Genomic DNA, 243,793 nt, shown 5'->3' on the forward strand with positions numbered 1-243,793 from the left:
GTTGAGCACCTCACAAAATCCAGCCCTTCAAACACTTTTGAACTTTAAGTTCAGCTCCAAATACTGTTGTCAGACCTTATCACAGATAATTTTTATTACTCATTATATTTAGTATAGGATTAACCCTCAGGATTACAGTGCACAAACATTGAGAAGAATATAATACCTCTCAGAAAAAAATTCAGGAAAGACTCATTTTGAAGATGGATCTATGGAAAATAAGAAGACAAAAAGAGGAGGTATGTGTTTTATCACTTAAATTTTTTATTATGGATAAACTTGTATATGGGGGTTTTGTATTTCTCTTTGTATTTTCTTGTTCTCTTTTCTTTTCTCCTCTCCTCTTTTCTCTCTTTTTTTCTTTTCCTTTCAAAGCAAGAGCCTATGGTAAATTATTCTGTTCATGTCACCCTTTACCCTTTCTTTTAACCAAACAGGGCAACAGGTGTTGGATCTCAAACAACTTATTGACATTTAAATATTTCTGGTTTCAGACTGGTATTATAGAGGACCAGTTCTCTAAACATTGAAATGGAACAAAACAGTCCTATTTAATTTCTTTTTCTTTCCAGGTTTCCCCACACTCTGCCTCAAAAGAGTATATTCCAGATAGGCCAGACCAAACTAAGCAAGTGATGGATCTGTTAATTTTAGCACAAGTTTGTTGCTTAGAATCTGACTGCAAAGTTTGAAAGTGGATGGTCATACAGGATATGTTCCTACTAGCTCTTTGTCCTATTCTTTCAATCATTTAACCTCAATATCAAGCAATTACTCTTCATCTTACAAAAGCCCTTTCAGTATTGTCTCTCGTTTCATTTTTCTTTTCAGCAAGTATATTTCCTTCCTAGCAATTTCCACTTGGTTCCCATTAAAAAGTTCCCAAAAATAATCTATCTAATCTCTAATCTGCTTGAAATGGCATGAAACTTCTAAACTCTCCCTCTCTCTCTCTCTCTATCTCAAAGTATCCCTTGAAGAATTCTTGGGAATTAAAAAGCATTTCTTCTTTCAAAAAAAAAAATCTAATTTAAATATCTATTCTTTTGAGATCAAATTCATCACTTGAGAGTGCTGTTTATAAGAAATGTGGCTGATACAACAGGTTGAATCCCAGACAAATCTTTCACATTTTCTTTTATATGAATCAGTGATAACTGAGTCCAAGTGTGGAGTTGTGACAAAGACTGTAGAAGGAACAATCTACAGTCTCACCATGAAGGCAACCTGGCATCATTCATGGCTGCTGAGTGATGAACCATGCTAACTGTATGCTCTCCTCTTTATTATCATTCTCTTGAGACTTCCCCAATGTTGAAAACATACACAAAAGTTTTGCCAGCAGGCTTAGAACCACTGAATTAATATGAATTGAGCAAATTGACTAGAATTGACTTCAGTATTGACCAGTGCTTCATGAATTTCTCTCTTTGATTATTTCTTGGAAAGGAACCAGAAAAAAAATGGTTGGCGTAGTGTACAAAGTAATTAAAATGGAATCATTATTCATTAAATAAATGAAACCTGCACTTGAGACAGAGATGGTGCCACAGACAGGATGCTTACCTAATGTGTCATATCCTGTGAGCTTAATTCTGCATTATGGTTGCACTTTGGTAATTCTGAAGTAGCCCCATTGAGTTTATGAGTTTATTTTGAGTTTCCTGTAATGTATGTAGGGAGCAGATTTGTGTGTCGTGGTGTCCTGATGCAGTAGCACTCAATTTTACATTTCTTAGAGATGGCCAGAACAATGGGTGATCTCTTTGCCACTGCTTCATATACACATAATTCTTTTCTAATATGCATCATCTCCTTTCCTTTTATTATCCTGCCTCAAGTTCACCTAAATTGTGAAACATTTATGTCTATCATTCCTCACAGAACAAATGGAATAGTCTTAATCAGTTACAACACAAGATTGATTTTCTTCATAATGCCTATTGCAAATTTTAATCTTTCCTGTCCTAAGAATATAAGCCACAAAAGAAATTAAAATGTCTTAAGAGAAGCATCAGAATGCTGCAAGAGCATTTGCCTCTTCTACAGCTGCTGCACATAGCTAATTCCTTCTCTCAAAACAAAAGAAACATGGCATGGGATGTTAAGGGGATGCTTCCTCTGACAGACTTTGGGGCCAGGGATACCTCCTGGTCGCTGTAGCCTAACTGGAGTTCTCTGTCCCAAGATAATGGATGTGCTTTCCTCATCTGCCCCAGTACCGTCCGGCCAGCACGCTGTCCCGGGCACCGGGCGATCTTCTGCCCTCTGTGAGCGGGGAAGGACAGAAACCAAACGCGGCGTGGGAGGGCTGGCGAAACACCTGCTCGGGTTCGCCTTGCCCACCGATGGCAAGGGCGCACAAAAGAGGTAGGAAAGAAGTGGAGTGACTTCGTGGGGGGAGAGGATTTACTGGAAAGGAAAAACCCACGGAGAAAGCCGAAGAAACGTGGCTTGCAGGGTGGGCATATCCCACAGCAGGGGGTCTTGTACCTCCAAAATATGAGCGTGGAAAACACACGGTAACCAATGGAACATCAGCCAGGGGGTGTTACCGAGGTGGGAAGAAGAGATTACAGCAAATGGGAGAAGGGGTAGGCAGGGATGAGTAACAAGGGCCAATTAGCTACCAATATACATAGAACTCTCTGGAAAGACAACCTAATATGAGAAATAAGGGGAGGGGAGGGCTGCGGCCAATGGTAAGGCAGGGATTTATATATTTTTCACAGCCTTTTGAATGCTCAAGGCTTTTGGGCTGTGGAAGCATCAAACCAACGGACCTCTTGGTTCACTTGATTTGGCTGGTCATGGCTCACTGCAACACTCGTCGTGCGTGCGTTCAGACAGCAGCAAAGTTGAGCATGTAACCCAGACACACACACACAGAGGACGTGGACAGCTTCTCAGACTGCCAAAGGCAAGGTGCTGCCTTTAACAGCACCCACTTAAACATGACCAGGACTCATTAAACATAGGCATGTGGACATATATACACAGTCAAGTTCCCTTCCTCTTCTCCAGCTGTTTAGGACTGAAGGTCACTAATGCAGGCACACACTTTTAACTCTCTGGGCTCCCAAGCATCCACACATTTGCAGGGTCTCCAGGTACTGGCAGGGCTTTTCTGTCTCTTTCTGCTGCCTGGATCCCAGGTGCTCTTACTCTCCACATGGCTCTATTACTCACTAGTTGGTCCAGCAAGAAGTTTGCTGGTGAATTACACACATATACTCCCACGCACATCAGGTTTGAGGAAGATGCAAAGATTCTGGTAACCTCTACCAGCCACCAACAAGTACACAGGCTGTGATGCTCAGTCCTGCTCCAGCTGCTGTGACTGAGCCTCTCCCTCACTTTGTTCACCTCAATTTCCCCAGAAGTTACACCAGTCTCACCCCAGTGGCTGGGGTTGAGACCTCCACTGGCTTCAGTAGCTGACACCACAGGCCACAGGGCACCTTGGTCTGACTCCTGTTGCTGGCATCAAATCCACTTACATAGGTCTCACCAGTAGCTGACAATGAGCTCTCACATCCCTGATACAGGAAATAGAGAGTGAGATTACACAGAGGTATTTAAGAAATGATTTAATGAGAAAGTAGGGCAGACTGTGGTGATCTGACACCAGGCTTAGTCAGAGAAGTGTACTGACCAGCCCCAGTTTTGACACATCAAGCCCCTTTTATATGGCTTTCTACTAAATTTCCTCTTTGTTTTACCCCATCCCTTTCCCTTAAGTGTTCTTTCAGAAATTTTGCGTTGTCCCACAAGCTGCTCTTGGACATCCCAAATCCTCATGTTCCTCATGTTTCTCCCTTCAAATCAGTACAAGGTTCACATTGTGCCTCTTCAATGTGGTGCCTGCAGTTTCTTGGTGGCCCAACAATTACCCACTTACCAGTTCTCCCTTTACTTTTGATTCCCTTTTGCATTGAAAAGTTTCCTGACTGCATGACCTTAACAACACAGATGGTCTCAACCTACACGTATTCTTACCAAGTGGGGTGAGCCTAGTCAAGCAGCTAGACCCTATGGATAGCCCATGAAATTCCAAGGGCCAGCTGGTTATTCTAAAAGAAAGAATATCTATTCTGAAAGAAATAATTCTATATTGAGAAAGCAATGTATTGAGAACACCAACTTTTCATTTTTCTTCATCCCAGCTGTCATGAAAAGGAAGCAAAATATTTATTACGTTGAAGAAGTAACAGGTATTCTCATGACACAAAAAACTTCGGAGAATTCTTCAAGCACAGTTTCATTATCAACCCTGCTAAACTTTAGAACAAAGTATAGTGCTGAAATAAAACCATTATTCTGACATATTTGATGCAGTTCTAAGTGTCTGTGGTGATGTTCTTGTTTTTAAGGTGGATAAATGCCCCATGGTATGCAGTAATGCATAATTGATAAGTACATGTAAATAGTTATCAGAAACAAGTGGGGTCTTCCCTACAGAGGATTTTTGTCTATATCCTATGAAGTAAAGAAATACTAAATCTCTCTGTGTGAATCAATTTCTAAAAACAGGTTCATACTTAAAGAACAACAACCGAAGCAGTACAAACTTTAACTTAAGAGACATTTCAAACATAATTTATGTCAGAGACCAAAATTCTCTTTTAAAAAAATCTTATTTTGTTACTTGCTTGTGCTACTTGTTATTTCACATATATAGATAAGGGACAACACAGGTAAAAAAAGGAAATGAAACAAAAATAAACACAGACAACATTCTTGAAAACAAGCAAATTGTTTATTAAATAACAAAAAAGGTTCAATTCTGTGTGGAGTCTAAAATCTTGCTTCTAATGTAAATGGAAATGAGATGTAAATGTGGTTGGGGTTTCCTTATATTTGTTCTTCAATTTTTATTTCATTATATACTAACAATTATTTTAAGAAGTGTTTATAAATCTCAGATAAGAGTCCATGGTTGCCCAAAATCAACCTCACGATGCGTCTTCATATAAATGTGTGCAAGACTCAGTTTATCAGATATTTGTGTGCATCTCAGGCCTGTATTTACAGTTAATAACATTTTTTTTAAGTGAAAAAGAGGTTCAGATGCAGGTTGAGCTCCTCAGAAACAGCTATAAGGCAGGACAAGTGCAACAACCGCAGGCAGTCTGTTGTTTAATAAATGTTATAAAAATGCATGCTCTGATTAATCTCTCTACTTTTAGTAGTTTCTTTTATGATCCTTTGACTTCTACAACTTCCTCGGGCTTGATTAGGCTTAGAAGAACACACTGAAGCAGGCAGCTACTGCGAAGTGAAAAGGATTCTGCATTTAGAAGAGGGGAGATGCAGGACAGACTCGGCATTCTGTGCCCCTGGAACTCCGCAAGATTAAGATGGAGACCCTTTGTAGAGCAGAAAAAGGTTGATATCGTGATGACCTGGAAACCATGAGCCTGTCATCAAAAGTGAAACGAAATACCTGAGCAAGGAGGAAATTAAAGTACAAGCTGGGGAGAGGTTACTAACATCTCTATTGAATTTTTATAGTCCACTCCCATAAATGAAAAACAGTTGAGTTGAGGACTATGGTTTGCAGCAGAATATCTTCTTGCAGGGGCTTGAGTGAAAAGCAAAAAAGAAAAGTACTCACAGGCTGTTTTCAGGAGATGACATGTGTCTGAATGTTTTTTTCCAAAAAGAGAATTAAGTGGTGAGGGAAGGTGAGCAGAAAGGTCTGTCCAATGGAGTGCTGAGTGAGCCAGGAACACATGGCAATGGCTAACCCTGAAGGAGGGTATTTGGCCTTGCATCCCAAGTGCTATTGTCTGAATATTCTGAGACGTCTTGAAGGACAAAAGAACATCTCTATTGTGGGTAGCCAGAGTCAAGATAGAAAGAAAGAGCTACTCCTTGTCATAGGAAAAAGCTAAGTGAATCATTTAGAGTGGAAAATGAGAGAGAAACTTGCTACAGAAGCCTACACCAATCTCCTTATCATGAAGTAAAAGAAGTTATATATGGAGACAAGAAAAGAGGTGTAGACAAATGACCCAAAGTTTAATTTCACTAAAATCTAATAAAAACCTTTCACATTTATCTTATAATAATGATTTTTCATACTGGTGTAGTTTGTGTCAGCTGGAACTGAATTGCCAGGCTGCCCTGAAGTTATTTTCAGAAAAAACAGCATTAGCAGGAACAGTAGCATTGATAATTTCACAAAGAAGTAGGTTTGACTTGTTTTATAGCCCAGTTTGGCAGGTTTAAATGTGAAAGCAGTCATTCATGAGTTAGCATTTTGAGGGTATGTCTCTCTGATGCAGTAGTGCTGAGCAAAACTGATAACCAGGGCATGTACAGTCATGAGAGGTAACAAACATCAGCTTGGGAAAAGTGCCATGTTAACATTTGTCCACTGATGCAGCACTGGAGTTGGGCTCTTTCCAACAATTTTTACTGAACTGTGTCATAGACACGCAATGGACCATCTGTAACATAAAAATTCGGTGTAAACCCCATTTTTAAAGTTTTTTTTATATTTTGTTGCTGTTTTTTGGTGCTTTTCCTCAATTTCCCAATACTGGAGTTGGATAATTTCTTGACAATGCCAGTTTTCACTTCTTGATATAGCAATTAATGAACTCTCTGATTACTCAAGAGGTTACACTGTCAGATAAAGAGAAGTTAAACTTTTTTGTTTAAAAACAAATCTAATGATTTTAGGTTGATTTAATAATTTTCAAGAAGGTGTTTTGATTTAAGCGTCTAGCTAGATTTAGCAGTATTGTTCCTGTCCAGGTTATCAGACTAATTCTGTGTTTGAAAGTTTAATTCCTATGTTAATACGTCATTTCTTGATGCTGTTATTTTTGCTGAAATGGGCTTAGTTTTTCTAAATCCTGGTGTCTTATTATTATTTATACAGTTAAATCTGTAGCAAAAACTGAAGAGCTAGTATTGACAAAGTTTGTAATGAACCTAATGCTATTGAAGGTCATTCTAGTCATTCTGATCATGAAGTTCAGAATTATGCCCTCAGAGGACCCCTAGAGAATATGGATAGTTAAGGGCAAAGTCACAAAGAATTAATCAGAGAAGCAAAAGTAAAAACCTGAAGTTAAGAAAGCACGGAAAGGCTAAGCCTAGAGACAAATGAAAAAGGAATGGGGGGGGGAGGCAAGTCTACAGTAAAAAGAAAAACAAAATCACAACCAGAAAATAATGATGTAGAAAATGGCATATTGAGCATGTTGCTGGCATACTGCACAAACTGTAGTATTACTCTTGCAGAAGACACTCTCATACTCTTTTGAAGCTTACAATGGAAACCTTTTAGGGCTTCTCAGTTATGAAAACACCACTTGTCCATTTACAGGTAAAGCTGAATCCTGTTTGCACTTCACTCAAGAAATCAGCCTTCTTGTTAAAGACAAAGGATTTATTGTACCATCTATAAAATAACAGCATGTAGAAATGGAAATTATATGAATTTTCTTCTTTCTGAACCAGAAGTATTAAAAACAGGAATGAGAGAGAAATCAATACTTCAACAGTAATTTACCAGAAAAAAAAGTTGGGATTTTGAATGGGTAATTATGTTTTCCTTGATATTTCCTTTTTCTTTTAACTTTCATCTTTGCTCTAAATTTAACTATAATTTTCCTTTAAACTCTAAATTCTCTGGGGTTGTGACTATCCAATTGCCATTGGATACTCACATTTGTATTGGTGATGCCAGTGATAGTAATGGTAATAATAGTATCTAAATATTTTTACAGCAGAGATTCAAATCCAAAACCAATTTTAACACCTTTAGCCTTCAAATATTTGAAAATACCCAAATTTAACAAAGTGAACATAATTAGCAGTCATTTCAAGAGCTGATACCACTGTATTGTCTTTCTTCAGAAGCTAGCACTGATTGTTTCTCCAGTTTTTAATCATGAAGAATAAAACATAAAATTTAATAACACGGCCAAACCTTAGCACTGGGAAAAGAAAACAAACCAAAAATAAAACCCAAAAGGCCTAACACTGGCTTAAAATGATGGTATACCTAGGTTTACTTTTGTATTTCTATTCTTTTTTTATGTTTCTTATCAAGTGTTGTCACACTCACATGACACAGAAAGACTATGATGTCTTTTTTTTTTGATACTGGAGAGAGATAAAATTGTCATCACAAAGTTCATGTGTATGGGAGGTTATAGAAAAACATAAAAATAACTGAGAAAATTGACAATATGGGATGTTGAACCAGTGAATCTGTTGGACAGCTAGAAACATTTAGCAGTTTGTAGTTATAATCTAAAATTGTTTGTCTGTGGGAGGACCACAAGGGAAGGACTCAGAGATATTACAGTGCTCTCACCTCACCCAGGAACCTGGTGCTGGCTGCAGCCTTTGCCCCTACCGAGTGCTCTTCAAAGGCTGGTGGCCAAACCACAGCAACCTCCTGCCCTGCTTTCAGAGCTGTGGGAGCGAGTATTGCTCCTGGATTCAAGCACACTGTTTCTCTGGCATTTAGCACCAACTGAACCCTATTAGCCTGGGCAGAGGAAACCAGAGCAGCACAGCCTATTCTTGTCAGATAAACAGAGGCCTTTTCTCAGACTGCTCCGTGTCCCGGAACACTGTCATACCGACCTGCTTCTGAAAATATTACTGTCTGATTGATGACAGCTCTTCTGCTGAACTGTTAGAGCTGGAGTTTCTGCCCTTTTTTCCGTCTTCCTTCTCCTGAGCCATCAGCCCAGCCACACCTTGCCTATGTACCATGCCATACACAGCTGTGATACTCTCATGCCATATCGTCTCTGATTTTTTGTGCTGTATCTTATCTCATTCCAGAACTTCTTCTGTTCTCTTATTTCTATTCATTCACTAATTTCCCGGAAAGGTGACCCATATGATATCTTCCAGGTGTTTTACCTTGTTTAATCCATTCTATGTCAATATGCAGAACATGTATAATATTGGCAAACATACACAATACAGGTGAGACATGCCAGATTTAAAGGTAGCTGTTTGTAATACTCACAAATGATCTAAGTGATCCTTGTGATAAACGTGTGCTGCTCTGTACCGTTCTGTCTGGTAGATGCAGGAAGATACAGTGCTCCCTATCACAGTGTGTCATATATAATCCCTTGATAGTAACAAGCTGTAAATTCAAAAAGGCAAATTTCCTTCCTTACTGGTAATATGCACCAAGTCTCATGGCTTTTGCTCTTCCATTTAATTTTTTTCTTATAGACTAGTGTTCAGGTATATTTGTATTCTTTAGAGGAAGATTAGTTTGAAAGCTGGGCTCATCAGCAGGACCAAAGAAGTAGTTTACATGCCCAGGGCTAGGAAGCCTGGAAGGCAGGTACATGAAGTCAGTGATGCATGGGAACCAGAGATCCTGGGTATGTCATTGCAAAGCCTAGCTGACAAGAAGATTCAAAAGATGAACTTTCAATGGATAGACAGTCACATTGATGAACATCACTGCATTGATATCTCATAATTAGATAAAGGTAAATCCTAGGAGGTCTCACATGATTGGAAACCCATGCTGGCATTGCCTAAATAAAAATGTCTTGTAATGCCTTCAATTGCAGACTTAGGCACTGGACATAAAAAGTCTCTGTCATTGTAATGGTTGTTCCACAGGTGGAAAAGAATAATAGTAAAAAAAATATTAAGGGGTCATGATATTGTCCAAAAGAAATAAAGCGGAAAACTTGCACCTGAACAACTGAATAATATCAGTTTGAAAGGTTTCAATGTAGAACAAGTAAAAGGACTTGGAGCTGGAAATCTTTTTTATATCTGCTGTCATTTGGCTCAATTAATAGCTAGGATGGAAACTGGAGGCTCCAGGGACCACCATGAATATGTGGATAAAATGTCTTATTGATCTGGCAATGCTTCTCACGAAGAAGAGTTTAATGCATTGATATACCCACAAGAAAAGGATATTGGTTTTTTTAAACCTGCACTGCACCTGACAGGATGACAATTTAAGAAACAGATAGCAGCAATGATTAACATCTCTCTAAGCCACTTTTCAATATGCATCCTCCATATGAAATCATGTGAATGAAATAGATTTTCATGAACTGTATAAAACCATTCAGAACTGTACAACTATGATCACACGCTCAATAGATGGCAATTCCTATCCCAAGCACTCTCTTCTATTTCTGGTTTTAATTATTTTTCAAGAACAGAGAGAATATAGGGGAATCAGTGAAGTTGGCATTTATACTTATACTCACACACTTTTCTTTCTAAAAGAGAGACTAGACCAACAGAGACCTGAAAATCATATCTAAGTCAAGGGAGGATAAAATACCTCCTTTCTCATTATTTCTTCTGAAGCAAATTTCTTCTGAAGTAATGATGAGGCTGTTAGAATGAATTCTTTCAAGCTGGAGAACAGCAGATTTCCTATCAGGACTTATATCCTGCTTAATTTTACTTTAACTACTAAATCTGGAGTGGTGAGGTTTACTTCTGAAATGGTGTAAAAGATTAAATATCAAAGTCATTTTTCTCTGATGAAAGTCAAGCAGCATTCAGTGGCAAATTGATTCCTGCACAGAGAGAAGGATGGTGTCAAAGCAAGGAAATCTTCACTTGGACCAAGCTGATACGATGTGGTGTTTCATACCACTTTTAGATGAACCCTGCTCACCTCCCATGATGCACATTTACCTGTATCTAAAGGCACAGAGTGTTCTTGAATATGCATTTGCTTTCATTTGCAATTAGATACAAAAATCACACTGAATCACAGTGATTAAACACTTTTTTTCACTGTGTCCTATTAGTGCACATTTAAACTAGTGAGCAGGGCTGCCCCAGGTCCCCAGAACTGCTCCTGCTCTCTCCATGAAGGATGGTCTCTTCATCTGTTTGGTTTTTGGCTGCAGAGATACTCCACTAATATTAGGATTCCTGAAGTGTAGATGCATGGCTTCAAAATGCAGATTGCAGTGCAGTAACCTTTGGTGGCTGTGCCTGCCAGAACAAGGAAGAGGGCAATAGGGAGAACCTAGGGAATCTTCCTGGTCCTTGTGTTTCCCATAGAAGAGCAAGGACTTAAATGCAATACCTGTGCTAATGAAACCTTGACGTTTCTAGTATCTATAGTGAGATAATGCATTTAATAAAAGCAAGTTGGGAGGTAAGGCTCTACCTTCCCAATACGTGGCAGGGTAGGGGTGTGCTGTATGTATCTATTAATACTGAGGTTTGTAGGTTTTTCAACAGAAAATTCCTCATTCAATACTGGTTCTTTGAGCTGCCAATGCACAGTCCATCCCATAGTGTGACTGTTTCTGGTATACAGGAAGGTAAAAAAGAGTTTTCTGTGAGTTGTTATTAAGCATAAAACTGTTGTTTAAAAAACAGTCTGAAGACACTTCTTAAAAAAAAAAAAAAAGCCAGTGCATTTGGAAAACTACTTCCAAGTGCTTCTCTATCCCAATACATTCTTATAAACAAAACTGCTCGCACAACACAGTTTTTAAAAGTTTCAGTGTCATTTTCATTTTATATAAGATGCTTCTCATGGGGACATCTTTAAAACCACTCTATCAATCTCTGTCAGTTTCTCAGAGCAGTCATTAGTGAAATGTCACCTTCTAAGTTCCTCATGCTGGGAGTTTAGACAGCTTCAGCTTTAAAAAATAAAAACTTAAGATAACATAATTGGTACACTTAGTTAAATTCACTTAAAGGTAGAATCATGACAGAAGAGGGACTAATAAGTATGTTAAATTACTGTAAGTGTGGGGGGTGAGGGTGGAATTGCTTTGGTTTCTTTGAACAACTTCAATATTTGACTATTTCATTTTCCCAGTGGCCACCTTTAAACTTCTGCTGAATTTTAAGTAAATAGTCCCACATTATGCAGTGTCTGAGGTCTCTGTTCTCCCTGTAAGGCATAGAGATGTAATTAGCCAAGAGATTCTAGTGTAAGGTTCTTTCGAAAAAGAGCAGGCCTCAGAATTAAATGTTTTCTAGTGGAAACATAATTAGGAGGTTTTGAGTGAGATGTCTGGGGGAGAACATCACCAACAGAGAGTTTGGATGTACAAAAAAAATCCCTGAGTAGTTCTGAGGTACAGAGAGAAACCACAGAAACCAGAATCAGATGGATATTCTGACCAATTAGAAATGTTTAACAGATTTCCACACTCCCTTATAGCCCTTGGATTCTCTAGTCAACCATGGAAAAGATGAAAATTATACCCAGATGATCTAGCATAGAGTCAGACAGCTAAGGAATGCTTCTGACAGTGAAACCAGTGTGCTGTGAGTTTATGTAGTTAGAGCAGGGCCTGTAACATCCTGAATTAGCTTTTGAGCATGCGTCTGACACATTCTCTATCCTACAAAAATCCAGAAATACTGCCTCACTTTCACTTGTGTCTGAAGAGAAAGAAAACCAACAGAAAATTATTTCTTCTTACGGCTGGGGAACCAAGTCCTGTATTAGTGTGTTACACAGGTATTACATGCATTGGTAGCTTGACATCACCAAAGCACCTGGCCCGAGCTCTCTTGTGTCTCTGGAGCACTAAACAGCACAGCCTGGGGGCAAATGCTCGGGCATGAACAGCTATGTGAGTGTATGCAGCCATTCATGTATATGACAAATGTTTAGAGCAAAGGGTTCTGCTTGCCATGAGAAGTTGCTTCCAGGATTAACAGTCCAGGGGAACTGCCTGGTCTTTCATGTCCCAGCTTTATACTTAAGAAGGTAAAGCTCATTCTGGCTATTTGCCTGTGTGCTTTTGGGAATCTGACTGATGTAATAGTCAGTAATGGGAGGTATAGGAGGAGATGAAGATTAAAATAAGGCACCTCTGTATTCAACAGTAGCAAAATTAATGAAATAAGAGTTTTAGTTTTAAATTTCCAAGTCTCTGATTTTATAGAATGTCTTATTTTCTGTGTAACTGAGCTTTTGGAAATTAATTTCTCACATTTCATTTTGTCTTATATTTTTGCCTCTTCTGTTTCTTTTTAAACCAAAATTTTGATGCAGCTGATTAAGTCATCAACTTTGTCTACTAGCTACTGGGAAAAGCTGTTGTACGGGATTTAATAAAAGATAGGATGACACCTAGTGGTACTGGAAAATACTTATTCTTAAAGACAAAATGCAATGACGTTTAAATACCCCCATATAAAGCAACCAAAAAGATTGTCTGTGATTGTTCTTCACTCATTTTAATAGAAAAAAAAAGTGTGGTTGTGGTCTGAAATTGCATTTCTAGATTTTCATTTTATTGGAAAGAAAAAAATAAATAAAACATCATTCTCAATACAGAAAATAAAATGCTTTGATTGAGATTCCTGTTTGCTACCAGGTCAAAAAAGTCTCAAAAAAAGGTTCCAAAGAAAAAAAGTTATCACTATATGTAGCTTTATCTCACTGATGAGATATCAAGGCTTAACTGTCTTTCTTTCCTAAGGAAGTTAGTTCCATCGTGATAAATAAAGATTACAGAACTTCCTCCTCTCTGATAAACCTACATTACAGGAGAAAAAAAGACTTAGCAAGGGATTCCAAAGTTCTTTTTTATTTTTGTCATTTTGAATATGATCAGACTAGTAGTTGCTTACAGTGCCTGCATATACATGTACCCAATATTCAACAGCCCCAATTTTTCAAGGAAATAATTAATAGGAAGTAATTAATAAATTACCAGAAGTAATCTAACATCACGTCTGTTATTCAGTGATTTTAGATGCAAAGCAATTACCAAATGGATCAACACTTAAACATATAGGATTCTCGAATATCTCTGCATCGGCTCTTAACATAAAACTCATATAATTCCATGTAGCAAGTAGCAGCTGGAACATGAAAGGAAATGTAAATTACCATGGCATTTCTAACTCTGTAGCCTTAGGACTCTGCTAGCTTTATATTCTTGGTTTCCCAAGTCTTTTGCAAATGAAAATGACCAAAAAGAAACCGTCCCTTTCTCACCCTTCTCCTATTTGATGGTGACAGCTCTATTCTCAGTAGGTATCTAAGATACCTTGCTTTGCCTATTCTGACTTTCTCTTCCAAAATTCATGCATTGTGCTTTAGCCTCAAAGGTGCCTGGCATTTGTTAAGAGTACAACAACAAAGACAAGGGAAAACCAAGGTATTCTGGCAGAAGGTGAGAGGTTATTAATCAAACAATGGAATAAAGAACAAGCTATAAAATAAATAAAGGAGTGATGCATAATTCCTATTTATGAAGTTTTGCTGTATTTTATGTGATCAGAAGGCAACCAAGCATACAGAAATAAACAATAAGCCCCCTCTTTGCATGCTGTATTTTTCATTAGACAGTGGATAATAAATCTGAGTTCATCCTAAAACCTGTAGAAAATAAGTTTTTTAAAAAAATATGGAGGAAGAATATAGAGTACAAATCATTAGCTACAATTTTCTCCTGTACACAAAGATACTTTTAACTCTCCCAGTTTTTTCCATACATATCAATGTACCAAGGACAGAAACAAAGTCATAAAAAGACACGGGAATGACATAAAAATTTGCAGAGACAAAAAGTGACACTGTCAAAGTCAGAATTTGGCTCCTTTTCCCTCTAAGTTTATACAAAAGTTATCTTTTCAGCAAGAAGAAATATAACACTTTTAGACTTTAAGAAAAATATACACTGAAATGTTTTTGTTTTTAAAAAGCCACATATTTTCTCTTTAAAACTCCTGTTTATTTGAATTATAGAAACACTCTAGTATAGACACATTCATCAATGAAGTAATTTACTAATTGTTCCAGGGTAATGATTTTACCCAGTAGAAAAACTAAAGCCATATTCACTTTATCCAGTCTCTATTGCAGCTGAATCACATAGATAATATATTTATGGAAGAATGCCTTTATGTACCTTGAAAACTGCAAAGAAGCAAGAGTTGAAACACTAGTAACAAGAGTTAGGAGTCTAAAACACCAGCACCATATGGACTGCTATGAAGAAAATAATTCCGCCCCAGCCAGACTCAGAACAGTGCTAGTAGGAGAAATTTCTTCAGGAATACAGCAGAAGGCATTAGGAGCACCTTCCACCTAAACTTTGCAATGCCAGGGCACAACGTGTTATTAGAAGCCTGACAGCAGGAATCGCTTCTCTACACATTAATACCTTGCCTAGATTGTCATATGAGTTAAGTGTATGCAGCTACATTAAATTAAAGTCATTACAATGGCTAATTTTAAATTAAGGCACACAGATACACTGCACCAGTCCCTGTATTTTGAGATTAGAGAGGCCTCACAGTCTGCAAGGGTCACAAGGTAATGTACTTTACAGAAGGCTTTGGAAAAAGGAAAGCACAAAGTCCTGAACAGAAACATTAATGCATGCAGCATGCTCTAGCTTCTATGGCCAGCAAGCTGGGGAAAAGGAGGTTAAATCTTTTCTGTATGCCTCTCTGTAGATGTTGATAGAAATACGGATATGGATGTCGATAAATTTGGACAGATATGGGCATTGGTTATTTAATAATAAAAGAAACAAGTCATCTTTTTGGCCCTGTCACCCAATAACATCCACCCCCAACAACATCCACCCCCAAAAAGAGACAGAATCACTTCTAATTCTGTCACTGAACTACAGACAGTACTCACTGGCTGGCCTATCCTCACTGACACAGACGACAGACTGAACTGATAGGTTTTTTATATATTTAACTTCCATGACTCATCATGTGGAAGGACAGGATGCAAGAGAGTGCTGCAGTGTAAAATTTAAAGCCAAAACCTTGTGTTCATGAGAACTCCAGCAGAAATACTAGCTATCAAAGCTTCAGGTTACGAACATAAAGAGTATGTGTTTACTTATAAATATTTGGATCTCTCCATTGAATTAACTTAGCCATAAGCTTATTTTACTTAATCAAACCTGGTATGGTATAGTAAAATTGAAGCAGTCAGATATCTTAAAATTATTTTGTCACTGTATATACAAAACCAAAAGTATGATTTGTGTTTCTTATTTTCCTATTATCAGTAAATGAATGAAATGTAAACAGGGTACTCAGGCAAATTTCTTCATTATTATAATTAGTTTCCCAAAGTATCAATTAGGCAGACAGTTTCAAAGTTTCATGTTGCAAAGATTAATAAATAATACTGGTAAGACCACTGATGGTGCTGCAAGCAATAAGAAAAATAAAATCTTTCATACTTAATGAGAATAGTTTTCAATTAAAAAGATTAAACTAAAGAGGGATATACTGGTTTTAAATCTATTAATATTGATAACTATAATCTATGAATTATATTGTCCTTTGGATTGTTAACTGCATATTCCAAGTTCATTTATTTTATTGAAGGAAATGGAGGCAGGCGTTTTAATGGCATTAATTTAGGAATACAAAATGTTCAGTTGGAAACTCATTTGTTTACATTTTTGTTTGCCAGCTTTTTCCCATTAATGAGTTGAAATCTTTTCAGATTAGTTTTATTGGAAATTTCATTAGTCTTTATAAACAAATCATATTTACAAGGGAGCAGGTTATGTGAAAGTGAGACTGTGCCCGTTCTGTATTTTCCATTTTTCCTTGTCCCTTCCCATCTATTTGTAGCACTGTCCATTCTCTTGCACTTAATCCCTTGTAAGAACATGTACTCCTCTCACAGAATGTCTCCCAGAGGTAATTTTAACACCCTGATTTATATTTCAGAGGTTTTCAGATCACATTTCTACAGAACAATACTACAGTATGATGGAAATCTTTGAGTAGGCCCCAGCCAAACAGAAATCCCAAAGATACAAAGATCAACTTAGAAACTACCATTTTTCACTCATCTGCATCTCGAAAGAGTCGTGTGCTTAAAAAAAGCAGTAATTCTTCAGTTGAAGATTGAAGTAGAAAGAAGGAAATTAAGAAGATTCCTCATAGGATATCACTAGAGTAAAATCAAAGTCAGGATCTTGAAAATAAATATCTCAGGAAACAACTGGGGGTTTGTGGCAGAAGCAGTAAATTCAGTGAAGTACAAGGGAAATAATTCTAAGGACTCTTCCTCATCCATTGATACGAATGACATTCTTTCTCCTGTCACTGTCAGTAAGGTTACATTGTGGAAAATTAGAGTTGCATAAAAGATAGATTTGTGGTAATTATCATCTCTGCTGATATTTGAAAACAAAGATTTTTTATGTTTAATTGACATTTGCTGGAAAGATAGCAAAATCAGAACATATTTCCAGTACCACATATGTTTTAACAGATTATTAGGTTTCGTCTGTTTCATTTTTTTGTTATAACAGGGAGACATATGATGAATAACACTTCTCTGAAATGACACAGGGAAACTCTTTTGTCCCCCTCTAAAGTATACATACTGTTTGAATATAAGTAAGTCTATTCAAATATCTTGTATAAAATCGAAATGCCACGTGGACTAAAGTGTTGCCTCAAAACTCATATGAGTTTCATTCTTACATTACATAAAATTGGTGTTTTATAGATATGTCACACTAGAAAGTCTGATTGTCTTCTTTAAGGAAAAATTTGGAATTGGACCACAAAAAATTCTGTCTCCAAGGTTCTCAGCCCATTGTTTTTGCGTTTCCAGTGCAAGCTGCACAGAAGTGAAACAACCAGCATCAAGTGAACACGAGGCCTTAATTTTCAATTTTCAATACAACAAATGCAGTATATAAATGGCACCTACTGAAACTACCTAGTCTGTAGGGCTAGGAAGGCTACTTCCTACCCCACAAATAAAGAATGCCCGGAGTAGTGCACCATAGTGTGCCACACAAAATTCTCTGGTCTCCTTTTGCATACACCATTCCATCCATAGATGCCAATATCCTTTGCTACAGTTATGGCAACATAAGTGCACAGTAGACTGATCAAGCTTTTAGCAGGACTAGTGGCATACATATCTCACATATGACACACAACACATAATAAGTTGCTTTTATATCAGAACTTTGTTTTTACCTTCTAGTCCTCAGGCCTAAAGCATTGGCGGGCTGGTCTACAAGGAATTGAGAAAAACAAGCCTAAGCTTAAATTTGATAGACTTATATTCAAACTTCCACTGGGAAGTGTTTCTATGTCCACAGATTAAATGAAAGCTTCATAATGACTGGTCTGCTCAGGTAAAAACACAGCAAATAAAATCACTAGTGTGAAACAAAAACAGGGTTGCACAAAGGGATATAAAATGCTGTTCATATTACAAATGACAGATTCAAGGGTCTGATGTTTGATATTTACATGTACTTTCTGTATAGCACCAACTAGACTGCCTCATAATTAAAGACAACTCCCATGAGGTAGAAAGTAATTGCTCATTTGTAAATGAGGTACTTCTGGATCAAGAAGTGATTAAAATATTTATATTGCACAGCTTGTTCAATTCACTCATATAATCAGATTAATTTACTTTAATTCACCATGCATCAACATTTACATGCTTTTTCTCAAAAAAATGGTACTTGAAATAAAATAACTTTTTATTACCTATTTTGCAGCTTAATAATATGAGTGTGTGGGGTGGATAGATGGCTACAGCCTCATTAGCATTTGTTATTTACTCTGTAAGTGTTATGTTGTGTACTGGACATGAAAAATTTATAGGTACTTATGATGAAATAAATTTCAATCTTCAGAGAATATGGTTTGAATTAAAGAAGATACACTAATAACAAGTATGTATTATTTTGTGAGTCCTGAGGAAAAAATGTTTTTTTTTTTTCTTTCATCAAATCAAAGTGTTCACATAAGAATGTTTTTTAAAATCTGATATTCTTCTCTGACCTTTATTTATAAACTAAAATCTCTGCACTGCTGTGATTTCTGTTGCTTTCTCTCTCAAAGTATTTAAGACAATAAATTAGCTGGAATACAAATCTAAAAACCTACTTTATGCCTGGAAGTCCTCTCAACCTACACCATTATATATACATATACATATATATATATAAAAACTTTATATATACATACATATATACATATATATATGTGTATGTATATATATATATAAGTATAAACCCATGCAAATAGTGTGCACTGTATTTGTCAGTGTCAGGGCCTGTAAATACATTGTTTATGATACAAATTGCCAAGATTCCCAAGGTGGGACTTTCATGAGTGTCATTAAAGTGTCTGACAAAATCTGCAGTAGACACATTTCCTCTGCAGATTGAACAGATCTGCCTGAAGCGGAACTTGCTTGCGGTTCAGAGCAGCTTTTACAGCCTGCCCAAAGAAGATGGTTAAAGGCTCCGATTTTAACTAACTGGTTTAATATAAATCAGGATGTTTATCCAGCATTGCTGTAAGAGCAAGGTAGATATACCCCTGCTGCCACTGACAGTGACGGTACTAAGGAACCCTACCAGATCTGGGGGCTTTGCACCATTAGCTATCTTTCAACACTATGTTCCACATGGACATATATGGAAAGGCATTTTGGGCAAGCAGAAGGCAGTTTGTATTCTGATGTAGCCTATCCTTGTTACTGTGGATGAAAGCACTGTCAGTACGTGAATCATGGAAGAGCAGGGTCTCTTTAGTCTGTGGTTATAGGACAAACCAGCATATCGATGTTTAGACTTCCTGCAGACTCAATAAGCTGATTAAAAAAAAAAAATTATAATGGTTCTGGCCTTATGACTGACAAGATAATATCCAAAAACCTTTATTGAGCATCAGATTATATTAAGACTAAATGCCTCCAGTTAGAAGAACTTATTTTTGCTAATCTCCAAGCTACTACTGTGAAGCTATTATAAGAAATAAAAAATACACTCAATAAAGATTAAAAAACACCTATTTCTAGAGTCAATAATGTTGCTCTCAAACAGGAAACTCTAGGGTTTTATCTTATTTATCATGTTTACCTTCAGTGTGATCCATAGAGATGTAATGGCTGACTAAAGTCACAACTCTGGAACAGATCAAAACATATCTTTTTTGTTTTATTGCATCTATTTTGCATGCCAATTTCTCAGAGATTTTATGACACATTTTTAGTTAAATTGTATTAAAACCTCATTTATATTTCCTATTAGCCAGATGTTCATCAATATTTTCACTGAAGTCACATCAGATGATTCCAATGATTGTATTATTACTGGAACCTAACTTCGCACAATGCCAATAGAACATCTAAATAGAAACTCAAATGGGCTAAGCTAATGAAAATGGTATGTCTCTTTTATATTTTTTTTTCAGCACAAAATCATTTTCAAGGTATGATTGTACTTGAAATTCAATACAGTTATGTCAACATACATTTTTGAGACAAATTTTTTGTGCTATACCCTTCTGAAAGATAAAGAAATCCTGAAGAAAGTGATCATACTAATAAATCATTATTAAATCAACTTTTGCTTTCAGAAAACTGCTTGCTCAGTTAGCAGTTTTGCAAGCATGTTGCCAAAATATCTGACTCACAAGTCAAAGATGGCAACCTGCACAAAACCCATGGATATGTTTGTCCTTGATTTGCATATCAGGTGGTCCATAAACTAGCTAACCTGCAAACCAAGACTGAGAAAGAGAGCAAGTGTACTGGGGATTAATTAGAATGTGAGTGAACGAGAAGTATATCATTCTTTCTCCTTCAATCAATAGAAAATATGATACACAGGGATTTCAAGCTCTTGGTTTTACAGACCTTGCCTGCACTTTGGATACACAAACCTCAAAGCAACAATAGTTTTGTGAAGTGATTTTAAAGTAAATGTTAAATGAAATCTCTCAGTTGTAGTGTTTATTTGCCTTCTCTTTCAATGCAGATGGACAATGTTCAGTGGACAGCTTAGGGCAGGGGATCTGCAGTGAGTCTTGTTGCCTTCAGGAAAGGAACAGAACTGTGTTAAGTTCAGTTCTGTCAGACACAGGCTGCCTACAGTGTCTGCCTGCATAAAAGAAAATAAAACAGACACTTCACCAGTCTCAGACTAAATGATACTTCCTAGGAGATGTTGCTGGGGTTTGTTAGAGAAAAAATTAGGTTACAGGAAGGTACTTGCCAAAACTTGCCTACAATGTCTCTTGGACCACCAAAGGGCCTTTATGGTCACTGTTAACATTTCCACCTCTAGGCATAGTTCTTAGACTTCTGGCATAAAAATTCTGAAAAAAGTCCACAAGCAAATGTTATGAGACCTCATTGAGGAGCAGTCCCTCTCAGGAAAGAATTGGAAGGGAAACTACAAAACAGAAAAGAAAGTAAGTAAAGACATGGTTTTAGTATAAAGAAAGAAATAAAGTCTTTATTGCTATGGTATGCAATAATTAAGGCTGAAGTTAGTTCTCATAATGTTTAGCCATACTGACATTCTTTCCTGGGGATTTTTGCTTGTTATAGTTAACTGTACCTTTGATCATTAGTTTTTTTACCTCCTACTACTAATCCTTAACAAAAATAACAGCAGAAACTTGTCCAAAGAAGGGCAGCCACAAGCTGCTCTTTTTCATGTTTGCTCTTTTTCATGTTTCAGAAAGAAAAATAAACAAACTAAAAATCTCCTCATAAATGTGTCTGTGTAATATTCTATATAAGAGATAGATTTTTTCCTATAAAGCCACAACAGGGAGTTCTTCGAAGTCTGATTCTTAACCCTGTTCCAATTTCTTGGACAAAATCACACAAAAACATGGCTTTTACATTTATTTACAGCATGTGCATTGTTCTGGTCAGGAAACAGGACTTTCATAGAATCGTGGAACCAGAGGAAATTCAGGCTGGAAGGAAGTTCATGAGCTCCTACTCACAGCAGGGCCAGCTCTGAGTTCAGATCTGGCTGCTCAGGGCTTTGTCCCAGTGGGTGTTGAAAACCTCCAAAAGTGCAGCATTTCTGGGCCACCTGACCCACTGCTGACCTGTCGTTAAGGTGAAGAAATTGTAATCCAGCATGAACATCTCTTGGCCCAATTTGTGGCCAGTGTCCCTCTTCCTCCCACCACACAGTTGAGAAAGACCATCTCCTTGATAACATCCCTTGAAAGCATTTGGGAAGCTGCTCTTAAAGCCATCCTTGCTCCAGATCTTGTCTCTCCGCATGATCCTACAGGGCAAGTTCTCCCACTATCTCCACCCTGAGGACCCTCTCCTGAATACACTCTAATTTGTTGATGCCTTTCTTGTTATCAGGGGAGAAAAACTGAAGTAAGTATTGTGTATTTGTGTAGAGGATAAATTGCTGCCCATATCTCCTGGCCATGGTCCTGTTCATAGAGACCAGGAAGCTGTTGGCCCCCTTTGCTGCCTCAGCCTCATCTTGCTGCTCGCCATAGATTTCCCAGAGCTGTTCCCAGCCTGCCTCTTTGCAACCTGTTTCCAGTATAGGAGCTCTTCTGCCCCAGGACCAGCACTTCATGCTTGTCCTTGCTCAAATTCACAAGATTCCTGTATGTCCCTTCCCCTAGCTTGTCCAGGCCTCTTTGGATGTTTGGCCTCTTTCCCTAACTGCAAGCACATCAACTTGTCTCCCCTGAGCTTGGTTTTATCTACACACTTGAAGACTGTGTGCTCCACTGCCTCCTCTAACTCACGGATAATATCAGGCACAGCATCACCAGCTGAGCAAGGGAGGGGATTGTCCCTCTCTGCTCTGCACTGGGGCAGCCTCGCCTTGAGTCCTTTGTGCAGTTTTGGGTGCTACAACATTAAAAAGATATAAAGCTATTAGACAGCATCTAATGTAGAGCTACAAACATGGTGAGGGGTCTGGAGGGGAAGCCACATGAGGAGGGGCTGAGGTCACTTGGTGTGCTCAGCCTGGGGAAGAGGAGACTGACGGAAGATCTCATTGCAGTTACAACTTCCTCGTGAGGGGAAGTGGAGGGGCAGACACTGATGTCTTCTCTCTGATGACCAGTGACAGGACCCAAGGGAGCATCATGAAGCTGTGTCAGGAGAGGTTTAGGTCGGATATTAGGACAAGTTTCTTCACCCAGAGGGTGGTTGGGCACTGGAACAGGCTCCCCAGGGAAATGGTCACAGCACCAAGCCTGACAGAGCTCAAGAAGTGTTTTGAAAGTACTCTTAGGCACAGGGTGTGACTCTTGGGGCTGTCCTGTGCAGGGGTTAGACTTTCATGATCCTTGAGGGTCCCTTCCTGCTCAGGATATTCTATGATTCTATGAGTGATTTTCATTACTTTTGTCACAAAGGGAGAGACTCCTGTTGTTACAATTAGATGCAGATTCAAATCAAGCTGCTAGAGTTCACATAACCTTCATGTTACAGTTGGGGTTTTTCAAATTATAAGCACAGACTTTCTTGTCTCAGTTTGATGTGAAGTTTATGTTTTGCATATTATTCTTGCTTAATAAGTACTAAATAGACTGCAGCTCCATTTTTTTTCCAGCAGCTTCTCTTTATGTAGAGATGGTTGTAAGTATATTAAGCATCTGTGCATTTATACATTTATTAGTTAATAACTTTTGATCAGATTTTTTTCTCAAATTTTCCACTGAGGCTATATGTTTAGTACATACCATATCAATGAAAATGGAATTGTTGTTGTAGAGACATTCCCATCCCTTTCTTTCTGGGGATGTGACAGAGCCAAGGAATTCTAAATTTTAGTACAGATTTCAGATGTCATTGATAAATACTTATTTCTAGCACCGCTTTAACAATATCTTTTTTCCTCAATGAAATTTCCTGTTTGGTGCCTTCTTTTTCTGTCCATGGAATACTTAGCACAGGTCCAGATAAAACATATGGATGCACTTCTTTCCTTTATATTTCATTTTTCCCCCAAGACTGCATTCCCCACGTATATATGTGCATATCCCAACAGTAATAAAGACATAGCTAGAGATAAGTCTTGCTCCTCAACTCTCCAAACTACTCCAGTTCATCGATGAGCTGGAAATAGTATAGTTCCTAATGTAGAGTAGCCCAGCTTTTATTAATTAATTCATTAATGAAAACTGAATACTTTGAGAGGAAACAGTTCCTGTAGACATAGATTGTTGATCCCAGAAGGAAAAATTATATTTAAAACTGGATAAAGATAAGGATTTTTGGTTTCTATTTGAGGTACTGGTTTTGGTACATTCTTTATCACTGTGCTTAATGAAAAATATTCCAAACTTAATCTGGAGTTCAAAAAGAAAATCTCTGCACACACACACACAAACATGCAAAAGAAAAATAAAAATCTTACAGTAAATTAAAAATTAGAATTTTTTCCAGTAATAACAAGATGCTTCTGGAAAGAGATCTTCAGATTTCCCTCGGGGCTTCTAGTTGCCAAAGACAGACACAATATTTCTTAGTATTAGCTCTTTAGTACAGAGGCAAGAAAGGATCATGTTCTTTGCAGTCACATAAAAAAGTGGTATTTTGAGCAAGTAATTTAGATCAGTAAAGTGGAGGAAAGAAGGATGCAAAGCTTACAGTGATGCCCAATTATCAGACTGAAAGAGTTGGGCGGTGAACCCTTCTGTCAGGTTTCTTAAAAAAAAATGCCTGTGAAAACTGATTTAAGGAGGGAAGGAGGAATGAAGAGTAAGAAAAACAGAGTGCTTGAGCATATGTGTTCCTGCATTACACCTGGTCATGCTTAAGCTGCGTTGTTTTACATTCATCAAAACAAGACAAGCAGGTGCAAACTGTGGAGTATTATTTGGGCATCTTGTTGATTCAGTCAAATCATCAGTTTTCCAAGCAGTAAACAAAACATTTTCTATAAAACTCTACCATTTGCATAGCAGTATATTTTTCATTTGAATTCCCAAATGTGAACAAGAGATGTCATCCCAGCTGTTCTTCCTCTACTTTATCTTTAAAAAATACAGACTTTTAATGCCATAAATGGAGGAGTAAATTTTTCAAAACATTTTCTTAAAACACATTGCTGCCTTCTTCAATTATTATTACTAAGTGGGACTTTCAAAAGCCTCCGGAGAAGATAGAACAATAGCTCCACAGAGGTTTAATGAAAGCAGTCCTTTTAGTTTATATCTTCATATCTTTTAACCATTTCTACATTTAAGGGAGTTTATGATGAAATGTATGGTTATGGCAAGTCCCCTAAGTCACGTTGTTAAGAATGACTCACTCTTACTCATAGAAGAAAGCAATGTGACTGAATTCTGAGTTCTGTAAATCATATTTTGCTGTTTTGCAGGCATTTATTGTCTTCTGTCCTTCGATTTCTCCATCTGTAAAAGGAAGATAATGATAGGTAGCTGCTGTGTGTATCTTGCTGATATGCAGAGGAGACTTTTAATTTCATTTAGATTACTTAATCATTGACACTGGTGATGAAACTACTATTGGCATTAGTAACTGGACTATGCATAGAAACTGTATTTCATGGGATTTGAGAAGCCATTATGAAGCATTCCAGACAGTCCTCTGTTTTAGCCTATAAAAAATCTATCTCATCTACTCTTTGCAACCTCATAAAGCAGTCTGTTTTATTAATTAGCTGTCCTTGAAAGCAGGTATTTTCCCACAATTTCTTAAATTAATCATTTCTACAACAAGTCAAATTAATTATATCTTGATGATAAGAAAAATACTTTGTATTTCCAAATACTTTGTAAACACGGTAACAGTTTACCGTGTGAAGATTAGTATTGTGTTTCCTCTAATCTTCCCTATTTCTATCTCTCCTGTTTTGTCAACCCAGGAAGAGTCCCTTGTAAACATCTCTATTAAAAATGTTGACATGGTAATTCTAAGGCAGACAACTAATTAAAAAAATCATTATTTCTCTTTTCCTAAATATGGCCCTGGTGATATTTGTCATATCTGTACCTAAGTCATTTTGGCTCAAATACCGTATTTGAACAGGTAAAACACCCAGATCAGTCCTTTCCCGTCTTCTAGCAGGATTTTCCTGCCTGTTTTAAATTTGGTATTTGCTGGGGACAGGAGACCAGGTTGACTTAAAAAGATATACTTACCCTTATTGAATTTCATCATGTTACTTGGAGACCATATCTGTTACAGTGGGGAAACTGCAACACGTGTATCAGACAAGGAGGCCCATGGAAAAGAAATATATATGGACTGATTCTTGATAGATGTTTCAGAGATGTTTATTTCTCCAGCCGCATGGCCGGGGCTCTGCCGAGGAACTGTTCCAGTCACGGGACCAAGGGTCCTTCTGCCCGCGCAGGGAACACAAACCAACCAATGGGAACGAGGCTGAGCAGGGGCAGGGAAACCCCGTGTCTCCCCCCAGGGCCCCTCTCCCAGGACCACATGGCAGGGTAGGGACCCAACACATATCCTCACTTTTAAAACCCCGTTTTAATTCAAAACTTATCCTTCTCAAGCACTTGGATCTTCCCTACTACATAACAAAATTCTTTATTCGATTACCATAGCCTTTAATACAAATTGTGGTAGTAGTTTCTGTGTAGTTCCAGGTCCAAAATATATCTCCGAGGATTCACACAGTAAATCCTCTCAGTTTTAGAGGATGTTTTCACTGAATTACAGGGAAGTTTTGTTTGGAAAGCAGAGACTTGTTAAAGCCAAGGAAACACTGGATGGATACCCTTAATAGGCTCCGTATATGCAATATCCATGGATCTGCAGAAGATTTGTGAGAAAAGATTACTGCGATTTCAAATAAAAAAGCTGGAAAACAACTGAAGGCAAGGCTTTTGAGATACATCAGTACCCCTGTGCTGGTTTTGGCTCAGGTAATTTTCTTCACAGTATCTGGTATGGGGCTGTGTTTTCAATTTGTGCTAAGAACAGGGTTGATAACATAGGGGTGGTTTTAGTTACTCCTGAACAGCACTTACACAGAGTTAAGGCCTTTTCTGACTCTTGTACTGCCCTACCAGTGAGTGAGCTGGGGGTGCACAAGGAGCTGGGAGGGGACACAGTTGGGGTGGCTGACCCCAACTGACCAAAGGGACATTCCATAACATATGGCATCATGTTCAGCATATAGAGTTGGAGGAAGAAACAGGAAGAAAAGGAAGGGGAGGACATTCAGGATGCTGTTTGTCTTCCCAAGTCACCATCACAGATGTTGGAGTCCTTCTTTCCTGGGAATGGTGAGCACTTGCCTGCGCATGGGAAATGGTGAATGAATTCCTTGTTTGGCTTTGCTTGCATACACAGCTTTTTCTTTACCTATCAAATGGTCTTTATCAGAACACATGAATTTTCTCACTTTTTCTCTTCCGGTTCTCTCCCCCATCTCACCAGGGGGGTAGAGAGCAAGTGGCTGTGTGGGGCTTAGTTCCTGGCTGGGGTTAAAACACACTTATCACACCCGATGCATGCAATTCACTGATAAGACGAATCCTAAAATACAACAAGCATCCGAAGAGATCGAGTAAGGACAAGGAAAGGAAAGAAACCTCAGTCTCTCATTGATGTGAGAAAGAAGAGGGAACTCCTACAGTTTCAAGTATGTGTCAGATGATGTTCCTTTGAAAGAGACTCTGCTCTTTGGCCTGATAAACATCAACGGAATAAAAACCAGACTGGGCTGATCAGGGAAGGGCAATATAACAAATGATGGTTGTAGTCTTCTAGCAATGTTATATCAGAAAACACAAGCAAAACATAATACAGAATGCAGCATATGAGAGCCACTATGGTCTACTCCAAAAAAATGAAAAATAGCTATAGATATCTTGAGCTGTACTTCTAATGTGTAAGGGCAACAGAAAAGTTGTGATTAGGAATAAAAAACCAATATGTTGTAGACCAATTTGAAAGGGCAATAATATCAATTTTCAGTGGGAAAAAAAAACAACAAAAAAAGAACTTGATACAATTTAATACATTTTTTTTTATATCTCTAAATTCTATTACATGAGCAATTTTACTTGATTTTATTTGTCTTCGAAAATAATGGAATCACACATGATAAGTAGAAAATATTTGCAGGTTTGAGCTTTTTGTGACATAAAACACAGTAAAACTGTTCTCTCTTTTGAAGCAATAAAAGCTAATTAATCATATGATTTTTCTTTTACAATAAACTGCATCTTATAGAAAAAAAAGGGGTGAAGAGGGAAGGAAAATGCGCTTAAGGATACCCAGAAAGATGACCTTTAAGAATGTGTTATGGGGAACAACATGTATTTTAGTATGAGGCATTGTTTAATTTTCTTGCAACTCCTCTAGTTTCTTACCTGATCAATCAGAGATATGTTTGGCAGGCCACTGACAAATTTAATACTTCATGTGTTTATGTCTCATGCCAAGTATCCTCAGTGAAACTGTAATTAGAAAACAAATTTAGGAGGTCAAGATCCATGTCCACAAAGATGGCATGTAACATCTTATTTAAATGTCTAATTCCTCTTGAGAAACACTCAAACATGACTGCCATGAAAATGAGAATTGTGTCTTTTATTTTCAGTTGATATATGATACGGTCTCTATAGTTCAATGACATTTAATATAAATATTTCTAGGAAAAGTCTAGCCATTTCAGCACAGCATAGCTACAGCAAATTAGTTCACATAAAGCCTTTTCTCCAACATGGCATATCCCAAGATAGTTTGGTGTCTTCTAGGTAACATATTTCTGCACTACACACCATTTATTAGAGAATCGTGATAGCACAAGCTAAGAAAATAAAGACAAACCAGAAAAAGTATAAATTGCATATTTCAAATATTCTGAATAGCTCAATGAAACCAATTATCTGTCATTTAATAGAAATAAAATACTGCTGCATTTTGAAAGACTACCCTTTTTCTTCTTTTCAATTAATTCCAAAAGCAGAAATATTTGTTTGAGAAACACAGCTGTGTGAAAGTTGTGATTTGGAATAAAAGTGGAAGATTAGGTGTTGAATGAATGAAGGAACTGGTACCTTTTCCCAAAAAGAGTAGCACTACCCTTTTTTTCTCTTTTGCTAATGTTTCATGTCTCAATTTCTTGCACAAAGTATCCACATACACACTTACTTTCATAAGTATAGATTGTATTTTACCCATGTTCTTAATTTTTTAAGCACTGAAAAAGGGAATTTACTTTGTTTTTCAGGCTTTGTTTTTTTCTGAAAATTAAGAGCAATATTTATAAAGCTTTTGAAATACAATTCTGCCAGACATCAAAGTTTCATTGTTGTTTGGAAACTTGAAGTTGAAGGCTATTTTTCTGCCCAGTCTTTTAGATCTTTCATGACTTTCCTGTCCTTTGAGCCATCCATTGCACATATCTGTCTACATTACTTTCCTATTCAAATTACTTTGTAGATCTGTTTATAAAAATGGATTTTTGGAAAGTCCCTATGTGCAGCTGGACTTATTCTGATTTTCTTCTCTGTGTGGCCTATGCACAAAGATACTGAGAAAATGATATTTAGAACTTGATTAAGTTGACACAGGCTAGCCATATTAGTCTCATATTATTTTAGGGGATGTTAGGGATCCTAGTAGGAACATTTAAATGCAGAACAACTCAGAAAAGAAATAAAAGTAGAAATAGAAGAAATAAAGACACAACTGTAAAAAAGTCTTCTGAAAAACAGTTATTCCGCAGAAAGGAACTATTCCGCTTTTCAGCCCCCAACTGAAGTTACACTGACCTGGGAAGAGATAAAGAGTCTCCAAAACGGAGTTTTTAGGCAGTTTCAGAAGAATTACCTCACTGTCTCTCACAATGGCACACCTTTCTCTCTCCTGTGAATTTACTTCACTGCAAGTGGTAAAGGATGATAGTTTGAGTTAACACGGATCACTTCTAGCTTTGTTGGTTCCTTGAGTGTATGTCCTTTTCTCCTGTGGCATATCAGTTCCTCGCCATTGATTAGGCAATGTAGGCAGGGTGCTGAAAAGGAATGTGGGTATGTGATGTCTAACATCCCTTATATAACAGGGAAAAAAGCCAATGGAATCTTGAATGTATGCTTACATGCATCTCATAATGAAGAAACTGACTATTGCCCTCTAACAGCATAGTTAAATAGTTAAACTAGATATGTAGATAGACTTCACTTTAGAAAGATCTTGAGCAACTGGTTATTAGCATGCACCAAAAAGAAAGAGGAAGAGGTGAAAAACTTGATCTGAAATTCTTTTCTAACATTCTTAGCTCATAATATGAAATCCTAACACATTGTGTGTCTAGTTGACAAGGTGGTGTTAGGTCAGAAGTTGGACTCAGTGATCTCAAAGGTCTTTTCTGACCTAGTTAGTTCTGTGATCCTGTGATCATGCACTCAAACATTTAATCCCAGTTATTAATATCTCTAGTGTGAAATGGCAAGTTGTCAACCTCTAGCAAGTTTGGAAGAGACAGATATCCTGTTGATCCAGAATAATGAAATACAACAGAAACAGTAACATTTCCCACAGGAAGGAGAGTTTAGCTAAGTATTCATTCACTGCTGCCTTTTAGTCAATGTTTATTTGCAAATATTTGAATCACCCTTCTAATATGCAATAATATATTCAAAAGCAAGTATAAAATTATATACCCATGTAAATTGTCTTGCTGCAACAAGATGGGACCATGTGTCATTATGCATAAAGCAGTTTTATGGTAGTTTAAACAGTAGGTATTTTTTCACTTGGGGAGACATTAGTTTTCAAAAACATAGATTAAATAATAATCATTAAAAATCTTAGCTGTTCTTTGATAAGAAGAATAGTATATTTCTTTGAAAAATAAATCCCTAAAAGAAGAAGGTATTGTAGGCTGAATATACACATTAGGACATTATGAAAGGTTTTCTAAGAGAAAATTAAATAGATAGATAAACAAAAGTACAAATCTATCATGTGAAGACATCTGGAGTGACTATATCATGAAGTCTTATTACAGAGAGAACTGAGGATTTAGAAGAACCAGGATGGGATGATCAGGAAGGCAGTAGAATAGAAGACCATAAAGGAAAAACACAGTGTTACACTGGTACCAGAACACATAGTGCGAATTAGAAATTCAAAAATTAGAAAAATACCAGTAGTTGATTGTAAAATAATTATAAACATTTCTTTGTATTATGTGCTCCCTGAAACATGTTTCTGTTATAGTATTTGCATACTAGTATTAAAAGGCCGTGATGATTATCATCTGTCAATGATAATAATTTATTCAAACCGTAGTAATAGTGGCATAAACTAAATAGCTATATAATGGCCATTTAAAAAATAAGCTAATTAGAACAAGTTTTGGCCAGAAGACTAAGGGAAGGTGAGGGGAGACACATTACTGACTTTCCAATGCATCCAAAACAATTGCCTTTTTTCCTCAGAACCAGAAGTGATAAAAGCAGAGCTGTTTTCCTTGGCATGTTTTCTCCATCTTCCTTACTGTCCAAATAACATGATGGTCAAAGTGTGTCTTACCCCTATTGAAGGCTACCTGCTCCTGGGCAAGTTCTACTATTCCTTCACAGAATAAGAAAAGGAAGACCAGGGATTTTAGGGACACTGGGGGAAAAGGAAGCAGAAAACAACATATCTTTAAATTTTTAACAATTAAGTAGGTAAAAGCTATTACTTTCTGTAAATAAATAAAAAAATGTTAGAATGATCTAACATTACTTTTTGGAAAACAGGCCTCTAAATTCAGTACAGTATGGCTTATTAATGGCCTCTAAGCCAACCCTCAGATAGCCATAAGTCTACAGCATTATCCAAGATGTATTTAAGGAAAAAAAATGCTTGACACCAGAGAAAAGGTTAGGGCTACACTGCAGGGGTTCTAATTCTTGGTTTCATTAAGGAATTAAATTAGACCAGAACTTTTACCCTTTCCTCCTGTCCTCATCACAAAAAGGAATGTTAACCTCAAACAGACCTGCTACTCATCTTCAGTATTTCGCAACCTTTTCTTCACAGCAAGGGCAAAGGCCTCTGCATTGATATTCTGAAGGGAATCTGCAGGACATTGTTAGGAATGGGAAAATGATCTGAAAGTCCCTACACAGCCAATATAATTCTGATTAAAGCTTGGCATTTGTTTTCTTGCCCCTTGGAGCAGATAGCATGCTGCCTGGAATTAGAAATATGAAAGGCAGAGGAACTTCCTACTGTGCACAAAGAGTATTTTTTCCTCCTCACTTTCAAAATGCAGCTAAGTTTGAATACTTCTTGTTGTTGTTGTTTTTCAGGCAAATCATTAAAATAAGGTCATCCTTGTTTTCCATTTCAGAATGAGATTTGCTGTGTCTCACACATATTCCTCCAGAATTACTGAGAAAGATCTTGCTCTACTAGCTTCTCACTGATACTTCACCTCTAGCATTTTAAAATGGAAAAATCATGATTTAGTTCTTCAAGCAAAGACATGTGTATAACTTTTGAGAGAGCCTTATGTGTGTGATAATACATTTATTTTAAATATATATAGTAAAATCCTAAAATTTTGAAGGAAAGCTCTTATTTGAGCAGGTGCATATTCACTTACTAGCACCAAATATATTTGTAGCCACATTTAAAACATTGACTTAATGGATTTATTAATTCTCACTTAAATGCACCTGTCAAGAGCTGTGGGTGCAGACTAGTGTTGTCCAAAATGGTGCCTAAATTGTGCAGAGGAAATGTTCAAGTGCAATACTAATCCACTTGTAGTCAGTGATAGAACCATCATCAGTCTTCAGGAGTTCAGGATTTCAGTTTTCTTTACATTATATGTGTATATTATTTAAAATCTACTGCAGTTGGCTTTTGCTTTGTGATGTACTTCAGTGAAAACATTTATGGTACAATTCCACAGTAAGCCATTGACAAAAATCATGCAATAAAACTTACAGAACTGCCATAAATATTTTTGTTGTGGTTTATGAAAGTTACAGACAGTTTTTCAGATAAGAAATGTTTGGTCAGCACAATTTTTGTTTATTTGTTTATTCAGAAATTATAGATTTTGGCTGCATCAGTTCCTATTCAACAATGAGGCAGAGTTATCAGTGGATAAAATGGCAATGCTTTGTTGATAGCAATAAAGCTGAACTGCTGCAGGATAATGAGCACAGTAGTAGCCAGTCTCCAGAAAAACTCATTAAAGGAGATTGAGATGTTCCCAGATGATCTAATATTTTCTTGAACAGTCCCAGTCAAATGGTTCAGGACCTGGACCAATAGGTTCTCCTGTTTCTCCTCCATAAAGGGGCCTGGTATTCCTCTTATTTTGTCTCAAGTATTCAAGGGCATGCACAAAATTTTAGAAAAACTTAAACTGCCCTGAAATACAAGAAATAATTGTGGGAAATTATTGAGCCTTCCAACAAAAGAGTGTGAAAAATCTAGTTTCCATTAGAGCTGTGCACCAGGTTAACTATAAAAGGGAGGGGCCACATCTCTTTTTTCCTCTCTTTTTTCCACGGACTCTCTTTCTTCTCTCTCTCTTTCTCTTGTCTTTCTCCTTTATTTTCTTTTTTTGCCCCAGCTCTGGACCATCCACGCGGCAGAACCAATGCGGGACTTCAAGACTGGTGATACTCAGTGTTTTCTTCCCTTGCTTTGTCTGGGCTAAGCACAGCTATCATATTCCATACTGAATTTGGCTGTGGGACTGGGAAGCTTTTGTAATGGTGTGTTATGTGCCAGCACCTTTGAGGAGTTTGTTGTGAGAGTGGAGAAGTGTATCGTACAAAATTAAGGGCTTGTTAGCCAACACTTTTTGAGGAAATGTAAGAACTTAAGGACATGTTAGCCAATGCTTTTTGAGTCAAAACAGTGGGCTGGTTGCCAAAATTATAGAAACTGTACAATAAAAGCATAAGAGTTCCCTGACACGTGTCTATGTTCTGCATGGTGAAAATTCGTAAAGGACATCACACCCCCTACCAGTGGGTCATGACATTCAGGCTCTCTTTTGTTTGTAAACAAGTTTTATCATGTAGGAATTATGTCTCAGGAAACTTGTTTGACTATTTTCAACTGAACAAAGTTTAGATTTTAAGTTTTAGTATCATTATTATTGCATTTATGTCCTTATCATAGATAAAAATACTTACTTTTACCTTGAGTTAAAGTGCTAAGTACAGTACTTTTTCTGTTCAGATAAGACTCCTCATAAAGAAGGTTGTTTTAGCTTATCTGCCTATACTTAGGAGCAACAATACCAAACTGCAAAACAGCTAAGACTCCTGAAATAATAAATGACATACTTCTTTCTGAGGTTTGTGCAATGCACAAAGTATCTCAGAGACTACTGTAATGATAGCTTTGATCAAGGTAATGTGAGCCAGAACATCTCAAGTAAGTGAGCAAGAGCTGCATTCTTATCTGTCATCTCCTTTATTTGCAGTTTTTAAGAGGAAGTGCATTATAGTGATCTAGGCCAAAATCTTACCTAATACAAACCTTAGCCATTTCTCTTTTATAGCTACATGCTAAGTGTACTGCCAATTTTTATGTTAAGAAAAGTTCCATCCCTAGGAACTAAATGGTCTTGTGCTTATCCACATTTTCATCTTTCTTGATAATTATATTTTTTTCAACAAGTTTAATCCCAGTCTGTTTAATTGTCTCTGACACCCATTAAAATTATCTTCATCTAAACTGGGATTTTTTTTTTTTCCACAGCTTACTTGCATCTAGTGTCCATTGGACCACTGGAACAAAATTCTTGTGGAGATCAGTGACAAGTAGTGCTCCTTTGGGGTCGGTATTAGGACCAATGTTGTTTGACATTGTTGACACGGACGCTGGGTTTCAAAGCAACCTCAGCAAGTTGGTGAAGGACAGCACACAGTGTGGTGCAGTTGGCATGCTGGAGGCAACAGATGTCATCCAAAGGGACCTAGACAGGCTTGAGACATGGGCCTGTGTGAACCACATGAAGTTCACAAGGCCAAGTTCAACATCCTGCACCTGGGTCAGGGCGATCCCAGGCACAAATAAGCCTGAATGGAGAATGAATTAAGAGCAGCCCCACCAAGAAGTACTTGCTGGTGTTCATGGATGAGAGGCTGGACATGCCCCAGCAATGTGCACTCACCAGCTGTGTCCTGGGCTGCATCCAAAGCAGTGTGGGCAGCAGGGCGAGGGAGGGGATTCTGGCCCTCTGCTCTGCTCTGGTGAGACCCCACCTGCAGTGCTCTGAGGTCCCAGCACAGGGATGACACTGAACTGTTGGAGCAAATCCAGAGGATTGCCAAAGAGATGATCAGAGGACTGGAGCTCCTCTCCTATAAATACAGGCTGAGAGAGCTGAGATTTTTCAAATAGAAGGCTCCAGAGAGACCTTATAGCAGTCTTCCAGTAACTAAAGGAGGCTACTTCCAGTAACTAAAGAGAGCTGGAGAAGGACTTTTTTTAAGGCCATATAATGACAGGACAAAGAGGACTAGCTATCAGCTGAAAGAGGGTAGGTTCAGACTAAATATTAAGGAGAAATTCTTTACTGTGAGGGTTCTGAGGCACTGGAACAAGTTGCCCAGAGAAGCTGTGGATGTCCCATCCCTGGAAGTGTTCAAGGCCAGGTTGGATGGGGGTTTGAATGACCTGGTCTAGGGGAAGGTGTCCCTGTCCATGGCAGAGGGATTGGAATTAGATGATCGTTAATGTCCCTTGCAACCCAAACTGTTCTATAGTTCTGATTCTACAAAAGTGCTCAATGATCGAGGCCTTTGGAGAGCACTCAGACGTCTCTGGTATATATCTGGACATATGCCAAACTTTTTAATGAATGTAATTCTTACTCTGAATAAACATTAAACAAAAAAATGGATTTCTTTCCCAGTACACTATCTGCTTACTGTTTCATTTTTCCTGATAAGACACAGCTAAAAAGGCAAAGAGGTTTATTGAAATAGACACGGAAGCCGAGAAGGAGAAGGTTCTGCTTGTGTGGCTGTTAATAGCCTTTGGCATGACAGCTGCAAAGTTAATTAATTCACTAACCTATGTCTTGCTCTCCTTATATGGGATATCTAAGTCCTGTGTAAAATGTTCTTATCATTATGTTGGAAGAAAGGATGGTGATGAAATCTGCAGTTAAGTGTTTCCTGTATTTTCCTGTTCTATTTTGTTCTGAAAATTTTCTTTTCTAGTTATTATTTGAAAAATTTCTTTAAATTTCACAAAACAACCTAATTACTATCACTCAGCTGTTATTTTTTACTAAGTGCTGAGAAAGCTGATTTGCTATTATAATATAAACACGATTTTAAAAGCCTTTGTCTTTACCGGCAGAAGTAAATTTTCTTTTCTGTCATTTAAAACAGATTTTAAAAAGTTACTCATATCACTTGGGTTTATTTTACACCACTGAAGTTTAAGCAAAACTTCCCAACTATTTTTTTGACATTTTCTTAATACTTCAATGACACTTTTTCCTGACAACATTAGCAAGCATGTAGTAATGATGACACTGTGTTTGCCAACTGAAGGCTTCAGCATCCTTTGTTATCACCATGTACACAAGTGATTTATAAGATATTCTTGTGCAATAAACCAAGCCATTGCCATCTGCCTGGGAGACTGACAGCTTGGAAGATATCTTTTATAGCAATTTTGCTTAATAGGGACTGTCTCCTGAAAAATCATGATTGAGGGAGGGTGAGTAAATGCAGAAAGCAGTAGGCTTTTTTCCCTGAGTATCTTGATTTATAAAAATCTGCTCATTTCACCTGTAATAAATTGCAAATAATCTTTGGAGTAAACTAGGGGGAACTCTTCTACAAAGAGAAAGATTTCTGATATGTACTTTAATAATAAATTTAACCCTAAAAAATCAACTGGTAAAAACTATACCCCTTATAGGATTGTCAAGATTGTATTGTTTCTTTTCTTCTTGGAAGAAAAATGCAGAAAACATGATAATAAGAGATTAGTATAATTAGTATCCACATACTGAAATATATCGATATGTCCCACGTATTTTATTCCTTCAGTGTTGCTGAGTTGGTCTAAAATACACACAGGTTTCTCCTAAACACTCTGTCTGATTTCCCATTTTTTCTCTGTGTGTTATGGACTAGTTACATCACCACAATTTATAGAATTTAAAACAGGGAATTTTCAACTCGACACAAAGAAGAGGAAAAAAATCCCTTGAATTTTCTTGGCTTGAACAGTAAAAATATATTCCCCAAAATAGATAGATAAGCCAGAAAACTGAGATTAATCAAACTCCAATAAACTATAGACAACTTTTAATGCATATAAGTAAAATGCCAACTAATAGCTAGCTTTTACCACAGCGTCCTTTGCAATTTGTAGATCTTATGTTCTCATACGATGCCTTCATGCAAACGCCATGAAAGAAACTTCATATCATTCACAATAAAAAACGAAGGTAAAAAACCTTTTTTTTCTCAGTCATAGCCACCTAAGTTTTATTTGACTTTAGTCCCAATGGAAAGGAAAATATAAAGAAAAAAGGGAAAAAAATTGAAGCACTGATATTTAAGGAAACATTAAGACTTTAAGATTTTAGTTAAAGATAAGTTTTGCTAAAATTAGTTAGAAGAGGTAGGTCCACCTGAGACTAATTAAGAGTTAATAAGAGTTAAGTTAGAAACAAGCTTTTAAGTTGCAGATAACTAATTAACTGTCATTTTATATTTGCTTAGCTGTGTTTATAATAAGAACCAGAAGGCATTGATAGATAGATCTAAAGAAATTTAAAACAATTGCTAATTTTTCCCATCTGGGTACTATTCAGAAGTTATAAGGAAGAAACTGGATATTCCCCAAGAGGCTATTTGTATTGCCAAAACCCAGAGGGGTGGAAAGTTCAAGTGAGGAAGACTATTATTCCTTCATCTTCAAGACCACTCTTCAATTAATAATTTAAAATTTAACGACCCAATTTAAAAACTATACTACGCATGCTTAATGACATTAAAGCTAATTTCCATATGAAGCGGAGAATAGGAAGGGTCACTGTTATAAATATGTATTTGTATTTTGGATATTCATAACTTTTGTGGATAAATAAACTCTGTAACTGTTCATACCTCGACACTGCATATTAGGAAGCTATTCCACGCAGCTGTCCGGCGCCAATAAAACATACACTTTCTAACTTTAAACTGTTAGAGTGTTTTTGCCCATCTCAGTTAGATATCAATACTAGATCAATATCCTAATTTTTATGAAATAACTTTCACAGTGGTCAAATGGTATTTCAATGCTTCAACTAAACCAACAGAATGACTGTGGCTGACACGCAGCACTGTCTGGCTCTCTTTCTGGAAGATGCACAATAGGTCTTGATGTGATTTTAGACAAGTATAAGTACATTGACTGAGACAATGTTCATTCATATTATTTGCACAAAGAAAACATGATCTAACAGCAAAAAAAAAGTCCTACATTATATACATAGAGATCTATTCAATAACTGTGTAAATGCCATAGCAGCAGCAATAACCCACTGCTTTGAATGCTTTGTTCAAAATACATTTCTCATAAAAACTAAAATTTTGGATGGTTTTTTAGCATTCAAAATCATTCTGCCAAGATAGCAGGATTTCAGCTGAGGATGGTTGGTTGTAGCTAGAAAAATAAAAGTAGCTCCTCCAGGAAAGAGGACCAATGTCTCCTCTAAAGTACAGCTGAATAGAAAATAAAATTTGACATGAAATTCCAGGTTTTACAGTTGATGTACATTATGTTAATAGAGCCGAGAGTTGATCTTAAAAACTGATGTCCCAACACGACACCAGTACATCTCTTAGAGCAAATACTGCTCTGATGATAAGGGAATTCAAACTGGATTTTGACCTCTGTAAAAGGACAAGCCCATGATGCAACAAGATCAAACAGTAGTTTCATACCATCATTATCCTGGGTTGTTAGGGAAGACAAGGTGGGATTTGTTCCTTTTGCATAACACCTCTAATTTTCTTCATGGTACTTGACATGAACCACATTAGTCTCACATTAATTCCATTACAGTTTACATTCTCTTCCTCTAACTCAATTTCTCAGGATTAACCCACCTCCAAAGAAAAGTCATTTTCCTATTTGCCTTCCTCTTATCTCACTGAAACCTTTATTAAATGAGCTTACTGAAATATAAGAGGCTATTTTTGTAATAGGTTTCATTATTTTTCCCTGAAGAACAACAAATTCAAGAGAAGTTTTTGACAAGGAAGGGCTTATATCTAAAACCTAAAACCAGTTTAGCATTGTCATTAAAACAGTACAAATATTCCTTTAGTAATTTTTTCATGCACTGAAAAAAATTATTATGTTTTGCCAAATAATTTTTAACAGTGAAATTTCTAAGCCCCACTATCACACTTTCTTTCACTCCTTTCAGGAAAATCTACATTCCTCTTGAATTAATTGAAAAGATTATTTCCACACTGTTCAAGAAGTACACACCCTTATTCAAGTGGAGCGGAACATATGTGGAGCCACAATGCATGAGACTGAGATCTGTGGAGTCTTTTCCTGAGTAGAGAGTCTTCAAGCAGATGGCTAAATGCGTTCTTCTGTTGGTGCCTGAAGAGGCAAATCTCTGGTTCTGAGCACTATAAGTCTCAGTTAGACTTTCATTTTCCTCTGAAACACTGGAAAGGTGTTTGGTATCTCGAAAACACTTTTTAAAGCAGGAGGAAGATAGGTAAACTTTATACAAACCACCAGAAGATTAAATTAAAATAAGAGTATCAGATATCAATCCCCTACATGCTGTTCTCAGAGAAAAATTAGAAGAAAAGAAAAAGTAAGTTTGTGCAAACCCAGTCAATTGGAAGGAGCATGCATTTTGATCCTTATGGCAGAACTCTACTCCCTATTAGCACTGAAGCGTCCTGTCAAATGTCAAAGGGCAGTTATGACAAATGATATTTCACATAGCAATCAATGTCTAACAGCTTATAAAATAATACTATAGCATGACACAGGGAGTATATTATTAAAGATGCTCCAGCCATTGACAGCTTGAAAATAAATTTTAGTGAGGTTTGATACTTTAATTTTATTTAAAAGAGCAGTAGAAAAAATAAGCACCCTGCCAGATGTTCATTGTCAAAGCAACTGAGCTCTGTTTTGGCTGAGCTTTGCAGTTCTGCAAGACAACATCAAGATGCCATCTCTTGCAGGGTAGTAGATGAAATCAGATGTTGAGCACAGAGGGAGCACAATTTACTCTAAATATTTTTATCAGCCTCAGCAAAACTTTGTTACATAAAGGATAAAAAAAAAGTCTTCCTTTGCAAACAAAGATGTTAATAACTTTACAGGATAAATTCTTGCCTTCCTCTAGACATTAAGCCATTTTTTGTGCAGGCATTGCAGAAACTGTAAACTGAGTTCTAGAACAATTTTCTATGTCTTTGATATAGCAACTATCAAGGAACACTCAAAGAGTGCACAGAGCTGCAAGGGAGGAGCTAACACAGCCGCTGTATATTTGGAAAACTGTGTAGGTGATCTGGATGGAAAGGGGAAGGAGGATAAACCTTTATGTCTATTTATTCTCCCTTACCACAGTGATAGGGTAGATGATTTGGTTTGTTTTCCTCATTCTTTTCTCCTGAGGTAAGGAGATGTGTGTGAAAAAATCACTGGAAAAGCAGTCAGAAATCTATTCTGAACTGGGTATAAGAAGTCCAAAAATATTACTAAAAGTAGTAGAAAGTAAAAAAATGTTTTCAGTTCACCTCTAATCTATTCTTCTGGGAACACACTTGAACAGACTTAGAAAGTAAACTACCTAGAAAGAAAAAAAAATAACCAGTAAGATAGCATACATTTTGATTCTTTCATTATTTTAAAACAATAAACAGCAGCTTTCATGTAATTTTATATTTATGGTAACTCCTGTTTAGATTCCAGAAATTATTATTTTATAAAAATGTTTTTAATTTGTGCATTTTGCTATTTGTCATATGTAAAGTGTTGTGTTCAAGCCTGTAAGTGTTTGTTCATGTATTAGAGCAATTTTATCTGCATTAATAAACTTGTTGACTGAAAATAGTAGATGGGAATTTTAGTGAAACTCCTCACACCAGGAAAGTTATTCATTTGCTCACGTATTTAAGGATTCAACCTTCCAGCTATCTGAAAAATAAATTGAAAAAAGTAAATATCTACAGTGAGAGAAGAAATACATTTCCTGAATCAAAAACCAAAAACCAATAAACAAACAAACCCATAGTTTATGTGAGAGGAGATTATGAAAAAACAGAAAAAATCCCAGTGCTTTCCTTCATACTGTTTTAAAACAGCATGTGCATTCTATCTTCTGAGATTTTACTTATGTAATCTTTTTTCTTGTAGAATTGGAAATAAATACCAATATTTATTATTTGTTATATCAAGTGATCATCAAACACAGTCAGGATCACACAGATCCTTGAAGTGTATTTTGATACTTAAATAGTCCAAAATTAAAATCCTTTTGAAGTAGCTGATATTATATACCATCCTAATCAAGATTTGTTCCAGATTCTCATAATTTGGTAAATTTTCAGTATATGCTGCAGCATTTCCTCTTAAACAGTGTTAAGAACAAATTTCCACCCACAGAGAGATCAATGATAAACCGCATGTGTATAGTATTTCTGAAGAAAATAGGTTGAATTGAAATTAAAAAATATTTAGACATCCAAATGCTGAAGAGAATATACTGTACAGGGTTTGGTCAAGAAAGAGAGCATAGAGACAGGTTTTTTCACCTCCTATGTGCTGGTAGTGCTGCAATGACTTCACAGCCCACTAAAAGTGACGGAATGGCTCCCTTTGGAAGTCTCAACCTTACGGTTGCGTGCAGCTTCCTGCTTCAAATATCAGGTCAAATATGTATATGTATGGAAAAATAACTTTATTGTCAGGAAAATGCCTGACAGAAGTAGATATTGCACTAACTTGAATCTGACAATAAGATTTTATAATTTTTTCCCATCTAGTGCAAGGTGGAATGGAGAGAGCAAACATATTCAGGGTGTTCCTGTTAGGGGGAAAAAAACACTATCAGGAAGAAAAAATGGGTAAAGCATGGGAGGTGTAATGGACAAGAAAGAATGAAAGGAAGAGACAAAGAGAAAAGAACTTCATGTTCTTCCTTGAGACTGACAATGACAAAGATGCTACAAAAAGCACGAGGGCATTACAGAGTGCTGCAGAGGTATTTGTTGTTCTGTCAGATTAGAAATAGAAAAAACTCACTTGTCTGAGCCTGAGGGACACTTACACAAGACTTCAGTCTAAAAGTTGACTCCTGTAAGATTTAAGAGCAAAGGGAGAAAATGAGTAATACAGAAATAAGTTGAGCAGTGTCTGTTTTCTTCCATCCAAATATTTTTATAAATTTTGTTAATATCCCTTTTAAAAATCCATTTTAAAAATACAGAACTTGAAATATGTTTTGTATGGCGAACTGTTCGCTGCACTTGGGGCATGAGGAGGGGATTATAATGGGCTGTGGCTGTGCCAAAAAATGAACTGTGCCAAAAATCTTCTCCATGTGGTGACTGTACCTTTAGCCAGCTGGCAGAGCTTAGATCAGCTCCTGGCCTTAATTTCCCTGTCACAGAAACAGGGCAGAAATCCTTTCAGAAGAGGGAGCTTCTGTTGTTAAGACTGCAATTAACAGGCTGAACGTCTGTGTTTAAAGCCATCTACTGAAATAATTACTCAAAACCTTGCCATTTGCTTAGAAAGGAAACGATGGGGTAAAATAAAATCATCATGAGCTTCTTCCTCTCTCTTCCCCAGGTAATGTAAAAGCATTCCTCCCCACTAGTTATGTCTTTTGAACAGTTTTGACAGAATGACTGGAGAACTGGAAACATTTTCATGTTTCATTTCAGCATATTTAAGGTGTTTCTGTGTTTGTGATGTGTTCACATGCATTGACAGTGGAGCAGGTGGATCACATCAGTCCCTGACAGTTTGGTGACTGTGAATATTCCACTCCTTGGATTTATGGCACTTATTAGATCTGATTCTGCATGCGTGTTTTAGGTCTAAAATAGTGCTGTGTTTTTAAATCTTGATTTTCTTGTTTGCCTACAAATGTGAAAATAACTCTCCAATTTAGCCATTTTTCAGCTTTTACTGACATTTAGAATAGCCAATTTTTCTCTTTAGAGAAGTCCTTCACTCATTCAATCATCACTGGGGGTATTTTATATAATCAAATGCCATAATTATACAATAATTTTCCAATACAGTAAGATTGTATTTTTGGATGAAACCAAGCTGCAGCAGTTTGGGAGAAGCAATCTCATTCTGTCTTCATATAAGAGCTGGGTTCAACACTTCTCTTTGAGTACTGCTCTGGGACCTCAGAAGGAAGTGCTGTTTTTCACAGTGGAACTGGAAATTTACTTATACCGTCATCCTTACAATCCTTTTCTACAAGATGCTAGATAATAAACTGCCTTTTTCTTAGCTGCTTTGGGCTCAAAATCGGGAAGAATTTTTAATTTATTTTGCAGCTAAGTGACCTGGCCTTTACCTCAGAAAGTCAGTAAAGACATAGCAAAAAAAAGACGGTCAGATATTTTCATCTCTTATATCAGTGGAAATTTTCTTTGTCCTTCAGGTAACTCTCTAACCTTGAAGCTGGAGCAGTTCTGAGATTTATTTAGAAGTTCAGAGCAGTCATGTAATCAAGGTGCCTTGTTACCACCTCTGAAATGGAGCACTTGAGATCTGGGCTCCTGAGGGCAGCTGTACAGATATTAGCTCATACTGCTCAAGGGGCATCTATTTTTCCCTGCCTTAACTTGTATGCTGCAATTTTCTGTTCTTGGTTTCCAAGCTAAATCTTGTTGGTGTGCACTTCAATTGAAAAGACACACGTGCCTCAAACAGTTCTGCAACTCTGTTTAAATTGCAATTAAGACATGTTTCTCCTAATTAAACCTTTTGACCACTTAAATCAAAGGGTTGCTCAGGGATTTTAGTTTTCCATATTCCATTAATTCATCACAATGCAGTTTATAAATATTCTTAGAAACATGTGCGAAAAGCTGTGCTTTTTCAGACTTTGGCACTGTGGCCAATTTCTTTATGAACTTTGAAACAGACAACAGTTCATGTTTAAAACTTCATTTAAAAAAAAATGTTCTGTAGAATTAAGCCTTTTAAAGTTTATTGGTGTCTCTGTTTTATATTAATTGTGTTGCATGTCCCCAGGTAATTTCACAAAGGGCATTTTAGAAAAGCAAATTCAGCTGATGGATGAATTTCTCTGCAGAGGTTTATTAACATTTTTGTCAATTTATCCCATTAAATACAGCAACATCCCTAGGTGGTAATGAAGTGCAATAGCAGCAGAGGCTTCACACAATGATGGCAAACAGATTCCAATAATTTTCTCAGTAGTATCCTCATAGCACAAGTGAAATGCTGATCTTTACAAGTATGGCTGGGTAAGTAAAAAAAAACCCATACAGATAAAACTCAAAATATATATTTATGAATGTTAATTTAAAGTGAGCATACCTCATTATGTCCTCAAACTTCAGCAGCAGCCTAGGGCATGGAATTAAGAGGAATTAGTAGTATTGGAAGCAATATTTCCCCCAGTAAAACAAACATGCCAGAAATTTGTGTAAATATATGTAAAGGCTGACAAATGAGGCATATGTACCAGAAACTTGACCCTGAAATCTCACTTTCTCCAAAAGAAGGGATAAAACACACAACCACCCCACACTCCTGTCCCCACAAATGCCAATGAAATGGTTCCTCTTGATTTCAGCAGGCAGTGCAACAGGATATCAAAAAAAGCTTGAAATTCAGATTTTGACTACTAAATATTTACAGCAATGAGCTTATGAATAAGTTACATTTCTTCACGGGGGTTTTTCAGCAAACAGCTCCAAATAATTAATTTGAGAAACTGCAATTTATCTTTTTTCAGAAATATGTCAAAAAAGGAAAAAAATCACTGAATGAATTATTAATTGCAAACTACTCCCTCCTGTTACAGTGACTCCCCATTTCTCACATCACAATGTATTTACTTTTACTGCATTACCATGGTTTTCTCCTATAACAAAAACATAAGTGTTCATAAGATTCTAAGAAATATTATGAATGTTACCTTAAAGAATATATATTAAAATTTTATAAAAACCTTTTTAAAGCTTAAGTAAAAGAAACTATAGTAAAATAAGGATAATGGAAAGAAAGTAAGTGCTAAAAGGGATTTGAAGAACTCTGCTAAAAAAGCTGATCATAATATAAAATATTACCATAAAAGAAATTACAGGTATTATTGAAGTTTAAATTATTAGGTTGTTCATAGTCAAAAAGTGGGAAATACATTTGAAGTCACATTGTAGGGGGGAAAAAAATTGCCTATGACATGAAACAAAGCAAATTAAAAAGATTGTCTCCGCATTATCACCTCTAATTTGTGAATTAGTTTACTTATCTACCCATATGCAGTAAAAATTGTTTGACTTTTGGTACTTATCATCCTAAGAAGGCTATAACTGCTCTCCTTCTCCTAACAGGCTTTGTGTATCATTATGATTTCCTGCAAACAGTGGGCAAAGTGACTCTTTCAGAAACTCTTTCATGTTTGCTTGTTTGTTTGCTTGCTTGCTTTAAACAATGACAGACGAAATAGAAATGAGGTGGCTGGTGATGAATAACATAAAATGCAGAAATGAGAAAATCTACCAAATACTGAAGCATCTTCAGTATTCACTTCTCCCTTTGAATATATATATCCACCCCTTCTCAGAAATATTATTGCATCAAAGTGTGTCAATTGTCCTTGCTTGGGTGTTTTTCTAAGACCGCCACAGAGAAACAGACAGCTGATTTTTCTAATTGCAATTTGTCTTTACCAGCAATGGAAAAAATCCACTCTCGGTTTCCAAACATAAAAAGTTCTGGTCCTTGGTTTTGCTTTTTTTTGTCTTGAGAATGAGTCATCAAATACGCGCCCTTTTCTTCTTTGTCAGAACGGAATGATTTCATCCCAGGCTGAATCGTAGCCGGAGATTTCTCAAATAAACCAGTGCTCATTTGTATATATCTTTGTTTTTCCTGGTTACAAAATAAATATTAGTTACTGAAAAGCAATTGCTAGTGCTTTTCATTATCAGTTCAGAACTATCTCCAACAGATAATAAGCAAATCCATGTGGCTGTTATTTAAAAGAATATTCATCTTTTGATGACTTTTCAAGGATTAATAGTTTATAGTTTCATTAACCTTTAATAGAATACCTTCTTATCCTGGGTATTAACATCAATCCACCAATCATAGAATTCCACCACATAAAATCTCACTGAACAAGCTACCAAGAGCCCAAAAATATGACCAATTTAGATAATTTTTAAATATTTGAAGTAAAAAAATATTTCCATTCTTGGGTTTAGATAAAGAATTAGTTTTGTGCCCACCCATTTAGGACACCTTTTTTAGAGATTAGACCTGCAAAGAAGCCCTATTTCCCTTGGACACAATTGAAATAATGATGTTGCACTTTAGTGCATTAGGTTTTACCTTCTCTTTCCCTATAAGGCCCTGGATTTCCAACTCAGGTCAAATACTTGTGTCTATTCACTCATATAATACAGTAAACACTCCCACATTGGAAATCAGTTTTTTTAAAATCAGTTGAACATTGAATGAAACCTCACAAATAGAGAACATTAATATATTCTGACTTGTTTATTTGTTTATTTATTTTTAATTTAGGACTGGATCCAAAGACCAAGACAGTCAATGTAAACAGACTCTGGATAAATTTCTGTAAGTTTCTGCCCTGGAAAACTCTTAATTAGCTAGTTGGGCAATAAATATGTCTTGATGTATTTTTTAGCAGTGAGGATGCTAAGTATTCATGAGATAAATAATATTTTACATTCAATACTGTAATTAAGAGGTCACTTTTTAGCAAGCTGATTCTCTTTTTATTTTTTTATGCTGAGAATTATCAGTGTCAGAATACAATCAATACAATACTTCTGCATGAGGGAAACGCATGTTCCTATAGAAAGCTAAGAAATTTTGGATATGGTCATTTAAAATGACAAGTTTTAAACCATTTTCCACAATCCACAATCTATTTTAATGCACAAAGAAATTTTTTATTATAATTTACATTCTTTTCCACTTTTCTACATATTCATTTAAAAATTATATACATCAAATAATTTACTTGTACGAGTTTTATATAGATAAGCTGCTCATAAAGTTCTCTGGTTAATCATGAAAGAGAACACAGTTCTTGCAGCTGGTGTTGGAGAAGAAATTATTCATAAGGCTGTCTATGGACATACTTCTGACTATTGATTGTTTTGTACAAATCCAGTCAAGCTCCTCTGATACAGCTATCTTCTGTTTATCTTGGAAGAAGGGTCTCTTCGCACACATGGATCAAACATTAAAAATAAAATGATTGATTTTGAAGTGTGAAATGTAAGGGCAGCAAGTCCTAAATCCAAAATAGATTAAATGTCCAGGAAAACATTTAAGCTCAGAGGAACACACTGTAAACCCTCTTTAGGCAACTAACTTCCTAATGCATTGACTCAAAGAAAAATCTATCTGTTCCAAGTGAGATAAACAGTCTGAACGAAAGTATTTAGAAAAGGGGAGCCAAGTTAACCTTGTGTCCATTAACATCAGCATCAATCAAAAAATTTATTGGAGTTTGTCACAAAATAAAATTGCTTTGGCTTGCTTAAAAATAATTGTGCTCTTTATTTCTTTCCCTGTAAAAGCTTTCTTATTTCTTCCATCCTGACTATTTACATGTAACCATTAATTAAAATGTAAGTTTCAAGAAGAATTGTTTTATCTCCCTTGTATTCTACCTGGTGGCGCAAGAATTCATTTCCAGATTGCACTTGTGCAGAGTTAATTTTCTTCACAGTGGCTCGTATGGGTCTGTGTTTTGGATTTGTGCTGGAAACAGTGTGATATCGCAGAGAACTTTGTTATTGATGAGCAGCACTTGCACATAGACAAGGCCTTTTCTGCTTCTCTACTGTCCCACCAGCAAGGGGGCTGGGGGTGCACAAGGACCTGGGAGGGGACACAGCCAGGACAGATGACTCTAATCAACCAAAGCAACATTCCATACTGTGTAGTGTCATGCTTAGCATATAGTCCTGGGGAAAGGAGGAGAAGGGGGTTGTTCAGAGTGATGGCTTTGTCTTCCCAAGCCATCATTACGTGTGGTGGAGCCCTGCTTTCCTGGGAACGGCTGAATACACCCTACTTGCCCATGGGAAGTGATGAATGAATTCTTTGGGTTGTTTTGCTTACACACACAGCTTTGGCTTTACCTATTAAACTGTTCTCATTTCAACCCAGCAGTCTTTTCTCTTTTACACTTCCAGTTCTGTTCCCATCCCATGAGGGATGAGTAACTGGCTGTGTGGGGCTGAGCTGACAGCTAAGGTTAAACCATGACAAATTCAGAGACACCATGAACTACTTCACCCCATGTGAAGATGGATATTTAAATAGTTCATATGAATCAGCCAGAAATTACTATTCCTTATTCATCTCTGATAAATGGTCTTTGGTGGTATTAGGAGAATCCAGACATCCAAAGACATCCTTTGTGAAGTCCCTTCACTTTCTGCTCCACATAGGAGAGAGAGAATAAAAAGAATATTTATCATAAACAGCTGATAGCTAATAGAACTAAGAAAATACTTGACATGTAGAAAAATTTCAGCGTCTGGAATTTTTCACAGTTAGAAAATGGCAAATACTGAAGTTGTTCAAGGAAAATATAGTAGGAGCTGGTGGTGATAAGAGGTCTGATTTTCTTTGACAAATCACACTTTCTACATGTGTCCAATTTATTGATGTCAACAGAATCATGTATCTGCTTCAAGCACAGCAATGCATTCAGAAAATACACTTGTCATGATGACATAGAAGCTGGGAGAAACATTCCCAGGTTTGTAGGTCAGTCAGATGAGAGTATTAACATCAAAAAAATGACACATTTTAGTCTCATTCATCCAGTAGAAAATTCCACCAAAATTAATATCTTCCTAGATAATAGTACCACTCTAACAGTCTACTGGTCCCAGAAAAAGGGAATCCTTTCCCATTTTTCTTTAGTCCTAGATAAATATTCTCTTATCTCATTAACTTATCTCTAGCGTGTCTGGACACCCATGGAAGCAAACACGAATTTTACAGAAACAAACTTCTTACCTCATGACTTTAAGGGCCCAACAAGCACCATTAGAAAGGTTTCTAGACCCCTAAACCAAGAGTAGTAGAGAAGAGGGACAAAAGTGAGGAAAAAGAGGCATGGAAAGGCTCAGAGGCAGAGGCAGGGAGCTGATAAAAAACATTGACTCTCCATTGCACAGACAGTTTTAAGAGTAGCTAGTTCCATGTAGAAGCATGCTTTGGTTATCAAAGTTTTTTCCGCATCTCAACTCCTTGCTACTTCAGAGAAAATAAAATGACAAGCTAAATAAGCAAAGCACCCCAAAACCACAAAGTCTTTATTTTTAAAGTTTAGCAGGTATCTGGAAATAAGCAGTGGGGTAGCTACCCTTCATAAACAAAAGATAATGAATGTTAAAACTTTGCTGACAGCCAAGATCACAGTGATTCCATCACTATTTGCAGGTTTAATCTAGTACTTTTATTTGCCACCTGCTCCCAAAATACCCTGGCCACTTGCTTCTGCCCTCACATTGCCAATTGGCCCAAGCATCATGTAGCAGTACAAACAGATTATCAGATAAGAGAAATCAGTCCAGTCAAAAAGTTACCCAGAAAAGTACTTTCAGCTGGATCAGTTCCCTGATACTGTTTACTTCCTGGCTGCATAAGCACTTGCATTAGTCACATTTGCATGGGGTGAAAACAACCAGAATGGCTAAAGCCTTTAGACATAATTTCCTCAGAAAGGCAATTTCCCTTTCAGGCTGTCTGGGCTTACTTGCTTAGGGTGAATTTCTTCTCACTCTGCACAATGTGTAGTTCCTTCACGTGGTTCCTCAGGACTCTAAAAGCCCATAATCAATACTCTTTGCACATGCTGTTGCAAACTCTGAGCAAGGATGTGGGGGACAAAATTTGCAAAGAGGGAAAGACGTAGGCTGTAAGGGAACTTGCCATCCTGTAGTTATGAAAAGTAGTTTCAATGTTTATGGTGCTGATCATGAAAATAACAGAAATAACCTAGACAAACAACTATAACTTGTTTTTTCAGATACTCCAGATGTCATATTAAAGCTCATTTTGAGTTTCTTCAGTAGCTGTTTGATACTTGAGTGGAGATTGTGTTAGAAATTGTGTATTGAATTAAGAATCAAATAAAGTTCTTAAGTTTTATATCAGTTGCACTCTGAATTATTTAAGAAAATAAAAATCCCTCCTTCATAATCTCTTTGATACTTGCAAACAAAACACATACTTGGAATAAAAACCAGCCATTTTTCAGTTATCTAGTGATAATATTACTGTTGGAATATTTTGACATATAATTTTTATAATTTTTATTCCAGTCAGAATAAAAGCCTTGAAATTTTAACAGCATTAGAGTTTATTTGGTACAGTTAGATTCTTCTTTTTTTTTCTGAGCAAATGGATTTCAACAAATATTTCATAAAATTACAGATCACGGAAGTATCGTAAGTGCTTTCCTGAACAAGGTGAGAGCTCTTATGCATCAGATTCATGATGACTCAACTTGACCTTTCTTTGTAATATAGGATTGGACTTCTGCCACGTTATGGATGCTCTTCTTGTAAATATCCAGATGCCCCCATTAGTATCTAGAGGTTTTTCACCAGATAGAAAACAGTGGAAGCTGTTACAGCAGCATATGCTCTCGTACCACAAAACTAAATCAAGCCAATGATGTTATGAGTGTTCTGCAAGTTCTTGACAGAGGTTTTGATAAGTATTTGTGCAATATGTATCATACATATGCATGTGTGTGTGTGCATTTGTGTAGCAAAATTTTAGCTGAAAATTTTCATTTGGTTTTACATAAAGAAATCCAGACAAAAATTGTAATTTGATCAACATGTTACAGTGTGCCAGACAAGCAGTTTGAAAAAGTTTCCTTATGCTGGTACTGTAGATTCCTGTCTTAATTCCAGCGGGTTTAGAGCACCTGGTTATACATTTTATGAAGACAGAAAAAAGCATGTTTAAGGTGACTGGGTTAGATCATTAAACCATCAACCTTTGCTTCAAATTTTTCATGGTTGTCACGCCAGCTGACAACTAAGCCACACACAGATGCTTCTCATTCCCCTACCAGAACTCCCCAGTGTGGTGGAGCAGAGAATCAGGAATGTAAAAGCTAGAGAACTTATGGGTTAAGATAAATAGGGAAAGAAAAAGCCACGAGCACAAGGAAATCTAGGCAAGGAATTCATTTGCCACTTTCTATGGGCAGGCAGGTGTGTTCAGCTATTCCCAGGAAAGCAGGGTTCCATCCTGCATAATGGTGACTTGAAAAGACAAATACCATCACTCTAAATGTCCTTTCCTTCCTTCTTCACCCAGCTTTGTACACTGAGCATGACGACATATGATGCAGAATATCTTTTTAGTCAGTTGGGATCAGCTGTCCTGGCTGTGTCCACTCCCAACTCCTTGTGCACCCCCAGCCTTCTCACTGGGGGGGTGTGAGAAGCAGAGAAGGCCTTGGCTCTGTGTAAGCTCTGCTCAGCAGTAACTAAAACATCTCTGGGTTATCAAGACTGTTTCCATCAAAAATCCGAAACATAACCCCATACCAGCTACTGTGGCAAACATTAACTCTGTCATGGCCAAAGTCAGCACAATATTGCATCCAGGAAATAATCTGGTTTAGAGTCTTCTAAAGTTCAGAAGAAAAAAAGCAAGCCACTAACATAAACCTACCAGAAAATTAGCACACCAAGATAGGGTGTTTAATATGAACACATATATACAATAAGTACGTACTAAATGGAAAGATGACTTGTGGCTTATGGTGTGAAACCACAGTACTAGTCTGTGATATCCAGAACTGTGGTTAAATCCAAGTAAGCTTATTGTTTGGAATACAATTACAGTGATCTTTATTGCTGTAATTGGCAACTTTTAAATTTAAAAAGGAATATGATTATATTTACAAATATTTCTGACTCCTCTAAATGTTTATTCACTGATAAGGGAAAAATCAGTATCACAATTTTCTCTGCTACTGTTAAGGATCCACCTGCAAAACAGAAGAGTTGTGTCTGCTACCTAATTTTCAAATAATGAAGACTTAGAACAATTTAAAAAATATAAAAATAAATAGGTTCAAAGTACATACAGGGCCTATGCTTTTGACCTTACTAAATCTGTAGAATGTTAGTTTGCCAAGTTCCTAGTACCTTCTGTAATGAAAAGAATTAATTATGATGTCAGCAGACCTCTTCCCCAAACTCTTTCCTTCCAACAGAAGCTCCAAACTCAGTTACAACTGGGAAGGAAATTAAAAAAAAAAAAAATATTCATGCAGCAGCATGAAGATATGACCTTTGAAATTCCTTGTAGAATTCTGCCAGAGAGCTGCAAGAGAAACAAGAAAATGTCCTCAGCATGGTGCAGCTCACGTTTCACAAACACTTCAGAAAACAGGATATAGTTTTCTCATGGGCGTACCTTCAGCTCGTTACAGACAGCAAACTGAGGACTGCTCACAAAGCAAAATGAGTAAATTAATTATATGACAAGTGTTAATATCTTATTTGAAAAGAGGAATCCCTAAATATCAATTAAAAGTTTTCCTTAGTGTTGGAGATTGCTTAAATCTTAAAGGACAAAAAAAACATCAAAAACTTAATGTGAGAGAAAACTCATCCTTGTTTTTTCCATTTACAACACTTTGTAGTATTAAAATGAGTAAACATTTTTTCAAGCAGAGAGCTTCAGTGCTGAAAATCATGCCTTATATGATTAAGAAGCTTCCATGGGAGTTTTTGTTCCCATGGATAAACAGTTCTGTCATTGTGATGAAAAAAATAAAGCAGTTTCTAGTGGGATATTTTAATATATTGCTTAATCTAGAAACTCAATTTTGAATTTAGGAATAATATGGAGTTGAAAAAATTTAAAGCCATATAATTTTCTTTAGCCTGTTCAAAAATCAGATCAACCTTAGTTCAATCTCAGTGAATGCTGAAACTGTAAAATAGTACCAAACTGGAAACTCTCCTATATCTTAATATTTCATATAAATATTGGTGCCAATCAACAAAATCCAAGATCTCTCTTACTGGTTATTTCACCTTAGCAGACACCTGAATATCCAGAAAAGGCACTTGTTGCCATTTGCAACAAAATAAAAATGTCTCTAGCTTGCTCAGTATTACTCTTTCATTTCCAGCATTCCCACTAGTGTAATCAAAACGAAATGTTGCTGCCGTAGTAAGGGTGAGTGGGATTGAGCTCTTCCTGCTACAGGAGATGAAGTAGGAGGAGGAGGGAAAAGAGAGATGCTAGAGAGAGAAACCAACATTATCTGGTTTTTGCCTGTGTTGGTGCTCTTGCAGGTCACTTCCTTCCTCGACTTCCAATCACCAGTTCTACACTGCAATCTCTGCCTCAAAAACATCAACAAAAGTTGGCTTTTTAGGAGGTGGATGGCAAGTCTCTTGTTGAAGGCTAAAGGCTGTTGAGATCTGGAAGAATCTAGCAAAATTTTGATAGCCATTCAATGTAGGAAGGAAATGGACATGTGCCAAAATATTAAATAAAAATAAAATCTGGATATTCTTTGCAAGAACTTTGCCCCAAAATAAAATTTGCACATTTTGAATATATTTTAATACTAATCAAAAAATCCTGTCATTAGATAGAAATCATAAATATTTTCATTCATAGGATAACTTCTTATGCTGAGCTTGGATGACAAATCATTAATAAAATATTTGCTACTTTTTACAGTTATAATACTCTGTTCTTATCTTTATATAAAAGCTATGCTTGCCATCTTTATGCCTTTGACCTTTTAAAATTAAATAATCTGAATAATATTAAAAGCTGTCTTCTTATAAAAACCTGATTTTTTTAATGCTCATTATTATATCAGACTTATTGCCTGTCCATAAACTTGTCTAATTTATCAATTTCTTTTTCAAAGCAAGGCAACTCATATTGCAAGCAGGATTTCAAATTAGTCTACATCACTGATTTATATAGAGACCTTTATAGAGTGCTTATTCACATCAGAAAGCACACCAAAAATTAGTTTAAAGAGAATGAAAATAAATCCATTTTCCAAATCAATCTCATAATTTTTTTGCAGCATTAGCACAGGTCTCTGGCTGAGAGCTTCCACTTCTATTGTCATTCTATAATTATCTGAAAAAAGGGCATTATTTCACAATACAAGTGGAGCAGCAATCTCTCTTATTGAACAACATTGCATGTCAAGTGGTGTGCAGTACTCAGCTGATGCACTGATATAAATCTGAATACACAGTTTGAAACAAACATTAGTAGGAAAGCATACATCTTGTTTCTACTGAAATCCTAAGTGCACAAATTTTGTTTAATTTAACATTTTGAGATTATAACCACTCAGTTAAGATATCTTTATATACATTTTACTGGGTGAAAAAACTGCTTGCTAAAATATTTGTAAAAACAAAATGTCAAAAAAAAGAAATAAATAAAGCTCTCATAGTGACTTCAGTGGTGACTTCTCATATAATATTAACCGGATATCAAATATCCACTTTTTCATTTATCAAGCAGGAGATTTTGTCTCTAATTCACTTTTCCCTCTTTCTAGCTGTAGGAATTGATACATATATGTTTTCAACAAGAAACTCTTTCAGTCTATCTCTCCATTTGAAGACACAGTGTTACTAAATTCACAGCATCCCATTTCCCTGAGAATATTAACATACGCTACTAGTCTAATCTGATAAAAACCCTAAACCTGTGATATTTGTGAGTGTTAAATATTTCATTTTTTCACTGATGGTTCAGTTTCATTTTATGCCAACTAAATACAGCAGAGGAAAAGAACTCTTTTTCCATTGCCTAAGAATTGTTAGTGGTTATGGGCTCCATATGCATTTCTGTATCAACTTCAGAAGAAACTGTTGAAGAAGCTGCCTGAGAGAGTTCTCATCAGTCTTGCAGCCCATCCAGGGAGTGCCAGAAAGTGATAGCACTGTCTTTTTTCCTGTCAAGTTGGTGGCATACAACGGCTAAAGGACTGAGCAAAACATCTCTGCTTTCATCAGACTATAGCCTGCTTTGTCTTTGTGTGTGTGTATGTTCATCTCTATGTACACAGGTCATATATATCACATATAAGCATATAAATTTTTGAATATATAATACATATATACACATACATATTACATCTAAGTATTTTCTGAGGAAATGTTCTGGGAAAAGCATGCTGCACCAGGTGGTTTTGCAGTGCTAACTCCATCATTTTCTTGGTTGGAGTCTGTAGAAAGTGTAATGATTGATATATTTATTGCATGTAATATATTGAGCACATAATTATATACATGTTATTACTACTATAGAGATTTATTCAGTTCATATTGGATGTACCCTTATATTATTCCTAGCCAATGAATCTGACACAGGTCACTTTCTTCATCTCAGACCAAATTGTTCAGTCCAACTCAGTTTCTGCATCACTACTCTCAGTTCCACTACAGAGAGTAGCAGAGGGAGCACCAGGCAGTCACTGTGCTCCTCCAGTACTTGGCTTGTTTTTAGGGGTCTGAAAAAAGGTAAAACTGGCAGAGTTTTGGTCGATTAAATCAACTTGTGAAGAAATTTAGGCTTATAACAGAAATATTTTTAGATTAAAAACTGCTAAAATTGGTATATCACACTATATACTATCAATCTATAAATTAGAACAAATCTGCAATGGAAGTCAATCAGTTCTTAGGACTTCTATAACAAAAAGAGACAGATAAGGCACTTCATTAGGAGAGAGAGCTCTGAAAACAAACAATTATGTGAAGACTAAAGGAATTGTTCATTTTTTGTTCTGAATATACTCACAATTTTCTGGAAAGTGACATGATATGTTTGTCTTTAATTAGTGAGTCGGCAAGGTACAATGGGCAAGCTGGTTACCAGTTTCTCTGCAGGGAAGCCTCAAATGTCTTCAGAAGCAAACAGGAAAGAAAATAAGAAAAGAAAATAATAAGAAAATAAATAAGAAAATATAAGAAAATAAGAAAATAAGACCTAGTCCTGTGCAGAGAATCAGAAATCGAATATATTTTCAGTTTGTTAAGTAACACACCAAAGTATTAGAAGCTATGTCATAATTGTTTCTTCAAACTTCCTATCAGTGGACTCAGAACTGAATTGCTTTCTTCTGTAAGATAAATTAGAGGATATAGGCCCAGAATATTTTTGTCTTAATCTAATGTACTGATAAATGCAATCATCTAAATTACCAAGTAATTTAATTTATTAATGTGCATGTTGTACAGTTATTAGACGGCAAAAACCCTTCAGTATCTGATTCACAATTATCCAACACAAGGACTGAAGAGAATGATTCATTTGCCTTCAGATAGATAGGAGTTTTTCCCTTTCTCTACTAAAGGGTATGTCTCCACCTCATTGATTTACGTGATTTAACCAAGATTAAGTGATCGGCCTACAACTATAAAAAACATTTCTGGAGAACAGCCCAGGCCTTGCAACTCCATGGTTCCTGTTTTTATCAGAAACAAGCCTTCTGTTCCTTATCTAGATTTAGTCCAATCTCCTGAGGAGTTCAGTCTGGTTTGATGAAGTGTGTGGATAGAAGCCTCATTTTGGTGGTGCTTTCATTCAGACCACACTCACTTTCAGCTGCACATTCAGCTGAAGATTTTTTCATGAAACAAAAATTCAACTTCAATGACAAACTTAGATCTGCCTTTTAATAGTTAATCTACCATCCAGCAGATAACACATGTTCCTTCTATAATTGCTCATTTCATACATTAATAGTGAGGCAAATTCCTCTTTGTCTCTTAGTCCGTCTACTACTTTTTGTCAAGAATTCTGCTTGCAAGTAAAACAGATTATTTGCATGATTGTAGTAGACCAATATTACTGAACTGTGGTAAAATACTGATTCAGACAAAGTCTGGAAAAAGGCTAACAAACACAAAGTGAAAGCTTTCTGACAAATAGACAAAGCAATAATTACCTGTCTCTCTCCAAGCAGCTATAATTAACAGGAGTAGAGCTAATAATTTTAAGTCATGCTGGTGATCTTTTGTTTCAGCATTTAAAAACACACACAAAGGCTTTCTCATCAGACAATATGTTAAAAGAACCCCTTCTCTTTACCCTTATTACCACAAAATGTCATAGGTTATCATCTCTCAAAAGAATAGCTGCATGACAGCTACACCACACTTTTAAATAAATCAGCAAAACAAGCTTTGTCATTTACAACCATTATTGGGCTTCTGAGTGGATGGGTTGTACCTCTATTTTCTAATTATTTTAAGATTCCAATGGCCATTTAGGTAGCAAGGAAAGCAAGAGAAGGGAGCTGTGAAAGGAAAGTTGTTTCGTGTAAAGAATTGTTAGGGTACAAAATACAGAGCATGACTAAAGTACTGCTGTGGAATCTGCAGATAGAAAGACTCTTATTACCTGCAGAAAGTGTTACTGATGTCTTACCTGTCTGCATAAAAAATGCAATGTTCAGGGAACGCAAATTCATCAGTTGTTTTCATTTTGTGATTTCATGGCGTGAGGAGTGTGTAATATAGCATCAAATAAGCAAAGAAAATAGAAGACCATCCACAGAAACTTTAGTCATGGCTTGTCAAAGGCAAATGTGTTTCCACAAATAATTCCAAGAATATATTAAAAAAAAGAAGTAGCCATTAATTTTGAGCAGATTTTCCAAATATGAAATACACTAACAAGATCATGGGATAATGCTTGCCTCCAATTCATTTTCAAGCTCATGTTGAAAGCTAATAAATAGTTAATATTTGTGGAAAAAAACCACAGTATTTTTATTCCATTGGAGACAAATACTCTTAAACAAGCTTTTATTACTGACACTGGGCATAGATCCTCCCAACAGATGGAATTCTCAAAGGTAGTAATCATCAGGAACACAATACTGTCTCATTTTCAAAAGCACCCCAGTGGCTCAGAAACTTATAAATATATCCTTCATCAGTAAGAGAAAAACATGAAAAAAATATTTAAAAGTAAGTGTTTGAGTATTTTTAACTTTTTGCTTTAAATACTTTCTTAAGGAGGGCGTTTTTATTTCCTGAAACCAATATTTTTTTTTTTCCTTTCAGATGCACAATGGAGACTTAAGAAGTCAGGAATAGACACAGGCTGGATATAACGGGGCTCAAGAAGCGTTATTCTGGCCTTTCTTGAGAAGAGGATATGAGAAAGCAAGACACTCCTTAGGCCATTGCTTGGATACCTACACTGCAGGCAGAGGGGATATGGATGAGGAAAACATCCAACAAGGAAGTCTCAAAGAAGCAGAAGATGAAACACATGGGAAATTCCAGGAAATGTCAGTTTTCAGATGAGCTGGTAAAGAAAATATGGTAAGACAATAATTATATGGCATTAGCAAAAGGGTCACAAAGCTTGGAAATATTCTGGAAGTTACTGATAGCTCCTTCTCTATGGGACACAGCAGCCTGTGATCACAGATTAATATATTCCACTGCCATTCATAACCATTGTTTCAAATGTCTCTGAAGACAAGTGGCTGAAAGATACCCACCCAAGAGAACGAGAGAGAGAGATGGGGTGAGGTAGACAGAAGAGAGAGGAAAAGGAAGAAGGAGAGGGGGTTTGATTTTGGGGGTTTGTGCCACCATGACCCAATAGAAACCTATACAGAAAAAAACATAATAGACACTTTGTGATTTTTCAGACGTGAAAGAGTCAAAAGAAGATTGTAGATCACTACGGGCATTTTATGATGCGTGCATTATTAGATGTAGCTCAGGTAGTAGTCCTGAGGCCACCTGTGTGCTGCAACTTGACTAGTGTGAAACCAAATTTAGGGCAGTGTTCTGAAAGTGTGACTTCAATTTTAAAGCTCAACAGGGACAGCAGGGTGTTATTGGTTACTGTCCTGCCTACATGACATGAAGTCAACTGTTCAAAATTAAAATATTTCCAGGAACCATCAGAAGACCACTGAGCACACTAGAAATCTCTTGGACCTCACAGAGCTTCAAAATATAAAACCTGTAGAAAGAGTTTGTTGTTTAACAATGGCATATAAAGGAAAAGAGAAATCAAATAAGAAAAGAGAAAAAAGAGAAGTCACTCATATAGTTATGTATTTGAATTCTATTTTTAGAGCAGGTAAATATATTTGATGACATTACCACTTTGAAATTTGTAGAGTGCAAGAAGTGCAAAATCTTAATAATTTTTCACGGTACGTCTTCTTGAACTTACAATGTTTACACGAATAGTTATTTCCATCTTTATTGTACCTCCATCAATCTTACAGTCATTTGTATTTCTCTGTTTTATAAATTAAAATTCTTCAGAACACAGTTTCTGATGCATTCATATTTCTTGATTGCAAGGTGACATTTGTATAGGTGTTTGTAGAAAAACCTTTTAAAAAATGAGGTGCTGATTAAAAACTGCAAACCCACTTTAGTTTCAAATACTTTTTAGGCGTGTTAAACTTTCCATATAGTGTAGTGGGTTGACCCTGTCTGGATGCCAGGAACCAACCAAAGATATTCTGTCACTTCCCTCTGCAACTGAGCAGGGGAGAGAAAATATAAAAAGAGGTTCATGGGTTGACATAAGGACCGGGAGAGAGCACTCACCAAATACTGTCACAGGAAAAACATTTGAATTAGCGACATTAATTGAATTTATTACTAACAAAAGTAGAGCAGGATAATAAGAAGTTAAGCACGACCTTAAAAACACCTTTCCTCTACCCCTCCCTCCTTCCCAGCTCTACCTCCTCCCCCAGGCAGTGCAGGGACATGGGAATGGGAGTGGGAGTTATGGTCAGTGACCACACATTGTTCCAGCCACTGCTCAGAGATGAGTCCTTCCCCTGCTCCAACATGGGGTCTCTCCCACGGGAGACAGCTCTCCATTAACTCCTCCAGCATGAGTCCATCCTATTGGTGATATTCCTCCCCAAATTGCTGCAATGTGGGTCACCCTTCCACGATGTGCACTCCTTCAGGCACAGCCTGCTCCAGTGTGGATCCCCCACAGGGTCCTGCCAGGAAATCTGATCCAGTGTGGGCTCCTCTCTCCACTAGTCCACAGGAAACTTCCCAGGAGCCTGATCCAGAGAGGAGCCCCCACAGAGTCACAGCCTCATCTCAGGCGTCCACCTGCTCCGGCATGAGGCTCCACCAGTGGCTCCTCCAGTGGGCGGATATCTGAATCCCCATGGTCCTCCATGGGCTGCAGGGGCACAGCTTCACCATGGGATGCACCACAGGCTGCAGGGAATCTCAGCTACAGCATCTGGAGCACCTCCTGCCCCTCCTTCCTCACTGACCTTGGTGTCTGCAGGGCTGCTCCCCTCACATTTTCTCATCCCACTTTTCCCTGGACACAATTACAACTACACAATAACTTTTTTAATATATGTTATCACAGAGGCATTATCACAATTTCTAATTGGTCCAGCCTTGGCTAGTGGCACATCCATCTTCAAGCCACCAGGGATTGGCTCTGTTGAGATGGAGGAAGCTTTTGGAAGCTTGTCACAGAATCCACCCCTCTGAACCCCACATTATCAACACCTGCCCATACAAACCCAATACAGATTCAAAGTATTTTTGCTGCAACAACCAGATTGCATTTGTGTGGGAAAAAAGAAAAGAGATGTTTCCTGGCAGAGTTCATTAAGAAATCAAAGATAAGAAAATAAATCTTGTAGATTTATTTAATAACTGCCTATGTAAACACTGGAATAAAATGTAATGTTTTGTTTGAGAGACTGAAGATTCTCTTTCACTGTGCTGCAAGTGAACCACTTTCCTGAAATACAATGATGTGGACTAGTGACATTCTTGATATGTGAATTTAGCCCCTTATTTTGTTGAAATACAAGGAATTTAGAAAAAGTGATATTGCAGATCACGATACTTCTGTATGAAAATCAGAGCAGTATAAGCACAGAAAGGCAGAACCTGGAAAAAAAAAAAAAGAAAATTATTATATATATATATCATTAAAGAGAAAAAAATTAACAGTAGACACAGTAATTGCTGAAGGATGAAGACAATACTGTTAAACAGAAAATCAACAGCAACATTTGTACACAAAGTGACATATTACATCCTGTCACTAAACCTTAATCCTAATTGACACTCAATAGGTCTGTCCTTTCCAGTTCTATTTTCCAGTTTATTTCTGTGTTAAAAAATGACAAGTCCTCGACAGCACATTATCTGATATTTTAAAAAGCTTTTATTGCATAGGTCAATTTTCTAGTGTTCCAAAGGGCTCTGTGCCCATTTGAAAGAAAGTGTTGTACCTTGCTTAAGTTAATATGAAATAAAATTTCGGTGACGAAAACACAGACAGTGAATTGACAAGCTACAACCAATTCAGTGAAGGCTTAAATTCATTCATTCATCATCACTGAAAGCAGTTTTTAAATGAGCTGTTCTTGTAGCAGCTGAGTCTGGTACCTAAACTCCCCATATGTTACTCAGAGAGAAATGACTGTCAGAAAATAAGGTTCATGACTGTTATAATACCCCAAGCAAGGAAGAACTAATAAGGAGAGGTTGTATCTTGACTCCCTCACACCCTGAGTCTTCAGGCTATGCATTTCCATAAGACCAGTGGCAGGTCACAATTGAATCTGGAATTCCTCTTAAATGAAGCAGTAGATCATTGTTCTAAAATTTAACAAGGAAAAGGGAGATGTAGAATCAGTTACATCTGCAGCTGGGAGAGACTCAAGGCTACAGAAACAGACCCACTGTTAGTTTAATTGTACTGGGGAAAACAGTCAGACACAGTTTACACATTCTGAATAAAATAATAACTAAGAATCTGTTATCTAGCAAATGTCCTGTATAGATAGATCCTCATGGGAGCAGAGGCGTGAGACAATTCTGAGTGTTTGCTTACTGGTGAATCTGTAAACAGACAGAAAATTTAAACAGATTTTTTTTTAAAATATTTGTCCTTTCTCCCCAGAAGGAAAATTAAAATAGTTAAAACACAGTCAAGCTAGGCCTTGACTGGATGAATTTAAAATATCTGGTTTAAATATAACACAGCTCATCTAATTTAGTTTATCCTTCCACCTGTATTCTGCACCACCAGATAGAAAACTTTTACTCTTCCACCTGTATCTCTTATGACTCGCCCCAGAAGGTGAGGGTAATCCAGGTCCTTGTTAATAGATCCCTTGGGGCAGATTAGAGTGAAACAACACTGAATGATGAGTGTTTGTAAACATAAATATATGTAAGTCTTATTTTAGAACAATTTGGTTGCAAAGGAAGGCAGGTAAGCAGCCATTTTGGTTATTGTATATTTAATACAGCAATATGAAAGCATAAAAATAGCACTTAAAATGTATAAGGAAAAGAAAGAAATTGTAAGAGTATAAAGATACATAATCACCACCCATGATACAGCAATAAGAACTAATTGCTCCAATTTCAATATCTGTTGACATTGTCTGTTGTACTGTATCACAACATCCTAAGCACATTAGCCAAGAAAGATTGCTTAAAGGTGCAAACTTCTTAAATGTAACTTTCCATTTAAGAATAAGCAGAAGGGAAAGGTCTGGGGTTATCATACTGCTTGATGGGAAATATACTTTTCAACATGTGGGCTTCTGTCTTAATTTAACACTATTTCCAAGTTTACTGAATTAAGTACCTTAAATCTAAAATATTGCTTGGAAATGATTCAGAAAAGCTTCTGGGAAAGTTTACTTCTGCATCCATAATTATATTTCTATATATCTCACAGGATCATAGTAGCCATTTACCTCATCTAAGAAGTATCAGTATACATTTAATTCTAAATTACTCTAAAATTGAATAATGCAGGGAATATCTCACTCAGATAACCATATCAGTCTGTATTATTATTAGAGCACTACACTTGCATTTTGTATATATCAGGTACGTTCATTTAGGTCTATTATTAAAGCAGATATAATGAATGATTTACTGAATTCAAGGACAGAAATCTATACTCAGGTTAATTGATATTGATTTGTAACTAGCACCACATTCAACAACACTGAGATCACAAGAGGTGATAGCATAAATTAGTGAAATTATTCTGTCAGGTCTAATGGCAACAGAAAATGTAGCATTCAATTCTCCCAGAGAACTTTTTCTACAATACATGAATCTACTCCTAGCAACATTTTACAGTCTAGTCCATCATGAATCACATGATTTTAGAGAAGAAAATATATCAGTATGGGTTGCTAGAGGAGTTTTCAATCTGTACAATGGATTAAAAATAAGAGCCAAAACATGGCTTCATAGGAGTGTATACATACACATTCAGAAGGATAAACTCTGGGTCCTAAACATCTATCAGAGTAGCATGATCAAGGAACTTGATACATTTAAGCCAGAAATAATGTGCTTATCTTTCTGGGAAGTGGTCTTAATTAAAACAAAAGACTATTCCTGGCAGTCTGTGCTCAGTATGCCAACTTTATTTTAAGAGTTTGTGCTTACTGTTTGTTCTGGTGTATAACATTTTTACTTCAAAAGAATGAACAAAACCATCCAGTTTGGAAATACTTTCTGGACAAAAAGGACCTGAAGTTTATGACAAATGGCATTCGAAAAACAGTTTGCCAATACATAAATATATGTGCATCCAAAATACAAACTTTATTTTCAATGTATCACTTTCAGCTTAGCAGAAAATAAACACCTTTCCATAAATAATTTTTTAGCATTTTTTTTATATAAAACATAGAAACAAAAATGTAAATGAAATATATGAGCAGGGGCACCTTCAACTACATTAGATTGCTCAGAGCCTTGCCCAATCTGACCTTGAGTGTTTCCAGGGATGGGGCATGCACCACCTGTCTGGGAAACCTGTGCCAGTATTTTGTCACTCTCACTGCAAATATTTCTTCCTCACATCTTTTTTATAGGCCCCCTTTAGATACTGAAAGGCTGCTATAAGGTCTCCCCGGAGCCTTCTCAAAGCTGAACAGCACCAACCCTCAGCCTTTCCTCCACCCCTCTGATCTTCTCCAAGGACCTCCTCTGGAATGGCTCAAGCAGGTCCATGCCCTTCTTGTAGCAGGGAGCCCAGAGCTGGATGCAGCACGCCAGGTGAGGTCTCACCAGAGCAGAGCAGAGGGGCAGAATCCCCTCCCTCATCCTACTGGCTACATTGCTTTGGATGCAGCCCAGGCACAGTCAGCTTTCTGGGCAGTGAGAGCACATTCCTGGGTCACATCCAGCTTTTCACCTGATGCTCCCCCCACGTCCTTCTCAGCAGGGCTGCTCTCAATCTTCATCCACTGAACAGCCCATCCATCAAACCCATATGTCTCCAATTTAGAGTGAAGGATGTTATGGGGGGACCATGTCAAAGGCCTTTCAGAATTCCACAGAGACGACTTTTTGGTGAGGTAAATGATACTTTATTCATTTCACTGCATTACAAGCTTTCAGGATGCCACAGGAATTCTTGGTGTTTAAAGGGGTATCTATTATGTACCAGTGTTTAAATACCTGCCAGAGGACACTGTGTTGTGGTGGGCACTCCCTCATTTAGATCCTAACACCCCCACCAAATATTGGATTTATCCATTAGGCAGTTGTCTTGATCAGATATCATCTGAATAAAGAAGACAGAAAACAGGAAAAGAAACTTCAGTGGAATAGAAGCAAAAAGAGGAAAATATGGGAAATAACATTTGGAATGCATACAAATTTAGGTCCCTTTTAATAGTAATTTTTTCCTACAAAATTTAGCATTCCAATTAACACTAAAAGTAAAAAAGATAAAACGAAACAGAAGTTCACTACTACTGCAGTTCATTCCAGTATGAGAGAAGAATGGACAGCTATCCTATAATAAATTGAAATATTTAAATTGTATCCTCTGGTATCTTTCACCTTGTAGTGAATATATATTCAACTGCCCTCTAGTAACCTGAATAACTTAACATCATTAGGATATTCTAATTCATCACTATTGGACTTTGAAATTGCTTTAGGTAATCAGTAAATAGTTACATGTACAAAAGAAATCTACAAGCATTCCCCATCTCTTATAAGGGAATCTAAGGAAAATATTTAATTTTTAATACTGTACAAATTTAGCTTGTTTTAGAAAAAGTGCTACTATGGTTTAAGCATTTGTTAGTTGCTCTTCAGACACACTCACTGCATTTCTTAAACAGAAGTTACACTGAAATACAAGATAAACTCAAAAAACAAGTTAAGCTCAAGAGGAAACTGAATTTTATTTTTAAATCAAATATATTTTATAATTGTTGATTTCATTTTCCTCAAATATTTCTTCAAACACAGAACAATCATAATAAATTTCTCCAAATCGTAAAGAAAGAAAGAAGGACCAAGAGGCATATGGAAATACATACCAAGACAGATTAATATTTAATTTTGTATTCCTTTGCCATTCAGACACAATGATCATAACATTATTTTAATATAAATCAGATCACACCTTAGAGAAAAATCTCTGAGATTCATTATCTGTTTACAGTAAAGAAAACTATGTATTAATAATAAATAATTTGCAGCAGCTTACAATAGGACCTTGCCTAACTGAGATTGTTCTCCCTACAGCTCTCAAAGGGAATAATTAGTTTTAAGTCTATCAGGATATTTCAGATTTATTTTAGCATTAAAAAAGAAAAAATATTCATGACTGAAATTTCTTCTTTAGTAATAATGAAGAAAGACGGATTTCTTGCATACTTGAGTGCTTCTGAAATTCTGTATAGAATGTATTTCTTTCCTGCAGGAATGTACCAAACTTAAAGTCCCAGATGTGTCATCAGTGTGATCCACATTCCTGAAATGCCTGTAGAACTGATGGAAAATCTTATAATCTTTTAGCTACTGTAAATTCCTTCATATTATATTTTATATTCAAGCTATTTCTAGCATAGAATTAATTTATTTGGTCTTCCAGATAGATTGATTAATTAGCAGATGTTTGAGTTTCAAACTATTCACACTTCCTCAGCATGAAGAAAATTGCCTACAAGTTTACAATTAGACAGTCAGAAAGGGGAAGAGAAACCATGGGAAAAGAAGGCAGAACATAAGGCTGTCACCAACTACTCAAAAGATTGGGTCACTCCAGAAAAATAAGATCATTTGAAATGATCAGCCTATGTTAAAATTACGATATGTCCAGTGAGATTTGGTTTAGGAAAAAGAAGAAATTATGTGTTTAATTCCTCTTCTTTTGAAAACATCTTAGATTGACTAGAAAGAAAACAGGGTACATCATACTGCTTTGTTAGTTAAAAACTAAAATGGACTCTTGGGAATCATAGCATCTAACTGGATCTCATGTTGCTGGAATGTCTTTAGGTCAAAACTTTTCCAGGTCCTGGCAAATGTGGAGGACATGGGTCTGCAAGAGTGTGGACAGACCATCCTTATTTTACTAAATGAAGCAGAGAGGATGGACTGCAAAATAATTCTCAAACGTACCCTGCAGCACTGAAATACCCATCTCACAATCTGTTTGAAGTTGCCTGTATTACTTGTATTTCTTATTGAAAGGACTGGGGAGCAAAAAAACTGCATGCCATGCTTTTATCTGTCACAGCCATGAAAGACAGCCTACTCTGTAACACACTGTCAGTGTGTCTGAGACAGGAGGAGATCAGTTGTCTCTCTTTGAGGCTTGGGTATGTCCAAAAAATGGAAAATGTTGGAAGCAGACAGGCATAGATAGCTTCAGATAAAAACAGAAATATGTTTCCACAAGTTATTTTACTGGTAGAGAGGAAGACTAAGACATGTAGAGGCAGATATGACTGGATATAACAAAGGTACCTAGAATAGAAACACTTGGGGTGTTACCAGCAGTAGAAGGGACTGTTTTACAAAGATTTTCTGTCTCAGGATATTTATCGAGGTTATGATGGAAAACTGGAAAAAATATTGTGAAGTAGGCATAGATAGCTGATAATCTGCTGGACAAATATCAATAGGATTTCCTCAGCATGCTGAGAAATTTCAAATACATGAACTTTCCAGACTTTAGGAAAGCTTTAAATTTTTCTGAAGCTGTTTGCAAAGGACAACCTAAAAAGTCAGTTGAGGATTTTAAAGGATATGGAGGAGTTGTTGCACCACTTGATCTGTGAGTCATTAAAATTAGCTACAATGCTGCAAAATTCTGTAAAATTAAGCGCTGTAATGAACAACACAAGGTCTTCATGAGGAGAATGCTTATAAAATAAAACACTGATGGTTTCTTCCCATATGGGACAGACACAAAGAGTGTAGTAGACATGAATCAGTATACTAAGGACTGACACAATAAACTAGTTAAATAAAAGACATTTGAAACAACTTCATTAGTATTTAACGCTTTCATAATATCTGTTCATCACGGAGATGGTTTTTAAAGGAAAAATTATTTACACAGTAAACATTTTTCTAGATGTGTTTTTTTAGTGACTGTTGCCTATCCAGCACTGCACAAAGCTTCCAAAACTGTCTTGAACCCACAGCTACTCCCCAGATCTCCTCCTTTCAGATACAACCTGCACGATAAATATCCATGTGGCAATATTTGTATATCTATTTATATCCAAATCTTAGGTGATATTGAATAATTTTTCCTGTGTAGATAAATCTAAATCTATATTCTCTGTAAATATTTTTAACAATGAAATTTTTATCTTACTTGTTGAATAGAATGAAGGAATAAAAAGAAAAAGTAGACTTGTAACTGGAAATGACAGTAATCCATAATACAGTGTTGATAATTATCAGACTAATGCAAAGATAAAGGGCTGAAGCGTTAGTCTTAGAAAAGAATAGAAAATTCTGTATGTGTCTGTAATGTTACCTTTGAGAAGCACTACATCTTAGTCTTCATTAATGCACAGTTTTAAAAATTAAATGTTGCACTTCATTCAGTTTGCATCCTAAAGTCATCCAACAAAAAGTACTAAAAATAGTGCTTAAAACTGTTCCTGATAAAGAGTTAACATCAGCAGTGGGGGCAAGTTTGTTTTTCTACTAGAAATTTAAGCTCTGACTAGGAAAATGGTTCTGAGCATTCAAAATTTACAAATATTTTGATGACAAAAATTCCACTGAGAAAAAATATTTTTAGGCCAACAAGAATCAACTCTTTAAAATTTTGTACCATTTTTAATTTGATTAATATATGGTACATTGTTATAAGGAAACCAAAGGTATTATTTGTACCTATAAAAAACATAAATGGTACTGGTAATAATCAGATTGTTCAACTGCAAAGAATTCCACATGCAAATGAAGCCCCCTCTGCACTCAGATAAGATAAACTATGCCCTGCACTAATGGGACTTGTTTAGTGCACTTGCTTGCCAAACACCTGCTGGTCGAGCAAGATTGCTGACAGGTTAAATTGATTAAACTCCCATGTGGGGATATTGTGTTGTGTCTTTAACTCACTGAAATGCAACACCTCACTTGTTGAGTGACAAAATGTTTTTGAGTAGATTATGTGTTTAATAAACAGCTATGTGGTGCCCTAGGAAAAAAATTACACGTGGGAAAATTTCCTTTTTAAATGTTTCTTTCTTTTCACCTTTTACTTTCCCTACTAAAGGAAGGGAAACTACATTTATAGAATTTTCTATACTGATTATAGCAAAAATAGGATATCAAAATTTTCTACTGTGATATACAATAATATTTCACAGTTTTGTCATTTTAATTTCTGTGCAATTTAAGTTGCACATGTGCCATGAGGATGTTCGTATTCATGTGACAGAGAAAAGAATTTTTATAGTTACAACATCTTCTTAATCCATCAAAAAAGAAAGCTAATACTTCAGGAATAGAAGTGAGATGTAGATGCGAGAGAAGTAACACTAATTCATGGAAACCATCAGCTAGTTTAAAAATTTAGAAAAAAAGTGTTGACATATGTTCAACAAATTATGCAACAAAACAGTCATAGATCCATAAGGAAAAATGCAGAAAAACAACTAAGAGAATTTTTATTGATCTGAATTACTAATGAACAATAGATGAAAAAACATTCATGATGTGCAGGATACCGAAGTACCTTTTTAGTATTTGCATTACATACCTAAGTAGCATTTATCCATAGTAGGTTCAATGCTGACTGTTAGGAGTATGATATTCAAAGGACAGATAAACTTCTTGTACTAGAATTGAAGGGAAAGTGTTTTGCACCACACAGACCTCAGCCCTGGTTTATCAATTACGTAGATTGTGAACCTGACATAGCACCCTATTTTTCCTTTCTCTCCATGAAACTAGGGTTCCTTTTTATTTAAACAGAAGTAGGTTCAAGTACTTTTATGGCACAAAGTAAAATGGCAGGAGGAGGGATGGTTCACATTTCAGTTTCATTCTGACAGGAAGTTAAAGAATGACAAAAGCTGAAAAGCTTTCAGAAATACCACAGTTAAGACACAAACACTTCATCTTTAAAAGTCTCAGTAATGTTTTTACACATCTGACTTTTTTTTTTCCAAAAAAACTATTAGTCTATTTTAGAGGAAATTTCTAAAAATTTTTACAAAAATTATAAAATAAAAGCCTTTAGTCTCGTTCTGATCTTGCTCATAACTAAGCTAATAGAACTAACAGAGAAAATATGCAGCCTGCTCTGTGGGTTCTTAGTACCAGTGGTTGCATGCTTCATTCCATAAATATAATTTGTATCATAATTGAAATAAAGAAAATATCAAGAAAAGTAAATTCCTTGTTGAAATATTTCTTCTTCTCTATTTGTATCTTCAGAGAGGCCTTGAAGTGTACTGCTAACAATAAAAGAGGAAAACCCTAGGTGTTATACTCCTTGAAAGCTGTCTCTTCCCTTCACAACAGAATGTTAAATCCAGGTTATTGTTCTTTAGCAGCCTTTTCGATTTTTGGTGTAGTCAAAGAGTTCAGAAAGTGTTTTAAGTGTGCTTCAGAAACATGAAGGTGTATGAGGTCTGAGGAGACCATATATTAAATAGGCAAAAGGACCCATGTGCATCAGAGCTCTTCTGAAGAGCTCTTTGGAAGAATTTCTTGTGCTGATATTTATCTTATCAAAGCCACAATGTATCCTCAAACTAATAAGCCAGAAAAAACATGTATTACTTTTTTAAGTGGAAGGGGGTATAGTATGGAAAGCAGCCTTGCTGAGAAAGACATGGAGGTGCTGGTGGATGAAAGACTGCACATGACCCAGCAACGTGCACTTGCAGTCCAGAAAGCCAAATGTGTCCTGGGCTGCATCCAGGTTGGGGGTCCTCAGTACAAGGAAGACATGGACCTGCTGGAGTGAGCCGGACAAGGGCCACCAAGATGATTAGAGGGATGGAGCACCTCTTCCAAGAGGAAAGGAGAACAGAACTGGAATTGTTCAGCCTGGAAAAGAGAAAGCTTAAGGGTGACCTAATTGCACCCCTCTAGTACCTGAAAGGGGCCTACAGGAGAGATGAGGACTATTTACCAGAGCATCTAGTAACAGGGCAAGGGGGAATGGCTTCAAACTGAAAGAGCATAAGTTGAGATTAGATATTGGGAAGAAATTCTCCTCTGTGAGGGTGGTGAGGCACTGGAGCAGGTTGCCCAGGGTAGGTGAGGATGCCCCATCTCTGGAAGTGTTTAAGGCCAGGATGGATGGAGCTCTGAGTAATCTGGTCTAATTGAAGGTGTCTCTGCCCATCCCATGGCAATGGGGTGGGAACTAGAGGATCTCTCGGGTTCCCTTACAATGCAAAGCATTCCATGCTTCTATGAACCCTGCCCTGGGTTACCATACACAGTCAAAGCTAATGTCCAGGCCACAGCTAATAAAGCTCAATGGCCCTATTCTCTAAGTATAGTAGACTATGTAATACAGAATTAATCCTCATCTTCTTAAATCATCTCTTGAATTTTTTTTCTCTTTAAAGCCTCTCCTTTGGTCATGAAGTTGTTGACTGGTCTGCATTTTAGAGAGCCTTATACACACCTCTGAAAGAGCTTTACAAGATTCTGTGAAAGGCTTACTTGACAAATCGCTATTTGGCAGAAGGTCATTGGCAGCAAACTGCAGACTGATAGATATATAGATATAGCAAGGCATTGAAATATTAAAGGAATCTGTGCGACCCATGATTTGAAGGCTGGCATTTAAAACAAAGTTCACGAATGTCTTTTCCTTTCCATGTGCAATTTCAACCTGTGACTGAGTTCAGTGTTTATTAAAGCTATCACTCAGTTAAATGGGAGATAACAAAGACAGCAAGAACAAAGAGGGGAAAAGGTAGAGCTGGGGATCTCCAGAGAATTAAAGCAATTTAGGAAAACTGCTGATTTCTAAATTCTTTAAAGTTAAGGCTAGGTTTTTGATAACATTATTTTAAATACCTGAGGAAAAAAAACTACTCTGTATATAAGCTGTATGGAAGCCAAGAAGGTAAGACAAAAACAGGTGTAAGAAATTTAAAGGTGAAGAATTATTTGTCTGCATTCTCATTCTCTTTAAAATAGCGTTTCTCTCCATAGACAACTTTCATCACGACTCTATAAGTTCACAGCCATGAAAAAGAAATATATGCATATCTACCCAGCTAGCTAGATGGCTATTTGTATATGCACACAATGTGTTCATGCAAACATACACACTAATGAAGGTTTTCTAATTTCCAGTTTTGTCTGGATCACAATAAATGGCAGCATCACATTGAGCATTTTCAGGAGCTGGCAGTGACATGATCAGATTGTTTTTTAAATTGTGGTTAGTGCCAACTTTACTAATAAAGTTTTTTCATGTTTAATAAGCAGGAAAAAAATGCTCATACTGGGAAGAAATAGGAGGAAAAGAGGAAAAGGAAAGAGGAAAACTAGGAGAGGAACTCTAGTAGAGACTAACTCTACTGCTGCAGAGAAAATGCAGTAGAATTAAGGTTTTTATTGTTCACTTAACTGAAAGCCTGGTAGTGAGCATTGTAGATTTTTTTTCAGCCCCCATCTTCTGGGAAAGGCACTGGTCTGTAACTTGGAAAATCATGACGATGATGATGATGATGACGATGATGATGATGTGGCTAGCCAGGACAAAACACTTTCCCACAGTGCAGAATCTTTCCATGTAGAAAACTATAATCAAAGTGCTGGCAAAAGCTTGTTCGTCTTATGGGGTGATGTTAAAGAATCAGGCTTCTTAGAGTGAATTCACAGAGCAGCTTCTGGCCCTGCAGTTGCCCTGTCCCTGCAGCCTCTCATGGAAATGAGTAGAGGAAGGGAACCCCACCTACCTCCATCCACATTTCCTGTGAGTACGCTTTAGACACACCAAGCAAATTTGTAGCCAAGCAAGAACAGCTAAAGAGAAACATAGATCAGGTCACAGAGATGGAAATGATCTAAAAAACATTTGTCAGTATATCAGTGATTTTAGCCCTTTGGTGTTCACCTGATCTGATCTCTCTCATTCAAAGATACTTCAAATAGATTATATAGCAATGTTTTGATATCAGGAGAGGACCTGTCTATGAAACAATAGCAACATATGACTTGTGGTGGAATGACTTCACATACCTGCCTGAAGACATACTCATTTAAAGCGCTGCAGAAAGGCCATGGAATATGAATTTCCTCTGAATTATTGTATCTCATTGATTACTGAGTAATACTTGGGAATTTCTTTACTCCAGATCTATGTCATACAAGGAATATATGATGTAGAGAGTAAATCAAAGGGCCGAAAGCACCTGGATCCCCTGAGAGCAGAATACAGATATCTGGTTCACCCTTAATAGTAATCTTTTTAGTATTATTTTTTATTCTAGACTGTCAAAAAAAGACTGCACGTTCTTTCTTTTTGGCAATGACAAAGAGCAGTCAAGTTGGAGAGATGCCTCCAAGACATGTTGTCTATTCTGCCTAGAAACTCAACTCAGAGATGTTAAAAGGAAACCAAAATGAACTAATCAACGTTTTGTTTCCAAGACCCATGAAGTCTGAGCTTGGTGAATAACAAATTCATATTTCATAGCACAAAACATAGAAATTATAATAAGAGCAGGTCAGACCAAAGGTGTATGCTCATGTCTTGTCTCTTCTGTGCTTCCTCTTTTACTTTTCCTAAGCAAGACAATAAAATCCACAGCTGCAGTGTTTCACAGTAGAGATTATTCAGGCAGGGAGACAGGGCTGCTTATGATTAACAACATATTTTTATCTTTGAACAAGGTATAGAGAGGTGCTGCATTTTGATAGAATTAACATAGATTAACTTTCCAACAGAATCCTTTTCCCTGCTCTCTGACTAAGGATAAGTAGAGTCTACTAGTCAAAACAGCTTTCTTTTTCCAGAATACAGACATAAGACACACCGTTTATCATTTTCTAATTTTCCCAATTCTAAGTCTGTGCTGTGATCACCAACACGCATTCCTTTTACATATACATCACATAAAATAAAGTAGAGACAACTAAGTTGGAAAGTGCAATGGGAAATAACTTGCTTTGCCTGGACTCTAAGATGTGTGACCATATCACCTGAGTAGGAGCACTTCTGTGCAGTCTGTCCACATTTGGAAATGTCACCACTTTTAAAGAACAATGAATTTTTGGGGACTGGATGTTTTTGAACACTGAGAAGCTTCTCTTTTCTTGGTGTGGCAAAATATCTAGCAAAAAGTTTGTACATGGATCAATGTATTTAAAAATGGAATTGAATATATATATCATCAGGTGCATATTTATACTGAGAATGAAACTGCATTAAAACCAGCTATCATGTTACATACTGCCATGCAACATGATCACTTATGTATATTTTCATACCCACTCTTTCATCCATTTACTGGCCTCTAATTAAACAGAAAGTGAGAAAGAGGGCAGTATGGTGGAGAGGGTATTGATATTATAAAACAGTGAAGTCTGTCTTAATGTGTAAGTTTTAAATGCTCTTTTCGGACTGAGATATGTTATAACTTCCCAACAATATCTGACAAAGTTTGCACACTTGATAACACTGATTGCAAGCCATGTCATATCTGGAAATTTCTGTGTATTCAGGTGAATAAACAAGATCATAGTCTTTGGGATTACCACAATATCATATTTCCTCATAGTACCTGTATTTCATTTTATTTGTGTCATTCAAATAATTAAGATTTACTACCTAAATATTCATATCAGGCATATCTGTGATGACAAGACATTTTCAAAAGCAGATCATTTTCAAGTGGTAAAGAGAGAAATTCCAAGTAGAAATTGCCCCGGGTCGCAAAACATACCCATCCTGGAATACAAAGTTAGAAGTTGATTAAATAAAGCAAGGCTAGTATGATTCCAAATTAAAAAATAATTCCTAGATATTTCAGGAGGAAGAGGAGGGAGAGGGGGTGTGTATAATAATTTCTTCACATATATATACGCATATGTAAATGTACCTAGGCATACACACACTGAACAAACAAGGGCATAAAACTGAAAGGCTGGAAAAGATATAAGCAAGTGCAATGGAAGACTTTCATCATCTCCACAGTTATGGGAACTCATTTTCTAACTGCACAAACAAAAAAGTGTTGACTTCACTTGTTGATTTATTTGATAATTTTAATAATGTAACTAGTCTTCATGAATCAAGAATGTTAACATAGATATATAGTCATAGTCATAGTCATAAATTTCTTAATGCACTTTTTGAGAATAGCTGATAAATCTTCAATTCAATTCAAAATTAAAAATGAAGCCTTTTTCAGCCTGACAATTTCAAGATGTTTCTGAAATGTACAAATATTTCTCTTCATCTCTTCAGTTATAAACTTTAAAAATAGAATATTACCCAGTGGTGGGATCGGATTTTACTTCTGGAAATAGGAAAATATTGCAGGAAATAATAACATCCTTCATTATGGTGATTGCGAAGATTGCTGGATACTATTTTGACTCCATTGCAATGAAGTTGAAACACAGGTTTATCTTTAATCTAGCCTTGCATAGCAGCTTCCTAAAATCTAGAATGGTCACGGCATTTTGCATGTGCTACACCGTATCACTTCTCTCCATTATCAAGAGTAACATAAAACTTGTCAGTGTTAAATAAATAGAAAAATTTCTTACCATATCAAAAGTCTTGTTGTTTTAATCTCTTGGTGAGCTACTAGCATGTTCCAGTACACCTATTACAAAGATTGCAGGCCATAAATACATTTATCTATTCTCTACAATATTTCAAAAGGAAATATGTAAAAAAGTGGGATTTCTGAGCTCCTGCAGAGCAAGTTATTCTGAAACATTCAAAGAATCATGGATTTCAGCTTTACTACCCTCAACCCTCAGAATTTCAGAAAAGGTGAAATAAGGATGTAGTTACTAATGTTATTTCACTGAAACTATTTGTTACAATCAGTTTATTTCCAGCTTTTGTCAAACAGATATAATAGCAATGCAATATAATTATACAACAAAACAACTTCTGTATGACTATTTCTGATTTATACACTAAGTTACATAGGTTCTGTGAAACAAGCAACATTTTTTCCTCTGAGTCTTATTCTCCTTTTGATGTGACTGTAATCAACATGCCACATCAAATCACTGGAGTCACTTGAATCTAGTGCAACTACAAAGTCAGATAAAGTTGGAAGTTCATTTCCCTTCCTGGCTGCTATTGCAAGATGTAAAGCAAAATGGGGGCAGGAGGAAATTTTGAGTGACATGAAGAAAGGTGCCTACAGACTGCTGTAAATTACACCTCTTTTACAGTGCAATCTTGGCCGTTTCTGAAGAACTGTGTAAATCAGCTGATTTTTTTGCAACTGACCTTGTTAACAATGGCATTCTTTTCCCTGTTTCTAAGACTGTCTTTAAAAATACTAAAACCTGAAAGTCTTTTGGGCATTGAAGAAATTTCATATTTACAAATCCTTATGGGTCTTTTTTTTAAAGCTCTAGTGTGACACATAAAATCAAGATTTCATCTCTGGAAATGTCACAGATTTCACTTCTGACATTGAACAAGGCTTTCTTTCTACACAGATAGATACTTCAGCTACCTATAAATAAAAGGAGAAAACTAATTTTAAATTTACTCTCTTTTTTTTTTTCTTTACAGCTGTATTTACTGACTATCATCTGGGATCTCTACACTCATCAGTGATAAATCCTCCAAGCAATATAAATCATTTGGGTTTTTTCTCAAATACATCCTTTTTCAAGCTGGCTTCCACTCGCTTGATTGATATGACTAAAATATGCAGTTACCTGATTGGGAACGCTGACCTCCTGTCTATGAACTCTCTCTGTGCTGTACTTGCATAAAAAACACACAGATAATACTACATAGGAGGAAATACAATTATTTTGTTTGACAGTGACTATTTTAGGTTATTTTTTGAGCAGATATTCATAATGATATTTCTGTAGTTCATTTTCTTCTAAAGCTTGACTACCAGAACCAATATCCATTAAAAAGAAAAAAAAAATTAAATCTCTCTTCTTATGTTTTTCTTGTCATTCGACATCTTCATTTTGAGTTCTACAAGCTTCATCTGCCATCCAGCCTCCATGGCAATGTATCAGATACCTGTACCGTTTGTTAATGAACCCAGAGTCTTCTTTTCTTATTTTTAGAGCTACCACTGCTACCTCTCTGCTAGACCACAGTTGGTAAATTGTTTCTGTTGCAAGGAAGCAAGGTATGACAAAAGTTTTAATTTTTTCTAAGTACTTGTTGAAATTTTGCCAGTTCTTTGCCATCTCCCAAGGTGCTGAATTTTATACTCTAATTATTTTTCATATTATAACTCCAACCCCAATAGCAGCAACACATATTGGATTTTTCACTTTTCCCCCTCCTGGGAGCAGCAATTAATTCCCTTCTTTTTAAGAGGAAAGAACCTTGACTGTGACCCTAAAAACTGTGGTCTGACCTTCAGAAATAAGTCCAAAAGCACAGTAAGTTGAGACAGCAGGTTTCTCTTGAGCAACAGCAGCAGCTGTGGGAGCTCTAACAGTTCTGAAGAACTGATTCCTTTCTAGGTTGCCATGGTGAGGCTTCTAATTTATAAACCATTAATGTTATGCTTTTGTTCCTCAAAGTCAAAATTAATTGTTTAGCAAATGCTTTCCTCAGGTGAGTTAACGAAATAAATCAGTGTACAAATCCTACAAAGTAAATTAGTAATCTGTCCATTCAGAATCTCTTCCTTTGAAAATCTTACTTTTAAAATTCATCATTAAATTGTGCATGAGTTGTCAGTTATCCATACATTATTATTTTAGCTAAAATACATTTTTTTAAAGCCTCCTCAATGCCATCTCAGTTCTCATTGCAATGTATGCATCCTGCAGCCTGTCTTGGTAACAACTTTATAATTAATATATGCTGACCAAAGAAACTCTTCTGATTATAAACAGATCACTTATTGAAGTTACACATTTCAAAGCAACAACTTTATATCAAAAATATGCAAAATTGGTGATTACATCCCATGCCTCTCAGTTCTATTCTTTATGCATCCTCTTTGCTTTTCTTTAATTTTTACCTTAATTTCTTTAATTTTAATTACCTGCCCTAATTATTTTGTTATAGAGAAATCCTGCCTTCAGTAAACTGATTGTTGCACTAAATTTCAAACATATACCACCCTTGTTTCAAATAAATATCACAAAGGGAAAACCATCATACAAGCTGTATTAAAATGGACCAAAAAACGAACCACAGTGACAAGTGCACTAATTTGAGCCATTAGTACCATAGGAATATATTCTTTTATATTTGGGGCTACTAAGAACTATAAATTATTCTAAAAGCAGAATTCAATCACTTTGTTCTCAGCTCCTGAATCTAAAGTGTCTGGCCACTTTGATTTATATCTGGTGGCTGAATCATATATGCACCACTACAGCTTCATTTCAAATGATGCAGAAAAGATTGGTCCCCAGGTATTAATCCTCCAGAAACCGAACATTTAGCTTTTCAGGAGCACCTATTTGTTAAAAACACAAGCATGGCATAGGAATTAGTTAGTGGCTTATGGTGCTAAAGGCTAACCAGTGCTATCTGTAATACGAGAGAGCATTAACTCAATGTTTTTCTTGATGTCAGCATCTGAAGGGTTCATCTGGGATGGTACAAGTGAAGACAGCAAAATAAATGGAACGAAGTGTCATGTGAAAAAGAGACATTTAAAAAGGAAAAAAAAGAAAACATGCAAAACCAGCTTACATGAAAGTGAAAGAAAAATATACTCATCAAATTGAAATCTTATGAAGTAGCAGTACATGGAGAAGTGATAGGCAGGGAATAGTCAAACAGCCCGCTGAGGAATCGTAGCCAGAACACAGATGCTGCAGATGGCCAAGCCTTCAGCCTTCAAGAGTATTATTCTGATAATAGAGCGTGCAACTTTTCTGTTGAAATGAACGATGAAGAAACACACTGGGACACAACTCAGCTGCTGGCCTAAGCTTATGGACCACTGCTGTCATTTAACTTTACCTAATGTACTAAAAAACTAAAGTTTCCAAAGAAAATTAATTCATGTGTAAAAATTATGCTTTTAAGACCTGAATTGCTGAGGAAAATGTAGAGTAGACAACAGTTCCTGTCTTAATCCCATTGAAATTAACTTCTAGTTTAAGCATCTTTCTCTGACAGAATTTACAGGTTCCCATGATAATGGTGTTATGCTTGCCATAACACAAAACCTCAAGGAAACACATCTAAATTATGTGGCAATATTTACATCTCTGAGAATATCTTCCATCTCTCTCATATATGCATTATTGTGTCTTATGTTGAAAATGCACATTGCTGAACAGTTTTAGCACAATTACATCTTTCCATGAACTGTTTTATCTTGAGTTCAACAGTTACAGTAGTGACTCCAATCAAACAATTCAGAATCTCCTTACATCTCTTCATGAGTGTTTGAGAACTGGAGCACTGGAGTCCCATCACCTGTCCACTTTCTCATACCCTTTGCTGCTGCTCTCTTCAGATGCAGTCCTTATTTTCTTGAATTATCTGCCTGTGAGAAAAATCCTTCCTCTTTTTCTTCTCTCATGTTTGTTTCCATAAATACTGAAGACATCTCAAAGTAGTCCAAGAAAATCCCTCCTTGAAGAAAAACGGAGAGCAATGGACAGGTTCAGGTAAATTCTCTGAAAATGGAGTGATAGAGGCTTACACTCATGAACCTGAACACCCTACGGCAACCTGATAGATAGCACCCATGGAGTAGGAAGGCTCTCCAAAGGTACCAACTTACTCCTATAGATGTGATGGCAAAAGTGTGTTCTAATGACAGACTTTGAAGAGGATGAAGCTGTAGCATTGTGAACACCTACTGGGACACCTTCAAAGGCATGAGTGACAAAGTTGAAGTACACATCCAAGTATTTGCTTGAAAATCTTGTCAGTGTACAATGCAAACTGGCAGTACAGATTTCACTCTATCTGAAGGAACTCTCCACTTCTCCTAAAGGGCATAAAGACGGAATCAGTGTCTCTTGCAGCTTTTTTTTTTTCATCCCTTGAAATACTGAGAAATATCTAATTCCCTGACAAATCCATCAATATCTATGAATGAAATAGTCTGAGGCAGTTTATGTCTCATGGGCTCCCTGCAAACAGCTGAGCTTCTAATACACATTTTTAATCTCTTACATCAATAAGGATTGGAAATGTTTTATTCCCCCTGGATGAGAGCTCTGTTTCTCCAGTGTAATGGGGTAATAAGTTTGTAATTTGTAAAGCAATTTGATGATTGCAAAATGCACATTATACTGTGATTATATTATTTTAAAAGCATCAATGTTTTTAAACAAAAACACTAATATTCCTGTATTCATTTAACATTTTCATTACTCACAGACTTTTTATACTTTCTGTCTAGTATCAGATCACTAACATTAATGTAAAATGGAGTTTACGCTTTGACAAAGATACCAAAGCTCATTGTGCTAGACCGAGTCATGTTAATCCATGTTCATTGTACTTTATTGTGTTTCATGGTTTCATAGAACCATAGAATGGTTTGTGTTGGAAGCAACCTTAAAGATCTTCTGGTTCCAACCTCATTGCCATGGGCAGGGACACCTTCCACTAGACCAGATTGCTCAGAGGTCCATCTATCCTGGCCTTGAACACTTCCAGAGATGGGGCATCCACAGCTTATCTGGGCAACCTGTTCCAGTTGACCTTCACAGTCAAGAATTTCCTCCTAATATTTAATCTATCTAAACTGATGTTCTTTCAGCTTGAAGCCATTCCCCCTTGTCTTGTCGTTAGATGCTCTTGTAAAAAGTTCCTCTCCATCTTTTTTGTAGGCTCCCTTCAGATACTGGAAGGCCGCAAGTAGGTCACCCTAAAGCCTTCTCCTTTCCAGGCTGAACAATTCCAATTCTGTTTGCCATTCCTCTTGGAAGAGGTGCTCCATCCCTCTAACCATCTTGGTGGCTTCCTCTGTACTCACTCCAATAAATCCATGTCCTTCCTGTGCCGGGGACCCCAGAGCTGGATGCAACATTCCAGGTGGGGTCTCATGAGAGCAGAGTAGAGGAGCAGGTTTTATACATTACTGTTTACTTTGGTCTTTTTTGAAACAAACTCAAAAATAAAGGCAACTGAAAACAGTAGCAAATGAATATTTTAAAATATTACTGCTTTATTTTTTATGTAAAATGCTCCAGTTAGACAACCTCATGGAAACTAGGAGTAACATCTCCTCCCACATATCTCTTGAAAAATCAAGGGATTTTTTTCTTCCATTCTGACGTGGATTTGGGTCCTGAAACATCCATTACCATTGATTCAACAGATGTTTTAAATATTTCGATGTTTTGGGCAATCATATTGGAATAGTTTGCCATGTACTTTCTGTCTCCCTTAAATACCAATGAATACATCCAAGAACATCCTGAATTTAAACAAGCACTTTCAGATGTTCATACTAATTCTTGAGTCATGGTAGTTGTTTCATTATTAATAATGTAATATTTATAATGTAATATTAATGTATATGTAATAATGTTGATTACAGGAAGCCCAAGCAGTCAGCTTTTACTTTATTTCCCATAAATCTTTCATAAAGCACAACTGTAGTTCATCATTTGCTTTGCATCCATACAAAAATAATACATAAACACTTCATAAAATAAAGCACAATAGTAGCTGTTATAGCAAGATCTTTCCGTAATTATCTTTTCCTTGGTATCAAAACCTGTGTTTTTTAAATCATAATCAGAACTAGATAAAGTTCTCCAGGAGCGAGTTTTCTTCTAGGGTTAGCTAGGAAAGCAGGGATCCTACCCTTATTGCGTGGTTACAACATGAATAAAGACTATGCTGCAGGGAACAGGTAGCAGCTGTAATTCTGAAACATTATTCTGTAAGAGCAGCACAAGGCCGTGACTGCAGTTCTTTGAATGTCTGGGTAAGCACTCTTCTCCATGTATTATTAATGTTCATGGGAAGTTCCAGTTCATGCTTAGCACTCATTGTGCCTTTCTTTCCTGCTGCATGCAATACATAGTACAGTGGCATTCATATCAATACCAAAGAAGGCATTTAGGTTTACCCAATTTTTACTTTTATAATGTTATAATTTTTATTAAAGAGTTGCACTTTTTTTTGAGTGAATCAAAGTCAGGCACTGGATACCTTTTTTACAAAAATCCCTTGCTGAAAATATTTACATGAAGAATTTAAATTAAATTGTAGCTTATATGTTGAATATATTAAATACCAGTCTTTCTATTTTATCAAATTTTTTCTTTCAAAGTCTTGGGTTTGGCACCTTGGGTAATCTTAATATCATGTCAAGCTGGAAACAAATCAAAAAACATAAGAATTTCTGCTCTCAAAAATTAAAATTAAAATTATCATATCTATATCTCTCTCTACCTTGCGTCACAAATCCTACCCACTGTAGATTATACAAATTTTATGCATTAAAACCTACAAATAATGTGATGTTATATGATACAAACTGAACCAGGAAAAGTTGTTTCAGCATGATTTTGTGCGGTACTCACTTTTGCTATATCATTGTGATAAGACTTGCCTACTAATATATAAAACAGAATATTTTTTTCACGTCAAAATATTATAAGAGTGTAAGAGGTCTCAGCAGTAATAGAGCACAACTTTTTAAAATCAGTGAATATATTTAAAGTGTATCCAGCATTATAAAACTATGTTTAATACATAAAAGTATGAAATATATAAATAAACAAACAAAATTTTGAGCTATTTTGAGGGTTGCGCAACATATTTACATTTTTAAAAGCCAGGAATGTTATATGAGATAATCAAAACTCAGAAAACATAAAAATAAATACCACATTTCCTTGAAAGATTACTATCTACTTCTGTTTCACTCAAGGACCAGTTTCCCAAGGGATTTTTTTAATATATGGCATATAGGTATTACATAAAAATTATATTATATTCACTCTCCATAAAAGCTTCTTTTAAAGTTCAGAGTCATCTTAGTCGTAAAAATATTGCAATCAGACTTCATCAATCAATCAATCAAGATTTTACCAAAAGCTTTAGGCAAAGAGGAGTTATAAATTATATGTATTCTTTGCACTTCATCTTAGCTTGTGTAATAAACCTCTTCTAAGTAAATGTACTTGAGTGGGGCATTAAAAACTTCTGGACAATTGAATGAAAAAAATTTGTAACAGCTAAATACTTTGTTCATGTAGTACAATCATAATCAAAATGTTTCTTCTCATGATTAGTTGGAACTTCACTAGATCCTCTGGATTCTATTTGACTTCTTAGCTGAAAATGAACATTAAAAAGTGTACATACAAAAAGCCATAGGGCGCATTGTTTGTGCAAAGATGTTTTTTGCATTTCAGCATAAAAATATGAATATAAAATAATAAATATATTCAAATAAATTCTTTTTTTTTCAGAAGCAGTTGAGATTTTGCAAAACTTGTCCTTCTTATAGCTATGTCTGTTTCTCCTAAAATAGAGTGGGGATAATATTTTAGGCACCTGTTCCACAATACCGATGTTTAAGACCAATCAACATAGTGGCATTTGCCACAAAGAAGGCTTGAAAATATTTGATGTTTTAAGATCTTCTGCACAGTTTTTCTATACTGAAGTAAAAGGGCCTGTGCTAATTAATTTGCTAAACCACATTCCCTCCTGACTCTGAAGCAGCAAGAGTAGTATCAAAACCCCCAAAATACTGTAATATTGTACAAATAAGATGTCAAAATTAAATTAAATTTCATATTTCAAAATATGAAAACCCTAATAAGCTACCTTAATTCTAGCCTATAAAAGTATTTAAGATATGCTTTATAAATATTGTATTTTATCTATAATTTTTGGTAGAAAATATGTTTAAATACTAAGGTTTTCATAGATAGTTTCATCATAGACTAATTTCAACAAGAACAGTACTCAGAAATTCTCTTCTCTGCTTCTTCATCCATTGAACCCTATTCAAACACATTAACTGGAAGACAATATTAATTATCCACTGTATGCCAAAACAGATAAAACTAAACTTAATCTTTTTTAAAATCAAAAGGTAGCATCTCAGGATTGTATTCAGATTAATGGGAGTAGAGCAGCCACTGTCCATGCAATAATAGAGTACTTTTTGAAGGTGTCCTGTGCTGATTTTCTCTGAGTGTGAGACATCGAGCAAATTAACAAAGCTACTAAACAAGAGCCTTTCCACTTTAAAGGTCCACCACAGCAGAAAGTTGAGGGAAAACAAAGGAGAAAAGAATGTAGAGATTAGCTGTCAGGTGTATTAAAACAGTTATTTACTGGAACAAATCAGGAATTCTGCTTCCATGGTCATTAAATGTAAGTTTAATGTGAAAATACACCTGCAGACAGTGTGTGAGTTATAAAAAGACATAAAATATATTGAATACACCATTTTTCTAAAGCACTTCAGCCCAGTTTTTATGATTCATCAAACACCGGTCTCAACATATCACCCAGAGTCTTCCCAGTATGATATGCCCAAAAGCAGCACAGTAAAAAAGAAGTATTTTTCTGCAATATACATCAGGGTTCAGACACTCCTTTTGAAACAGGTTTTTAACTAGATTAACTAGTCAGCCTGAGGGCACACCTAACATTCATCCTGGCTGCATCTGTACAACCTGGTCTACAGCACATCCTAAATATGAGAAATTATACAATCAGAATGTTTAAGGATCTGGCATTCATTTTCAAAAGCTGAAAAAGAATAAAGCCATATTATTGCTCTAACTCTAAAAGTGCCAAGCACCTAGCATGAGAACCAGGCCCACATAAATAGACACCCCAAAAATAGGTATTAGGAAAGGCATTCTCACTGCAATATTAAGGTAATGAGTTTGTGAATTCACATCAAAGGAAAAGCCTCTGCATGAGAAACACAGACTTAAAGTCTTATGGATCAATATTAACCTTTCTCCATACAGGCATAAAATATTTAAAATTGTATTTGCAGTATGTCCCTTTTTAAAGACAAGGAGATTAAGCTGATAGTAAGGTTCAACATTCAAACTAATCACTGTGAAATTCTTAGTGATATATTGAATAAGCTTCTCTTTTTAGACTTAGGTCCAGCTCAAAATTTGCGTTTGTTCAATGGTTGATTTATGTTTAAATATTCCATTTGCAGTGAGACAATATTAACACTGCAGGCCAGATTCTATTGTTGGTTTCATATGGAATAGATGGATTTATTGTATATTCATGTATAATTATAGTAAATTAAACAAGAATTTGGCTTTGTAATAAATATTCTTTAAAACTATACTCTGATGTCTCTGAAGCTATTTTGCATGAAGTTTACATCACATTTTCACAAAGATGACTTGTGTTTGGCTTTGGAAAAGGCTGTCAAGGGAAGTGGTGAAATCATCCTTTGACATGTTAAAAAAACATGTGAATATGACGCATGGGGACATGGTTTAGTGGTAAACTCGGTGGTGCTGAGTTAATAATTGGATTTGATGATCTCAGAGGTCTTTTCCAGCCTTAATGATACTATGATCCAAGTTCTGTCATGAGGTTTATTTAGAAATATCTTTTTGTGCCAGGATAACCTAAAATATTCTACCACTTACACTTGTGTTGCATCATTTCTAAAGAACAGACTTGATTAGAAGTTGAATTTTGAGGAATTTTTGTTGTGGTCGTTGTTGTTTGGTGAAATATTGATCCTTTTTGAAGAACATATCTATCTGGATGCATTTTCAATATGAACCAAAGGAAAAAAATGCAGCAAAACATAACATTTCAGAAGGAGCAAATAGCTTTTTATGTGCTTAGGGAACTGCTCCTTTCTTTACAATGAGCGAAGCCAACCTAGAAAAATAAAAATACTTGATTAGGTGAAAGAATCGTTCGTATGTGAAATAAAGGCTCTGTAATTCTTTAAAACTATGTATGTTAATTGAAATGTGTGTGTCTATGGGTGAGAGTGAAGTATGTGAATATTTATACATGCTCACATACAGTTGTGTAAGTACCCCCCACTGGAAATTAGGAGTTGTTATTATTGATACTATTATTTATATTATTAAAGCAGCAGTTCATGTCCTGATTCTCAATTATTCAGCATTTTTAAGTGACTGAGTCACATACAGTGTATCGTTAACTTGACAAGGACAACTTCATCTATATTTGACATCTTCCTGCTTTTCATATGTTCCTCATTCCAGTACGTCTTCTTTCATATGCTGAAGATTTCTATTGTAAATTCTCATTTGGGAACAAAGAATGTCAAAACATAGTCAAATTATAAAATAAATACATTCTCCAGAATCTACATTTTGCATAGAAATGTGAGTAGATGCTGGATGTTGAAGTAAGTGAGTAAGGTCAACAGAGATAAGTATATCTTCATTTTAGAAGTATAATTGTCATCTTAAATAAAGATTATGTAATAAACCAAGAGGTGTGGGGTAACTGTGACAGCTTATCCTATCTTGTGTTTAGTATACATTTTTATACGTACTCACATGTGATTTCTGTTAGGTGGGTTTTCTTCTGATTATTACGTATTTTTTACTATATTGCTCTATCACATATGTCCCTTATATTACTTTAATTTTCTTTGTTTTGAAGGCAATTCAGTTTTATGGGCTCGGTTTTGTTCATTGTTTCTTTCACTTGTCCTTCTTTTCATGATTATTTTAGTAGGATTCTGCCATACTTTGGTTCTGTTCATTCTAGACACCAAACCACATTTAATCTCCCCAAATTTTTGCCCTTGCCTCACCTAATATTTTCCAGGGATGACTAGGCAGTCTTTGCACAGTTTATCTCCTTTGCAGTCTGTCTGCTGCTCTTCTGTGCTGTTTGTCATGTGCTGTTTGCTCACACTTCTCTGGATAAGAAGTGAAAATATCCTTGATCAAGTGATCCTCCAAGACTGGTAAAGGGCAGCAGACCTTCTTCAGCTGAAAAGAATCCAAGAAGCACAAAATGCAGTTGCACCAAGATACCCAGAACTTTGTGAGTCTGAAAAAAACTACAGAAGTAACTATCTCTATTTGTGTAGTCTGTGGACTTCCACACTAACATTAACTAGTGAGTTCACTAACACTGTCCAGGTTTTGCCTTCTATTATGACAGAGAAGGCCTTAGAACTATGACACAAAAAAAGTAAAAATGGCAGCTCATTTTTATGTTTGAACCTTCAGGGTTTCCTTTTCTCTGCATGAACATCTTACCAAATTCCACCACAGATTTTCATATAATTAAAGTATTTGAACACTTTTAAGAAAAGCTAAAAACAAATCGGTTAAAAACTCCTTCTTCTTTTACCTATTCCTCCACTATTGAATCATCTTTCTGCTCATCCATCCATCAGAAACATATTATTTCCACTGCAGTTCATATCCTTTCACCACTTGAATCTGCCTCGCCTTCCAAAATTTTTTTTAATTGATTCCTTTCTTTTACCAGAATAGGAATCCAAAAGACAGTTTGTCTTTTCCAGGACTCCAGGGAATAAGAAGAATTCTTTGGTGGGCTAATCTAACTGCATTGTTTCTAACATGTAGTTCAGTGGTACACAAATATCTGGGGGCCTTTTCAAGGGACTCTTCTAGATATTTCTAAATCTAAAAGAACCTGCCACTATCAGACACTGTAAGTGCAATAATTTGTTGGTTTATGATCCTCTGTCCCATGTAACAGGGCCCACAACCACAAAAGTCTGAATACCGCAGTTTAGGAAGGGAAAATATTTTCTACATGTGCAGAGACTCTCTCTCAAAAACAGAATTCAGAATCCTGAATCGGAGAGAAGAAGGGAACTGAGTGGTGATAATAACAACAAAAAACAAAACAATGCAAAAAAAAAAAAAACCCTAACGTGGAAAAACGAATCAATTTATGTAGTTAAAGCACTATTACTGACACATTGGGTGTGAGATGGATGCACAAGCTCTAAAATGACCCCTCACAGAAAGAGAAGTAAATGAATCAACCAGTAATCCCAGGCTAAGTGGCAAGAATATAATCAAACCCATGTAAATTATTTACTCAAGGGAGGAATACTGACAGTCCTTATATATGGTAACATTAATAATCACTTCTATCAGGGATGTGGAAGCCTGTGCAATACCATTCACCTTTACCTCGTCTTCTGCAAAATTCTTGTTCTTTTAAATTTTAGCTTTCATAACACAATGCAATATAGAAAATATAGAGAAAATTTACATCAAGTCATGTAATCTTAATTGATAATGCTTACTAAGAGAAAAAAAGCATTTAGAGAATAATACACATCTGGGAAGAAGTGGAAGACTACAAGTTACCTGTACTAAAATAAGACTAGGACAAAATGGCTTTTAAAGCTTCATTAAATGGTTTCCATCCCCTAAAAAAAACCACACAATCTTGTTCCAATTTGAGTAAGTTTGGTAGTCTACAAAAAAAAAAAAAAAAAAAAAAAAAAAGAGAAATAGAAATAGAAATAGAAATAGAGACAAATAGAGACATCAGGCTAAATTACCAGGCTAAGATTGAAGTACATTAGGAAAGCTGAAGGAAAGTCAGACAAGAACATTTAAATAGAGAAGGTTTTCACCACCAATGCTAAATCAGCAGAATTTGGCTGCTTCATCGCTGCCATCTCTCTTGACAAACAGGAGAATCTTGTCTGGGCTAATGGGTCTGCCGGTCTGAGCTTGGCCCTGCATGTACACTGCCTTGGGGACAGGGACCTGGTGCTTTCGGAAACCGCTGCTCTGGAAAGAGCTGCCAGGTGGACAGATTGGGGTCACAGCCATGAAAGCTTCCAGATTTCCAGAACAGCTGGTGCTCTGTACTAACTGACATCCACAGTTATGGAAAACATCTGAGCAGACAGGGGAGAACACAATTGCACTGTTTCCTTGCTACGATGTCATCTCTTCTGTAAAATCCACATTAAAAAGTTACAATTTGAGTCAGACAGGTAAAAGAACTTTTGACCCTTTAAGAATGTGACACCTAAAAAGTCCCAGTAGGAGACTGGGAAATGGCTTTCCAGTCCTATACTGTAGCCACACTCTGTTTTCCCTATAGGTAGTCCCTCCTTGTTGTCTATTCAAGGTATTGCTGCATTCTTTTCCGGATAGGAACCTCTACTACAGAGAGATATTTTCTTAAATTTCACGCACATAACACAAATATGGACATAAATGCCAGTACTGAATCAAATGAAATATGCCAAAGGTAAAATTTCCCAAGTGATAGTGCTCCCTTACATAGAAATTTATGAAGTGTTTTTAAATTTTGTTAGAGGTCAAAGGTCAAATCATTAAATCTGAATTCTTTTAACCATTAAGCAATGATACATGTATTAGCATTTTCAGAAAGCCATTCACAGAACAGTTTATAATTTTACTTTATAGCTCTCAAAAATTTTTGCACTCTCACTTATAACCTTTCACCTGCAAAACAGTGGAAATTGGAAAAAAGTTTCCAAATTCTTTAATTTGTATTGTAGTTCCATGTCAATAAAACTAATCAGGACCTCATTTATCAACAAGAATCTCTTTGCTCATGATACAGCCCTCAGACAAAACAACAAGAATATATAATACAATTGTAAAAATGGGAGTTTTTAGAATTTTCACTGATGTCAACTCCTGTGCATGTTTGGGAACAAGGGGGGAGCTAAAAACATGTAACAAGATAAAGAAGGCTACATTTGTGAAGATACCTATTTAATTTGATACAGAAAGACTTTAAAGTTCTCAAACAACAGAAACCCTGTTCTCCATTTCTGGAATCATAGCAAGCGAACTTGCTTTATATCTATAACAAGCCATAATATCTGAAAGTCAAGGTCTGTAATGAAAAGGTTCCTGCCTGTGTGTGGAAACTCCTTGCCTTCCAAAAGTTCTGACAAATTGCCATCTACCATTTTAAAAATCTGTGTCCAAAACTGTAACCTTCTTTTATTTGACTGTCCATGACCATACACAGATCTCAGAGTCTTCAGATGTATTTTCAGTAATTCAGCATAGGAACCTGTAGGAACATGGTGAGTCTCCAATTTGGCCTGTGCACACATATCCCAGTATACAAGTATAAAGTTAACAAACTCAGTGGACTTTAGATCCCATTTCAAATGAAAAAGCTTAAAAATATCAGAAACTTTCTTAAAACTGAAGCATCCAATGCGTCAAAAATATCTTAAAGGAGAAGATGAACCCTTTTGTCATGTTCTGTAGGAGAAAAATACTGATAATAGGAATGTTTAGGTTTTCAGTTAAAACTCTCTGTACATCACAGCACTAGAAAAATTTGGAATTCTATTTGATGCTAGCAAGTACAACTTTCTGAGAAAAATAGTAGGAAAATGAGAAACACAATTTGACAGCACACAAAAAAAATCTTCAAAGAAAACACAACAATATGTACTGCAACACATTTCTCTTTTAAATCAACACATAATTCTACAAGCATCTTAACAAAAGGAAGTACTTAGTTATCAAAATACATATGATATTGCACAAGGTTGTACAAATGGAGTAACTTTGTTTTTTACATGCATATAGTCAAGGAAAAAAATTGAGTTCTTTTCCTTCAGTCCAAAACATAATACCTGTATTTTTTTATATTAAAAATAATTAATCTAAAAAATATACTTAAATAAAACCCAAAATTGTGATTTCCCTGTACAAATTCAGCTATTTTTGATAGCTGCCTTTAGATGCAAAGCATCTGCACATGGTTCTTATGTTACCTTATTTTATTTTATATCTTATGCTATGTTGTTATGTTATACTATGTTATGTTTGTTATGTTATGCAATGCTATGCTATGCTATGCTATGTTACATCTTAGAAGCTGGTCTTTTACAAAATTCTGAATACAGTATTTTTAAAAAATCAGTCTAAAAATCTTGAGATTTTGATTATGCTGCCCTATCTCTTACCACCTTACTTCTGCAATATTCCACCAGAAGGAAGACTTCTGAAGACTTTTTTTGAAAAGGTTAATTTATTAAAAGTAAAGTTGTTTTAAAGATAATTCTAAAGAACTTTTAGAAAGAAGAGAGGGAAATTTCTGGGTAGAAGGAAAAAATATTCTTGCGAATGCAGCTCTTTGGTTAGCAGTGTGTGTATTTGGAAACATTGAAAAAGAAGGGTGAGGGTGTTGGGTTTTTTGTTTGTTTTGTTGTTTGGATTATTTTTTGAGGGGGATGGTTTCTGGCTATTATGAGGGATATACTCATATTCATGCTCAGATCCTTATGTTTTCTCTGCCAGTGTCAAAGTACTTTCTATCAACTTCCTTTTCCACCACCTAGGTTTCAGTACATATGTGTTTTCAGACTAGTGTTTCCCACTGAATAGCTACTCAGTATATTTAATAAGTGATACAGGGTGCCTTGTTTCATTCATCCTTTTTTAGTCTGCATGTAATCCTAAATCCTAGTTATTAATCAGATCATGCCTTATTTCCCTATAAGACTTTTACATTATGGTCATCAATACTTACTCTTTGAAATCCTTCCTGACAGGAAAAATTACGTTCCACAGGGTTAATGTAGATTAAAATGTCCATGGCAGAACTTCTGTGTGAGACTGAGAGATAAACTTTTCTTGCTCAGTAAACAACGCTTGGGAGCACATTCTGTAACAATGCAAATAATTAGAGAATTGCATGAAGAGCTTTTATTCTCCTCCAGAAGAGAAATTAAAAGAAACTACTAGCTCTGGGAAAGGAGTTCAATTCTTTGTAACATGACAAGACACAAAGCTACTCAAGAAAACATAATGATCCCATTTTTAAAACAGCAGAGTGACTTCTAAATATAAAAGTAGTTCATCCCTAAGCATTAAACTATCTAAAAGTGTGAACCAGATTCTGAACATGCTAAATGTTAATGGCAAAGTAGGAGTTTAAGGGAAACTAAAAACCATGGAATACAAAATATCAATAATTGGAGTTGCCTCAGTATCAACCCAAACATCTTTAGCTCTGACAGCAATGAATTCTCTGGTATCAAATAGATTTTTTGTACTTGTCAGTATTAGAGAAAATAATTTTTATGGCAAAATCCTTTAAGAATGTAAAACGTAAAGAATTTAATCTTTCAAATATAAATTGGAACTTGGTATAGAAACAGAAAGAAGAGCTTTATTTGGTACAATAAAATATCAGCTTAATTCTTTGAACTGGAAAAAATAAAAGAAAAAAGAAAAGGAAACCTATACATGCAATAACCTAAAGGAAACAACAAAGGGCAGTGAGCCACATGACTGTATTGTGATCCATGACACCCATAACATTAGTCTAGACAGCAGACAATAAATGACTAAATATTTTATTCTATGCATCTAACAACAGCAGGCCTGAAAACCTCCAGAGACTTGAATTTGCAGTAAAGGGGAAATATTTCTCATGAATTTTTTTTTATTTTCTTGGGTAGCTTCAATATGATCCACCCAGGAAGTCTTTCCTGGAAAATATCTACATTCTGTTTGCTTCCACCAGCTTGGTGAGATGTATTATGTTCTTAGTGTCAATCTTATGACATGGTTCCTTGAGAAATCTAGTCCGTGACAGCGTGACGCGGATTATGAGGATATCAGGAAGTAAATGTAAAGGTATTATAGAGAATTACCAATGCTAAAGGGTGCTATAAAGGTGATTACTTTGAAGCTCAGGATAAGCTACATTTCTAGCTATCTTTCTTACTGTCCTAGACTTCTAATTTGAAAGAAATGTTTCAGTCACTCTTTGCAAAAGCAGATTTTGAAGCAGCCTCGGGAGAGAGAAGAAGTGCTGGAGCATTTATTACAGTCTGTCCAAGAAATAACAGGGTTAATAATGCTTGATAAGCCTACGCAATGTAAAGAGTGAAAAGAACTGATGCATTTTTAAAGGGATTGTCAGTCCCACTTGAGGCAGGCGCAATAGTCACCCAGAGAACTCTGTCAGTAAGCAATGTCATTAATAATGATTCATGGATATGGATAATCACAACAGCTGTGTCTTCACCTTTAAGTACCTCATACAATATTTAGAAAGTGCTGGGAGATATTGCAGCAGGGAAGCAACTAAATTGCTAGGAGGCAATACTGGTTTAAATTGTTTAATGTTCCTCCTTGAAACTGGTATACCGATTTTTCAGAGTGAATCTCTCTTCTTCCATCTCTCTCTAATAAGCCTGTGGCAAGCAAAATGAGCAACATGCTAATCATCTAGTCAGTGAAATCTTACAATGGTGTGATATGTTGGCATCAACACAAATATATATCATCAGCTTATGAATAAGTTGCCACCAATCGTCCTTCCTCCATTAACATAGAATAGAAACATACGGAGCAGTTTCCCAGGAACATCTTGAATTTTAAAATTCATAAGTATTTAATGTTCCTTTTTTTTTCACTCTGAACTGTTTTAGTTCAAAAACATGAATTCATTGTTTTCATGAAATAAGATGTATTTCGTCATCAGACTCAGCAAAAATAACCTATCTGCATTCTCATTATTCTTGAAAACAGGACAAATGTCTAGTAAAATATTCCTCTTGTCCTCTTTAAGGACTATAAAAAATGAGCTCTAAAATTACAAAGTAAAACTGCTTAAATGTTAACAGTATTGCCAATATTGCAATGATCAAAAGAACATAGTGAATATTTTGTAGGAGAGAATCACCATAAGGTGGGTCCATGCACAGCTCCTGGACCCTTCCCATCCTAATTTACTGAATGACTGAACTTTGGCCCCAGAGCTCACTCGAGGATGGCATGCAAGCAAATACAAACACAAAAATGTTACAATTTCCTAGTTTTTGTAGCAATTCAGGACCATCTTCACGCCAAGGTCTGATTCAATTTACCAGTATATATCTCAGAAAGTATCCTAAGCGCACTACTGGTGCTTCAAGTCATGGGCCACAGGCTCTACACCTTCTCAAATTGTGTTCTTCTTCTGCTGGTCCTCAGTGCAGTAAAACTGACAAACTTTTGCATTGTCACTGTTGGCTTTGCATTAACAATGCATGGCTGTCACAGGCAGAGTGGGAGCTTCAGACAAAGCTGATTAGAGAAATCCTTCCATTGAGTCACAAGGTACAGGAAGGACCCCCTTGCTTTCTAAACTCTTTCACAGAGAGTCGCCTGGGTGTGGATCCAATCCTAGACCCAGACTTAGTCAACAGTTTATGTCTAAAGAATTATACAGGCATAACTGAACCTTTATACAATATACAGGATTAAGCATGGCAAACAAATATATTTATGTAAATATAATAAATAATTTATTTAAATTGATTTAAGTAATTAAAATTATCAGCCAAAAATACCTTAATCAGAATTATTCACTATGCAGTACAAATGTTTGTAACTACTAGGAGAGCATAATGTGTTTTGAAGCAATTTTGAAGCAATTAGATAAAAGCAATTATAGTGACACTGTTATATTTAAGCTAGCAAAAGAATTATTAAGTAGAGACTGATGGTATTTACCTGACTGATGATACCAATGCCTGTGGGCAAATCTCTTTCTCTCAGCCTCAAGGAGTAACACTGAGGGGCATCCCCACTCAAGGGCAGGATCTTCACACACCTTAGGGAGGCATGCTAGAAGTCCTCACAGTGTAAAAGTGGGACTGGCCTTTTATAGTATAGTGATTGTCAGTCATATGTATTTTTTAGATTATGTGTTGTCAGCTTTACACAGCAATATATGCTTTGTGCTGAAAAAGGTGTCAGCAGCTCTTTGCTTCATTCTGACTCTCCCCTCTCTATCAGGGCCTGCACACTCTTGCTTCCTGAGTCAGTCAGGAAGCACCTGTCTTGCATGTCCTCATGGTGGGTCTGATAGTTGGTCAAGCTTGTCTCAGCATTCTTCGACACTAAAAGCAGCAGAAAGACCTTCCTTGCTTGACCTTATCCCTGATCGGATCCTGCTTGCTCCACCAAGCAGCAGACCCTCCTTGTTCAAGCCATCACTGAAAACTTGCAAAAAGTGTGCCGACCCACTCTTAAGGTTAAGGAACATGATCAATTTCAAGCTGTTGCCAAGCTGTTGCATCCCTGCTTAGGCAGAGTATCCTGCTACAATAGCATGGCATTAATGGTGTGTAGCAACAGCAGGGTGACTGCTATGAAGAAGGATTCTTTCACCCTGGCATAGGCCTCCCGCACCAGAGCCAATCCAGCAGCAAAAGCTGAGTGACTCTCAAAGTGATGATTGGAAACGCTGCTTTGTGGATCAGAAAAATCACAGAAGTAACTCTGCCAACTATCCTACCTCTAACTACTTCATGCCTTTAAGTAATATTCTGCACCAGTAGCTGGAACACCGATTCTGTCTGTGCTGATTAACACCAGGGGCATTATTGCCAAGTGATTCCACTCTCCCTAGCATCTAGTTGTGTAAGAGCTTGGAATGACACACCTAATCAGAGCATGCTGTTTAACAGTTGGAGCTCATAGATGTACATTTCTGGCGATGCCACTTAGTCTCTCCATAACTATTATTCATGTCTACCGAGCACTCACTGTCTTCCCACCTCATTCTTTTGCCATTTTCATACAGGCATAAACAATTCTTTCAGTCAGTATGAAAACTTTGATACAGAGAAAACACAAATAGAAGTGGCTATTGTTAAGAAACAAAACAATCTTCTGGGGAACCCAATTAGACTGCTTTTCATGGGCCAGTCTTCTACACTATGCTTTGTTTATGGAATCCATGGAAACCTCTATACTAAGTGGTATAAAGAATAATAGTTGTTAAAGCATCTATTTCATTTTGATCCATAAAATATTATAAAACATTGCAACCTGTATTTTATTTTCCTAGCAAATTCAATTTTCTACAAAACATCTATTGGGAGTCTAAAAGGTAGTACTCGTAAAGATACAAACCCTAGTAAAAACACAAACCTGTGCAGCTCATATTTCAGCTACCAGCATTTTCTGAGAGAGGAAACCCAAAAATTACCAAAAAAATAGTTCATTCACCAAATAAAATTAATAGCTCTGCCATTCTCTTTCTTGAAATCTTGTTCAGTATCACAGAACCACAGAACCACAGAATAATTAAGCTTTGAAAAGACCTCTGGAGATTGTTCAGTTCAAGAGCTCTTCTCAAGCAAGGTCAAATACATCAGGTTGCTCAGTGTTATGTCCAGGCAGGTTTTGAGTATTTGCAAAGATGGAGACCCCACAACCTCTCTAGAAACCTATTCCAGTATTTTAACACCCTCACACACAAAGAGAAAAGTGTTTTATTTTCTTATGTTTATGTGCAATTTCCTATATTTCAGTCTTATTATTAAATAAATAGTTGTGGGTTCAAATTATGGTACTCATTTTCATCTGTGACTGACATGGACATTCAAACTTCCACTTGCAGAAATGAAAGTCAAATTCATTGCCACCAAAACTTTGAATATTATTGAGTTTTTAATTGGATTGATAACCTACAGGGTAACCAAGGGCAGAAATTTATCCATTGGCATAGGATTTTTGTCTGCTTTTGAGGCAAAGATCAGTGAAATAAAGTAGCTCTTTAATCATACTTCTTATTAGTTTTGCCTCAAAAGAGGACAACAGACAGTTGGCTAATTCAATGTCATGAGACAAAATGCACACATGCCCTATGCTGAAGATGAGCCAGCTGTCACAATCAGCTGCACCAGGCAGGTTTCCAATTTATGAAGTGGAACATTTAACATATTGGTTCACAACACCTACCCTCTTGCCAATCATGTGAAAACGAAATTAGCTATGGTCAATTTAGCTATGAGCAGAACATAGAAGGATAATCAGCCACCTTATTTAGCATTATTTCTTTGTCCCCAAGAGTGTACACATCCCATGCCTGTTGAATTATCAAAGGGAAAACACATTTCATTACTAATTTTTGGAAGGCGGAAAATAATCTACACAATTTTAAATTGGACCACCTCAAAGTCAGGATAGAAAAACTGTAAGGTCTTGAAATGTAAATATAGCATTTAAAATTCAGAAGGAAATGTTAAAGCTCATTGCCATCAGGATTTAAATTTTCTTTGCTGGTCTGCTTTTAATATTTTTTCTCTTGAAGATACCTTGTTTAATAGTGCAGAAATTAGCTTCACAGAAATAAATGGTCAAAAGCATTAGGACTAGTTACTCATCTAAATTCTGTTCTATTCTATTCTATTCTATTCTATTCATCTACTTCATTTATGAGAATTTACTTGAGTAAAATGGTTTCACAGAATCACTGAATGGTTGTGGTTGGAAGAAACCTCTGGAGACCACAGAGACACCCTGCTAAATCACATTCTCCTGGAGTTGGTTGCACAGGACTACATCCAGGCAGGTTTTATATCCAGAGAAAAAGACTCCACAACCTCTCTGAGCAGCCTCTTCCAGTGCTCTGGCATGCTCAAAGTAAATAATTTTCTCATAGTCATTGGAACATCCTGTGTTTCATTTTTTGCTTATTGTCCTGTCACTGGATACCACTAAAAAGAGTCTTCACTGGACACCACCAAAAAGAGTCCCATCTTTAAGATGTTTCACAGAATCACAGAATATTCTGAGTTGGAAGAGACCTCCAAGGATCATCAAGTCCAACTCTTAAGTGAATGTTCCCTACAGAGATAAAACCCACAAACTGTTGAAATTATTAGCACCATGATCCAACCACCTGATCTTATCTCAGGATCAGTTGTATGCATACAGATAAGATCACCTCTCAGTCATCCCTTCTTCAGGATCAACAGTCCCAGCTACCTCAGTATTTCCTCACAGTAGAGGTGCTCCAGGTCCCTCATCATCTCTGCAGCCTTCCTCTGAACCCTCTCCAGAAGCTCCTCAGCTCTCTTGTACAGAGGAGCCCAGACCTGCACACAGAACCCCACATGTGGCCTCATCAGAGCAGAGTAGAGGGGCAGGATGACCTTCCTTGACCTGCTGGCCACAGTCTTCCTGATGCAGCCCAGGATGCTATTGGCCTTGGCCCACCCACCTTCCTGTCCACTCATGTAACCCACACTTCCTGAGCTTACCTGTTGGAACCCTGGGTTCAGAGAATTTAGATTTCTGGGATATAGTAATATACATGTAACAAGATGGAGGATTTTGGGTGTAGGTTAATTCTTCTTCCTTCTTCTTCTCAAGTCTGGGTGATCTAGTATTGGTTCAAAAAACCCTCAGTGTAGAACATGAATGATTAGTTATTGGATTGTAAGCAAAAATAAATTAGTTGGCATTCCATAATTGGGTTGTTTGGGCTTTAAAAGGCCTTGGAAGATCGGACTCGGGGGCCATTTCCACCTTGTTAACTTAGAGGCACATTCCGTGCAGCTGTGCCATAGATAAGAAATAATAAACATCGAATCTGAAGAAAAGCTCAGCATCTCCTGCATTTCAATCCAAACTCTGAGTAAAAGAACCAAGAAACAGAGGCAAAGAAAGAAAGGAACAAAACTGAGAGTTTTAATACTTACCTATGAGGATGTTATGGGAGACAGTGTCAGCAGCCTTGACATCCACACATCCACTGCTCTCCCCTCATCAGTCATGTCATTCCATCACAGAAGTCTATCAGAATGGTCAGGCATGATTCCCCCTTAGTGAATCCATTTGACTACTCCTGATAACCTTACTTTCTTTTGCGTGTTTAGAGAAGACATTCAGGAGATATTTTCAACATCTTTTGGGGATGAAGGGGACAATGGAGAGACAAGTTTTGTTTGTTCATTTGTGGGGGAGTTTGCCCCTGTGGTTCTTTTCCTCTTCATCAGCACAAGATGACACAATAATTCTATTTCATAATAATTGAAATTCAGGCAACTAGATGAATTGACATAATTTTACAAAATAATGTCATTTTGTAAAATTAAGATTAAGTACTAAGACTCTAAAATGCCAGATAAAAAGGCAGTCCAAGGTCTACTGATTTAAGTATCAGGAGAAAATTAACAGAGATACACCAAAAAGCAGGAAATTGTATAGCAATAATAAAGTTACTAACAATAGGGAAATAACTGCAGGTCACAACCTGCTCTTCATTAAGTGCTCCATTTAGGCAGAGTTGAAGGGAAAAAGAAATGCACAGGAGAATATGAAGTTCATTCATTTCAGGTTAATTCTCTTTTTTTCATCTTATGATTCACTTTTAATTCCATTGGGGTAATAAAGTTGTGATATTTAACTCCAGGGAAGAACTATGGATTACTGGGGTGTTGTAGTGGGTTCAGTTTGTAACCAGGCGGAAACACCAATTTAGTGTAGTGGTTTGGTCCAAAATGCTCATTAACGTTTACCTTCTGTGAGATAAGAATTAGGAGAAAAACAAAGCAGGCATTAGACTTGAAAGAATATAAAGAAGTTTATTAACAGACCTAAAAGAGGGAAAAAGAAAAAAATAAAATCATACCACAACTTCAGAACTCTTCTCCTCCCCCCACCTTTCTCCCTTCTCCCACTGACAATGTAAAAAGACAGCCCTTGAGATGTTCAGTCTGTTTACCAATTCTGTAATAGCCTTGTTCAGTTCATTTAAGAAGAGGAGTCTCTCTTGCTCATGCTATGAACACATTATCACAACGAGACAGCCGCCGGGTTGGTTCTCTGCTCTCATCGTGTGAGTCCCTTCCCACGACTTGCAGCTTTTCCCACAACTGCTTTCGAGGGTCCAATCTTGAGCTACGGGGGTGCAATTTTAAGGTTGAGCCGTTCAGAAACAAAAGTTCTCTTCACCCATCTCTGGGAGCATTTCATCTCTAAGAATAGAGGCCCTTCTCCTTCCCTGGGAGCAAAGGGTCCTCCTCATCTTCATCTCTAGGACTATCTCTGGGAGCATCTCTAGGAACTGAGGTTTTCTCCTTTCCCATTTGGAGCAAAAGTCCTCATCGCTTCCATCTCTCCCTGTTCAGACTTCTCATGAAATTACAGCTGCATCAGCATCTGCCTATCTCAGCGCAGATGCTTTTGCTCACAAGTACAAGTTGAACACTCCACCCCCCACGCCTTCATGAAATTACAACGGGTACTCTGATACATCATAGTTTTACAACAGAATTTCAGCTTTAAGCATCTCCTCTTTCTCTTCCCTCAGGTTTTCAGCTCTTCACAGCACTAAAAGGATTAATCTCACCCAGGCCTTGCAGCAGGAATTTCGCTTATCGCTGTTGGTCACATGATCTGTTCTGGACAGCGGGGCAGCTTTTGGCTGAATCTTGGCCGCACTGGAGAGGGGGAGCCGGGCTGCTCTGTCTGCACAGAGCAGAGCTGTGGGGTGGGTTCTGCAGGTGGAACAGGGCCCATCGACTCCAGGATGGCCATGTCCCGGCCCGGCCTGGCCCGAGCAGAGCCTGGCCTGGGCCCACCGGGCCCCCGCACGGGGCCCCGCAGCCACCTGCCCCAGCACCGGAAACGAGACAGAGCTCTGCCCGGGGTTTGTCTATTCTTAAGTGTGGATCACAGAGGCGGTCAGAATTTAAGTGGCTTAAAAAATCGTCCATATTCAAACTGGCCATCTGATATGTTCTGTCAGGTCATAGAGGAGCTGTAAGCACCCCTTTGCAAGAACATCAGTTCCAGAACTATGCTTTGCTAACCCATGACAGGTGTTTTGTATGACCTTAGTAGATACACAGAATGACAGAATCATTTATTTAGGAAAACACCTCTGAGAACATCAAGCCCAACATTTGACCAAACTTGTCAACCAGACCACTGCACTATGTGCCACATCCAGTTGCTTCTTGAACAGCTCCAGAAAGGTGAATCTATCACCTACCTGGACATTCAAAGGTTTAACAGCCCTTGCTGTGAAAAAATTCCTTCTGATGTCCAGACTGAACCTCCCCTGGCACATCCTGAAGGAATTTCCTCTTGTCCTGTAATTTATTACCTGGAAGAAGAGAGTGATTGCCACCTGGCCCAGTCTCCTTTCAGGTGGTTGTAGAGAGTGGTAAGGTCCCCCCTGACCCTCCTTTTCTCCAGGCTAAACAAACAGCTCCCTCAGCTGCTCCTCATAGGACTTACCCTCTAGACCCTTCACCAGCTTCCTTGCTCTTGTCTGGACTCACTTCAGCACCTCAATGTCTTTCTTGAAGCTAGAACTAACTACCTTTTTTTACATTTATTTAATTCCATTTTGTTCATCTTTTTGTTACGTTAGATGAATAATAAAGAAAGTCTATACTAATTGAGCAAAATAGTTCTTTACAAAGACATTACTTGCAATGAACCTTTGTCATCACATGTATCAATCACTATTATAAATGGTACAGTGAACTTACAGACCTGTCTTAAACAAAATAAATTATTCTCAAAAAGAATTGCAAAATATGGGGAAACACTCTCTCTTACATGCAGTTTGTATATTTTCTACATCAACACACAGAAATCTTCTCAGGTCATCCCTGAACAAGTACAGTGCAAAGTACTATTCAGAAAGAGCTTACCATTCCGCAACAAAACTTTCATTTGCTTGTTAGCAGAAACAGAGTGAACACGAAGAATAGAAGTTTCATTATTTATTTATTCATTATTTCTGGATAAAAGCTAGAACCTAGTTTTTCCTCTAAGCCATTGAAACTTCATTGATGTTAAAAGGTTATGTGAGTTAGGCAGAAGAAAATGAAGTTGTTACTTTTAAATGCTGGGGTAATGGAGCCAAACTTTCTCTCAGAAACAGTAAAGAAATGTGTTTCTAAGACCTTGACACTTAAATCTTTTGTATGATCTGTGGTTTTCCTTTTCTCTACCACTGTCTATTAGTGTGCCAGGGTTTATTTAGGATTTCTTTTTCTAACTGAATGGATACACATATATAATTAGACCTGATGTAAGCTTATTGGTCTACTTAGACAAAACCACTTTTTCTTCTCTCAGTCATTATCTCTCAGGTGTAACAGCTTCAGATTTTTTGGGGTGCTTTTGTTGCTACACCAAGTGCTTTACAAATCAAAAGTAACAGACTTACAAATTTTCTATACCATGACTATTTCAGACCAATAATACAATAGACCAGATCCACGTTTGATTTTAAGCATAGATCAAAATTATATTAATATCAATGGCATGCATTACGTAATGTAAATAATAAACCATTGGTTTACTGAAATGGGATTTGATTTACTATTCAAACTTCTATTAATGTGTATAGAGGCATCTCTCTTCTATAGAGACATGGACCATACCCAGCTACCAGTACTGTTCACAGCATGGTGTATTAAATCTTCAAGAGAAGTACTTGTCACCATAGGAATTTGGCAGAAACAGTCTGAATATGGAGAAAGGAAAAGAAAAACAAGGAATATCAACAATGTTGTACTAAAGTGGTGGACAGGGCATAACTGGTCAGAGGAACACCTAAGGGTGTGGGAATACTGAGTGGACCACTGGAGTTTTTCTCATCTTTACAGCTGAGATCAGATGGGGTGTCTGTTATGCCCTTTTTTGTAACCAAGCAGCTACTCTTTGCAGTTCAATGGGTTATGGTCCTTTTTGACTGGTAGTGCTCAGGATAAAGGAAGGGCCACAGCAGCAGAACAGAGCTTAACAATGCAGGCACAAGACAGGGTTGCAGAAGTCTTCCTGTGACTGTTTAGCTGATGAGGAGATGAAGGAGTGAGGGGAAAAATAAATTTCCTTCTGACATTTCTGGATAAAATAAGGCTGAAACTGTGGAGTGTTGGGGTGGCTCAGCCTACTCTCGGGCTGAAACCATCAAATGTCAGTCAAACCAGGGCCATCCACTGGCTGGATTTCCCCACCCAGGACAGTGGATCAGAAGGCGGACCAGAAGAGATCACTGAGGCCTGGGTTTCCTCTCCCTGGGTGGCTCCCAATCTTAAATTATCTCCCCCTGTTCCAGAAAGTTCTCCCTTTCTTAGTTATTAATTGGCTCCCTGTTATGACTCCTGCCTCTCTGTTTTCCCCATTTGTTCTGAAAAATTATATCCTCCCCTCTGCTTGTACCCCATTGGTTGTTTTCTCTTTCCCTGCCTTGTTCCACCTCCCCATAAAGGGGTGTGCCCGCTTCTTCTCGAGGCTTTTTTTCCGGTTCCTGGACCCTCCTGCAAATAAACCTGTTGGAACCCATACCAGAGGCCCCTCCCGCCTTCTTTGCTTTCCGGACTAATGCGGGTCTAATCCATTAGCCGCCTGACGTGCTTCCTCTGAGGAGGAGCCAGCGCACGCACCCATCCCACGCTGATTCCACTGAGCCGTGCAGTGAGGATGCTGTGGAGGCCAACGCTGCGTCCCCTCTGCCCGAGGGCACGTCGGGGCTTGTGATTACAAGCCCCCGGTTGCATTAGTGGAGTTCCTGTAGGGAACCAGCAGCAGGGAAGTTTTCAGCTTGGGGGGGACCTCACACAAAGATGTGTGACTGATCTGTTCCATGCAATACAAATGTTTTGCATCAGGAAAGGTACCAAAGGGAGAAAGGGGAAGAGCCTCAATACTGCAGATAATACAGACCTCCAGTGGCCCTTCAGCTGCGTCATGGAGTAATGTATCATGGAGTAAATTTCTTTACCAGTTTCAAGAGTTTTCAGAATTCCAGTACAAGCTGTTACAAATCACACTAGAATCAATAAAAGAGTTTGAAATTATAACCTTTCTTTGAGTTTGGAGTGAAGTATCTCCTGGTAGAACAGTCAGATTTTCAATGAATGAGTAAGCCACAACTAGAAAATATTCCCACCATTTTGATGCTGAAGAAACTCAAGCCTATTCTGAGGATGTTTTGGTAAATGTTAATATTAAGCCATCAGTTGCATCTTTGTGTGTGGCATTTGCCATTTGTGTGTGGTAGCCATGAGTAGATGTGGATCTAGTCTTGGTTCAAAAACTGCAATATTTTCTTTATTGATGATTGTTTATTACTTTTTGCAGTTTATACATACTACTCATTTAAATCTGCTAGATTTCAAGACAAACACCAGTGGAATGAGTTCCAGCTTTTCTGAGATTGCTACCTCATATAAATGAGGCCCATATTTAATAAATTCAATTTCTACTTTCAGAATTCATGAATTCTGAGAAAACAGGCAAGTCAGAAAAAAATAAAAGTGTTTTTCTGTTCTGGCTGGAGCAGAAGGCACACTTGCTGGAAGTGGTAGCATGTCTATTGCCTTGTGGTGGAAGAAGGTTGGAAGGACTTTCTGTGAAGCTCCATATGGATGCCTGCAGGCCCACTTAATCAGAACGCTCATCTTCCAAGATACTTTCCACTGCCAGGTCTTTCAGGCTGTCAGGCCCTGCCAGCACCATTCTGCCCAGCATGGGGACACCACTGAAATTCAGGCTGGCCACAGCTGCCTCCCATGCTTCACCTGTGGCTGTGAGTACATGCCGTCTCCATGGCAAACATTCCCTGTCTGTGCCTAAAACTGCTCAGCCACACAGCATGTGTCCCTTTCTTCTGTCTCCAAGCATATGGATTTTTGACACTTTCAAGAGGTTACTTCCCTAGCTAGCTCGAGTGTTCTATGATGTCAGAGTCAGATAATAGAAACTAATAATAATTTTTAAATAAAAGATCTCACAAAGAAGTTTGTTCCAGTACCCATAAAGCTTCAATTTTTTTATTGCTTAAAGATATGGTTTCAAAAATATATCTAGCAGAAGAAATATGTTTTGCCACCTTAATTATAAACATGTTGGAAAAAAAGTGTCCGGGAACTTCTCACTCTCCTTATAAATGAACTTAGTCTGGACTAGACTGTCACAAAACACCTAGGTTTGAGCTCAGTTGCAATGCCACCAGCTAATTACACATCTTTCAGTTATGCTTTTTATAAAATTATCTGACATTATTTCACTGTCAGTTACATGTTATGACATAATATAGCTATGACTTGTCAGCAGAGAAGACAGCTAGAATCACTCACTTTAATGAAAGGCAGAATAGCTCGCATTTTTTCCCAGAAATGTTAAATTTATGAAAATTGACCTTGAATTAATTGGACATGAAATCCATCTCAATGGAAAGATTATTATTACATTGTATTACTTGTTAAATCACTATTTTTTCTTTTTCCTTGTACAGTGTTCTTTTTTCCTTCTGCTACCTTTTTTTTTCCCGCAAAGACGAATGAAGTGACAATCACTTTTGAATTGCTGAGAGCTATTTTCATGTTACCTGGAGATTTCAGCAGTGACACCTTGCTTATACAGGCAGTGCTCATCGTCTATTGGCAGAGTGTCAACTGAGAAGCCACACTCATCATTACACGAAGTATTCAGCCTTTTTAAGGGAAATCTTTTTTTGGCTCTCTTTTTGGAATAGGTAGTGCTAGAGCAGAAGACCAGGAAGGGGAAATATCTGCATGTCAGCTCTGAGGACAGCTACTAGAGTTGGCCCTCTTGAAGGCTACGAGCCTGGGAAGAGCACCCTGTTGCCCTATTCTTCTTTTTCGAAAATAATAACAACATTATTAGGGAACAGCACAAATTCAGGACACTAGTGCACAAAAGAAAGAGAAGCTATCAAACCAAAACCAGGCTTCTTTTATGCTTATTGATTTCTCTTGTCGAAACAAAATGGAGCACGAAAACTACTGCTTTCAATACCTTTATGTCATTTTTTTGACAGTACAAGCAGAATCTCTCTCTAATGGTGTTACAATCAATTAATTTTCTGCTTCTGTTATGACAGAAAAATTCTTTTGTTTGCATTCATAGCAAATGTGCTGATATTTCAAATATGCCTAGAATTCAGATATTTGAAAGATCTCTATTTAGATCACTTTTTTAAAGCCTCGTGAAAACTAAAAAAAAATATTCCTCACAACAAATGCCTAAACAAATCACATAAAGAGTAATGTTCATAAAATAACTAATCATATTTTCATCTGTTCTTTTTGTGGCATAAAGCAAAGGCCATAGAAATCTAAGGAACATATTTTGCCATTAGTTCAATTGATTTTAAAACAAGGTTTGCTTACATGAAAAGGGTAAATCTGATGCTAATCTGAATTCTACTACTATATAAGTATTCACAGTATTTAGTCCAGAGATAATTGTGTGACTTAGACAATGTGGGAACTTTGTGGTACATTAACTGTCATGTATCCAAGGACTGCAAAGTGCTAGAACTCTACATCCACAGAATAGCCCCACTTTTATGTCCCCACTAAAGCTGAATGGATTAATATCTTGTTTGTGAGGAAATAACACATCTGTTTGTGCAAAATGAGCCATTTGGAATTGGACTCTCATAACAATTTGAGGCAACAAACACTGTAATGCCTACTCACTTCCTGAAGACAGGAGTGAGAGGCCTTGGAGCAAATAAGCTACTGAGATTGTGGGCAATTTAGAAAGGTTTTACTGCAGCCAAACATGAGATTTAGAGACAAGATGGATTCCAGGAGTCATGTTGGGTCAGCTCTCTTACTGAAGTGACCCCCATTTTAAACTTAACTTGATAAGGAATTTCATAAGCTGCTGTACTGGTTTTGGCTGGAGTTGAGTTACTTTTCTTCACAGTAGCTGGTATGGGACTGTGTTTTGGATTTGTGCTGTGTTGATAACGCATGGATGTTTTTGATATCACTGAGCAGCACTTGCACAGAGCCAAGGCCTTTTCTGCTCCTCACTCCACCCCACCAGTGAGGAGGCTGGGGAGGCACAAAGAGCTGGGAGGGGACACAGCCAGATCAGCTGACCCAGCTGACCAAAGGGACATTCCATACCATATGGCATCCTGCTCAGTAATAAAACTGGCCATGAGGAAGGTCATCTGTGGCTGCCAATGTTTGGGGAATGCTTGGGCATGAAGCCATGAGCAATTGGGGTTTTTGCATCACTTATCTTTCTTGCTTTAATATATTTTCTCCTTAAAAATTTTTCTGTGGTTTCTGATATTTTGGTTTGTTGGGGTTTTTTTCAATTAATTAATTGTCTTTATCTCAACCTACAAGTTCTCTCATTTTTGCAGTTGAATCAGCAAGTGGCTGTGTGGGGATGAGCTGCTGGCTGGGGCTAAAACACAACAGCTGCATTGCACTAATCAATAGATTACTACTTTCCTAGGAAAGATTATCTTCAATGCCGTATTTCCCTTGAATTGTAAAGGAAATTTCAGACAGTACAGTCAAGGCTGTTTCTTACAGAAATTCCTTGCAGGAGTTCAGAGAGACAAAGAAGCATACTTCAGTCCAGAGGTTCAGATATTCAGAAGTAGCTCTCCCATTAAAAAAGCCACTAAGATATAGCACTGAAATCTAATATTAAAGGCATTACATTGTTGGTTTAGATTTCACAGGAATTATATTTAATCAGAAAAAGATTGCAGGCCAAAACAGACTTTCTTAGCTCTCTCCTTAGCTGAGCTATCCTTAAGTCATCTACCTTCAACTAAAGTTGCAGTACTTTAGCTTTTCTGGAATAATAGCTTCTAAAAAGTGTTCTTCATTTGGTGATATTTGTGTATAATGCAATTGTCTAAAAAGAAATTTTAGTATAAAATTATTGAAATACAAAGCTTGGAAACAATATGATGTTTTTGCATCCCCAGCTATATTCTCACTGCAAGAAAACACTGATCTAATCTATATTTTTAGTGTGTGACTTTCTTTTCTTACTTTCAACATTTAAAACCATTTGCTTTTCAAATTATTCTTAGCAAGGTTTAAAATATTGTTTTGTAATTTCTCGCCTAAGGATTTTTTTTTACCAAGTCATAAATGTAAGTGGAAAACATACAGCAACAATAAATTTAGGATGAAAGTCATAAAGGAAAAACAATATTCAAATTCAGATTTGCCCTACAGTTATAATTGTGGTGTAATTTGGTATCAGAGCAAGGCCAATGTACACACCCAATGCACTAAGTTATTATTTGCCTGGTCCAGGAACTCCCCAGATGGTCTCTGCATAGAGACTGAATAGATATAATGGACTGGCTCAAGATAAAAAAAGGTGATTAAGATACTTCCCAGCCTCCTTCACAACAAAGTTTTTGACTAATTGCTGCAGGATCTCTAGAGTTGGGAATTTTGGAAAGGTCTAGAGATTTCCCAAGGCAGTTTCTGCTGTGCATAAACCAATTGTTATGTTTAAATATGTAGATCTCCTGGGTGGAGACTGGGACTATCACAGAGAATCTCAGGTGATTCCAAATTGTAGAACCAGCCATATTGTACATAACAGTAAGTACAAACTGTTACCACAGATGCAGCACCATAAAATAAGTCCTTTGTACGTCGATAAGATAGTTAGGATATATTAAGATCAATACAATCAATAATGAAGGATTACAGGTGTTGCTGAAGAAGTTATGTAGGACCTTGGGCAGCTGGAGTACAAAAACCAAGTAGAAAACTGATTCAGGACATCTATCCTGATTAAGCTAAAGATGTTACAAGGACTACTGCAACAGAGATTTCTATTACTATCCAGACAGCAAACAGTCATTATTTTTTAGAGATTTGGTCTTCTGTGTGAGCACTGTCTTATGCAAAGAGGAGTTCTTAGCAATTTCTCTGTGTCTTCACCGCAGTATAGAGTTTAGGAAGATGAAAACCTAAATTTCACTTCTGTTCACTTGAAAAAAAAGATTGAATAAATGAAATAACTGAATAAATGAAATAACTGAATAAATGAAAAAGAAGACTAAAAAACAAAAAACTCTATTGGACTGCCTGCCATTTCATATTTTTTCTAGAAAGCTATCTTTATGATTAAATGCATTTTCTGATTATAAGAAGCCTTCAAAATTCACTACCTTTATTTTATTTGAACACTCCTTGTTAATACAAATATAATAAAAAATATAACAAAGTTAAATTCTTTTATAATAGCTCACATTATGATAAATGTATGTTATAGGAAATTTTATAACAACTTGCTTCAGAGTTCAGGTGACTTCAGTTAATCCTTCAAACATTGCTACTTATGGTATTCTAGCTGTAAGGCACATGAAAAGAGAGAGGGTTCTGTCATTTCATTGACCTCTGCAACAACTGGATAAGCTTTCATCAACTTTCTCATTAGCTACATCTGACTGACTAGGTTAACCCAGACAGAGGAGCAAACGCCAATCAGGTCATTTGCATACTATATCAATGGCATTCATAAAGCACCATTTGGCATTCCTATGGGAAGTATAATAGCACAATCTGAGAGCTTTTGCTTTCACTTGTTGTTGCAAAGTAAATGGCATAGTTTACCTTTAGGGATACCATTTGTTTATAATCTTCTAGGAATGCAAATCATAACTGCAAAAGAAAGAAATATGCCTCTGGATGATCTGTGAAGGAAAATAAATTAACTGAAGAAAGAAGGTCCAAAATTTATTCTAACTCACCTAAAAATTTTGGTTAAAATATCCACGTTGAACAAATCTCCAAAGATCAAGCAATGTGTCCTACCTTGGTCAGAGGCAATAAAAGCAGGCAATTGTTTTTGAGATCAAAAGCTCATAAAAACACAGGGTGAGAGGTAGCTCACTGTATATTATATGCAGTCATTATATAACCAAATGTTAAAATGCAGCCTGTAAGGGTTTTTTTTATATTATTATTATTATTATTATTACAGCAATGGGTATAATTTCACAATCTCAGGAGCAAAAGTTTGACAGACTCAGTTCTATCCCTGTTCCTTTTCCCCTAAAATAGTGTACAAGCTGTAACAAACTCTGCTTCATCATACTTCATTTCCACTCATTTATGAGTTCAGAGATGCTGCCTGGTGTGAGAAAATTGAAGGAAAAAAAAAGTCTTTTATTTCCTTTCTTTCCTTCCTTCTTTCTTTCTTTCTTATACACCTAAATTAGGAAGTACTAGAATATAAATAAATATGTATTTTCAGATGGAATTACTCAACTCTGTGCAATCTAAAATTGTCTTACATTTCTTTGTGATATTCAAGCAGACCATAGAGCACCACCAGCACTCACTGTTCCTGTTCAGACTTTCCTGAGGCCTCCGCAAGCCCTCCGTGTATGAATATATATCTATGTATATATATATGTCTATGCATGTGTATATTTGGCATATTCCTTGTATAACCATGACATGTAACTGCATCTGGGAGATTAGTAGTGAATGGAATGAGTCATTTTTTCTCATTATGGACCTTGCAAAACATGTTATGGATCTTTCCCTTCAAGGAAAGCTATTTGTAAACACTGTCATCACTACATTCCACAGGTGCATTGCGTTTACCACGAAACCACACTGTGCCTTGGAATGTCATCTGCGTATACATAAATAGAAATTCTGTGCCTTTTAGACTGTGCTGAATTCAACTGCAGGCATAACACAGTGTGCTTGAGAGTCAGTTCTAACATGTTATTGTCCTCCACATTTATGCTTTCTACAGGAAAATGATGGGAAGTAAGGATCAGTTAAATAACTCTCCGTTTCCTGCCGTCATGACTTTAAGCCCAGTTGGAGATTAGGCACCACACAGTCACTTGCTCAACCTTGCCTCCTCCTCCCCCCTAACCCCAGTGGAATGAGGAGGAGAATCAAAGTAAAACTTGTATGTTGAAACAAGAAGAATTTAATAATTGAAAATAAGTACAGTAATAAGGGTAAATAATAATAAACAAGTGATGCACAGTGCGATTTCTTACCACCTGCTGACCAATGCCATACCTTCCCTTCATCCTTCTTCCCCCACTTTATATACTGACACAATGCCATATGGTCTGGAATATCCATTTGGTCAGTTTGGGTCACCTGTCCTGGTTGTGTCTCCTTCCAACCTCCCAACCATCCCCAACTTCCTTGCCAGTGTGGCTGTATGAAAAACAGAAAAGGCCTTGGATCCGTACAAGTCCTGCTCAGCAACAACAAAAACATCTCTATGTTATCAACCCTATGTTAAGCACAAATCCCAAGCATAGCTCTGCTCTAGCCACTGTGAAGAAGATTAATTCTGCCCCAGCTAAACCCAGCATATCTGCCTATGATAGCACCTCATCTGATGTTTTCTTCTTTTTCTTTTTTATGAATCTTGAAGCTCTGCTGAAATTATTTACTGCAAGTGTATGAATAAACAAAGTATATACAGAATGAGAAAGTGAAGTTGAAATTAAACTAAATACACACACATATATGCTAAAAAAAATGTAAAGTAGATTAAGGAGCAGATTAATGTGTTGAATGGAACATAAAGATATTAATAATTAATTGTTGCACATTTATCTGTACATATACTGTGCTGCCTTTTTCCAAATACTGATGCACTTAAGCATGAGTAGGCAAACTCCTGCTTTCTATATTCTCTTTAATACATAGTACTCGAGCTTTGTAGAAACTGTCATGGAAAACAAAAGTATAAAAGTGCAAAGAAATTTGAGGAAATCCCTGGGAACACGATCTTTTACTGCTTACATAACTTTGAACTGATTACATAGCTACTGAACTTGTCATTTGTAAGCACTATACTAGTGTTTGATAGCTACACTTCTACCAGTCTATGGGTTTCTAATTAGCAGAGGAGTTGTCTTCCTAAATTTAAATTAAATATTTACTGGAGACATTTATACTCAAGTTCTTTCAAATATAGGACCTTGTACTTAATGTAAAGTATGCATATTGATATTTTACTGATTATAGCTATATTTTCATATGTTAATTTGAAACCTAGACTCTAGAGATTAAATTAGAAGAATAGATTAATAAAAAGGCATTTACATATTTCACTTACTATTCAGTCCAACTTGTCTTCCGATTAAGTTCCGTTTTTCCTGTATGTCCTTAAGCCTTAGAGGGATCTCTGATAATGGTGTCTGAATGCTGAACACTGCCTTATTCAAATGTGGATTATCTTTGTGACTGCCAGCCACCCCTGTCTCAGTAATTATTAAGATTTTTATAGTTTAACCTGTGCTTCCAAACAGGTGTTCCCTGCAAAGCACAGACTAAAATAACATGTGTAATACTATGCTTCTGATTAGTGTAATTAGTATCTGTAGTATAGAATTTAGAATTTCCTACCATGATGCTGTCAAAAGAAGAAGACTTGGAAACCTCTGTGAAAACATTAGGAAAACACTGTGAAAGATTTCATTATGGATTCAAATTTTAGGGCCTACATTGTATTCATAAAATGCATCTGCTTATATAATTGCTATTTGTTGGGTTTTACACCACTGTCAGACGCAAGGGACATCTGCAGTACATAATAGTATATTTATGCATCAAGTGAAGTTTTGAAAACATGGTCACATAAATAAATTATCCCTCTGAAGGATGAATTAGCATAATTTATATCAACATGTACTGAAATCCATATAATTTTTTTTCTTGTTTATGTAGAGCAGGTGAATGTTTTCTTGTACTTGTCATGCCAGCATTCTGTTTTACAGAATCAAATCTGTTTTACAGAATAATCACAGCCAAACCAATAAAGATTTTTTCTGTTTTCAATATAAATAAGATTTGGTCTTCTTAATGCTTATCAAAGTGTTTCTCCAGTACTTTTACTTGACAAAATATTTTTTAAAAATTGTTATATAGTTTCCTTAGAAGAGCAAAATATAGGGAATTGTGAGACATGAAAAATTACAAAGAAGTTGTTTTCCAGGTTTTTTATTGTAAGCCATATTTTAGGCTGGGGGAATAATTGCTCTATACTTAACTTTTCCAGTTTCTGGAGGTCATACTAAAGTAGTCCTGTTAACAGACTGATCTAATGATAACTTCTAACTAGCCAAGCTGAGAGCTGTTTGGCATTTTGAAGGACCTGAGGAAGATTCTTTCAATGGACAAGGCAGTTCTTGTGACTTCTACACAGTTTCACATATTCAGTGTGTCACCTTGCTAATTCAAGACCTCTTGCACAGCTACTCCTTGTGGACTGCTTCTCCCAGCATGACCTGGATGGCCAGAAACCCTGTGGGAAAGGCCAGCTCTTTCAAACTTCCTTGAACGTACAGGAAGTGACTTTGACAAATTAAAATGTACATTTGTAGGCATGTTCTGTGGGTGATGCTTCTATACAAGGAAAGCATGCTTTTTTAGGAAGCAGTTTCACTTGTGGGCACTAAACCACACCAGCAAGAAGGCAGTGGGGGGATCACCTTAACCCAGTGGTGCTTTGTGCAGTCACCAGGTACTAAACCCTCCGTTTTGCCATCAGTTCTGTTTTGTATTACACGACAGACAGGGTTTACACTCAGAATATCTCTATTTTGTACAAAAGATTGTCTTCTTTCAGGAAAGACTTTGATACTGAGACACAGCTGTCCAATAAGGTTTTGCGCTGAGACGGTGTCCGACAGATTGATTGGCAGAGCTGCGCTACAGCTTTGGATAAAAGGATTCAGTAACGGTTTAAAACATATCAGAATTGCCCTACAGCCACCTCTCCATTGACTGCTGCTCTCTCAGCTAGGCTAACAGCCACTGGGATAATGGACTGTCACAGGCAATGCACAGCACAAACAGCTTTCAGCCAGTATTATCCAGAGAGCTTGGCACTCTGATTACAATGAAATCCTACTAAATGTGAGGCTGACTCCATGTAATACTCCTTTGTAGCGATTTCTTCATGTTCTCTATGGTTCAGGGAGGCCTAATGGTCTCCCTGCACTACTAAACGCCCTGCACAACACAGAACTTTACCCTGGCACCGGGAGTACTTCCTCTCCCTCCTTCTTCCCCTGTTTAACTACCTTATCCCAAAGGTGCTACCTCCACCGCTGATGGACTCAGCCAGCAGTGGGTCTGTCCTGGAGCCAGCTGGCAGTGGCTCTGTCAGACCTGAGGGAAGCTTCTGTCATTTCCTCACAGAAGCCACCTCTGGAACTCTCCTCTACCAAAGTCTTGCCACACAGCCCTGACACACTTCCCTCTTGCAATTCTCAGCATTTATAGTACCATACTTCTGCACTGAAAGTTAAAATTTGGTTGAAAGCTAGGCAAGGGAAGACAAGGCTGATACTGCAATGAGTAAGGGGAGAATAAAAATTCCACTTATGTAGCTTCTGGTACTTAATAATGAAAAAGGCTGCATCTACAAATGACCATCTCATGCTATAGAAGTGTTTCAACATGTTTTATTGAAAAAGAATTCTTTTGCTCTGCGTATATAGCTACACCATGTGTTAGTAACTTTATCTCTTTGTGGGAATTTTTTTTCCTAAACAGAAATGATACATAAAGTTCCATTATAGCATAAAAGAGAAACCTTTAATTGGGAAGGCACAGACACAAACATTTCACTGCCGCAGTTCCCTCATTAACACCCCTGAAAACAGTGTCTATAAATGTACCCCACAATCTAAATTATCTCAGATGCTAAGATGTGCCAGTATATTTTCAAAGTCCACTTCTACCTTAAGAAAAATGCAGCCCTTCAGTACCTTTCAATATCTGTAATTCCACTCCATATAAATCAGACATACTCTTTTCATATTTGCTAGTTCCATTGAAAAATCCCTTTTATCCACACACAGTTAATGTTGCTCACGAAGCTTAGATAACAGAATGGCAATTTGCTTTTACATTGACAAGATCATATAAACACCCCTCTTTAGTCACAAACATCAGTTCAGATAATACAGTATTATGCTATTACACAATATTTAAAAGGAGAACATAATTGAAAAATTATTGTTAGTCTTGAATGGAAACTATTTGTGCATTTTCAGTTACCAAAAATAGAGTGTTCTTCATGGGGATAAAGAGTCAATGTATCTGCAACATATATATACATATACGTATTTAATTGTGACATATTTTCAGTTTTACAAAGCATTCTTAAGATAATTCCAGTGTTCATCTCTCAGTCTTGCATACATACCCAGTTACTCTGGGAGCAGAATAGCTCAGAGCCCAGAATGACCACTTGTAATGGAAGTGTACATACCTTCACCTCTGACTTCTCAGGAGTGGGAAGGGTAGACTTAAGTATTAACCAAATGCCCTCCTGTTTAATTCTATTAGATGTTTTTGTAAATAATCTGCTTTATCATGACTATCTTATGCAACCCTACAGCACCAAAAAAAATGTCTTATTACTAGCACCCAAATTCTGGCCATCCCATCTTAGTGACAAAACACCCAGCATGCTGTATTTCACATTAAGCTATCAGTCTTCTTTAGTAAAACTATTTCCAATTCTTTCTGTAGGTCTCTGAGGCAGCTCACTATAGAGCAGATCCTCTTGTTTAACAAGCTGATTAATGAATGAAGCCTTTTTCCTTTTTTTCTCTCTCCTTCTTTTTCTTTACCCTTCTCATGGTAGACACTGAAATGAATGCTGTCATTCCCATCAGGAGCCCACTGGACAGGTAATATTCAGACAAGCCTCTGGAAGTCCACCTACACAATCACTTTCTTGTCAGAAGAACATTGCTAAATCTCACATTTTCTCTCCTTCACTCTTTGTCTTCCCACATCCACCTTCATAATGACTGTCTAATTTCCAGACCACAGCCAAAATATTTTTTTAAAATTCTGATTTTTATTAGTAGATTCAATTACAACTGCATGGCATTTGGAGCTGTTAACAGTCAGAAAAGTAGAGGACTAAGATCTCTGAATAAATAAAATATAGTGGTGTCACTTTTTGATGAGTTGATAGAAAAATAATTTTTGAAAGTGGCAGGAATATATTGGCAGATATGTGCATTTAGGAAAAAACCTTTGGTCTTACTAATAAACTATTGTATAATATGTATGTTTTACATCCATTAGCACATACTAAAACACAAACAAAAATTAGGACTTTGTGCCAAAACTAGCATAGTAATGGTGAATATCTGGAGTTTCAGGAAGCTGTATTCATGTCTTCCTTCCTGTTTCAAATTAAACGATCCCAATTTACTTGATCTCCTTTTGTATAGGGAGTGGGTTGACCCTGGCTGGACACCATGAACCCACCAAAGCCATTCTATCGCTTCCTTCTGCAACTGGGCAGGGGAGAGAAAATTTAATGCAGGGTTCCTGGGTTGAGATAAGGACCAGGAGAGGTCATGCACTAATTACCATCCCAGGCAAAACAGACTTGAATTGGGGATATTATTTGAATTTATTATTAACAAAATCAGAGCAGGATAATGAGAAGTAAAATAAATCTTCAAAACACCTTTACCCCACCCCTTCCTCCTTCCCAGCTCTACCTCCTACCCCAGAAGTGCAGGGAGACAGGAAATGGGGGTTTCGGTCAGGTCATCACAGGTTGTTTCTCCTGCTGCTTAGGGAGAAGAACCTTTCCACTGCTCCAGAAGTGTCCACGGGAGACAGTTCTCCATGAACTTTTCCAATGTGAGTCCATCCCATGGGAGACAGTTCTTCACGAACTGTTGCAACATGGGTCACTCTTCCATGGGATATGGTCCTTCAGGAACACCCTGCTCCAACATGGGTCCTCCACAGGGTCACAAGTCCTGCCAGGAAACCTGCTCCAGCATGGGGTCCTCTCTCCATGGGTCTGCAAGTCACTGCCAGGAGCCTGCTCTGACACCGGTTTTCCACAGGTTCACAGCCTTCTCTTGGGCATCCACCTGTTCCAGCATGGGTTTTCTCAGTGGTGGATCTCTGCATCCCTGTGATCCTCCGTGGGCTGCAGGGGCACCATTGGCTGCAAGGGGATCTCAGTTCCAGTGCCTGGATCACCTCCTCCCCCTCCGTCTCCACTGACCTTAGTTTCAGCACAGTTGTTCCTCTCACATATTCTCACCCTGCTCTTCTCTGGTCACAATTACGACTGCTCAATAACTTGTTTTTTCTTCTTAAATTTGATATCACAGAGGTGTTACCACCATTTCTGATTGGCCAGTCAGTGGCAGGTCCATCTTGGAGCCAGCTGCCATTGGCTCTGTTGGACGTGGAGGAAGCTTCTGGCAGATTCTCACAGAAGCCACCTCTGTAGCCACACTACCAAAACCTGGCCACGCAAATCCAATACATCACATTTCTTAGAGCTCTGCCTATTCTCACTTGCTGCACAGGACAAAGCGCTCCAGCTCAGGTGTTGCCAAGGCTCCCTAGAACAGAAGACTGTTCATTCCAGGGAGGGGTTTTCCCTTCTCTGCAATGGTATCATACTGACTCAGGCTCCAGATTGCCATCCAGTGTAGTGTCCCTGGCCTCTTCTGTAAAACAGGTTCCTATCATGCTGCTGCCTTTCCTTTCAGTGTTCGGAGGGGACATAACTCTTCAGTAGCTGTCTAGGGAATCTGGGGCAGGAGTTGCTGATGCTACAGTGGTACCTTGCCTTCTCAGCATAAAAATTCAGGTTATTAATCTTACCTTTAGTGCATTAATCTTAGGTGCATTCATGTCAGGGAGAGTCCTCATTTTCCACTACCAGAGCATGACAGATTTCCATTATGGTTCAAGCATAGACATTATTCATATTTTTTTATTTTCTGTTCAGTATATAAAACTATCTTACTCAAAGCAAGAGTCTTACCTAGGATAACAGTAACACCTGTAATAACACTGTGATGGCAATAAGAACTTTAGATCATATTCACTGTCCTACTCACATGGTAAAAGAGAGCTGAAATTAAAAATAAGTGGATATATTAAAAGTTGTTTTGGGAAAAAATAAAGAAGCCAAGAAAACTGAATAGCTTTGATGATTAACAACTGGATTGTAAACTTAGGGAATGAAGTTCTTTATATATTTTTAGTATGGTCTGATTAAATACTGAATATCTTTAACCAAAATACATTGCTCTCAGTCCCTCCTGTGTAAATTCCAATATGATATAATACAATTTACATTAATTAAAAATATAAAAACACAGCTTCATTGAACAGGACCAGAATCACTTTGGCAATATACACAGTGACACTGTAAAAAGCAGTATTTCAGTAGACATAAAGACATAAATCAGAAGACCAGAATTCAATAAATATTTTTTTAGACAATTTGGTATAGCCACATCACTCATCATTAGCAAACTGTCAGTTGCAGGTCTTTGGATTTCAGAATTAATTTTTCAATCATTGCAGCAAGTGAACACGAAGTGAGTACATCTGGCCATATGTTGCAGGTTCATAATCACTGGCAAAAGCAAGTGCCTGTCAAGCTCTATTACCAGTAAACCTACCTTTTCAGTGAGAAAGTAATTGTCTGCAAACATTGTATTTTAATCACTCCAAGGCAAATTTCTCAGGAATTCTTTCCTTTAGCCTCAGGATATCCTGGGTCCAGCTCACATGTTTGATTGCCATGATCCGTAAGTGGTCCTCAGTCATAGCCATTTCTCTCAATCAGCTCTGCAAATGGAAAATGCATGGTACACAAGGTCATTCCAATCCTGTGTCTGGACTCTAATTATTCTGGCCCATGAACTCTGAAATGGCTATGAGACACCATAAAAATAAACAAATGTTCATGATGCTTATTCAGGGAAACAAAACAAAAATAAACAAGCAAACAAAAAACCCCAAACAACAGCAACAACAAGCATTTAGCACTTGGGTATTACAGAAAAAGAAAAAATATGCTATAAGATTATTGACTCATATCATCCGGACTCTCAGCATCTGCCTAGCCTTTGAAGGAGGAAACTAACCTTTATATCAGAACCATGAAAGACTTTTAAGTTGCTAGTGGGGAGATTTCCTGCTAAGTGAGGCTTAGACGCAACAGAGCAACTGTTCTACCCAGAACAAAACAAACCACAGCTAAAATCACTCTTCATTTACTGTCCACTCACAGAAAAGAGGAAGGATTCACTTTTCAATCAATATATACCCTGTTTATTTTCTAACTCTAAAAACATTGTTTTAGCTCAAAGCAATGACATTGCACAGGAACACACACAATGGATTAGCTAATGAATAAACCAGCACTAAGAATAAAACACATGAAATGACAGACAAAATGCCATTTATAACTACATTCTGCACCCAGGAATTAAGAATTCAAATTACTATAAATTTTTAAAATACAGACTTGTCAAGAGGAAAAACAGTAAACATAAAAATGGGGAAGGAGATATTCTGAACAAAAAAGAAGTATATGTATAAATATTCCTATTGAACAAATTTTTTAACTTAATAAATCTCTGGAATTTCAATAAGAATTTTTGATGCTTACTTGTGAACATTTAGTTATTTAGTATGCATATCATTATGACAGATAGGCAGATTGGACATCATCAGCAATATCCACAGCTGTCGAGACACAAAAGCAAGAGCATATTCCCTTTGTAGCCATGCCAGGTAGCTGGAATAGGTAATTTCAGTAGAGGAATTAGAACTGCTCTGTGTGAAACTGCTGTTCATCGTTGTCAAGTATAAAAATGGGAAGAAATTAATGTCTTATTTTCATGTTAAAAACAATGTGATGTAAAATTGAAGTATTTTCATAACAGAGAAAAACAATCCCATAAATATGAATTAAGATTAAATTGAATATAAATACAAAAATGCAGTAGTACACAATCATGGTTACATTTTCAAGTAGTAATGTGATCATGTTTTCATTTTTGTCTTTTATATTATATTAAAATTTATATTAAAGTATCAGTATTTTAGAATCTTTTTTACTCTTATCTCATCTGAACCTCTCTTTCCTTGGATTGTAGATGTTGCAAAAACTTTGCCTAAAACCAACTGATGTTGTACTTTGACATCAAGTCAGTGCATTTTAGTTTGATAGTTATTTCTGGTATAGCTATTATATTTGAGAACAAAAATTATTTGACATTATTTATTCTTCCTTATATGTAATTATAGCAACAAAAGTACATTACAGAATAACATGATTGGTTATTTTATTTTCATTGAAATGCTGTGGGGCAAATGATGTCTCTAGATATGCAGCCAGAGGTTTTCACATCACCAAAACTCACATATTCATACCCAAGACAGAATCTTTCTATTCCTTTTACAATAATGTCAAGTTTTTCCACCGAGTTTTCAAAAAAAAAAAAAAATTACATGAATATGTAAATGTTTTAAACAGCTAAGTAAACTAAAATTCCTATAAAGATATTTGGTTTTCATATGTAAAAATGAAAAGGTGCAATGTCTCTAACCTGTAGAACTTTGAACAAAAGATTCTGTTCTCATGCAGTTTCCCAAGTAGAGATCATATATTTGTCTGATACTCTTTAAAAAGCTGGAATTCAGGTGTGGTAGTATGGGACAGAATGGTTAACGCATTTTCAATACAACTGCACAAGGAAAGGCAGAAATACCAGAACTGCATTTCTCACTTCTGTCTTTGAGTTTGTTTGTTGGTTTGGAGGTTTTTTTATGATGGTACCAGCAAAGCTGAAAACAGGGCTGTATTCTCTAAGGAGATATTTCTGTAAGTGTAAAAGTAACAGTTGACTGCTATTTTAGCCTCTTTTTTTTTTGCTTTGGTGGCAGAGAGGTTTTCAGCTTAAATTTCAAGAATCCTTAGTGTTTGTCCTTTCTGAAGTACAAATAGACATCATAGCTTACACCAGTCAAAATTTGCTAGGTTATTTTTTAAATTGATTTTGCATTCCTCACTCTCTTCTTGAAATCTCTAGTATTTGAGTTAATAGTGTTTAACATTTTTCTAGTAATTTTTACTTCAAGAACATCAGGAATGTCATATTAGCTTTTAGCTAGTTTATACAAAGGACTTTAGATAAGTCCCAGAAAAATGAATCATCTAGTCTCCTACTTTCTTTAAAAGAGAAAGAAGTAAGAACATCAAGTACTTTTTCTAAGATTTCTCTAAGATTAAGTCAGGAAGTGCTACTGGAAAAAGAAAGCCAAACTTTTCCCAGAAATTTAAATTTCAGATGTTCTTTTCCAAAGGATGAATTGGAAGAAAGGATTATCTCATTTCACCATGGATTGTAAGAGTACAGGGTGAACTTTAGTGCTTTTTTTGGTGTCTTTTTAAGATCTAGTATATGTCTTTTAACAAAAAGGGAACAAATAGCACACAATTTTCAAGATGGGGCCCTGCTGAGTATACTCAGACAGGTTTTCTGCTTTGTTACCTATTGCTTTCTGAATCACTCTAACTTGTTTTACTTTTATAACCATTCTTGAGCCAGTGCTTATGCGAAACTATATGTCAAAACACCACGATTTCTCTGCAGAGGAAAAAAATGCATGACCACCACTGCATGCATAAAGGTAGATGTGGATGCAGAGGGAGGTTTCTCTTGCCTGTCTTATTTTACCTTTGTATATGTTGACCTTTATATTCCCTACTACCACCCAGGCACTTAGTTGCATAACATTTCTGTAATCCTTCATTGTCAGCTTTCTTGAATATGAATATGAATGCTATACTGAAGAGCTTACCATCAACAATAAGTTGTGTCACAAAGTTCTTTGGGTTTCCTTTCCAGATCTTTCATGAACATGTGTCATTCTGTAGTAAGTATAGGTTTGATAAATATAGACTAATGACTCAGGAAACGTTTACAAAATTTGCTTAACTATGTCACACAGATCCAGGAAAAAACGGGATTTAATAAAATCTCACACATCCAGTGTGAGATTTGATTCTTAACTTTATACTGTATGTTTTTATACTATATGTGAACATAGATATTTTCAAATTATCCTCAGTCAATGAAGAAAGAATATATACCATTTTGAGTACTTAAAATATTTTTGGCCTGGATAGTGTCTCATGTTTTTCAGATCAATTATGAAATAAATATCTTGATTTGTAAATAAATTATAAAAATATAAAAACTTATGTTTTAAACAATGCTCTATAGCATAAAAATCATCAGAAAATGAACAAAAAAAGGTCTATACTCACTGGATTTCTGGGTTGTTTTGTGAAATGGGACAGAAGGAAATTTCGCTTTTTCTGGCTCTCCCTGCTTTATGTATGTCTACAGAAACCTGATTAAAAAATGTGATTCCTGGCTGCTGGATTTTTTTTTTTATTTCATCAGCTTCCTTTTTCTTTTTTCTTTAATAATGAGCATCACAGAGCAGTTGAACATAGAGAAGTGAATTAAACAACCAAGTCTTCTCTTTTTTTGCAGGCTGAACAGCTCAAGTAAAGGAGGCACCAATATTTCAAGTCTTCAACAGCCAACATGAGTCGGTTACTGTTTGTTTCCCCCGTTTTCCTGCTTATAAAGAAAAGTATATTGTAGCCTGTGGAAGAGAGAAATGATCTATAAGCAGGACCTTTTTTTGCTTGCCAGGAGGACTTATCAAAAAATGAGTGACAGTAATATCTACTAAGACATTTAAATCTCTGCATGAGTGAGCAATGGGTCATTTTAGTGCAGGTGTGACTGATGGAGTTAGCAAGTCCTATAACTTTACATCGCTTTATTGTTTTACTGAGAACTGCATTCAGCTCCTGGCACAAATGTATGCCTCTCTCAGGGAAAGTGATTGAAGCTATTTTGTAGTATTCAATTTGGTTTGAGAGTCTGAAAATTCAACAGTTTACTGAATAGCTCATTAGCCACTTAGTCAAAATAAGCCAGTTGGACAGAGATGTATTTTTTTTAGTTGATCGGCCAGCAAATTATGGCTGACATGGACTACAGAACAGCTTAGCTGGTAGACTACACTGCAAGGATATCTCCAGTGAGAAGATATTTAAGATAAGTGTGTGGTGCCCCTCCACTCATGCAGAGGACCTGTGGACATGTACTTACAGACCGTGTAGACTCTAGGTCAGCATACAGAAATATTCCACCACAAAATCTATGCATATTGTTTCACTGTAGCATTTGTAAGGAAATTTCCACTACTTTTTTTTTTTTTTTGACTATTGCTCACCAGAATCTCAATTGAAATAGGTTAATGCATTTTTTGTATGTACTGGTTTGGCCAAATTTAGAAATATATCCTCTGAGAGAAGGCAGGCTACAGCCAGCCCTCCCCCACCAGGTTTGGGAAAAATTGAATTTTCCTCGAAGGAAAGCGAAAGAGATAAAAACTATTTATTTAATAAACACACAGGAAAAGAATAATAATGCTGCATAATAAAACCTCTTGCTGTGGAGAGAAAAACCTGGGGAAATTTCAGAGTCCTTCCATAGTCTCTCTCTCTCCCTCCTTGGAGCTGGGACAGGGTGGTGGGCCCACCTCCAGGGCCAAGGCCTCGGTGGAAATTCCTCCAGATATATTCTGACGTTGAAACAGCCCAGCAGAGAAAAAGGGGGAAAAAAACCGAAGTCCCAGGAAAACAAAAGTTCAACTCTCTGGATGAAAAGGAGCTTAAAACTGGCCGAAAGCTGGCTGGAAAGCAAAGAAGCTGCTTCTCCGCCCTCCACCCCCCCCCCCCCCGGCTCTGCAGAAGTAGACAGGGTTTATCTCTGTGTCTTCAGAACATGAAAATAAACTAAATAAACTGCTTTGAAAAAGTACACTTTTCTCTCTCCCCTCTCAGGCTCAGTTTAAAGGCATAGAAAAGCATATATACTAATTTCTGGGCACAGTGCAGCAATAGGGAATACAACATCAAGTCACCCCAAGACACTGTAGAAAAATCAGCAAGCCTTACTGGAATTTCCATTCTAGTTTAACTTTGACCAAAGAGAACAAACAGCTGGCCTAGTGATGTCCTTCATTGTCAGAAACAGCAAAAATTATTTCCTGTAAAAGTTTTTCCTTCCAAAAAAGTACTTTTAGCATCATTTTCATGTTGAAAATAGATTTTCAACCATGATTTTTCAAAGTGGTGTTTGGAAACAGATGTGTGAGTGAACAGATCATTTTCCTACTTGTGAAAACATTGCTCATGTCAGCACAGGAAGGATTGTTGATATGTGTGCCACAGCATACTGAGTGTCATTATTGGCATAGGTCAACATCTGGAAATTTTAAATTCTTGAATTTAAAAATATTGGAAGAGAAATAAAAAAGGATCCTACTTTTTAAAATAAAACCAACAATAGATAGAACCCTAGTTAACCTGTTTATGGTTTATGCAGGCTCCCTACTTTATTGAATTAGTCAACAGACATTTTGTAATTCTCATTTTTGTTCATAGGATTGCTCCCTCCATAAGATCTGTCATCTTTTGAACCACCTAGAGGTATGCAGCATCACTTTCTAAGTTCCTGTCCTACAGAATCACCTTGGCTGTGGCAAAAGGGAACAACAGGACGTTGTGGATGGGGAGCAATGGAAACAATGTGTCACCACTACAAGTGAGCTCCCCATCTACCTCGTAGAGCTGCATCCTTTATTCCCTCACTGTGACAGTAGACTACTGTGGGGCCTGACGTCTGCTCAACCATAAAAGCTAATTTTGCGTAGTCCAAATGATTCATGGAAGATGATACAAGATCCAGTGACTAAAATATTTCAGATGGCCTGAAGCACTCACGCAGGCCAAATTCAACTTGCAGCTTCTGAGAGCAACAGCTTGCAGAACAGACTTCTTTGCCAATGGATTTACCAAATAAAAATTACTTTGAAGTGAAGGGGCTGGCCATTTTTTCTCACATCATTTCAGTTTTTAAGCTTGAGAAAATGCCAAGACAATTGTGGATTTTGTGAGATTTTTTATTTGAATGGATCATAGGTGCAAAGGAAGTTGTGTTGGTAAAGCTCTGCGACTAGACCAGGAATATCAGCCTGAGATCAACTATGATTTTCTTATACTTTTATTATTTGCAACCCATGCCAGTTATTCATTTTCTTCAACTGTACATTCTTACTGAAACAGAATTTTTATTTCCCAAGTGCTGAAAAGATGACCTAAAGCAGAAGAAAAGTCCTTGTCTTAAGATACTCCTTTAGAGCCCAGCGTTTTATTTGAAAGCTCCCATGCTAAAAGTAAACATAAACTGAGTCTCAGACTTCTCAACCCTCATGAAAAAAAAGTTCAGCAGTTCTGATGGGCTTTTAGACATTATTAGTGATGTGCACAGACTGAAGAGAAGATTCTCCTTTCAACAAAGCCATTAACACCCTACTTTATGTACATGAATCTTCTGTGATGTTTTAGTTTCTCCCTCCCCTTGTGAGAAACTGCAGGAAACAAACTTCTAGGACTCATCACACAATCAATATTCAGTACATTAAAACCCCAACATATCTCAATGTAGATGCTGAACATTTAATCTCTGCCACTAGCCCTGTGTACTTTCTTGAGTACACAGAAGGAATTTCAATAAATATTTTATAGATCTCTTCAAAGGCATATTTTTTCATTTTTTTCATCTTGTGTTTTATGACTCCCTCTTATCAAAAGGTACAATAATCATATGGACAATGACTATCATATTTTTGCGGTTCCATAGCTTGATGCTAACCCCTTAATGAGGTTCTTTTTATTTTAATTTTATCTTCCCTGAAAAAAGCATTAGATGCTTTCAACTGAAAGCTCTCTGGTTTTAGGGTTTAGTTTTTCTCATCTATAATTACCATTAACACCTCTCTGAACTATCCTTCTGATAGTTTTATTTTTCAATACTTGCTCTTTCACACCTTTTTTAAAGCTTCAGTATTTATTGTGGTGGGAATTAACTTACCACTTTAAGAATTTCATTAAATTTCTCATTTAATTCTTGGGGTTTTTGAACAACTTCAGGAGAAATCCAATAAACTGAATTTGTCTAGAGGTTCTACTAAGGTTTTTCCTCTGTCTTTCAGAACAATTATATTCCTGCATTTTGCTCTGAGATGGATGAAACAAATGAATAAAGGAATTATATTTCCCCTGTATACACCACCACCACCACTTTCATGAACTTAGAAATCATTCTAGCACTTCCAAGCATTAGAAGTACAAAAGTCAAAAATTCCCAAAGTAGTAATGAGCATATGATTAAGAGTTTGTTGCTGCATTTCACAGATTTTGCCTTTTTATTTTAAACAACTTATAGCATCTGAAGAAAACCTGGGCAAGTCTATTGGAGTTCTAGTGATGTTTTGAAAATGTATCATTCATTATTGTTACAATCATTCATTTCTCAGTTATAAATAAAAGGTGTCTGTTTCACTAAATTGCAAGTGTTTTATTGTTTTTAAAGCAGAAGAGAAAAATACATGCAAACACAACCTCTCAAGCACTAAACATCCAGAGATAAACCTGAATAGGATATTACTGCAATAATTGAGGGGAATTTTACTTCTCAGCTTTATTTACAGTTTCCTAGTATACTGTCCCTTTCAGTCAAGCTGTCTCCATTCAACAGTTTGTCTAATTAGGTCCAGGGTTCTGATTAATTTTCTGTATATTTCCTCTGTTATTTGTACTTCATTGTTTTTTTTTTTTTTTTTCCCTGAGGGTAGTTTGTTTGCACCTACAGGGATCTAATATCCCAAAGTAAAATATAAAATAAAAGTCACAACAAACAGCTCCATCCAGTGGTTCTCTTTGTGACTGTATTTCCCCTGTTCATTTTGAGCATATAATTTAGATGAATGCTTTGGAAAATGTGTGTGAAGGATATGAATATCAATATGAAGTAAGCAGACATCCCCCAAAAGTTTTTCTCCCATAACTTCACTTTCTTACAACACCAATCTCCTGTTCATGATTAGGAGAGACAACAGCAAAACACTTGTAACCCAAAGAGAAGAAGGAGTTCACATCCACAGAAGAGACACTTCCCTATATAACATTTTTGCTTTTAACTTGGAAATTTAGAAGCAAAGGTATTTTAGCTTTACTTTGATTTTGAGTCAAAAGATTTTTTTTTAATCAAAGGAGACAACATCTAGTTTGTTAGTAAATAAAAGGCAATATTTTCATTGCCATAGTCAGTTATGTGTGCCTTTCTGCAGTAACGTTACAAATAAAATTATGAAAAAGCTTCAAAGCATCTTGGAAGTGTTAGAAAGGTGCTGTAGTGGGGATTCCTACAACACGTATATACAGCGAGGCCTGTGGAAAAGAAATATAAGGACCGATTCTTGGTAGATGTTTTCAGAGAGATGTTTATTCTCCAGCAGCATGGCTGGTGACTTGCCGAAGAACTGTAGCAATCACGGGACCAGAGGGTCCTTGCCGAGCAGGGGAACACAAAACAATCGATGGAGAACAAGGTTGACCAGGAAGTAGGGAAATCCTGTGCCTCCACCCCGGGGCCCCTCTCCCAGGGCCCCACATCAGAGGGGAGGAACCCCAACAGAAAGGGAGACAGCTAGCATTGCTTAGAGACTAATCTGAAATGACCAGATTTCTAATTTATAAAACCAGGACAGCACATGTCAGGGAACCATCAACAGTGGCTTTGCAAAGATGCACCTCTAGCCCCATCCTTTGTCCCATGGACCCTTGTTTACTGAGAAATTCAAAAGGCTGTGCTTGAGGAGAGGACTTGTAGAGCAATTCATTCAAAATGAAGGCATAATACAGGTTTTTGAAAACTTTTGCATACCAACCCATTTGAAAACCTTTACATATCAAATCTATCATGCTAGTTATTTCCTTTTGTGAATGAAGTGTAACTGTGAGGAGTTAAATATATGCAAGCAGACATGCACATTGCTCTGAGGCTGAGGCTCCTTCATTTTGCTAGGCCATTTTCTTTTCAGGTTAAATATTCTTTTCTGTAAATTTGACCTGCAAATTACAAATAAAATTACTGTGGTTTTAGTTTGCAACGATAATTTGCTGAAATTATCTGCCAAGTAATGTTTTAATTATTGAAGAATTGCATTTTGACCACTAAAATACTGTTCAAGGCTGTGAATTTATGCATCTTCACAAACTCTTATATTGCTCTTAAGTGTCTCTTTATACTTTTTCTCTTTGCCATCAAGTTTTATACCCACTGCTATAGATTCATATGTATTTGTTTCTTTTCCTTAATAGAAATATCAAACTCTTCTGAAAGTCATTCTTGGATTGCCACAGAATAAATGTAATTTTTTTACTGATAAGCAAGGCATAGCTATTCATTATGCCTAGAGTTAAATACGGTATTAATAAAAATAATCCTGATTACTCTAAAACTATTTTGGCCAAATTATTCTCTGCAGTAGAGCAAGTAAAATTAGACAAGCAAGTACAAATCTGTATCTTTAAAGATATCTTCCTCTGGGTAAACAAATAAATTATCCTATTTTTAAAAAATACTATGCTATTTTCTCTTAATTCTATATCTTTAATGCTCTACTAATATTGAAAATAGCATTTGTTCACTCAATATAAGATACCAAAGTCAGTGGCATAGAAATACAATTTAAAGCATTAGGGTACTGTACTGTCAGAAATTATAGAAACACAATACATTGTTATTCCAACACAAGTTTGGGCTGAAATGCAAGAAGAGTAGAAAGACTTGTAGGTAGTCCAGCTACAGGTGATAAGTTCTCCAAAGATCAGCACACTTCTCCATTGAAGATAGATGTAGTAGTCTGGGATCTGATATTCAATTTGTTGCTATTTTTCTTGTAATAATTTTCCAGTTTGAAAATTTCTCTAACCAAAATTTATTTCCATTTCTGCACCATATTATACACAGTGCCAAACCTGCTGTTGTGGAACTGGTCATGAAGTGAATGTGGAAAAATACAATTCAACTTAAAATGAGAAGGCAGTAGTACTTTCCAACAGAAGAGCTATGCAAATCCGTGACAAAGCAATAAGTCTAGAGACAGCAGCTGGTAGTTCCAATTACATCTTACACAAGGGATCTTCTCTTGTTCTAGGTCAGAATTATCATAATTTAGGAGTAACAATATGTCATAAAAACATATAAACCTGTACAACGCAAGTCAACAAGAAGCACTAGGCATTTCATCATCAAAAGAGCAAAATCTACAAAGTATTCATAATACATGTAATTTAACGCATGTTAATAGACAGTATTTCACAGCTTTATTTAAAGATGAAAAAATCCCAAAGACTTCTGATTTTCCACTTATATATGCAGTACCTAATAAATTTTTATTTTTGGACTTGTTCATGTCTAAAAAGAATTCAGATTTATGTTTTAGAAAGTTGACAACATTGCTGCAGTAGTTATGTGAGCCTATGTATTTTTTTCACCTTCCTGGGCTAGAATCAGTAGGCCAAATAAATACTCAGTCTGAGTTTTACATGACTGCAAAGCAGGTTAAATAACACTATCAAGACTGCTTGGAAGAGATATGTCTAGACATGGCTACATGCTGTCAATGTCATACCCATCACAGCCGCCAGTTTGATACGCCTTCTAGGAGGATGTGAGATGCCAAACTTTCACCACAGTGCTATTTAGAAAAGGTGTGCAATTGTGACACTAAAACACGCAAAGAAAAAAATATTCTGGCCAAAGAGTCTTTTGACCAGGGTTTTGGCTTTTGCTTCAGAATGTGCATCACCTGAAGTACTCTGTACCTGAAGTACCAATTATAGCTACTTAAAATCAAGGTCTGTATTGAATTATGTATTCATAGGTAAATTACATAATTTCCTCACATTTTCTTTGAGTGGAATTCCTATTTAAAAATAATAATTGATTTTAGCTTTAATCTTTGAAAGAGTAAAAGGAACAGAAAATAAACATTCCCATTGCCTTTTCATTGATTTTTAGCAAGAAATTTTACATCTGCTGACCAAAAAATAAGACAACTATCATTATACGAAGTATGCATTACTTCCCATGCTCACTGCCAACCTTAGAATTATCATCTAAATCATAACACATAATCTCCCAGAGCTGGCACTTCAGGAAAATAGCCACTCTTCCGACTAGATGCTTATTATAGAAAAATGCCAACAGAAAAATAGCAGGAAATTAATATATTACATACACAATTTTCACTTGCATATTTGGGAAGGGTGCAGGAAGAGAGAACTATGAAAGGGCTCCTCTAGATTTCGGTACGTGTTAAAGTACATTGAAATGGGAGGAAATGCTCTTACTGCTCCATCAAGAAGGCAAGCTGTACCTGATAAGAGAAGTCATAAAGAGTGAACAAGGCTTCCTTTGACTTCTTCAGCTCCTACATCTTTCAGTCACAGGCTCATTGTTAGAGATGCAATTGAGATGTTTATCCGAAAATGAAAACATTTCTTTCTTTGCCAACTGCAGTCTGGTGTCCTACAGAGACTACTCTTTCTGATTCACTTCCAGAGAGTATTAATGTAGACTGACCACACTAAGATGTAACCTAGACCTGCTAATGAATTAACAGGGCTTCTCTTTTGCTTTCATAGCCACAGACTATTGATTTCTGCAGCAGTGCAATATATGAAGTTAGTCTGTGGTATAAATAGATTTGTCTTGCTGGATTAAATCTTGTAAAATTGAAGGATGGAAATTCTGTATAAGCCCATTATTCCTATATTTGCTTTATGTATTGTTTCAATAAATCGAAGATGGAAACTACAAGAGGACTTTACATAATTTCAAAAAAAATTAAATGATCACGTACAAGAATTTCTTAAACTAATCTTTAAAATCCTGGTTTCAAATATCCCAGAGATCAAGTCAAGAGTAAAGAGTTCTTTTTCTCATAGTAAAGAGAGTTAGCAAAGGGTTTTGTTACTCAGAGAAACTGAGATCAGAGAAATTTCAGTCTTGTTAACACTTGAGTGGAAAATATTTTATAGTATCTCTGCTTACCCTAGAATATAAACAACTTTCCCTAAAAGTCTCAATTGTATATAGTAAAATTTAATATAGTCACAATTTTGAAGTTGTCTCCTTAACCTCTCTTTGCCTGGTGCATAGTTGACCAGCTCATTCTCTCTTTGGGAACTGGTCTCAAAGACTGCAAATAGAATAATTAGTAAATAAAATAATCAAAATTTCGTGTGTTGAGGTGAAGGGAATTGGACGCAACATTAGAAAACCGTTGTGCTTCAGCTTAAGACTGTAATTCCTTTTCCTATGAAGCCTACCTTTACAGTTACCAGGCAGCCTGCTAGGCACTCACAGAGATTGCATATTGGGTCATTTCAGGTATTTTTGCTGTTTTTCAGCTACCAGTGGTTAGAGTGAAGAAGTTACGATCATGGAGAAAATATTTCAATTATGCAAATGGATTGGGAGGATCATGCCACTCCACTAGACGTGTGATGCAGATGATGACTTTCTCCTTGTCCTTGCCTAAATTTTTTATCTAGTACCTCTCAAATGCTTTCATGCTTTTTGTCAAATGAGTCACTTCTCCATTTCACAGATATTTGTTTAGATATAAAGCCTGTATTCTATAGTACAGAAACGGAAGAGGACCAGGATGCCTCAAATGCACACTGTGTTGTCATTTAAAGAACTTTTCCACAAAGAAAAGCAGGAATGATGCACAAAGCGGAGAAAATTCATATCAAGTATTACGTACTGGAAATAATATGACCAGTTCTGTCTCACGGTTTCCTCAGGTATTCCATAAGCTGAATAGGTGTTGAAATGAATAAACTATTCAAAGCTAAGTCTTCACAGCCTGAGGTGTTATAAACACAGTTAAGAGGAAGCTGCAGAGACTTGGACAACCATTACCCATATAACACTGGATTCCATTCACCTGCATTATCAATACAGCATCTCTTCCTCAGAGCTACATTAAAATAAGAACTGCTTTTCTCCCTCCAGTTCATGATTTATTATAATAATAATAATGTTTTTAACATAAAAATATAATTCTTCTCTTAGTCTTTGCTTATTCCTCATTACCTGATGGTTTTATAGTATGGAGATTTATAAACCATAGCAGTTTGTTTTCAAAAAATAAAAGTAACTTATGCCCTTCTAGCTATTTTGATGGCTGCATTGGGAAGCTTATTCAAAATTAAGTCACCCAGTTTTATACATAAAATAAAGAAGCTGATCAAACACATGGCTATTAACTTCACAAACAGCACTTCCTCTTTGAAATTATAACCATGAATGAAATAAACCCATAATCTCTAGGAAAAAAGTCCTTTTGAAAATAATTGAAACAAATATCTCAGATATATAATGACTAAGAAATGCAAATAAACTAGAGAGGTATGTATCAAAAGAAAAAGCATACATTTTGTAATGAGACAGGACATGAATATTGTTCCTCACATACGACTCATAAAGTTATGCACCTTAGGCAGAGGCAGCAGTCAGTAGAGTGTAGTCTGAAGTCAGCAATTACCTCATTGAGGTATCTAACAGTAATATTAACGTGGAAAGAAGAGGAGAATTAATATATTTCACCAAACCATGTGATGCCATGCCCTAGCATCAAATCATAACAAATTTAAGTCATATAAATCTAAAATAAAAAGAAAGAGGTTAATCCATCTTGAGAGGATAGAAATTCCCAAGCATATGTACTGTGTGATTCTGGACAGCTGGAGTTGAAAAGATGTACTTTTCTCTAAGGTTTGCAGTCAGTGGCGCAGGGTGTGGAGATTCGATACTGTACCTTACATGTCAAGTTGGTGTATGCAAGGAAAATCCTCACACTTGAGTATAACTGTAATAACTTACAGTAGTTTTTCAATCTATTTTTGTACCTTTGTTCCATTATTGCAAAGCATATGCTTTGATATAAATGTATTTTTTAGCCTAAGTTGTAAAACAAACTCTGTAAACATAAACGAAAGTATTTTGTTCACAGTGTGCAACAAGCCTTAAAACCAGGATGCTGATGAGCAGCACCAATCATGTTATTTACCAAAATGTCCAGAGCCTCTCTGACGTGCCATGTGAATTGATTTGGAAACTGAAAATGTGAGAGTCCATGCAGAATGGTTGGGTGACCAGCATTCACATAGGAAATAGTCCAACTTTCAGCAAATAATGGAATGAACATTCAACCCAAAATATCTTAACAAAAAGTTTTTGCAATACTATGATAAAAAATATTTGTATCTCCTTTTCTTTAAAACTAGGAATCTCAACTGGCTGCTGCAACAGATAATCTAATGTGGTCTGGACAAAAACAATATACTTAAAAAAAAGCAAAAACCTAATTTCTTAGATTTAGGATTAAAATCATAAATACCTTTCAACTGAAGTAGTCAAGTAGGAGGCAAACCCATGCCATGCTAATCTGGTATCTGAAACTGCATCCGGCTAGAGTTAGATCTTGACTATCAACTCCCCAATTCATCCTCCCAACCACAATTCTTTTGAAAGTCTTTTCCATCATACCTTTCAGTCCCCAGGGAAGAGAGAAGAAGTATTTCTGTGTTCATGTCAACCTGGCAATGAACTCCATGCTCTTTCTCTCTCTGGTTTAAGCATTAAAAATTTCAAATGGTCTCTAGGCAAGCAAGGAGGCATATTGTGCTGCTCTTTTTATTACATGAAAAATATGGACAGAACATTCCATTGTTAAAAGAACCTGCAGCCTCCAGATTCTGAAATAGCACTTCATTCCTCAGACACTAAAACTGTTCCTCTCTGAAGAGCCTTTTGTGACACAAACACACAGAAAGCCTTCTGGCTGTTTTATTATCTTACAGAGCCGTGTGTTCTTTTGCAGAGGCCCCACGCCTGCTGCAGCACCAGCACCATAAATAAACAACACACTGCCACGCTGGAAAGGATGAGCCCTTTCAACAGGCCTCCACAGAGACAGGCGTCTCAGGGCTGCCTGCTGCTTGCAACAGTGAAGTATGATGAGCAGCAGGAGGGGGGCAGGCACGGACAGCCCCTCAGGAGAATGCTGGCTGGGAAAGGTTTTTAATTTATCTGCTTGCCTTAGTGATCGTCCTGAGGATATTAGACTTCTGCAAACTGATGGCCTTCCCCTTGGGTGCTTTCCCTCTTTGCTTGCTCCCTCCCCTCAGATGTACATGCACAATGCTGACAATGGATATACCGCTAGGACGGGTTTGAAATCAGCTAAAGCCAAACCTGGGTAACAGGCAGTCTGGAGGAAATCATGAGAAAAATCTACCATCAAAGGTGGTGGGGTGCCCTTTTGGGAGTCTCACAAAGGTATAAAGTACACTGTCTATGTAAGTATTTTTGCTATCTTTTCATGGCTAAACACTGAGCACTTTCTGCTTGCTTGAACAATTGATGGATTTTTGTCTGGTCAGATGGCAAGGCTTGTACAAGTTTAGATCAGAAAAGCTCTGATGTGCTGTCATGCATAGCATCCATATCTCCATGCTGTCAACAAGAGGAGGACTTATGAATCCTGCACCTACAAAGGTGATATTTGCATTCTTCGGCATGTCTCAGGAACAGCTGATAGAGGTCATCTGGCTCCTCCGCTGCTTAGTCAATAGCAAATGGGATTTGGAGATGCTGTCACTTTACCCAAGGCAAGCCAAGACAGGCTATGAAAGCTACTATGTCAGCTGAAACAGGGAATCCTGAGCTTCTGTAATACTGAATAAATTCTGGACATCTTCAACAATTATGGAATTATAGAATGGCTTGGATTGGAAGGGACCTTAAAGATCATCTAGTTCCAACCCCACTGCCATGGACAAGGACACCTTTTATTAGACCAGCTTGCTCAGGGCCCCATCCAACCTGGCCTTGAGCACTTCCAGGGATGGGACATCCACATCTTCTCTGAGCAAGCTGTTCCAGTGCCTTGCAATCCTCACAATCAAGAATAATCCTAATATCTACTCTAAACCTACCCCCTTTCAGTTTAAAGATATTCCCTCTTGTCCTGTCACTATATAGCCTTCTAAAATGTTCTTTTCCATCTCTCTTGTAGGGCGTTCCCCTTTAGATACTGGGATACCACAATTAGGTCACCCCAAAGTCTTCTCTTCTCCAGAATGAACAATCCAAATTCTCTAATCTTGTCCTCATAGGAAAGGTGCTCCAGCACTCTAATCTTCTTGGTTGCCCTCTTCTGGGCTTGATCCAACAGGTCCATGTCTTTTCTGAGCTGGGGACCCCAAAGCTGGATGCAGCATTCCAGGTGGGGTCTCACCAGAGCAAGGGGGCAGAATCCCCTCCCTCGCCCTGCTGGCCATACCGCTTGGGATGCAGCCCAGGATAGGATTGGCTCTCTGGGCTGTGAGTGCACATTTCTGGGGCGTGTCCAGTCTGTAGAAGATTATCACTATGCCCATAAATAAAGCCATTTGTGAGCACATTACAGCATCGCTGAGTAGCCTGGTGACATGAGTTCTATGTAGGGCACAGCTGGTGTCCCTCGAGCTATACATAGCAACTCCTGCAGCCTCTGCATGATATGAAAGTGCCTCTCAGGTCTGATGTGGTGAATCCCGAAGTCACATCAAATTCCTTTTATACCATTTAGGAATTTCCTGTACACAAATTAAATATTTGGTTCGTAATCTCTAAGATTACATCTAAGAACCTTCCCTTGCTAGAGGCTTAATATTCTTTGCAGACCTCAAGGACTGAAGAAACTAATATTTGACACCATCTTTCTGAGAAGGCTGGCTGACCTACCTCCAGGGTACCAATCCTACCTACCTTCAACCCCATTTCCTGAGACAAAGAGTATTATTGCAATCTACTGTATACAGTGGCAGTTGTACAAGAGATCGATTTAAAAAATCAAAATGGATCCATCCCAGCAAGTCAGCTACCACTGAGTAGAACTAAAAAAGAGATATGTCTCCCAGGCAAGTAATCAATGAGTGGAATTTGAGCCATCACTGGCCATCTTTTCAGAACTCGCTAGCAATTATTATTCAGCCACAAACTACCATAGAATGATATTTTATATTTGTCTTCATGCATGATATTTTTTTCTTTATTCCAGATTTTTCATCCCTATCCAGTGGTGACTTTTCAAAATCATCTGGCACACCAGATCTCCATTTCAAGTCAGTTGTATGTCTTTCTACCTGGTGGCCTTTCTTTCAGCTGTCAGCTTGTAAAAATGGTTGTCAAATCCTTCACAGTGGACTGCCTCTGCTACTGTCATTCTGGTAGTGCCATTCAGGTCTGATAATTCCTGATGAGAACCTTGTAGGAATAAATTCAAACAATTATTCCCACACATCAAGTAAGAACTGCTATTTCCCACAGTATAAAAGTTAGTTCCTTAAAATTCCATTGATAAAGAAAGTTATGAGAAAAAAAAGGTGGTGCCCTCTTTTTTCTTTCAAAACAGTAAAAACATTCATACGTTCAACGTTACCAATTTACCTGAAGCAAGTCCATATTCATACATATTACTAAACAAGAAGACAGTAGAAACACTATCCTGTCTGACAAGTAATAGAGAAATTACAGGGCTTGAAGGGAAATTTGAAGATCAAAGAGCCAAAACACGATTTCATTGAGCAACTGAAAATTGGAAGAGAAATGAGGGAACCATTAAGACATGAGCATAGTTTACACATAAGCTAAATAGTATCTTACCAACAATTTCGATTTAATCACCTAAGTCAATAGTTTAGCAGTAAGTATATATCAAAAAGGTGGTACTGAAGAGTAAACTAAAAGGCAGCAAATAGGCTGCTCAACAATTTTAAAGTATATTTATGCTTGCTAGGTCTACTTACCTTGTAACTAATGAGGGAAAGTACTCAGAGGGAAAGGATAAAAAGATAACCAAAATCAAAATACTGTACAATAAAGGAGAAAAAAGCATGCCTTTCTTTCTTCTGAAAATTTGGTCAAATTCTAGGACTCACAGATCTGTAGAAAAGAGACATAGAGCTAGCTGGGTGAATCTTCCAATAGAACAGACTCTTAAATGCTAGATCACTTTGAAAGCCTCTGTTTGATGGCACTTTCAAAATTGGTCTTTTTTCTGTTGTTGTTCCCTCACAGATGCAAAATATGACAAGTTCCTGTTAAAATCTTATTCTTTTTATTAAGATATGTGTAAAGTTCTAGTGAATTTCCTTGCCTGTTAAACATCTTTCCATTACACTGTGATTTGTTCTTAAAGATCTGACTAAAGAAAAATGCTTCTTTGACCTCCTCCAGGTTTTGCTGAGAACAAAATTGAGCTGGGTTTCTAAGGTCCTCTTTGAACTTGATTTTACTGCTGAAGAAAGGCTACAGTTAAATTAGGAACTTCAACAAGTTTCTAAAACTTGTATAAAACCCTGTCTTATGGACTTCTTCCTCTGTCAAGTTTTAGTTTTCAAATGACATAGTGCATGCTATTTAAAGCTTTTCTTCCTATCTCTTGCAAAGTGTGTTATGGAGTAATAGAGCTATGGCAGCAAATTTGTGAGTTTTTCATACCCATTATTCCAGAAAAATCTCCAAGTAATAAAGTGATTTTGTGGTCTTGATAGCAAATGAATTATTTTCAATGCTTCATTTATTGTTCCATATAAAATGGGTACCATTAGTTAAGAGCAGCACAAAAAAAGATATTTTGTTCATTTGAAATCAAAATTTATGGAACATCTAACTTCTCCAGGGAAGAAATTCTTCTTTTTCCCATGTGCCTAAGAATAATCAATAATTAGTGATGTCTGTGAAATTAATGATTCTATGAACATCCCAAATTCTCTATTTTCAGGCACAGCTGATATTTGTGGAATACCACCAAGTCAAAGAACCCAAAGAAAGAGGAGAAGGTACAATTTTAGCTAGGTGGGATCTCTCTTACTCTGGAAACGTGACTGATATCTGTTTGTCAGAGCTTCAGTTCATCCTTTGACAATCTGGGTATCAGAAGTTATTTTGATTTATTATCTCATCATTTTTACCAGCTCTCAAATTGTTGTTCTCAAGGGAATCATTTCCAAAACACATTTCAGCAGTGGTTCATATGAAAGTACTTCCTATTCGTCAGGAAGCAGTCTGCAAGTGAAAAATCTAACATGTCTCTTGTCTGTATCCTCTTTAACAAGATCCAAGACTTCAATATTGGGAAGTGCCTATGTTCTGAAAAGTTGATTCCTAGAGAGGAAAACTATTTTATATTTGACATGTGATACCTGGGACTTGATGCAAAGCTTCTGGCGACTCCACCAGGTGCTGCAGTGTGCAGATGGGTAACTTGCGCCCAGGCAACTATTTAAATATTGAGGTTTTTGCTTCTAATTTTCAGAAGCTACTGAAACTTCTGAAAAACTTCTGGAAACACTGAAATTTTTTTCCAATCTTTTTCTCACTTTCAATTCTGGACCAGACAGTGATAAATATATGGGCCTAGAGTTGTGCTTTACACAATTCTATTCTGTTTCAGTTTAAATCACTCAATGATATCATCCTATTGAATAAAGTGTCAAGCCAACTCACTACACAAGTTGGTAAAGAATGCTTTGGAGTAGATTACAGGTGAGTTGTGATATATAGCTATGTCTGGTGCAAATTTTGTGTGGGTTTTATTTAACCCCTTTGGGTTTTTGCTTCTTGAGGGTTTTATTTAACCCCTCTGTTCTTTTGCTTCTGGATGAAGGTAAGCAAGATGAAAGCAGCACAATCCCAGGAGGAAAGAATAAAAACTGAGATTGGAGAATATATCAGGGAATGACACCTGGTGGAAGGAGTTGAGGAAAAGATATGGCAGAATCAAGCTTCATTCCAGAAAGATTCAGAAACACTGGCCCAGAAAGACACCATAAGGCCTGAGATAGTAGTTATTTGGACAAAGACCAAAGGATCTGTTCAGAGGTTCATACAGGGAACTGTTACAAAACAAATACTGATAAAACAATGCATACTTTGCAGAAAAAAAATAGAATTACTTGTTTATGGTCTGGAAACTGAGTTTGGATGATTTCCACATGAGTTTTTATATTTTATATTACTCCTCTTCTACAGCTCTGTCTATGGTAAATCCAATTGCAGTGTAAGAGATTTGTTTACCTTCAGCATCTGTTCTACACATTCTGCTGGGAATCCTGAAGTGCAAAATTAATTAATATTTTCTCCTTTTCCATTGGCTCTGTCCTCTATGAATAAATAATGCTGGTCATTTATTAAATATTTGTTGTCTCACATTTCTTGTATCTCACATAATTAAAAAATGAATAACTGCACTACTAATCTCCTGTGAAACCTTAGCAACAGTCTTCACCTTTGCTTCCCTGTTACATTGCCTAGTCTCAACAGTCCTCCTCTTATCTGATGTTTAAAACTTTTCTAAGCTTCACTTTGACCACAGATGATTTACGTTTTTTCCCGTGGTTCATTGATATTTGTTTTTTAATTCTTCTCTCTTTGAGTATCATTTTCGATCTCTCAAGCATGTGCTTGCTTAGCAGTATAATTACTTTTGTGTGTGTATTGCTCTTCCTCTTACCAGTACTTCTGGCTCCTCTTGTATAGATTAAAAGTTCTTCTTTTGATATTTTCTATCTTTGTTTTCCCTCCTACATGACTATATGACTTTAGTGTCATATTTAGGCAGACTTTGGTCTCTCATACCTGTGTCCCAGGATCATTTCCTAACTCAGTATTACTGAGGCAGATTTTTGTGTTAACCAATGTAAAACTAAGAACTGCTCATTTCTATAGTTTGCAGTATCTCTGGTAAAATGTATTTGTATTTTATTATATTTCTGACGTCCACAGGATAATTTTGAATCACTTTTTATATGTAAGAGATCACAGTTTATACCTAACAGGTATATCTCATCACAACAATAGAAAACAATGTAGGAAATTTTATGGCATCACGATCTCAAGTTAACTTCTCCACGTGTGTCACAAACTCATCATGTCCTCAAATCCAAGCCAAAAACTAATAAGGTAGCGAAAAGTAGAGGTGACTGGTTTTTTTCTGCACCTAAAGGATCAGGACAGCACCAAGGACTGACCTGTTTCTTTCAGCTGCACTGTGTCATACCCCAAGACTAAAGTAACAGCCATAGTGAGCGCCTCCCCACATGGAAAACTCCTTTCCTTTTGGTGCAGGATGACTCTCACAAATGCCACAGCATTACCCTCCAGCTCCATTAGTAGTCCTGAGAGTGCCTGGGAATCAAGTACAGTTTGATTAGTTCTAAAATGCCTCACACATAATGGCTGCACACAGCACCCAAATGCAGATCTGTCCTTTTACACAACCTGTGTTGGCACCATCCCACATGAATAAAAGTCTAGTCATCCCTTCTCACTCCATATGAGCATAAATTCCAGGTTAAATTATAACTACATTTTTATAAGATGTCCTCTGTGTAATCTTTTTGATTGGGAAGCTGTTGCAGTGATGAGAAATCTGATAGACTATCAACAAATCTGCGTGCACTAATTGAGCTGATATCCATGTAAGGCAAAACTAGCTGATTCCTTCGCAAAGTCAAGGCAGAGAGAAAGCTTGTGAGGTTTTGTGGGTCTTATCAGAAGGTCTTTCTATATTTATTCCCTGAAGTGGCTTTGGGAAGAGGAGAGAGGAGGGTTTTTGCTTCACAGGAAAAAAAAAATCTTCTATCATAAAAAGGGAGAATGAGGCATTCAGGGAATATATGTCTTTCCAAATATTTTTAAATTTTTTGGAAATTTTATTTTTAAATTTTGATTTTCTGGGTTTCATGCTTATTTTATGAAGGGGCAACAAATTGATCCTATGGATTCTATTATCTCTTGCACTTTTCTGTTCCAGAGGTTACCTGCCCTTATGTTTACAGTTTACATTTTCAAATTATAATGCTTCTTTTACATTCCAATTAGTTCGTCCAAAGTTTCATGACACTGTTTACAATTTCTTATTTAACGTATTTGAGGTTTAAGCCACAGTGGTCTCCAGGCAAGGGCAGTGCTAAGCAGGCAGCATAAAAATGAGTTTTAACTGCTCTTGAATAAAAATAAGTCATCACAATTAGAGGGATGGTCTATGATGCAAAGCATCATGCAGTTCAGTAGCAGGGGTCTGCCATGTACTGTGCCTCTTTTGCTGCAAAATTCCTAACTATTTTGTTTTCTCCTATAGAATATTTGAGTTGTATCTATTCTTACCAGAAGACAAAACTTTTCTTTTCAACACAGTTCTCAGGGGAGATTTAAGGTCATCTTACTATGTATCTTCTGAGTTATCATGGAAAGGGGGTTAGATTTTAGCTTTTTGAATTTTTTAGAAAATCCTTGATGGGATTCTGGCCACTGCTTGATGAAATGGTACTTGTAAATCTCTGCTACAAGCCCAGCTGAAGCATTCAAGGTTATGCTAATTTCAGCCCATGACTCTCTTGGTGGGATGAGAGAGGTTGTAAAATTCAAGTATTGGCTAAGGTCTAAAATGTGAATATTTATGTCAAGCTTTTCAATTGCCAAACAACAGGTACTGTACAGTTACAAGTCTTCTAAAGGTGCCTCACTGCTCTTACAGAGGGAACTGGAACAGGTTTCCCAGAAAGGAAGTGAACTTCCCATCCCTGGAAGTGTTCCAGGCAAGGCTGGATGGGGCTCTGAGCAACATTCTCTTGTGGGAGGGATTCATGTGTAAAGCCGGGGGCATTGGAATTCAGTGATCTCTAAGGTCTCTTCCAAGGCCGTTTTTTGATTCTATGAAAGACAGTCATATTATCAAGAAAATAACTCTCAGAAAGTATAAGCTCTACATAAATATTCAATCTTTTAATTAACATATGTGAGAATGGAGTGATCTGAGTAACACCTTTATGAATTGTCAAGTATAAAGAGCCACAAATCCTCATGGCTATGATGTTTTCAGTGAGCAAGTCTTGCTGCTGCTAGGTTTAGAGTAAATCCTACACACCAAAAAAAGCAAGGAGAATAATAAAATATATTCTCTTGGGGATTAATAAAGACAGATTTTTAAATTTTTTATAATATTTCTATATACATAAACACATACAGATATATAAGCAATGAAGACATCGAGGGGGCACTATTTCTCCCCAACTGGCTTTGCCCCCTACTCAGCTACGAACCTATTTGAAATGCCACTAAAGTAGAGAGAAGGGCCTCTACTGTCTTCAGCAAATACTAAGTCAAGCCCAGAATTACCTCCATAAACATCATTAGCTTAAACATCTCACAAAATGGCAGCATTGATATCCCAAACCCCAGGCTAATCCAACTCATTTGCTCAATCAATATCTCCTCTTTGACTTTATCCCTTGAACATCTAACAGATATTTCTTTGGGAACTGTGTGCTAAATGTGAAACATTGACATCCTGGAGGCTCACAAAAACTCAGTCTAACAACTTGGGATTTTTATTATTTCACTTTTTTTATTTTTCTGCCCCAAGGAGGAGCAGTGCAAACCTTTCCAGAAAAACAGAGTGACCCAACACTTGACAGAGAAATCTTAAAGTTTCATTGCAGTCTTTGTATTGGTACAGAGACTTTATTAAATAAGAAGAGGTTAAGAAAAAACCAACAAAAGCTGACTACTATTTCACACTCTGGTGCAATTGTAAATGATGATTACGTGCAGTACAGAAGCATATGCAGTCTCTGACCTTTGTTTTTAGGGCCATAAAACTCTTCTAGTTATAATGACAAATGCCTCAAAGACTGTTCTATTTGGAACAAACACTAGCTGCAAGGTGATTTGAGCCATCTCTCATTTCTGCCTCTTATAGATTTTCTTTAGATTGGAATATTGTGATTAGAAAGCTCTCCTACCTGCAATATGCAAGCAAACAGGTTGACAAAAATAAGAGTGGCTTTAGAATAGACGCTTGCATCTATGATCTGATTAAGTGCAGAAAAGACCATTGTCATTCAAACATTTGAAGCAAAAAGAGGGAGGGAGGGAAGGAGGGAGGGAGAGAAAATGTTTCAATTCATCCAATCTGTTTAAAACAACATTACACCATCAGCTGTGCAGAAAGCAATTTTTTCTCTGTTACAGTCTGCATTAAAATCTGTAGGACCAATTCTCAGTAAAGCAAGTATCAAGTGAAGTCAATGGAGTGTCACCTTACAGGAGTAGATACAGATCCATATTTCAAAGTTTGTCTTTGTAATCCTTGTAGCAACAACATCACTTTCCCTCTGAAATTTACCCATTCCCTTTCTAAGCACAAAGGGATGCTTGCTACCTGTGCCTGTGAAAAGAAAACTGCTTTAGCCCAGATAACTCACCTAGCTCTAAACCTGCATGTTCTTTTCCCCACAGTAACCTGTGACCAACAGTGCAAATTCAAAAAATAATAATAAAAAAAGCCAAGTCATCTACTCACATTTATTGCACTGTTGTAGCTGAGGTTATGTTAAACTTACGTTTAGTTACTCAAAAGATGTGTGTTGTCTGCCTAAAAGTGCTAACAAATTTAGACTTATGCTATACTATATATGCTATACATCATAAAATGTACAATAATTCATCAGCAGAGGAAAATAGAATCTCTTTTAAGTTTTAAGTTCTTCCAAGTACTTAAGTTTTGATGATTAATAAATCATAAAGAAGTCCAAAATTTAGCTTTCTCTGTAAGTTATATATGAATTCCCATATTATATCAGTACAGCATGCAGTATATGATAATTGCGTTACTACAGGTAGCATAGGAAGATTTTATTCTTGTAAAGCTGTTTTGAAATAAGTTGAGGCCTATGTAAAATAATGATTCATTAAGATGGCTATTAATTTCAAGAACACACTTTCTATTCCCAGAACCTATCCTGGCCAAAAGCCTGTATTCTCTATTTTCTGTATTACTCAAACCCCAGTTGGTCTCACTGTAAGGTCCCTCCTGGGAGGTCTGGACAGGAAACCCCTGGTAACAAATTACAGATTTCTACCTCCAGAGCTAAATTAGTAACCTTGTTAGATGTAACAGCTGAAGTCTGTTATCCCTTCTGGAAACATGAGCTCCTCCATGGTTCCCAGAGAGGGATGTGACAGCTGAGAGTTGTATTGCTTTAATGGATTTTCACTTGTGTCTTGATCATTCAGAAATATTCCTCCTCTTAATCATCCAGGCTGTTACAATTTTTTCATTTTCTTTTTCTGTTGCACACATTTATTAGAGCTAGTTTTTTCCACAAAAATTTATGAGGAAGGGAATTCCTGCATCAGTCTTTTTTAAGGTGACCCTATGCCCTAACATCTTCACAAAATATAGCATTAACAAACTAAGCCAGGCTGTGACTTAGCAAAGTTCAGAGATAATTCAGGCAGTGAAATCACAGTGATAGAGTGTCAAATGTTTTCTTCTGCACTATAAAGGAAAACATTCTCTTTGAACTCAGCAAGGACTTTGTAGGACAGGAGGATTATTTGAACCAATTTTCAGCACACTCTTCTCAAACTGTTCTGTGTGTTGGAGGAAAACTGCAGATCCCTTGAATGTAAATTGCAAATTGTTTCCCCCAGTCAGATAAAGGACACACACAAGGTTCTCCTTGTATTTATGTGTCTGGTGGTACTTGAGTCTGTGGCAAACACTTAGTCAATAAGAGCAAACATCAATAGCAATAAAAAAGGCTTGTCTTTCCTTTTCCTCAAAGTCAATGGAATCTGTCTCATGTGATTTACTTGCCCCCTTTTGCAGGTAAAATAGTCCCAGGGCTGGAACAATTCTGTTTGATAGGCACATTTTACAACTATTTAAATGGCTGTCAATATCATCATCCATCTTCTGCCGTCAGAAGTTTGCCTTGCTTTTTTATCACATCTGAACTGACCATATGCACGTAGGGACTGTGTTGATATCACCTTAATTTCTCTAATTCAGAAATTGCATGGCAATTTAGATGCCACTAAAACCTATCCAGCATTGCTACATCTTCCTAAGACCAGCTAGTGAGGATAAACAATCTTCAAGATCCACATTATCTGAAATGCCCTTTTATGTTTGCCATTTATTAATTACAGAACTGGTTTCTGTTACGTAGCTTTGTTTGCTTTAAGAAAGGATGATTGTCTGGTAACACCGTGTGGTTAACCAAATAGCAGATGCCATTTCCCAGCTTCTAATTTAAGTTTGGCTTGTGAAGGAGAGAAACAGAAGAGAATGAAGGACAGTCAGAGCTATCCAATTTGGTTTTGATTTGTCAAAAATATGAATGGTGTTATTCTGTGTCACCTAGCCTGGCCCTTGTCCCTAATGACCACTGTACCTTCACACATTTGAATGTCTCGAAAAGAATTCACAAAAGGGAATTTGTTAAGTACAGTCTTGCAGAACTAAATGGACTTTGGTAGTATTTGTGTGCCATGCCATAAGCGTCAGCAAACATTTCATCAGGGTTCTGAGTAGTTCCCTGTGCTAAATTAAAAGCACTCTGTGATATATTTTGAAAAGAAAGTATTAAAAGAGCCTAAAAATACACCAAAAATAGGAAAGGAAAGCAAGGGGGCCAATGAAAACAATAAAGCATTTCAAGAGAAGGTGATATTAGAAGGACAGAAGGGGGAAAAGGAGATAAGTAGAACAATAGCTGTGTAAAAGAAAATACTCAATCCAAGTATGAATATGATGAGTCATAAACTAACAATGTAAGTGATGTCTGTTATATTAATTGCATTGACTTTTGGGGATGTGTCTGGAAACACAGACACAAATTTTGTAGATGCACATAACAGTTACACCACAGCAAAGTTTTGCTCCAAAATATTTCTACCAAATCTGTTACATTACATTGACTATGTCTTTTCAAGTAAGGACCTGACAGTAAAGTTCTCAGTGTCTGTGTTATCTGGCTTTCCTGTTTCATAACAAACAGATCACACTTGTCACATACAGTCTGACCTCCCCGAAATTTTTCACTTTCTTCATCTTTGCCTATACTATTGTTCAAGACTATTCATAGGGCTGTGTCCCCCTTCTGGAATAAGTGCCAGTATGATTTTTTAAAAATGTCCCTCATCTGTTATCATACACAGGAATGTGATCAAATCGGGAATTTTCCTTGATATGAGCCACTGTAATGCTGAATTTCCTGCAATGAATCTCAAATAGTTGTATCTGTCTTGTCCATAGAACTGGAAATAAATTTTTATCTATTTTGAAGGTCAGTAGATCAAAGACAAAGGTATGGCTCATGATTTCTTAGCCTGTCCCAGCTACAAAGTAAAATTACTTCACTTGAGCTACTGTGACAGTGATTGTTTAGCATCCTGTCCAGGATACAAGATGGAATTTTACACTCAGTTTGCAGTGGAAGAAATAAAGACATAAAAATTGCTAGTATAAGATATAGAGACAATATCAAGTCATGAATAGATTGCAGTAAAGCTTAAAATCAAACAAAAATTAATCTGATAGTAAACAAAAAGACTTCTGTGGCTTTATTGCCAGATGCTGTAAACTCACTTTAACTGTGAATTTAATTGATGTTCCTTTCCAACATCAGTAGATGCTGTGGCAGTTTGACAGTGTCCCAAAAAGGGCTCTGCAGAGTCCCAGGGAGCACAACTAAGCCTTGAACTTCAGAGAATGACACATTAGAGCAAGAGGCTCAACCTTAGCAACCAGGCTTACAGCATTATACTGGTTAAAGATTATTTCTCACAAAGAAAAGGATTAGAGATTCTTGTTTAAAACAAAAGCTGACATTGTGCTTTATAGTTATATATCCCCAAGGAGAGGAACAACTGTACCAGCCAACTGCACAGACCAAACGAGCTGAGGTGTTAATGTGGACTGCACCTGCACTCATATATTGTGAAAAGAAGCCTCTAGACCCTGTCTAAAGAAAAAAAAAGGTGTCTTCACAAAGGTCCTGGCTTATTAATGCGTTAAGTCTATGGTTATTCACTTAAACCTGTATAAATACACCAAAATCAGTAGCAATAATGGACCTGCATTTCAATGCCCTATGAAATTTGTGCCTCTATATCCTCTAACCAGATTTTTAACAGGTTTTAATTACAAAAAAAATATTTTTTTATATTGTATATAAACTCTTGTCCAGAAAAAAAATTATTGGAAACAATACAAAATTTAGTATCACTGAAAATCCTGAAAAGCAATTCAGTTTGGAGAAACTGCATGTTTTTGTACAATCATCCCAGCCTTGTCTTATATGTCCTGCAGAAAGGTATGTCCAGAAAATTCAATACAAACAATGTAACAATGAAGCTCAAAAATAGCACATTACTTTTAAATTGCATTGGACATTACACGTGTCTGGATAGACAGTAGGATGCAGTAACATATTGTGCAATTACAATTACATTTGTAATTCCAGTTTTTGTGACAGTCGTGTGCAGCAGGATGCTCTGCCTGGAATGTGCAAAACAACTCAAACAGTGCTGTTTTGCAAAGTTACTAGTGGTGAACTGAGAGGGGGTGTCATGCTGCTTTTGGTATTGAATTATGTTAAAACCTGCCTGACTCATCAACCCCAAAGTTAAACACCCTGATCTCAAGGTGAAGATGTGGCAGACATGGTAAACTATCCTTATCTAAAAATGCTGGGCTGGCACAGCTGGCCTGAGACATATGACTGACAGTCAATCACTTTAAACTCTGAAAGTCCAGTCCCACTTTCAAAAGGCAGGCCTTTCTAAAATACCCCTTGAAGTGCATGTGGAGATTCCTCCCTTGGGTGGGGATGCCCCTCAAGGTCACTCCTCCAGACTGAGCAAAAGAGATGTGCCCAGGGTCATTGGTATGGGTGAGTAACATCAATCTCTACTTAATAATTGCTTCCTTTTTGCTAGCTGTAATACAGCTGCTTTAATAGAGCACACTATACTGTACTATACTAGTAGTTTTATCTTCTATACTGCGTAGTAAATAATGCTGATTAAGATCTTTTTGTCTCTTCATTTAGCATAGTATGTCATTCATTCTTATATAAATATATTTGGCTTGCCATCTTTAATCCTGCCAGACAAAGTTGTACAAAGGTTCAACCATACCTCTATAATTCCTTAGATTTAAACCACTGACAAAGTCTGAGTGTAGGATTGGATCCAGCTGCACCCAGGCTCTTTAGAAAGAAGGGGCTACTTCCTGCACCTCGTGACTCAATGGGAGGGCTTCTCTTATTAACTTTATCTGAAGCTCCCTCTCCACCCACGACAATGTGATACTATTTGCTGATTTATCTGTGACAGATTTAATGTGTTGGCAGATACAACTTTCAATGTCATGACAGCTGTGCATGTCAAATCTCAAAAGTAGTTAGTATAAGTTCTCAGTTTATTGTTGCATATGAGCTGTTGTTTTGGACTTTCCTCACTGTATACTAAAAATTCACAGTCTAGCAAGTATTTTTAAAATATGTATACAAAGGATTCAATTGCAGGCTCTATCCTGACACAGTTCAGTGTAGGCTTTTTCTACCTTTTCTCTGAAGTGGCTCATAGTCTAATATAAATTGAAATGTCAATACCTTGTATGACATTTACCTTGGCCTAGCAGGAGATCAAGAATAAAATAATAAATGGATTTTCTTCCTGTTCAGCCGGACTCTACAGAATGAAGCTCATATTTTTAGCCAAGTTTTTTTTTAAATATAAATTTTGCTTATTTTTTGAAAGCTCTTTTTCTAATTTTTGCCACAATCCCCTGGATCAAGAAGCAGTAGCTGCAGAGACATTGGCATAGCCGTATTCCTGGAAGCATCTGCGCTAAATCACCGCTCCTATGATGAAATGCTGAAGGAGCTGGAGCTGTTTCAGACTGAAGAAGAGAAGGCTCAGGGGGATCTGATCAATGTGTACAAATACCTGAAAGGAGGGTGTAAAGAGGATGGAGACAAGCTCTTCTCAGAGGTGCCCAGTGGCGGGACTGAAATACACGCGGCTCCCTTTGAACACCAGAGAACCCTTTTTCACTGTGAGGATGGCTGAGCACTGGCACACATTGCCCAGAGAGGTGGTGGAGACTCCCACCTTGGAGATATTCAAAAGCCATCTGGACATGGTCTTGCACAACCAGCTCTAAGCAACACAGCTTGAGCTGGGGGGCTGGACCAGAACACCCTCTTCCCACCTCAGACACTTCTGTAATTCTGTGTTTCTGTGAAATCTGCTAAGATGGACTGTGTTTCATAAGACAGTCAAACCAGCATAAAAAAACCCAAGGTCTTTTATGGAACCTTTACCTATAGACCTAAATATCCTCGATTGTGTACATGAGAAGAAAGATGAGAAGAAAATTAACAAAGGAGGATAACATAAACTAACTGGGTTTTGAATCACAGTGGAAAAATGCCATAAAAAGACAAACAGCAACTCCCTAAATTAGAATAATATAATTCATAAATAGTTTAAAAGCATTTTTCACCATTCAGGATTTCTTTTTTCTGGCTATTAGTATAAACAGACATCCTTGGATACTAGGAATGCCATTTAATGGCTTTCAAGGGCAAAATAAAGTTGCACTTACTAAAGAACAAATACATGAAGGTTGCCTACTGCTCGGTGATTTAACTTCTAGAAATGTTCTGCATTTAAAATTTCATGCATTTGAAAGATTTTTTGCTTTGCTTTGTTTAATTACCAGGATGCCAATTCATTATTATAGCATCCTACTAATGATGGAAGGTACATCCTTTATTTATCCCTATCCCTTTGTTAACCATACTTATGAAGTGCTACGTTTCAAGAACTGTAATGACCAGTGAGAAAAAGTGCTTATTTTAATTATTTAAATTACTTACCAAATTTGAAGCCACATAAGTCTCCAGGAAGGCAGCCTGCCTAACTGAAAGCTTGCAGCTGCAAGATGACAGTGGGCACACCCTTCAGTTACACTGAGCTGCATCTCTTCCTCCTCAGTACACGTTCGGAGAACTTATTCTACAAAACATGTAAGGATGGTTTCAGAGGGTGTCCCGAGGGCTGAAGTTGATAAATTGTGAATTACTTTACCTGGTAATATTTCATTCCTGATCTGTATTGTCTGTGAACCTCTCCTAGTAAATGTGGAGCTTTGACACTCCCTAGACAATCTGTCTGCTGCTGAGCCCTCTGAACTCACATTTTTCTAGGCAACAGGCAAGCAAATCCGTGTGAGTAAAAAAGAACACAACCCACCTCTACTAGGTAAGACTAAAAACACTTTACAGGTCCACAGGAACTTCCAAGAGATTTCATTTTTAAAGCCAATTAGGAAGTTTGGATTTTGGGGGCATTGGGGGAAGCAGTGGAACATGTAAACAGAAAATCACAGCTTTCAGATGCTCATCAGCACAACAGAAGCATACGGCTGCAGGTTTATGCAGTGTATTAGACTGTTCTATGAGTAAAAATGGCATGCCCTTAAGACATATTTGCAACAGAGTATGCTGTTTAATAACTTTCAATTTTGTTAATATCTGTAGTTGCTAGATAGAATGTATTTTTCTTATTACTCCGTGGATGGGCTTTTTCACTCTTTCCCCTATCCTAATCCAATATATCTTGCCATATATAATCTAGACAGGGCGAGTAGTGCCCAGTCTGAAATCACTTGGAATGGTTCCCGAGCGAGCCGCGCGCTCACGGCGCTTTGGGAGCGGGGCCGCCAGGAGTTACCGTCAGTGCGCAGCGCCCTCCTGTGGCCGCTCCCTGGAACTGCAGGAGAGCTGCGCTGCTCTCCCGCCCCCGCGAGCGGGAAGGGGAAATGGTGCTGGCACTGATGATCCGCAAGGGTCGGCAATTTGCAAACCTCTCTTTTCCCCAGCCTTAAAGAAGCATTAATAAAAGAGTAAAGCACCAAAGCCATTAAACCTAATTGTTAATTTGATGGCATATGAGTACAAAACACAAACGGGCAGACTGTCCAAAACCTGCCGAGATACTGCTTTGTTATGTCCTAATAATCACTCTTGGTAAATCTGATTAACAATCACAGTAGATGACAGAAACATTTTCGGGTCTTTCGTTTCTTATAATAAAAGAAGGATTTTTATCAAGAAATAATACATGGGACATGATATTATAGGGGAAAGTTATCAGGAAAAACTTCATGCTCTGATCTAAAACAGCAGAGCAAGACTACTTTCAGGGAGGCATAGGCAAGGCAAGGGTAAATTGTCTGGAGGCTGCAGCCACGCAGCTACTCACGGAATTGCTTGGGTTCTGTGGCTCCTCAGAAGCTCTTCTTTGGCCTTAATTTGCAGTGCATCAGAGAAAGCAGATTCAGTCACAGCTCTGGATAATTACTTGAATTAATGAGACAGTCCCGCAGCTTAAAAATGCACAAATACACAAAAGAGATGTTTATATCAAACTAATATATCCATTTAAATAAAATCCTGGTAAGAATCTACTTACAGGGCACCTGCAGACCCCCTGGCTGGGAAGGACAGGGTGTACTCAGGACACATCACATCCTCATGTGTGGAGGCACCTCTTGAAATCAGCCTTGGTTAGGGACATCTTTAAAAAAGATCAAGCAAAAATGAAAAAACCACTCCAGTTTTCAAGATTCTCACACTACCCATCCTCTTCCTTTTACTCTGGTGAGAGTAGCTTATTTCTGTTCCAACTGTATTTACATCTAACTAAATGTTCAGTGGCATCAATGATGAACTCTGAAGGGATTCAGCTCCACACTGTCTGCCTTGATGCAGACATGAGCAAAACAGCAAACAAATGGAAAATATGCTCGGGTTTTCAAAGAGAGTCAGGTCTCTCTGCCAAAAGAGACAAACAAACAAACAAACAAAAAATGCCACCTTAATTCATCCTTCACTGTTGCACAGAACTTAAAAAAAATACCAACCAACCAACCATCCAAACCCAAAAAAAACCCCAAAAAAAAAAAAAAAACAACGGAGCAGACTGCCTGAGAAAGCTCCACTGAGTCCCTTTTCTGCATGTTTTGCTAGTTCACACTCTCTTTCTCCTGCTATCTCTGCTTTTACTACACACACTTTGCCCTTAATTACTAGCACAAAGCAGTACAGAAATGTAAATGTGCCGTCATTTGGAGAGAGGGAAAGGAAACAGAGCTATATAGGACATCTCAGTTATGCGTGGTCTCTTGAAAAGCCCTGCTTTCACTTGCCACAGACCGAATTTGTCACCTTAGGGCTATGGTGAAACCCACTAGTGCCAGCAGAATTCAGGCACTCCAATCAGGCTCCTCTCCATTAAAACAAGCAGTTTCTGTATGTAAGTCAGGAGAAACCTGTGAGATTTGTCCATTGCTACACCCACAGAGATGACCAGAACTTACCAAACTGCACCGATCTGAGGGTTGCTGCTACATGCAGAGCACCATGCCATCTTCCTAGAGGCTGTGTGGAGTGGAATGCAAGTAGCACCAAAATCAGACACAATTCATAGTTGTTTTAAATACTAAAGTTTTACAGACAGATAAAATACCTGTTTGAAAAAGTAAATTTCTCCATCATTCCTCACTTTGCTGTAAGATTTATTACAAATATAAACCAGTGCAGTGTCCTCTAAAACCTACAAATTTTACATAGTGTCATGTTGTATCAATCTTTGAATAATTTAGAGCAATAGTATATCTGAATGCTTACAATAAGGACAAGTTTATGGAACTTAGTATTTACTCTGGTGTTATGGGACAAAGAGGAGATATACCAGTTATAATTGCTAAACCATAAGAGAAAATATTTCCAAACAATCAACTGGATAATACATTTATCTTTTTATAATATATATACCAGATTCTACAAATATTTTGCAACCTTTTTTTTTAGTGTGACATATTTTTAAAGGTAAAAATAATATATTATATGAATTAACAAACTTGTGAAGCCCAGTATATCACAATTCCCAAAACTGAAGAAGCAACTTGAAATCACTTTGTATACTTCACTTTCTAGAATATACTTTTAGGTTTATTTTAATGTAAAAATGAGAAGTCTAGCTCTCTAAATGTGACTCATAATTTTGGTACGTGTTTTACCACTCCTGCTCATTTATACATCTTCTCCTGACATCTTTAAAAAATTATTATAATTAAGCTGAGTGCAAACACAAGTCCAGTCCTGTTACATTTACTATGAGGAGGCATTTGTAATCTTTATTGTGCGATTTTCCCTTATACTACTGCTTTCTCTAGGAAAGTGCTTGAGGAGGATATTCCTGTTGCAGTTTTCTCTGGAGACTTCTGCAGCTGGGTGTGGTGAGTTTATTCACCAAACAACCAAAAAATGTTAAGCATAACACAGCACGACAGAGATACCAATCTCTTAGACTATTTAGTTTATAACTAAAATTACAAAGCTTTCATTTTTTAGCATCAATGTTGATTGCCACAGCTGGTAATGAGGCATGAGTGCTCACTTTTCTTGTAAAGTCTTGAAAATGCCAGAGGAAATAGCAAATACTTGTTTCTCTCTCTAGACAGATGCTATCAGTTACACAGACTGGCTAACTGTGGATGTTGGTTTGCTTAGGAACTGAGTATTCTCAAAAAGAAATTGAAAGCAACCTAGGAATTCATCAAGAGATCAGATACAAAACCCATAAGTCACTAGAATCTGGTTGAGAGCAGGAAAAACTATCAAAAGCATCTCTGTATTCCTCTAACCACTAGAAATACTATCTCTACAATCTGTATTCTACATATATGTCCATAGCACATATAAAAAGCCCTTCCTTTTCATTCGTTTTTCAGAACTGGTATTCAGAATAGTGATAGATCCTCTATCAAAGAAAGAAGACCACTCTAGAAGGATATTTCAATCTGCTTCTCATTGCTAGTCAATAGACTGCCAGATAATAAGATGTCCATTTTAACTGCAACTTTCTTACTGAAAATATATGTAAGTGACTGAGCTCTGAGACAGTGTGAAAGATCTCAAAAGATTCTTGATAAGACAATTTATGGAGTTGCAGTCCCTGCTTGTTGCCTTCAATCCCCTATGAAAACACATCCTGTGCTGCAAGTCAGTGAAACCAAATGAGTTCTTGTACACTCTGGTTTGGGCCCAATTTGTATTGAAACTTATCACAGTGATAAGGTAGTTATTTTTGTTTATTTCTGCTTTATATTACAGCAAAACAGAGTTAAAGAACTGGAACTGTTTTTCGATCTGATGCCAAACAAGTTCAAAATCTGACAGGCAATTACCTTTTGGCACAAAAGTAAACAAAGAAACGGGAATGTTTCATGCTTTGTTATACATCTTTAAGTGCATTTATTTGCAATATAATATGTACTTAAAAATCTTGCTCTGACTAAATAATGTTTTATTCCCACTACTGGCTTAAGTCTTGCAAAACAGGCTACTTTGCACAGGCTAGCTCTCATGTCTGAACAGAAACTCAACCTCAGATCTGAAAAGTCATCTGGAAGAGTGGAATAACCCAGCAATACTTCAAGGGAGGTAGGAAATCCAAAAAATTCAAGAATACTTGAAGAGAAATTATCATCAGATCTGACTATATCTGATTATATTCTGTATCAGCACAGTAGCACAGGCATCTATTGCATTTCCAGAGGTCTAGTGCACGAGGTGGAATCCTGTTCCTTTTCTAAATATTGTCTTTTCTAAGGACATAGGCTATATTTCACCCATCACATAAAAGAGTTAAGATGCATAAAAATAGAGAGGTTTGTTGGTGGGTTTTTTCGTGTCTGTTTATTAGAAGTCTGTACAATAAATACATTGTTTAATGTAAGTGTCATTTCTGTGGGCTGAAGTATACAATTTTATGCTCTGTGTTAGATTGCTAGTAAAACCAAATATTTCTGGCACTAGTAAAATAAAGACTCTCTAAACACAGAAATGTGAAGAGAATGGCCCAGGATACCCTAGAAATAAGAGAAAATTATTTTTTAATACTGTAGAGCATTGAGAGCATGGTTGGAGCAGTCAGATTTTCAGAGAAAACCCTGCCATTACACTGAGGCAGTCAGAACTAAAATGTGTCATCTGCCACTTCTGTCTTATCTCATTGTTCCCAAAGTCAAACAGAAATCTAGCCAAAATTATGAATTTTCTAAACTTGAAAGAGTTTAAAAGTAACAAAACAAACGTGGCCTGAGAATGCCCAGTGTGTGGAGGGGAAGGGGCAGGTGGCACATTTCAGGCTTGGGTGACTTCCCATCAGGAAGCCAAATTTGTTAGCAACTTTGTCATGGGCATGTCAAGAGTACGATGTCTTTAGACATCTTCAGCATATGCAAACAGAAGAGATAATGTAAAATAAACATAACACATAATGTTTTCTAGTTAGTTATACCTGAATTCCAGTGGTGATCCCAGCAGGATTTCACTCCTGCATGGAGTTTGGTGCATCTCTTACCATGCAGTCAAAGATCAAGGTCTTTCTTCTCCATCCCTTTATAGCTGGAATGATGCTTCAGAAAGCTTTGTTCAAAGGGGTTGTTTGTCTGCTAGAAAAATAATAATAATAATAAAAAAAAGACAACAGATAAAAAAAAATTATGGTATGAGAGAGAAAAAGTATTATGGTCAATTTAAAATCACTTATCTCAAGGCAGCTTGTTATTTTCTTTTAAAATGTTCTTTTTCCTACTGTTTCTTACCAGGCTAATTGTGTAAAAGAGTTATATTTCTGGCCTATTGCAGTTGGTACTTGTTGTCAGTATAGATGCACTGGATAAATTCCCAGAGATCATCTGTGACTTTCCAAAGAGAAATACAGCAAATAATAGCATTTGCTTTCTGCTTCCTTTTTCCGCAGCTGTGAAAATTACATTTTCCTGGAATATTATTGCACAAATTCTGAACTCAACATTACTTGCAAGGTCCTCATAAGTATAATTTAGTCCAGTGGGATTCCACATAGGAGATCCAGATGGGTGCTGTATTATATACTTAGAAATTACTAAAAATGTGTAAGGGAAAATTAAAAAATTTAACAGACTAGATCATTTGACACACAATTGTTTCTACATAACTTACAGGACTATTTGCTGCTAGATTTTAGTGATGTGTCAATCAGAAGTTGCAGAAATACTATTGCTGATAGTAAAGCCCTTGTATTTTTGGCATATTGCAGCATACTTCTCTACTGGATCAGAGCCTGAGTACACATTCGTAAGACAGACCTCTTAGTTCTGACAACTGTGTTGAAAAGCCTTTTCTCATGATAATGGGTAAAAAATGCTTTCATCACTTCATTTAAAGGAAGTATCTTGGTTTAGATGTTGGATCAGGTAGCAGTTTGGTTCATTCAAATGTCATTTTATCTTCAAATCAATTTCAAGTCAACGCAGTGATTAAATGCTTTCACTATCTATTTTTTCCAGAAAATAAATATTCTTCCTTCCTGTTAGAAGAGCAGCTTGTTTCAGCATCTTCAGAAGCAACCTGGTGAGAAAATATTTTAACACCCTTTTTCCTTCACAGCTTGCTTAGGTACTTTAGGTGTGATGCTCAAGTTGCTTACGACTGTGACTTCTTTCGATGCGTAGTGTTCCATACCACCACTATTTAAATGACATCTCATTTGCTGCCGATTCGAACATTCACACTGATGATTCAGACATTCATCTGAACATCCTTCAGGTAGTAGCAAATCACAAGTGATCCCAGTTGTACAGAACAGGGTTACAAAGAACCAATCACAGATGCATGCAAAGGTGGGTCACTGCCTCTCAGATTCGTAGCAGCATATAATAGCAGAGAGGAAATGGTGCTTAAAGTCATTTAAAGCACTACAGTTAGTGGCATTTGCCATAATACATTTCATCTGAAATTTCAGAGCATGGTGCTGCTGTACTGACTGTATTTTAACCACTAAAGTCAAATGTCAGCTCTTCGTCTGCAATCAAAGCAATGACTACAACACCCCCCAGCTGAGCTAGCTTCAACCAGCTGATGATGGGAAGCAAATTTTAGTGTTCATTGAGCATAATCCCACTACTTCTTTCTTGCCATTCCTTCAAGACCCACTATTCTACTAATTCTGAAGCGTGTATCTGTTGTTTTCAACAGACTGATGAGGTATGTAAGTCAAACATTCACTGTGCTACTTTGTGCTTATTTGGCTTCAATATATGAAACAGTAGTCATACTAATAAGCTAATTCTTCCAAATGTTAATTCATTAATTTTTTTTAATCACAAGTTTTCTCCATGAGTCATCCATTTCCTAATTTTGATCATTCATTTTATATTATGTTATTTTTACTTCACTGAAAGAACACCAGATACTTTTTATGGATTCCTTGTTTTCTCAGACATTGTAGCAACTTGCCTCTGTGAGGCAAAACTGTGATGAGGCAAATAAAAATACTCACACTTAGCACTGAATCTGGAGTTTTAAACCTCTCACAGAGGACTGAAATCATTGTTGGAGAACAGTGAGAAGCATTCACAATGAAGTGAGAAAAGAAAATGCAGTCTAAAGGGCTGGAAAATAGGTCACCTTCACTAGACAACATAAAGGACCTACAATGCAAAAAAATTTTCTGAGAGCTCAGCCCCCTGTTGTACAAAAAGAGATGACACCATGAAGAAAGAGAGTACACCTGAAACCCAGCAACACACTGTCTGTCCTGCAGAACAGATGGAAGGGACATTGCTTTTCACTTTCATCTGCTCCAATTTATACGTGGTCTGAGGCTCGCAGCACTACTTAGGCACTACTAAAACATAACTCCAAAGTGCACAGTACTTTTATTACAAGGTTGTATATTTACTAAAGGAAATATGAATATTTTTGTTTTATCTTATCTCCAGATGGAGGGAAAACAGATATTTCTCAGTCTAACGTACATTTTTTTCCTTCTTAAAAACAATAACCCTTTTCCAAATAATTTTGAAAATGTTTGGTTCATTTTCAGGTTGCGTTAACTGAGTGCCTTTTCCTAATAAGCAAAGCATTGAAGCACAAATGCCAGCTTCAACCTTGCTTCCATCTCATGCATTAATACAGGCAAAATTCAACTCTGTAGCCCAGAGTATGGGAAAACTGAAGAATATGTGAAACATCTGCATCAACAAACTGTTAAATTTAACAATCAAATTACCAAGGATTTTTCCACTAACTTTTACCTGTAATGACTAAATACCATTTTTTGAGAAATCTATCCAACAAAGTTATCAATGCCTATTCTAAACTGAAGTTGTTGTGTGCCTGATATCTGAGCTATATGTAATCTCTTTTCCCGCAGAATGCATATTTACCTCTATTTTGTTCAATTAAAGTGTCTCCTTTAATCTACTTGCTCTGGCACTAAGATATGTTAACTGTCTGTTCTTTAACTGCTTTGCCATAAATAATTAAATTAATTTAACAAAACCATGATTTTCACATTACTCTCTAAATTTCATATAGGAAATACTGTATCTTGGCACCATAAAAAGTTTGCACTCCTAAGATTAAAGAAGTATCACAAGATAGCTGGATTAGCTGAAATGCTCACCACCCCATCTGAGGAGTAGTAAATGGACCGTTACACCTAAGCTCACTTCTAAGATAGACAGATTCGCATTTGAGAAATCTTTTTTCCTTTCATCCCCAGGTTTGAAAATATGTGCACTGGTTAGATAATTTACATAAGATCTGACATTTCTTTCTAGCGATTGGGACCATGCTTACATCATTCATCATACTGTATCACAGGTGATGATATGCTGTTACATACAGACTTTGTAGGTACCTTAAAATACAGTTCAAAAGGTCTTACAAGGATACTGGCTATCTACTTTTCAAGAACATAACCTTAATATATCAGTGTATTGCCATTTTATTGTTCTTATTAATATGAATGTTTTCTCTCATATAAATTATATTCATTATTATATGCTTATGTCCAGACTCCTGCTCCTTAGTTTTTCTGTTTAAATTATTCTTGTACATAGAAGTTAAGAGAATTTTATCTAAACATTTCCAAAATACATTTGGGTTCTGTACCTTCCAAACAATCACTGCGATAGGCCTCAATATAAATGATAAATAGTTTAGCACAACAAATATAAAGCTGGATCATAGCCAGTCTTCAAAACTATACCATATACTTATGAATATTGTGGACAGTTCTGCTTAAGCCCACCTACCAATAAGTAACTGGTTTGTTTTCTAATAATAGTTTTAAACTTCTACTGACATACTCTACTTCAGCTAAGTCTACAGAAGTTGGAAATCCCCCTGGGTACAGAGCAGTCAGTCCGAAGCAGATTGTGGGAACACTAGTGTGAATGTCAAGGCTCACAGCAGCATCCAAAACTCAGTTGCTCCCCTACAGCATTTCTGCAGGTTTTCTGTGTTGTGGTTAACAAAATAGGACTGCAAGATTTGCAAGCATTAAATTTTGCAATAATAGTTGCACAACAAATTTAGGTAAGGAGGAAGAAAAAGGCCAATAAACCTATCTAGAGTTTTGAAAATTCATTTATTGTCAGTATTTGCTCACTGCCATTTTATGCCATTTTGAATTCTTGTTGACCCTGGAAAGGCCTACTATTTGAGAAAAAGATTTATACAGATTACAGCAAAGCTGACTGTTTCTGACATACATAGAATTATTTCCATCCCATACAAAAAAAGCAGGACTGACAAGTACCACTGGTCAAATTACTGATGAACTTCTTAGCAGAGTTCAATAAAGACTGTTTAATAAAGACTTTATGAAATGTTTAATATTTCATGGAAGCTTTTCTACAGGATCCTTTCACTAAACTGATAGTAAGCTTTAACCATCTCAGGTCAGCTCTGTAAAAAGTTTTTGTAATTAGAATGGAAGAAAGGAGGAAACTTAACATTTTGCATATGATCGTGTATATTTAACACTTAGAAATTTCTGTAGAGACATTGATGTAAAGACAATCAGAACTTATGAATACAGGAAGTACCAATAGTATGATTAAGAAGAGAGAAACTGGTAAGGTAGAAAAGTTAATTTAGCTGAAGCAATACAGGATAGATATTGAACAGTAACTTCAGCTTTTAATTAGACAATGAGACAGATGAGGTCAGGTTGGACAGAACTGTAATTATCCTGACCTAGTTGCAGATGTCCCTGCTTATTGCAGGGGGCTTGGACTAGATGAGCTTTAAAGGTCCCTTCCAATCTAACCACGCTATGATTCTATATACAATGGTATGATGGACAGACAACAATGTGGACCAATCCCATTACAAATCTGATAAAGAAGTGTATCATCTTACCCAGATATGAAATGAAAGTCAATATTTTCTGGGGTTTGATGCTTTCTACTGCATTGTATTTGGGGCTTTTTCTTTTATAATTGATCATTTTAACAGATTAGAAATCAGTCTATCAAAATTGTTAAAATAGATCTTGTGGGTAAGGTTCCCTGTAAATGTTTAATTAAGGTCTCTCTCCTTACACCTCTTATTTCCTGTGATGCTGAAGGCCATTCCTGGACCCATCATTAGTATACTTCCTGAGTGATAATCATTAAGTATCTTTTTCCATTTCAAGGTTTTACTGATATCTTGAAATAAGAATAGACTTGTTGCACAAGTTAGTTAACAGGTCTTGTGTTTGTGTCAGGAGAAAAGAGGTGGTGGAAAAATGCTGAGGTTCACTGCAAGATTTTTTTTACAAAAACTTAACAACAGCAGGGGTGTGAAGGGAGGGCAGGGTTGCCATCTATACCACTGAGACAACAGATTGATGTTACACGTATATTTGTACTTCAGGCCTGATGGGCTTCTCAGCTTACAGCTGCTGTGTTCAAACAGGAACATAAATGGGTCTCAGGTGGGATATGTGACAATGACTAAATGAGCTCAGCTTTCAAAGTGTCCCAAACAAAACTGGTGTAATCTCACTGCTGCTTATAACCAGCCTCTTTTTGGCAATAAAGCCTACTAGTTTACTATAATTCATACATAACTCAACCAACCTGGACAGGTGATTGGCTGGTGCAATTAATTTTATAATGTAATTCAAGTCCATACCAACGCAAATTTAAGATACCAGAGAGATTCACCCATTCCTTTCTCTTTGAACCAATAGGAAATCTTCAGCAGTACCAAGAAACCAGTCCTATATTTCAGATAAAGAAAATCTGATATTTGTGGAAGCATAGCCTCCTGCTGTTAGCAGTATAGGAAAATCAAGGATTTGTTGGAAGAGAGGAAGCTTGCTTTGAAAACACACAGCTGAGACCATGATGATTTAACCGTTCCGGAGACTGAAGCTCCTTTTTTTTTTTTTTTTTCCTTGTGAAACTACAGAAGAACTAAAGTTGTAAGAGATCGGGCTCAAAAAAATCACTCTAAAAAGCAGAAGAAGCCATCTCCTGGAAATGTCATTTCTTTTCTCATGTATACACAGCTCAAGAAGTATGTGGGGATATTGAACTCTGTGATAAACATGATACTCTAGTATTGTCCTAGCACAGCTCCTTGAAAAAAGCTGGTTTTCCTCCTTAGACCCAAATACTTCTGCAAAAGTTACTAAAATTAAGTCTGCACAGCATTAGTTATTCGTTAACCCTCATTGCTGCTGCTGGCGCTATTAATGCCACGTTTCCATTAGTAACTGGTGTGTTTCCTTCCATATGCTTATACTCACAATTAAATTGGAAATAGCCTTTAATTTTTCAAAAGAAACTAAAGAAGATAATTGGATTTTATTTTAAAAAATCACTCACAGCTTTTAATGCAAATGCACGGGTAACATCAAAGACACTGAAAAGCTTCTGAAAGAAATAATAATAAAACAGTGGATCAGTCTCACAAGTCTAACTGGCAACTTTTCCCCAGCCAGAGGGCCTGTTCTATTAAAATATGGCGAGTACATAGCAGCTGAAAAAGAATAAAGAGAATTTTCAAGAGGCGACTGCCAGATCAACACCACAAGGAGTTACTGAGTTTCATAAAGAAATGATACATCAAGGGTGGAGGGACTACAGAGTTGCCTTCCCTGTATAATTGTCAGAGAGGGCAAAATGTGCTACGGGGGGATAAAAACCAGGGTAGCTTGCAGGCAGAGTAGTGCTGTTGTTGCAGTTTAAGACCCAGAGTTAAGATATCATAGCACCCCAAAATGATGAACAAAAAGTCCACCAAAAAAAGAAAAATTAAAGGAAGGATAAAAGAGGTAAAACTTTAGAAAACTGCAGGTCAAGACCAAGCCACCAGAGAGGTGTTAAACTTTTGTGATGATGAGCTCATCATTTGAGATTCACAAATGTAAGTCAATGCCAGTTGACATTTACTGGTATTTACATGCTTTACTGAGCTTTCAGATCTCAAACTCCAAAATCTGTTTCTTTCACACACTTCATGTCTTTCATCTTTTCTTGGTTTTTTCTTCATTTCTCTTCTCTAATGATTCCCATTCTACCAGTAACCATTCCATTTTATAAACCTGCATTTCAAAAATAACTATAGATCAATACTTGAGAAAAAAAAAGAAAAAAAAAGCGACATCTACAGGGCAACTATTAATGATCAAAAGAACTTTACAAAAAATGTAACAAGATATAGGAAGGCATTAATTAAATTTACTAAAATACTTGAAATATCAACACCATTAAGTAAACATTAATGGCTATTTTCTTTAGTCTTGCCTATCCTTAAACTGTGCAAAGTGTTTGTGCTGATACAGAGCTTCATAAATATGCTGACCATTTAGTATTTTAACTCTCTTAAACTAAAAGAATGGAGTGAATTATTTTGTCACTGGTATACTAATGCATTAAATTCACACTATTCTGTAGAATTAGGTACCGTAAAATTTCCCAAGGCTTCGGAGGATAAACTTTGGTTTTATTTCACTTGAAGGTCACAGAATCCTGACATGGAAAAGTTGTCATTGCAAGACCACTTGGTGATCTTGGAACAATCATTGTGACTGAGAAGGGTGCCTGAGGACAGGAAGAAAGAAAATCATACTTCTATCTTCAAGAAGGATAGTAAAATAGACCCAGAGAACCCTGAGCCTTGGAAGGTGATGAAGCAAGTCATACTGTAAGCCACATCAACTAGAAGCTCATCAAGAGTAGTTTTCATAGTACCATCATTGGAAAGTGATGCTTGACCAATCTACTGATCACCTTCCATAGTGAAAGACTAGCTTAGGAAATGAGGACAGAGCAGAGGATACTGAGTACTTTGACCTCAGAAAGGCTTTTGACCCTGTCTGCCATAAGATTTTCAGAGAGAAACTGATGAGATATTCACTGGACAGACAAAGAGTGCGACAGATGGAAAACCAATGGAATGGACAGGCCCAGAGAAATGGTGGTTGGTGACCCGTAACACAAACTAGTTGGAGGGCAGTAATTAGCAGTGTATCCCAGGGGTCAATACTGGTTCAAATCCTGTTCAATTAATGATCTAAACAACGGGGCAGAGTGTAGCCTAAGTAATAACCATGAAGAACTGCATTAGGACTAGCAAGTCTGACAGGAAACAGAGATTAGATAGCGGGCAATGAAAGAGACTGAAAACTGTCTGAGCTTTTGAGCTCTATGGGTTGGGATCAGAGACACAAAATCCCTAGTTGCAGGCTCCAAGGATTGCTGCTGGGCCAATCCTGTGTAACTGCTTCATTAATGACTCGGATGATGGAACAGTGCAAATGATATAAAATCAAGAGGAGTGGCTGATACACCAGAGCCATCTGGCCATTCAGAGGGACCTCAGCAAGGTTGCAAAATGGGATGACTGGAAATTCATGAAGTTCAACAAACACCAAATCCTGCACTTGGGTAGGAATAGCCTCACACACAGGACAGCGGGCAGTTGACCAGCTGCCAAGAAGCCTTGCAGAGAACTAGTACTGGGTCCTTCCTGACCACGAGCTGACCATGAACAAGCAGTGTCTCCTCTCAGCAAAGAAGGCTAGAAATGACATTAGGTCTGTTAGGAAAATGCCTCCCCGCAGATCAGGGAAGGCTCTGATGAGCCCACATCAGGAATATTGGATCTAATATCAGGCTCCTCAGTACAGAAGAGGCATGAACATACTGGAGAGTGTTCAGTAAAGGGCCACAAAGATGACTGAGAGAAGTCTCCATCATTCTTATCCACGTGTATATATACATATATGTACTCATGATGGAAGAGGAGGAGAAGAGGAAGTCAGACTTCTTGGTGATGCTCAGTGACAGGAAAAATGTCAGTGAACACCAACTCAGAGAGAAATTCCACTTAAATGTAAGAAAAATCTTTTTCACCATGACTTTTTTGGAACACAGGTTTGTCAGAGAAGTTGTGGAGTCTCCATGCTTGGAGATATTCAAAATACAACCAGACACAGCCCTTAGCAATTAGCTAATTAAGAGTTAACCCTGCTTTTAGCAGGAACATTTGGTTAGAGCATGCCGAAGACTCCCTTCCAACCTCACTGGTGCTGTGATTCAAAGTATAAATACCACACATCAGTATTTCAGATTTTTAGAAGTAGAAAATGTGACTTAAAAGAAAGCCCCAGAAGATGAAGTTGATTTCTACATTGCTGCTACTGTATAATATTCACAAAATATTTGCCTTGATAAATGATTTTAAATCTTGGGATTATCTATTTATTTGCTGTGTTAAAACCACCTTCATTTTAGCCCACCAATACTGATTTTCAATTTTTAGTTTCTTTTGAACTTCAGAAGCAGAGAACTTTCTGCTTATTTCAAACCTGCTCAGGTGGGTATACACCAATATTACCAGAGAACTTGATGAAAATAAAGAAATAGTCCTGTGGCTAAAAAAAGATTGTGTTTTTTCTAAAAAAAACCCTATAAGCTTGCCCTGCAGTTAAACTGCTATAGCAAACAGTAATAGTCCATTCACATCTATTATAAGAGCAGTATCACCTGCAGTTTTATTGACTGTCAGAAAACAGGTCCCATTTTGCGAAACAATAAAAATCAAATTTAGTGTAAAATATCCCAAGGTTGTAGCCTGTAACCTTATAACATCAGAAATGACAGCAGTAAGCCTTTTTTTTCCCCTCCTTTTTTCACTGCAGATTCCAAAAGAAACCAGAGATTATATTCCAGAGCAGGGAGTGCTGCAGACACAGGCATACTACCATGCGGAGGCACAACAAAGATACCAAAAAGTGTTCTCAATTTCTTTCTTTTCCCAGTGCTCTACACCCCTAGCCAATACAGAATGGCGCAGCCTGTTAGTCCAAAACTGACAGGTAAATTTTAAGGACGAAACAAAATATAAAGCATTAATGACACAATATAATTTTGCTTTTCCTAGTCTTTATTAGTTCACCATTTGCATTCACATGAATAATTATGCAAACACAGGGAAAGAACATATGGGAAGTACAACTGAACTCCTCAAGTACAAGGTTGCTCTGTTAGGTTTGCATGGCAAAGTTTTGGTCTAGGAGGGGCTATGAGAGGTGGCTTCTGTGAGAATTGCCAGAAGCTTCCCCTGTGCCCAACAGAGCCACTGCCATCCAGATGCCTCAGAGGCTGAATATTTCACCCCAAAGTACTCAGTAGCTCCATTCATTTCAATTCTCAATTTCACATGCATGCTGAAGTTAGATAAAAGTTCCCCAAAATTAGAAACAGATAAAACATGCAGTAATACAGATTATTAGATTAAAGGAACTTCACAAAATAGAAAATTGCATGCTTCATGGAAGAAGGAGAGTTACATTTAAAAACAATGGACCATATTCATATTGGTGATCTATTGCTTTGTCTTTTCAAAGAGACAGAGTCTTATCTGTAATGGAAAGGTTATTTAAAAAAAGGAATGCCAACTCAGAATCAAACATTTAATAGTGAAATGTCAGTGTGAGGTGCACATATAAATTTGGCGTAGTCTTTACAGACGTCACACTGCTGATTGCAAGATTGGAATTTGTACCTGAAGATATACACACAAAATATTATAAACTTCTGTGAGCAATCTTTTATTTTCCATCAGTCCTGACACAAACAAATGGTGAAGAACTGCATGGGAACAAAAATTCAGACTACCCACCTACTCCCTCCCTGCCTTTCTTCAGCATCTATTTTGGAAAGGAGTAAACCTACTTTTCCTGCACTTAATACAGTGTTCGACTCCTACTCAGAAAACTTTAGGATGGAGTAAATGTTTGTATCTGAGTTAACAATTTAAATATGGATCAAACACCTAAATGTACAACTAGAATCACTCAGATAGTCCAAAGGTGTCCATCAAGAGCCATTTCTTGTACCTTTCAGAGCAGGTACATTCCACTGCATGTGTCTTGCTAGATCCCAGTTAAGTGTTGAAAGGGACCTTGACCAGGCAACCAAATAAAAATAACTCAATATAGAAGATGGACTCACTTGATTCAAGCAGAGGTTAAAGCAGGTTATCCAATTTCAGGTTTGCCCAATTATCAGTTTGGGCTTTCTTTTTTAGCCCAGCATGAGTTCGGATTTGAGCCTTAGTCAAGTAAATAGCTGCCTCAAACAGGAGCTGAACAAGCTATCTTCATTAAAACTTCTCTACAGAGAGTTTGAGTGTTTGGGCAAGAAAAGAAAGGGAAGAGGGGAAAGTAAATGAGGCTCTCAAACTAAGAGTTCCCTTTCATCTAGGCAATATAATGCAAATCTTTTCTATAATGCATTTTAAGATGTAAATTGGATTCAAGTTGATGTCCACCTGTCTTGAACCAGCAGGGATGTCTTCCCATTTTTATCAAAGCATTTCTCTGCCAATTACTGGCTGTTGTGACAGTTGGAGATTTTGTGTGTGTGTGCAGACTTTTACAAATACAAACTCATTAAAATTAGATCTTTCACCTTCTGATTCCAAGAAAAACTGTCACTGAAAAATATCAGGGGTCAAGTGATCTGTATAGTCTAATTACATCCTATAAGACCTAGAAGCTTATGTTTATGAGGAAAAAAAGAGTCCTATTTTCTTGGTATTTTCCATTTTCAAAATTTTATTCTTTTTAAGAGCAGAAAATTTTATGTAATACAGAAAAATACTTATATTGTTTACTCACTGCAGACAACTAAGCCTCTATTCATTAAAGTAAATTTTATTTAATAGCAGCAAACAAAAATTTCCCAATTAATTTAATTCTCTGCCATTCCATAGAAAAATAGATGTTCATTAGAACAGCTCTACAGAGCTCATATGCTGGAATTCACCACATCATTAACAAGAGATAACAAGTTCAGAGCAAGTTGCTACGATACCTAACTTGTTTAAAACCACAAACTTTCATTTCACTGGAAAAGAAAACAGATATGACTATAATTTGTTTAGCAGTGAAAAGGCAAAAAAGGGAACAATTTTTTTTCATCTTATGAAATTTTTCAGCAGATTGGCGTTAAAAGTTGTATTTTATTTTTCTTTTTTTTTCACAGGTTAAATTATTCTGTTGTAATATCATGGTATGAGAAACATTCATGACCAATCTCTTGCCAATGCTCTGTGTTTGAAATGAGCATTTGTTGGGGTTTCAGGAGTTCTCCTAGTTTTTTTCTGTTAAAGGAATTTTCCCCCCATACTGTTGCTAGGAGGAGGACAAATTGCTGGATAGTTAAAGAAAACAAAGAGCTACCCATTGGGGGTGAGGTGCACCTGGCTACTCTTTTGTTTCACCTGGGTGTGTGGGCAGTTCCGTCCCCGAACGCCGGAGAGGGAAGCTGTTTTTTCGTCGGCTGGTTTTTTTTTTTTTCCTTCTGCGGAGAAAGATCCCAGGATCCCCAGCCCACCTTCCCTGCCCTGCTGGGAGCCTGGCCGTGGCCGCCCTGCCCCGCCTCTGCTTCCAGCCTTCGCTATGTTGTAGCCCTGCTCGCCCAGCCTGGATCTCCGGGGGGTTCCCCATTTGGATACATCACATCTGCCGTCTGGGATTTGTGCTCGTCCCTGCCGTTCCAGCCTGCCATTCCCGAGGGTCCGGCCAGACACCGTGATCGGCTGCCCAGGGGTTTGTGAAGCCTTTGTTCCATCCCTTCCCGGGATCCCAGGGCACCGGTGCCGCGTGCTCCCCGAGCTCGCTCCGGAGCGCCCCCTGCAGCCGCGGGGGAACCATCGCACCTGCCCTGCTCACCGGGAGCCGCCAGCGCCCCTGCCGGCTGCGAGCGGAACTGCACCCGAGGGGAAAGGGCCTGACAGCCGAGAGGGCTGGGACTGGGTTTGTGATTGTTTGCTGTTACTGCCAGAGTTATTGCTGTTTGTTTGACTGGTTATACACATAGAGATATATCATAGTACAGAACTGTTATTCCTATTTCCCACATCTTTGCCTAAAGGCCCTTGATTTCAAAATTATAATAACTCGGAGGGAAGGGGGTTGCATCTGCCATTCCAAGGGAGGCTTCTGCCTTCCTTAGCAGACACCTGTCTTTCAAACCAAGCACTGTAAATATATTCAATTACTAAGGATAGGCACATAAGTCAGAGTTTTGGCTACCACGGTCGCAGTACCAGTTTTCCAACGTGTTGAGGCAGATGTATTATCTGCATGCAGCAGTATTTGATATACAGATTTGTCATTGTAGCTATATTTATGACAGATGTCAGCTGTTTCTTTAGATTTTTTTCTCACTATCCTTTTGTACTCTTCCAGCAGAAAACATGCCTGAAAACTGTTGACGGACAGGTAAAGGTGCAAATGTTAAGGGAAAACTGAAGGAATTTTTGGTACCTGGAAGTACCAGAGGTGGAGAGGGAGACCTTTCAAGGTCTAGAATATCTTGCTCTGGATCTTAACCATGATGTCTGGTACATTAAAGCTTATTTAAGGACAAAGTTGATCTAGAAAACCTCCTGAGAGGACTCCTATATTTCATTTGGCCTTGCAATTCAAATATGCAATAAAATACCAGGAAAAGTTTTGGAAACAGCAAACACAAAACATTTACTTGTCAGAAAAGTATGCCACAGAAGATGGAGTGCTCTTCTTTCCCTCTTTGCACATATGTTGGTCAAATCTGTTGGCTTTTTTTTTTTTTTTTTTTTTGGAAGGGGAGGAGGGAGGCATGTTTTGGCTTCAGGACATGGGGTTTTTTGGTGGGAGGAGGGGACCACATTCTCTCTCAAACATACAAATTGTCTAACAGATTACTAGAAATCATTTATCAATAATGCAGATAATTTTTTGTTAAGATGAAAAGTCTACCAAGATGGCACTGCCAAGAATATCTGGCACATTTCAAGTTCCAGCCCCAGCATGGCCTCCACCACATCCTCCCTTGTCCAAGCATCTGTACCTCACTCCTCAGAGCATTTCCCTACTTTGTCTCTCACTATGCACTTCCACTGGAACATTAAATAAAAGCTTCTCTGCAAAACCTCAAGCCCGATGGAAGGAAGCCTCTGTGGCTCAGGAGGAGCTGCTGGCAGACGTGCCTCTGCATGGAGGAGCAGTACCACCCGCAGGGCTGGCATGGCTGGAGCTGGGAACCAGGCTCAGGAGAGTCAAAGGCAGTGACAAAGCACAATGGGGGAGCATGTAAACAGGAAAGGAAACAGGCAGGATCCAGGAACCACTACTTGTCCCTTTCTAAGGAGACGGGCAGCTCAGTTTCTTGGACTGTAATCCCAGCAACTGCTGTGTCAACAGCAGCATGCTCCTGAGGAGGCCCCAGCCAGGACAGGACTTTACCGGGAATGAACTCACCCACTGCCTCACAGGGACCTGCTGGAAGACATCATAACATGGGCAGATACCTGGTGTCTCATACAGTAGAAGTTAGATAATTTCAAAGTTGTTAAGATGAGAAACAGGCATTTCCCTCATGTATCACATTTCCCTCATGTTCTCAGATTTGTGACCTCTCTTTGAAAAATGTAAGTTAAGGAAATTAAACTCATCTGAACTAAGCCTTTCCTTCTAGAGCTATGTTCCAGTTTGGGCAAATTTAGAAATATATCCTCTGAGAGAAGGCACAACCACCCCTCCCCCACCAGGTTCGGGAAAAAATAAATTTTCCTCGAAGGAAAGTGAAGAAGATAAAACTATTTATTTAACAAACACATGGGAAGGAAAATAATGTTAGATGGTAAAATCTTTCGCGGTAGAGGAAAAAACCTGGGAAAGTGTTCGAGTCCTCCCTTTGGTCTCCTCGGAGCTGGGGCTTGGGCCAGGGCCAGGCCCTCTGTGCCCGGTGGAAAGTCCTCCCGATGTGTTCTGATGTTACAGCAATCAAGCAGTCCAGTAGAAAAGGGGAAAAAATCCGGAATCCAGATAAGGAAATCCAAAGTCCAACTCTCAGTCTCTCTCCAGAGAACAAGAAGAAGAAAAAACTGGCCAAAAACTGACTGGAAAAAAAACAAGCCGGGTGCTTCCTCCCTCCCCTACCCCAGCTAGGGAAAAAAAAAAAACCTGCTATCTTTTTGTAACCTTGAATGAGCTGCAAACTGCTTTGAGAAAGTTTTGCTCAGTTTTTTTCCTTCCCCCTTTCAGGCTCAGTTTAGAGGCATAGAAAGGCACAAAAATTAATTTCTGGGCATAGGCAGCGATATGGGATACACATCATAAGGTCACCCCAAGACAAGCTAAAAAATAGTCACACTAGCTCATCTGCAGTTATATACTGCACTATCTGCATTAGATGTTCCCCAGTGCCCACAGGGTATTATTTTCGGTTATATAAACTGTAGTTGTGTCTCTTCCACTGTGCCACTCTGACAAAATGGAAAGACAAACACTAAACCTCTATAAAAGGGAGATCAAATTAAAGGGGTTAATTTGAAGACAGGGCAGAGATATTCAAAAATAAAAAATAATCACAGCACCTTCAAAATAAGGAAGTGATTTGAAAAAGCTTCCAGAAAGGCTGAGTAAGAAACTCTAGGGCAGAAGATTGGAAGTCAAAAAATATATCCTGAGTACCTTCACACAGTGCTCCAGATCCAGCAAAGGACTGACGTATATCTTAGATACAGCAGAGGAACTGTAAATTTTAACCATTAACCAAGCTTATATAAAGCAAAAACAAATCATTAAAACCCTCTGGTTTGAAAGACAGACATCAGCACAGGAAAATCAAATTATTTTTCTCAGCTGAAACATCCTTATGTTCTCAGAGCAGATTAAGATTCCATCCACCTCTCCTGACTTTGTATTTCAGAGTCCATTTTCTGTAAGCTCTGAAATGTAGTCACATACTGTTATTTTCAAAGCAGAGTAATGTTATGGAAGAATTTTCAAAACAAGATAGATCTCTACAATAGGATAAAAACAGACAAAAAATATTAACCTCTAAAGCCTTTATCTGTTTATGTGTGTCTGCATTGTAAATGTACAAATATATACAAATGTACCTACATACTTATATATATATATACACATATACACAGATGCTGGTATATCAATATAGATATGGATATAGCTATAAATTCAGAAGTGTGTGTGCATACACATATTTTAAAGCAAAGAGAAGAATTAAATATTTAACCACTAAGTTGTGCACCTTGAAGGAACTGAAACTTCAAAACTTCTTCATGTAGGAATGCCACACATTGAAAGAGAGGGTCCACCTTAGCTAAAGCCCTGCACACATAAATGTTCCTCACAGCAATTGATTGCATTTCTCCAGCTGCTACCAGGGCAAGCTGATCAGCTGTACGTAACAGACACTAGGAAGAATTTTTTTTTTTTACATTACATTATAAAAAACAATAAAAAATGTCAGCCACAAAATCTTTTACAGTAACTCAGCTGAGATGCTCTGCGTCTTCCTGTGTCTTTCCTGCTGGTATGCAGAAACACAGGGTAACATTTTCTCACTTAGTGAGATCTTTTCACTGTTTTGAGAATTAGAAATTTCCAAGCCATTTTAAAACACCAGTCTGTTTGTTCTGTTTTCTCTTGTTTTTCATTTCTTCTTTCACAGCAGCGAGTCCTGAGGGATTCGATGGAATACGCACATCCTTTTAAAGGATAATTATGCTGCCATGAGGTGACTTTGTCACTGTTCTATATCCTGCACTATATGCAGTCTTATTTTATCTGCATAAAACTATCCTTCGTTTTCACAAGGAGCATGTTAGATTTGCTATTTACTGGTGCAAACTACAGACATTTTTTGATCCAGCTGTTGCTGAGAACAAAAGGAGGATCACAAGGGGAGCAAGAATGACAGTCCATAAATGCTGTAAATGTTCTGAGCAAAGTTTACTGATGGTTAGACAAGACTTCCCCCTTGTAAGTAGCACTATGGCTACCCAGCAACCTAATTGCCACTAGGAACGAAGTCATATTCCTCATCACTACCCACTGCTTTTGCAAACACAAAGTAAACTTAGAATGAAGGTCAAATCATTAATAGTCATGCCAAGTCAAATTTGTGCAGCAGCTGCAAAGCAGCTTGAGCCAAGGCATTGTAGGAATATCTGAAGATCACTATTGGAGCAAGAAGAATATTCTTTTTTCACTCTTCTTTTATAAACCAAAGGATCACAGCAAAAGTCCTCAGAAAGCCCTTCATTAGCTGTACTCCTGACGGGCAGAATAAGCTTGGACTTTAAGAGTCTAAAAAATCCTATGCAGAAGAATCAAAGATCTTTATTTTAATCTTTTCTGATGTTTTATCTGATAAATGATTGTTAAAAAATTGATTCTTTTAAGGTCAGTCACTGTTGCTTCTTACCTTTCTTCTAAAGTTTCCAATAATATACTAGCTTTTTTTACATATCCCACCTGCTAAAACATGCTATCAAATTTATCCTTTCAAGAGAGGGGGTTTTTTTCCTACATGTTTTGAGAAGCACATATTGCTTGACCAGTGCTGAAACTAAATTATGACTTAACTTTCTGTATATCAAAAGCCATGCAGTAGAACAGAGTGAAAAGAAAAAAAGGTTGTAGTGTCCCAACAGTTAAGGCATTGGAGTTTTAATGTGACAGCTGCAAAATTCATACATAAAAACTGCAGTTTATTTTGCTAAAAAGAGTGAAGGGCTGAGTCAGCCGTGAAAGAATCTGAGTATCTGGCATTAGGGAGCCTTATATCCTTGAAACCAGAAGATCAAACCACTGTGACACTCCCTTGAGCAGAAAAGAGACAAAACAGGGAAGAAACCCATCCAACCACCAGCACAGCATCTCTGCCCAGAAAACAAAAATATAGCAAAGCACTAACTAAAGTTTACTGAAATAAAAATGAAAAACTATTTCAAAAGCAAAAAGACAAATGTAGACCATTACATAATTTGGAGTGGAAAGGTCCTCTTGAGATTTCCTGGTCCCTCCTTCAGCTGAGACAGGGCTAAACTCAGCATTAAACTGAGCTGCTCAGGGTTTTGGTAGTAAACTGCCTTGTTTAATTGAAACAAATTGTAGTAGATGCAGACAAGATAACTGTGGAAGATCATATGCAATATAACTGAACGGATCTCTCATCCTGAAAGCATTTCTGATGGGATCAATTTGTCAGGATATTAGCTACACAGCAGAACTACAGAAAATGGCAACAGGATTTCTAAAACTCATATTACCATAGTACCTATTGATCTTCAAGAAACATCCTAAGCAAAAACATAGTATAAAAACCTAATTTCTGTTCCATAGAGACTGACATCTACATGTAAGATACAGCAGATCAATATGGACAGGTTAGGGAACAAGCGTGAGACAGTCATGGCCAACATGACACGCACAAATCACAGAAGATGGGAGTTTGACCTGCTGGCAGTTTTCTTTAGTCATCAATACATCTTAAAGTTGTTACAAGAGATTTGAGCAAGGACAATGTTTTGCTGTTTTGCACAGGTTTATAAAGTGCCCTTCTCACAGGCATTGGAGGAAGGTTATTCTTTCAAGGACTCCAGAAATCTTTGAAGAAGATAATCTCATTCTCCTGGAACATAATTTCCAATTAACCGAAAAAAAAAAAAAAAAAACCAAAACAAATCCCCAACTTACAAACAAAAAAACAACCAAGGAACAGAAGAAGACTGGTAATGATGTAGTGCTTATTCTAGAATCCAAATTCTTTACCTAAGGGTATACTTGGAGATTCCCAGAAACCTAAATTATCTAAACCCAGGGTTCCAACATTTAAATTTTCTCTGTTGTCCAAAATTTACCTCTTTGATAGATCTTTCTTGTTGATAGACGCTCCATCTACCAGCTGATCTATAGTCAGGAGTCATTTGGGAGGGGAACAGATAAGTAACAGATGGGGTGGTCACAAATTCAGAAGTTTTGAGACAGCTTGTCAATTTATAAGTCATTAAGTCACTCCTGAATACCTCAGTTTCATAAGGAAAATATAGTCAGTAACTGGAAAAGAGAAAAATAAAAACTTATTTTTGCTCTAGCAATGACTAGCAGTCATAGGTTTGAGGTTTTAGAGGACCTTTCAATAGAAGTTATGCTCAGCAACTCTGCAACTTCCGAAAGACCATTCTAGAAAGCTGTGGCTAACAATTCATGTTTCACTCACCTTGTGTCTTGATTTTCAGAGTGCTCATGAAACAGAAGGGGCTGTGGACTGTGGGCGTGTCTGAAAAACCTGGTTGAGAGTCCTGTAAGAACAACGAATTAATTACAAAATCTGTGTTACTCCAGCTGAGGGACTCTCTCAGCATTCCCAGTTTCTGTAGGTTGCCTGACTCAAGTGTAGCACAACAGCTTCATATACAAACCAGATGAGAGCTGTACAAGTTACAGCAGAGGCCATATCTAGGAAAACAAGAACCCAGAGTAATGGGTGATTTTCACATGCAGTATATCTAAATATAAGGAATACCAATCTCTTAACAACAACAATAAAAAAAAAATACACAGGTAGTAAAGTTTCTGTTGTATTCATGAATAAACCAACCTCTCCTGAGCTACTGGGTTCAAAGTATGCAACTGCTATAAAAATATAAATGCATTGAAAGAAGTCTGACAGCATGGTCTGGAAAGCACTTCTTGTAAGAAAACAAAGATAATAAATTGAAATTGTTCAGATTTGTTGAGGGAAAGAGGAGAAAGCTGATTCTTGAATTCTTAATCAAGTAACTGCAAAGAAATGGGAAGAATTATTCTCCATATCTGGAAAGGACAGAACAAGTACATTTCAGTTTCAAATAAGGAAAGGAAAGAATGTCATAGCTTTCTAAAGTTAAGAATAATAATATTTGGAAAGTAGTTAGTTATGGCAAACTTCGTTTTCTGACACTGAGGGTCTAGGTTAGACATATCAAAAGTGGGTTAGCTATAGTTAATCCTGCCTAAGAGTAGTCAAATGGATTGTAAGACTTTCTAAGGTCACCTTAGGCCTTCGAATCCTGTGATTTTGATCATTATTTTGAGTCAGTTTCAGGCATAAATTTTTGGTTACTAAAAGTTACTTTCCTACATCTGACCTAAATTCCAATTAAAATTGATCTTTGAGTAGTCCAAAGATATTTTCCACTGTCAATCACACATCTCAGCATGACCACAATTTTACCTTTAAGAAACATCATATCATGCTGAATTCTACATTTAGTTCCTGTCCTACTTTCAAAGTTGGTACAGTGCTTGTTCCTTACAGTTTTCTGTTTCTGCAGGTTAAGGTTACATTGATTTAAATTCAAAATTTGAGGCTGGAGCACATTCATGACAGAGCTAAAACCCATCGGTTTACCAGCTCAATTTCCTGTGTTTCCAAGTAAAGTTCTCAATTTGAATTTGCCTGCAGTAACAGCATTATTTTAAAATATTCAATAAGGATTTTAACAAACTACAATCACCCCTTGCTAAAAGACACTTTGTATATTCCTCTGTCCATCATATTACCAGTGGCACTCTTCTGATGAAATACTGCTACTGATACAAACATTGCTCTTTATTGCTTTTTCACTTTATGATAAGAACAAGTTCGAAAAGTTTTATGAAAGTTTGACTTGAGAACTTAAAGAAACTTGAGAGTTTGCTTAGACTAAAAGTGACTGAGGGTTCCCTTGCAATGTCAGGGAACCATGTGGCTCCTCCACAGCCCCCACTTACCATGAGCCCCAGGCTTCCTTGTGACAGACTAAGGGCCTTTGAACCTACTTTGTGTTACAGGAGAAGAGGAGAGTGTTGAGTCTTCAGAGTTCAATGTAGTTGAAAGTTGCATCTATAAGTTGCAAGTCCTACAGTTTTCATGAGTAAGTGCAACTAACATGGTACCTCTGGAGTAAGGCAAATAATCCTGGTACAGAGAAAAAGTTTGTGCTGGCATCACCCAGAGGAGGGGTTTTTTAAAGTTCTTCATGCCTGAAGCCATGACTTCAACATGTGGTTTAACTGGGTTCAAGGGAAGGAACAACACTTGTTGAAGAATGAAGCTGTGGTTATTTCAGAGTTATTTGGAAATTCGAAGAATGGTTTTAGTTGAGCACATTTTTTGAGGGTTTCATTTAAGGTTGGTGGAAATCATCTTCTAGCTGAAAGATGTAGCATCTGAATTATTCCTTACACAGGGGAACCCCAGCTGAATCTCATCTCCACTGGAGAGTCTTAAACCACGTTGTAGGGAAATGCAGAAATGTCCATGGTATGAAGTACTCTGAAATAAAATGTTTTCACTTCCTGCTGCTGACCTTCTTTCACTGTATTCACACAAATGCGGTTTTTAATTTTGCAGGAAATTAGACCCTTGAGAGGTCCACTTAATTAGAAGGCATAAAATTTACTGCATTCTGCTATCATTTCTTTGTTAGGAGAAAGATTTCGTTAATTGAGAAATGGGGAAGAAATGTAATAACGTGTTTGACATCAATGTATAGACCTAGAACTGGCTTAAAATCAGATATTTTTAGAAAGCCACCAGGTGCAGCCACAAAAAAGGGTAACCTATTACTGTTAATGTAGAACTGGCACAATTTTAAATAATTTACAAAGCAAACAAATTCGATGGGCTAATATAGCAAACATTTTGGAATTAATTTGAGAAATACCATGGATAAGAACACGTAAGTAAAATAAGAGAAAAGGGTAGGTACTAGTGCTTCTTAGGAGCTTTTTCCACAAAGAAGCTTTAAAATCTTCTCTGCCATTTGCCAACTATGGAAGCAAGGGTTCTAATGCTCTGTATTTTTACCTCTCTGCATTGTATCTGAGATCATGCTGAAGTAAGTCAATTCCTTGGACATGAAGGCAGCAAAATAAAATTCTTAGATTAGCATGGAATATTTTGCATGAAATAAATACAAGGGTTTATTCAGCAAGATAAAGCAATTTTAAATCCAGTTCAAAGCAAACTAATCTAAACCAGTGTTTGGGGTTTGTTTTGCTTTATTTCCTGTTTGGCAACCAGATGGAGAGATGTGGTTTTTCACAGGACAATCTGGTGGAAGTAGCTCTTCACAGCTGCATCAAAACAAAATCCAAATTAAAAATCCAATTCTGTTCTAGAATGCCCACAATTATTCTTTGCATGGCAGCACATGAAGCAGTACAGCATGGGAAAATGAAGGTAACGGTGATGGGAAGTAATGCAAATCTTGTTTCCTTTTTCACAGTTGCCTGAGAATAAGCTGAGAAGTCTAGCTGTCACCTGGCTATGGCAAAGAGTCAAACACTAGACAACACCTAGATGTGAGATATATTCCTTCACCATACCACTACCTGAATTTACAGCAATTTTCATTTTCCTGATTTCAGATGTTTTGGAAAAGGAATACAGGAACAACTTCTTTCTTTTTTTAAAAATTTTAACTTTAGGCTTGCATTTTCTCTCTTCTGCCCTGTTTTGATAGCTTTTTTATTCTTCTTCTGCCTGAGTAGCAGGTGCTTAATTCTGATATAACCAGCATTCAGTGAGAAACAACTATTCTCAATGTAGTTCTCACCTCTTTAAGTGAGACAACTAGACAAAATTTAAAATCTTGTAGGTAATTTCAATTCAAAAGAGAAATTGGTGTTAGATACAGAAAGCAACAACATTTGGATTTCCTCCTTCCACACCTCAGAAAATTACAATAGTCTGCCTTCTGAAATATGGCAGACATCACTCTACTGTTTTCTTGCTCAGAGCTATGAGCTTCTTTTAGTCACTGTCAATCAAAAGTAATAAAGAATGATAACTGACATATTTTGAGATGCCTTTCTGTCTTACTGTTTTCATGTGCTGCTTTTCCCAGATTGGCCCATTCTTCTCTAGCAGCACCTGTCAAAGTCACACTGTCAAGAGTTCTTTATTCCTGAGCAAATTAATATTTCCCCTTCATTTTTTGGAAGATATGAAGGAAGTACTCTGTGCACCATTACAGCTATATTAAGTGAAGATCAGTATGTAAGCCCTCAAGCTCTGCACTGGTAAACAGTAAACGAGGTATGGCAAATTGTCTCTCTGGAATAACAGCTCCCATATTGACCACACAGTTTGGGTGCACTGCCCCAGCACATCTGATCTCATTTCCCAAGAGAAATTGATACTTACTTCCTATGGAGGCGTTCAGGCCGAACCTGAAGTACCAGGGACAGTTCAAGTGCTTGTGTTGGCTCCCTGAAGCCAATACCACAGCTGGTATCCAGAGAAGGGTGAAACCAGTCACTGCACCACTACCCCTATACATTGCAACTGGGCTGCACTGATGGCCCAGTGAATTCTTCTGGAAAGAAAAGTACACCACAGTACATCACCACATGACAGACTCACATAATAACCAAAAGTGCACCCGCTGCACTGACACTTCCTGCAGACTCCAAAGAGGAGAGAGGCTGTGGAAAGCAGCATTGCAGAGGCCCCTCACTCACTGCATAGCCAAATTGAGTGGAAGAGAAGTGGCTTTGCAGAAGCCAGAGCTATGCAGGTAGAGTGGGATGAATGGGAAAAGTGGCCTAGAAGCCATATCTGTAGCTACTCCTGAACGGCAACCACAAAACTGTGTGAGAATGAATAAAACATTTGAAAACAGCAAAGGTGGAAGCATCAGGCCGGCTGAGGTGTGTCAATGGGTAGCTCATCAGAGACATTGAAGACCACCTGTATGAGTTCACCATGTCAGTGCACCCATCCCAAACAACAAAACTGGCAGAGAAAAGCAGAACAGAGGTGTATTGGGTCTGACTGAGGTAAAGTTAATTTTTCCCTTAGCAGCCCTCACAGTGCTGTGCTTCGAATTGGTAGCTGGAAGGGTATTGATAACACACCAGTGTTTTGGCTACAGCTGAGCAGTGCTGTCCCTCTAATATTCCTTCCTCCCATCAAGGGACTGGGAGTGGGCAAGATCCTGGGAGGGCACACAGCCAGGCCAGCTGACCCAAATTAACCAACAGGATATTCCATGCCATGTAATGTCAGCTCAGATATAAAAGCTAAGGGAGGGAGGAGGAATGGGGGAGCATTTGTTATTCTTCAGTGTTTGTCTTCTGCGCAACCACTATGTGTGCTGAGGCCCTACTTCCTGGGAAGTGTCCAAACATCGCTCACTGATGGGAAGTAGAGATCAACTTTTCCCTTTGCCTATGCATGCACAAACTTTTGCTTGTGTGGGAGACAGAGGAGTAGAAACTCCTGCAATTAAAGGAGGCTTTGATTTACAACCCTGGAAGAGACTAGGTCTGGCTTAATTGACAGAGATTTGTGCACTTTAAGCAAAAGGATTACAAACTTGTGTTCCTATCATTATAAGTAAAATTGTACACTGGGTGTTTTGGTGAAGAGTTTTAGAATAAAATAGTGTGATTTTATATAGTTTAAGTTAAGAATGTAGATGGTATAAGAGAGACAACTGTGTGTACGTGACATGAGAAGTTATTGGTAAAGACACAGCTGCATTGCAGTGAGAAGTGTGACAGGTGATAGGTCATTAATCTAAAACAAAGTGTCGTTTTAAGTATCTATTGGATTAGAAAGTTATAAATCACAATGTAACTCTAAATCTTGTGACTAGTCGCCATTACTCGGAGGTGTTGTAAAATCTCACGCCTTGACTGATGGGTTTGTTATTTTAAACAATAAATTCGTGTAGTTGCATAGTCCCATCCCTTAAAGTTATTTTCCTCCGACACGTGAAAGCGCGAGAAATGGACATGCTTGTTTCTTTCTTTTGCTTTAATAAACTGCCTTATCTCAATCCACTGGTTGTTCTCCATCTTATTCTCTCCCCTGTCCCACTGGGAAGAGGAGTGACAGAGCAGCTTAGAGGGCTCCTGGCACCCAGCCAAGGTCAAATCACTGTAACGGGGGCAGTCGGTGTTCCAAGCGGAACAGTGCAGCCAACATGGACTTATTGCCAGGAAACACTGGCTTCTTGGCCTTCTGGAGTTCTCAGAGTGTATCAAATAGATATGTGGATAAAAGAAATCAAGTAGACTCCTTCTAAGAGATTTTTAAACAGAATTCTACCATTAAATAAAACAGTTGACACAGGACTGGAGGGGGAAAAATATTTCACAGCTTAATATGAATCAAAACACAAGGCTTAATGAACACTTCTCAGGATAAAGAGGAGTCAGCTCCTCTCAAGTTCCCCAGGGAATTATGCTGGTTACAGCTTCATTCAGCTTTCTTTATCAATGATCTGAAGAAACTGCTGTACTGTGAAACCTGCAAGCCTGAAGCAAGTTCCACTCTTGGAGATGGCCCAAAGCCAAGTCACTGGCCCAGAATGCCAAAAAGTCTTGACAAACTTTCTAGGTGGGTAAAAAGGTGGCAGATGAGTTCACAGAAAATGTGCAATAAGGAAAAACTATCCTAAATCTTGCATACACAATGCTGCATTCATAAAAACTCAGTTGTAATTTAGGATGATTTTGGATTCATCACTTGAAGTTATCTGAAATCATTGTACAGCAATAGCCTAAAAAAGCCAATAAAATATTGGACATCAAGAGAAAAGTGTTCAGAGCAGGACATCACTGTGCCATTTTAAGAATTTTTTCCATGTCCACATTGGGACTGCTATGCCTAGTTCTGGTTTCTGCATCTGAGGAAGGAGATGGAACTAGAGAAGGTGCAGAGAAGAGCAACTAGACAATCAAAGGAGATAAAGACCTGCTTTGTGAGAAGAGATGTGAAAGGCTGTGAGTCTTCACTATGAGGCTAAAGAGGTCTTAAGGAATCATGAAGGCAGGGGAAAATCTGAAGACAAAACTGCTATTCACAAAATCTTGCAATTAGAGAACTAGGTAGTGCTTGTTGAAACATTAGTAGGAAACTTACTGAAAACAAGTAAAATACTTCTTTACCCAGTGAGCATTAATCTTATGGAAGACAGGAAGACATGGAAAGGAAATTATATCATCACACACACAAAAAAAAGGGATAGACTGATTCATGGACCACAATACAAGACTAAAATGAGAGAGGTTGGGATGTAGCATCTAACATTCCTGATACAACGATTGGTAGTGCTAGGTGACTAAAAGGGGAGTGAATGCTAAACATGACAAACTGAGTCTGCCTTGTGCTGTGCAACGTAAAAGAAATATGAGATATAGCCAATCTTTTAGTAGGTTGTGCAGTATTAATCAACCAACAGATGAGATACTTGTGAAAAGTTGTAATACAAATTCCTCCTCCCCATTTCATGCCTTTTCTTCATTAACTCTTTAGTGACATCTGCCCCCATTTTTGACAGTGGTTATATATGCTCTGTAATGCCTTCTTGACTACTTTAGGGCTGATAGTTTTGATCTACTACTAATAAAAAGGGAAATAAAAACATCTTTAGAAGATATTCAAATAATGGTAACAGCACTAAATAAGGTTGTCAATCCATCTTAACCCAGAAATAGATGTTAGTAGTAGGGGTTGGCATCTGCTCAACTCCAAATTGTCAGAAGGTGTTTAAGTGTGCCACACTGTACTGAAGCTGACAAAATTTGAATATTTTATTCCCAGAAGAGATGTCAGCAAAGAGGAAAGAAGCAGGAGCTGCTCAGAATCCCAAACACAGAACCAGAAACACTGAATTTGTAAATTCAGTCTATTCTACACTACACTACTACTACAGTACTACTTCTACACTTCTACACTAGTCTGGAACCTCTTATACAGACCATTTCAACCCTGCCCATCACTTTGATAATGTTTAAAACAGTTTTCTTATAGTAAGTAGAGAAGGAAAACACATGGAGTGAGGTGAGAAATGCAGAACTTTGAGACTATGAGACTGCAGGGTACACCCTTGCTGATGTTTGACTGCTCTTTTGAGATTTACCATATGTCAGAGATGAGACTTCACAGGACACTGAAACTAGTAGTTTTTACCCTAATTCTCTGTGGGAAGTCTACAAAACCATCACATACATGAAAATCGGATGTGTCAGGGAACACAGGTACTCTGGTGGCCATCAAAGCTGATACACATAACCACAGGTCTTTTAGTGGAGAGAAAAAGAGAAATGGTTGGTTGTTTACACCCTTCAAAACCATAATATGACATATGCAGCACCAATAGAAACTTAAGTGTTGTAGCTTCATTTTCATTTCCCTTAATTAATAGAATCATCTTACTTTTAACATCTTCACTTGGTCAGATTAACAAACGAGAGTTTCTTACTAACTGGTTATGATTTTGGTCTGCCTAAATTACATTGAAGCTTTAAGCATGTACTGTCTACTTTCAATATAGAAATCTATTCTGATTAAAAGTAACTAGTTTCAGCAGAGAAGCCTGAATATCAGTGAAAAACAGTGGAATTTAGCCACTTGAATCAAAGAAGTCTGCTTCTTAAGTGCTTTTATGTGTTTTCTAACAAGATTTAATTATCAATTGCTTTAGACATAATGTTTAATTATTTTAAAATTTAAATGCAGTAAAATATAAATGTACAGCAGCAACATACTTTTGAAAAAGATCACGTTCAACACAGATTTTAGGTATAACCCCTTCTTTTGTATGTAAAGTTCAGCTTCAATGCCAGGAAAAAAATAGTAATAATAAGGGCTTCATGTCTGAGAATGAAAAACTTCCCATCTTTATATTTAAATTTTGCTACAAGCATTCTAGATTCAAGAAATGGGGGGGTTGTTCCTCCCCTCATCTTTTTCATGCCAAAATTAATTTCTAAAATTTAGCATGCAGGACCTGTAAATATTGCTTTTCCACAGATTGTGTATGTTATAAGGCATTACCAGAACTTTGACCTTCTACTCCGTGCGAGCAAATCCATCAAATGACTTCTGATAAGAAAATAATATATTTCACCGCGAGGGGGTGCTGATGGCAAACCAACAGAACTGTTTTGTCTGATACCTGTGTCCTCATCTGATTTTTCTGTGTGAAAACTTCAGGTTCAGATTAGAACATCATCGCAAAACACAACAGACCAGACATGTTTGGTCAAATTTGGCCAGTGAAATCCTGAAAAAAAAAAATATTGAAATATTCTATACATTTGCATTTAGGAGAACAAGGATGCTATGTAAATAATGGCTCAGAAATTTCTTAAGCGCTGATATACTATAATGCCTTTAGCACTGTTTCTCATAAATTCCCATTTACATTTATGCAGTCAACTGAAAAAATAAGGTCTTTTATTAGTTCTGGGCTCTTGGTGAGTAGGATGTACAGAGGAGGAAGAAAAATGCAGAAACAGTTTGGGGGGGGGGGAGGGAAATGAAAAATAAAGCTTTATTTCTCCCAGCAATTTTAGTTTTGGAAGCTGTTCAATACTAAAATTAGGTCAAAACCTAAACTGATGTAACTGAAAGAGACAAAGTTAAGATATTGTTTTACTGTTAACATGAAAGATCATCCACAAGAATCAAATGGTAAAATGACTATGAAATATCTAAATAATGCCTATCTAATCACCAGTGTGATTTTGAAGCTTGTACATTAGTGTGCAGTTCAGGAAAAGATAAATATTTCAAAACAAAATTTATTGGTGAAAGAGGACAAGATGGTTTTTTTTCTGGTTCTACCATTAAGATCTTTTCCTTGGCATTCAAAAAAGTTATCTATGTCCTATTTTTCTTAAAGTATTAGAGTCACTTATCTTTGCTGCTGCAATGCTGTTTTCAGTTGGTATTTGTAGTCTTTGGAGCCACTGACTTGACACTGGAACTAGAAAGTCCTCATGATTTGGCCAATTTACATAGCTTCTTGAAAAGAGGAGAGAAAAATAACTTTAAACTTCTAACTGCAAACTAAAGCTCTCACCTAGCAAACATGGAAATTGTCCATTGAAATTGAATGAGCACCACATGTTACTGTGAAAGCAGGGCTCACAACTGAGCTGTGGATTAGCTCTCCAGCCTGGTGCTAGAATAGAGAAAGAACTAAAAATGGGATTATTTACAAGACAAAGCTGCTTCAAAGCTATCCAAGGACCTGCAGCTGGCCAAAATTCGAATTGTATACAAGCCCCTTCAGAGAGAGGTGAAGAGAGTACTACAGTGGTTTAGGGTATACTGCTTTGTCATCTACCCTGTTCCACTTGGTACACCACCTGCTGAAATGGGAGCAGTACTTTCCTGGGGAAAGGAGAGAGAGATAGGTAGGATTTACTAATAATTGGCATGAGGTTTATATGAATATATATGATCTGAATTATCTGGGTGTGTGGAAGCAGACTAGCATTCTGGTCATTTTTATCACGATTTGCTAGCAGCAGATGGGGTTCACTAAGAAGCCTTTTTAAAATATTGAAGTCATTTCTCTTCCCTGCTGCAATAAAGTTTGGATCTGACATTTATAGTCTATAGGTCAGATCCTGAAGGGTACAATCACACACTTGCAAGAATATCTGGCCACTTCACTGTATGAAGAAAGAGTCCAGTTCCGTAAGTCTTGTGGAACTAAAGTCCCTGTCGGGACTTCCTTGACAGCTGCTTTTAAGAATGAAAGGCATTCAAGTCAGATTGGACTAGTTTTCTGCAGGTTTGTAGCTTCCTATGGAAAGAGAACTTAGGGCTCTAAACTGTATCTAAAATATCCTGCTTTTCTAATGCTACCATTACATACTGGTGCCTGTATCATGTTCTTGTATGCATGTCATATTCATATAGATTTGTTTTTCTTGTCTAAAGTCAATTGAACTGATTGAACTGAGCCCAGAGAGACCATCAGTAGCTGGGAACTTGCTATTGACAGCTCAGTCATCATTTCAGTCACAAAATTTTGGCGGCAGTGAGCTGGATGGGAACGAGTAATGAAATCTGATACTTCTTATATGCAGAAGGATAAAGAATGTATGTACACTGTGTGCACCAAAACTGAGCATAGTCTGTGACTAAGATGTATTGATGGGCAAAATCACACTTATTTCCCGTAATACTGATAACAGAAAAGTATAATGATACCTTACACATCTTTTCACAGCTGATATTTGTGAAAACATAGGTCTTTCACCTTTCTTCCGCTCCTCTTCCAACCTGCCCTTCCCCATTAGTCAGGAATTAAATGAGCTACAAATTGTCTCCTTTACTGCTTAAGGGTTTTGGGACCTCTTACCCTGTCACAGTCCTTTTCATTGCCCAGTCCCACAGTGGGATTTGCAGGCTCCAAATAGCCCCACACATGCTGTAGTTCTGCTCCACCGTGCTCCAGGATTTTCTTAAGAAGGCATAGGAGTGGGATGACCAAGAAGAGGACAAACACAATTCCTTCCTCTATGCTGCTGCTCCAGCAGCAATTGGTGGTGAAGAAAAGGGAAGAAAGGGATGCTTCACAGAAGCAAAAGCATTCAGGGTTTGCAATGCTGTGTGGAGTAGTACTGATAATGTCAACATTAATAATGCTGGCACCTCCTCAGTGTAATCTGGATTGGGAACAGTGAAAATATATACTGAGCATCAACAGAATAATGTAGTTCTATGCATCCACACATGAGGAAATCCAGAAATTCAAATCCGCCCTTTTTTCTCATTCCAATACATTGCCATGTATAAAACGTATGCTCTGTGCACTTCTGTAGCACTCTTGCGCAGGTAAAGGGGACAACTGCAAAACAAAAAGAGAGAACAAACTCTCCATATGTAGTAGGCCTGACTGTAACCATCATTTCTCTTGCTCCATCTCATAGAGAAAAGGAATTTGAACCAGATCCCTTTATCACATTTCTGTTTGTCAATATGTACACATACTTCCTGCTAAGGAAGGATGCAATTCACCATCTCTTTAGGCTGCTTGCCTTAGCCTACCAGTTTTTCCCACTTATATCTCTGTTCCATCTCAAACAGGTAAGTTTCTATTTATTCAATATTCTGTTCATTTGATTTTCTTTTTAAGTTTGTAAGATGAAATAAAAGCATAACTGATATTATTTCTGTAATTCAACTAAAAGTAAAATAAACTAGAACTCTTTTATTCTAGATGCAAACAATTCATTGTGCAGTTGTATTAAATTAAATAGTAAGTTACATCATTTTGTTTCCAGGGTGCATATCTATATGTATTTATCTGATTATTTCTTCTAGAGCTGGATATATGCATAACAGTGTGTAGTGGTTTGGTTCAAAATATCCACTACTTACTTCAGATTTGCACACAGGCCAAAGCTAGACACACACTACGTTCTTTTCACCGATGGTTCCTGTCGAATCATAGGGATGAAACGAAAGTGGAATCCGTGAGCTGGAGAGCCAAGGGGTGATCAGCAAGACCCACTCACCCTTCAATAGTCCCATTTGGGCATAGTGCAGTGATAGGGAATACAACATCAAGTCACCCCAAGACACAGTGATATGCAAGTGACACGGCAACAAGGATAATTGTCCTTACCTGGTTAGTACCACATACATTTCTGGCCATCTTAAGCAAAAAATTGTATGGACTTCATCCAGTTTGTTAGAACCTTTTTATCTCTAAAGCAGGGTGAAAGCAGCAAGACTCATTAATTTCATTCTGCTTTCTAAACTAAAATCTAGACAGCAATTATCTGCTGGATCTACACTAATAAACTCTGACACAGGTGCAGCTAGATCACTGAACATACTTACAAATCACAAGATCATCCTGATCCAGCCCACATGAGTTAGTCATAGCTGCCTTAGAGAAAAATAAGAGAAGGATACCTTGAGAAAACTAAGTCAGTAAACCTGAAAGAGAAACTTTTGTTAAAAAAAAGCCCAAAACCACCAAAACCAAAAAAACAGCCAAACAAACAGAAACGCACCCACCACCACCCCCAAAAAAGCCCAAACAAACCAGTCCAAGACAATCTTGACCGGGACCTCCGTTGTGAGCAGTGTGGTATAGGAGGCCACATTTAGGTTCATACACACTTCCCCAGTCATGCCTGTGCACTACAGACCCCTCCAGATTCTGACATTTAATTCATTCTCATGAAAACAAGGAGTCAATATGTCTGTGTAGCCCCAGTCTCAGAAGTACTTTTAGATCCTTCTGATTAGAACCAGGTTTGGTAGTTAGTCTTAATGACTGAGGAGCACAATCCTTGACTGTCTGCCAGAACAAAAAAAAATTAAGACATATTGTGAGAAGTTTGCAATTGAAATTATTAATGTGAGCCTAATTAAATAATTAGGGAACATTTTAGATTTCCAAAATAAAGAATGAAAAAGAATTAAAGAGGGAAAGATCCTATTTGTGAAACCTGAAGATCCTTACAGAAATGAAGAGAAAATGAAACAGTGGGAAAACTTGTACCAGTATTAACTGCCAGACCTTGCAAACAACACAGCAGGATCAGCACATCTTACCTAGAAGGTAGCCTCTTTAGCTTGAACTGCTGCTCACACATGATGGTCTTGTAAGGAGTGCTCTTTGATTTTTGAATCAAAGAACTTTCCCTTGACTCTCTGACAGCTTCAGGACACTACACCTAAGTTATACCTATTCTAATGCAAATTTCCTCCTCCTCCAACTTGCTAAATCTAACCCGAATTCTGGTGTCTTATTCGCCCATCACATCTGGATATTTAAGAGGATAAAAACCACTTGCAATATATGAAGAGTTTTATTCCTCATGGCTCTACCTTGCCAGAGGCAGCAAGGAACAGTTATATAAAGAGTGTTCTCAAGTGTGAAACAATGTCCTCAACCACCAGTTCAGGCTGCCTCTAAGCAGCAGGGGCTCCCACAGCATTAGTGCCATGGCTAAACTGGTGAAAATCGACAAGATGTTCACCCAGAAGAGACATGCTGAAACTGAAAATTAAGAAAAATTGCAACTGAGGACAAAAATGGCATAAATTGCTCTCTGATTAAATGCTCTTGAAGTTAATGGAGAATTTTTCCCAGCAGTCAAGGACTGGAAGTATCATCCTAAATCTTTTTTTGGTCCTTATTGTTGCTAGCTTTTCACCAAGAATAAAAAGAAAATATAGAAGTATTTCCAATAATGAATTTAACTTGCTTTTTTCAATATAGTTTCTGTAAGTAGTTAATATCCTTGAACATATTCATTAAATTAAATGTATTTATTACTTTAATTTGCTCAACAGAAGCTGGCAAGAATTATTTCACTTAATCTCTAGGCTGCACACCCACACACACTTTCCTGCAAGAATTTTAGATTTAATGTCAGAAACCTGAGATCTTTTTAATTGCAGAGGGTCATGAATATTGTTTCTCCCCTTTAACTGGCTCCAGTCATCAAAAAAGTGTTGAGGGAAGCAGCTGGGACTGGGAATCTCTCAGGAATAGAAAAGCAGGACTAGGGAATGGTAGTAAATTTACATCTCTGAGTGATTTGAGGGTAGTAAAGACCTTCCTAGGAAGCTGAATCCATTTTAAGATGGCATGCATACATAGCTGCATCCAGAATTTAATTTCTGAAATGGATTTTTTTCCTGTAACAGTCATGAAAACTTTTGACCTCTGCTGTTTAAAGGCTCTGGCGCAGGGACCATTTTGCTGTTCTGATCATTCCTTGCACAGATACTGTAATCTCTGTCATTCATTGAAACATGAATTTTCTTTGTGTTCCTGAATGTTGTCTTTAATCACTTAAAAAGTGAATCGATCAATCCTGTTACATTTCACAGTTACATTTTTGAGAGTGTTTTTAACATTAGTAGCTCTTTCTACAATGCAAGGGTTTTTGTTCATTTATTAATTAATTTGTCTCTGCTCATACCATGGCATTTTAACAGCCTGTTCTGCAAAGCTGTGATATTACATTATTGGATGGTATTTCTAGCAGTTGTAGAAGACTCGCATGAATCTTCAGTTAATTTTTGAATACATTTGCTAAAAGCCTTGATTCACGTGTAATTTAGGAGACTGATTTGCAGCTGACAATAAGACAGATCAGGTACCCACAAATGCCTAATAAACATCCTTATGGCTCCCAGAGGAAGATCCATTATCAACGAACCTTAAAAAGGAACATTCAAAAGGCTCTGATGGTGACCTAGGGTGGATCTCACCAGGCTGCAGTGTGGGAACAGACCTGCTCCTGGGAGGCTGTGGAGAAACCTTGACAGAAGTAAAAATATAAGCAGCAATTTCTCTCCTGCTATGGTAAGTAACTATGGCCTATCAGATCAAAGTGAGTCCATAGGACTGCTGGCTCTTATGTGATGGACACAGGCAGTGAAGGGGTTACCACGTTGTATTTTTTCCCCATTGCTGTAAATGTGGCTGGCTAAGGATTCAGGAAATATTTGCTATAGTTCTATGCCAGCACCTGATTGTGAAAGTCTGATTAGATTGAATTACCGAATGTATTGTCTGGTTTGCATAATAGAACAAAGAAAGGACACACCCTTCTCCTAATCCTATACACAGTCCTGGTGCTGTATTGCCACACTGAACAGATTTGCAGGTTTTCTACTTTCATTTACTACCCTTATTGGATGAAAATATAGGTTGTACTTAAAAAGTGTGTCACCACACTAAGTATGACTCTAGCTTCAGCGCTATTTTCTTCTAGCCAATCCTAAGGTTATCTACCCCCAAGCTATCATGTTGTTACCCATCAATGCACCATTTACCAACCGCAGTGTAAATCATTGCTCTCCCAGCCTAGACAAACCCACAGCAGTAGTCCAAGGACACCTACCTAAACCTCAGCCTGGCTTTGTTGTACTGTGACAATATTAAATATAACTCAAGAAGCAATTTTAATTTTGCCAACTACAGGGAAGTCAGAAATAAACTGCAAAACATTCAAAAGACTTTACTTTCCCACTGGTTGCTTTCAGCCTCATTCTCTGTGGCATGAGCACGGTTGGAACGTGTTTTCACAGACAACTCTTCTGTTTGGACTTGGATACATGTGAATGGATTGTGCCAGTTCATACAGACACACCTCTCATGCGCTGGGGAGTTGGGCATTAACCTATCAGGTACTTGATGAATATAGTGAGCCTGTTAGTCCATCCTGCAGTTTCTGCTGCAAAGTGCCCTGCTGTCTCAGTGGAGCTGCTACTTTTGTCTCTCTCATTTGTTTAATATTTCTTGCTTCCTGTCTCATAAGGGCAGAGCTGTGTCTGCTGTGATAACACAGATCAAACATTTTTGAAACAATGAAGAAACCCAAATGTGCAATGATTTATTTTCAATATATGTGATTCACAGTCAGAGGACTAGGAAGTGGCAGGTACAAGTGTTAAACTGCAAGATTTGAAGTGTAGCCTGCTTTATATATCTTGAACGCAAATGACAAATGAAGCTGGGAAGCTGCAGCATCCTGCAGTGAGTACCACAAAGCCAGTCATTTATAGAAGACAGCCACAAAACCATGAATGGGTGGAGACAGGAAGAAAATCCACTGATGTGAACAGAAGAATGATGTGCTTTGGGGCACTGAGGTCATTTCATCTGTTCAAGAGGACAGAATCAAACAAGCATGAGAAACCTTGCAGGAAAGTCGTCATAACTGTAAAAATAGGAACTCCTGTAATGAAAGCTGATATAGTCCAAATGACATCAGGAAGGGAGGAAAGCAAACAGGATTGGTGTCATCTGCCATCAGCCAGCTCTACAGTATAATCAATAATTTGTTTTTTCAATTTTTTTCTTCAATGTACTGTAATTTAAAATACCCACCAAAGGTCTGACAGCCTTGCAGAAAATAGAGCTGTACTCTTTGGTCATAAATGCTCAGTTACCATGTAATTCTCATTTTAAAGGTTCAAACCAATAACTTACAGGATAAGCAGCTTCTAACATGCTGCGGCAAAACTTGTAATGGTACAGTGGTGTTCATGACATCAAACTACACAAACCTAGAAAGAGTCACAGAATCAGTCAGGCTGGAAGGGACCTCTTAAGGTCATCTAGTTCAACTTCCTGCTCTAAAGAGGTCCACTTCAAGTAGGTCGCTCCTGTTCTTGTCTAACTGAATCAATCTCTTAAATAATGGAATTTCCAAAGATGCTTTGGGCAGCTTATTCTGGTGCCTGACCATCCTCAAGATTACAAATAAATATCTATATTTCTTACATAAAAGAATATCTGACAATCATCACATCTAGAAGAAAATTCTCACCTACCAACTCATGCCTCTTGTCTCAAAACCGTGTGTCTCCAAGAGGAGTCTCACTCCATCTTCTATACAGTCTCCCACCAGGCAGCTCTGGACAGCAATAACAGTATTGTATCTCAGTCTTTTCTTCTCCAAGCTTTCAGCTCAAAGCTGGATTTGTTCAAGCCTAATCCTCTCAGCTTTTCCTTACACATCTTGTGCTCCAGACCCTTGAGCATCTCTCTGGTGAGTCCAAAATGGGATGCAGTACTTCAGAATCGATTTCACAAGCACCAAACATGGAAAAGGAGACGCTTCACTTGGTTTGCTGGCTGCAGTCATGCTAATATAGCCCAGGGTGCAACCAGCCTTCTTCAGTATAAAGACACAGTGCTGGCTGATGGTCAGTTTGTTGTTCACCATGATTCCCAGGGCCTTTCCTCCAGCTAGTCATCTGCACACTGTACCAGTGCATGGGATTATTCAATCCCACATGCAGGACTGTACCTGGTAGTGTTTGACTTCTCGCAGTACCTGCATTGTTCCAGCCCACAAAGATCCTTTTGAAGAGCAGCCCTGCCCACTGTCATCTGATGAGAGCACAGCAAATATCTTCTCTGCCTCATCATTCAGTTCATTAAGACCATATTACACAGAATCGGCCTCAGAACTGACCCCCAAAGGACATGACCAGTAAGCAGCTGTCAGATGGACTTTGTGCCATCGATCCCTCTAGGACCAGAATGACATGCCTAAAAGAAAAAATGAGCAATTATGGCTCTTTCCCTGCCTGTGACTGGTGAGAGTGTATGACCGCATTGGCACAGGCTGTCCCAGGGCAGGAGCTGCTGGACAGTCCAATTCCCCAGCTGTGTGAGGGAATGAATCATCCAAGACTGACGAGACCCACACTAATCATTCATATGATGCCACGCCATTCATTCTACAAAACTAGACACAGCTGAAGCAGTGAACCTTTCTGCAAGCTGTTATCGTCTCCCTAGTAGTCAAAAGCATGGTGACTTCTGATCTGGGTTCTGTTCCCAGTTTTGCAGTAGATTTCCTACATAATATTAACCAAGGCTCTCTTGAGCCATTTACCTGGTTAAAATCTATGCAAAAATGCTATCACAACTTCAGAGAGAAATCCAGAAAGTGACTTAATAATAGAAAATAGGATTACTTCTTTCACTGCATGTTCCACTTTTATTAAATGCTATTTATTCTTATTAGTGAACACTTGAGTCTAATGGTATTTGCAAGAGGTTTGAGATACTTGGTGGAAAATATAAAGTGTTATCATTGTTTCTTAGTCAAGTACTGTGTCAGTTATTTCATAGGGTATTTAGATCGAGGCATTGACAAATCTCCAAACCAACTTCCTCCACACCCCAGCTCTTCCCCTGATGGTGCAGGGCTTGCAGTGCTCCCATCAGCTAGGTGGGGCCTGTCACCAATAGTACGAGTGAAGCCATCCAACATTTCACTTTGAAAAGGGAAATGCATTTTCCTGAATATGTGCCAGGTTCTACTCCACCCCTAACTCTCTGCGCTGCTTAGTTACACACAGTTTAATGGCATGAAAGCCACAGAATTAGTGATCCATTACTACTCTATCTCTGCCTTTTCAGTGACAATTACTGACTTTATTGCAATATAAATAAAAGTATGAGAATAGGTGTAGCAGTGAACCGTGTAGATAAATGAGCCCATGAATCCTAGAAGATTCTAAAACTTTCTTTTGCCCCTGGAAAATAGAGAACCGATAGCTGAAATGAGACAGGTCGTGTTCTAAATATCAAATACTCAAAATGTGTGAAGAACATAGAAAACATACTCTGTCTATATGAATATTGAAAGAGAGAGGTTATCAATGATAACAGTTTTGCAAGCTCTACAACACGTAATTAGTAGATACAGCAACTAATATGAAGACCATTATATCCAAGGTAGATCCTGTAAAGACACAGAGCAATGAAGTACTTGTAAAGAGCCATGACAATATATAGCAAATAAGAGAGATATGGCTACATCAATTATTATTCCTCCGTGTCAGTAACCTTCAAAACAAAACTCAGTAATTCTGAAGGGGTCATCCAAAGAAATTGAAAGAAGGGGTAGCAAAGGAAGTTACCACTGTCTGAATTCTGCTCTTGATTGCCAAATAACTTGGTCAGAAGCTTTCTGAAAATACCAATTACTTGTACAGCGAGAGTAATCATTATTCATCAATAATGAATACTATTGATGACTCCATTTCATTTCACATCAGTCCAAAGTGCGTGTTCATCCTCATTCATTCAGCTTGATGGGAAAAAGAATACCTCCCTAAACATTTCATTGAATGTGCTATACACCCTCTTTTCAAAATAGTACCAAACCATTTCGAAAGAAGATGGTGAAAAATTTCATTTGGAGAAGAATGACATAAAATATTTTTATGTTCTGAATTTCTTCTCCTCTTCCACGCTGTTTTTCAGATAAAACTACATGCCAGATTCAAAATTCCTGAAAATATAGCCAGAACTTTTACACCATCTGCTTTCTGCCCCTCTGCTGAGGTAGCATCCTTTATGCAAATTTATGTCAGCAGAGTTTATGTTAAGACATATGCTGAAAAATGTAACAGCTAATTTTTCAGAGAGGCTAATCTTTTAAAGATTTAGTTATAGGAGTAAAATTTAACTTAAAAGGAGTGGGCTGAATTTGAGGTCTCCATTTAAATATAAAATATAAAAGGATTAGTATGGCACTATCCATCTGGGGCACCATTGTGAAATTCCACTGACTGGGTGTCAGGCATATAATATTCTGAACTGTATATTTCCTTCTGTAAGTAAGGTTTCCAAAGAATAATTGTAGGAGAGGAAAAAAACAGAGGATAAAAATATTTTTTTAGTAAAATAACCTTTAGCTAAGTACACACAAAAAAGTTAGCTGTGTTATTACCTTAGATATATTTTAAATTAAAAAAATAAATTCCAGGTTTTTCTACCAATTGCTCATGAAATCAAAAAAATGGCTATTATCTCTAGGCCTTCTCACCAGATGCATAAATATCTCTTGTCTTAAGGCTCCATGATTAAACAGGAACTGCGTGCAAAATGTTTCACAGAAGTAATTAATAGGTGACTTATTTTGTAATTCAAAATTTAGGCTCAGTAACCCACAACACAATAGGCTTGAAAAGAAAGCACTTGAAAATGAATTCTTTGTTGGAGGACACCTAAAGATAGCACCCTGATCAGCATCATTTTTTGTATGAAAGATTAGGAGGTTTCTTTTGAATTTTTCTGAGCACTTAGTTGTTAATTTTCATGCATGGACATTTTGTTTGTAAGTTTAAGACTCAAAAAGTGTCCTAAAGCATGGGACTAGAGCTTTCAAATGGTTTAACTTCCTTAAACCTTCCAGACAAGATCCTGCTTTCAATTATGAGGCCATGCTTACAATGAAATGTCATTATTTTCTCCTTAATTCAGAAGACAAAAGGCTACTTCTACCTGTTTGGTTTCCTCAGATGTGTCCCCTTCTTCTTCCATATGGGATTTGAGGACTCTGGACACTTTCAGGATTTTTACTGGCTTCCAGTAATGCCATCATGTCACATGCTTGAAAAATCATAGAACGTCTCTCAGATCCACCTTGCTGCAGTGGAAACCTGCCCATGTTTAAATCTCTAGAAACAGACATTCTCAGTGATTCAGGCTAAATTTACCACAAATCATCTCAGGACTGAAAGCAGTAACATTTTCTGTACATGACAGTAGGCTGTGTGGCCTTTGCACAGATCCCTTATTTCTAGACTTCATTTACATAGGTTTGTATTATCTGTGCTTTTCTCTTGGGCAGCAAAATCCTCCATTACCCAGAAAACAGTGTTAATTACAACTGGTTCTCAAAGGAGATTTGGTTTTCAAGCTCACAGGCACAAGAGTGGCAGAGAACTGCCTTCATCTCCCAGAGCCTTCATCTCCTCTGACCTTTGCATCCCAGGGATCCAAACTGAGCAACAACATTTTCATCCAAAAGCAAATTATAAATTTGATCTCAATGCTGCAAATCCTTACACATTTAGATCATTTCACAGCTCGTATTACTCGTAAGGAAATTCACAACTGTGGTACATCATGTAGCACAGACAAGGACTCAGTGACCCCAAGGTCGATACCACAGGTTTGAGGCAACTCTGAAAGTAACTGAAAGAAATAAGTCATTTTGCAGAGTACTGAATATCACTGCAGTTACTAATACAAAGATAAAGCATTTAAAAAATATGCTTTTTATAAAAAAGATAGTGGTTTGCTATAACCACAAGACTCCTGTCACATAAAGACATATGCTGTTCTTCTCATGTCACCAATAACAGGAGACAGGTTTATGACAGCACTTACTACTGGTTGAAGGGACAGGTAAGAAGAGGTAAAGGGAAGAAAGAGCAAAAAATGCAGCTATGGAAGCAATACTCGAAAGAGGTGGAACTGAAACACTCGTCTTTCTTGTAGTTTATCTTCTTTGCTTAGAAAAAAATGTAGTAGCAGCAAACAAAGCTAAAATAATTCATAGTAACTACTTTTCTTCTGGTTTTGCAGTTTTCTTACCTTTCCATATTCCCTGTGAATAAAGCCTGAGGCCCCTAAGAAACACTAACCACAGTCTCTGATGAATGCAGTTAAGAATTGTAATGAATAATTATGAACCAGTCTGGATTTGAAGATTTTATGTACACAATCACTGCAGGCTACCAATAAGGTCATTATTAAGGTTCTATTTAATTTGATGTTTTCATTAAGAACTTTAGAGAAAGAGAGCAAACCACATAAATTTAGTGATTATGAAAACATCTGGGAAAAGTGATCCAAAAAGTAAAAATGGCATTTCTTAAATGAGAATCAATTCTGCTGAGTTACCTTCTGTGCCCCCTTCCAGATTTGAACCCCATCAAGTCAAACAGCTACTGTCCTAACTTCATACCCCTCCTTAAAAGACTGTGCCACAGTTCTTACTTTCTTTGTTTCTCCCACATTTTGATATTTGCATATAGTCACATTTTTCCCTAAAATTTATAGGGACAATTTAAGAATACACAGAAGTTTGTTCTGTGACGACAAACCTTTTCCATATTGTGATGATAGTCAGAATAGTCCCATGCTTCACCCCACCAACATTCAGAAAAGTAAATAATTAAGGGAAGAAGGATTAAAAAGACAAGGCTAATCTTCTCTTTGATATAAAGGAAGTTTTAGTCTGATTTTTCCTTGTACGTAGCAAGAGAGGCGTTGGCTTGTTCAGCTGCTTAATTCAGGGGCTGGTCCCAATTACTCTTCACAATGATTTAGGTGTGTCCTCTAAGCCTGTTATTCTGCTTCTGTGCACAGAGTACGAAGAACTGACATATTTCATTTAAATAATCAAAAAATCCCTCTTTCATTTCAACCAGCTTCCTGCCTGATGATACTTCTCTTCCTTCCACAGCCCATGCCAGTGCAGTAGCAAAACGATGTTTTTTCAGTTATGTTTGTGTACTTTCAAAAAAAAAAATTTTTTTCCCCAGAGAGCACTACTTGTGTTATTGCTGCATCAGCAGGTTCTTGGTTGCTTCCTGTGATCACTAGGCAAGGAGCAGTAGCCACAGGCAGAGTAGCTCCCAAAATCAACAAACAGCCAGGCTGATGGTTAGGATCTGGTTTTAAACTGAGAGCAAAAAACTGAGCTGTGATTTAAATCAGAACTAGCAATAAAAATTGTGGAAGATGAAAGAGGAATGGGAATAGACTCAAATATCTGGGGACCACTATAATAGCTTTCATTCTGCTGTGTATTGAAAAGTATCGGATCAGCTGATAACAAGAAAATATATTATAATCTCATTATTGCTGCTGAATATTGAAGTGGGAATAAGCTAGGTAAGCCTGTCTCAACCTTCCCATTTTGTGTCATCTTAACATGTCAAAGACAGAAGAATTAAGGGCTTGTCCTTGAATAAATTACCTCTCATACACATACAGAAATGCTGTATAAGTTAGTGTCTCTCTCATTTTCTCTTTCAACCATTCTTTATCACAATCACAAATCTATGGCTAATTGTCAAATGGCACCCTCCATGACTAATTAACTATCAGGGAAGCTAACATTCCCAGGAATAAAATGTTTGATGGGGTGTTTCCCTCTATTTCACATTCAAATAGCCTGTTATAAATTGATGATACCACAGCTGACTTTTCTTTCAAATGCCAAAGCCTTTCCTATATAATAGAATGTGAATTCTAAGTAGAAAGGCATTATCCTTTATGAACCATATCACTGCAACCCCATAAATCACTTTTCTAAATGATTTCTCCATGTTACATGAGTAAAATGCTGAAGCTATCAATCCCTCTTGCTTTATGAGTCTCGGGACAGCACAAAGGCGTGAAAGCTGAAGGAGTATATATTAATCCTTCTGAAAACTCACAACTCAGCTAATGTAAAGAAATGAGCATGCCTGACTCTGCTCATTTGAAAGCTGCAAAATGAGTAAGTCAAATGGGGAAGGTACTGCTATCACATTCTCACAAGGAAACAACAAATGGCAATATACTGAGTATATATCAACGAAATCCAATCATGCTAGTAAAAACATCTATCGTGGAGCTGTCAGCACAACAAAGACATGAAACTGTTGCAGCGTGTTCAGAGGAGTCCACAAAATTTATCAGAGGACTGGAGCACCTGTCTTATGAAGAGAGGCTGAGAGAGCTGGGGTTGTTCAGCCCAGAGAAGAGAAGGCTTTGAGAACACCTTACAGCACTTTCCAGTACCTTAAGGAGGAGTATTAGAAAGACAAACTTTTTAGCAGGGCCTCTTGTGATAGCACATGGGGTAATGGTTTTAAATGGAAGGAATGTCAGTTTAGATTAGATATAATGAAGATTGTTTTTTACAGTGAGGGTGGTGAAACACTGGAGCAGGTTTCCAAGAGTGAATTCCTCATCCTTGGAAACATTCAAGGTCAGGTTGGATGGGGCTCTGAGGAACCTGATCTAGTTGAAGATGTTCCTGCTCATTGCAGGGCAGTTGGACTAGATCGTGCTTCCAACCCAAACTATTCTATGAACCTGTGGTCTTCCTTAATATATTTAACTGGATACTCTTGTTCTTCCCTTTCTACTAACTGGTAATTATACACTGCTGTCAGGCTCTACAATACTTGAAAAAGATAATTATATCAAGATTTTTAAATTGCTAACATTCTAACAGTATTACTAAAATTGAAGTGATTATCTAACTAATTCTTTATTATAGTGAAATGATGGTTATACAAATATTCCTTCCCCTAACAATTACCTTCCATAGTGACCAGCCCCAAGGCTTTGGGTCACCTCTTTCACCCGGAGGTGAATGAAGGAGATGCACACCCCACAGCACCTTTGCCTCTCCGGAGAAACCTGTTCAACCTTCTTTTTGGGAATTCAGAGATACCCCTTGGATATTGGCTACACCAAATCCAAGTGTCAGTAGCAAAACCCAGACAAAGTATGCTTAGAATACTTTGAAAATTTATTTTAAGTATGTCCCTAATTTCCTCCAAAGAGCACCCAAGATTGAGTGAAAGGTTTTGCTTTTAAAACATTTTATCTTTAACATCTTAGCCTGTGGAATCGGCACTTGGCCAACTGCCAGGCAGCTCCACAAAGCAGGCCCACTGGTGTGTAACTTCTCCTAGGATTGAAAGAATCCTTGCATCACTTTTCTCAAAGAACCAGGAGACAGAGCTGTAATTTTTGATTGTGTTTCTTTAATAAAATAAATATCTAGATATATAAATAAAGTGATGACATGCTGTTGAACAGAGATTTCTCTTGGTACACTGCAGAAGCTGTATAGAGCACTCCATAGACACACAGATTACTGACATCCATTGGAGGACATTATGCATGAATACTTTAGTTTCAAATGGAAAGAGTGATTCCATGTATCTACTGATCAATAGTGATCTGACAATCCTTCCAAGTACCTGCACATAGATACTGCCTCTTTGCAGACATATTCCAGCTGCTAAATTACATAAAAAAAATAAAGTAGGCTGTACTGTGAAATTTGAAAAAATACTCAGTGATATTCTAACACCTCTGAAGGCAACACACTTTTGATTTCAATGAGAACAGAACATGAATTCTTTCCATATTGCTTTCCAAGAACACACAAAATTTACAACATGGTGAAGTAATGAAATCAGCTACAAATTTCTAAACCATTTTTCCTTTAATGACTGTATCATCAGAAACTTCGAAACATCTAATTAGGAACAAGATTGTCTCATAATTTTTTGGGGTTTGACCACTTTTAATTTTTTCTATTCAGCAATCTGGAAAAGCTAAAATGATAGACATAAATTTCATACTTCAAAATATGCAACTGAGTACATTGTTTATTACTTTTCTTTTCACCTCCACAACATCACTAAAATTATTATCAATGTACTTAGAGAACTCACAGTTGACAGAACCTAAGAGACAAGTAAGCCTAGCAATACAAAGATAAGAGTAGTTTGATATTTAAAGTTCTTAGCAAATTCAGGTCCCCTTAAACAAGTCAATATCTATTGGCATTGGAATATTATTAAAAAAAAACAAAACCCTCACAACACAGACACAAGTCGTTTCTCATACTGTCTGACAAATTAGCACTTCTGTTAAGTTGGCACAAAAATTTGGTTTGAATAATTTCTTAGAAGTATTTCCATTATGGTTTGATGACTGTGGCTGAACAAATTTCTCCCTTGAATAGAACACACAGATGAAGTACTATTGACACTCACAGAAATGTAACTGTCCCCAAAATTCAGACTAACAACAGCCTCTGAACTCTGCAGTGCCCCATCAATGTTTGTCAGCTTACACTGTCTTGCTAAATCAACTTGTAGTTTGTCATAAGAACATTTGTCATTATATTAATCGCTCCTGATTTTCTAGCCAGAAAGATCAAGTGGAACTACTTGACTATATTTTTGGTTCAAATTTCTTTTAACTGTGTTTATAGACTGCAATAAAATAAGAGCATGCCTCAGTCGCCAGTCATTAATTCATTAATAATTTTTTTCCTTAAGTCGTAGTAAGAAACACAGGCCCAGAAGATACTTATTCAGTAATTTAGTTTACAAGGAAAACCAGAAAAAGGTTACTAGTTTACAGAGTTCCAGGAGTCATCTTTTAAGCAAGATCCATTTCATATCATTTAGCCAAATCTTTAACTTCAGTAGTAAGCTACTCGGCTTCCTTCTCCAGATGCAGTTTCTTGCCCTGAGTCTTGTTATTTAAATTCAAGTAACACTTCATTAATACATGCAATGCAGAAATCTACTATATTTTACTTTTAAGCTATTTTTTTGCTTTCAAGCTATTCATACACGCAGGTGATTACAGAAATGTCCATGCAAAGTAAACATTTGTCTGCATGTTATCATGTTGCTTATGATGGCATGAGAGTAATTCACAATTGTAATCACAAGGTCTTAAATGCTCCTTTGACCTGTCTGAACTTCTCCAGCATCTTCTCCCACACAGACATGAATGTGCACAACCATACATGCACAAAAATGGATGGACAGATTGCATTTCAGGTCAAAAACTCAGTGGGATTATTCCTTTGAGTAGATTGACTTACCTGGATAGTTTAGGTGATCTCTTTGGAGTCTCACCCAGCCCATTGCTTGCTTCACATCCTCCCCTCAAATAACTCATCTCAAAACATAGTGCTTTGTGTAAAATTTATTTCCCTTTCCCATCTGTTTTATCCAGGGGTCTTATGTTCTTGTCTGGTTGTTCTGCCAAGCTTACTGACACTCAGGGAAATTAAACAACTGGTGCAAGGTTACATATGTGTCAGCCCAGCCAAAATTAGCATTGAGATTTAAAAACAGACATATAGCTACACACAAAGGGAGAAAAATGTGGAACCTTGTCACTTGTTGGGTTGTTGGGTTTGGTTTGGGTTTTTTTCTACAGATAAACTTAGGCAAATTATGGTCTGATCAAGAAGAGATATCTTCTCCCCTTTTTCCTGGTAGATCCTTGATTGTGTCATACAACCATTTTTGCACAGAAAGAGAAAAGTTCAGAAGAGTTTTCCTCTTCTTGCACCACCTCAGAGGGACAAGTTGTAGAAATGAACAATGCTGTATCCAATTTTTAAAAAATGAAAGACATAAGTAGCCGTTGGTACCTACATTAAACTCTCCACTAGAAAACAGAGACCCACTGTTTGTTGTAATATTTCTTGAAAGCTGAGAGAAAAACAGTACAGTAGTTCACTAAAGAGAAGAAAATTAACCTCTTTTTCTGTCCTGATTTTTAAACTTTCCTTCTTTATGCCTGTAAATAACTGGATTTAAGAGAACTGCGAGGTGGATTTTATGAGGTAATAAAATATTTTCTGTATTAATATTACTGTGTGCCTAAGAAAATAAATAGTAGGTTTGAAAAAAAAAATTCAAGTAGGATCGGTGTGAGGCATGCATAAGCTTCAGTCTGGCTCAAAAGGTGTTCAGATATAGTTCCACAATAAAGCATGCATTACTATTAAGAATATATGAGGATATAATACTGCACTATCTTACTACTAAGGATAGATGAGATTTTAATAATATATCACCTCTCTATATATACAAAAGGTTTTACTTCTTGACATCTTCCCAAGATGCATGCCAACAGCATCATGATTATTTAATATGTGTTTGTAAGTCCAAGATTTGAAACTTGTAAAAGGTCTTCTAAGGAGAAAAAATTTGTGCTCATCCTTAATTTCTTTTGTAATTCCACAGCTCTGCAAAATAATTTGTGTTTAAAATGAAACACTATCACCTTCTAGCAAAAGCATGAGCATCTGGTCCCAACAGATTCCTAGAGAAAGGCAAGAATTTCAGTCGATTGCCACATTTTCACAATATCCGCCCTCTCAAATTAGAACTTGAGATTAGAAAAAAAAAGGAATAAAAATTACTTCTTTTATTATATGAAAGATTCCTGATTTTTTTTCTTGCAGTACTATTGACTAGCTCAGTTCCAAATACGGAACATTTTCAGTTTCCTTGACCTTGAAATGGAACAGGTGATGCATAGGCATTTTTGGCTCTGTATGCATGAGACTCCAGACTTATTCTTATACCTCCCAGTGCTTCAGATTTTTCTAATACCCTTTTTGAATTTGGAAATCACTCATTATGCACTTACTACTTTTAATTACTTCCCATCACTTTAAAAAAAAATCTTTGGTGAAAATCCTTGGTGGTTTTCAGTTTCTCTCCTCGAGAAAAAAAGCCCTGCAGTATTTGACATGCCCTTCAGCATTAGTACTTTCAGAATAAAATATGTCTTCCCTTTGTTCGTTATCAAAATCTATTTTTATATTTCCATTGGGAAATATCTGAGAATCATAAAGCAATGAGAAAAAGCACTAATCCATTCATTAGCTGAGCATTTGATCTTTTCCAAGACTATTCAGGACAAAAATCTTGGACTTCACTATTTTTCTTCTTCAGCAATATAATCTTTAAGAGAAGAGTAAGAACCAAAACCACAAAACTGTTTTCTGATGGGTCTTTGAAAATATAATCTCTGAAATTGTCTGAAAGCAAGCTGCAAAATGCCTTTGAGAAGAAATATATACAGGTGCCAAATTATGACGTTTAGACACCATGTACAGGGGCAGCATGATCAAACTCAGCCACGCACACACTGAAAAAAAAAGACTAAATCCCTGCAGTGTTAATCTCTACCCAAAACATCTCCAACCCCTCTAGGAGTATTTCTTCTCTTTTTTACTTGCATATAAAAATAGAAGGATGAAAGATGTTTTCCTCATTCCCCCCCCCCCCTTATTTTCATTTCCCCCTAGCTATTTCATCACCTCAGCAAATTAAAACAAACAAACCAACTTCCAATGCAAGAATTAAAATACATGAAATAAATATGTCGTTATGTTTCAAATCAACTTTAAGGATAAGCAGGTCAGATTTTTCTTCTGATACTGATAGAGATTTCTATCATTTTCTGTGCAGTTAAATATGCTTATGAAGCATTGCTTTGGCAAACACAGGAGAAAGAACATAATTTCAGATTTGCTCTTGCTCTTCTTGTGTGCTGAAATATTTATACTACACAGATTCTATGTTGGTTCAAATAAAGTGTCTCTCTCGGATGTGATATTTTTCAAAGCTTTCAGTGCTAGAATGAATCTGAAGCAGATCTTGAATTAATTTTAACACTGGCTTTGCAGTAAAAAAGTACAGAAGAGCTTCACGAAAAATCTGTTAGATGCCACAATTGGGGACAATCCTTTGCCTTCCAAAGGCCAAATTATTTACTGTTCTGTTTAATGTTACTTTAAATTTTAAAAAGTGACCCTTTCCACAGTGATCAAGAAGGTACTCATCCTTAAAATACCTACTAACCTCAAAATATAGAAACAAGAATTATTAGACAGTATTTCAAGATTTACAATTTCTCACCCAAGGTAAAAACATAAGCACAGGTGTAGAGTCAGACTACAGACCCTCACAGCTCAGCATTATGTTTGTCCAGTTAGAACCCAATTCTGGAAAAGATGACCCGCATAGGAAGTAAAAGTAAAAAAAAAACAGTAAAAAAGAGAAGAAACACTACTAGAGGAGTTGGAGACATCTTGAGTAAAGCTTAACACTACATTACAGGGATTTAGTCTTGCCTCGCATAAACAATCTGCCCTTCAGATGCCCTCCTAGCCATCCTGTGCCATCACTGCATTTAGCAGAACTACACAAGTATTTCTACCATATGAACTTACTGTGTTCTTGCCCACACACATTCTTAGCATCTAAAAAGTCCCATGAAAACAAGCTTCACACCTCAAGACTGGCTGTATGAAGCACATATTCCTCTTCTTTCTTTTGAACCTCTTCCTCCTACTTTCCCTTTTCCCCCTTAGATCTTGTTTTGGGAAAGACAATGAATCATTGATCCCAGTTCACACACACAGTTCATCAGCCACCTGAAATAATTCCTTTGTCCTTGGCCAGCAACCTGCACATTACATCCACAGTGGGCTGGTTGAGGCAACCCCGAGTAGATGCAGGTCATAACTCAGGGCAGGTAAAGTGTGATTAGCATCATCAGTGCCAAATGGAAGCTCATTTCTCTTATATATTATTCTTATTCTTGTTATGACAGCTCTGGAAAATGCTTGTCTTAGACTGCTAAAAGCCTTAAGCATTAATATATGTGGAAGTTTTCTACAGAGACTTCTAGAAGCTAATAGTTCATCTGTTCTAACTTTAGGATAACTTCCTTCAGGTTGTCAAGCAACAACCATTACCACGTTCTGAAACTAGACAAGGATTTAAGCCAGCGGCCTTGCCTGGAGCCTCTTCCCAGGGCTGCACAAACCCTGGAGCAGCTGACAGCATGGACAATGCCAGTCAAACGTATGATGTTTGTGTTGCTCTTCCTCCTCTCCACCATATGAAGGGATAGAGGTTACCTTTAAATCACATTGAAGGTTTGAATAGGAATATCCCACACAGCGAGCACGTCAGAGATGCTGCAAGGGCAGCTGGGGGAAATGGCACCAAAACAAGTGATTAAAGCTACAGGAGATATTGAGCTGTAAATGATCAGGCTGCATGAAGTGTGGGGAGGAGAAGTGACAGAACTGAGTCACAATGCTGAAGAAAACTGCTGTCTCTACACAATGGTTATGCCCTAAGGTAGGTAGGTAGATAGGTATGAGTATGAAAAAGTGTCAGCATTGTAAGGCATAATTCTCCTTCCTTATTTTAAATAAAATTATAATTTTAAAACACTGTTAATCTTCAAGTAGATCTTCTTAAAACCTGTATTATATGACAGAAAACAAAAATATATAACACTACAACCTCTGTTTTAAAAGCAAATTATAAAAACTTTTCTTCAAAGTTTTATTTTAGGAGCTCAAAGCTATTATTTTTGTAACTATTTTGTTCCCTTGCATTGCATTGTACATCACATATTCTATACTATAAAATATTTAGTTTTATAAGGACAATGACCTTCCAATGACTGAACACATTATTTAAATTTTAAGAAAAGCTAATCTCTATGAAACTAAGCAGTTCCCTGTCTCAACCTGTGCAAAATGTATCTTTAACATTTCTGAAGCAGCAGAGCTGACAACAATGTAAAAAATTCTACATCTCCACTAAAAACCCTCTTAAGTCCCACCACAAGTTTAATTCTGATACTAGTAAATTTATATAAAGTCACCAAGTAATTTGGGTATTACCTAGGAGGCGTGACATCTTAAAGTCTGTCTCGACTGAAATTGAAACTGGATCTTGGAAGCATAACTAATTAACTGAAACATTACTTGCAAAAATTTTTATGTATGTTGTATGCTTTTCTCAGGGTCATTAAAATTGCTTCTATTTTCAGAATATATCTCTTTTAAATGACACCATCATTTGTGTATTAAACAACTACACCCAAGGACTTCTATTGAGCACTGATCTATTTGTAAGTAATAAATGCCACTGAACTAATTAGCTATATTTGAACAAATACGAAGAGTTTATTAATTTTGTTGTAGTTCCTTCACAATCCTTTTACATTCACAGCTGTGCATGGCAGTCACATATAAAATAAAGGATTTGGGATTTCGGGGTGGCTGGAGGCAGGGATTGCTTCATTCTCTTGAGACAGACGTGTTTTTGCCATTAAACAATGATGTTAGCAGATCTTAGGAAGCTACCAGATCATCTCAGCAGTACAGTAGGATAACCTCAGTGAAAGTAATATTTAGTTCTTTCTTGTATGTATTACAGTTGGAAAACCTTTTATTATATTAGAATAATGTAATAAATTCATACATTACTGGATTTTGAGACAATTAATCTTTAAAGATTACAACAGCAATTACTGTTTCTGAAACAAGCCTTTCAGGCTAACATTCTGCTTCTTGACTATGCATAGGAAACTGTCCTAGGATTCCATTTAAAATTAATTAAACCTGAAAATTTATTGAGGCTGATGTTCATTTAAAGATTTGACTGCGCCAATTTTTTTTTTTTTTACATGTAAGGAAATTTCTTTTTCCCAAATACCACTCTTGGAAAAAAGGTAATGATCTAATTATGAGAGGCTATGGCTTTTATTCTAAGCAATAAATTATCTTCATAAGAAACTTGGATATACAGTAAATTGAGTACCAAAAGATGACAGTGAGGTTATCTTCACTTTCAGTACTATATTAACCCACACATCATTCTTTGATGAACAGTTAACTGGTATGAAGATGTTAATGATGTCAATATTGAATTTTATGTAACAGCCTGTAATCAGACAAAAAAAATTCTCCCTGAAAATACAGCAATAGTAACGATTTCCATCATTCGATAATTTTTAAATTTGGATTTATCCACTGAAACTGAAAAGGTATATGAAGAGAAAGAAAACATAAGGTGAAGTTAGAAAACTTTAAATTTATCAATTCTCACAGATGAGTGACAAAAAGGAAACAGTCTGCCACGGGCCTGTGCTTTGTTATTTCCTACCTTCACTATAGCCAAGAAAGACAGGAGTTTCTCAGAACACTGCATTTCCAAACTTCATGCTCATGAGAACTACAGAGTATCTTGAATTTGTTGCACAATGAAGCCTTGAAACTGAGACTTTTAGAGATTTCAGCATCATAAGACTGACAGAAAACACTGCTTGACTAAAACAGTTCAGGTAACTTTTCCATTAGTTCAAAATAGGACCGTTTAAACCTGAAGGAGTTTTTCTTCAGAAAAGATCAGGTTTGAGGAAGGCTAAAACATTCACAGATTTATTTTCTTCTTGGAGTGGTACAGGGCAGACAACCAAGGAAGAAAAGTGCTCTGCAAGAAAGTAAAGTATGCTTTTCAGAGGAAACTTGAGTTTGTAGTAGTGGACACAGAAAACCTTTTGACAAACAAAAACTCCAACCAGAAACTGTACAATACAGCTGCTCTCTCCTAATGGAAGCAGAGAGCTGGGACAGAAGAAAAGGGGAAGTATTTTGTTGGAAAGCAACACTGCCAAAAATCTCTTCAGCCCAGATCGCCCCTTGGTTGATGTGGCGTGGTCAAAGACAGAAGTATCCAGTGGCAATTTAAGACATTCAAGTAGTGTTTTCCTTTCTTTCTTAGCTGAAAGGTGTAAAACTGAAAAGCCATGTGAATTAAGACATAGATACAATGATGATCACAAGATAATAGACGCCCTACCTATTTTGTGAAGGGCTGGAGCATCTCTCCTATGAGGAAAGAATAAGAAAATTGGGATGGGTCAGCCTGAGAAGGCTGACCTAATTTTGCCCTTCCAGTACCTGAAGGGAACCTAAGAGAAAGGTGGGAGACTTTTTACTAGGGCGTGTAGTGACAGGATGAAGAGGAATGGCTTTAAACTCAAGAAAAGTAGGTTTAGATTAGCTATTAGGAAAATTCTTTTCCTTTGAGAGTGGCGAGGCACTAGAACAAGTTGCCCAGAGAAGTTGTGGATGTCCCATCCCTGGCAGTGTTCAAGGCCATGTTGGATGGGGCTCTGAGCAAACTGGTCTAGTGGAAGGTGTCCCTGCCCATGGCAAGGGGGTTGAACTAGATAATCTTTTAAGTCCCTTCCAACTCCAAGCCATTCTATGAAGTTGAACTAAGAATCTGCTCTGAGGCAGAACAACTCCTATTTCTAAGTCATTCCTCAAAGCCTAACGAATAGCCATTGGTCTCCACTCCCTACAATATCCTATTCCTACTTCACATGGCATTGACAGAAAGCAGTAGTTACTACCTTACCAGAAAAAAATCAAAGTGCATACTAATGGTGCAAAAGACGCCAAAATTGGCTGAATCTTAGCCTTTAAAAAGGAGAAACAAACAAACAAACAAACAAAAAAGAATTGACTGCAAGCAAATTGCATATGCTGGGGGAAAGTAACAAAATACGGTTTCCTAAGTAGCAAGGACTTCCACTAGATCTTGCAGCTTTTTAAGTTTTGAGGTCTTAATTGCAGAAGGTGATTTAATTCAGTCCCTGGCTGCCAAGCCCTGCTTTGGTCCCAGGGTTGTGTTATTAGACATTCAGCAAGATTTTTGCATCAGGCAGTGTCTCATTCTTTCTCTTCTACCACAACTATGAAGATTGAATGTGGGGTAGAAATAGTACTGTAGGCGTCTTGACTGCATAAAAAATACAGCTCTGTCTGGATCATGCAATTTCACAGGTGGCTGAAAAATTGCTTCTCACCTTTCACCACTTACCATGGAAACATTTGAGGGTACGTTTATTTTTCACCAAATTTCTGGCGTGAATAGAACATAGAGAAGAACATCATGCAGACCTAGTAGCAAAACCCGTGCAAGATGCCCCACATACCAGGGGAACAACCACACAATGTACTGAGCATACAGCAATACCAGCCCCAGCAGCAGGAAGTAGGAGAATGGGCTTTTCTCTTAAACAGCAAAAGCTATGAATTCGTCCTGGTTATTGTTTGAGGATTTAAGTTACAGAATAAACAGAAAAGTACATACCACTGTGGACAACGTGAACACTAATTACTTGCTACCAAGGCTGGGCTTTTAGTTTGTTTGTTTAAAAAGCCAACCCAAACCAAACAAACACCACCACTACCACACCTGGTTATAACCAAGACCTAAGCAGCTGCTGGTATTCACTTGAATTTGAGTAGTGATGCAAGTCTGAACTACATGAAAACATGTGAACAATTGCGCATATCTTTTGTAAGATAGACACTCCTTATCTTTGATCTTCTGTTGTATTTGTGTGACTTCCCAGGCTTTAAAATTTCACTCTCTTTTTATCTAGAACAGCATCAAGTGAATATATGACAATCAATACAATACCTAAATTTTTATTTTGGAGCTACGTAAGAACTATTTGGCTGCATGTAAGGCAAGAGACAATATATTACCTTTGAGGTACATCTGGATTAAATGGAGACTTTTGTTACAAATTCTGTAAATTTTTAATGGAAAAAGCCCAACTAAAATTATCAAAAACTTATCCTAATACAGTATTTATGCAGACCCTTCAAAAATCATATTCTAGTTCTATCCTGGCAAATTTATTTGTTTTGTTTTGAAAGCTAGAAATTAAAATAACTGGTATACAGAAATATTCTGAAGGTCAATTAGCAAGGGTTAAAAAATACAGTATAGTTTAAATGGTAAGCATTAAAATTTAAATGTTTAAGTCAGATACCCAAATTTTACAAGGTCTCTCAGGATTTTCTTCAGTTTTAGAACATCATTAATGTATAGAAGACTCCACAAATTTTTTTGTGAATGAAATTTTTATTTACACACTGTATCCAGAAGCAGATACATAAATCCTTATACAATTATTTTTCAAAAATGTGCAAGAAATTACTATAATTTTGTTTACAAACCAAAACACATTAAAGTCAATGGACTTTGGATAATTCACTCTGTGGCGTGCTTAGTACAAATAGGGCACACCAGGTCAGAAACAGAGAAAAGTGTAAACTACAGCAATCTGGATTGCAAGTATTAACTTCATGGCACTCCATCATCACTATAAAAATTCTTTAACCCAACAGGTATTCATAAAAAATTCCTTTAGAATTTTTCATTATCCATGTAGAATTTAGAACACTTTCCAAATACAACAATGCCATATTTTTCACATTATGAACTACCATCTAGGCCATTTTTTATTTATAAAGAATGCCTGTAATTTTTATTCTTTGCAGTCATAGAAAGATTTAAAGTAATTAAATTGGCAATCATTAATTCATCTATAGCTTAGCTCAGAATTTGAAAGTTCAGTAACAGAGAAATACTTCTCATCATAGCCCATATATTGCTGGTATGCTGTTTTAAATTTATAATTCCAGTATTCACACAGATGAAATGCATCAAAACAAAAACTGCACAGATTTTACTTAGCCCAGCAGTCAATATTCACAGAAATTGGCTTTAACAAAATGCAAAGTCAGCTCATCTGAGAACAAAGAGTTTAATTAATAATTGCATTTCTGATCCTTCTGAAAGAATTACATTTTGATAAAAAGATGGCATTCACTACGTCAACAGCAGGGTAAGTGCTATATCCTTCAAAGAGATGAAAGAATACACATCACTTTCAGTTGTTTATAACACTGGCTTACAAAACAAAACAAAAAACCACAGAGGAAATTGTGCAAATATATTATTTCCAAATACAAGGTGTTGTTCTACTCTTCTAATTGGTAAAGCAGTGTTATCAATAATGTCAATCATTTCAGATGCTCAAAAAGGAGTTTTATTTTAAAGTTTCATTTTCAAAAACATTTTTCCTCAATTCAATTGCATAAAAAGCATACCTTTTGAACCCTTAAACTCTTGTGCTGAATAAATAGCCATATTTCTACTCTATAATGATCATAGTCTGTTAGCTTTTATTCCTAGTGTATCTACTTCCAAAGGTCCCCAAAATATCCTCCATCATCTTTCTTTTATTTATCAAGGACACTTTGTTCCTCTAATTTTCACGAAGCAGAATTCAACACAATTTTTGTGGTTATTCTGAGTACTTCTAAACTGACCCATAACTAAATGTTACTGTGTTTCTTTTATGTTAATCTTTATAATAAGAAATTGTACGTATCTTTAATGTTTTCAAAGTACTTTTTCTGGGTTCCTTCTGGCTGGCCAGTTACCTCATTATGAAAAAGTACTGTGAGGTTCTGATTAAAGAAACCTGTAAAAATAAGTATTTGTGTCTACTTACTACTGATTTAAAGTATTTTGAGCTTAGTAGAAATATCACCACTATTTTTCATTTGGAAGCAAAGTGCTCTATGGTTCCTACATCCTAGACCTCAACCACTTTTAGCTGTTCCTTTCATGGTAGCTTTATGGGGGGGTGGGGAAATGACAAAGGTAACTTGACCTGATTAAGTTCACAGATGAAGGACACGGCAAGGAAGGCAATTCAAAAATGACAGCTGAAACAGAGAGGTTTTTTTTAAAAAAGCATCATTTATGAGTGAACAACTGAAATTTATAAAGGCATGGGCAAGAATTTTAGCATGTGTGTTCTTGCACATTTTTCAATTCAGCAATAAGACCAGGATATTATAGCTTCAAATATTTAGGTTTCAATGCAATGACTGCTAAATTAATGCATGTGGCATAGTATAAACATATGTTTAATGTATTCAATAGTGGTATTAAATGGCAAAGAAAATATTTAATACACTATAATCTTTCAAAGATTCTGTAGAATGCATAGGCCCTCTAGTATGGGGAAAGAATTTTTAAAGTGAAGAAAATGCCAGAGGTTTTCTTCCAAAAGTATGCATCTGAAATCCATAAAAATTATTTTCTTTTTCCTCCCCACAGACAGAATCAGAACACTGTACCATACAATAGGTTATTGTGCCTTTTTGAATTAAGTTAGTGATCCTGATTCAGGGGAGGGGGGATGGGACATGACTGGGTAGGGGGAGAAGTCAGTAGAGGAAAAAAAAGAAAACAGAATTCATCCTTTCATACATATATCTCCATGGCAGAGCCAACAAATTACATGTATAGACTGCTCTAGATTATTTTATTTTTTAAGTTTAAAACTTCATCAGACTAAAGAGGAAATCCTTATTCTCCCTCCCTTAAAAGCAAAGGCAGTCTTTACCTACCTTTAATTTTCTTTATTTTTTAGTTAAACATTATGGTCAAAAAAATAAATTAAAAAAATATAAATTTTGTCTATCAATTCAGGCAACCCAAGATGTAGTGCTACTGCACCACCTTGCAGCAATACTGTATTCACTTCTAAAGACTCATTTTAGGGGACAGAAATGCTAGATTAAATAAGGAGAAAATGACCCAAACAAGAAAGATGTATCAAAGACGGACCTTTTTTTCTAAGGTGATCTTTACTCATTAGCCACTTCTACCAGAGATGGGGAATATGACATTCTAAAATACAAACCAGGGAGTAGAGGCAGGCAAAGAAGGGCCTCTCACCAAGGCAGAGGCAGGCCTCCCTCCCAAGCCAGCTATGACCCCTTTAACAAGTAATTCATAAAAGTGATAGAACCATGAGAGAAAAGAAAACCAAACCAAACCAAAACAGGAAAATGCCATGGATTAACCTTGCATGATGAAAATATTACAGTGTAGAACCTGTACTCCCCACTGAAAGTCTATTTTTCCCTACAGAAGTTTAGAATAACTGTAAGCTTTTCAAATGCCAGAATCTTTGACAGATATCATAAACACTTACTTAATTGATTCAACATTTCATATGTCAAAACATATTTCATGACAGTAAACTGAAACATCTTCTGTGGTCACTGTATATCCAAACGCCTCTTCCCAATAATTTGAAAGGCTAGGAGAATAGCGCTTTAGAGACGCATTTTAAACATCTTCCATATAAAATGGAAGTTATCAGTCCTGTTTTTTCCTCCCCAAAGGTTATACAAAAAAGGGGAAAATTATCCAAGGGACATTAGTGTATTACTGTACTTTCTGAAGTGGAAAAAAAAGTAGAAAAATGGAAATGATAAAATTTCAAGTAGCTTGAATATAAATATGGTAGAAATCATCCTATTAGAAGTTTTACCCCATCCCCAAAATGGCTTATAAATTTACGTTCCCATAATAACAATTCCTAGAGTCCAACAAATTCAGGAAACTTCCCTCCCTCTTACTCTGCAAGAGTAAGGGGGAAGGAAAAGGAGAGAAAGAGGGGACCTGGTAGGTGTTCATTTATTTAACTGATGGCATGATTATAAAAGGTAATATTTTACAAGACCCCACCACCACAATTTCCTTCTAGGTACTATACATTGACTTTCATAGACTTTTTTTTAAAGGCCATTTTTAGAGGACAAAACACTGAGACAAGAAGAAGGCTGAACCAACCTTCTCAAAAACAAGAGTGTACAGACAGTACAAGGCTTAGGAGGAAGGCTTTTTTTTTTTTTTTCCCAAAGATATGCTGCATAACCATGTTCTTATCACACAGCTCTGTCTATATATTGGGGCTTATGTCTATAGAAATGTCTAATTATGACACTAGGAAACAGTTTTTAACTTAGATGTAAAATCAGTAATTTAGAATACCAATATGTTCTTCATCCATGGTCATTTTTTTCCAGAGTTTGTTTTAAAAGAAAAAAAAAAAAAAATCCATTCAACAAGTTTCATTTGACTTTTACTTATCGTTGAATACACATGAAATGTGCTTTCAATGCATAAAAATCACAGTGGATAGCAGCAAAGGACTTGGGGGAAATTAAGGAGAATTTGATCATTCACATTGTGATTAATCTGCACATTGATGAAAGATAGCTATTTCACACTTCTAAAAATAAACTTGAGATCATTCTTTCCAACAAAACAAAACAAGAAAAAAAAGCCTCCCAAAATACACAAAACCCCCCAAAACAAACATAAATCCAAATGCATTACTTTTCTTTTACACATAAAAATGAAATATTTTTATGGCAGCAAAAGATTTTGATAATAATGAAAGTCTGTAAACTGTAGTTCAATCTCTTTTTGTTGTTGTTGTTCCCAAAGTGCAAGATGCAAGATTCCCGTAAGCTTTCAGTAGTGCTTTTCCTGTAAATAATCCTTCATTTTGTTTGGCAAAGGCAGTTTTTGAATCAGGTCTATTCTGGTGTACTGACGTATTACAAAACGACACAGGTACTGTAAAGAGCGCACCTGCATAAACCGGGATACTGGATTTGTCAGTCTCACTGGGTAAGTTGCAGATCCAGGCAGCCGGGATCTCGAATAGCAGAAAGCTCCATTTTCAGAGTCCCTGATTGAATGTTCAATTAAGTCAACTATAGATGTATGTCCCTCCACATCTGGCTGTTCATAAAAACTAAACCTACCATTTGAGTGTTCAATTCTAGTGTGAAGAGTTTTTCCATGGGAACGAAAACTCAAACTTAAAAGATAACGATCATCAGAACTATCTCGAACGAGAAACGAGCCATCAGGCACATTAGCTAATTTTCCCTCTGCCTCCCAGCGTGTAATGGGGCCCCAGTACCATCCTTGTTTTGCAAGTTTTTTCAGTTCTTCTGTGAGACTTGTCACAACCATAGGACCGCTGTTCTGTACAGAGTCATAAACTCTTCCAACTCCTGGGGCAGTGTTAGGATCAAAATTCAAATGGCAGCGCATACTTTCAGCCACATGGGCATCTGTGCCATTTAATCCATTGAAGTTCCTTTGGATTTGATTATTCTGCATTGGAGGTAGCAAAGGTGAGAGTGGAGGGACATCGCTATGATTAACTCTTGGGCTTTGCAACATGACTCCTGTGGTACCAATCAACAAACCATTCACTGTCTGGTCCACAAAGATATCTGGTGCAACGACTACATCCTGATCCACTTGGCTCTCATCTTCATGGAAAGCATTTCCCCCCACTTGAGAAGAAACAGTCGAAACTTCCATGGGTGAGGAACTATCCAGACAGTAACTACGTGATCCTTCCAAAGGATACATTCCCTCATCTAAAGGCACAGTATACTGAATGTAGTCCTGAGGCATTAATCCAATAACTACAGGCACATGTTCATCAATATGAAGATGCAAGTCCCCGTTCTGAGATTCCGTATTTTTTAATGCATTGTTTTGTTCCTGGAACACATTTTCTGACTGCAAGTCATGGAAGTCCTTTCGAACACCATTCAGTGCTGGGCTTGGATTAGAGGAATGGACCAAGGCCTTGACTTTCACTTCCATTTTGATGCAAGTCTCTTCTGAATTTGTAGGTCGAAGGGGCCACGGAGTTGGGCTGTAATGGTGATTACGGAGGGAAGTGGATCTCAGAGGTCTTTGAGCTCGCACATCTTTGAAGGTTATTGGAGCAGATGAGGAAGAAAATGTGTCATCATCTGCAGAGCTTACAGATGGTGTGCTGCCTTTGCCTTTCTGTTTTTGTTTTGCTGAAAGCCTTCTTTTTAATGTACCCATTAAACTTTCACTTTTTGATCTATTTTTGCCTCCTTTTTCATCTTCACTATTGACTTCACAGCTAGCCAAATCTTTACCATAGCAGCTGCCAAACAAGGAGTCATCTTTTCCAAATTCACTTAGTGATGGCTGCTGAACCACTACAAAGTCACTTTCATCTTTACTTTTATTTAAGTTAAAGGACTTGCGAATTGTTTTGAGACTAATTTTCTTCATTATGACAAGTCACCAAATCCGGCTGATCAGCAGTGCTTGCAGTGATATAGCCCTAACACATGAAGAGCAGCTTCTGCTTCATTTATGTGTTTTATCCAGCCTCATTTAACTTCAAGAGCCATTTCCTGGAAACAAATACAAAACAATTAAATTCACAAAAGAAATATTTCAAAAATTATCTATAAAGGTTTCCCCCTCTCCAATAAAAACAGAAATTGCAGTACTTTAACAATGGGCATCAAATAAAAGTAAAAATAGGGAGCTGACTTTGAAACAATCAGGCTCAAAAAATGAAACTCCTATATCTGCCTTGGAGATTTCCACAACTTTATTCTGTTTTCAGCATGGTGTTTTCTGAAATGTACACATCCCTTATATCACACACACAGGCACATATATTTAATGCATTTATATATAATTTTCAAACACATAAACAGTCCTCTCTTTCAGAAGGCTCTTAAAAAAACCCCACATAAGTAACTACAGAAGATAAAACTACAGAAAACATTCTATTCAACAGAATTCCTACATGCAGGTTAAACTGTGATTGGTCCTAAAAACATGGTCGTATAAGGCTATACTTTCTCTATTCTTTCTCCATAAAGTTGAGTAATATTTAAAAGGTTACATATTTATAGGAAAACTAACTGTAGTGAAAAAATAGAGGGACATTAACAGCAAAGTAACATACATTTACAGCAAGTCCCCTCCTGAACTTCTGTGAAAGAAAATATTTCCAAACTGTTTTAGGCACAGAAAACCAAGTCAGAGGTTCTTATTGCCTAAAACTATTAGAACTTTTCTTCCTCTGGTACTTCTGCCAAGACCTAGTGGACACAGCTGTTTAAGTTCCAGCCAACTGCTCCCACCTGGCATCTTGCAGAATCAGGTACCCACAAATTTGATCTTTTAGATTTTTTTTTCTTGATTGAGGTTTGACGGTGTTTTGGGAGGGCTTGGGAGGGGCTCGGTTTATTTTGTTTTGATTTTAGCTAGACTGTCCAAAGTAAACAGCTCTGCAGAGAAAAGGATAACACATGGGAAAGAGAAGAGGGGGAAGTTGCTACTCACACAGAAGTAGGTACTACAATTAGTAGTAGCCGTTTTTCCACGTACCTCCAAATACGTGCGATGTTAGCAGCTCAACCTGCAGCAGCAAGCCTGGCTCCAGGCTAAGCATGGCAAGCTGAAGGAGTCTAAGAATCTTTCAAGAAATCTTCCAACCTTGGTGGACTGAGGGGAAAGTAAAACAGCCCTTATATATGCACTTCCCACTTTTCTCCCATGGTATCACAATACAAGCAAACCAAGAAAAACAGTGCAATGGACTGAAGTAAGTTTTATCAACTAAACAATATGGTTTTCTTAAATAAGTATTCAAAAACGGCATAAAAGCATGGAAGAACAATGATTGCTACAATCAAAGAGCAGTCCATTGGCTATTATTGTTGCCTAGCCCAACTTTTGTGGTCCCCAAAGTACACAAATGCTAAAGGATCATATCCAAAGCAAACTAAAAGGCAATGTGAAGCATCTATGTATTCTGAATTTCAAAACACCTTGAAAAATTTTAAGTAAAGTCCTGATGCTGAAGGGATGGACACTGCTCCATAAAAAGCAGAAGCAGCAAAGACTGATTTACTTGGATTGCACCCTAGTCATATCTGCAGCAACCTATTTCGAACACTGGTTCTGTGTCCTTGTCATAACTGCCAATATATCCCAAGTCCATCTTTAGAGTACATTCAGATCTTTCCATTTCATTTTTTTAATTACCAAAATAAATAACACTGTCTTTCAATGGGGAGAAACTAAAAGGTTTCTCTTGTCTGTAAACTGATTTACTTTCTATCAGCAAAGAACAAACATGACCAAAACACTTGCTTCCTAGACAAAAGACTAAGAATCAATTACTTGCTATAAATGAATATTAAGACCTTAAAAAACCAGAACCAGTATTTTATGATACATTCACTAGTTATTTTCCACTTTTAACATGATACCTGTTGTATCAGGAGTCATGAAACCCTAAAACACCATACGCCAGTTACACAATTTGAAGACAATCCTGAGTTATGTGTATGAATTTTCAAAAGTTAAAACACTATTTTACTTTCCTACAAATGCAGATAAAGGGAGACTTACATGTCAATTAAAAGGAGACTCAAAATGTCAACGACCTTCTATTCCTAAATCATTTGGATTTTGCCACCTTTCCAATTTGCAGAACTCTTTGTCATCTGTAACTAAATGAACCTACAAAATGAGTGAAAATTACAACTTCAGGATTCCATGCTTCTCCTAAACTAACAAAGTCAGAGGATTGATTCATTTGACAAATTTAACTGTGCTTTTGTGTATGTAGTACCAGAAGCCTGGGAACTGTCACATTAGCTCCACCTGTGAAATCCAGTGTTCTCCAACTGCTTCTGACATCCACAAGCTGACACTATTTCCACTTTTCCAGAAATATCCCCGCCTCCTTGTGGAAGGTACTGTCTGCAGATACCGATATCTTCACTCTTATGACCAGCGACAGGACTTGAGGAAACAGCATGAAGCTGAGTCAGGGGAGATTTAGGTTAGATACCAGGAAAATGTTTTCCACCCTGAGGATGGTTGGGCACTGGAACAGGCTCTCCAGGGAAGTGGTCAGAGAACAAAGCCTGACAGAGTTCAAGAAGTGTTTGGACAATGCTTTCAAGGCACACAGTGTGATTCTTGGGGTGTCCTGCAGAGAGCCAGGAGCTGGATTCAATTATCCTGATGGGTCCCTTCCAACTCAGTATATTCTAGATTCTATAAAATGCATGGCTCATTAGTTGTATCCTTGTAAAAATTAATGTCAAGATATAAGAATGGTTTGATAATCAACTGCAAAGCACATTAACAACATGCATCTATCCAGAAGCCCAGTCCATTCATGCATGAGAAGGTGACAAAAATCTAGTGACAGCCCAGGTCGAAGCTCTCCAAACTAAACTGAACAGACTCACACCATGAGAGCATGTCTCTAAACAAGTCTTCCACGAGACCCACTCTATGATACCTCCTACACATATTTTATCCAAGACAGGAGAAAATAAATACACCCTGAAGTCAAATACCCTAACTGATCCTGATACTCCTGATACTCCTCTCTGCAGATACTTAAAAAGTACCAGCTAATTCTGCATTGCACATCAGTGCGTTTAAAAACGCTGTATAAAGAGCCCTCAATATATGATACACTCATATGCTTGCAAATCTAGAATTCTTTGCAGCCTGCATCTAATAGAGCTGGAGCAGAAGAGCCCCAGCATACACCCCTTCCTGGAATAAATTAAAATGAATTATGCAACTTCTTCACAACCCTCAGCACAGCAACAGCTTCACTAGTATTTTGCATGAATTGCAGCATGACTGAAGTCTCCAACCAATGTGCTCTTCCAGTGCCATCTGCTGTACAGTGAATTAGACAGCCTAACAAGAGACACCTTTAAAAATTCTTCTGGCAGATATTTGCACCTATAAACAGGCTTGAACTCTACCAATGTATTCCCAAAGCCTGATGGCTATGTGTGCAGAAACACCTGGAACACACAGACTGAAAATGAGAGATTCATCAAATCCAGAAAGAGAATGAGATCGTAATGCACATAATAATGCAGTAGAATGAAATTCAAACTTATGAACTTTCATCACAAATTCTGCATCTCAGAACCTTTAATACTATGCAGTTTGACAAAATACAGGCCAGGCCTCTGGACAAAAATGACCAGGTTACTACCCAGCAAACACCATGCCCCCTCTGTGCACACAAAAATAATGAAAACTAAACTTGGAGGAAGAGCAACATTTATCAATCACATACAAATGTGAAATTATTAGTGAAGATAATTTGGGCTAAAAGTTCACTTTACAGGCTGCTTCTTGGAAACCTGAAGAGCAGGCCATGCAATCGTACATTAATTATTATGGTGGCCAGCACTGATGTATGAAAAATTATGAAAGTTTTAAATATATATCAGTTTCTGCAAATCTAGTTTGAATATTCCAGCATTTCAGAGTAGTTTCAGTTTGATGCTACAAAATGCTTTCAGTAGATTGGAATTGCATATCTTTCTCGAAGAAGTGTTTGCAAAAGTATACCAACAAAAAAGTTTGATTATATTTATGCTGTCTTTATTAATTTCTTATCTTTCCACACTTTTATGTTAGGCACATTTATTTCCTGAGACAAATACTATAAACAATGCTGCCAAAATGCAGTACAATAGAAATAAACTAGGATTAACTTTTAGGAGTGAGGACAGAGAACATCATACTGGAAACATAAAGCAAAATACAACTCATGTCTGAACAAAGAATTGTCCTTAAAAAGTTTAATAAAAATATCATCACAAAAATTACTTCAAATTATTAAGTCAACGCTACTTCAGATAACTTTTCTAAAATAAATGTTAATCTGCTTATTTATTTCCATAAAGTGAAACAGTTGAGCACTGAACTTGATTTTTTTAACCCACATCATCCTACATCATTCTCGAAAAGTCTGTCTTTCACTTAGAAATATATATGTATTCTTATACTGGATCATCATAAGACTTACATAATTTACAATTTCAATTTATTGTATTTTAACATAAAGCTTTATATTAAGAAAATAACTAAGAATACCTTGAAAGTTATAAGTTTCTGCATTCCTGGCACAACAAGCACTAGGTTCTCATCACAGGCAGATAATGAAGCCTATTCTAATCTGCAGAAGTGTAAGGTGTCATTCCCCTGCTGTCCCCAAATTCTCACTGAAATATACTCATGCATTCTTTGGAAGAATGTGTCAAAAACAGCATCTTAAGGTAATGCCAATTTCAAGTGCTATATTTTAGAAATTCATAAGTGTCTAAATTTTCTCCAAAGATGCTAAATCTATTCATGTGTATTATTAAGGAGTTGCTCTCCATACCCATTCCCATCAATTTTACTTCAGTACTGAAGCCTGTATCACTGGAAGTTTTTCTTCAAACCAGTATACAAAATACTGACTCGAGGTATTTCCTGGTATGTACTTAGAGTTTCAGGCTATATGAGTACAGAAACTATACAAAATACTCATTAAATAAAGAGAGATTCAATATCTACTTCAAACACCATCAGTTTCTAAAAGAACATACACACTTCATGGCAACTTTTGGCTTTTTCGCTATACATGCCATAAGCACACTGAAGATGATGAGGTTTTTCCCTTCCCTGAGCTTCAGGTAAATTCCTACATTGTACTGCTTTTTAGTAAGAGTGTTTAAATGAAATAATCTAAATTCCATTGCATACTCTTCTACCTTGAAAACAACAAAAAAGGTAGATGGTTTCAGCAGTGGCTTGCTTGCTAATGGATGAACACTGTCCTAATATGACTGCAAATTTTATAAAAGCCCTTCTGACCTGCATGCCTGCTTTTCTAGTGACCGCAAGGCTCAGATGTACAACTTCACATAAATTTGGAACAAGGGAAAAACAGATGAGAAGCTCATCTGAAAGTTCATTACACTTATAACAATTCAAGAGTACTTAAAGCCTCCTATTTTTAAGCTAACTAATCAAAGACCTGAACACTGAGTTTTTCACCACAAATTTAAATTTCTATCCTCTAAGATTTGAGCAGCTGAGAAAAGTATGGTCAACCTCTCTAGAGGCCAATATAATTGAACAGGTTTTATACAGATCACAATTTAAAACAAACCAACCAACCAACAGTAAGTCATGTCATTTAGTCGTATCATCTGTCCAATTTTACTTCCTCTTTTTACAAAGCTTAAAGAGAAAACAGTCCATGGGCACTACTGTTCTAACACCGTATAGAGTAACCCTAATCACTAGCAACCTTTAGCAGTGAATAACCGAGGTACACCTTTAGTAATATGTAGAAAAGTGGGGTAAATTAATAATGAAAACTTGACACAAAGGAATTTTTCTTTGTCACTTCTGGTTATGGGAATTAAATGTATGCAAAACCAGGAACACAGCCACTGGAAAAGTCCAAATACCTTGATTGTTTGTCCCTGGCCTGCTGTTGAAAAAAAATGCTCTTTTAACATTTAGATTTCTCTGATTTTTTTTTTCCTTTTTTTTTTTTTTGAACACTACTTAATCCATGAGTGCTTGCAATAAGTCCTGTTCTTTCCCATATTTGGTTGCAGAACAGAATATTTCTATCTGATTGGTGGTTTTCCTCTGGGGAGTAACTTAAGGGTGTTAAATGGCATCTCTATTACGGTTCATATGTGTATATACAGTCTTGTAACTACAATAATTTCATCACTAGAATAGCCAAACCCAGTTACTAATATTAACAGCCCTCAGCCAAAGTTACATCTCTGTTACTCAAGGATGGCTGGCTGGGATCCATGTCTGCTCCCCAGCTACCATAGGCACACTAATGTGGGGGTGTTAAAGTGAAGTCAGCACCAGTTGGTGTCGGCTCAAGAACACACACAATGTCACGATACCAGAGCTGCTGTTGGAGGAGGAAGCTCCAGGGAAGCTGGGTGGATGACAGCCAATAACCACTTCAGCCATTCCTGCTAGATCTCTCACAAACTGAGAATCAACACCCAAACAGGGAAACAAGCTGACTGTACTTTTCATACATTTACTAAAAGACAGACACAAGTACCACCTTTCATCACTTTCTTTTAAGCAAATATAAGATAATAAAGCATACTGCTAACAGATTGTTTGAAGTATGGGGAAAAAACATCAGGAAAATGAAGCCACAATTTGGCTCTAAGATCCTGATTAACAGTGAGGGGGAAAAGGAGCAACCAAAAATAACCCAGTAGTTCTATTTATGCCAAGGCACTAAAAAAGAAAAAAGTGGAACATTTTTGATGAATCTAATGGGAGAAGTCACTAAAGAAACCTGCTATGTTCATGCGTTTCAATGCAGGAAATCACATCCATTGAGTGCAAATAAACCTTTGCTTTTAGTTTTCACACAGCTGTGCAGAAGCAGACGAAGAATGAGAATAATGCTCAGTCAGGCTCTGTTTTCATTTCTTACTATTTTAGAAGAATGTAGCAGCCAGCCTTGCAGCAGACTGTCTGTCAGCAAAAATTAAGTTTAGTTTCATAAGCAAAGGTTAGACTTCCTGGGAGATAATGCATGAGAATTCCTTTCCTTTCCAACTAAGGGTCCATCCCTCACTCCATTCTGACAGAAGATAAATACACGAAAATGTTTCCCCTCTGTTGTAATGTAATGGGGTAGCCTCAGCATGATAACAAGGAGGATTTATGCTTATCCAAGATATTTATTCAATCCTCTTAAACCATAACACAGTTAGGAGTCCGAAAAGTTGTAAAACGATAATGCTCTACAAACCAGCATTTCATTTAACAATGTGGACTGACATCATATTTTGTAAAAGGAATAAATTTTGAAACATTTTTGCTCTAAGATGGCAAGGAACAGATTCTGCGCCTACGTATTTGAGAACAACATAAGTGTTTGAAATTAATATTGTGAAAATGAAAGGAAGAATGGGAAAAACACAGTAAAAACAAAAAAAAAATGCATTTCTATGCTTCTTCTCATTGAGAAGTATGCATAAATATCTAAATTCTGGAACGTGTGTTGAAAAGAACATAACCTATGTCATTGTATGGATGCAGGTACTAAAACCCAAATCTGAATGCAGTTTGGTTTCAGGATCCTGAAGCATTTCCAAATGTAATTTTAGAAATGCTGTCCCATCCATTCAAAGCATATACCAGAAAGACAGAAATAATAAAGCAGACCATTCTCTCAAATTGATTTTTTTGTGGTCAGCAATAATCTGACCACTCTTATGTTAGTGACCAAATAATGTAATTGTGAGAAAGACTTTTCCAGCCCTTCCCAAAAAAGGAAAGAAAGCCCTCAGCAGACATGCAACAGCTAAATATTACCACTTCACATTGACTTATATTGATTTTGGTTTCGCTTTCAAAGTTCGGGCTGGTGTTTCTACAGCAAGCAGAGAAACACTGTTACTGTGTACCACTTCCAAAACACAAATCAAGACAGCTGAAAAGGGCCTGCTGCAAACAAATATTTTGATGAGGAAACATAAAACAGGTACCACGAATTATCTTTTCCTACTGTGCTATCAGAACAGACATTCAACTTACCAGGCCAAACCTCTGTTACCAGTGAACCCCCCAGCATGAGGGGCATATACCAAATGGGCAATACAGAAAGACACCACTCCATTAACACATAAAGCTGCATTATGTGTTTGTTTCCTGCCTCCATGGAAAAAAAAAACCACTAGAAAATAAAAGGGACAATACGGTGAGGAGAAAGAGGAAAATACAGGAAAAGTAATAGAAAAAGAAGCCTCTCATACCATATGGTACCATTACAGAGACAATTATTCTAGGAGGTATTGAAAAACACCTGGAGGACAACTCAGTCATTGGTCATAGCCAGCACAGAGTCATGAGAGGAAAAGTTCTGCTTGTCAAACCTGATTTCCCTTTATGACAAGGTAACCCACCTAGGTAATCAAAGAAAGCAAAGTGATGTTATCTTTTTGGACTTCAGCAAAGCTTTTGACACTGTCACAGGATCCTTCAGGACAAAATGTCCAGCACACAGCTGGATAAACTCAGCATGCGATGGGTGAGCAACTGGCTCATGGGTCTGGCACAAAGAGTTATAGTGAATGGGCTGACATCACATTGGTGACCTCTCACCAGTGGGTCTCTGCAGGGGTCCATCCTCGGCCCTGTGCTTCTTTCAACATCTTTATAAATGACTTGGATGCAGGACTGGAAAGGACACTGAGCAAGTTTGCAGATGACACAAAATTGGGAAGAGCAGAGAGGTCCTGCAGAGAGACCTTGACAAATTAGAGGTCTGGGCAATCACCAACCATACAAGTTTAACAAGGGCAAGTGCCTGATTCTGCACCTAGGATGGGGTAACCCTGGATGTACGGACAAACTGGGGAATGAGAGGCTGGAAAGCAGTGCCACAGAAAGGGGCTTGGGGGTCCTGGTCGATGGCAAGCTGAATCTGAGTCAGAAGTGCCCTGGCAGCCAGGAGAGCCAAGTGTGTCCTGGGGGCATCAGGCACAGCATCGCCAGCTGGGCAAGGGAGGGGATTGTCCTGCTCTGCTCTGCACTGGGGCAGCCTCACCTCGAGTGCTGGGGACAGGTTTGGGTGGGTATATAGGAAAGATATTAAGCTGTTAATAGAGCATTCAAAGGAGGGCCACGAGGATGGTGAAGGGCCTTGAGAGGGAGCCGCATGAGGAGCGGCTGAGGTCACTTGGTCTGTTCAGCCTGGAGGAGACTGAGGGGAGACTTCACTGCAGTCTACAACTTCCTCCGGAGGGGAAGAGCAGGGGCAGACACTGATCTCTTCTCTGTGGTGACCAGGGACAGGACCCAAGGGAATGGAAAGAAGATTGTTGGTGGGGGAGGGGTTAGGTGGGATATTAGAAAAAGGTTTTTCACCCAGACGGTTGAGCCCTGGAACAGACTCCCCAGGGCAGTGGTCACAGCACCAAGCCTGACAGTTCAAGATGTGTCACATTGTGTAACTCTGGGTCTGTCCTGCATAGGGCCAGAAGCTGGACTTTGATGATCCTTGTGAGTCCCTTCCAACTCAGAATATTCTGTGATTCGTATTTCTGCTGAAAATTAAAAGGGTTTACACAGCATAACTACATATGTCACTATACTACAAATTTTTAAATATTGCCATTCTCCCTAAATTATGAGTTGTTAATTTGTTACAGTCATCTTTTTTGCTTCTGCCTGTCCCAGTCACCTGATGTGAAAATGAAGGTAGAGGAAGTAATTTCAACATACTATAGCACCAAGCAAGCATGACTGACAATTTTGCTTTCTTTAAGATGCAATATGGGATACTGTCTTCTTGAGGAGCAAAAATGAGAAAACAACATATCAGGAGAGCTGTGAAGTCACATCCACAAGGAAAAAACCAAAACCAAACCAAACCAACCCTACAACACAACAAACCCAAAACATAGCTAAACCTAACTTTTATTTTAAACACCTCACTAGCCACACTATCTAGCCAACAGGGGGCTTCAGAGCCCATGTTTGTAAAACAATATCTTCACCAGCAAGTGGTAAACTGCTCACTTTCCCACTTACATTTATGTCATTTATGCTTATCTGACAGACAACCAGAAACATATATAATTGGCCTTTATTCCTACAAATAACATCCACCTGGCATCAAAGATATTAAAAAAAACAGAAAAAAAACCCCATATCTGCACAAATTAGCTCCAGGTAATACGATTACTTTCGAAATATTATTAGTGGGAAAAAAAAAAAAAACCTTTTTAAAAATACCCCAAAAACTTAGTAACTAAATTTGAATTATTGCTTTAAGAATTTAATTATCTAACATATTCCAGTAGTAACAAAAGAAACACTGTTAAAGTCTAAAAGACAAATACATTAGATAGAGATTTGTCTACCAAATACACAAGCTAAAACAAAAGCACCTGAAATAATTTTTCAAGCTAGATAGCGACTGGTTTGAAAATTAGCTATACAGAAAAAGAGGATTCAATTTTTCTATCATATGCAGCACAGTCATGTTCTGCAGCTGGAGAAACTGGAAGATTAATTTTCCTATTTTTCAGCTCTTCTAGGAGGTCAGAACATACAGCAACACACTGCAGCCTTACGCCATCGTGTACCATTCCGTCTTGGATCTCATGACTGAGGCTGACTCCAAATTAATCCCCCTGCTATAGTTTTTCACTGAGGATGAATGACCCTTTGAACTTGTATGACCAGGTAGAATCTCCAATGTTTTTACAACTATCACCCCCACCTGCTTCCACCAGGCCATTTTCAACAAGAATAAAAGCTTTCTTTCCTTAGAAGATAACACTCTATGCTCTCAATTCAAGCTAAGATGCAGCAATTCTTTATGAGACAGTTAACCCTCTACATAAATTGAAGGATTAAATGAACCCATTTATGGTCTGAGGGAAAGAATACAGTGTCTTGATTAAAGAGAAATAAAAGTGGAAAGATCTCCCACAACATCTGTACAGAGTTCACACATGCAGAGATATCTCCAAGCATGCTGAGGAGGAAGAAGCAGCTAATAAAGACAATCCCCAGAATCACAGACAACATTATTCACCAAATTATCAGAGAGAAATACAATGTATTTGCTACACGGATGTCACAAAGGTCCACCATTACCCTCCAGACAAAAATGTTTACTGTCAATATTACATAATACTTGCCTCACATCAAGGCATTTGGTTGCCATACGACTCAAAGATTTAATAAGTTTTCAACCTGCAGACTGCTACCTCTACGGCTTTCCTGTTTTGTGCACACCAAATCAGTTTGTATCTTTAAGTTCTAACAGTGGAAAATTCCAGCAGAATACAAACACCAACAACTGATACTATTCACATGTGCATTGTGAAAGAAAGCTAATTTTGTGAAATTATCACAGATTTCTTCCATTCTTTTTTTTTTAATTAAAGACAGCAACATTTTTCCAAAGCAATAACCAATTGTGTTACTACAATGCATACATAACATACATATAATTTGAAAGTGTATGAATCCTTTCAGTAAAATTCCTTGAAAAGAGAAGTAGATATTCATTGAACTATGAACGACTTGGGATGACAAGGCATTGGCTACATTTAAACAATAATTACATTTAGGCAATCAAGGTCATTCTAATCCCTGAAATAACAACGAATACGTAAAATACTGTAACAGAGTGTCTCATATAAAGTAAGAGGCTACTATTCAAGAAACTAAGCTCCCTAGTCACTTCTCAAAAGTTCAGAATTAAACTCACATTCAGAGACTATTGTTTGTTTTAGCATTACTTCCTATAGAAAGAAAACCCAACCATGCAAGGCTTCTGTGTATGCCCTGCAGCCCCTCGAGGGCTGCCTGATGAAGTTTTATCCAATAAGCAGATAGGCAGTGTCCCAGCTGAGAGAGCAGCCATGGAAAAAATTCATATATTCTTACATAGACAAAAATTCAAGGGCATTTCTAAATACAGGAAAAGCTTTCTCTGGAACTCAAAAACTATGTTGAAAACCAAGGAGAAAAGTGGCATGAAACAACTCCATTTCTCAGAGAAATGCTGTTCACAAAAAACTGTTTCATTGTAACATAAAAATGTTTACCTCTGACCTTAAAGATACCACCCACATTCACAAGAAGCAAAAGTGATTTGTTACTGTGACCTGTTTTTCAATTCTGGTTAACAGTTAAAAAGAGAAAGGCTTAGGAGATACTTTTTATATCACTGTGGTAAGAAACCAGTAGCACAAATTATTAAACTTTAAAAACATTTTCTATGTATCATATTAATTCAAAATTTGGGAGTCTTTATTACTAAAATAATCTCTAAGTTCCACTAATTTTACTTTCTTGAAAATTTAAGATATTATCACTAAAATAATCACAGACAACTTCTCTCAGCAAGTAAAATGCTTTGTGTTTCCCCTCTTAAACAGCATAGTGAGAAAAGTCATTTTATATCCTTTATCTGAACCATTTAGATAGGAAACATAGTAGACAATTTCATTCATGAGGTTCAAAGTCCAAGAACTCAGAAGCTAAGAAAAGCCAGAAGAGTTTCCTGACCAGTTCTCTGTCTTCTCTCACATGTGGGACAAAAATGTTTATATTAATGCTGCTCTCCAACATCCTTTAAAATGTATAGTCCTACCATTTACTTACAGTACACCAATTAAGCTCGAAATTCCAGACAAAATTATTGGCTTCATTAAGGAAATTTTTGCTGCTTCTATATCTAACACTTAAATGTTAGAGCACATGCACTTGATGCTCTGTTCAAAACTTCATGAGTCACAACGTAGAGAGCTTATATTCCACTTTTTTTAGAAGGATTCATAAGCTGAATAATATAGACCATCAGGCAAAATAAAGGTAATTTAATTCTGACACCTAAATTTTTAATTCACATAATGTGGAGTTATGGGGGAAAGTGGTGAAACTCTTAGGGTTTTTAGAAAACACCTACCTACCTAAATCTGAAATCTCCCCCACCTCTCTAAAATGGCAGCGGAACAAAATGAGTGCAGCTCCAGGAGTTGAGCGCAACAGCAAATTGTCTTGTGCTGCAAGCGGTCAGTCAAAGCTTGTGGTCCCTTTCAGGGCTTTGTTGACAATGGAGGAGTCAGTCAAACACACGAGGTTGGGTTTCATCATTCTTTTGAGATATACCAAACCTTTCAGTAACTTCCTATCACTGTCCTCAAGTCATGATTCAACTTCCTGTCTTCTTTAAAACTTCACAATTCAGCAGATATTTTACAAAGTCCTTGCAGCCCAGTTGTTTTGTTTATCAAAGCAGTAAGCAAACTAATAACCCATATTACAGTACTGAGATGTATCAGGTAGCAGGATGAGGAGCAGAAGATCCATCAGTAGTATGTAGCTAAAGATGTTAAAAAGATGCAGAAAAAAATAAAAGCAAACCACCAAAGTTATGGAGGAGGGTAACAAAAAAAACAAAACTAATCCCCCTCTCCCCACAAAAAAAGCAGCAAAAACCAAACACCTTTCAAGGTTAGTTCCAAACCATTAATTAAAGTGATTAAAGTGCAAACCACAATAAAAGCAAATTCAGACAAACAAATAGGCCAAGGCCCAGAGTTTAAGCTTTATGACACGAGCTCTGAGTTGGCTAAACTGGTGTCACTAGCATGGCACAAAGCATTCTCACAACCCCTACCATGTTCTGCTTGTAACACAACAGATCTGACCGAGGTTGATGGCCTGCTTTCCAAAAATACAATTGAAAGCAAAGTACATTTTGACAAACCGCAAAGGTCAGAACTGCAACTACTCTTACCTGAAATAGAGATAAGAAATCTGACTTTTGTCCAAATTAGGATTATTTTTCCAGTATCTAAGCATAAGCAACCCCTCTAAGAATCTACAGGAGCTGCAAGTACTTTGGGCATACTACAACAGTCAGGTTCTGTAAAACTTTCACAAACATGAGGACCTTTGTTGTTCATGAAAATCCTTCTCCCTACACATACAGGGAGCAGCTTAACCTAGGAAGTACCAGAATTTCAGAGAGATTTTTTCTCTTTTAATTAAAAGCTCCTCAGTAGCCTTTAGCCTTATCTTTTGTATATAAAAAGCAGAAGTACTTAGTGTTAACAGAACAGTAACAGTGGCTGCCTCGTGGTCAACACCTTTACCCACACATCTAAAACTGTCCATCATCACACAGAATCATGCCACCTAGAATTCAGTGGCAACCACAACTTTTTATGGACATCATGAGACGTGAAAGCATGATCATACTATCCCTCTGGATCACATAAGGAGCTTGCACCAATGCAAATCAAACTACAAAGTCTAATAACTTGAACAGTGGTCCTAGACACCATGAAAGGAGATTCCCACTTATTCTTAAGATACCCTAGTGTGCAGCAACAGTTTCAGATGCAGGATGAATTGGGACAGAAAGTCAGACTCAGGTTTTCCCTCTTCAAAGCAGTTGCATACTCCACTGGAATGAGAAAAGCACACTATCTAGACCATTCATTTTCAGCTCTGTTAATCTTCTGCAGAACAGCTTTAGAAGAAGGAATAGAAATCTTTTCACACTACAGAGCAGCCAAAAGGCTGGTGTTCAGGGTAGTCCTCATACAGAAAGGACAGAAGTGGAAAATTTCTGTGGCTATCTCACATTCTGAATGAGGGCTCTACCTAACAAGTTGTTATATCCTATATTTTTACATCACTGGGAAATGCAGCCTGTATTGCTAGCAGTCTGTGAAACCAGTACATGCAAATGACAAAGGAATTTTTAGCTACATACTTTTGCATTTAATACCATATTTCACTGAAGATACATTTTTTCCATCACATGGATGCTGGTCCAGATGTCCACCTATTATCTATGGCCCTAAATAAATAACAGTGACAACAATCTACTTCACTCACACACACTTGGGAATCCATTTTAAGGGCAAAAGAGCATTTAATACATCGAGTGTAAGGAACCCACTCTTTCATAGTTGCATCTCACTTCTATTTGGTAGCACCCATACTATTTAATGAGGTACATTCAACTGAGATTGTCAAACAGTATCAGCTACAGAAAGATAGTCTTTCATAGCCAGGAAAAGAGATCCAATCAGTGAAACAGAAAGCAAGGTTTATTCTACAGACAAGCCAGCACAACACAACAAACAAGAAGGCAAGGCGTGGAGGAACAGAACTTCCTTCTCCTTGTTTAAAGATTGGGGGATCTTGAGTCAGGTAGTGTCCAAGGGGAAATCTTTCTGAGTACCTCTAATTAAGCAGTCTCTCCTGGAACACACTCCAGTAGCAGAACCTAGATCAGTGAAGCTCTAAGCACTATGTACCCACTGATCCCCCATGTGGCCTGGCTGCCCCTCCAAGGTCTTAGGACCCACTGCAGAGAGTAATCCAAGCTCTGCATTTCAGAAAGTGAGAATGCAAAACACAGCTTATTGAAAATATTTCCTTCCCCATTTTCCCTGGCAGGAGGCCCAATAAGAACAGAGTAAATTAATTATCTTCTTTACAGCTTAGAGTCTATCCACACATGGGAAACAGGAGACATGGTTGTGCTCAAAGTACTGTCAAATACACAGGGTAAGCACACCTGTAGAGAGAGTATTATCTCCAGCTAATCTTAAAAAATTACTGTAACATCTTGTTTCCACTAAACCAGAAGGCGAAACATTAAATAAATTTCTAAATTCACAGTCCTTTTAAGTCCAAGGGCGCTTTTAAGAAGGCACATACCAAAATGCTGCACAACTTGCACACTGACCAGAATAGGAACAGAATTTTGACTGCACAGGCAAAGCTGCTTAGCCATCCTTTTCACAAAGTCCTGACTCGTCACAGCAAAACCTTTCTACAGGACTACACCAGTTCTGACAAAGCTTACTCTACAAGCAAATTTTCTCATTTTGGGTCAAAATGAGAGACTCTTAATTATTCATGATTAAAATTGCGAAGTTCTTTTTTACCTCCTACACCTACACTCTAATCATCTGCAGACAGAAACAGCCCACTATCCCAACCAGCAAATATGATGGAGAATATTTTAATTGCAGTTTTTAGGCAGACACGGCTTTGTCCTGATGCACACTCGAAGATGTTTGGTTGGGGTTGTGGTGGTTTTTTAAAAATAATGTTGCCAGCAACAGGAAATCATCTTGCACTTAGCCCTAAACTATCTGATTCTGCTAATATTCTGTCCTAACCCAACAAAGATTAATTAACTGGGAGCAGATATTTAACTCAATGGGATTCCTCACTGTACATTGTATTCAGCTTGCACATAAAAAAACTGGGCCTTATATTGAGCATCAGTGTATAAATTCTCACACGCAGGATCTAAGATAAAATTTTCACTGTCTGTATGAAGTAATGTGCTCTATCAGATTTACACTCAAAGCCCTTAAGATAGCTATCTCCAGAGCAAGGTCAAATTTCTGCAGAGCCAGGAGTATAGAAGCCTGGCTGCAAAAGCTAGTTATGCTTCAAAGTTCAACCATGAACAAAAGTCATGTACATGCACACCGACTTTTTTTCTCCTGTTCTGACATAAGTTTAAAGACACACTATAAATAAAATGGAAAAAAAAAAAGTATTAGTCCAATTAAAAAAAAAAAAAGACGAGAGGATACATACTTTTCAATGCTGATACATAGAACTTCAGTTCCTTTTTTTCCCCGTCAAACAACATTTAAAACATTGCAGATTCCAAAAGCACTTATTTTTGTAATACACAGGACACCTGAGTCAGTACTGATATAACAACTTCCATTCACTGTCTTCTTCTGATCATCACTGGATTAGACAGCAACTCAGACCAGTACTGGTGGAGAATATAGACTCTCTTATCCCTGCAGTAAGGGAGCACAGAATATTTACATTTACATCAAGTATTTTCCCAAGTAACTAGATTTTTTGCACAAAATAATGCCAAAGGCCTATGGCTAATAATTTATTACTTCTCAGCATTACTTACTACTAACCAGTAGCTCTTTTCATTTCAAAAGCCAAAAAGAGGAGGAAAGTCAGTGTTTCAGAGTGCATTGATCAGCACTGGTTTTGCCTCTGTTTTCCACTAAAGAGAGAACAGGGAGGGGAAGGAATAAAAAAAGCCACAAGGCACCTACCTTACACAGACCCAGACTTAAGCTCTTACACATAACTTAGTGACTCGTACCTCTGAATGCACAAACCAACTATTCTAGAGCCAGTCTCCTCAGGCTGACCAAAATTCCAGCTTGGAAGACTTCCCCAGAACAGGTTTCACCCAAACCGGTATCCCTGCACAAACAGCTTCTGTTCAGTGAATCCAGCGAGAATTCCTTACTTGCCCAGTTCCCACCAGCTCCTGAAAGAACATCCGTCTGAAAAGCTGCCTACCCTGTTTTTGGAGTTCCACATAGCTCATCCTGGAAGGCACACCTTCTGTAATCAAAAACCTTTGCCCTGCTGACACTTGTCTCTGTTTCTCTGTTTTATTAAAACTCCTAATCTAATAGCTGATTACCAACCCAAAGGGATTCCGAGGGCATTAAAACCCATTACTGATGCCAAAACCAGTCAACATTACAGCTTGTAACTGCCCTGTCCTCCAGCACTTACTGAGGCAAAGCCAGGAGAGACAGAATTCCTTTAATCAGAAGGAACAAAAAAAGAAGGCAAGCTTGACCACTGTTTTGGAGACAACTTGGGACCAAACATGCTTCAGAAACATTTGGAGTAGCCTACTATGTTCTCAACCTATTTAAGGAATGCAGACTGCTTTGGAGAAGGAAAAACAATCACCTACTCAAGACTCCTACAAACTACTGTTTTAGCACACTTACCAGAAAACGTCAAGATTAATTAAGAATAAAACTACTCAAGAAAAAACAAGAGCTCAGACACTGTAAAGTGTCTGACTGGAATCTCATTTCCAACAATGTTTTCAAGAGTACCATTCTATGTACTGTTTTCAGCAATACAGAACATCCTTGAGGAAAAATGCAGATTTAATACCTTCGGCAATCTCAAATGCTAAAACTAATCACTTTATCCACTATCTGCATTCATCACATGAACTCAAGACCATCAGAACCTTACACAACTCCTCTTACAGGTCAGTATCATACACATCCAAGTTAAATAACACAAATACAGCCACTGATTATACATCGCACTAAGAAGAAAAGAAAAATACCATATATCTGTGTGATTTACTTAACAATATGCACAGATTCTTTTTCATGGTTTAAATTTTTAACTACAGACCACTTAAACTCTGAAAAAAATTACTAACATCTACTATTTATACCTTCACTGCCAGAGAAAATGGCTCTCATCCAAAACTATTCTACAGCAGCTTATAGCAAGATTATTGGGTGTTTATAACAAAAACCCACACACTTTACAAACCTAAGATTTTTTAAAACTGCCAACCTATCGCACTTGGCAGATTACGAAAAGAATGTTTCACAGAAGACAGAGCATGAGAGACTATGTGCCCTATATATACACAAAAGGAAGCAATGTTAGGGGAGCAGCACCTGGACAGAAATGTCTATATACAGCATTCTTTGCTTGGCTTTACCTGCAAGCAAGATTTTTTTCATATTCCTTCAATGGAATTTAAAGTCAGAAGCAGAACAAGTTAGCCAATGTATCCACATCCGTGCTAAACAAATACTTGTATTTAACTTGCATAGTTTTCTTGGTGATGCAGCAACCAAGAAAGAATTTTTTAGGTAACATGTGGCTTACATCCCTGTCATAAACAAGGCAAACTGAGTTCCTCAGAGTCCAAAGTGTTACATGAATGGTTAAAGAGACAGAAAAGGCCAATAGTTTCCAGAGTATTTTATCTTAATATTTTCCAGAAGAAAATTTCATGAGAGATAATAAAAATTATTATCTTTCCAAATCTTTTAAAAATTAGAAATATGTCAAGATAGGTTCTTAAATCCACGTTACAGACTAATGAATAGCAGTTAGCTTTGCAAAGCCATACACCTCAAAGCCTTCTGAAATTGTCTGGAGTTCCAGATGCTTATTGTTTGCATGCCTGTACATGACAAAAGCAAAAGGCCATGAAAACCGGCAAAAGAAAGTATCCAGAGCAACTTTTATTTAAGTGAGCTTAAGGACTTGAAGAGCTAAATTTCTGATGCTTTGATCTGAAAATTTTAATTCTCACAATAAGTAGACTGAGCCAGATTTTGCTTCACGTTGCCTTTTCAAATTCAGTCTGTGTAGACTCTAGCAAAGTTTGTGAACCCTTTTCCAGAACCTTGATGTATCAGTCAACACTTTACATACAGTCAGCTTTCCATTTTCATCCAGGGCAATAATTAAAGGCCAGTTTCTTTTGGGGTTGATTTTATTCACCAGGAGAGGCTGAAGTAGGCGACAGGTTTTTGTTTCAATAGCTTAAGATCATTCAGCTACAGTGGGAAAAAACTGTCTGCAACAAAAAACCCCAAAGCTATGAGTTTCTAAATGTTTCTTTCAAAAGTAATGTAACTATTTTTAACACAGGAATTTATTCAACTTGCCTAGTACAGTGTTTTAATTCAGAAATCAATTATTTCAAGAGGAAAAAGCAAAAACAATAATAAAAGAAGGAATGTACTGTGTACCATGAGTCTTTATATTCTGCCGTATCAAAAATATATTTGAGTGGTATGAAGCTGCTTTTTAAACCTGGACAATAAATATCCCATTACAAGCACATCCATCTTCTTTCCTACAAAAACATACTGCTGTACATAACTTGCCATCTGAAATTGTCAAAAACAAGTTTTAAGAATGGGGTTTTTTTAAAAGAATATTTCCTTCTCTATTACTATAAATTTATTGGAAGGCACCAGGAAAGAGTTGGTAAGAACTTGGGACCTTTGCATCAAGTATAGCTACTGTCTTCTGAAGACTGGTATTTATGTCCAGAAAATTAAGCATGCAACAAAACAGAATGAAAACAAATTTTGGAATAAACATAAGGATGAGGAACATTACAGATATAATTATTTCTCTTCTGAAAAACAAAAAACATAAAAAAGAGTAAACTCGAAGTTCTGTATTTTCTCTCAGTTTAATACTTTACAGTACAAAATATACAGTTATGTGGCATAAGATAGATATCTCTATTCTGTTTTTCAATCCAAATCCTATCCAATTTATACTCAAGATATTTTAGCATTTGCATTACATTCCCTTTTATACTGCTTGTATTTTATTTTCTTCGTTGGAGCATCAGAACTGCTTGAGTAACCCTCTCTAATTTGTTGCTAACACACATTAAAGCCCTATCAACTAAACACTGAGGCACACACCAGCAGAGAACAGCCTTCTTCCTATCTATTCTCTGTTATTGCATTGTACTACCCAAACAGTACCAAAGTGGTGCTGTGTAGGCCCAAGAGGGCAGTAAAGCAAGAGAAAATAAGGCACTTGAGTGAGGGATTACCCTGGACTATGGCCCCAGTTTTGCCAACAATAGCATAGCAAATATGGAGTGAACTCAGGGCAACACTACTAAACGAAGTCTTGCAAATATTTATGTTCAAATTACTGTAAGACTATAAAAAAATTCATAAGAAAGAGCAGAAATAATTAACTTGCTTTGTGAGAACACCTTTTAGTTAAGAGTTCACTCTCTCACTTCACCAATTCACTGTGCTAAGGAGAGTCAGAAATTGTAATCTACTCACAGAACAATAAGGACCAGTTACCATTTCTTCAAACCATCCCTCTCCAAGAGTAACCCAAGGTTACTGACTGACTTCACAATCTAGGATCAAAGAAGTTAACAGCATAATATAAGTTAATACATGTCTTTTTTTTAGATTTCAGTATGTCAAGTTTTTATGAAGCTTAGAATCATCCATCACATCTCCTGAATCCAAGCAAACACTTTGATACCGCATACATGCGGTGCAACAAAGTGATGCTCATGAAACCCCTGGAAACAACACAGTGCTTCTCCCTAACTACTCCATACCCTTGCAGCTTTCCAGGGAGCTAGCTAATGCAGATATGTCTGTATAACACTACACTGTTATCACTTATACTTTTAAGTATTAAGGCTTAATTTCCTAAAGTTTAACTTTAAAAAAAAAATACTTAAATCTCAAAACTTGGGATATAGGGAATACATGCCTGATTAAGCATACAACAGGTGAAACTATTTTGAGTAGAAGCTCAGTTCCAAACACAGTGCAATGCCACAAACCCAAGGAATATCAAATAGGAAGTGAAGACTCCATTCAAGTACTGTTTAACACTTCAAAAAAACAAGCATTTTGAAAAAGCTGAAATTGTCTTTCCCAAGTTACACATAAAACTGTGAGTTACGACTACTGTCTTATTGCAGAAGACTCAAAAAATACCTGCACATTCTCCAGTGATTTAAAGTCTTCCAGCCAAGCTAAGTAATTTATTTCATAATTGCACCAAAGATTCTATATTTTCTACAGTCCAAAGATGTATCTATTAGCACAAACAAAAACTAGAAACAGAACTATTTCTATTTTTTCCACCCAGAGCAGAAATGCAGATGCATTATTCCTCGAGTACTTGTGCAGACAGCAACTCTCCAAGACAGGAGGCCTGCAATAGGCATTTTTTAACTACAGGTGTATTAACAGGATGGACATGGCATAAACATTCCTGGCCTGCAGGAAAGAGGGGTTGGGACTTCACAGTGAAAGGGCACAAGAATTTTTTAAGGGGAAGTCAGTTTCCCTGACTAAAGCATATTCTGTGACCAACTTCTTTAACGCAGTAACCTACTCCACAGGAAAAAAAAAATTGTGTTCCAAACTAAGATGATTTTGAAAACATGGGAAGACAAAAATAAAGAGAGGTCAGAAAGACACAGCTGAAGTACCTCACATCACAGAAGCATCATCCTCTTGCACCTCTCAAAACCCCGTTGCTTTGCAAAGGCTTTTTTCTTAAGCAAACGGGTTGGCATGGGCTAGTTGTTTTCTAAGAGAAGTGGCATCATTAGGGAAAGAGAGTATAAAAAGCAGCTCGAAGAACAATGAAAGCGAGTGAAGTTTGCGGATTTGGTAATTCTTTTTGTTAAAGTCAAGTTCCTAAGTGCTGCCTGTCACAGAAAGGAGCCTCTCTCGGTCGCCCCTTCAGGAGCTCTTGGCGCACCCTCACTTCACCCGGGTTGTTACCCGGGGCTTCTCCACCGCACAAATCCCAGCACCGGCTGCCCAAATCGGCACCTCCGGACACCCGCCCCGCCGGAGACGGGGATACCCAAGACTCAACTGAAGGCGGGTTTCACGGCGGGATAAAGGGAAATCAGCCCAGTTCCGCCGTCCCCCATAATAGCACCAGTAGGCGCGGGGCGCATTCGGGCAGCGGCCCAGGGCAGGAGCGGGGGGAGCCCGGCGGGCCCCGCTGCCGCGACTGGCGGAGACGAGAGGCCGGCCTGGGCCCCCTCTTGTCACGGCGGGGGCTGGGCAGCGCCTCGCCGGCCCTGGCCCGGCGCTCTTCCCGCCCGCCCGCCCGCCTCGCAGGCCGCGCCGCGGCCCCGGTGCCTCCGCAGGGCCTGGCACCGCCGCGGGCTCGGGGAGCCCAGCAAACAAAGGGAGCGGAGGCCGGGGCCGCAGCTCGGGAAGAGGGCGGCGGGCAAGCGGCGAACCGCACCGGCTCCATCCGCCGGCTTCCCCTCCACCGCACCAGCTCTCCGCGGCCAGCGGTGAAGGGAGGGGGGAGCCGGGCCGCAGTGCGCCCGTTGCCCCGGGGACGCTCACCCAGCGGAGGCCGCGGCGTCCCGCTCCCGGCGCGGGCCTCTTCCCGGGCACCTCGGCGGCGCGGCCCGGCCTGCGCCGGCACTTGGGCTCGGCGGGGAGCAGCCTCCGGGGGTGGCGGAGCGGCACTCACCGAGGAGGAGGAGAAGGAGGAGCTGGCTCTGCTGTTGCTTTCGCGGGGCCCGGCTCGGCTTCGGCTCTGGCTCCCTCCCTCGCCGTGCCGCCGCCTCCCTGTTCCTGGCGCCGCCGCCGCCGCTTCCTCCGCCTCCTCTGCCCCCACCCCTCCGTCCTCGGAGGGGCGCACGGGGGCGGCGAGCCTGCGATGGCCGCCGCCTGCCGCAGGCACGGCTACGGCTGCGGCACCCGCGCACAGCCCGGCGGCGGCAGGAGGGCCGCGGGCATCCCCGCTCCGTCCCTCCGCCTGCCCGGCCGCCCCCGCCGCCCGGCGGACTCCACCAGCCCTCCGCGGCCCGCCTGCCCCGTAGAAGCCGAGCCCCTTCCCTTACTCGGGTCTGGGCGCCTTGCCCCGTGCTCGTTCCCGCTTGGCGGCCGTGGGAAACCCGCGGGGGGCGGCCGGGAGCCGCGCTGGAATGGAGGCAGGGAGACGGTCGGGCTTCGCTAGCCCCGGCCCTTTCCTCGCTCCTCCACCCGCTCCGGTGTGTGACCGCTCCGCTGGGCTACAGGAGCTCATCAGTGAAGTTCACAGGGAGCTAATTCCGGCGCCCGGCCGGAGGGGTCCCTTCAGCCGCCCCCCTCTGCCCCGCCGCGAGCTGCTGGCCGTGGGCGCTCCCCCGGAGACCAGCGCTGCGCTGGAGAGAGAGCGAGAGAGGGAAGGAGGTGGTTTCTCCTCCGCTTCACCTTCCCTCACACCTCCCTTGGCGTGATAAGCGACGCGCCAGAACAGGCATTACTTTTGTGCTTAACTCTGCTTCACAGATCTCCACGAGAAAAGTGACACTAAACTTCCTACCAGCTGTGCTGCGGCAACTTCAGCCAAGCAGACTGCTTTGATTGCTTGTTCTCCGGTCTCTTTTTAAAAATAAAATGCTAACTCGAGAGCAAGAAAACAATTCTTAATTTAGGATGTGCGAGACTGATGGAAGTGACTAGCAGGGGGCGAAGAATTAAAATCTATGGACAATATGGCTCTTAAAAGTTGTCACAAGTCGTGTTTGCCGACTGATGTAGAGCTAGTAAAATACTACTTTTGTTTTCTGCTCGTGATGTATATAACTGATGCAAATCAACAACCCGATAAGCAAAATTTGCTTACCTATGTAGTCGCATGACAGTCAGTAAGATTATTCGTATGACTCATTATGAAACTATCGATTTCAAGGTTAAAAAGAATCTGTTGAAACTCAAGACTGTGAGAATATTTATGCACATTCTGCTTGAATCCTTCTATGAGATCAGAGGTATTTGTGAGTCGAGGTCAGTGATTTGTTTAATCGCCAAGGTTACTTGAGATCAGAGTGTGCCCTGATTGCATATATATTTTTAAATCTCAGGCATTTATAGAGAGTTAAAGACTCCTTGAGTCTTATCCAAGGTTCGTCTGCTTCTTTATGTGCCTGATCAACCTCAGTTTCTGGCAGGCCAGGACCATTTCAGGAAATGATGACTAAACAGAGTTGGAGAAGGAAATTTTTTTTTCAAATATAAAGTTTGTCTTTTTCATTCATATATAGAATGATTTATGTTTTTGTTAAGTGTTTTAGATTAAAACTGTTTGTTTTACAATTATGATTACATGTTATCAGTGGTATAACAAAGCTAAGAATCATTTCAAGTGGATCACATGAAACCTTACAGATTTTAACTTTTGTTTGTAAAACCAATATTGTTGATGTGAAAAATACAAATGACTTTCTAGGTTGGCAGTGGTGTTCAAAGAAAGAAAGAAAATTAAATAAGAAACAAAATACTAACTTTTTTTTACAACATAGAGGGTTCCTTTTTTTTCCCTAGATGAACTGTTGTTAAGTTTAGCAACCTAGTTAAAAAGGGGAATAAGAGAGAGCAAGAAAGGCTATGACTGGGAAAGTTTCAGTTTAATTTTTATGCAGTTCTGTCATTTCCTCAAACAAGGAGTTTTTCTTTGTGTGGGTGTGTGTTCTTACCTTCTTCTTGGGCCTCCATTTCCTTTGGATACAAGCATTTGAACAAGTAATTATTTTCAGGATCTTGCTGGCATTCGTGCTTGACACATATATGTAGTATTAACTTAAGCCGTGTTTTCAGCAGCAGGTGTGGGACAATAGCAGCCATATGTGAAGAAGCCAACTGGGCTAAAAATGTTTGTCCTTCATTTTGCTTTCAGGGAGCTTTTAACATAGGCAACTTTTGCAGTAGTCTATACTGCATGCGAGACAATTTTTTTAAATGGTCTTAGAAATCTTATTCTACAGTCTCCCACACTATTAAAAAACAGTTGAGTCTGGATGATGAGGTTTTCCAGCCCATGTGTTGACCAAAGGTTTCCATGTGTCTGAAACTGCCCCCTTGTCAGTCTTATGAATCCTAGGACTTAGCTTTTTGCAGAAATGGGGCTGATAGACAACAGGAAGGTTGAAGAAAAGTAATGCAAAACATTTGGTAGCTTTTTCCCCCCATGTCTTCCACACCTTAACTTTCTTCTCACTAGGGATGATGTTAAATATGGCTTAAATTAGCATCACTACTCCAAGTACTCACCTTCCTCATTTTCTCTCCATCTCCTTCCCTCCTCCTACCCGTGCACACCCTTCCCTTTTTTCGTGGTGACTCCAGGCCTCATTTGTCTTCTCTAAGCCGGCTCAGGTGGCAAAATCTCTTGAGGTTCATTTTCCTAACAATAAATCATGGCATAAAGAAGAATCCATACCTTATTTCTCACATTGCATTCTTCTCCATAGGCTACCGGTGTGCTCTTGGCTTGTCTCAGCCTTAACATAGCGCTTCAAGTTTGGGGTAGACTTTTTCCCATTGAAATGTGGCAGCAAACAGCCACATCCCAGCAAGAGTAACAGTTTATCACCAAGCCTGAATTCTCATAGTTGTGCTACTGATGTTGCATCTTGGATGGCAGACAAGGAGAATGTAAGCAGGATCACTCGGATTAATTTTTCTTGGCCTAAAACCACATATTGAAATAAATTGGGCTGTTCATACATTCAGGCATCTTGTTGTAATGTTCTCTGTATGTACCACTTATCAGACTTGCCTAACAGTTGCTAGCTTTTGTTTAAAATGATGAGAACTAGAAATTTGGTTTTAGTAAACAGAAAATTCAGATCTTTCATATCTGATTTCCTTATATTTGTGAGCTTCTAAAATCAGGAGCTCTACACCCAGTTTTAATTACTTTGGGGTTTGCATGTTGATGAGTTCTCTATTTTGATATGCTTATGCCTTTTTTCTCGTTACACTCAAAAGTGTGATTACAAATTATTTCATTATTTTTGAGATCAGAATGTGTATATACAAATCTGTAGTTCAGAGGGACAGAAACCTAAATTATGAGCATTCATTGACAATAAAGCCAATGTTATATCCACTATATCTATTTTTTTTTCTTATTGCTACCGACCTGCCTAGCAGAGGTTATCATCATCTTGTAAAAACTTCCCTGGCCCTGGTTCTTTGGCCTGAATTGTGGTGGGAGGTTAGTACCTTTGTCTTATTGTTCTTGTAGGCATATAACTGCGATTGTATTTTAAGGAACCAAATGCCTTCCTTTCCCATTCTGATAAGTATATTTCAAAAAGGGAGTTTGTTGTCATTTTCCTAAAATGTTCAAATTATTGTAGTGCTTTACAGGAACTTGATCTTTTAGATGGTAAGTATTCAGATGGCCTTGAAAAAAACGTATGCTTTTAAGGAAAGCCGTATATACAAAATCACTAAATTGCTGGTCATTTTTTGTAACTGTGGCCTAATTTTCTGATTTTTTAATTCCTGTGGTCCTTTTTAATTATGTGCATTTTATGTATTCCTTTATTTGTATTTTTAAATAATGCTGTATATTTATATTCCAATGTTATAATATGCATTAGAAATCAATCCTTATATGTCACATACCGTTTTCAGACACTGTAGGTTGCTTTTTCCACTTCATTTCCTTTATAGATTCTTGCACATTTCTGTTGATAAATTCCATTTCCATTCTAAAAGTTAATTTATGTAAATATTTTCAAAGGGTTTTTTTTCTTCCTTTTTTTTGAAGGGACTTCCCCCTCCACCCAGTTTCATAGTGTTTTTACAGAAAACCCCACCAAAATGAGGTGAATTATACAGAAAGTTCTTTCACACAGACAAACCTTTTGTCTCAGATTGGAGTTAAATTGGCATTATTTACGGACACTGCTGAAATTAGTTTAATGTATAGATGGCATTAAGACCTCTTACAGCTACTAAAGAACTGTCATGCATGAAAATCGTGCTGTTTTAGTCAGAGTACTGCTATTGCTTCTGCTTCATGCTGTGGTTATGTTCTGACTTGTTATATCTCATTATGGATAAAAAACCAGTCCTTATTTACTTGGTTGTTTTTCTAAAATACACCTATTTTTAAGTGCCACTCTCACCTCTTTCATTTAATGTCATTTCAAGAGGAAATATAATTAAAAATTATTGATGAGCATTTCTGAAATTAAGATTCTTACATTCACTACAAAGTTTTCTGCTGATGATATGGGTTGTTCATTTTTTAGCAAGAACACAGCTCAATATTTACTTATATCAAAGTTTTTTAACAATTATCTACAGTAGAAAATAGCATAAATCAAAATGACAAATGTGCTAATAACAGCACAAGGGGACTAACTTCTAATCTGGTCGGTAATTGAGAAAGGGAATCATTTTAATTGTTTATGTACCAAAAACTGAATATTCAGGGTAAATTGGGCCTCACAAATTGATTCCTGCTAAAGTCAGAGAAATAAAATACCACTTTTCTTGTCATCAAAGATGCAGATAAATCATGACTATAGTTGTCTGCAAATAGCTTTATACAGTGAGGTTAGCCTCTGTATCTTATTCATTGATTATCCACATTGCCTGTACACTCGCTTGTACTCTGGTTCGGGTAGATTTGGAGATTCAGGAAGATAGGCAAGGTGGAGAACTTCTCCCAGCTCAGACCTCACATGTATAAATCACTGTTGACACAAACAGTCTGAACTTCTTGGCACAGAGGACTTTGACCTGAAGCAGGACATAGCTAACAAAGACAATATATATATGAAGCCTGTACTCTCAGAGCCAATGCACTGGTGCATATATAGCTTGTTTCATCTGTTTCCCCATAGTAGTTCATCCAAATAATATATATAGAAAGCTACGGTCATGTATTTTTCATATGACAGTAAAGCAGAAACTTCACAGAGACTTCCTTCTTCAACCTGTAGTGTTTCTTCTGTTAAAATGTAAAGTACGTATCCAGTAAATATTTTTATGGCTACTGGTGTCACACCCTTTTTGTTTTAAAGAAAAAAGAATTATGTTTGGAACATTATATTCTCCCCTGTAGCCCGATTTATTATATTCAATATCTTAATTGTTCTTTACTATGCAGCTCATGAGCTTGGCTTTTTAGCCCTTTCTTCAGTATTCACAACTGGCCCAAGGAGTTCACCAAGAGACAATAATTTTGGAAAGCAAGTGCCAAAGACAAACTGAAATAAATTCAAAGGTTACTTTATTATACTTAAACATTCTGTGCTTTAGTTCATGGTTTTGCCATAGATCTGAAGGATCAAATGAGATTTGTGTGATTTGACTGAGATTGTGACAAGGGTGTGTGTTGCTCTGTTTTCTAATTTCTCTGTCTGAGGGAGTGAAACTGGTCCAAAAAATGTTGTGCGTGAACTGCTTTTTCAGAGTAGAGTTCATGACAAAAGTGTGCTCCAAAATTTTCAAATCTAAAAATGGTAATTTAAAAATAAACCATTTTATTTTTCAGTTTATTGTTCTTAAGCAAGACTACTTAAAAGGAGAAGAAGCTGTGGTTTATTTTGTCATCATTAAGGGGAAATAGAGGAAGGAATAAAAAAGGGAAAAGGATTTAGAAGATGCCTTACTCTTTCCTTTTACAGGCATAAATACATTTTGAAACTTATGAGCTAGTATTATTTTTGCATTTTTCTTCACCCAGCTCCTGTTAGAGTTATATGAGGACTAAGCATACAGCTGTAGCTAGAATTTTATGAAAAACCTAAATATAAAAGTTTGTTGACATCAAGAGTCATACTTACTTCATTAGACCACATAAAAAGAAACTAAGTGTAGGTGCCAAGTCATAATGTTCATTGCAAAGAATTATATTACATTTAAAAATGTTTAAAAACAGTAGTAGCAGGTGTGCCTTGAAATTAATGTTCTACTTGCTGTGTAACAACTAATTGTTCCTTCTGGCTTTAAGTGTTGCAGCCATATCCTTAGTTATGAAAAAGAAGGTCAAATGGGTTCTTTTCAGTCCTCTTCTTCAGAATATCCTTTTAAAAACATGCAAGAAAGCACAATAAATACTCAGTTCATGGGCAGAAGCATATTAAAAACCAACAAACAAACAAGCCTGCCCCTAAAATGGAGATATGGTTGCAGGAAGTCATTTCACAATACCAGCTGAGCAGTTCTTGTCAAACCTTGATTGTCCTTTCCTTCCAGTTCACAGAAAAGATCCACATTTACTTCAACACTGTCATGCTCTGTCTGTGATGCCGTGAGCAATTTCTCTTGATTTCTGAACTCCCTCTGACTTCACCTAGAGATCCATGGTGCTCCAGTATTCTCATTTCTCAGGTGCTTAGCCTTACACTCTTAGCTAGATCAAGAGCTGCCCTGATATTC

The 243,793-nt window shown here is 37.4% G+C and overlaps 1 protein-coding gene across 11 annotated transcripts; it reads right to left on the reverse strand.

Moving 5' to 3' along the window:
* Window positions 1-116,711: 116,711 nt before the first annotated feature.
* Window positions 116,712-237,547, reverse strand: SOCS6 (suppressor of cytokine signaling 6). 11 transcript variants are annotated; one of them, XR_004242395.1, is made up of 13 exons: window positions 237,096-237,174; window positions 185,511-185,559; window positions 185,046-185,104; window positions 184,024-184,512; window positions 181,822-182,672; window positions 173,103-173,184; window positions 154,046-154,196; window positions 151,059-151,119; window positions 150,152-150,256; window positions 149,942-150,065; window positions 148,555-148,693; window positions 117,425-117,593; window positions 116,712-116,868 (listed from the first exon to the last, which is right to left on the reverse strand). XR_004242395.1 is itself a non-coding variant. In XM_032120993.1 (3 exons), exon 3 carries the CDS (start codon window positions 214,137-214,139, stop codon window positions 212,535-212,537), a length of 1,605 nt encoding a protein of 534 aa, XP_031976884.1. In that variant the 5' UTR covers window positions 214,140-214,264; window positions 215,256-215,372; window positions 236,966-236,983; the 3' UTR covers window positions 208,938-212,534. The 11 variants fall into 11 exon arrangements, 5 of the variants coding, with proteins under 5 accessions (XP_031976884.1, XP_031976914.1, XP_031976892.1 ...); XR_004242392.1 differs by adding an exon at window positions 134,956-135,076 and having other exon boundaries at window positions 116,712-117,593; XR_004242391.1 differs by adding an exon at window positions 177,057-177,228 and having other exon boundaries at window positions 116,712-117,593.
* Between the last annotated feature and the right edge of the window lie 6,246 nt (window positions 237,548-243,793).

The sequence above is a fragment of the Corvus moneduloides genome, chromosome 1, assembly GCF_009650955.1.
Source record: "Corvus moneduloides isolate bCorMon1 chromosome 1, bCorMon1.pri, whole genome shotgun sequence".
Taxonomy (NCBI): domain Eukaryota; kingdom Metazoa; phylum Chordata; class Aves; order Passeriformes; family Corvidae; genus Corvus; species Corvus moneduloides.

Coding starts and splice junctions, on each gene's coding strand:
- SOCS6 (XM_032121023.1), bottom strand. CDS start 214,139: ATGAAGAAAATTAGTCTCAAAACAATTCGCAAGTCCTTTAACTTAAAT.